Source organism: Ciconia boyciana, chromosome 1, assembly GCF_034638445.1.
Source record: "Ciconia boyciana chromosome 1, ASM3463844v1, whole genome shotgun sequence".
Lineage (NCBI taxonomy): Eukaryota > Metazoa > Chordata > Aves > Ciconiiformes > Ciconiidae > Ciconia > Ciconia boyciana.
Genome location: NC_132934.1, coordinates 173,200,073 through 173,488,430, shown reverse-complemented (window position 1 = coordinate 173,488,430; position 288,358 = coordinate 173,200,073). Strand labels below are relative to the sequence as shown.

Here is a 288,358-nt window from a genome sequence, read left to right as displayed (position 1 = left end):
TACATACCTGTTCTCATTCAGAAACTTCAGGACTGCACCATGGTCATTGAGGTCACCGCCCTTGCCTGCACCATGGTCACCTCTGCTCCTGGCTTGTCCTCCTCTGCAAAGCAGCCCTACTCCTGCTGCTCCCTGACACCCCTAGAGCTAGCATAAATGGCAAAAGTTGTTATCTGACTTAGATAAACATATATTTGAAGTGGAGAAGAGGATTCACTGCTCTACTATGTGGCAGCTTCAGAGTTAGGGTGCCAGGGCACAGCGAGGGCTGGCTGTTCCCCAAGGGGAGCCAAGCATGATAATAGGGCAAGTGGAGGCAGGCACCTCACCAGCCTGGCCCAGTCCCACCCCCCCAAGCAAGGTGAGCAGGGCAGCTCTGGTGATAGCAGTGAGGTTCTACCAAGAGTCCAACCACTAGGCAAGTCCATGGTGATGAGGCAGATCCAAGGTCAAGCTGAGGAGACAGATGCATGGGCCAGGGTCTGCATCAATGGGGTACAGGGCTGGGCCCAGGCACGGCTGCAGTGTAGCTCAGGTGAGAGGCAAGAGCCTCAGGTTAAAAGCAGCTCCCCAGGAAAGGAGCAGGGAGCCCCTGCTGAGCTGTCTCAGCAGAGCTGGTTGGGAGAGTCTAGGCAGGAGCAGTTTCTGGCTTTCTTCACAACAGTTCTTATCAGACCTTGAGCAACCAGCTACACAACCTGAAGGGGACAGCGTGCCCTGGGCCTTGATGTACTGTGCCCTTCAGTGTGTCAGTACTTGTTGAATTACATCTCCGTCCTGGACCCCAACTGTTTTCCTACTGCTCAGGATTTGAGAAAGATGTTTCCTCTAATGGAAATCCTGCTCTGAAGGGCCTTAGTTGCCTAACAACAGATTCTCAGATTAGCTTAAATTGGACTCGGATAGCTCTTTGTATTTCACAGACTGCATCCAGTTGACTTGTCAGTTCACTTATCCCTACCATGCAGCAGATCCCAGAGAGTCCCTCTCAGCTCAAGACTCGTGATGAACTTCATTGCATCCTTATCCCAGCCGTCATCCTATCTCTCAGGCTTCAGCAGAGCCCCTCTGGAGTTCCAGCTTGGAAATAAATCATTTCCCTCACCTGCCCCCTAAGCTGCCAGGCAAAGCAGGGGCTGCCCTGCAGTCCCAAATGCTCACTGAACTGCATGTCTGTCCTGAGCACAGCCATCATCCTAGCTCTCAGGGTTGAGGAGGACCTGGGGAACCCTGAGCCCTACCTTACACAGTCACAAAGCCCAGCCCTTCTCTGTTCCCATAGAAAAAGACATGGCTTTCTCCCACCCCAACTCATGGTTCCAGTTGCATCTCAGGCTACGTAGCAGAGTAGAGGTGCAGAGGAGTCCTATATCTGGCTCCTTTTCTCAAGATTTCTTTCATATCCCTCACAGGTGGGGAGGGTGGACCTCAGATTGATGAACTTCTGTCTTTCAGATTGGCTTCAATATGACTTCAGGGAATGTTTATATTTCTCAGTGTGCATCCAGCTGACTCAATAGCTAACATAAACCAGTGTGAGTATAAAAAAAACCTGTGAGCAGTTAAACTGCCAGCTGTGTAGTTTTGTCTACTGTTATCCATATATATAACTGTAACTTTCTTACTGAATGGCATATTGCCAGTATATAGGCTGGCAGATGTGCAGCTGAGGGTGTAAGCACCGTCCAGAGAAGCCCATTTTCATGAGACAGGAGCTGTTACTTCAGGTTCAACAGCCTCTTTTCTGTAACTATTAGTGTGATGACTCATGTAGATGTTCAAAACCAAACTATCTGTTCAAAGCCACAACTTTTGGCTGCAGCAGCAGGGTTTGTTTTCCCCTTTCTCTCTGTTCCTTCCATCCTGTTGCTCTCAAGGGCAGAGATGCAGAAGGTACTGTTTTATAATGGGAAACCACCGAGAGCCTTCTTCATTGTTTCAGGAAAATGTTTCGTTTTCACTAGTCAAAATAAAATACTCTGGGAAATGAGAAAAATTTAGGAATCCTGTCAACTCCAGAAGTTGATCTTTGTAGCCAGTCTCAATCTTTCCTCTAATCCTGCTAGTGGACAAAGATGCAGATCAGCTGTGTGGGTTTAGAAAGGGCACTTTGACATGTTTCTCGATAATAAACGAGACAGCTGCTGACTCAGAAATTGCTGACATGTCAGCTTTTTAGCTCAAGTATATTTATTCACAAATTTATTAGTCATTTATTTTCTATGTTAAAATATGGTTCATGACATAATTTAGGTTGTATGAGAAGAAAAAACAGTACTGTGCTGCAAAAGTTTCCTATGGGATGCAATGAAGTGAGATACAAAAATGCTACTAAAATGAAAAAAAAAAAAAAATCAATAGCTTTGCCATCTTAGTCATTTGACTCGACACCTTCAGCAACCACAGCAGTGCCTGAAAGGAGACTTAATAGTCCAAACTGCAAACATATTCTGAGCCAGGACTAAGAACCAGTTCATACTGTATTTCTAGTTTGGCTAACGAGCAGATATGGCACCTTCCTTATGTCATTTCACTTCCCTGCATCCTGGTTTCATAGGAGGGATAAATTATGCTTCCCTTATTTCATAAAGCACTTCCAGAGTTACGCGTCAAAATCTCTAAAACTAGGAATTACGGCTATATTCCACAGAAACACATACCTTTTTGATCAGATGAAAGAGCTGGCATCTTGTCCTGCACTCAAGCTAGGAAACATATATGAGAAATAGCACACTTCATTTTATAAAGAACAAAACCAGAGCTTTATTTTAAAGCAGACACAAATAACATGCATGAGATTAAAATGAAATATGGAAATACAGGTATGTATAGATCATGTATACATGCATGAAATTAATGTATAGTGCTGAATGGCATGGATTTTAAAGATAAGCAGTATAGAATCAGGCAGCAATGATGTGAGATACAGAAATGTTGCTGAAATTAAAGATGTTAATAGCTGTGCCATCTTACGGTTTTTTGAACACCTTTAGTACCTCCAGCATTACCGAAACTGATATTCAGCAGCCTATCCTGCATTTTTATGTAGGATGCAGGGTTTTCCACCTCCAATTTTGTTTGAATATGGCCTAGCATAGTGCTGACCAGAGAACTGATTGTTCTTTAGGGGCTCATATGCAATGAGCAGGGATATTTCTCTGGCTCCTGATAGTCTAAAGTCCACAGCACAGTTATTATTTACCCAGTGAATAGTACACACCAGCGCTTTCACTGCTGATGCCAACTACCAGACTTAGCCTCCCGGACCCTGACACCAGCATAGCCGGTTTTGAACTCTACAGAGCTGGAAAAAGCTGTGTTTACTGCAGGGATGCTGCTGGCAAACCTGTCCTCAATGTTTCTCTTTGCCAGAGTTCATTTAAAAATAGTTCTTGCTATTGTTGTAAAAACAAGAGAATAAACTGCTATCTAATCCCCGTAATGTAAGTTATTACAACCTGAATAAGTGTTCTGAAATGGGTGACGGGTATACAAACATCGCTTGAAGCCCTGAAAGGCTTCAGACAAGACTTCTGGGCAGCCAGAAGAGGCTGGGACCTATGCGGTTTATCACAGCAAAAGCCTTTCTGCCATTTGGTGAGGCCTCACCTCATCGTGCCGGCTCCAGACCGAGAGGTCATTGCTCTCGGTGGATTCTGGTTGTAAGGATGGGCATTTGGTATGTGTTTTAAATCGGCTCCAAAGCAATGCTTGAAACAGCATACCAGGCTGTTAAAAAGTACGTCGGCTAAATTACAAGAACGCATAGTTGTCTGGGGCCCCAGAAAACTGAAATCGTAGTTCAGTCGAGTGACGTTTTTAAGGGATGGTTCAGCACATGGTTGGGTTTCCTCCAGAGGAGGACAAAAACCTGCGTTCGGTCAGCCCCCTGCATGTACCACCGCGCCCTCCTCCCTGCCTCACGCCCGCCAGCCCAGCACCTCCGCCGCCCCTCCCGGGCCCTGTGGGCGGGCGCGGGGGCGGCCTCCTGCCCGCCCAGCCGCCCTCAGCCCCGCCGCTTCCCCTGCCCGCCCGTCCGCAGCATCGGGCCCGCCTCGCAGCCCCGCAGGCCGCGCCGCCATGGGCGCCGCCCGCCCCGACCGGCTGCTGCTGCTGCTGCTGACGGCGGCGGCGGTGTGGGGGCTATGTTTCTCGGGGACGCTCCGCTCCCCGCAGCGGCGGTGGCCGGTGCCTTACAGGTGAGTGAGGCGGGGAGCGGGCCCGGCGGCCGGAGCCGGGAGAGACACGTCCCCGCGGCTCCCGGCACCGCCGCCCGGTCGGCCGGCCCGGCTGCCTGCGCCTAGCCGCCCGCCGCTGCCTCCTCCTCTTCCTCCTCCAAGGCCTGTCAGCTTTCCGTTTGTTTTGTTGGTTTATTTCATTTTTAGACTAAAAAGGCCGTGAATAGTTTTCCCTTTTTAATCACGAGGGTATTTGTCATTTATACGATATTTGGTGTATTTAGCTCACAAGTATAAGGGAACGGGTGTCCTGTCCCTGGCCTAGAGCAGCGCTCGCTCTGTCAGCAGTGGGATTGCTGCCCCCGGGAATGGCTGCCCTTGCTTTAAAGATCCTCCTTTAATTCCTGTTTTAGCCAAAAGTTGTGATGAGGAAGTCAGGCTACGATTTATTTTATTTTTTAAATTTAACTTTACTTCATACTTCTGTTCCTGATAAATGAAATGGTATAAAATTCCGTTTGCTGCTCTGGAGCTGTCTTAGCTCCAGAAGAAGGCCTGAACCTCTTGGGGAAAGCAAAGGAGTGCATGGTATCGTGTTTTACCAAAGCGAGTCGCTACAGCTTTGGCTATGCTGAGGAAATGAGCCTCTTCAGAAGGGCTACGCTTGCATGTGTATCTTGTGTGGGCTTGCTGTTTGTAAAGGAAGGCATTATAGTTTAACTGCTATCATCTAATGCACACCTAAAGTTTTGAAAGCTGGTGCGTAATTCCTAGCAGTTAAATTTGTATCAGGTGATGCCTGAAGGAGCCGATCTTGCAGTCACGAGTCGTTTGGGTTTTCCAGCAAGTTCAGTAGTTGCAAGACTGGGTCTCGGGATGGTCAAAATTGGAGTACAAGCCTGTCAGTGTGAGACACTCAGAAATGTGGTATTTTAATGCTTCTTAACATGCTTGTTACCTTCTTGTCACATGCAAGGTGCAGCAGTGGGAGGGGAAATTGAAAATTTAAGGTGTGCAATTTAGAAACAGGACTTGCGTGGCTGGCATAAGTATTTGTTTTCTAACTGTGTGTTCTTTTTCCAGCCGTACTCTTTTCTTTTTTTTTTTTTCTCTTCCCTGTACCCCCCCGTCCCCCCTCCACCGACAAAATAAAGGCAGACATGCTGAAGTACCCAGCAAGCCTGGAGAAGAACTCCACAGGGAAAATCTACGGTGTATCAGTAGGGCTACTGGCCTTACTATGGCTCAGGAAGTCCTGTGTCCTTGAGTCATCTCATGGCTGGGGTATTTGTGCCATTCGGTAACCCTGGGCAACTGAGTGTGTTAGACTCTCAGGCTGTGCTCTGGGCAAGATGTGTACGCCAATCTGTCTTGGTAACAGGAATACAGGAACCTTGTTTTAAGTGAAATACAGTGAGTGAATTTGAAAGAAGTTGGGAAAGGAAGACTTGTCAGAAAGGTTTTTTGCTGTTTGTATATCATACGTAACTGGATTTGGTCTTCAGTTTTTGAGGTTTAATAGAATGATGAATAGAAACAGTGATCGTAGGTTCTTAGGCCTCTTTATCTAAATTAGCATAGAGGAATAGAATATTTCTTTCTGATATTGGCAATATTCTAGAGTAAAAATATCTCCATGTGGGGAGCTATTACTATAGAATAGTTTTCCAGAGCAAACTGGTCAATCCCTGTGTAGACAAACTGTTAGGAGAATGTTTTTGAGGCAGATTTGAAACCATCCTCTACCCAGCATCTATGTGTCTCTGATTTTGTGAGTGTAAGTCACCCTTAGTGATCTGCATCATGTCCACTCCTTAGCTATCAGCACTGTTTACAACATGACTTGCATTTGCAAGTCTTAAGTCCTGTTTCTGCAGATGTGCACCTCAGCAGCCTTATGAACTTGTGTACTCCAAGTGCTGCAGCATCTGGATCACAGAATCTGTCTTTGGGGGTGGCTGCACACTTGACCTCTCCCACTCAGGCCCTTAGGAAGCCATGAGACAGTTACTCCAGCCACGAACCTGTGCTTATCATTCTGTGTGCTGCTCTTTCTCAACACAGGCGCTTTGATTACCGTCCAAAAACTGATCCTTACTGCCAAGCTCGTTACACCTTCTGTCCCACTGGCTCTGCCATTCCAGTTATGGAAGAAGAGGATGTCATTGAAGTGTATCGATTACAGGCTCCAGTATGGGAATTCAAATATGGGGACCTACTAGGACATTTGGTAAGGTGATGTTTTTGTTTAACAAAGTTATAGCAGCAAATTCAGCTGAATTCAGCAGCAGGTGTCAAGAATGGGAGCTGTAAGGTTGGGCTATGCTTGTATGGAAAAGGATTGGAGCACACAAGCTAGGCTATCTATAGGAAAGGTACCCAAAGAGCAGTAAGTTTCGAACAAAAGTTACATAATTCAGCTCAGCTAAAGAAAAGAGCATGACCAGCACTGTTGGTGGGTTTGAATGTGTTCCCCCACAGAGCTGCATATTGGGAGTATTTTGTATACACACACCATTACATTTGGGATGTCTTTTTTTCTGCGCTAGCACTGCATCAAGAAAATACATTCATTTGTCCTCTTATGTCAGATGAAATGCTTGCTTAGTGTATTAACTTTTCTGTTGTTAAAAAGTTACATATTTGCATGAACATGGGTATCTGTTAGGAGTGGACAGCTAGCTGGTCAGAATGGTTGGTTGCTTTTACAGTTCTTTCTTGGGTGTTATGATAAGTATTGAATTAAATTCTCAATTCATGGAGTCATGCAAATGTGAAAGAATCTCAACTTTAGAGATATTTATAGCTATAGCGGTAGCATAATTAAGCTTCAAAGCATGATCCCTAATGAATAAAGAAATACTAGTGGACATGAAATAGCAACATCAAAACCAAGCATGCAGAGTCAAAAATTGAAATAGCTTCAAATATCATTATCTTAGATGTTAAACTAAGGTTGAATTTATGTGTTTACTATACAGCTTTTAAAATAAATATTTATCTCATTCCTTTTGTGGCTTTCATTAGTAAGATCTGGTTTTGGTAACTCAGTTCTGCTCTTTATTTCTTTGATACCCCTGTGAGGTTAAGGATTCAAAAGTAAGCTTGAGTTTTGATAATGAGCTCCCACTGAGTATCTGCCTCCAAATAACAGAATTTACAATGGATGGATAGACAAGCAGTGAGACAGTGTGACTCTGTGATAAAAGTATGTGAGTGATGCATCAATGCTACTGAATCCAAGATGTTATAGGAACCCCTTTTCCTCTTCTCACCCTGTTACACAACAGGTCCCAAGCGTCTTATCTTCTGTACAGGTCAAGCTGAAGTTGGTTTTATGTTAAAATTTTGGGTTTGGGGGCTTTTTTTTTGCTTTTCCAGAAAATTATGCATGATGCTGTGGGTTTCAAGAGCTCTCTAACAGGCAAAAACTACACAATGGAGTGGTATGAGCTCTTCCAGCTTGGCAACTGCACATTTCCACATCTCCGGCCTGGCATGGACGCACCATTCTGGTGTAACCAGGGAGCTGCCTGCTTTTATGAAGGAATAGATGATGCACACTGGAAGGAAAATGGAACTTTAGTTCTCGTGACCACAGTATCAGGTAGATTTCAGCTGCTTTGGATTGTGCTAATATCATAAAACAGAGTCAGCCTTGTCTTCATGTAAAGCAGTATCTTTTAATTTATGTTTTGTAGGTTATTCACAATGTTAGTCACTGATGCTAATTTCAAACTGAAATACTATCATCTCTGCACTTTCTTTAATACAGAAAGCGGTATGAGGCTGCTGCCTTTTGAACAACGCACACTGAAGAGTTGTTAAATGAGAGTCATTTGGTGTTGCTCTGCAAAAACACTTGAGTCTCTTGAGTGTAAAAATAGCAAAACAGCTTATACAGAACCATTATAGACTCTTTTCACATGACTTCACCAAAACAAAGCCTTCTGTTGTGAAGTGGCAGATGACTGCTGAGATAGAAAAACTGGTGAGAATGTGTACATTACTGAGTAAACAAATTAGGCATATTTAGAAATAGTCTCAAAAATATAAAAAATATTAATCTCTATTTCCATCTCTCCCATTATGTGTCATAAAAACTGTGCAGATGTCCCCAGTAATAGGTCTCCGTCATATGTCATAGAACAAAACCAGGATTTACACCTCTAAATACGTGGATGATCACCAGAATAGCTTCCTGGAATATACTGAACACTGAAATCCTAAAATAAAAAGGTCATTTAAATAAATCTGGTTGATTACTGTAGTAATACAGTGAATGACTTACTTACAAATAAAGTCCCCTGAGGACTTGGAGAGTTGCATTTTGTGTGACCAAAACCACTTACTCTCCGAAGTTAGCATAGTGTACAAGGCACAGTGGAGAGTCAGATTATAGCTAGTGTGATGTGGTGCTTTATGTTTGCCCACTTCCACCTTTAGCAGCTTTGCAGGACTTGGTCTCTAGATAATCTATCCAGTGCTGCTAAGAAATTCTAGGCTGTTCTTTAAGTAATGAAATAAGCGGAGCTGCTTTCCGGTGAGCTTGTAGCTTGTGACTGAAGTCTTTGATACCTGATATGGTTGGATTCTTTTGTATGAATACCAAGTTAAAAATTTTCATACAGTTGTGGAACTTGTAATGCTTCCTGCCTGTGTGGATTATTTGATGCCTAAGAAAGGTGGGGTTACGCTGGTGCCTTGTGGAGGCATTGTTACGGTCCTCCTTGTCTCTCTTGCTTCCTGTTTCCATGAAACTCTTAGGAAGGTAGCATCTCTGAGAGTTTTGAATTGTCTGAATTTGACCAGGAACCTGAAAGTTACTGTGGAAGAGGTTGAATGGATGCAAGCACAGATGGACAGCATCATGAGCTGAACTTGCTTCCTTCAGAGAGCAGGCAAAAAGCATCCCATCTCGTGGGAGAGGGCTTTACCGTATGAAACAGGTGGAGCCTCTTTGCCCTTGTGAGATCCTATGGAGCTGTTTGTCAGCCGTGTCAGAAACCACATCAAAGCAATCTCATTTTCTTTTAAAGCCCATCGTCCAGGTTAATGTTACTTACGGTTGTGTTTCTTTTGTGGAAATAGGTAGGAATATCCAAAGTCTGTTTGGTTGGTTGGTTTTTTGTTTGTTTTACTGCCTAGGCATCTTCCACAGATTGTCATGGAGCCATCCATTAACCTGTAATATTTTTGTTTAATTTAAGACGTTAAGGCCAGAACTTCATATTAAGTCCATCTTTGTCTTGTTAGGAGAGACAAATACTTTTCAATAACATGCCTTGCAGAATACACACTAGGAAGCTAATCTGGTAGGAATTAGAGAAGATAAAGGGGAGCTTCAAGCCCATCTACAGTGTATAGTAAGTACAGTTCTTGATACAGATTTAATGACTTGCTGTTTTATTAAACCAAGTCATGGGCAATTAAAAAAGAAAGTATCCAACACTACTTCTACCAAACAGAACGATTGTTAAAGTTTACTGTGAAGCCCAAAAGCTCTTAAGTGTGGAGTGAAGAACAGTTATAATGGGGTAGCCTGGGAGGTTAATGTGCAGAGCTTTAGTTACTGTGAGGTAGTAGCTTGCACACGTGCCTTACCTTAAGGTAAGCGTGAGATGTGTTTACTCTCTGATGAAGAGTAGACCCAGCAATCTGACCTTTGCAGCTTGTTTTGGAGGGAGTTGTGTGGCATTGGTCTTGATGAATGCAACATTGCAGTGAATTCAGACTTAATGCGAGAGGCTGGTTGTTGCGTGCAGGGCAGTGTTAGTGACACAGTTCTGTATGATGTCTGCTACCCTGAACTGCGAGGTACCTGCTGCCAGTCTCTTGGCTTGCAACAGTCTTGCCTATCTTTCAGCAGCTACCAAGCACAGTTTACTGTACTCACAACAGTGACACTTGCAGCTAAACAGAGATCATGGCTTAGAACGCCGTCACGATTGCAAGCTGTTGTCTGACTGCGTCTTCTGACATATTGCACAAGAAGAATCTGCAAAATTTGGCCGTGCTATGAATGTGAGGTGCTAAATGGATCTGAGTCATAGATGGTTGTACCCTGTGCTGTGACTGAGGAAAGAGGGCGAGAAGGGCTAGGCTGAGGTGCAGTGCTAGGACTACGGGGAAAAAAAAAACAAAAGAAAGAAGATTAGCCATGTGCTTCAGCTCTGTTTTGGGGAGGCAGATGCATCACATATAAGGAGCTACCAGAGAGATGAGCTGAGTTAGAGATGTCTTCCTCGTTCCAGTTGTGAAATCACCAAAACACTCCAAACATGTATTCTAACTAAAAAAATAATCCACAAGGTCTTTAAGTTTACTGCTCTTCGCATTGCACTCATATCATTTGGCTTAGTTCAACTTGGCTGGCTGAGGAGCTGCTAAAACAGCAGGGTGTCTCAGTCTAAGGTTACACAGGCTTCTTTTGTGGAGAGACATGAAAAATTCTGCCCTGAATTGCTGAATTCAGTTAAAATTTGAGGAAGTGCAGAAACGCCTGTTGCACTGGTGAGCACTTTGTCAGCATCTCTTGTAGATTGTACTACCTGCCCTGTTTGTCTACATGGACAGAACAAGATGAGAGGTGTCACAGTTCTCTGACGTTTGGATGTTCTGGCATAGCAGCAGGAAATGGGGCTGAAAAAGGAATTACAGTTTCAATAACTTATATGTAAATATAGTTTTTTCAGTGGAGTATCACTTGTCCCTCCAGCTAAAGCCTTGTATCTTTGTATGGCTAGGTAGCGTTATAGGTAGGTAAACTTTTGCAGGGAAGGGAGGTGAACCCTGAGATAGATGGAAAATATTTTGAGTCATGTATTTGTTACCCTGTCTCTGTAATTATTTTTTTTTAATCTTTCACAGGAACCATGTTTAATGAAATGGCAAAATGGGTAAAATATGACAATGAGACTGGCATTTACTACGAGACCTGGACAGTTCAAGCAAGTCCCAACAAACAGTCAATAGTATGGTTTGACTCCTACGAATGCTCTAAATTTATACTGAGAACATACCAGAAGCTAGCTGACTTAGGAGCTGTATTTAAGAAGATACAAACAAACTATACCAGCATAATTTTATTCAGTGGAGAACCTATTTATCTGGGAAATGAAACATCTATTTTTGGACCTCTAGGAAACAAGACATTGGCAGCAGCTATAAGAAACTTCTACTATCCATTCAAACCTCATCGGACAGTCGGAGAGTTTTTTGTGGATCTTTTAAAAATAATCGATCGTGTCATCTTGAATCGTCAATTTTACCTCTTCTACAACTTGGAATACTGGTTTTTGCCTATGAAGTTCCCTTATCTCAAAATAATTTATGAAGAGGTCCCTTTACCTATTGGAAGCAAAACATCCTTTGGTGTATAATTGCTTACTGAAGAACTGAACTTGCCCTTATGCCAGAATATCCTTAAGGATTTTGGAACGCTACCATGATGGTATTAAAGTGGTGTATGTTTCACTGCTGACTGTAAAAGTTGTGTTGGGAAGGCTTTGCTAGACCACATGAAAGACTATGCCTTTTTTTCTTATTACCTGCACAGTACATTTCATGGAGGCTTCAGCATCTCTGACTTGGCCAGCTTCTGCGTAAGCATGGACACCTGCTGCCTGAAGGCAGGCTGATGTGGCGCCTCTTGGCTGAACTCTGCAGTGCCAGAGGGTGAAGGGGAGGCAGCCCGCCTGCTCTGGTCTCAGGTCCCTCCACACACATGGCCATGTGGTGACAAATAGCACCTGGCCACCAAAAGAGATGGAACACAAGCATTACAAAGACCTCCTGGTCTGACCAACTCGGCTAATCCATGTGTTGGAGCTAACAAACCTGACTGCCTAGACATGTCCAATTCCCTCAATATGTGCCTTAGATTGGTGTTTCTGTGTGTCTTTGGTTTGTGCAGCTGGGACCGATGACCTGTTCTATGGTTCGTGAAGCAGGTGTTCAGCGGGGTGGGAAGGGGCAGTGAATCTGTTAGAAGATGGCATGGGTGATATCTTGTCACCACTTTGCTTCCTTCACCTGCACTGTAAACACAATACAGATGGCTCTTCCTAAGATTTGTGTGCGAGTTTTCTAACACAGATAGAAGGCAAACAGCCTGTTTTGATGTCAACTTTGATGCATAACTGCAGTGTTCTAGCAGTCTCCTGTCTTAAAGTCTACTTGAGGCTTCAATTAGGTCAGTTTCATAGAAGTCACATTTATATTCCTTTTACATTTCTTTAAAAAGCATGGAATCCTTCACATGAAAGAAGCAATGACAGTCACAGTTAAGTCACAGTCAAAGTCACAGTTAAAAATCAGCGCTTGTCATAAATTTGCCTGTAGAAAGCATTGGCAGCCTCTACTGGCAGTGGTACTTGCAGTAATGGTGCTGTGCCAGCTGCGCTGTCCTTGAGTCCTGTTCCTGGCTATGCCTAGAGCAGCTTGGCAACTAGTTCTCTTTAAACGCAACTGACCAAAGCCAAGGGAGCACCAGCTTTCTGGAGACCAGTGAGGTGCCTGTACACAAAAAATACACCTGCAGCAGCATAATCATCTCCAAGTGTACTCTGCTCACTTTGTTTTTTTAAACCAATTGCAGAATGAGTAGCACTCCTGCAGAGGTTATTACTGCATCATGGCTAAGCATTTACTTAGCAACACAGGAACCCAACTCTGCCATTTCATTTGACATGAGCCAAGTTAATAGCCTGCTGCAGCCAAAGGCGGGGGCTACACAGTGCGAGTACCCAGTGATTTGATTCAAATCGTAAGAATGATAGAAAATTAACCTTGTATTAAAAAGTCACTAAAATTAATTACTTGAATTGCATTATCATGGAATGGGATGAGCATGAGAGCTAGTGTGAGAGGAATGAAGTGATGAGAGCACCTCTGTTCTGCAGGGGAAAGCTGCTAATTAGTTCCACTGTTATGTGAAACTTCATCTTCTACCTCAACTTGAAAGTATAAAGCACTCTTTCCAGCTGAAGTCACAAGCCTTTGCTTTAACCAGCTGAGCTTCAGCTTCTTTAGATTACCACCAAGAAGGTAATCCAAGATTAAAGGGGTGCAGCAAGCCTGTCTACAGAACGTACCTTTTTGTTGATGCATGTTTTTATGACTTTGAAACCCTCAACATTGTCAAACCCACTTTTATCTTCTAGGAAAAAACCTCAACCTCAAAACCAGTGTCCAAAGCTCTGAAGGGGAAATAGGCTCATGGAATCAAGCCAGTAGAAGCCCCAAAAGCTTCTTCTCTAGCATTTGCTAAAAAGCTTGTAGCATTGATGTAGCTAGAGAGACCTTTCAGAGCCTGAAGCACATGCCATGGTGGGGTAGGTCATGCTCCTGCATAGTAGAAGTCTCTGCTCAGCCTGACAATGCTGTTTGTTCACTGTACAGTACTTCTTTGTCTTCATATGGGACCTAGGGAGCCTACGCACCAAAGTAATTATTTTCTCCTAATAGTTGGAGTTATTTTGTGATGCATAGAAGAGCCGTACAGAACTGGAAATGCCAAATCCTGAAATACACAGGTAATGGTAGCCAAATCCCACATGTCAAAGCTGCCTTGTGCAGCTCCTGACAATCAAGAAGATGGGTGTTTGAGGACTAGTAATATCTAGAGAGATTGTACAACAACTTGACATAGCTGACTGGTTACAGAGGTAAAACCTTCATGATTATTGAAGAACTTGATCAAAAATAGTGGATGTCTATAGGAAAGAAGTAATCGCTTTTCATGTCTGGTCAAATGTAACTTAATGGTTCTATCAGTACAAGTTTAGAATATCCTGGGCTTTTTGTACCTAAATAACAGCCCTTCTCACTTTTCCTATTTCATCTGTACAATCAGCTTAATTTAGCATGTTTTACTCTAACCCTAACACTCTGGATGGTACAGGGAGTTGCTTCATGGACAAACGGTTACATCCTAGCATGTATTAGTTGCAAGTTAGAGGACAGTAAATTTCTGGCAACAAAAAAAAGATTAAGACAACTGGACAGTTATTTGTCAAGGACACTGCATCCCTTCCAGGCAGAAGCAGAAAGAAGCAGCTATTTGAAACAGAATCTGTGAGTGTATTCAGCAGTAGGTCACACTGACAATCATTTGACGATTCCTTTATGCAGCCATGTGTGTATGCAAGTCTGTTTTACACTTCAGAAGAAAGAGGAACTTTGTCCTTGGTTTAAAGGTACTGATAATCAATGTAGGAGTTGCCCTTTTTTTAAACACGAGTTCCTTCTGAGGCTGGTATTTATTCCTTCTGGGCACTTCCTTTACTTCTCTCAATTTGGGAGTTTTTGTTCAGAACCTTAAAAGCCAACTGTTCAGACTAAATGCACAGCCAGGTAGAAATAAACTCCACCAGCACAAACTGCAATTCTGGAAGAGGTGCAGTTGTTGAAGTTGACTAATGATTGCACTGAAAAGAGTTTCACGAGCAGTTAGACTGAAGTTAGCAACTGCAGTGCTCTCTTGCAGGCAGAATCCAGAATCCTTGAGTTAGGCCTAAACCATACTGACGTGATGTGTAGCTACTTCTGTGAAGTTTAGACAAGCCCAGAATAGATCCCTAAAGATGACACTTTTGTCACTTAAAAAGCAAATGTTTGTGACATCCAACAGCTTCTGTACACCTGATGATCTGTTGTTGTTTGTGCCTGAAAACCACCTATTTAGCTCATGCATTTGAGGTAGACACCTTCCTGCTGGAAGTCACACAGGGAAACAGGAATAATAGGATCACACCTAACATTTCACTCACAACCAGCTGGTATTAGCGGTTGCCTGATGGTAGGAACCAGGGACTGTCCTAACTGCCAGGCTCAGGGATAAGCTCCTACTTTCTCTTTTACCTGTCTCCAGTGAACCTGTCATTGAGTCATTACTCATGCTTTGAATACAGGAGTTACCAGTCACTTGAGACTGTGCTTGGTTCTGCCCCCTGCTTTGACGCATGTTGCAGTTAAGGGTAAAAATACGCAATCATTCTGTAATACAAACATTTCCAAGCCTGCGCAGTGGTCTTGTGCAAAGCTGCTTAATTTTCATACCACTGAGCTGCTCAGGGCTGTCACCCACACTTCACTCCAGGAGGGTTCTTAAGCAAGGCAGTTCCTGGCTTGTCATACATCAAGGTCAAATATAGCGCATGGCTCCTGTTCCCCAAAGGACCATGCAATGAAAATAGCTTGTACAAATGCTTTCTGCCTTCCCCCTCACAAACCCACTCACAGATGTTCTGGATTAGGAGAGCTGCTGCCTTCAGTACTATAACTGGGGATGGTGTCAGTGATGATGAGGTGGTTCTGGTTTTGAAGTCACCACAACTAGGGAATAATTTGAAAAGCAGAGCAGGCTTCTGGTCTTCCACTTACAATGGAGTCTAAATCATAAGCCTAAGGTGTAAATCCCCACCCCCCATCAGCTGCTGATTGCAAATTAGCAATATGAGGTAGTGAAAATAGACCTTACCAGCCATCCAGAGAACAATGTATTTTCAATCTAGGAAAACCAGCTAGAATTAAAAGAATCATCTCCTATGGCATGTCATGCTTAAAGCACAGGTGGAAGACAGGACAGAAAGCACACCACAATCTCTGTTTCAAAGCACGTGAACCACAACAGCCAGCAGTGGATGTGGTCCTACAAGAAAAACCTAACAAAAAGGATGAACAGATGGGCGTACAGAACATCTGAGGTTAATTGTGGTTTCAGTTTTGATACCATTAAACTTCAATCATATCTCCAAGGAGCTTGTTTCTACAGCACCCGTATTTTGGGAAAATTAATTTACAGTTTGTAGTCTGAACTACAGACACTGAAGTTCAGAGTCTGTTTAAGATTTCACAAGTTTCCTCATTAAATCAATGCTCTAGTTTTATATACAGCAGCAGCACTTATTTTTACAATTTCATGTGTGACTAATTAGACCAGCCAGAGATGAAGAGATCTCTCTGAAGTAGTGTAACAAAGTTTTAGTCAGGCCTACTCCAAATATAGAGGCCCAGTTGAACCCTGCTTTAAATTCACAGGAAATTAATTTGGCACACATCAAACTTTTAACAACAATTGGAACAGATATAGCTAATTTATACCTATGTAGTTAGATCAGTTTGCATAATTTTAGTCAGAAACTTTCACTAATAATGCCTAAAAAACCCACTTAAACGCACAAGTTTGTAGTTTTAGGTAAATCACAGGAAACTACGAAGTTAACATAAGCAGCTGCTCTTAAATTACTCACCTTTTCACTTTTGATGCATCTCATGGTAGGCTAGCATAACTGGCCAGGATTACCCCAGCTGTTTGTCATCAACAGCTTTCACAAGTAATTTTATCTCCAAAAACTGAAGTGATATAGCATTTGTGTTCAGAGGTAAGATTTGCCACTACGCACATTAACTACTCCTACCCAAAACTGGACAACCAAGCCAACACTGGATTATCTTCTTCTGAAAACAACAAGAAAGGTGAACTCAGGGGAAAATGGTATTATACAGCTATAAGACACCAGTGTTCACATTTCTAGTGAAATTCATGACAGTCTATGGTACTCTTGTTACTACTCGTGTGGTGGATTTTTTTATTTTTAATTATTCATTTTTTCCAACATGTGTAGAAAGCAAAATAAGAATTGCACAAGATTTGCTAAAGAGGAGCATTGTAGCTTTTCCTGAAGCTACTTAGAATACAGGCTTGCCTGGGATGTTTGTTTTATAGCTGGATTATTTGAAATACAGATGCTGTAATTGGTTTGATGTATAAAAACTGCCGACCTTCGGTGGAAGAGAGAGACAACTGCTTTCAAGTGGTTTTCTTATTCTTGAACATTTTGACAACCGTTACGATACTGTGTTGCACCTACGAAGGACTTTTTGAAGTCTATGCAACAAGACAGACCTCCTCAGAAGAGGGCAGCCAGTTACCTTGCTGGGAAAAGCAGTTCCACTGCAACTGAGCATAAAGCCTTCAACTGCTAACGTGTTCCCCGCCTCAGGATCTGACAGAGTTCTCGCTGTGCGAAGCAGAACACTGGGTTTCAAAGACATGAATTCCAGAAGTGAGGGAGCTCTGGTATTTAGGTTGTGTCTTGACTTTCAGTCATTCCCACTACCACAGCAGTAAGCAACAGACCAACTTACCTTGCCAATGCCAGGACACCAGTCGTCGAGGTCCGAAGAGGTTCTAGCTGCATCACTAATGAGATTACTTCACACATTAATTTAGTGAAAACACGTCCTCTTCCCCAGATTAGTAGCGTTACTCTACCTTTATCACACAGGCAATTCCAAGAGTCAGAATATAAAACACACACTCAGCTTTTTTCCTTTTACAGACGAAGTATATTGACACCTTTTATACAAATAAAAGCAAATTATAGTATTACATTAATTTAACAAATTCTAATACAAAAACCTCGTATTTCATAAAATGCGATTTTTGAATCAAAGCTCTACAGAAACGTACAACTCCCCTATAAAGATGTCCAGTCCGCTGAGCAATGTTTGCTCAAAATATAGTTATGAACTTAAATATGCTAAGTGTATTACACTCGAACTATACATTTGGGTAAACATTACTAAAAGCAGAAATGAAGAAAATCTACTGATTACCAGAACCAGCTGTACAGCTCAAATGAGAAGCAGCTGCCAGCTAAGGTTGGTACAGCCCACAGCTGGAGCAGCTGTGCCTTGCTTGTGGCTGACCATGCCTTTCAAACACATTCAGCAGTCACATGAATACATTAGTGTTACCAATCAATAATGTAAAAGAGAAAATAATCTAACTGTTGGCGGTAAGAAAGGAAGTCACAAGCCACAGCCAGATCACAGGCAATACGTTGCCTACGCCACTTACAGACTAAAAACTTTCTTTAATAAAATTGATTTACCAAATATTCGAAACAAATTTTTGCCTATTGCTCTACTTCACACAAGTATACTGCTTTTAGTTTTTTAAATATTATGAAGTGATCGAGCTAGCTGAATTAAAGGTATACAAAATGATCATCTATCAAACATTCACTTTATACATAAGCATTTCTGAAACAGATTTACAGTATACAATTAGTTTATACAGCTTCAGCAACTGTTACAATGTCATTTCTCTCAAACTGAAAGCAGCCAAAAGGTCTAAGATTTTGTTAAAAGGTTCTTGGTCACCATTCAAATTTTAACTTTCTTGTCTCACATTGTTCACATCCATGTCACCACACATAACACTGCAGGGTTCATTTAATAAACTGTACATTATTCCATCTAACCGTATACTGCAAAACCAGTTAATGTGCAAGAAAAGCTCATTAACTCCAATGTTTTAAAATACAGTGTATCTACATTTTTCCCCAGAATGCTTTCGCTTCCTGAGCTAGACATAAAATACCTTAAAACAGGTTTAGACACAGATCTGAGACCCCATAAGCAACTACAACAAAATGCAGAGAGGGGAAAAAAAAAAAAAAGACCTACACACCACTTTTGGTAGCTCGCACTACTATTTGTTTGCGCTCTAAATACATTTTAGATGGATCTAATATCCATTGAATAAGGTAGCAAACTTAATATTTTAATTGTCTAAACTATATTGTGTATGGCTCTTGCCTTTTATGACATATAAAAGAACATGTATATTTCACAGCCTACTAAATAGTCCTTATAATCTTAAACCTTGTCATCTAGGTGACTGGATTTAGAGACGCTAGTCTGTAACAGAAGCATGCAATTTCGGTGGTGGTTTGTTTGATTTTTAAGATCAAATCTGATCATGTTCAGTACTAGTATCTAATACAAAGAAGGACAGTATATTAAAGCTAATATTTTGCAGGTACATTTCAATATTTTAAATACATTTTTTATTTCCGTAACAGTTTGAGATCACAGTCAATGAAAAAGAACATATCTAAAACAGAAAACAGATTTTTGTTTGGATCAAAATGGGTTTTGGAGCTATCCATGATTTCTATTTTTGAATCTGGATTTCATAAATCATTTTCAAATGAAAAATTTATTTTCTAATCAAACAATGAAGTAACTTACAGTAAAAACTATAGTATTAAATAAGCTTATGCAGTAAATTGCAATATGGTAAGCTTGGGTTTAAGGTGCTATTCCATCCACCCTGAAGTCTTTTAAGGACTTTACCATGTGGGCATCATGTCCGGGAACCAGACTCTACCGAGATGCTTTGAAACTTCCCAATGAATCTGCTCTAAGCTGTATTTCTGATCAGGAATCAAAACTTCCTCCATAATAGAAAGCTGAGAGAGACGACCACCACACATCTTCACAAACTCAACAAAGGCACTGCAAGAGACTTCACATTCTCCTAGGCCAACGGCTGACAGATACTTGCAGCGTTCTGCGATACGGATCAGCTCCTCATCCAGTGGCCGTAATCCATTGGCGCACACCACCAGTTCAACTAACCGAGGACACGTCATTCCAACGCGGCCAAGTACATCTTTGCTTACCGATCTTCCAAAGTAAAGGTGAGTGACAGGTATTTCATAACGAAAGAATGGGTCAAACTCTTCTTCATACAAGAAAAAGTACATTACTAAATTTACTTTAGGAGAATGCTTGATGAAAGCGTCCCAGCTGCTCTTCTGAATCGTGTGGAACTGAGTCTGTCCAGGATTTTCACTGACGACATCAATGCGCAAGTGTTCTAACCTGACATGTTTTTCAGAAGACAAAGCAAGCAGAAGCTCATCACTCAGAAGGTGGTAGTTCAGCGCCAACTCACGTAAACCATGACACTGGTCAGCGACGCAAAGGATACCTGGGAAAAAGAGAACAGTACGAAAGGGGTTACATGGCTAAATATCCTAATAACTGAACAAGAAACATAAGAGTGAGTTTGTTCATGTATGTCAAGAGGGTACAAAGACCACGTATTTCAACATGCGGTCAAGACCTAACATCAAAACAAAATCATACTGGACAACCAGGATACGAATCTTTTCCACATGAGCTTGTGACTTGTGACTTCTTTGAACCTACACCGTAAGATACACATACACTATGCAACCACAGCGCTATTTTTCTAGGTAAACACGAAGAAGTTAACACATTGCATTGTATACTTTCCTGTGGGAGTTGATTCTCATGTGACAAATCTATAAATAGCATACTCTGACTGTTCTGCCCTGTTGTAAGACCACATATACTCAAATTCATTTTTGTAAAAGGGGCTTACTCATAATAAAAGTATTTCCCTAGCCTGCTCTGGAAGAATGGCTGTCCCTCTCTGTAGCTGACAAAGTAGCCATGAATGAAGTCTGTCACCTGAGGAAAGCAAACGTAAAATGAATGCTAGATTTTAATTAAATACAGAAGTTGCTGCTGTCAGTATTTGTTCCTTCTAGCAAAGTATAAATATTTAAATTATGAAAAGCAACAGTAAAAAGAGGGAAAACACTAAAAATTAGGAGCAGTAATTCTTAGAACAGCGATTTTCAGACTCTGCCTTTAATGAATCAATACATCCTGCTGCTCATGGAAGACAAAGACATGAACAAAAAGAATTCAGTTCAGTCTATAAGGTTTCCGCTCATCCTATTTGCAGACACAAGCAACGGTATCACACTGGTAACAGTACTAAAAAACCCCAAACAAACAAAAAAGAAAAAAGTACTAAAAAAGCATACAGTCCTCTGCATTTCAGGTGACCCAGAAAACTGTGTGAAACTCAGGATATGGTCTTTCCATTAATAGAGGAGATGAGAACATAGCGTTTAATACGCAACTGAAAAACCTGAGCTCAATACACTACAGCTTTGAAGCAATGGCAAGTATAGAAAGACAGCAGTTATTTTCAGATGCAGTTGTTAAACTCAGAAGCCTATTCTGAGCCTAAAAACACTTTAAAAAAATTACTGTAAAAATATTCCATTGCAGGAATATATACAGCAAAAAGTATGTCTTTTCCACCTGAGGATCTGCAAAAACACATGCATCAGAAGCTCATCTAACTATATCAAATACTGTCATTTCAAATACAAAAAGTTTGTTAAATGAATGAAAAAAACAGAATTTGGTAAACAGAATTTTAACCCAACTCTTATTGCAACTATTTCCTGTAAAAACAGTTCAGATATGTAAGCATACTCATTATTTCATTCAGGGGGGAGGGGATGGTATCCAAGATGAAGTGAAAATCCAGGATTTTTTTTTTTTTTTAAAAGAGACTGGAGTACAAAATTAGAACAACTAAGTATAACTACAAACTTGTGTGTACCTTCTACACATTCCAGAAATAATTTCCTGTCCTTAAATCATAAGGAACAAAATTACTCTTACAGCAATACTCCCATAAGGGCTACTGCTTAAATGGAGGGGTCACAGACTCAGGCATGTTGCTTCATAATACCTAGGTCTGTTGACACATGAAATATTTTAAACAGTTTCAAGATTCAGATACGTTTTCTGAAACCGTGTAGTGATGAGACAATAACTTGCTACAAATTTAGCATCCAAACCAGCAATTCAGTTTGATATCAATCTGTATCCTTTATCCCCACAGTAGTAGAGTCTCTCTTGCACTACTTGCATTACTCTTCTCTGTCCTTCACTAAAAAAATTCTTAAGAACTAATCTAGTACTGAACATTCCCCCCCACCCCCAAACTGCAATCTGAAGGCACATTATACCATTTTCAGTGAATCTGTAAGTAATTAGTTCTGCATAACTCACGGCCCTTTTGGTTCAGTTGAAGTTTTTCCACATGCACAGCAGCCTGCTAATCATAATATTTCCATTAGAAGAAAAATCCAGGTAAGTCTCGGCGCTCAAAGTTTCTCATTTTGTTTCACAAGTCTCATTTTTGCAGCTTGCCTTCTCTGAAGCCAACCGTCCACATACCAGTGCCTTTCTGCCATTCAACTTTTTCCTCCATCTCAAGGCACGCCCATACCCGAGTTAAGCAATCAAATCCTACTGCCATTTGCTTAGCACTCTCTGGTTTTGTCACTAATACGTCTGATCCCATTCTATTCACCTCCACTCAATGAAGGACAATAGTAGTTGTGCTCCTTGTTCCTTAAACAGGCATTGCCATTTCGTACCCATTGTTCCTTCAATTTAAAACATTGTACAACATACAAACAGAATACACCAGTCAAACAACTTCACAAACCCATGCCCCTCTCCCAAATTATCAAGGGTATGATGGTCCGTAAAACCTTCTAGCAAGGATTAGCCACAAGCCAGCAAAGCCCGCTAGAGCTGACAGGTTACTCTCGGATCCAAGTCCACGGAAATTACTCTCTTTGCCTAGCTACAAATTACTGCGGGAGCCTCTTCCTCTTGATAGACACGTTATGGATCCTGTACTTCTCAGACACACAAGGATTCTCAAACGAAACTAAGTCAGAAAAAACAGTCACTCAAGCTAATTTAAACCACCCCCTATCTACGATTACAAAGCTCTGAAGGAAATAACATTCCAGTTAGCAAGCTGGTGAACACTTTGCTGAACAAATCTGCTGCAAAACAAACCTGCATTTTCAGGACTTCTTAATACAAAACCAAACACAAGGTTTTGTTCAAGAGCTACACCTGCAAAAAGTATTAAGGTTGTGTTTTGTTTGTTATCGCTACAGCAACACGCCCTCTACTACAGTATCATTTTCCCCACATATTAGGAGTCCTGCTGGTGAATTTTACATATAATATACCTAATATTTACAGCTGCAATATATTTGCATGAAGAAAGTTATGGTGACTACAATAGTTTCTACTTATCCTCAGAAGAGGAATTTAACTAAGTTGTCAGCATCTCATTTATAATTCCTCTTCCATTTCTCAGTGAAAAACTGTAAGTGTTAAGTTGATGGGCTGTGAATCAATCTTAAACTTGCTGTGCATTGCATAAAACTTCCACAAATGATAATTCTGTGAACTTCAACAATCTGAGTGCTTTCATTCTGACATGAGCTGTCTTCATTCTTGCTACAAACACACCTGCAGTGTTAATGAAGTACATTTGGTAAGGGCAGAAGTTCTGCACAGCTCAGTCTCATCCCCGCTTTGTTGATGCTGTCTGCACTTAGTCTCCAGCAAAAGATTAAACTGCTTTCTTTCAGAACGACTAAACCAGCACCTTCATAATCCACGACACTGCAACAGTCAAAACCCATACATAATGAACTATAGAAAAGGAACTCGCATTCCAAAAAGCTTGACTATACTGGAATACTTAAATAGTCATTGCAGAAGTAGTGCACCGTCAAGTCAATACATACTCTTAAGTTCCACAAGAGGTTAGTTATTATTAGTTTAGTACTCACTCTGTAAGTGGTGGGATGGATGGATTGACAACCAGTTGAATTAGTATTTTATTCAGTGACAGTTGCTGTAGATACCACATTCATCCTCATTCTCTCCCCATCCCTATTTTTTCAGGATTTTACTAGTTTCAGAGAATTTCATGCACACATTTAAAAAAAAAAAACACACAAAACAAAACACAGTAGCTTACCAGCTGGAGAAACATGAGGACAACTGCTCATTTTCAACAGTTTGAGCGTGTCACTGTTGTTAGCCACTAGCACTTTGAGAGATGGATCATCTACTGGTGTATCATCAATCTTAAGTGACGAGAGGGATTTGGAGTTTACAAACACCACTGTCAGTGCAGAAATGAAGTGAGACTGGGGAAAAAAAAAAGTTTAAATGAAACAGTAGTATCTGAAATAGAAATCTCAATGGTTTTACACTGTACACAGCAGTCCTAGTTTTCTTTTACTTATTGACAGCATTTGCTGAAAAAGCATTCTTTTGATGTTGCATAATTAAAAAATAATACTAAGTTTGACATTTTTGAGTAGAGGAAGTATAATAATTTTTTGCTATCAGTCTACGTATTTGGGAAATCGGAATGTCTAACATGAAACGTAAACCAAGAACCTGACCCAGGACAATCCACTACACAAACTTAAATCTATAGGAAGACCACAAGCAAAGAGAAAACCTAGAAGCCCTAATTTTGAGGATAATTTGCACGTTGCACTCTAAAAGTAGCATCTTCTAGAACAGGAGTTCCCACGTGGCAAGTTGTACTGCATTGGTGAGATGTAAACACAGTCAAGAGTGGCAACCCTGTACCGTTAAGATGTGTCCAAAGCCAAGCGGTACCACTGCCTGCCTGCCATCCACACCGAGTATTTAGGGTCTGAATGGATTTATCTTGCAAAAGCTAACTGGAGTGGTCCAAACAGAGCCAAGGAGCAGGTGATCAATTAATTACCGATTAAGCAGCATAGATAACATAGGTGCAGTGCTCAAGGTTGCTCCTCAGCAATTTTATGTAACCACTGAAACTTAACAGTAAAGACAGAGCCAAGGACACCTTAACTTGAGAAACACAGACTAAGGAGCAAATCCAGCAGTGCTTGTAGAAATCATTGGTGATATGAAGGAAGTGAATAACTAGCTTAGCTTCATGATTTCTTAAAGAGATTGACTGAGTAGAAGACTTAAAAAGAGTACTTCCTCCATGCACTACATTAAGTATCCCATACAATTACCTGCTACTTTGATTTCAATACTGTTTCACTCTGAGCCACATGCACATGTAGAATCCTGAATACAGTTATATGAGAGAAAGCCTGGCAACAATATTTGCTCATTCTTGTGTGATACGTTTGTGATTTTTGCTAAAACTCACACACAATTAGGTTTAGAACAGGAATTAAAATTTTCACATTAACATAAACTGACAAAGTCAGTTCATGCAACTGGAAACACAAAGTTCAAGTCAGAAGAATTAGGCATTTTGGCTTTAGGGACCACTCCTAACTACACTGACAATACGCTGATTATATATGTTAGGTATTGAAGAAAAGGTGCTTTAATAATATTTCCACCCTGTATTCTGAAAGTGTTAGTACTGTGTTTTTATTATCTGTATTCAGAATGTAATTCCCTTCGCTAAGAAGGCTGTTAAATAGAAAGGCAAAGAAAGTTAACCAAGTTTACAAAACTGGGTAACTTGAAACCTTAGTTTGAAGAGCTAATGGAAGACAGGCAATATCCCAAAATGTAAAAGCTGGTGATTTAATGTATTTTCAATATCGTCACATATGTAGCCTATACTATGATTCTTTAAAAGATTCATGTAGAGTGTGCTTAGTGAAAAGACTAGGCAACACAATACTAAATGTGATTTACAAAAATTTGCCAGATGTCACGTTACTTGAAATCAGAAGAGTGCTGATGAAGATAATGCAAAGTAAAAAAAAAAGCAGAATAAAAATAATAATGCAAAGTAAAAAAATAACGCAAAGCAAATAATAGAAGTAGATAATGCAAAGTAAAAAAAAAAATTGTGTAGTGTTAACCATTTTTCAGATCCATTCATCTTTTCCTCCTTCTCATCGAACAAGCATGTTACTAACGGCTTCCCACAAGAACTTACGCATGGTCCAATTCAATTCTTTAGTTTCAGTAGTGGTCTAAGAAAATTTAAAAATCATTGCTGGCCCTGTATGCTGGTGACAATATTATTGGAGTGGTAAACATCAAAAGGCAAATTATGCCTAGAGTTGATTTTGTCTTATTTTGAATATATTTTTAAAGGCCACATGTGAACCCATTAGGAACAAAAAAGGAAGCCTATATTTTAGAAGCCTTGAAGCTGAATAACACCATAGCATGAATTACTATAAATAATTATTCAGCAAGCTGAATAGGACCATACCATATCCCTCCAGTGAAAACTAAGTAAGAAAGCTAAAACAGCAGTCAGATTAAGAAAGAAAACAATACACGAGAGCTAAAAGGACAAAGTAGTTCTAACACACTAAGACTGTGGATTTCTTCATTCAGGTTCTTATAGTCACATCTCAAAGCACATAAAAAAAGGAAAATAACAGACAAAAACTAATTAAACATCTGGAAAGCCTCTTTGAAAATTACGGTTTACAAATACATACTCAAGAGAACTACATGATGTGGCTGTGATCACTGCCAAGGATAACAATTGATAATCCTTCTGTAGCTAACCTTGCTTAAACCCTATAGCCTACTTCCTTTCCTGAGGCTGTCCCTAGTTCTTCCTTGTTGCCATCATCAGCAATGACATCACTGAGATCCAGCTAATAGTCTAGTTGTATCTTGGCCTTCACATACATGTGGACTGGATTCAAGAATTGAAGCTGCAAGACATGCGAGATGTCTCTGCCATAGAGCAAGCAGCCCAGGTTACCCCAACTGCTCTCCTGCTCCTCAGCAATAGTACATTTCTACCTCACTAGCAGGAATTCTTGTTTAGAAGCACATATAAGAGATTTGTTGTCTTCTAACAAAACCTAATTTTTGGTAAACATGCAAAGTAAAAATCTGACAGAAAATTTCAGAAATACAGTGCACTTTGCCCAAGAATCCGACACTTGACTGCGTGATGTGAAGTATTGAAAGTCATGATCATATCGCTTTCTAAAGAGAGCTCAATGATAATATAATCCCTACAGCAAGTCCCCATGGATAAAACTCTGCCGCTCAGTTGATTATAATCATCTCCCAAACATCCTCCACAGTCTCACAGTACAATTACACAGACAGGAATTGTCTAGCCTCCTGCCTTGCAAAATATTGCCCACTATTACATTGAGGTGAACAGACAGGAGGACTTGGAAGCACAAGGTCAGGACTAAGTTCTCACATGATGCAGAGAATAAGTGAAACAGTTATCCATCTTAGTACAACATCTTAGTTCCACCCTTTAACAGAGCCCAGTAATGAAGTTTTCTTTACCAAAGATTTATATTTTTACAATAAAACTTTTCATAAAGTTACAGAAATACTGTATGAACCACTGCAATACTTTGCTATAGAAAAATATACATATTAAAATACCTTTGGTAAATCCATGAAGCTTGGCCGGGCAGTTGAAATTAGCCCAAGTGTTTTCAGAGAGCAATTCACAAGCTGTGATAAAATATCACAAGCTGCTTCTGCAGATTCCTTGCTACTGTCCACCTTAAAAACAAAACAGATATATTGTTCAGAAAACACTGCATCAAACACACTCTTTACAAAGAAGCAGAGTAGAGCAGATGTACTTTAATGGTTTTTTTGCTTTACCTTCTGAAGTGTGATGTCAAGAAAACCCAAAAAACAACTCATCGGGAATCCATCAATGTCATTCTTTTTTCCTCAAAAAGTACATACCAAAAATCCAAGATGATTTGCTATAAATTTACCACTCTCCTAAACACTTTGGTAAGATTTAGCATGGTGAGGGGTCAGCTAAACAGTTTGTTCCAAGATATCCAATCCACATCAAATAATAAGCAAGTGGACATTTATTTGGGCCCAGAGCCTACCCCACTTCCTCTTTACATTCTTCCTTATGAAAATGCGGGTATTCTATAAATCCTTTACTGGGTGAAAAAGCTGCTTCCTTTTATGGTGACTCAGCTCATAACAGAGCTGCTGGAGAGTTAAGTGCGTTATCATTTGGATATGGCCCATGACTGGGCCTTCATCGTTAATACCACAACAGATATGCAATGGATACTCAAAAAAAAAAAACAACCCACAAACCAAAACACCAACTTGATTAGTCAGCTTGTCGCACAACCAAATCACTTAATGTGCCTCCAGTGGATTTCCCCCAAAACTCAGATGTGCTTTCCGAATAACCTCTTATATACAGTAGGCATGACAACTTTGCAAACCTACAGAACAGTAAAAAACTTGATCAAAAGATCAATTTTAAGTCTACCATAAGCCATGCTACCTTGTCAGCAACTGATCTAAGTCCAATGAATGTTCATTTTCTGCTTAAACACAAGCTGAAAAACCTCAATTTTCAACAATCCAATCTTTCTTTGCCTACAAAAAACCCCCAAGTTTTCAGCCTTGACAGAGTGAACAGTCAGTGTTATATCCACTTCCTTGTGATTATCCTTGCTACTTAGTATTTCCTCCGATCTAGTGTTGATTCTGCAACACTGAAGGACAACTGAAAGGACATGTTCAAGAAATGATGTGGGTATCACCCTACCAGTGAAGGGCATCTGAAATCCTTCAAAAACACTTGGTGCAAAGCAACATAGACAGGAGGTAGACACTGGAAGGTCATTCCAATACTGCTACAAGTTTTCTTTATTTGGACATTGATAAAAACCCTGCAAACCTTGTGATAACAGTTTGTATCTGGTATTGCATCAAGCAGTAGCAATACACGTGATCAGGCAGAGGTGCCCCAGCTACCCACATGCCAGTGATGCCTACATTAAAACTGCCATATCTCAGAAACAAACTAGTATGTCCACCTTGCTGCAGAAGTAATTTCCTTTTCAAATTTGTCACATAGCTGATGCATACGCAGCCATGACTGTTTCACAGCACCCTTCCAAAACACAGTGATAAGTAGGCCAACGTTAACGGTTTTCATCTGCTGAAAATAATTCCATGATGTTAACAAAGCCAGTTCTCACCAAATGGTATTTCTCAGCCAAGCGCAATCAGTAGATACACCATCCTGTGCAAATCCCACGTACTTTTTCAGTTAACTGAAACGCAGCTGTGCTGAGTAGATGCCATACATGGACAATCCCATAAAATTTAGCACTAAAACTGCTAGTTGCTTACTACTAGTACAGAAGTTGCTCTCTGTGTATTACATGTTTTCTAACCATGAATATTAGATCCAACTCCCTACAGGATATGAAACGTGGAAATGCTCAATTTATGCATCCTGATCAAACTTAATTCTCAGGCAGGTACCCACACGTACAGTAGTATCAGAACTGAAGTATTTCTGCCCACTCACTGAGGCAGAATTTCAAGCAGCTAAGATGCTACAAGAAAAAAGAAAAAAAGACACCAAACAAAAAAATCCACACCTAATGGAATTAAGGCAATGAAAAAGTATGTTCAGAACTGTTATTCCAAGTTTTGGTCCTGAAAATATATCCAAATAAACAAATGAATTGGGAGGTAACCTCCATGTCTATATGCCCCTTTAGAGAACCCATTTCTTCAGCATACGAGGCCTGAAAACAAGGCCTACTACACTGAGAGCTGCCATATTTCTTTTTAAATAACTGACAATCCTAATCACAAAAATAACATCATAAGCCTTTCCTAACATTTAGTGATGTTAATTTTCAGCATGTTAAAACGTTTTGATCACAATTGTCAATTACCACTTATCATCAGTATTTCAATTACTGACATTAATCAAAGCATACTTTTCATGCTTTGATATTTATACAGATGAACCATCAAAACTGTCTCAAAAGTATGAGATATTTCCTTAAAATATTCTGAATAAAATGGGAAAAAAAAAACAACAAAAAAAAACAAAACAAAAAACCCCCACTAAGTTTAACAGATGCTTTTATTTTTATAAAATTACTTTTAAAAAGCCTATAAAATACACTACCTTGAAGCTTACATACTGCAGGTGATTGGAATGCCTCTTTATTATTTGCTTGATTAGTTCAGGATGCGTGGCCCTCAAGTAAGACGTAGCTGGTTGATTCAGTTCAAACTCAAAACACCTCCAGAGATCAGGCATATGAAACACTTGGTTCCAGCTTCGGCAGACCTGCGATGCATGAGCACGATCCAGAAGGGGCAAGTACTGAAACACCTGCAGGATAATGTCTTGAAGCAGGTTCGCCCAGTCAGGACTCTGCACAACTATGGTGTTATCATCTATAACCTTGTGTCTCTTGGACTCTTTCTCTGTTGTCTCTTCAGATGAACTGGTGTTGGCCTCATTAGTTTTCCTTCCTCGTTTCATTCTATAAAAATAATAATTAAAAAATTGATATATTTTGTAAATGTCACAGAGCTGAAAAGAACAATATTAATAGAAAACTGTGGAGGTGAAAAAGCATGTTTTCTGTAACTACACTTTTGCAGGGTTGTTCCCCCCCCACCCCATGAAGGAAAAAACCCCAAGTAACAATGAGTTTGAAGTGGTAGTCTAAAAATAACATTACCATCTAAACAGATATCTTTAATATTACTTCTTTAATCATTAACAGCGCCAATCCATTTACAACAGTCATTCTCCTTTCGGTGTTTCACTTTTGTGTTTGAGAACACTTTGAACCTAATTTGTTTTACTGTTTTGTTGATTATCACTCTACTTTCCTACTAATGGAAAGATATTCTTCTGAACAATTTTGTGAACACTGACATTCATATTGCTGCCCCAGTCCTATTTACCAGGAACAACATTTGAAACTGTGGAAGGCAAAAGGTAGGCAAGAAAGTAAATAATGAGTATATGCATGTTTGCAGGCATTGTGTCTTGCAGATGTGGTATCTGGCCTATTCATTTTTATTCCCCGACAGGAAGAACCTTTATTTTCTTTTTATTTATTTAAAAAAGGGTTACTCCAATATGCATCTATTTTAAATCAGTATCCTTAAAAACATATTTCGTCCAGAACATTGGTGTGCTCTCATTTTTCCAACTAACTATTAAATAGGGATTATGAGAGACTTCCAGTAAGTCTGGAAGTTTCAACCCACAAAAAAAGTTTACAGAAGACTCAGCAAACTTTCTTCAAAATCGTATTAAATTCAGCAAGTCTGAGGCAAAAGGTTAGCTCATTTTCAGCAGCATATACTTCTTCCATAGTGGCCTCACTTACACAAGTCCTACCTTATATTACATTATTAGAGGACAAAAACCCCACCACTACATACATCTGAAATAAATCTAGCATTGTGTTTTGATCAAAGTGTGTTCTTTTGTACATGCCAGCTTACAATTGAACTTAGCATCCAAACATTTATTTTTAAAAGCCTCAATGTGATGCGTATCATGTCCTAAAGGACTATGAATGAGACCTCACACTAAACTACAATACACTCAACTATAGTCTCTAAAAAGCTATGAGAATCTGAGGATGGGGTGGCCTTGATATGTATAAACATCCCCCAGCCCCCATGATTTCGGTAAGATAAACATGGACTTCACACACAGTGAAAGCATTCTGGTTTAACATTCAAGTACAGTTACACATATAGAATTATCATATGCACAGTTCATTTGGGATCTGGACAATTAACTTGCCCTGCTATGTACTGCAACTGAGTAAAAGTTTAGAAGTCTTTTTTAAAAACAAAGTGTAATACACTAGATATACAAGTAAAAAGTGATACTGTTTATCATCCAATGCATCACAGATTACTTTTTCAAAGCCAGCATCTTCTCACCTATCTTTAAAACACTTTAATCCTACCTACTCACATGGCAAAAGCAAGCTATTACTTAAGGTCTGAAGCTATTCATAAAATTATGTAAACAAACCTGAACATACTGTCATGAAAGACTGATGAACAGCATTTGTCTTGATTCTTTTCAACTTCATTTTTTAATCCCAGTAGCACCTGGGGACAATCATAAGATGAAAACACTACTGGGCAAAAACCTGTACTTACTTCCTGAGAACTATGTACTGTGATTCACAGCTCATGACTATGAGACTATGCAAAACATGACTCTCGTGCTGAAACAAGCTTTTCACCTGAGAGACAGTTCTGTTGCTGAGCCACTAACTGCACTGATACAGAGGCAAGAAAACTGCGTAGTGACTTAGAACCATCTGCAACTAACAAAAAGGTGAAGGAACTAGATTTTGCAACTGTGAAAACCGAGTAATTAAACTTAAAAACTAATCAAGAATTAGATTAGCAAATCCACTGCAAACCTGTCATGTTTGTGTTTGAGATAACGGCTAAGCATAGTCCAAGAATATTGTTTGTCATAAGCTAGTCTAAATGCAATATTCCTTTAAACTTTAGGCTAAACAGGTATTCCCAACAACTAGGTTATAACGAGCAATTACCATACACAAGCTAGTCACTTGCCAAATTTGGGATAGCACGTTTAATGTCTTAAGTCTTTCCAAAGCCATCTCTTGTTAATCTGTAAAAAAATCCACAAGCTAACTGATAGACTTGGCTCTCCAAGTCTTCCTTTACAGAGATCCTGCCTCATCTTTTGCTAATAAGGTAATATATGTGCATAAATTTTCTAGTTAGGTAGGTTACTCTTATCACTGCTTTAAGGGGTCAAGTTCTGGATTTTCTCTGTTATCACACTGTAAGGGCTATTGTGCATGTACAGTAGAGCTTTTACTATAACTGATCTGACACTTTTTTTTTTTCTTCTAGAAAAGACCAGGAGTGAGCTGCCACTGACAACACTGTATGAATTTTTCAGCTGGAAAAATAACCTCTGAGACATTGTGGACAGAAGTGGACCAGGTCATCACCAGCCAACTTACAAGCTGTACCTCTGAACTAACTTTGATGAGTTCTAAGTAGTTAATATATGCTGGTTACAGATCAAAGCCCACTCTTGAAGTTGTGGGGTACTATCCCAAGTTTTTATATACAGCCAGTGAAGAAAAAAGACAATACAGCCATCACTAGAGCTATCCTGATGATGAATTTCAGGTCACAGTCTTCCAAGAAAATAAGATGCTATGTGTTCTAAGTGCCATGGCTTGAAAAGGAGGGGATGGGAAAAGACGTTTCCAGACAACTTTTTTGTTACTGACACCTCGGATGCTCCTGTAATTGAAAAGAAACAGTAATAATAAGTTTTCAAAAATATTTCCTTGTGGAACTTTTTCCCCAAGGAAAAAGTTCAAAGAGGAAAAAAAAGCCTAAGATCAAGACTAAAAAATATGATTTTAAGAATTAGATGACTGTTTTGTCATCTAATTTATTTGTTAATCTAATTTTTGTCATCTTGTTTCAGAATTTAAAGTATTGTAATAGCTCTTTAAAAACACGACTGGTTTCAACCTCTTAACACACCTAACAATAAAACAAATACAAAATCGAAAGAATGCAGATTTACCTACAGAAGTTTGCAGAGTCATCTAAAAATTATTTGTAAAAAAAAGAAAGGCCACTTAAGAGAGTAAACCTTTCTGCAAATTTCATATAGGAACAGGCAAATGCATTTAGGTTCATTTGATGTATCTGATAGTCTCAAGATCTAACCATTTTAAATCCGAGGCCAACAGAAATAACTCTTCACCGAGGCAGACGCTGATGCAAAATTCCATGCTAGCATATTACTGTATAGGTACAACCTATTTTTCAAACAATGATTGCTTATCACTTCTTACAACGCTTGAACCACCGCTTTTAACTCTCTCTGGCATACTTTTAACTCTCTCTGGCATACTCAGGACACACCTATCACTGATCAGTTTTTCCAAATTGCTGCTATAATCAACTTTGCTTTAAAATCTAAGCTCTTGACAAAAAGGAGAAAAAAACCCCCACAACAAAAAGCCAAACATTCCCCCCCCCGTCCCCCTCAATAAAAGAAAAAAAACAAGAAACCAAACCAACTCTACCAGGACGAAAAGATGGATGAAATCAGGATGCCTGACTCCTTAAGATTTTCCAAGTAAATTTCTCAAGCTGTTACAATAGCTTGTTTCTGAAGTTAGTGTTCCGAACTCTGCATCTGGGCGCAACCCACGCTGCCTTACTTGCAATACGGTCATGTTCAACCATAATCACATAGTTCAGTCACCAAGCGGGAGGAGGAGCAAAGCACGTGCTTAACATTGTTTTTATTGCTGAGTAAGGTGCAGACAGAACACAATGGCAGTTAAAAAAAAAAAACAAAAACAAACCACAAACAACTGTGCACGGCTGTTTACAACCTGCTGATAACGCTTGCCCACGAACAAGCCGAACTGAGCTCGTTGTGTTGCTTACACCTGAAGGAAGGCTGTTCCAGAAACAAGAGGAGTGCGTGCGCTAATGGGGGGAACGGACTGAAAGAGGGGGTCACCCAGACACAAACCTAACCCTAATCGCCGCGAACAACTAGCTCTGCTGAAAACAACGAGGGATTTACAATTTATTACTGTTACTAGGAGAAGGCTCCGAGGCAGCGATACTCTATGAACACCGAGGGCAGGTTTTAAGCCCCGCTACTCCCGGAGACGCTTCACCTCAGGGCCGGCTCCTTCCGGCCCAGCCCCAGCGCGGCGCCGCGGGGCTCCGACAGAACGCGGGCGGGCGGGCAGGCGGGCGGGCAGACGGGCGGGCGCTCCGCTCCCGGGCAGGGCCCCAAGCCCTGCCGCCCCCACTGCTCGGAGCCCTCTCTCCTCCCTACATCGGCAGCGCAGCCGGGGTCCAGAGGACGGTCCCGCTGCACCGCCGCCGCCCACCCCCTTCCAGTTCCTTCACCTGGCGGCTCCCTGCTGCGCTTCGCATTAACCGGGACTCGAGCCGCGCTGACACCTCCGCTCCGGCCACATCAGCTCCCTCCACCGACCCCAGCGCCTCCTTCGCCCGGCAGCCCGTCCTGTCCGTTCTGTTCTGTTCTGTTCCGCCCCGCCTGCCTCGCTGCCTCCCTCCTTCCCTCTCTGTTTACTTCCCAGCAGCGGAAGCGACGCAAACCAGCCAAAATGGCGGCGGGCGGGCTGCGAGGCGGCGCGACCCCTCCCCTCCCCTCCCCTGCCCTACCCTCCGTCCCCCCCTCCCCCCCCCGCCCGCGCGGCGGGAGGCGGTGCGAGCGAGGCTCCTGGGGCGGGGCTGCCCGTCCTAACGGCAGCCCGGCCGCCGCGCCTGGGGCCTGCGCTGATCCGTGCTGCTGAGGGCGGCGGCTGCTGGGGCGCTGCCGGGGCGCTGCCGGGGCACAGCCGGCACCTCCTGCCGGCCGCTTCCCGCCTCCCCGGCTCGGCGCTGAGCGCCCCTGCCTCGGCGTACGCCTCCTCGCCGCGCCGCCGCGGCGGGCAGGCCTCTGGCTTCGCCTGGCTGCTGCAGTGCGGGGTGGAGAGGCCGGGGCTGCCTGGAGGCGTCCCAGTCAGGTGCTCGGCGGCCTGGAGAGGGAGGAGTGAAGTCTAATAAGAAATAACCGGGGGTGATACTGGCAGGGGAGCTGGATCCTCATCACTGGTAGAGCCAATTATCTCAGTAATTCGAAAGCCCCATGTCAGGCTAGCCTTAGCGATAAATGTAATGGAGAAAGCAAACAATCAATGCTTCGTGGGTCCAGCAGGCACTGGGAATGGAGCGCTTGGGATATTGCCAGGCACAGAAGACAAAGCGACGTGTGGCAATTCCCTTGGGTTGCGAATGCCTTACTATGATGTGTTGCCCCCAAATGTGGTGCATCACATACAGCTCATTTTCCAGTTCTGTACATGACTGAACTTTTCAAAGTTGTTGAGATTCCCAAAACTTATTTATTGCAAGCTATAATAAATAAATCACTGCTTGAATTTTTACTTTCAGTGGGTTATGATCCCAATTGCCATCATAAAGTTTCTTAGAAACAGCCAGATGTGATCCAATGCTCTCCCCAGCCTTGAAATGGCTCTGAAACAGGGTAACAGTTCTTCAGTGAGCTCTCAAATGGCACCATCCCTGAGTTCTTTGAGAAGCAGTTTATATAAAAAAATTCTTCAGCAGCATTTTCTTGCACACTTAAGGTCTCTTAAAAAGAGACTTTTTTTTTTTCCCTTTCAGTTCTAAGTTTCCCTTACTTAGTTCTAAGTATTCCCTTATTATCAGTGGGGAAAAAAAATATTATTGGGGAAAAATTAGACTTACTCGCTTATTATTAGTGGAGAAAAAATTACTTGCATAGGAACAGGAATCTTTTTCAGTGAGAAATGTTCGTTTTAATTTTGAATTTCTATGAGAGAACAATCTCTCCAATTCAAAATTGACTGCAGCTCAGCCATTATAGTTCTGTGTGTACTTATAAATCTACATCCAGCCTTCAGCTTTTCAGGAAACACAACAAAAATCTGGAGGTAAGAGGTGGGTTATCACCTCACCTTGGGCAGATTAATGAGCATCTCAGAAATGCTTGTAATAGCATGTCATAGCAAGTACGTGACTGTGTAACTTGCTCAGTTATATGGAACGGCTGCACAAACCTTGGTAGATAATGAGGTGTTCTTGTGGCTGAAGCCAATACTGTCAAGGAAACTGAAGTAACTGTTTTGCTTGTCCCCACCTGGAAATGTTTGGTGTCTTCCATTCTCGCTGTTTAGAAATTCTCCTGTCAGCCTCATGTTCCAGTTCGTAGCTGGTTCTCTAAAGGTGGGAAGATAACAGCCCCCAATTACAGTTTCTAGTAATGACAAGTTATATTTGCAAGTATATAACTTGCAAGCTGCTGGAGACACAGGAGAGGAAGGTAGACCCTGACTGCAAGGGGTTGACCCAGACCTGGGCCCAGTACCCGGGGGGAAGGATCTATTATTTATCAACGAATGCGGAGCGAACAGCTGCCGCTTCTCCTGGTCACCTCTCTTACTGTTTTCAGGCAGCATTACGCTGATGATGTGATGTAACTGATCCATGTCATGTGAAGTCAGTAGAAATATCTTTTCACCAAGATTAATGCTCTGATCAAATTCCTGTGTCTGAAGAAAAATAATGGAACATCTTGTGGCAAAAAAAATCTTTTCTGGGTCTGCATAGAAGTCTCAGGAGAACTAATAGGGCTGCAATTTCATTATTTTCAGGTAATGTTATTTTAAAACCCCTACGGCATTATCTGATTTTAGATGTATTGACTTACTGGTGGAGACATCGCAATGCCTTGCAGTTTTATTTTGCTGCCTAATATTTGGAGTAAACAAAGTTTGTTTCAATGCCTGTGCCCTTATTTGCTTTGCTGTAATTACTTGTGTATGTTTTAGGCACGCTAAGTGTAGGAGAGGAGGACAAGTGCAGAAGGAGCTCTCTGCATCACTCTAGATGAGGCATAGCAGGCAAAAGCAGCAAGAAAAGCAGCTGCAGCTCTGTACGTGGAGCCAAATCAGGCCCTGGACATGGTGCAGAGCACTGCCAACAGTGTCTGTGGTGGCCGTTGGCAAAGCATGGGAACTGGAGAGTTTACCAGAATTGAATAAAAGAAAACCTACGGGCAGCTGGTGATGTGGGCACCCTCTCCTGGCACCTGGTGAGCCCCCCATGGCTGGCTCTGGCTTAGCTGGTAGGCAAAGCCATGCTGTTTGTAGAGCTGTTGGACTCTCAGGTAGCTGGCGCTGAGAGAGGTGGCAGCAGGTTAAGAAGGGTCCAAGTAGCAATGGTCCAAAGACAACATTCAGAGGTCTGGGCTGGTCTGTGAAAGAGCTGTGTTGTTGCCAGCTGTGGCAGGGCACCTTGAAGCTTTAGTTAGTAACTTGAAAATCTTTAACAAGTGTGTCTTCATTAGGTGGTTTCTCTACCTTACTTATCACTTAACTAACAGCAGATGAGTTTTTGAGAGAGGAGTATTTTAAATAGTAAAGGTGAAGTTATTTCTATTTGTGTACACTTTTAATACTACCAGAAAAGGTCCAGGGGCCTGTACTGAGCCCTGGTATGCAGAAACAAGGAAACTTGTTTGAGGAAACTGCCTTGTAATTTTTTATTTTTCCAAAAGAGGAGGAGAAGGTCTCTGAAGTTTCAGTCTTTCTGGTTGGAGAGTCACTCACTGATGGCAGAGATGTGAAACAGCCCTCACTATGATCATGCAAAGATGAGGAACAGCCTAGATGCCCTTCCATAAAAGCCAAGAGAATGACAGCTGGTAACAGCCAAGCTTCTAACCGGAGATCTCACCACGCCAGGCTGAGGTCGTACAGGTACACCTTTTCCTATTGCAGCTGACAGACTACCGGCCTGGTGAAGCCTGCAGCAACATTGCAACCGTGAGGTCTTGGTTGTAAATGCTACAGCTTTTAGCACGGAAAGTCTCATCTGTGCTGGTTTTCTGGCTGTGTTCAAGTAGCTCTGAAGCAGTCACACAGCAGCTGTGCTCCACCCTGATAAGTCTGGCTTGCATCTGGCTAGGAAAAAAATGCAGAGGGGAAAATAATAGAAGCAGTTGGAAGAGAGTTAAGTAACAATAAAATAGACCAGATCCAGCTATGATGAAAGTACGTGAGGCTTGCAGGACACGAGTAGCCCCTTCCAATTTAATGAAAATACAAGCTGTGAAAAATATGGGGAGATTAGTGTGATGAGTCAGTGGCCAAAGGACCTGTTCCAGATTGCCTGTGACAATCTTATTCCTCAGCAGGCTGTGCTGAAAAAGAAGACAATAGGAAAACAGAACTTGTTCTTTAACAATGCTAAATGAAGTTATTGTTTTTCAGCAATACATATCGTCATTAGGGAAACTTCCCTTTTTTATCCTCTTAATATGTCTACACAGGAAGATTTTCTAGGGGGAGGGAGGTGCTTACACTGTTAGAATACAATGTTAGGGACTGATAAAATAAGTATCTATTATCTATCACAAACAAGGCCTTAGAGAACAGGAGCTGAAACTCACCCATTTTTCAAAAAGTAGCCACAGGTAAAATGGTCCTTAAAACAGAGGGCCTCAACTTAAGGCCTCATGGCCACAGAAAAATGAAAGGGTAAAGTAAGGATGAGTGACAGCAGGGTAGAGTCTTGCCTGCAACAGGCTGGTTACTGGATATTGTGGCTCATGCTTCAGCAAAAGCTGGGGATAATGGCTTTAAAAGGTTCCTCAAAATTCACTGTCTAAACATTATTTCTGTCTCTAGAGTCTATAGTGATTCTTTGCAGAGGAATGGTTCAGATGGTTTCTTCATTTGCAAAAACTGTCGTATCACTCTGCTATATTTTGTAAGATAACATAGTAAAAATTGCCGTTTGCTGGAGCATCTCTGATACAGGAGGATTGTGGCCTGGCTTTGGCTCAGAGTTCCATACAAACGGGCTGAACGTGCTGAGCGGTACAAAGGGCAACGCAGGCAAGAACGGAACGTTTTCATGGAGTGGACCATGGATCACCAGCTGACAGGAGAACAATCCCGCTGGAATGGGGTAGCGCCATCTCATTGATAGGTTGACCTGACAACTTCCTGGTAGAGGAGCCTTTTGGTTGACAAGAATTTTCTCTGTGTTCTGTAGGTCTCTCTGCAAATTGCTTCAGCCATCTCTGCCAGTGGGTGAGGAGTTAACGTGATTAGCAACCTGCAGCGGTAAAGTTAAAATCCCCAACATGTTTATTGCTAAGAGGGGGCTGGCATTTGTAGTAGGATTGGGCTTGGTACCAAGGCACTGAAGGAGGATACATTATGTAGCATGTCAAATGGCTCCTGCACGGACACCCTCATGCTAGTTTTCAAGTATGGATCCAGGACCTTGTTTCTAACTCTTGTATCCCAGCACTGGGGGCAAAACCCAGATGTTATTCATCGATTCCTTGAATGTGCAAGTGTGCTGGAAGAACAGATTCGATGTCCTGCCAGTAGGCACCTATTCATGGGAAATGTCAAATCCAGTCAGCAGTAAGGCACTTGGGGCTTGCCAGAATGTAGGATTTGGCTGGTGGGAGGTATGTAGTTGTGCCCAGCCTCCATCAGGAGGGAAATAAAGATTTATGTACCCAGGCCATACAACACCGTACCAGGAGTATGGGAAAACCCAAAAGCGTAGAGGTAGAGACAATAGTCTTATGAGTAACAAAGTCTTGAATTGGGATGTTGTTGCTCAAATCCTGTTTGTATTGGGGAAAATGGGGACAGAGGTGGATGCAGATGCAGTGTATCATCTTACGTTATGTGTATTGCAGCAACACCTATGGGGGTAAGTTGCATTTATCCTGTGCTTGGGATCATCCCTGTTGCTATTAGTGCTCCTTGACAGAGTCTACTGATATGACCTGCCTCCAGGCAAATGCTTTTAAAGGGTTGTTCAGGTTCACCAGTCAAGTTTCTAAGTCTTGTTGTTAGGAATCAGCATTAGGTTGGCAAATTACTGCTAGTGAACTATACCCTGCCCATCATACCGAACTGCCTGAATCTGTAAGTGTTCCGAGATGGTACAGCTTTAAGTGACGTGACAGTGCTGCACACGTGGCCACAGTGGAGTATGCATTCCCTGTGTGTGCCAGTGTGTTTAATGCCATCCTTCCCTCTTCTCATGGCTGCTTGGATGGAGTGGATGGCACAGGAGAGACCTCGGAACGTGGCTGGGCGGAGTGGGAACCCTTTCCAGGGCAGCTGACCGAGCTGAAAGGATAAACTGTGCAGGGGAGGATGTACACAAAGCCACATCATGCTGTCTCAGAAAAGGAATATTACTGAATGAACAGAAGGGGAGGTGGAAATACTAGCCGAGAGCTAACATGGACTAAGGATGCTGAAATCACCTGGTCCATCCCCAAGCAGGGAGCTCCTCCATACCAAGGAGTGGTGCTGACTCATGCAAATAGCACTAGAAGCCAAGCTACAAGCAGGTAGCTGCATGGGGGATTCATGCAAAAAGGGAGCAGTTTGGTTAAAGGGCACAGCCCCAATTGACCCTCAGCGGTGCAGTGTGCTTTTCTGTGGCCTCAGGTGGAGCAGTAATGGGCCGCAAGCAGAACCAGGGGTTCAGGGGCTACCTGTGGCACTGCCATCCCTGCCAGATGGGGCTCCTGCAGGCTGGTTTGCTCCTCTGCCACGGGTAATCGAGGGAATCCATGGGCACAGCCCTGCAGTGGTGACTTTACTGATGTCAGAACAAACTGGAGCTGTAAATAACTCACCCATGGATGCTACATTTGTCATTCCGGTATTGTCTGCCTTGTAAAGCCTTGTTTATTGCTCAGCTTGACTTACAGACAGATGATGTGCTCTAGGTAGAAGAAAAGGCGCAAGTAGTGACCAATGGAAATGGCGCTTTGTGTATATCAGCTGTTACACCAGTATCCAGGGAGGATGGCACAAATGGTTATCCCAGTGGGCTGCAGAAAGGAGTGGGGGTGTAGAAGCAATGCCATGATGGTGATAGCAAATGGCACTGTGTGTGCTGCTCACCGGCTAACCCAAAGCAACGCCTCAAGTAGTGTTTAAGGTTTCAGTGACCAAAACCCCTATTAGGTACAACATGGGAAGAAACTGTGACATCCAAAGTGACCAAGTTTCAACTAGCAGCAGACAGCCTACACAAAACCTTGTGGCAAAAGCACAGAGCACCATCTCGGGTGCCTCCTCAATCCCAACAGACTGCGGAGGTGGCCATTACCTGAGAAAACTCACTGGCTAGCTGGCGGGGGACATCTTTGGGCGATTATCAATGACTCGTGATGACCCGTTGCACCTGGTTGCTGTGCTGTTGACTGCAGTCAGTTTGTTGTTTTGTATTTGGTTGCATCTGTGTAGGTATACCTGTGAAGAGCCCGCCACCTGGAACGCTTGGTAGCGCAAGTCCATCACTACCTGGCCCCAGCAGTGAGAGCAGGGGGTTTGATAGCGCAGCACTTCCAGTATGCCGTGGGCTGAGGGACATGGGACATCTGCGGGTACAACTACTGCGCTCTCAGTTACCTGTAATGTCTGGAATGGGTTAAGGAGGGGGCTGTGGCAAAAACCTACAAAGTTTGAGTTACATCCTGAATGACTGGGTGGTCCTGAAGCTTCCTAGCTAGCCTCTGTTCAGGAATGAACTAACTTAGTGATTAACGAAAACCGTTTCATAAGGACCAAGATTATCAGGCCCTGATGGTGACTAGTTAATTGTCTGTGCCTTAGTAACTCTTACTGTTCATTTTGTGCTCAGTGGGTGGATACACCTGTGAAAGTTCAAGCTATTTGTAAACTAATGATGTATGATCTGAGTGGGAGTACTGTGGCCTCACCTTGGCCAGGAGCTGAGTTCAGTATGAATTAGCTGAGTGTGGCAAACAGGGCAGTGCTAACAAGAACTGAGTATTTCCATTGCGTGGGCTGTGGATCAACAGCTGACAGAAAAGCACATGAGACTTCTGGAAAGGCATTCAGCAATCTTATTGTGGACTGATCTGATTAGTGGCCTGTGCTGGCATCTGGCTATAATCAGTGGTAGAGATTGGTGCGGGGGGAGATGTGGTGACGTGAACGTCTGATGCAGCGTAGGAGCAGAGTGTCTGAGGCTGTGGTGGGCTGACCCTGGCTGGACACCAGGTGCCCACCAAAGCTGCTCTGTCACTCCCCTCCTCAGCTGGACAGGGGAGAGAAAATACAATGAAAGGCTCCTGGGTTGAGATAAGGGCAGGGAGAGATCACTCACCAATTACCATCACGGGCAAAACAGACTCGACTTGGGGACATCAGTTTGTTACCAATCAAATCAGGGTAAGGTAATGAGAAAATAAAAACTAAATCTTAAAACACCTTCCCCCCACCCCTCCCTTCTCAGGCTTAACTTTACTCCCAATTTTCTCTACCTCCTGCGCCCCAGCAGCGCAGGGGATAGGGAATGGGGGTTGCTGTCAGTTCATCACATGTTGTCTCTGCCGCTCCTTCCTCCTCAGGGGGAGGACTCCTCACAGTCTTCCCCTGCTCCAGCGTGGGGTCCCTCCCACGGGAGACAGTCCTCCACGAATTTCTCCAATGTGAGTCATTCTTCACAAACTGCTCCAGCGTGGGTCTTTTCCATGGTGTGCAGTCCTTCAGGAACAGACTGCTCCAGTGTGGATCCCCCACAGGGTCACAAGTCCTGCCAGCAAACCTGCTCCGGCGTGGGCTCCTCTCTCCACAGGTCCACAGGTCCTGCCAGGAGCCTGCTCCAGCACAGGCTTCCCACAGGGTCACGGCCACCTTCGGCGGCATCCACTTGCTCTGGCATGAGGTCCTTCACAGGCTGCAGGTGGATATCTGCTTCACTGTGGACCTCCATGGGCTGCAGGGGCACAGCCTGCCTCACCATGATCTTCACCACGGGCTGCAGGGGAATCTCTGCTCCGGCGCCTGGAGCACCTCCTCCCCCTCCTTCTTCACTGACCTTGGTGTCTGCAGAGTTGTTCCTCTCACATACTCTCAATCCTCCCTCCAGCTGCAGTTGCGCAGGTTTTTTTTCCCTTCTTAAATATGTTATCCCAGAGGCGCTACCACCGTCACTGATGGGCTCGGCCTTGGCCAGCGACGGGTCCATCTTGGAGCCAGCTGGCATTGGCTCTATCGGACATAGGGGAAGCATCTGGCAGCTTCTCACAGAAGCCACCCCTGTAGCCTCCCTGCTACCAAAACCTTGCCAAGCAAACCCACTACAGAGGCACAACCATTACGGGTGGGAGTTGAGCTCGACCCAAGAGCCTGATGATCACGCTCGGCCGAGCCATCTCCCTGGAGTTGTAATCGGGGATGGTCAGTCATGCGCAATAGAAACATTTCCGTGACAGTGCCTATCCCTCACTCAGTCCACTTAATAAACTGAACATGTCCTTTCCCCACTGTAATCTCAATTTCCTAAATTAATACTCATGTTAATCTAAAATGAAAGAGAAGACTGTAAAATTAAAAAATAGAATTCATTTGTAACTATGGTGCTACACTCCGAAATTTTCTAAAAAGGATAGTGGGTCAGACACCTCAGATTTGTCTGCTCTCTGTAACTGATTTTTCCAGAATTTAAGACCCACAGGGAGCTATGTCAAGAACCTATGCATAAAGATAAAAAATACTTCAAATTATGTGCATTAATCTTCCACCGTAGTTAATTTGTCTTTCTTCAATATCCTTTCTGGGCAAAAGTTTTCTTTTTGTATTTTCTTTTAATGATTCCTCATCAGTTCAGTTTACAATTAGAAAGATGACTTTTCTAAACCAAATGCCCTCTGAATTAAGTTTCTATTACAGACGTCTAATCCATGACCTGGGAACATGGAAGTGCTGAAATCCCTGGTGTAAATGCAGCCATACCTTTCATGTACTGGTTGACACCTGCATTATGAACACTTAAAATAAGGGTCCTCTTTGTGTACTTACATAAGAAAAAAAATTTCTCCCTTTTTGTCACATCTTATATTGGCTTTAAAATGGTGCAGCGTACGCTGTACAGGGGATTTGGCAGCTCCAGGTTCTGCTGCGTGTCTCCTTGGCTGTGTGTGGTCAGCCGGGAAGAGCAGCAGTGCCCAGCCCAACTCGGGCGCTGCTCCTCCTGCTGCCTTGCCACATGGCAGCTCTGCTCCTGCACACTGGGGTGCAGGAGGAGGCTCCTAAAATGGAGAAACAGTAGCCAGAAAGCGATGGAAGGAGAAAAAGGGCTTAGTCTGTGGTGGATTAGGACAGAAATCAGCACCTGAGAGTTCTGGTGAAGAGCAGGGGGGCAATGACATGAGGCTTTGAGTGTAGATGAGAAGTGGGGAGTGAAGAGGGGGCTGGGTTGTGAAGGAGAGATGTATCTGAATAGTATGATAGGGAAGTCCTTAAATACACTGGGATCTGCTTTCTTCCACCTTCCGTCCTGCGTACAGCCTGTTGTACTCTAGCCACTGGCTTAATACCACTGGTATAATCCAAATTTATTGCAGTACCTCCCAACTAATAGGTGTATTAGTTCTGATAACCCTACAGCACATTTCTTGTATGATGAGTAAGAGTCCTTAGAACATCATTCTGCATCTTTTACTCTACATCTACCTTTCTGAAGTGGCTCAGGGTATGTCCAATAGGAGTTCACGGGTTGTAGAGATAGGATCATCAAGTATTCAGTAAGGAACTTCTATTTTCAAATAAAGACACTTAGTCTTCTTAAGGTCCATAGGAAGTCTCCAGGAAGTATCTGGCAACATCAGAACACGAACTGTCAAACCTCAGGCCACAAATGTCTACCCTTCACCCCCAGAATGTGCAGAGTGCTGTGCCAGAGGAAAAGCTGATGATCTGTTTATGAAAAAACCCCATGAACCAGGGAACATGGAGCCACAGACATGGAAGAACACTTCAAACTTTGACCTTTCACTCTTTGTATCTCTCTCAAAAAAAGAATCTGCCTTGGCACTGAAGGTTGTGGTGTCACAGGTCCCAAACATTGCTTCTGCTTCAGACTGCAGAGTAGGTTGTTGTGACTTAACTTTAAAAATGCACATTGTAGTCATCTACACCTGAGCTATTCAGGTGGCTTGTGTTTTATATTGAGGTGAAATGAACCACATCCCAGAAGTGCCTGCCCCTCCCCACTGAAGATGACTATGTCTGAGGTAAACATCTACAGTATGGACATAACTTGGACAGGTGAGTCATACTCTGTTTCTGTAAGTGAAGTACAATGTAGGAAGAATCTTGACTCTTCAAGATCCTAAATAAAAATACCATGCTGGCTTCCTCCTAACATTCAAATAGAGAGTTTAACGTGATTTGAAATTGTTGGTGATTTTTTTTGTGGAATGAAGGGCTTCATCATTGCAGGACCAATGTTTCTCTTGTCCACTTGTCCATTGCAACTTAAGTTTTATCTTGTACCTTTTCCCCCCTGCTATTCATCTGTAGTAATTTGATTTTTTTTTTTTTTTAATATATAATTCCTGACTTGGCCAAGCTGACTGCTTAGTACAAGTTATATCCTTTGTTTGCACTAGCATAGCTGCTGGCTGCGATCTTAGTATAGCTGGTTGTTCTAAAGAAAATGTCAACTCCCCTAAATCATTTTTTTCTTTACACTTGATTTCTACAGGATCTTAACTAAGACTTCTGTCAATTTACTGAATATCATTTCTTTATCATGTTTTCTCTCTCCTTTCCTTTCAGAATCATGAATGTTGTCACTCCATGGTTGTTTTCATCTGAACTGCCTTTCAGTCAATCATATCTAGTAAAGCCACCTTTTAGTTGCTTTCTCTACTTCATATAGCATATTTATTTCAAATATATTCCAAGAATTTACCAAGCAGCCTATCTCCTGATGTACATCTTTCCAAATAGATACCCACTAATTAAAATCCCTCACTGTCACAAGTTCAGTTGTTTGGATGACTGTCAGTTGTTCAAAAGTGATGTGGCATATTTCTTTGCAAGTCTAGCACAAAGCCCTACAATTTGACAACCTTTGTCTCTATGCCTGCAACCTCTCCCACCCCCCCACATTGCTACTGTGAATAAGATAAATTGTACTTCAGAGGTGTGTGTTTCTCCCCAGCTATTCTCAAGTGCAGACAGACATATACGTTACAGATATCTGAAGTTAGGTGAGATGGATCCCACGGTTCCAGTACGATCAAGGTCCTCTGACCTGTCTGGATGCCATCTTACCAATATCTTAACTGTGAGAGCAGTTGCTCATGTCGTTACGTGAAGTTATAGTTTGCTTTTCACTATAGAGGAGCAGAGGACTTGGGAGTCTTATTAAATGAACATTTTGGGATTCATGGCAAAAGGCTATTTGTCCTAAAAGTGGGGGTGATATTTTACTGAAGAGTCTTAATAACTGATAAAAATAATTTAAAATGGAGTCTTCTTTTGCATTTTAAAACATTGTTGGAAACTGAAGTGGAAACACAATAGTTCATATGAATGCTAGTACATTTATCCAGCTTTTCTTTTAAAGATTTGAGCAGCGGTCTTCATGTCTTAAGTACTTCCATAACCACCAGTTTACCCAATAAACTTTCCTACTTTTTAAAAGGACCTGCTGAAATAATTATAAGAACCACTCTCCTCCTCCCTCCCCCTGTTTTAGAAAGCATTTCTGAAAATGGAGGCTTACACATTCATTAGACTTTCACTGTATAAAAATGTACAGTGGCTTTATTGACATGTACATTCCATTATGTTTACAGCTGCAAGATATGAGGCACACTCAGTATTGCACTTCATTAAAATTTCAGGCTCAAACATAACCCAGAAGTTTAAATGAAACTGCTGTTGTAATTTAATAATTCTTATACAGGACAAACATTGATACCTTTATATACAGCGTGATACTTGTTACATTTATGCCTTCCTAACACAATTTTTTTTTATAACAGTCTAGGAAATAAACCAGAATATTCCTCTTTCCCATCCCCACTTGTGATGCGTTACAATTGTACAAGATTACAAAAAGTCAGTATACAATAATCAGTATTTTTTTTTCTTTCTCCTGAAAGCCAGCATCATTCATAGTCCACAGACACACAGATCCTTTAATAGCAATTATTTATTTGTAAATGTCCAATGTTTCCTAGCCGATGACTGTAATGGCCACATGCAAACACCTCACAAGTTTTGATGTCTCGGTTCAAAAAATGTCAATATCTCACAGCAAGAATTATGTACATGGTATTTGGCATCCTTCTTGCACTGTAAATTGTTCCTTTTACCTGGGTTATGAAATGGTCCCGTCCTCATCCCAGCTGGACTTTATTTTCAGGACACTTGAGGGATGAGGGCACCTGTTTTGCTCTGGTAAAAAAAAAAACCCGCTAGTCTAAAAAGTGTGAGCATTTCTGCAAACCCCACAACCCAGAGCAAACTCTTCACCAGTGGGTGGATGGACAACATGAAGTGGACATTCTGTTCCTTCAAGTTGTTTACCTTTGGGACCTACAGTGAATTTAAGGGTGAGGGGAAAAGAAAAGAAAAAAGACAAGACAAGATCAGATTAATGCTTACAGACCTGATGTAAATAAACATATATTACACTTCCTCAAAACACATGCTAAGTGAAGGTAATATAATATGAACTTATAAGGCATCAAAAACGAAGGCTTAAGAAACAGCAGATAGAAAGGTGCTTTCACACAGTCAAATTCAAGCAAGAAGTCTAGAGGCTTAATAGGCCAAGAGAAAAAATGCCATTCAATTAGATCTGACAAAACATGATCAAAGACTGTTAGCTCCTTAAAACACTTATGTCAAACAGTGAACTGGTATTTGAAGGGGGAGGGAAAAAAAAAAAGAAAAAAATCAAACTGCCATATAATTTAAAATAAATAAAATTCAAAGTAAAAAAAGCAAAAAGCTTATAGGGAGCATCACAAAATAAGTTTAATCTCATTGATACTGTGGAAGAAATTAGCACAATCTAAAAGCAAAATCAATAAAAATGAACAAGAGTTATACTCTGCAGTAAAAATATAGTTCTAGAGTTATATCAGGAATTGTTTTGTTTTTTTTTTCACGTAAATATCTTAAAAAGATCTCACTTTTTTCAACAGCAAGATAAATAACACGATTTATTGAGATCAAATCAATGGCACATGAAGTTAGAAACTAAGGCATTGGCAACAGTTTGCACATGACTGGTACCTACATACAGAGATATCATTTAATAGTAGTGTGTTAATTTTTTCAATATAATTGTAACACATCATGTCACATCTGGAGTCTGAATTGGTGTAGGTAAATTGAAATGCCTTTCTGTATCGAAGTATCTAATGTTTAAAGGATCAGTGGGATGACATTGCCTGTATTATTGCCAGAAAAGCAAAAAATCAAAAGGATGCATAGAACAAACCCATTCTAATATTATTCAAGATACTGAATTTAAAATTTGTATGACTGACCCTGTGGTTTTCCTAAAAATCATCAACAAGAAAAAGTAAGAATATAAATTAGAACTAATTACTAATCTCAGGATTCAGTGTGGTAAATTTGCATTATAAAAATACTACCTGCAGGACAGTGTGGGAGTTCTTCTTTAGGGATGCTTGTCATTCTTTGGAAATCATCATGGCAAGCATTGCAAAAATGCGTTGTCCCAAAACAGAAAAAAACAGCAACTGAACAGCAGTAGCGGCATTTGTATTCTAAGAAATCTGTACCGTGTTTGGGACACATCTAAACAGAAAGAAACAGACACCGATAAACAAAGTAGCCGTGCTGTAACAATCCAAACAACACATTTCTATGTTCTGTAATATATATTAATATTAGACAATATTATACAATACATATAAGTACAGATAACTGTGAATTATTGTACAGCTCAGATACTCGGAGCTTCAGAATGAAAGAAAAACATGAATACAAGTTCTTTGCTTACCTGAGCCCTTGAAACATCAGAGCATGCACCACAAATAAGCTCTCTTGGATCATAGTCATCTCCTTGTCCAGCCTCAGCATCACAACGAGCTTCGCCACCAAAATATGCCTTAAGTTTATATAGAAATGATTGGATGTTAAACCAGAGACAACTATTATTTTAACAAAATCAATTTGTAAGGGGAAAATGATGAATAACAGCCATTACAGGAGTCTCCACTCTGACTCTAGATACATGGTTTTGAGGCACTAAGACAATGTCTCTCGATCTCAGGATAAACAAGACCAAAAATTGTGCAAGGTACTCTGGTCTATGCAAGTGATTGTAAGGCTTTTGAAACAGTATTTGGATGCTCTGCAAACTATATGAAGACAGACAGGCCTGAGGCTGAAGGCAGCAGAGAAACATTCTACCAGGAGGGATTTTTACTAGCCGAATGGAGTATCAGTTTTTGTGCTCATGTGGGATCCCTTATAATTAGGATTTTGCTATTTTCTACAATTTCATTCTACTTTCTCATCAGGACACACTGGGCACAAAAGCACACCCAGTAAGACTGCCAACTCTGATGAATTTCCTCGTATACTGAAGTGTTTTCACATGGAGTGGTGAGGTGAGGCAATGAGTACCTTCCTTCCCATCTTATTAACTAATTAGACAATGCACAAAATTCTTGCTCTCGGCAATTCTTGCCTTTTTGCAGTGATTGTAAAAGGACAGGGAAAGTGGTCTCAAGGCAACTACGAGGAAGGAAAAATTTAAGCAGCCCACCTTCCCCCAAACTCTGCAGGCTAAAACAAAAGGGTAAGTCCTAAGGAACGTATGTCAGGGAATTAAGTAGTAGTTTGGGGTGAACAGGTGCTGGAGGAAGGGAAGACGTTAGAAATTAGATAGTTGAATGTTGCTGTTTAGACATATGGACACAGTACGAAAGGGAGTAACAAGATACAAGGGAAGGAAAAAGAGGGGAATAAAGACACTGAAATAACTGAGTATTAAGTACTGGAAAGAAAGCATAATGAAAAACATGGACAGGAATAAAAACTGGAGGAAGTAAGATAAAAAATATTTTTGTAAGGGAGGCAAAAAAGGCACTAGGCAAGGTGCTGAAGGATGAGGAGTGAAAATTGATTAACTGTGGGAGGCAGGAACAAAGCGAACTGAGTAACTGTGTAGTAATGAGCTAGAGGGATTCATTACTGCTCTTCTCTAGCATATGGAAGGGAAGTCAGTCCTTTCTCCTCTTCTTTCCAAATTGTACACTTAACATAAAACATGTGCGTTGAACATAATTATTGGGGTTTCCCTTGAAAACTTTGTCATGAAATTGCCTTATTCCATTCATTCCTAATGGAAAAGGAAAAAGATGTGATCAAGATGGGCCCTAAAATCAGCTTCAGATGAAAGAAGCAATGGGAGGGGTTCAGTGATTATCCAAAATTTCTCTAACTATAGATAAAAAACGTTTGTGTCTTCTCTGCTGGTGGGGAAATCAGGGGCTATTTGTATACGATTTTTGTCTTCTGGATAAATTTAATATCTCTACCTGAAGAAAACTGTACATATGTGACCTAGAGTCCAGCAGGCTAGACCACACATTTCCTCTTTCTTCTTCATTCTTCTAACACATCTGGCCATCATCCCCATAGCTGCTGCACTTCAAAGGCACTCAAGATGCTAAGATCTGAACTTAGGCATAATCAGTCAAGGATGGCAGAATTTCCTTATCCCCATCCTGAACTACTGCACTATCACTTCTAGTGTCATCAATCAAATTTAGAGAAGACTCTTCCCATCTTTTGAGACTATCACTGGGGAAGACCACACCAACAGGCTTACAGTAGTGGTGATTTTTCTGCCCCGAAGTCAGTTTACTGCAGTTTCAATCAACTCCAACTTGGGTAAAAGTACTATTTATCTGGAATCTTAGTGAGGAACTCTCCATATCAGAGTCAGAATGAAACTTCTGTTTACACTATTTTAATGTTCACATAAAGTATGAGTTGGAAGTGGGACAAAGGGATGGTTGGTGTTCTAACACAGTATCATCTGCACATTCTTTTAAGAAGGCTATCACCTCAATATGCTTTTGGTTTCTGAACTGCTCTGTACATACTTTTGAGCTTTACAAGATAAAACACTATGTACATCTAATTTGCTCCACACTTTTTTTTCAATTACAATTTAACAATTTCTTTTCCTGTTTTCCTACTCCATACACAATATCTTATGAATGTTCCATTCTTTAAGAAATCACTTTTGAAACTATAATGTACATTTAATTTGAGAAAGTACTCATTGTCATACCTTTTTGCACTTGTAGCAAACATAATAAGCGTATCTGTTCATAGCATAGCCAGCTGGGTCATTATAAAATCTAACACCTGGTGTTGTGATGGCCTCACTCTTGTGCAACCCTTCATACTCCAATCTCATTAGTGCTTTTCTCCTTACATCTTCATAGAGTTCTTTGATTGGATCAAGCAAATCCTTTAATACTGTATGATTGATTTTGTTCTGAAATAAAAAAACTGATTAAAATATCTTGCATCTTTATTACAACAGCTGTGGTAATTTGTATATTGGTCAAACACAAATAGCATAATGGATGTCATAAAAACCTAAGAGCTCAGGCAATGGACATTTCAAAAAATGGCTGATACAGTATATACTTTATTTGCTGCAAAAATAGTAACCAGGAATGCTTTTTGTATGGCCTTTTGTTATATGAAATCATCAGCCCTTACAACAGACTGTAACAACGACAGAGGGACGGTAAAGGGTACATGAAATATTCACCACAGCACAGGAATATTCTGATTGTACATCTTCTCTAATTTTGGTCCTTTTTGACTTACTGCTCAGCAATTAAGAATAATGACTGACAGTCCTCTCTGCCAGGCCTTTTATCTGTCATTTAATAGTCACAAACCATTGCCATAAATTACCAAACTACAGCATGAAGGAAGAAACAAGAGCATGCAGAAATGGCTGACCATTCACAAATTTCATATTCCTAGGGTTTTAAGGTGCTCTCCTTCCCAGCAGCTATCATATGCTTTTGTTTACAGTACTTATGACTTTGTCGAGTACAGGAGGAATTTTTAGTAATTTAAGCTGAACTAAGTACGTATATTCTTCAGCTCTGTCCTCATACTGAAAAAAAAGCAGCTTTAAAAGGGGTTAGTAAGATAGAGAAGCCAAGTTTTCTGTTTCAGATAATGTGCATTAAGATCACGTCTTCCCCCCCAGCTGTCCCCAAATACCGTGAATTTATGAGATGATGGTGCTAAGAATAAAACAGCGCTAAGATAATGTCTGCATTGTGCTTTCTTTTTAAGAGGACCCTTACTTCAGGGAACAGTAGGGGGAAGGTAAAAAGATGCATCAATGATACCCTTTCTTTAGTGACATGAGAAATTAAGGAAACAAGTGATGTATGCCTAATTTATATTGTAACAAGCAATATAAAATTAAAAAAAAAAAAAAAAAGGAGGCAAACCAAAGACAGTATTAGTGTTTGACCTAGGCAGTAAACACATAGCTCATTTACCTTGCAAATAGGACAGGACATAAACCCAAAAGTTATCCTTGGCCCAAGCCATCTGTTTTCTAGTACTCGTTGGCAGCATTGCAAATGGAAAACGTGGCTGCAGTCCAGCTTTAGAAAAAAATACATGTAAGTGAACACTGAAGTTACATTAACCACTAAAATAGAAGTAGTTATTTGCTTTTAAGTGGCAACATATATCAATTCCAAAATTAATTTATTTAAAATCCTAGAAGACCCCTATTTTCTTCTTAAAAAAGAGAAAGAATATATAATGGTTGTTAAAATAACCTTTCCACTCCAAAACCACCAGTGGATATATGAAATATATAACGTATATCCATTAATTACCTCAGTTGTTGTTGTCATTTATAAAATACCATATATTTTAAATAAAGTAAACACAGCAAACTAAATTGATACAGTCTGCTTTCTTGAAATAGCAATAATGCCAGACAAAAATAAAGCTTTTTAAGTAACTTACATACCGTTATGATGTCTGGTTTGAAATTGTTAAGAGTATAATTTGAGGGACTTTATATTTTAACTTCTTCCACACTTAACATTACAACCATAATATTATTCTCTTAAAAGGGGGGAAAAAAAGATAAACCTGGATAGCTGGTGCTGCTGAAAGTGCTTCAGTAAAGCAGATCATGCACATGTCATCAGCATCTTGTTTAAGATTTGTAGCGTTCTTATCACAGCCATGCAAGCATGGCAAACAGTGCTCTTCGTTCTTAACGCCTCCACATGGATGACCACAGGGTTGTGTCTTGCTGCAGGCAATTTTAGCATACTCCTATGAAAAGTAAATAATTAATCTTTCCCCCCCCTCCACTGAACGGTTTGATATGGTGTTGCTTTTTGAAGGACTGCTGGTTTGTGCAATAAACTAAGATGAAAGAATCATGATTCATGTTATCTACTGCTACAGCAGGTACTTGGGAAAAACTGCACATTTTGTGTCCTTGAAGTAAAACTGATACTTTCATTACTTATGTTACTCCCGAGTAGCAATGGCATAATGAAACCATAATTTTTACATTTTAATATTTAATTTTAATATAAGGAGAAACATTCTTTAATCCTGCATGTGTACTTTGTATGTTAAGTGCCTCCTGCATAAACATTGCTTCCCCTGTATTAACAGCCTTTAAGGTCCTGCAGATTTAGGTCCTTCAGCAAAGGTATGAAGTAACCCACTCTTAAGAACACATTATGAGCTGATCATTAACCAGCATAAACCACTTTTATATGGAAATGGTATTTTAACCACCTCTAATTCCTACCCCTAGTAAGTAGAAAACTTATAAAAGTTGCCCAGAAGCTAAGAACAAATTGAACCAAATTAATAAAACAATAATATAATATATATTCAATAGGCTGATGGAGAAAAAAAAGAAGACAAATTTGCCACACACAAACAGAAATAAACAGGGTGGGATAAGAAACTGGTTAGGATTTGTCCCTCTGCCATCACCCCAGTACCTGTACTGTAGGGCACAAAAACGCTCAGGACACATGGATACAGCTGACAAACCTGGCCAAGTCTTACATGTTCTGTGCTCACACAGTAAACAGGCTGTTAGGCCAACTACTATTATCAAGCTTTCCAGTACACTAGACTTTATGTTGACAGTGTGTATTTTGGAACACTATACACTTTATAATTGGAACACTATTGTGAAAACTTGAGATACTTTTGAAGATAATAATGAAACTACCCAGTATTTTGGTTGACTATTGGTGTTTGTAGCCTGTAATTAAACTAAATATTTACAAACTCAGAAGTATTTTAATTATAATATAGTGTTCAATATTCAAACTTTTTCATGAGAGGTCTGATTTAAAATGCACCACAGGGATGAACAAGGTTTACTCAAAATAAGAAATCAATTTGATCCTGCAGTCTCTTCTATTTATGTAATTAATGATGATTGATATTTGTTAATACAAACCTGGCAATCTGTATCAGAACAAACACTTCCCACTGCTGATAATTCTGTTCCACTCCTACATCCACAGAAACGACATGCTTCAGAACTGCTGGTGGTCGGTTTGCCTAGGTCCGCAAGAGTAAACAAAAATGAAAATTGCTGTAATGAAACATAAGGGACTGATATTCTAACAACAGACATCTAAACAACAATCACAGAAAACAACCAGAAAAACAGCAATTCTTACACAGTTAAACTATTTTATTTTTATAACAAACAATTAAAAGCATTACCCTAAAGCAGGCAAAAACCTCAACCGTTTGGTTTTTTTGTTTGTTTTTTTTTTTGTTTTTTTTTTAAAATGCTCATTGAAAAGGTAAAAATAATGAGGATAAAAAGCAAGTAATAACAGTTGTGTTTTACCTGTCTGTTCTCTAAACTCCACCATAGCCTTCATAGTTTTAGAATCTGCTAATGCCATCAGCCAGAAGAGTTTGGTCCTACCACAACCCTCATGGAGATCAACTTTGATAGCTTCTTCTTCTTCTTTGAATACCTGTCAGGTGAACCAAACAGATACAAAATAGCATCTCTATGTTATTGTTGTCACTGTCTCTTTGGATTTTCATCAGATGTTTTATAGATTCTGCAGAGTTTGTCTACTGCAAGCTATTTTTTCTTTTATGTATTCCATAATTTGTACATATCACAGAATGGATAAAGGCTTTGTGTTTTTAAAAGTAAAACCATATAAAATTAACACTTGAGTTAACATGGCTGGGAAACAATAGTGCAGCAATGCTAAGAAGAGAGCTGTACAATGTTTTTTTGATTTAAAAAATATGAAGCTTGGACTTCATAACTACTGTCCAACTCATCCAGTAGGCCACAGTATATTAAAAGCACAAGATAACATTAGAAATATCTTCACATAACTGTGCTAGTAGTTTATCAAAGCAACATTGATAATTATGGTCTTAATAATATCTACTATATAATACAATTATATAAGTCTGTAATATTAATATTTTTGACTTTCACATAAATATACAGTAGGTACTTCTGGCTTCAATGAGGAAAATATAACATTTTTGCAAAATCAAAAAAACTGCATGAGATCCTTAGTGGACTTTATACAGTCTCTTCTTTTTCTCCTTTCCTAAGTTTTGAAGGCAGTTCTGTTTTCATTCATTTCACCTGCAATGCAATAAAAGTTAGAATTTTCCTGGGTATGGATGTATACACTCAATTTAAACTTTGTTTTAATTCTTATTAGAATCAGGAAAAAAACCTAATTGCTTCACAAAGGATTTGCATAAGCAGGTCGTAATAACTTACAGGCTGTCCTTTCTTGGAGGGAGAGAAAATACATTAGAGGTATGTATGACAGAAGTTGGACAAAGAAGAGGAAGCTAACAGAAAACAGGAGACAGGGAACATGACAGAATTTAAAATTTAAATTGAGGGGCTTAACATGAGAGATGTAAAGGTAAAGGTAGTGAATAAAGAGTAAAAGTTTAAACATGCTTTTAGAAGTAAATAGGAAAATCTGGTAAGTAGCTATTTTGGACAGATTAAAGGAGAGATGTGAGGACTTCTATGAGATAAGAACTTACTTTTTATCAACTGTAATCTGAACAGGCTATATAGGAGAAATCAGAAAAATAAATGAGACTAGACTGTGCTGTGCCATGACAGAAGAGTAGACATATAAAATCATCTTCTTAGGATGACAAAACAGGAAAATTTCAAAGGGGATTGCAAAGATCCTGGCTAAGAAATAGAAGATAACAGTTCCATATGGAAATTCCAGTCTGAGTCTACACTGCAAACGCTGGGGCACCAAGGAGGAGATCTGTACAGTGAAACTTGGTGCCAATGATCTCATGTTTACATCACACATGCTCTAGACTAGCTGATCCCTTGCACTGAACGGCCATTAGCAGTGTGTCCCTGCATCTATCTTCTTTTGTTGTTTTTAGTTTCACCTGAAAGGAATCCAGTTCACACACTCCAAGGCTGCTCTATAAGACAAATGAAAGCACGTTAAGGAGAGACGATCATATCTGCTTCAAAAGCCCATTTCTGATCCTAACTAAAAAGCTAATGTAGCTGCACTTCTAGGAGAGGGAGAAGAAGAACGATTTCCATTGAATTAACTTCATTAATGAGGTTTATTATTTTAGCCTTTGTACAAATGTAAGTAGCCAGAGGGAAAGGGGAAAACAAAGGACCACAAAAACCACAAAAGAGAAATAATGTCAAGAAAGAGGAAATGTTTAGTAGTTTCAGGAGTAAAGACATCTGCAACGTTAATTTCAATGAGAAAAGAAATATTCCAAGGAGAATGTAGTTTCAAGTTTAGAGATTAAGAGAATAAAAGCATAACACAAAAGAACACTAATTAGCAGAGTACACAGCAATTTGTAAAAACTGATCTAAGTCAAAGAGGAAAGACGTCTCAGTCCTAAAAACAAAACCAAAAGAAGTCAGTAAATCTTCAGGCTTATGGATACAACAACATATTTATCTGTGAAAAGACAGTGAGAGCTGGAGGAATACTGAAAAACAAGAGAAGACTGACATAAGGGAACCAGTAGGAATATTTGCTGTCAAGTGGTCTTCCTGGATATTAAAAAATGTATATACATTAAAAATGAAGGGGTTGACAAGCACTGACTCATATGATAGAAGTAGTAAAAGGAGATATAATTTAACAGGAATAAAGAACCAATGTATACTTAAGAAAGTCTGTGCAGGTCCTAGATTCTCCTAAAAAATGTTCCTAAGCAATGTTAGAACAAGAGAGAAAAAAGCTGATGTAGCCTAAGAGTTAGAATTGGGGACTGCTACATGATTTTCTAATCATCTTCAAAAGATAAAGGACAAGTGAATTTAACTAAAAACTGCTAAAAAGAATTAAATGGAAACTTATCTATCCCATCTCCAAAATAAAAGAAAACACCATTTTCACATTTGATACTTGCTACTGCCTTTTGCTTACCTATTAATTGGGGAAATGCACACAATGTATGCAGTGCACACAACATGATGTCATGTGTACTCTACCTGTCTCTGATGAGTTTTTGTTCGCCGATGGAGATGAAGGAATCTGTCACAATCTGTACACAAATTCCCACAGACATTACATAAAATGATTGCGGCAGTTTCACCATCATCATGGTTATCACACATTGGCTGAAAAAAAAAAAAAAAGAAAAAATATGAAGTAATTATCTCTTTATTAAATCCCTCATTTCCTTTCAGCATCTGTTTTTATTCTCCCCCAAGTCATCCCCCCCAAATTAATAAAGGAGGATAAAGAGCTTGCTTAGACCATTAATTGTATCTTTAGAATAATCAGTATCCAAACAATTACTCCTGGGCACAAAAAGCCCCAATGTACTACATCAGTTCTTCTGATATACTTCATCTCATATTTTGCGTGAGGTAGCAAAAATGTATTTTTCAACAATATAGTTGAGACATCTTTTTCAACTAATCTGAGAAGATTTATGTGCTAACAATGGGTTATGGGCATGTTAACAGAAAAGTTCAGAGATATGAGTTCTCGGGTCAGTCAACAGGCATGATATTTACCCTTCATTACTTTGATATGGCATGTTTACTCTGTTCAAACATCTAATCAAAGCTGTAGGTCATCTATAACTCAGAGAGAATACAGTCAAAGTAACAAACTTCAAAATCCATCATAAAATTAAGTTGCTCTACTGATACAATTTTTTTTAAAATTCAACACAGTTCTGTTTTGCAGTTCAAAATATCTGTACAAATAGAGTTCAATGACTGACTGTGATTATGCATATGCATATGTCTGAGAACAAGTTTGCATCATACTCCCGGAACATGTGGTTTCCATGATACTGCTCATGCAACTCAGAACAGAATCCTTTCAACAGCAGTCCTGGTAGGAGGACACTCAGTTCACCTCAACATTTGAATATCGTGGTATAAAATAAGATTGGGGAATTTCCAGCTGGGTTCAGCGGCTTGTATCCCTGCTTGACGATGTCTTGGCTGCTCCTCTGACATTTCCAAAGCTCTGCAGAAGTCCCTTGGCTTTCTTAATCACCTCAGAAACCTTTGTGTCTGCTTCCTTCTCAGCAGTTTTAGTCCTTGCTGCTCCTGCAGCTCTGTCTCTCCTGTATTCTCTTTCTACCTACACTAAACTGCTTTGGAGGCTTTTTTGCTCTAAGCATCCTCAGTTGCTAGTGGGAAGGCACAATCTTCCCTTGCCTCCAACAGGGGTCCACCTAACCAAGTTATAAAGAGACCAGCTTCATTGTTTTGCTCTTTCCAGATTGGTATTAAAAAAATCATAAGCTTTTTGTGATACTGAAAAATATAGACAGAAACTTGATTAATCCATCATATTCCATATTATTTATATTCCATAAATTTATAAATCCTCTGGGTAAATGGTAGCTTTACTAAATTCAGTTACAGTTTCTTTCTCTTTGGGGTAATCACTCCCTGCTAACATGGGGAAGAGGAAGCTAAATTACAGAGAAGTTATTGAGGAACACAAAAGAATTGACTTTATTATGTGACAGAGATCCAGATAGAAAGAAAAAAGCTCTGATAGAGGATGTTGTATCAACTGAGTCAATCTACTCTCAAAAGTCCATCCTAGAGGTGTTAGGAAGGCCTTGCTCCATCCTGAATACCAGTAGAATTGCTACCTTATTATTTTAAGTTGGAATTTTTGTTTTCTGAGCAGTGCTTGTCTAGAACACAAATACTTCAAACATGTATGTACAATCTCCACTGGGGACAAAAGGGAGGAATAAGGTTAGGCCAAGTCTACCTTTCCCTATCATTATTCTAAATTCTTTGCCTACTGAATAAATCAAAATCAACACAAAAAGATACGATTTTCAGTCTCACCATCTGTTTCTGTTGTCCGTCCTTTCCCATCCATCTTCCTGAGGATAGTCTATCAACATGATCCTGATCAAGTACACAGAGGGATGCTAAGGCTAGCCATAGCTATTGAAAGGCAAGGTAGAATTAAATGTTTTAGAAATACTAAAAAATATATATACACATCCCCAAATACTAAAAATATAAACTTTGGCAGATAAGAATGTCACTGTTACCTGCAAACTGTATCATCGTTAGCTGAAGCCTGCTCATACAACACAAGTTTTTTAGTTTCCAAAAGAAGTCAAGCACACAATAAAACTTGTTGAACTTTTGGGAACTACCTTGTTTCTTTCAGGTATGTCACATTATGATCATAAATACAGGAGTCAGCACACAAGAGAAAAATAGTGAAGAAAGATCAACTAGAATACATTATAGAGAAATATTGCAAACACAGACTTGCATATCACTCCCAAACATTGCAGGCTTTGGAGGAGAAGAAGAAATTCAAGGACACAGACTAATAAAATCCCCCAAACCAACAAAACTTTAGTTCAATGAGACTGGTTTCCCTACGTTCTCTCCTCACTGCACGGGGCATTTGAGATTACCTAGAAAAGGGTTCTGAGCTAACTATTCTTCAGAGGAAGCTTTTCTCTCTTCCTCTCCATTGACTACAGTGAAATCCTAACGAGATGAGCTACATGAGGATAATTTGTCGGTCGGCCTGCAACCCATACTGAAATGCACTTGACAGCTGCATTTTGCAATAGTTTTTGATCAAAGGTTTGATTTGAACAAAATGGCTTTTGTTGAAAAAGTCTATTGGACTTTTTGCCCCAAAAAAACCACACCTCCAGGACAGAAGTAAGTTCATTCACAAGGAGAGTTAGGCTGATGTTCAGGGCTCCTCTGAGACCTGATTAAACTAACATGGTGACAGCAGGAGCTGGTGGTACTCTGAGACTGTGTCTTCTAAATAGCAGAGAATATATGAGTAAGGGGATGAAAAGGACAACTGGCACAGCCTTTCAAGATGGAAAAAAACATAAGTGTCAAATGCTTGTAACCATTGCAAACCTCTTCTTTTACATGTAATTATTATGCTTGAGAAGCCAAAATCTGTACTCCCTAAGATAGTAGGAATGTCATAATTACAAGTATGCTTTTCATGGTATTTCAAGCAATCTATTAACTTTACGTTAGTACCAGTTTCTATAAAAGATTAATGTAAGAAGTAAAGACAAAGAAAAAAAACACCTCAGGTAAGTAATAAAGGGCTCAGCAAATGATTTTTCATTTTGAGACTAACACACAGGTGAAGCTTAGCTTAATTGCCTCAGAGAATGTTTGTTACTGAGTGTTTTCATAATAGCCTTGAGATGTGGCAGCTGATGACCTAAGAAGTCAAACCACTTAGTGTAGAGAGCTGGAAAAAGACAGCTGATACATATTGTGCAATTTTCCACACAGATGATCTCCTAAATTTAGTAAAAGGCAAGTATCACAAACTTGAAGCATAATTACCTCAAGAATAAAACCCCAAATGTATAAGCATAACACTTATTCTTCATTATTTGGGAGGTACCCAAGATGCATATTTAATCACAATTCAGTTTTTACTGGTGTATTTCTGCCACAAAGAAGAAAACTCAATCTGCTGTGACACAGAGAAAGCAAGACTTTTATTAGGACAAACAGCGATTGCCTTAGTTAGGACACCTGTCCATTATGCACACAGCTAGATTTGGAGTATATAAACTGTATATGGTATGCATTGTTTCCTGAAAAAAACCTGCATAAGGAAGTTTTTTCTAAAATATAGGAAGGCTCTTGGATGGGCTCCTACTGCATGTTTACAATGAACTAATGTTTAGTAAAGTTCTTACTCTGGTTGTTGCAATACACCTCACTGGTGATCTGTATTCTTCTTCCATTTTGGTCAGAGCTATGATGGTTTCAGCAATAGCATTCTTTGTCACACGGGACCAAGCTTCTGACAGATGACCCTGTTAAAGAGGAAACTCAATTTATTACAGCTTTTATTAATATTGAGAACAACTAAAACTGTAATTAGAGCTGCTACAAGCAACATCAGGTTAGGATCCCAAATTAGAATGGGAAAAGAGGAAGTCAGGGATGACTGACAAATCAGGTGTTTTCAAATCAGACAGATCTGGTAAAAAATAGCCCTCAAATACTCAAGGTGACTGACTGAGGTAGTATCTGAGCAACTATTGGAATAACTAACTTGGAACAGGTAGAGGGGATATGATTTGAAGAATGAAACGGCATATTCCTAAAGCCCCCGCTGCCCCACCTCGAGAAAGAAAGATGCAGAGCTGGAGCACAAATAAGTGACTGTAAATAGCACACAGATTACACTGGGTTCCTAGAGAAATCAGCTTCACTCGCCTAGCTCAGCCTTCCTGAATACTCTCCACAGTTTCTATATTTGAAATAAATAAAGAGGAGTACACAGAAGACACTGGAACTATAGCATACTTTCCAAACCAACCTTAAAGATTCTGAGCCCATGCCACTGACTCATACCCTAAAGTTCCCAATTCAGAGACTGCTGAATCCTTAAATTCTGAATGTAATCTCTAAATTTCTAAACCTCATGCTGAAGGTGACAGAAATAATGGAGACTCACTGGACTCTAAAAAGGAAGCTACAGTGACTAACTCAGATGTAGATACCTACGTATTGCAAATGTTGAAAAAGTGAAAGGAATCCCATTTGCAACTCTTACCAAGTGGCTAATAAGACTGATGTCACCCTACTGCTAATTAGCAGCTCTAAAAAGCCTCAAAGAAAGGTTTTTAAACTCAGACCCCTTTATTCCTCCACCTTCTTTTGGATAACAGGGACAAACCCCCAAACATGTTTTGAGCATGCCTAAACCACAGAGGTCCCTTACAAAACATAATCAAGAAATGTTAGTACTCCCAAGTCTTGAATGGCCTCAGTCAGGTCTCCCTCATCTAGAATGAAAGGGAATAAAGTTCAGATGTCTACTTCATACAAGGGGAGCGGAGGGTCCTGGCTATTGAATACTCAGCATAGACTCAGTCCCAATCATTCCTTTAGCTGTTACACTTTAAGCAAGCAATTCAGAATCTATTGAAAGAGGGATTTATATCTGCATCTGAGAGGACTACACTTTATCTGACTGACTCTATCCCTTTCTTTTTTGTAATAAATAGTTACATATTCATTTCAAATAGAATGGCTTAAGAGAATTCAAGACCCCCACCAGTATACCCAACAGCCAGCACTTTTCAAAAACTATCAGGTATGTGGGAGGTGGAGCCTAGCATACTCTGGATATGCATGCAAGTTGCCATTTCTGACTCCAGAGCTTTAAGAACTTTCCTAATAACTTCTGCAATGGTTTTGGAGAACCAGATATTAGCAAATGCAACAGTTTCATGGGTGAAGGTCTAGAATGGATAGAGGAGCTGCTTAGACAAAAATACAAGCAACTGATTCTAGTCAGCCAGCCATTTTCTATTTCTATTAATCTCTTTCTTTTATTCCTGGCAAAGGTCTGGGCTCAGCTTAGTTTTGATCAGCTGTTCATTAAGGGACAGGCTCTTCCATCATCACGGGAGCCAGAATCCCATAAAACAAGGACCACAGAGTTTGCTTCAAAAGACTTGCCCAGTACTATTTAAAAATTCTGCAGAAGAGAATCCACTATTTGCCTGACATTTTCCCATTTACCCAAAGCATATCTACCAACAATAGCTACAAATGATATTGTCAACAACCCTTAAACAACAACAACCCCCCCTCCCTCCAAAAAACCCAAACCAAACCTTGAACAAATAACTCCCCCCCCCAATTCATTCCCAATATATGTTGCATCTTATACACTGAAAGAAGTGGGGTGCCTAGGAAAACATATGGGCATATACATACAAGGGGCACCATGTTAATCCTGGCATTTACTGTCTTCTGAGTACTTGTCTTTACAACTGCTATTTTTTTGGTCCTAGTTTTTATATGCAATTTGCTAAAGTGTTGATAAAGTAAGCAGAAACAAAAATCCACCATGTGGAATCACAGTGGTACCTACAACAGACCTTTCCCCTCTAGCCACTGGAGCAACCGAAGCAAAGAGTAAGTGATTATTTTATGCGTGGACCAGCACTGCTGAGGCATGAGCCACACTTTAATTTTAACTCTTAACTAAAGATGAACTGTGACATTCTGAAATCTTGTGGTCAGAATCAACAGTAGCAATTGCAGAGAATTTTCATCCAGCTTCAGCAACTTTGAGAAGGGATCTCCTTAATCTAAGCACAGTGAATGGTTTAGAAAACAGGACTCCAAAGCCGAACATACTGAAACAGCTTTCAAAGGGTAATCACAGAGGAAAATCTGGGTCATTTAGAGCATCTCACTGAAATACATACAGAATTAAGGAAAACAAAAACAACCTCCCAACTAAACTCCTTCCCCCTAAACATACAGAAAACCTATTTTTTTCTGCCAATATTGTTTTTGGGAAATAGCTGAACCACTTTTCATCAAATTCTTCTGCCAAAAAGCTTGCCTGAAGCAGATACAACTATGGAAAATTTCAGCCCAGATGGTTAAAGTAATAAACAACTATAAATGTAGATTTCAGTAAGACTAAAAGAAGTCAATCTTAACATGCAGTCTTAACCAGAAACCACACATACAAAATCTACATACAGTTACGTGAAAACAACACTATTATCTTACTCCACAGAAACTTTTTACTTTTCAGTTGGAGTTCTGAGTGCTCAAGACTTAAAACATTAGGCTTCTAAGTTAATAATGTAGAAAATGACACACAATTATTGTTTACTTCTTAAATTTCTGGTACAAGTGACTTATTTAAAAGCTTATTTCAAAACTGGATTTCTGTTTAGCAGAATCAGAACTCAGTTCGTACTGGCTCCTAGGCCCAGATGCTACCCAGAAGACTATGTTTTTCTTCTTGAGACCAACTCACATTTAACAGCTCAACTCAATACTAACTTTAATAGAAAGTAATGAAAAAAATGTACTCTTCGTTATCAGAAATATTTTAATATCCTCCACACATTTAAAGGATAGAAACTTACTGCTGCCATGTCTTTAATGAGTTTAATAATGATCTCTGAAATCTGTGTAGGTGTTGAACCCTTCATCCACCAATGGCTTTCACCTCGCCGAATATAGCTGCAAAGGACATATGGTAATACATGAAACAGATTCAAGTAATTAGTCACTATTTGTCAAAATCCACCACAAAGAAATAGTGCACATATTCAGCATATGGTAGGTTGTGTTTGCTGGTTTGTTTTTTTTTTTTTAAATCAAACTCACTAATAACATGACTCATACTGTCAAAGTGTTATACAATTTTTTCCGTTTATAAAACAAAGATTATAAAAGACAACATAACTGACTTCAAAGAATGTAATTATTTTGTGCCTTTAGCTTGAGAATATGTACATATTTTTAAACAAACCTGGAATTGAAGATCATTGGAAGTGTGACTGTAGTAACTCCTTTGCCTGCAGTAGTGCCAGCTGTCCCTGTTATAGTAGTTCCTTTGGCTTTCAGCTGTACAGTGAGAGCTTTGGCAATGCATCCCAAAAACATGTCTAAGATACCTAGTTTATTCCAATCTCCTTTTTCTGTTGAGTGAATGATATCACTTATATCTGCTGGTGGAAGAGACTTCACTCCTATAATACTAGCCAGGCGACTAGGGGTTACCTCAGGCAAAACACGTCTTAGTAATGATGTTACCTGGAAAAAAAAAATCAGAACACAAGTCTTACCAAGACAGCTGGGGTTTTCAAGCAAAATCAAATAAAGTGTTTTTTCTTCCTCACAAGTTATTTCAGTAAGAAGGACTGAGTCTACTTTCTGTCCTTAAATCACACCTGTAAGAAATTCTGTAAGGTTTCTATCTTGCTTTGAAGTGGTTATTAATATACTCAGTGAGACAAGGCTAAAGAGTCCAGAACCAATCTCACTCAAACAATACTTAGTCTTCATATAATAATAAAAATATGCTTGGTACTGGACTTACACTAACAGTGATACAGATGTTTGTACAACTCTGATTTGCTTGCACGTTACAGATATATTACCCACTTTGCATATAATGTTTAGATATAATCTTTAGATGTCAGAAACACTGTGGTAGAACAGTTAGAGATACTTTAGACTTCTGAAAATAAAGTACTTGCCTCGAGGTACTGAAAATCATGATTCTCTTCCATGATACTCTTTTCCCCTCTCCTTTAGTTTTCTTTGTGATATTCTAACTGGAATTTTTTGAAAAGGAAATCTGTGCCAATTGCTCTGGATCTAACAGGAGCTGTAGGGAAATGATATGATTCAACCTTACCAGCTGGTGGAACTGGGGTTGAAATTGCCTGTATCATGCAAAGTTTGGTCCAAAGCAGGATGTATGAAAGCTTAAGGAGTTAACATTTCATATCTAATTTCTCAAGCCTTCAATGTTCTCTTGAAAAACTGTTTACATTTTAAGGAAAAAAACAGTATTTTGCATATCTGCAATACCTCAGAATTACTAAGTGGGGCAGCATCTGCCTCCAGGCAAGTTGAGATGTGACATTGTAACAGTTCAGAAAAATTGGAAAAAGAAAAGTAGAGAGTATGAGACACAAAAACTTCTGAAACAGGAACTAAAAATCCACCTAGAGAAGGCATACCAGCTAGCAACAACAAGCTAGTGCATTAACTGTACTAAAGCAAATATTTTACATGTCTATATGTTATATTATGTGCATATAAATACACATAGACAGGCAACATTCAAGTTCAGAAAGAAACAGGTATTAAAGCTCTACCTTGAGGATACCAAGAGTAGAAAGGAATTGTCTAGTTCCACACTACTGCACTTCATAGCCTGAGTGTAAGACAAAGATGCTAAGGACTCATGCCAGATCAATAACAGGCACTGCTAATTAAAAACCTCTGATCTTACCTATACAGGCTATATGGGCTTTACTTATGCATAATATGAAATACCCAAACAACACTGGCTTTTTAGGTCCTGTCCATTTGACAGACATTTCAACCATGCTCTACTCTTTCAAGGTCTAATCTCAACCAGTGAAGCCTCTGCTTCATCCCTTATGATGTTTTAGGCAAGACAGTCATTAGTCATCCCATAGTTCTAGCTGTCACTGTGCCTCAAGGTCAAACACGATATTAAAAGGGCAAGAATTAACGATGGCCTCCTCAAATCATGCAAATATTTACCAACATTTGGAGCATATGCAGCACACACAAATGGGGGTAACTGCGTAGTGCTCTCAGACCCTTTCCCAACAATGAAGCGGCATGAGATCTTACTGAAAAATAAGCAGCCACTTCACTAGCTTTCTTCCACACCTGAAAACTTAACTGTTTTTTATACAGAATTCTTATTTGTAATAAATAAATAAACCAGATTTTAAGCTTCATACATTTAAGAAATGGGAAATTAACAGCTCTGGTATTTAAAAGGAGCACCTCTGGTTCTTGCAATTCTATGTAATAATTCTGGACGACGTTGTCCTTTATAAATAAAGTAGACAAATGTAATACATGAACTTTAAGAAGTCTCTTTTTTGGAATGTAATACATAACACTGGTCTAAATTTAAGTATTGCCAGTTACGAGGCAGTGCCAACTTCAGAATCTGAACTTTCATCTTAAAAGAGAATTCTTAGTCACTGTGACAGAAAGGAAATACCTTACAAACTGAACATACGTAACAGGGCACAGATTAATCTGTTGAAAACATGAACAACTGGGTTACTGTGAAGTAAGACTCATGGAATACTGTGAAGTTCAGATTCACCAAGGAATCCTTCGCAACATCACTCCAAAACAAACGCTGTGTGCTTATGTAAAAGACCCCTATTAGGACACACAAAATTACTAATTGCTCTTGTGCATCCTACTTCATTTCAGCAACAACCCCTGCCAAGCAAACTGTATGTCCCTTTGATGTATGGTTTGAGAAGGCAATTTATCCTGCCCTATCCAAAATCCTTCAGAATAAGGACAAGAAAGGTGAACAGTGGTATTACTCAAAGGCATTTCAGAATAATTTGCTGATTTAGGTTCGTAATGACATAAGTGTTAATTAAGCCATTTTGGGTTCCTACACCTCAGTTCTACCTCTTGGAGACAAAGCATTAAAAACTTACTCAAATGTGAGTTTATTTTAATTTCATAACTGTAGCCTTCATTGCCTTCAATGCTGTTTGTACCTCCTCCAAGTAGTTTTATACAGTCAAATTGTGGTGGTGCTGGAGTATATATGTATTTATATATCAAACACATCAAACTTTCTAATTTTAGCCCCATTCAAAAACTAGACACCCCCGCCCACAACTGACACAAATTCCAAAAAGAGATTCTGTAATTTGTTTTCAAATGTTCATAAATTTCTATTTGACCTCTCCTCATAATTGCAATAATAAAATAAGTTGCTTTATTTACAATTATTCCCTATGTGGAACATAGGGATGGTCCGAGTATGACTAGGAAAACATTTTCGAAGTGGAAACACAAAATTACATTTCACAAAAAAATAAGTCTAAATACATATTATACTATCACACATACGATTATAGGATTCTAAAGACTTTTTTCTAGGAATACTAAGATAGACAAGGACCAATTAGCACTCACCTGTCTCTGCACTCTGGGAGAAGCAGTGTGTAGTAATGAGAAGAGATCCTGGAGCAGAGTCAGCTGCTGAGCCAGATACTGCCGGCCTACATTGGAACCGCTCAATGCCAGAACCATTGACAGCAGCTCAAAGCAATAAGCGTCAGAAGAAGCATCTTCATCATTAGGCTGCGAGTTGGCATTCTCTTTGCTAGAGATGGCATGCTCCCATTCTTCACGCACACGGGTTGCTTCCATTCGTATGGCCTGGACTATATGAGCACACACCTATCCAAACAGAATCCAAATACACAGCAACAGTAACTCTTAAAAACTTTTAGAAGGTGAAGGAGATTGTGTTTTATGTACCTTCACAACTATGACTAAAATGGAAAGCCTGTGAAATTTGGCCTGTGCTTAAATTACTTTTCAACATAAATTCAAATGAAGAATAAAGTTTAGATTTAAATTTAGAGTAAAGATTAGATAAAATTCTTTAGAGTTAAGATTTAGATTTAATACTGAATTTGCTCATCATCATTCTGGAATATTTCATTGAAATAAATCTTTTTTTATTGTAGTTCCTGCCTTTTAAATTGCTTTTTACATAGAATTCAGGTTAAAAAAACTACACACAAAAAACCCCAAAGAAACACATTTACGCCACACCCACAAAAGAAAAAGACTTATTGAAAGACTTAGTCTCTTGTTTAGTTTACTATTCAGGAAGCTTAAAAAATTTTAGAAACCATGTTTTAATTTTACCAATAGCATGTTAAAAAGCATATTGAAGAGATTTTAAAGTTTGCTAAGATGGGTGACAAAAAAGTAGATTCTGCATGACCTACTAATCTAACAAACTTCAAAATGAAACTAATACTTATTGTATTACTGTGAAAAATCTTTACAGCAATGTTTGTCTCGTGATAGGTGTAATAAAGATAATATAAAAGATGCTTTAGTTGGTATATTTAAAAAATTAAGTATTCAAAATAAAAAGAAAAAACTTACTCTAACTACTGCTTTATGTTAAGAAAAACAAAGATAAGTAAGAAAACCACAAACCCAAACTTTCACTGACTGCAGGAAAGAATAATTTAAAAAGGTAATCAGTGCATAGATCCTTAAGATTAAATTTTATCAAGCCTAAATAGTTTTTGATGACAGACACGGGGAGAAAACACGTGCAAAACTAAGAATCTAAACTGTCTCTGAACCTCTCCTAGAAATTTGAGAGGGTCTACTGTTATGCTATTATTATCAGCAAACATGAATAAGTACCATTTACAACTCAATTCTAAAACCTTTCTTTTAAAATTGAGTCTAACAGCATATTTTTTTATCCTATTAAAATGGATTTTTTCAGTGTCAATTTCAGCAGATTTTTCATATAAAATGCACACACGTACTATTTAAAATGTAAACCAAAATTTGATTATAAAGAACGCCAGAAGAAGTGAAAGTGTCAAGTAAAAGGTATATTCACTGAAAATGAGCACATTTATTACAACACACCAACATTTAATCCTCAAAGCATTTCAGAATGAACAAACCTGCTTCTGCAAATTTGTCAGTTTGCTCCGGCTGAATATGATCCCTACCATGTGCTCCTTCAGGTCTGCATCTGATGTTGCCTTCATAAAAAGCATATTTAATATTAGATCAAGAGTTTCAAGAACGTTTCTTAATTACTGTAGCAATTAACATGGAATATCAACAAACTTTGTTCTAAAAATGTGTAGCTTTTTGTTACAGGGAAATAAGATATATAAGCAAGATCAATTTAACTATGGTTAATAAATACCTCTTAGATGTATTTACTTTCTTTCTCTTTATAAGAGGAAATTTGAGCATGAAATGAAATAGAATAATCAATAAGCAAAACAAGTGAAGTATAATTATCCAAGATTCAGCCTCTTCACGTAGCTTAACACAATCACTGATTAAGTCTTTGTAAAGCAGTGCACGGAATATACTTTTCAGTTTATATATTTCACAATAAAAGAAACAGGGAACACACAATTAAGTCACCACACAGCAGGCATGAGAAAAGTACACTTTTACAAAATGAATAATTCAGTCATGGAACTTATTGCCACAAGGTACTGGGTAAAGCAAAACCATGTGTCTTCTGAAAAACGAAATTACTTTCATTGGGGACAGTCCAGTTTTGGCTATTAAACATGACAGTCCAGATACAATGACCTTTTCAGGAACACTTCTTAAACTAATCCTTGCTGGAAGACAGGAGAATATACTAGGTAAAAGGATACTAGTGCGGTTTCTTAATACTTTTTCTCTAAACATCAACAGAGCCCCTCTTAAGGCACAAGATAATAGGCAAGAAGGACTTTCAGGTTGACCATTCCTGCAGGTGTTAAGTAATTCTGTAATTGTAGGCATAATTTGAGCCACCTTTGCTATGATGTTTCCATTAAACACATATGCTCCAATTATAATTTACTAATAAAAAATCAATGACAATTTTTAAAAAATAAGCAATTTTTACATTTTACTTCTGTTTTGATCTGAAAATTATGTAGCATAAGACATAGGACAAATACTGAAAATCATCCTGGATCATTTTTTCAGCAAAGTATTATTGATAGAATACAAATAAATACATTGTGTACTTTTTCTTCTCCTTCTGGGGAAGACAACAGTGCTTTTTCTTCTTGTTCTGGGGTTGGCTCAGCATCTCCGGAGATGAGTTTTCCAAATACCTGGAAGAAAGACAGTGACAATTAGCTTATCTCAAAGACAAACTTGTGCAGATGTGACATTTTACATTAAAACATAAAGCACGGAAAGTCTATGATTTATAGTAACTTTCACCGTATAACACATCATTAATTCCCACCTGGGATGTAATAAGTCGGAATACTCGCAGCGTCTCAGATTCACAGTTTCTTTGTTGAGCTACACTTGCAGAAATCTGGCCTGCTATTTTAATGCTTTCACCATCTTTCCATCCAAGAATTTTCACTTGTCGAACTCTTAGTGTGTTCTCTGGACCCTTCAATTCAATTTTGATGATGTGATTATCACCCCCAGGAAGTTCGCTTGTTACCCAGCCAATATGTCTTGAATCCAAGTCTACCTATTAAACAGGAATATAAAGATGGGAACTGACATTACATCAAACAAAAAGTCACCTACCTCTAAAACAAACCCATCATATATCACTGGAACTAATACAGTATTTGATATGAAATTTTCATTCTGAAGAGTGAGACTAACATGCTTAATTATAAAATTATTCAACTTCATGATTTCAGATAAAAAAATTTCTCAAACATAAATGAAATTACATATACCCATTTATTGTCTTTAAAGCCTATTAAAATAGTGGGTTATCTATCCCTTTTATTCTCTAAGCAATAGTTCACATATTCAAAAAACCACTTTGAACTAATATTAACTTTTAATTTAAAAAAAAAAAGCCACCAGAATTTATCTGAAAATATAACACACCATTATCAGTACTTAAGTTATTCCATCCCTATTCACATAAACCCCTGCAAAAGAAATCTTAACTTTGTGAAAGTCAATGTCTGATATCCTTATCAAGAGATGCAGGACTTAATAATTGTAAGAAAGACAGATGAACTATATCAAATTAATTTGTAAATAAATATGGTTTAATAAAAAGAATGCAATTAATGTTATACGATTTCAACTGTGATGTCACTGCTGGAATATAAAAACCAATAGGGTGCAGTGCCTCACACCACTGCTCAGAGCTGAGGGGGCCTAAATTACACTTGGCCCTGAGCCAAGTGAGCCCTCTCTTGCATCCATAGGGCCCAAAGACTCATTTATAATCAAGCTAATATTTGTTATTTCCCATTTCTACACTAATTCTCAGTGTCTGCATTGAACTGTGCTGCAGCAGACAAGACTGACTTTTTTTTTTTTTTTTAAATATCAAGAGACAGAGGGTATGCATGAGTTAGGGTATGGTATGTTGGCGTGCTTGAAGATAAAAAACCTGTTGCAGAAGTGTCAGAAGATTGTTGAGCAAGGAGGGAGCAAAGCTGAATCAAGTCTTGCCTGTCTTCTGGGAGTAAAACAACCCTGGAAAAATGCCTGGGCACCGTGTTTGAGCAGGCAGAAACAAAGCTAGGGAGTGAGCTAACAAGCTGTATGAATGATCACAAGTCCAGCACTTGAGCTCTGCCGTGGCCTTCTCTTATTTAGCTGGATAGGTAGACATACCAAGTCAGTCTTCTCACAAAAAAATAATTCTCCAAGGAGGGAGGGGGAGTGTCCATCTATATTTTCTATCTACATATATACTCACAGACAATACGCACACAAACTTTATATCTGTCTGCGTATATACTAAACAGTGAAGTGTGAGTGTGTGTAAGAGCCCACTGTACCAAAGTTTAATTTCTTCAGATTTATAACATCTTTTGGAGATGTATCTTTGCCTTAAACGCTCTCTAAGGATAAGAGGTAAAGCAAACCATTCCTCTGTAGTAAGACAATGCTTCTTCTTGAAGAATTGTATTACTGACTGTCAATAATCCAAATAATAAAGTTTTGAGCCAAAATGATAACTGCCTGCTTGAAACCTTAAATAACTTTGATAGGTCACATCAGTGTCAAAACACAAAACATTGTTCTCTGTGTAAAAACCATGCATCTATCATTTGGCTTAGCAACAGAAGTACAAAGATTTAATACCATTCTGAACTTGAGTCTCTGGACAGAAGTCTTCAGCTACCTGAAGCTGAGAACTAAAATGGCAGGGTAAAATGTGTGCTATAAACATGTATTAGACCATGTAACTAGAAAAACTCGGGTTGAGGATAAATAATTCTTCTCCTTCTCACAGTGTTTCTACTTCTCCTCACTCTTAAGCTGCGTTTCTCTGACGAAAAATGATTCCGTGAAGCAGATAAAAGGCAATGACAGTGCAACACTAAGAAGCCAGGCATCAGAATATCTAACAAGATGTAATACTACTTAATGCAATTATTTCAGGTATATTCTGATATAAGTACCCCTAAAAGAAACCAAACAGTTTATTGGACCTCTGCTATATGTAGCCAAAAAATGACAGCAATTTTTCAATGTCAACTGTTAAAATGTTTACCTGCTTTATTCTGCAGAGATCTTCTACTGCCTTGCCAGTTAGAAAGGTCATTGAAGTTACTTTGTTCTGCAACAAAACGAAATAAGAACAAAATACTTCAACTGAGGACCATTCTGACTATTTCTTCCATATTAACAGAGTACGTATATAAGAGAGAGACAAGTTGTTTCATTACGAAAATACATTTTAAAAGTGATCAAAACCAAGGACAAAGAATTCCAAAGCACAGCTCTCGAAAAATAAACAAACTTGCTCCTTGTATGAAAACCTGTAGTTGAAATGAAGATATATTTGTAACATTACTGTACAGATCAATACACATGAATGTAGTAAGTGAAAAGGTTGTCTCTTTCTGGCAAGGTGATACAGTTCTGAGATACTCAGTTATGGCCTATCAGCATTATTATTATTATAGATCAAGTTACTTAAATTAACCATGTTAGAATTTCCCTATATTTAACAATTCCATGTTTTACAAAGTATTATTACTCTGCATAAGATGAACTGAGGTGAAAAGGTAGAAATTTTGAGGTGGGACACATTGGACAGTTGTACTTTGTGGTAGTCAGAAGTCTAGAAAATAGCTTGGATTTTATGAAAACTCTTTATTTGAACATGCCACTGAGAATTAAGTCTGCCAGCCTCAGGTTCACGCAAACTCCAAATTCGGTTGAATTGGTCTGATCATATTAGGTATTGCTTTCAAAACCAGAAGAATTAGAAACTTTATTTTGAAACATGAGCTTCTGAATTAGAATTACAAACTGAACTGGACAAAGAAACAGTGGTTCTTGATTGATGAATATATACAACTTTGACTATGCACCTTCAATGAGAGACATTTAATTTCATTTTCCTCTTACCCCAAGATCTCTGGAATTGTCTACATGAACACACACATAACGTGCGTTGATTCCTTTCACACAGTTAATTGTGATGTTTTTAGTTTTATTTTTATCTTCATCTCCTGACTCCCAGAATGTTTCTGTAGATCCATCTGTTAAGCTACCAATCATGGCAGGTCGGCTTGATGTTTTAATGTCAACAATGCTGGTTAGGTCTTTTAGACAAACCACTATACACAGTTCCTGTGAAAACAAATGAGACCATTTAAAATATCTGAAACCATGCCCAAATACAGGCATTATTTAAAATTTTTAAAATCATACCGACATATCTGTTCTGAGGAATATGCTCTCTGAATTAAAGAAGAAATTTGTCATTTATTGGTTTAAATTATTCAGCCCTTTAAACCAGAGGGAATATTAATAGCTAACAGCATAATACATTAGTGAATGCCTAAATGTATGAATAAACGGAAGAAAACACTTTAAAAATATTCATTAGGAGTACTAATTTGTGCTCTTCAGAATAACAGAACAACAACAAAAAAAATGACATAAGCAACTAAAAACTGCAAGTACGCAGCATTTAAAAAATGAACGAACTCAATGAATCAAATGAATTAACTAAATGAACTATAAGAGATCCCCAAACACTTTACTTGCAAACAAGCACTTACAAGCACTGCTCCAAAATTTAGGTTTGAGTGGTATACAGGCTGAGGGACAATATTTGAACCTCTGAAGCTAAATATGAGAATCTGAATATCAGCAACAAGATCCCAAACTGAGATATCTTCAAGGAAATATGACATTGCGATAAAAGATGTTTTAATTCAAACAGAATGATTATAGGAAGTAGAGGCTGTTCACAATTGACCTCTGCTTTTGAGAGAGAGGTATAATACTTGCCTGATTCATGACTTCAAAACCAGACTGAACACTGATACTAAAACTCTCTTCACTATCTCCATCATCAGATTTAGACAAAATATTGTTGATATGATGAAAAACATTGCTCTGGTGCAGGAACTGGTGATCAGATTGTTTGAATTTGAGACTCCAGCACCTGAAAACATATTTAGTGGATTCTGAAATTTTGAAGATTGTTTAAAACACATAACCTATCAGCAAAGCTATTAATAACATTTTTGCTTCTCCAAATGTTTTCTGTAAACCTTTAACTTCCAATTTTTGCAGGATCTTAAGTGTTTCTATGCATCTTTTGGAGGAAGGCAGGAATAAACTCTTCTTAGAATTTTAGCAGTGAACAGAATAATTATTATTAAATTTGTATCTTTGAGACAGATACACAGGAAAAAATTCAAACAGTTTAAGGATACTATTCAGATGACAGATTTCTAAGCAAAAGCTATTACACTACCATGCACATACACACAGATACTACCATATTATTCAATAATATGTATTTTTTTCACAGTGGATACAGTACAGAATTCAAAAGCAACTACATTTTTCTCTACAAAGTCTTTCATACTAGTATTTATATGTATAAACACACACACACCCCTTTTACATATATCTTTCCTGTGCATAAGGATACACACGCTCCTTTTCACACAGGCACATGAAGTTGTTTCAAACTTCCTATCAACATTGCAACATCTTTTAATCTATAATGTTACGACATTTCCAGCCTTCTAAGAATTTTCTTAATTTGTGCTTACCTTAAGGCCATTTGTTGTAATGCACTACCACTGGGAAGAGACATCATAAGGTCAGAGATCGTCTGGAGGAGGCGATGAAAAGTGTGGGGTAATGGGTGAGCCGCTTCACCAGCAATCACTATATCTGACAGAGGATGTTCACATACTCTTGTGTCTTTCTCCTAAGATATGAAGCAATTTGTATGTTGTTAACAGGCTTGCAGACAAAAGGTTAAATAAATAGAAATAAAATCATTTATATTTGATTTAAGAGTAACTGCAACAATCATATAATGAATGCGAACTTCAAAGCAGTTCCTGTCAGAGAATTTTTACAATAACAAGTTATACGTCAACACCAAACAAAGAATTCAGAAAGTATACTACCAGATATTTCTCATGATTTAAAAATGTGAAACATTAAGTTGCAATAACTTAACAACAACAACAAACCAACAAAAGACACACCCCTCCCCCAAACAATACCTCTAGAAAAATTAACGTATTCCAGCTGTTAATAACTTCTTTGAGCAGCAAAAACCAATCACAGCAAACTTGCTAATTAAGCTAAGGTTATCAGCTGCTTTATTTCATTAGAGCTGTGAAAATAATGATTAAGGTGTGTCAGTATCAGAACAGCTGTGCTTTGGGAGCCAAGTTCCACTGGGCAGTGGGTACAAAGGCAGTGGCAGAGGACCAAAGAGGGTGAGGGCCAGCGAGGTGTGTTATGGGGAAGAGTAGCAGAGAAAGAGGAGGTGGTACTGATTGTGCTATCCTATTTCAGAAGGCAGGGAAAGACTGATCTAGGAAGGATACAAACTGTTTCCTTTGCCTTCTAAACTGCTTTGTTTTTAAAAGAAAATCTGATCCTGCTTGAGCCACGGAACCCAACTGCATGCCCCCAACATACTGACATCCAAAGCCAGATTCAAAGTTATTATTTTAAACCCATTAAATTGTCTACGTATATTCTTGGAAGTAGATTTCCCATGGATCTCGACTGCTTGAATGCCTAGAAATGCTGCAGTCTTATTTGAAATGAATTTTAGGCACCTGCTTACCTAGACAAGAATCATCAAACCAGACATTTCTCTGTATTTTCCTGGAGGATGTAATGTGGTAAAGTGTACTTAGCATATGAAGTAGGAAGCATGAGATTGAACTCTACGCCAAATATAATCAATTATTCAGAAAAAGTTCAAAGCCTAGGTATTCCTCTTCCCCCCAAGGATTCTATCTACACAGATAGCATCCTGCTCCCCCTGTCTCCTCTGCAGTTTAGTAATTCTTGCATTCTGTTTTGCTTTAGCAAGCACACTGCCCTTGAAGCTATACCTTATGCATTCAACCATACATGGTTCTAGATCCCCATCCCCCATTTTTACAGAATTCATTACTGGGATTTCTCAACCCTCTCCCAATATATTAAAAGAATATGTAAAAATATTTCACATAAGGAAATGAATCCCAGTTGTGGAAAAGCACCAAACTGCCTTGGATTTATTACATTGTGTACGTATATTTAAATGGGTATTTTTATCATATGATCAGACTACTGAAGGAAGATGTTGTGGTTTGAATATATATCACCTGAGTGATATTTAACAATTAGCTGAAAACTGTTGCCAGTTTCTTGTATGCCATAAACTTATTCATCCTAGCCAAGTGACCAAGGAAAATTTTTTTTAAGTCCCTCTTTCGTTATATAACAAGAGAAGCAGCATTCCCACCAGAGCAGAAGTGGCATACTTTATCTTTCAGTCAGTAATTATCCAAACTACAGCTAAGACAATATTTGTTTATTCTTTCATATAGTAAAGGTTCTTGTTTTGGAGGTTGACCGGCATAAGGACCAGTGGGAACACATTAGCAGTGGTTTTGATGGAGCAGTTGAAATTATTAGAAGGCAGAAAATTGCTGGAGCCAAGCACAGAAACAATATTCAGAATATAATACACAGAGCTACCGCAAATCAGCTTTAATGTATACGTACAAGAATTTGGCACACTTGAAAATAAGTAAGTAGAATTATAAATCTGCATGTTGATACAGTAGCATGGAAAAGCTGATATCCCACATAAAATTTAGGACAAGACTACAGTTGCTTTGTAAACAACTGTAGCAATGTACCAGGGCTGCAATGCTGAAACAACTCATTTCAGAACTTCTCATTTCAAAGCTAGATTAGATTTGAAGTGATAAAAATTACCCTGGCTTACTAGCAGCACTAGCATGATTTCTTGAGCTATTAATTGTAGACATGATAATGTTTTCATTCGGAGCTAAAACTAGAAGAGATTATATGAAGATACCTTTTGGAAGAGTGATATGTTAGACTATACATTTTACATGGTACATTTTCAGAACTAACTATGGATTTTTCTTAAATCACTAAATTAACTATATCTAGTATACACATATAATTATTTTCATATATATATATATATAATTACTTAAATTAACTATAGATTTTTCAGAATTAACTATAGACTTTTCTTAAAGCACTGAAAGACACAGCAGACCAAACAGGAAATATTTTTCAGAGAAGCTTTGTTCTTTTCTCTCTTCTTTTTGGGGAGGCAAAGGAAGAATAAAAAGCAAACTCATTTTTTTTGTTACTGGATTAGCAATGTGCTTGTGCCTTTTTTTTTTCCCCTTCTTTCCCATGAATACTCACAAAAATAATGCATTAAAAGACTAATTCACCATCACACAAAATTTGGTAATTTTAGAAGAAAAGTTAATCTATGACTATCAAAAGAGTTCAACTACAATTTAAGACTAAGAATTTTCATTCCATAATTATGGTTCTGTTTCACAGAGAGGATTAAGGTTTGGGTTTTTTGTGTGTGTGGTTTTTTTTTTTTTTTAACCACATAATAAAAATATTTCTAAATTGACTACAAATTCAACAGTGATACTGTATTTACAAAAGGAATGCTGAACCTCACTTACTTGTTCTGCATTTTCTTTATTTGATTTATTTTCTTCATCCTCCTCTTCTTCAGGCTCTACAGGTGCAGGAGTCAGGGAAGCCACAAAATGCCACAAAATATCATGAAGAGAAGTTGTTTGAATGACATTACAAAGAAGCCAGTTGAAAGCCTAAAGTAAAATACACACAAGGAATTACCTATTGGTTAAGCAAACCTGGACTAAAACCATTTCTTAAACCATTTATGTAAGGAGGTGCTCTGATGCTTTTGGACAGGCAAATTATAATGCAGAGGTCTTCAAGTAAGACACATTGCTCTGTAGCTAAAACAGTTTCTTAAAGTGACAACTATATTACAGGGGACACAGCAAAGTAATTCACAAACAGCATACACAAAAATAAGTTCTTTGAAAAAAACTTTAAGGATGAAAAAGCAAAGTTCTTAGGTATTTTCAGAGATTATTACAGGATAAAGTGGCAGGACTCCTTACTATTCAAACCAGTTAACAAAGTAAAGATCCTTTTTAATTTAGAACTCTGTAAGCTGAGATTTGGTTTCCTTGTTTGGTCTCTGCCATTGACTGAATTAATGCAACAATTCAACGACTTCAAAAAAAAATCAACATAGTGGGGAAAAAGGGTTTTAAAAATTGTAACATTCTTATAGTCTTCTAAAAGCTGCAATACTTCTGCACATTGATGTTTGGAAATTTGACGGGTGGTGCTTAACGATAGAGGTGTATTTTTTACTTTATCTGAGAAAATCCACCTATATTTTCACACAAATACTTGCTACAAATACTTGAAAAATACCCATGCTGTATACAAATTCAGAAGAAACTTTATTAAAGCTTAGCTGAAATTAAAAAAATGGCCTCAGTGAGGATGCCACTTGCAGCTTTTATTGAAGCAACTGATCTTTAATGGATCTTTTGGTTGCTCATTCACTATCTACAGAACAGGGATAGCATTCACCCATCTCAGAAAGAAGCTGTGAAATATCTAGATATTACTAGGACCAAAACAATTCTAAAGAAAGAATACTTAGTCCAAGATTTGAAAAAGGAATGGCAAGTAAGAACAGGAAGATGCTGAGCAAATGAGGAGAAAACAGTATTTGTATAATTTATTTTTGCAGCCTTAATAATATTCTTTTATCAGAGATTTTCTACACAACAGATAAACTATTGGAGAAGGTTTACAGGCAATACTTTTGTATTTATAACTTTTAGAGTTAAGAACACAAGTGAACTTTTAGAATAGGTTTACTGCACATCACAAAATTTCTTTTTTGATTTTTAATCTATATAAAAATTATTTTAAAAAATTATGAGACAGAATTTACAAATGTCTTATTTTAATCATAGAAGGTCCATTAGTACATTAATACCTCCATGGCAAAGACTCGGCAAGCAGATTTCCGTAAGGCTTGTTTCATTGCTATTTCAAGTCCTTCCAGATCATGATGCTGGATTACAAATGCCAATACTGGCCACTGGAAATTTCTCTCTCCTTTGGAAAGAGAGCTGTGGGCGGAGATTAACCGAGAAAGTTCAGGAGATGGATGTCTCAGGAGAGAGGACCCCACTTCTATTCAAAAGCATAAAAATATGCATACATTAGATTCTTTCTGCATTTTAATTTTATAGCCACAGTAAAAATAAAAAGCAATAGAGCAATTTTAGAATTTATATTTTTGTTCATTTTTTCTATGAGAAAAATGCGTTTAAAAAAGCAATTTGGAAAAAAGATGCTTCAACTGAGAAAGACAATACCACTTTAACCTTTAAATCAAACACAAAAGATGCACCACAAATTTCAGAACCGCAGTAATTCCTGATCTGTTCTTAAACTAATCCTGTGTGGATTAACAAACAGCTAATATTTATTAATAAATAGAAATAAAAGCCATTACATGTATTTATAAAAATGTATATTTGTCTACAGTTTCCAAGGAGAACTGTAAATCCAATGCCATATCCTTGAATATTTTTTCACTGCTTCTGGATGTCTGTGCTCTTACCTGCATCTCCACTGTTGACTCGTCTCCTAGGGATCGCCTTTACACGTGCTGGCAAAATTGAGTGCTGTTTGTCATATTCTGATGCAACAACTGAATATGATCTTTGAAAGACTGTACGCTTCGCAAGATCTGTATCTGTTATTGGACTTGTTTCCAAACTACAAAAAAAATCAGTGAAGTTATAGACCCATTAACAAATATATAAAGTATACTTGAATTATACATAAATATTAAACAAAGACACATGCATTTCATAATGACAATGCTACTACTGCATGAAAGTTTGTCTTATGTACCTAATAACTGTTTAAATGCTGGAAAAGAAGGAACACGTATTAGAATTACACATGGTGAAAAAGCATGCAAGTGCTTTATAAACAAACGTAATGATGTCCATGGTAAATTCCAAGAATTTCGGTATTTTTTAGAGAGAATACAAACATTCAGATCATGCCTGAATTGAAGTTTCAGACCAAATTTGCCCTGAGAATGCACGTGAAAACATCTATGAAGTGAATTTTTAATATGCAAGCCAACTGAAATTTAGAACTTTATGTGAAGTAAGAGTTTCTAACATCATTAGCCTTAAAGCCAATTTTCAATTGCTACAGCTATGCCTCTGACACGTTTTACTCCTTACCTTTAGTGGACTTCTTACAGTCTGCAGAAGAACTCCCAGCTTATGCTGTCCCTATAGGCCTCAGGAGACCATGGTGTCCACAGTTTTAATAAAGGAATATACCAATACGATGCACTCTTAAGGAGTTTTGTTAGAAAAGTTCTATTTCTGAAAAGACTACATTGTAGATTGTAGTATTCCAATAAACTGTTTTTGCAGTCAGTATAGAATATAACAGATTGAAATAAAAACAGATTAAAAGCAAGTTTTCTCTTCATTACTTCCTCATTATAACATGAGGAATCACTGTTTGACATCTGAAAACACCAAGCATCTAAGTTGATTCCGGACTATTATTAAGTAACAGCAAGAGCCTTTTTTCCCCTGGCAAAACAAAAAATTCTGTAATTGCTTTAATTAGATCATAGTAAACTTAATGAGATAAGAAACTAGCTTAACCTGATAGAAACCATCTAGCACTCTTGGTCCTAGATAGCATTAAGTTGTCATTTCTTCAGTGATATTTTAACTTCCCACAGAAAGAAGCAGCAACATTTGCTTTGAAAAATGTAAGGTAATGAAATTCCCTCCTGTTCAAACTTCCCTTCAGAATGAAATCCTGAAAGGAGGATAACAGCTACTTCCTTTCAAAAAGGCCATTAATCTGCACTACAGTCAGTTGTGTTAAAGAATAGCAATACAGGGAAAAAAACCTGCTACATTTTCAAGGAGTTTGCAACAGCTATGGTCCTTGGACCATTGCTCTTTAGATCACTTCTGCAGTTCTGGAGATTCTGGAAAAATTGTATTTGTCTCTATGGGGCCTGGCGTAAGGACTATGGATAAATTTCCCTGAGGTATGCTAAGAATCCTTATCAATTTCTGAACAAACTTTTTTTCATATTTAGGTTGTAAAACCAAGACCTTTCTAGAGAGAAGCAATTGGTTTGTATTACAGTTAAAAGTTTCAAATCTGATTTGCAAACTTGCATTGCTAGTAGTTGAAAATATACCTGATATGCTACGATTCACTAAAGATATTTTTCTAACTACAGCTTCATATGTTTTTGGCTTTTTTACTGCCATTTCAGAGATTGACTTGGGCTGATCTGATACTTTAGCCACTTAACTACAGCAATGTGTTTTTGGTTTTTTTTTTTAAATTGGTGTTATGCTAATGCTTCAGCATTTTTATGTAGTACCTAGAATTACAAGGAAGTACCTTGGGGGCATAGATTTCATGTTACTCTCTGGCTCTTCAAAGACATTAGGGCTTGCATCAGGAGTAACTGAGATGTACGGTGCAGGTACTGAAGTTGAGCGCAGGTACCTCATCTCATCCTGGAAGAGGTTGTCATCCTGGTACCCAACAAAATTTTCATGATGATGCCTATATCAAATTAGATTTTAAAATTAGGATTAAGGGTTACAAGTTCCTGAAACACACATATACACAGAAGTCCTTTGCCAATACATTTAGCCAGCCAACACCATCCATTTACTCTTCACGTAATGCATTTCAGCTGGTTGTGACTTACAAGTGTTAATGGAAAATATAATGGCATTTTCAACCAAAAGGGAGTAGGGATCACCCTTTGCTATCTTTTAGTATTTTCATTACGTATTTCCATTATGTGTTTTAAGCATCATTGTCTATCCATCATAAACATGAGATACTACAGTGAAATCCTCTTAGAAATACCAAGTAAGCACAAGTCTTCTGGTTTCCTTCTTACTGTTTTTAACTGTGAAGAGAGAAGAGTAGCACACATCTGCTACTAACACACTAAGTTAAACTCTTCAGGAAATTCTAAATTCTTTGGACAGAAACTAAACTGTTGTTAAAAAATATTTAGCATCGAAAGGCTACTCAGGGTGTATCTGACACTATGAGCAAATACAAGCTAAGAAATTGAACGAGATCATGGCAACGGAAGAGAAAGAAGAACAACGATCATAGAGAATCAGGAAAATATGTATTTTTCTATGCAAATTTTAGTTTAGTTTATATACACATTTTTATCCAACACTATAAATAGGTAAGTATTAAAATCAATATTCATAAACTTCCTTTAATTACCTTGCTAAAGTCTGTAGATAGAGACATGGCATTTTAATGGGAAAGTCTTCAGAAATTCCTTCTTTGACACTGGGAAGCTGAGATTGGAATGCTTTTGCAGGGTGATAGCAGAGGATACTGGGCTCAGCAGCACTACTCAGCGACAGCAAATACAGTGCATTGGCTTTAATCACTTGATGAGCTTCCATAGTTGGCAAGGCACGAGGAGTCTTAACTTGCATTGGTTTTCTCCTAGATTGTTTAATCTAGGGAAATAAAAAAAAAAAAGGTGTATTTAAATTATACTTCATCACAGGAAAAGCTGACAATGTCACTTAAAACGAAGTTGCTTGATTTTTCCTGTTATTAAATGTTTTCTATTACAAAATGGCACTTCTGTTATTTTCATAACTTTGCAAACTTTTAATAAACAGCTGAAAGTTTTAATGTTTGCCTCAGGATTAATTTTGTGTGCAAAAGGTTTCAATAAATTTAGTTTCAAAAATAAAGTTAAATTAGCATTGTTCTGCTTATCTTAAAACCTCAACATATTTGTATACTTTAAGCAAGAATTTGAAATTGATCATGGAAGATGAACATAAGAACACCATTTGTACCATTCCCATTAAAAATTGCTCTAGCTTGCCCAGTGTTTGGCATCTGTATCCAATGATCTGGATGATTAAGATCATTAAAGAAACTGTAAACATATAAAAGTCAAAACAGTACTCATATTTCAGTAAACAAATAAAACAGAATTCAAAGTTAAACAAACTGACACATACTTTTAAAATATTAGGTACCACATCCTATGCTGCAGTTGTATTGGGATAAAAAATAAAATTACTTTACAAATTTGAAAACACTACCGTCTGAAGGGAAGAAATTTGATCAGAAGTAATCAGAAATGTTTCTATCTTATTATTTTAAACCTATCAATGACATAAGTGGATATTCCAAAACCTTCCAAAATTCTGAAACTCTGTATCTTTTAAACTGGCCCTACCTCATTTTCAAGTTGTGAACACAGTACTATTAAGCAGATAGAGCGCTAAACATATGGGAAACAAATGGCAATACCTTCTCTCTTGCTGCTGCTTGCTTTTCACGGAGATATTTTTCTCTGCATCGATCACAAACCAAATACCAAGTGCTTCCTCCAATGCCACCATCGCCACAATTACCAGCCCATCCTCCACAAAAGTGCCCAATGCTGTTATAACCTTGGCCACCTGCATAACGGCCACAACCTACATCAGGGAAAAAGATGAAAAAAAGGAACAGTTATTTCAAAAGAAGGATTATTATTATATTATTTATAACTGTAGAAGAGGGATGGAGAGGGGGAAAGAAGATGCTTGTGTTTTTCTGGCCTAATTTCCTCCTCTGAACTGATTAAAAAACAAGGTGCATGTCCATGTGTCCCAGCAGTATCCAAAGAATCCAAATGCACTGTAGTTTTCAAGTTATTATGAACTTGTCCAAAGCATCAACAGCTCCCTATTTAGACAGCAAACTGATGGTAAACTCAGTATTATATGTTAGCCAACATAATCTATAATTTAACAAACATTAAAAACCTACCCCCTGTCTAACAAAGCTTGAAAGGGAATGAAGTTTGCTCATTACTGTTTCTCAGAAAGATTCAGGGCATTGATAATTGCTGAGTAATAAGGCTCCTTAATTTTGCTTTACCTTTGCATACAGTGCTACAAAGAGCACATACAACATCAGCCTGAACTTCACTAACTAGCAAAATAATTAGTTATGTTTACGAGCTAGAAAACACAGAAATAATTTTGTCTTTAACAAGGCTACTTATTACTAGCTATATTGTCTGTCATGGTTTAGCTTCAGTCAGCAACTATGCATCACACAGCTGCTCACTCACCCTTCCCCCTGGTGGGATGGGGGAGAGAATCTGAAGAGCAAAAGTAAGAAAACTTGTGGGTTGAGATAAGAACAGTTTAATAACTGGGGGGAACAATAATAATCGTAATAGTAGTAGTAATGAAAAGGAAAACAATGGGGGGGGGCAGACGACGGGGACAAAACTCAAGGGAAAAAAAACAACCCACAAGTGATGCAACTGCTCACCACCCACCGATCGACGCCCAGCCCGTCCTCGAACAGCAATCGCTGCTCCCCAGCCAGCTCCCCCAGTTTCTATACTGAGCATGACGCCATATGGTCTGGAATAGCCCTTTGGCCAGTTGGGGTCAGCTGTCCTGGCTGTGCCCCCTCCCAGCTTCTTGTGCACCTGGCAGAGCATGGGAAGCTGAAAAGTCCTTGCCCAGTGTAAGCACTGCTTAGCAACAACACACTGATGGTTTAGTTATCAACAATACTCTCATACTAAATCCAAAACACAGCACTATACCAGCTACTAGGAAAAAAATTAACTCTATCCCAGCCAAAACCAGGACAATATCTTTTCAACTCAGTTGACTAGCTAAGATAATGCCTAGCTAGCCCTGATTTACCTCATTTTCCTAAAATTAAACAAACTCCTGAAAAAACATTCAGGGACCCGCACAGAGACAAAATAGCAGACTTGGGTTGTATTTTACAATACAAATTGTCTAGAGAATCTAACTGGATTTTTTTTTTTTTCCAGATACATTTTAAACCAAAAAAATTAAGTCACTGATACCCAGTGCTGACACAGCAGATAAATAAAAGTTTTCTACTGTTCACTGTAGAATAGTAATAGAAAACTTTTGGCAACATAGAAACTCTAATTGACCAATCTCATATTTTTAATTTTATTCCCAATTTTCTCAGCACAGTTTCAAGTCCTAAAGTGTAACAAATGGCATGTTTCTGAAGAGCTACTGTAAAGTCAGCTCATTGTTTTGGCCTTGTTTCAAACAACTTTCTTCAGCATCTTTGAAAGCTCAGATCCGTAACTACTTAAAATTAATTACACAAGTTGCAAGTAAGTGTTTCTAAGTTTTAATTTAGCTTATATAGTGAACCGTATTAAAATGTTATGAAAATACGTTAGGCTGTCTTGTCTAACAGTAACTAATACCAAAATGTGTGTGTGCAATATATTTTACAGATGGACACGGGAATTAAAAAATATGTTATCTTACCTGGATGAGCTTGTCTCATGTGGTAAGTCACTGGATATGGATGGGATTCTCCACACAACTCACAGATGGTGTCTTTTTCAGGTCCTCCCACTGCAAGCTGAGCCATCTCGCCAAAAAGATTTCCCCTTGGCCTTGTCTCAACCTTCTCTTTTTTCTTTTTCTCTTTTTTTGTTTTCTTGTTATCTTTGTCACTTTCCTTCTTCTTTAACACTGCACAAGAACCAGGACTTGGAAAAATCATGTTTTGGGAAGCTGCTTTAATAGTTGCTAGAGAAATATCTTCCCAAAAAGCTACCAAGTGCTGCAGTGTTAATGGAAGAGGAGACTTGGATTTCATCGTGTGATGACTAGATGTTTCAAAAGAGGTAGTTTCAGTTTTTCCATCCTCACACTTTTCATGCAGAGGTGGTTCTTTTAACATTGAGAGGACTTTGTTTTTATTGATGCTACCCATTTTAGATATATCTGGTCCATGAGGTGAGATGTTGAACATGTTAAGAGCAGATGATATTTCCAATGAATGTCTATTTTTTAACTTGGTTTCTTTTTCCTCTGCAGGTTGCTGAGTAAGACTGCTTCGTATTGGTGCATGCTCTTTGGACAGTTCTGGATTAAACTTCAAAAAAGATGAACAAGCCATAGCATCATGAACTATTCCTTCGTGCCAAAGAAATGCAGCAAATACAGCTCTAGCACATTCTGCAACGGAAGGTGACATTGCTTGCTTGGCAGGCTCTACAGGCTTGGAGCCATCTCCTTTGAAAAGAAAGCTGGATTTTTCCTTTTTGGGTCTTGTGTGCCTACCAGCACATTTACGGCTCACTTTTGGAGATGCTCTCATGTCTTGCTCATCTTTCAGTGGTGCTTTTCCTATGCTGAAATGAACTTTATTAGAACCATCATCCAGACTTCTGAATTCTGTGTTGTCTTCACAGGTGCTATCTGTAATGCTGTTAGTTTTTAAAGTACTTGAAGTACATACTTCAACAACCTCACTGTGAAGATTTTCTTGTACGACATGAGGGGAAGGAGCTCTATTTTCAGTTTCTGTAACAGGTTTTCCATCTTTTGGAATAATTTTTGGTTTGGGTGAAGTGGACCTCCCTCTTAAGGGTTCGGTTAGTGGTACTTTCTTTTTGCGAAGGGTGTCTGGATCTAATGTGTAAGAATCTGATTTGGATCGTTCTCGAGGAGGATCAAGCTTTGTTTTTACAGGGGATGAAGCTTTCTGAGGTAGAGTTTTGTCATGGGGTGATGAGGATCGTGGAGAACTAGCACCAGATCTAACGGCTGTAAGTGTCTTTGTCTTTGGAGAAGATGACCGGGTACCTGGCCCTGGAGATTCAGCTCTCAGACCGGTAGTTGTTCTTCCATCGGTTTTTAGTGTTTGCAGAGTGTTATGATTTGGAGACAAAGACCTGCTGTGAGAGTCTGACCGCAATTTTGCGGCATCTGATTTCAGCATAAGAGACTCACTGGCAGATAAGCCTTCTGTATTCCTGGGTTTCTTCTGGTCAGCAGCAGCTCTATTCATTCGCACATCAAGCTTGGGTGATCTGCAGTCAGCTCTGTGTTTTGATGACATGTCTGATTTTCCTGCTGGAGAGATTGGTCTAGCAGCTCCTGTGAAATTCATTCGGTCACCTGTTTAGTATATTTTATAATTAAATTACTATGTTTTGACAGTGATACCTTTAATAATACAAAACAAGGATTAAAGATCTGAACACAAGATAAAATTCAAACACATGCTTCCGTTCACATCAAAATGAAAGGAAATATAAAGGGAATGTTTTTCCACTAGAATATTTTCAATACATTTCTTCTCCCAAAGATACATACAAACAAGTGTTAGGAAATATTTACAGAGAAAACACTACTATGGAGGTATCAAAAGGCACAGTCCACTATTTCCACAAAACACTAGTAAAGGAAGCACAATTTACATCCTTAGGTAAAATGCCAGGAGTTAACTAAGTTTACCACAGTTGCAACAGAAACCAATGATTATTTATGTATTATCTCTATGTGTGTCAGCCTGACTGCAACAAGAGACTTGTGGAAAGATCAAGTGTACTACCAGGTTTATTTTCTTTAATGCTCAAAAGTCAGGAAGTGTAGGAAGTAAATACAGCTATAAGGCAAATTGGGTAAAAGGCTTAGAAACATGCTTAAAATAATTCACATTGATAATCTGAGGTATCCACCTTTTTAAGACCACAAACTATCAATGTTCTGCTACCAGAACACAACCTACTAAAAAAACCCCAAAACCCCACCTTTTTCAACCACTATGCTAAACCATCAGCTCTGGTCTATGATGTCCTTTTATTTTGATGCAGTAATTTCTTATTCCTATGCACGTTGACTTCATACATGTATTAATCCACAGAAATATAAAAACTATGGGCAGCTTAATATAAACACATGCAAAACAAGTATATGCAAATAAGTATATTAGGCAATCTGCTTCTAATAATGCTGTGAACACACTCAGTCCCTCTTGCAGAACTGTATTTTGAAAATTAAGACATGCAATGTTGAAGTTACTGGCAAGCAAGGCAGCAATCGTGAATTAAATATAACTGTCTCTCCACAAAGCATTACACTGCAAAGTCTTGAATGCATAGGTAAGTCGTTCTGATTTGAATGGGTTTTCATTAGTTAAACATGAAGGAGTTTCTCTTGTAAGGCTTGTAGAATTAGGCCACAGTACTTTGGATTATTTTACTTTTCTAGACACTAAAAGGTTAATTCCACTGGTCTGGGTACTTTTTTGGGGAAACAACTATTTGTCAAAAAAATAAAGTTTCAATTCATCAGAGAATATTTGCAAATTTGGACCTTGATTTCTAATGGGAACAGAGACGATAGGCAGTCATCTGGGAAGGTGAGAAATCTGTGTTCACTTCCTTCTGCATTATGGGATCTGAACCAACTTCTTTCAGTTCCCAGCCATGAAGCCTTATCCCTGTGCTAGAAAATATATAGAAGCACAGAGTGATCTCAGTTTTTCTGCTACTGTTACCTCTCACAATACAAAAACAAATGTATTTTTTGGAGCAAAGTCTAGCAACCCAGATGTTTCCTCAGGTTACAAAACAATTCTTATTATTTTGCTACCTCCATATTTAAGGAACTTATAATAAAACAAACAGCAAAAGGAAAAAGTGAAGGATACCTATATTAGAATATTTAACAAGCTTGAAGGTTAGGGCACTCTCCTGGGACTCCTACTTCCCAGGACATGGTAGGAGTTCATACTTCTCCAGGCAGAGAAGAAATATTTTGTCTATATTCAGGAACAATATGCCAAATGTGAACAGTAGAATATAATGAGAACACCTCAAACATCATCATAAACAATGTTGAGAGTCCTTTGGTTTTATTATTTTTTCTTATGAGTTCTACATTTTTTTGGCGGGCGGGGGGGAAGGGAAGGGAAGGTGGAAAAAGAAGGGAAGAAATAGCGTGGTACATCATGGTTTACAAAATTATTGTTCTTGCTAAAAGAAAAAAAAGTTTCTTAAATATCAGTCCAAGCATTTTGTTCATGCCAGCTCCGTTATTCACCAGTTCCACTGATGAGCTATTTTGAGATGTCTACTTTGTGATATATGAATTCAGAAATGTAAGTCATAATTATTTTATACACACTTCCCCCAAAAACAAATAAAAAAGATGAATTTAAGGTTTGACAGATGAGAAAACAATCTAGAGAACCTTTTACAGAGTTCCTTATAAAGGAAAAAATAGTGAAAAGACAACAATAGTCTTAAGAAGACATAAACCACTGTAAACCATTCAGCCATGTATCAAATTCAAAGTATATGCATGACTAATGAATATCAAGCAAGAAGACATTATAAAACAAAACTGCTTCTGAAAGGCATAGCTTAACAGGAGCTTCCAGCAATAAAAAAATATTTTATGTTTTTAAAAACAAAGGAATGGATTTGTAGATATACAGGTAAATAATCCTAATTAGCATTCTATCAGCACAAAAAAAAAAATCCCCAAAAAGAAAAACTGCAGAATCATGTAGCAAACTGCTTTATCTGTAAACAACAAAAAAACCCCACCACCACCATATATTTTTTCCCCTTTTTTTCCATATTTCATTTGCTTATTGTTTGAAAACAGGTGTTATGAGATTAGATTAACAGTCACCTTTCTGTTTACAAAGCAGTAAGAGATATCTAGATCACATATCATAAAGTTGCTGCAACTCAGGAAGGCAACACTGAATAGTTATGTCAAACAAGCTCCCAACAAATACCAAACTTGAACGTTTACTTTCAAAACAGTATTTAAGTGAATGAAATGAAAATGAATGGAAGGAGAAAAAAAAAATTGAATGTAAAATCTGAATAACCTTGCTATGTTGGCATGCATACCCACCCTTGAGTTTGTGAGAGAGAGATGAAATAGCAGAGGCAGGCCCAGCTACATCACTAGTTTTGTAAATACGCTCACGAGAAGCAAGGCAGCAGGATGGAGTTTCTACAGCGGAAAACAGTTGCACAGAAGCAGCACAGATTCAATGGAAAAAGCAGTAAAGATAAAACCAAGCATTTCAAATGATATGCATCTCCTTTTTGTTAAGTATTCTGAATTCATTGTTTAGACTCCTACCTTAGTTTTAAATGAAACAGTTACTTCAAGATGTTTTCCCTGATGTAAATTTTAAAAGAATAAAAGATCTTCTGTGATTTCAGTATTAGTTTCTAAGAACTAAAAATGTAGTATGTGTAGACTAGCTAATGAGATTTATCATTTATTATAAAAATAGTATCTAGTTTTCAACTGAACTCTGGTTTTAAATGTGATCTTTTAATCTACGCATTCAGAGATTAATTATTTAAAACTGCAATATGGACTTCTAGATGACCAGTTCTCACATCCTTTTCAGAAAATTAGAGAACACCTAGATGTTTGTGTTGGAAAGTCTCACTAATCACTGGAAAGAATGAAGAAAAATATTTTAAATCCATCAAAACTATCTGCTTTCAAATCTGAATGCACCCCAATAATGTAACTTTTTGAAAAACTGCATGTGTGTAATGTAACGTTTAGTTTCTCAATACTATTAAGAGACATAACTATCAGTAGAACAGTTTCTATCAAACAGTACAGACATGAAAACAAATCTGTATCAACCCTTAAAAATAATTTTGCCTTAAGAAAAAAAACCAAAGTTAAATTCTGATACAAGCCAAGATAATTTCAGCATAGGGTCTACTGACACCAAATCCGTTAGAGGTACAGTTCCAAATGAAATCTGGAGTGAGGTAACAGTAGAGAATTTTAGTTTCAAGTCTCTCATTTTACTTTCCTATAACGTTGTTTTTAATTCTAATTCCAATTCCTATTCCTTCCTTTAGAAAAAAAGTAAGTCTAATTCTTGCGGCTTTAATAATTTTAAAGAAATTGTATATGTTAGAAGATGCTTTGTTTTAGAGACCCCCTTTTGTACAAATGGAAGATGACAAGTATATGGAAAATAAGTTATTTTAATTCCTGCACTGCTTAAGACATCTTTTTGTCTGGTACTACATTCACTGAGTTGTGCACATGAATATATTAAAAACCCTATCTAAAGCAATGAGAAGGAGTCTACAGACTCTACAATAAGGTGTTCCCACATGGTTGAAGTAAGAACTCCATTCTTTAAAACAAGAAAATAATCTCTATTTTCTCAATCCAGTATTAGCATACATTTAAGGATGGTATTACCCACTTTGATGCCTACAAATGCTTTGCAGAGATCCAATACTAGCTGTATTCCTTCTGAGTAGACGGAAGTCATTCCACCAATTTTTAAAGGCAAAAAGCAGAAAAAGACATTAGGAACACAAAGTAGCAGTGGAGGAACAATTCTGTAAATACAAGCCTAAAAATATCAATTTGATATATGAGCGTTCTAGTCTATGAATAATTAAATGAAAATCTGTACGAAACCCAATTTCATGAATGCACATTTTTGCTTTATTCTATCTCTGAGAATACTTACATTTTATAATGTTGTAATCTAGCTTATGTTGAACACTGTCCTGCTTCTCAATCATTTCAAGGGGACTGTGGGTTGAAGAGAATGAGTTTCCCACATAATCTCCTTGCTGCCTTGGCAAACAATGTATGTCTATCCAGGATAAGTGGTCAGTCACAGGGACCAGCTTTGTGGTCAGGATTCCTGCTTTTTTAATAATCCGCAAAGACTAGAAAGACTTCAAAAGACAGGTAAGCAAGCTCTGTCTCAGATCACATTTGAATATGACAGCGTATATTCAGTCACATTCTTTCCTTAAACATGGAAATAGCTCTAGCTTCAACAGCTACACAATATGGAGACATAAGAAGCAGTTCAAGTCCTACAGCAGGATGCAATCTTCAAACAGCCATGCCTACTTCCTCTGAGGAAACAGTAGTAAGCCAATCCAGGATGCATGACATACCACCAACTAGTCCACATTGGTCTTTTTAAAACTCTAAAACAGACTGGTAAAATGCCTCTGGAGAGTGGAGATAAGTTAAAGTTTCTTCTGAAATGCCACTGCTTTTCTGCATGATGATGAAGGAAAGCACTGACCTGCTTTTGCCCTTTTGCCTAAGCAATGGATGCCTCTTCAAAAAGAATGCATTCCTCTCACGCTCGCTGTTATTGACATGGAAGCTACAAAATGGTTGTTAGCTGAACTTCCTCAAGCACTGCAATCAATGTATCTTTTTTCACATCCTGAAAATGCCAAATGCCATACTGACAGTTGGACAAGGACTCTTCTTTTTTTTTTTCAGAAGTAAAAGAATACATTGAAGTCAACAAATGTTTGAATATTAAATATCAAAAAGGGAGAAAAGTATTAGATACTGTTATAGTAGGGGAACGAGTGAATGAATGAAGCAAAAGCTGAAACGCAGTATCATTAGAAAAATAGTAGCAATGTTCATTACCCAAAGGTAGGGTTTGGAGCACCAATACTTGAGCCACTTAAGTTTATTAATTGAAAGAAGTATTCCTGTGCTAGAAGGGTAGATAAAAAGATTCTATAATTTTATAATTTGTAACTACAATTTTTGAAGATGTGATAAGCCAAATTTATTTCTAAAATAAAGCTTGACACAATTTGTGCTCTCCCTCCAAACTTTACAATACCAGTCCCCCAGGGATGGTTTTGGATTGACCTGGACAAATGTATGCTTCATAGGTATCTTTAATTATCAGATCTGTAAAGCCTAGGGTATGAAACCATTTAACTTACTAGCTCAAATTTTCAGGAATGATGCTTTGGCGGCACGCAGAATCTGAAAAAACAGCGAAAGCAATACTCTCTGGCTGCTTCGCGTGACAATTAAGTCATTTCAGCATGACATGGAAGAGATCAGTGTGCTTGGTAAAGGATATTCTCTCCCTTCACTTTACTGAAACACTACCTAGAAGGGTTACGTGCTCCAAATGCGTGCTGGCCTTTTGTGCCCCCTCCACAGTTTAGGAAATGTGGATAGAAGCACTGCAGGCAAAGCCAGTGGTTCTAAATGCTCTGTAACTAGCACCTAGAAAGGAAAGGAACAAAACGAAAAAGAAAGTGGTAGCACAATAATAAAGGGGCAAGGAACTCCTGACACAAATGGTAGGGTCTGATCATATACTGTGGGACCATATGCTGGATTGCAGCTCTGCAGCACAAATTGGCAAAGCAGCAGCCTAACAGGAGATTATGGGTGTACTGAACAGCAGCTCAGCACTGCAGCTTCTGCCTGGACTGAGATGCATCAGGAAGCAGTAGCTGTGCTGTGCAGCTGTTAAGTGAGCTGCCAGGGCTGCAGTGAAAGAGGGAGAATGTGACAAATGAGGCTAACAAGGGGGGTCCAAAGCCTCTTCAGCCTATAAATCTGTTCTTCTTTTGCAATAGCAACTCAGATGTGAGGAAACATGGCATAAAGGTCTAACATTGGTGACTGCAAGGTCTCAAACTTCCATCCCCAAGTTCAGAGTTCAACAGCCAATTGTGAAATTTTGGTAACTGATGCTGGACAGCATAGCAAGATCTTGCCTCCCTGACTTGTCACGTCTAGGGAGTTTATGACCACATTGCTGACAGCTGAGAAACAAGATATTCCTTGACCCTCTATGTTTCCACACTTCACCTATACTTGGAATCCAAGCAGAAATTTGAATCTTCTGTACTCTTCACAAAGTTCAGAGACAAATTAATCAAGCAACCAGTAATAATCTTGCAGCTCTGGGAGGTTGCTGTCCTGAGCAAATCTGTTAGTGATGATCTTACGAACTTCTCGGACACAAGCATGCTCAGGCTGGAGCAATTACAGACTGGTTTGTTGAAATAATCAAGGAAGAAACATACATAAACTTGTGCTCTTTCTGGAAAAAAATCCTTGTTAAGATTCCAAGTCAATACAGCTGTTCCTGAACTCTAGGTAGGTTATGCCATCTCTTCTAGCTTTTTTGGACTTTCAGCTGCATAAAAGACTGACAAAGAACTAAAATACATGACAAAAGCATCTTAATTTTGCCTGTCACCATGAAAAAGAAAACTATTTCTCAGCTTTTTTCCCTTGTGTGACCATGTGTGAAAATTAGCAAAGGAAGTAGGACAGAACAATCAGCCCTTCATAGCGTTCTAGCAAATAACACAAAACTGAATAACACAGTTCCCCCTTCTTTTTTATAATATCCCTTCTGTAACAAATTCTTTGACAAAACACACAGGACTCTTGTTGGTTTACCTATCTATGATGTGAAAAGAATAGCGGAGACACCTCTCATTTTTTCAGGCATTATATCTGAGGAAGTGGTTGTCCAAAACTGTAGGATTTCCGCAACAAAATAACCAGACACTGTATCAGAAAATAAAAGTTTGTGACAAGCCCTTTCCCTCTTCCCCAAATGAATTTGGAAACCAAATTTGGAAACCACCTCCCCCTCCCCCCCAAACCATTCCTCAGGAAGAAGAGCTAGCTACAAACTCTTCTAAAGAAAAACTACAACCTGTTACTGGCACAGAGTATGTTTTATAATCAGGCCAACATTTTTCTTCCTATTATAAAAACGTAAATTAAGGAAATAATTCTAGAGGACATTCAGCATGATCCTAACTTTCCTCAGAACCATGCTTCCAAATAAAATTTCTCCCCAGGAGGACAGATATCTGAGGAAGAACAGAAAGTGGTAGAACTAAACTATTTAGGTAGACTTTCAATCAAACCCGGTATTTAGTATATAACCTCTGCAGCCATGGAAATCTAGGCTGGCACAACTTCTTTCAACTATTAGACTATCATTAGTCCCTTAAATATAGCAGTTATTGACTATAAACATTCATTTTAATTTTTAGATCTAAATTTACTGCAGGAAGCACTTAAGGACAGAGCACATCATTTGAAGCGTGTCTAGGGCAAAAATCCAAGTGACTTGATATGGAGCCTTGGTATATGTTGTTTAATGGATTTAATTTGTGATTACATGTTTGATAACAGGAGGCTATAAAGTGCTTTGGAAATAATGAATGAAAATGACATACTTAAAATGAGTTTCTGTTACAGTTCTATTATAGCTGCATCAGCACTGAACACAGATTAAAAACCACACAGCAGAATTCGACCCAAATATAACTTTTCAGTCTAAATATTTTTATTGCATATATGCCTTGCTATTCTAATTAATCTTATATTGCAAATTAATCCATTACTTTCTAATATGTAAAGTTTCAAGAAATATAGCAATAACAGAAAAATTGCTTAAAATAAAATCTTTAATCTAGAGAGTCTTATTTAAGTTTCAAATATCTCCGATCATTTCCTTGACTATTAAATGAACAAACACATGAATATAGTCTTATGGGCCTCCCTGACAATATTCTGAATTTGGATGAACTTGTAAATGGAGGATTAACAAATTTGCAAAAGACTAAGGAAGTTCGAACACGAAATCCCCTCCCCCCAGTTCTTAAATTTTGATAGTGAAAAGAAAAATGTTAGTATTTCTCTCCTTTATGCGTAATTTACCTTATTTGCATCAAATGTTAAATTAGATAATAAACTGTTTGGAAGAAAGCCCTTGTATCAAATCACAGTTAGTGCAACAGTATACCAGTTCTGGTTGATGATTTTTGCCCTGCTGGAAGGGCAAATAACCATACTGGTTGAGATCTTATACTAAGCTAAGATCCCAAATCAGACACAAACTTGAAAAATTTTTCCAGTTTTGTTATTATTTTATTTGGTAGACTACCAGTGCTCCCCCTGTCTGACAAAAAAGGCTTCCTTTTGAATCAGGGATCCTTATTAAAACACAAACCATGGATGTAGCTTACTGAATACAGTTTATCTACATCTGTTGGATAGGCAAATCCATTAAGCAAGATCTTGTTGGGCAGCCAATAAAAAATGTTGACAGCTTTTCTTTTCATACAATACAGATCTAAATGCTAAAGGACAAATCATCTGAAGTTTGAAATAAGACAATTAGGGTTATTTCTTATGCAAAGTGGAATAAGAAACTCTGACTTTACTACTCTGAACAAGAGAAGAAAACTAAAAGTGATGGGAAAGAATATACAATTGACAAATTCTCAATGACAGTGAACTGATGCCACTGGCAATCAGCTGTTTTATCTGAGTAGGTTTTGGAATATTCTGCTTTCAGGACATTGGTTTAAGTCCATCATAAGTACAGAAGATCACTATCAGAACATTTCTGACAGTCTTTATAAAAGTGAATTAGATATTTTAATCTAGTTCTCACATGAAGCACTTCACTGTCACTTCAATAAGCTGAGCTGGATAGATCCAGGACTGCATAGACATAGAGAATGAGCTGACTGACAGGGTCCCACAAGAAAAAACTGAGGCACTTCTGAAGGGCAGTTTACGGGAGATAGGAGAAGACTAGTATTCCTGTGACCCATGCCATACCTGTTCCATATATTAAGGAATAATTTACTGCAATATCTGCTATCCATCATGAATGCTGAGCTTTTATTTTTCATTAATCAAAAACTAAACAGTTTTCTGTCCCCCCATCAGTAATCAGGTTAACTGCTATTCACCTCTAGGTGCAAACTTTCATGTCCATGCCAATCCTATGAGCACTCAACAGAAAACTAGCAAAGCCTTTCCTACAAGTAGTGCCAAGTTATTCCCACTGTCCAGCTACATCCCTAAAGTTAGGAGTGATGACAAAAATAGGAACTTAGGAGGTAAGAAAATTTAATAACTATGCATTTACTGCAGTACATTTTTGATGTTAAAAGAATTATCAACATTTTGTACTGTATAAAATATTTACCTTAATTATAAACCCAGAGTTGCATACAATATTGGAAAAGCACTTTCATGACTTATCTACACTGCAGAACACATACAAAAGCAAAATATTGTCAATATAGAAATTAAAGTTGAATAAGTATACTTCTTTAGGAGCATTACCTCACATGCTTCTGAATCATGAAAAACTTGACAAAACAAAACCAGAAAGGTGCACTGAGGGATGATTAGTAGCTGGTAAGCAACTGAGAACAGCAATGTCAAAGCTGCAGAAATGGACTGATGAGGCAGGTAAGGCTGACAAACTTACTCTGAAGCTGTGGCTGAGGCTGCTGGAAGGAAAGGGGCTGTCCGAACACAAATGGACTGTGGACTAGGGAAGAGGGAGGTTTTGCAGCTTGATCAAAGATGGAAGGAGCTGGGAGATTTGGCCGTGACTGAATGGAATTCAGTATGGCACTCAGTTGGTCACCTGTAGTGGGCAAAACAGTCAAAACTACAACCTGTTACTTGTCATTCTCCAGAAAGGCAGAGTAAAATGGTGTTCAATTAAAGTTTAAATGATAATAATAGAGAAAGCTCATAAATATTATTTAGCCACATACAACTCTGGTTGCGGCTAAACATAAAAATCTCATTCCATGCATGGCAATAAAATTACTAAGAAGTACATGAAGGGTTTTTAAGAATCATGGATATTCGATGGCAATTATTTAAAACATTTCAAAATAGAGATTTATGTTTGCCTTGCTAAAAAATGAAGAGCAGCCAAATTAAAAACAGAAATCCCTAGCATTTACAATACACACATGCAACAGAACATGCAGAAAAAGATTAGAAAAAACTGATGAGAAGGGAAAGACAACATGTAATTAGGCTTTGGCAAGTGTATTTCTGTGCCAAGGCTTTGGTAAATATTTGCTCGTTTTTGCAAATATCTTTAAAAGTATTCTGTCATGCTGTTTTTCAAGATCAGATTGAAGATAATTAAAAAAAAAGTAAGTACCACTTAGGAACTGGAACTGGTTTTCTGAAGAACTACATACATTTGTTGTAAGGCAAATTAAGGCCTTCAAAAAACCAGCATGTTAAAAATAGAGTTTCAATTTCTGAATGCCAATTCTCAAAAAACTATGGGAGCATTAGAAATACATGAAGCCTACAGTAAGAAGGCAGAATTTATCACACCATGTTATAACTTGAAGTATACTTAGCAATATGAGCTGGGAGACAGCAAGAGTTTGAGAGCATCTCAGATTTGAACCATCAGCAACCAAAATCCTAACAGCGTCACTTTATTCTGCAAATTCATATAATTTTGACAGTATTCTAGAAATCCTAGTACAAAAATTAGCAGCTAATACAGAATTTACAAGTCACTGAATTTACAACATTTTTGGGCGATTATCAATTGTCTTTTCATGGAATTGGAGAAAGATTGGTGGGTGTATGGAACTCCGTATTACCCAAGAACTCCAAAATTAAATTTTGCACTTATTTTCTTGGTATTTTGTTTTCAAATTTTAGAGAACAAAAATACCAGAAAATAGCTGGAACACCTTTCTAATTAATCATCCACACGTATCAATAAATCAATTTTATTCCACTGTTTTGGAAGTAGTATACCTAAAAAATATTGGAATCAGTACTTGGGCAGCAATTGTTCCTACCTTAATAACCCAGAATTGATTGACATGCTTGACAAAACACTAGTATTCTTAAATATGACAGGCCTATTTCCTAACACGAGTAATTATTTTAAAGGGAATAACATCTGAGAAGAGGTTGAAAGTCATCTGACCACAGTAATTAAATATGGAGGGAGGTAGGGCCATTCATGAGAATATTAAAGACTTGCCTGCAATGTAGAAGGCTGGAATAGAGAAGACATAGCTAAATCAAACGGAATGATTGTGGGAGTTATGTCTTCTGCTTCGCAGGAAGTACTGTAAACACAGGCCTATTACATGGGGATCTTTACATTTGACCAGCAGTTTGAAATGCTCATAGAAGGTGACTGAATTTTCATTGAAACTAGTGCATCCCTACAGAAGTTCTTTTGACAAACAAGCACCCCCAAAAGAACTGCTTCATTGAGAAATTCCCCTAACGGATTGTGCTTGTGCCTTCAGTTTTTTTTATTTTCCACAAAACTCAAAGCTTCTTAGACCTGAGAATGCAAAAAGACTGTATATAAAGTAATGATACAGCTGAAGAATTCTATTTTTGGGGAAGTAATATCATTATTCTTTCAATATAGTTGCCAACAACTCTCCACTCCTCGGCAATTCAGAAGGAATTACAGTACACAGAATGAATAAAGTCATCTAGCTGAGTTGCTCACTTGCACTAAACATCACAGCTTGAGGGTATGTCGAGAAAATAATGCATATAAAATGATACAGAATTCAATGCCAGGAGTAGCTTTCAAACTTTCTGTAACTGTAACATCCCAAAGAAACACCTTAGAAATTGTTTAAGATAGGATATAGTAAAAAGAATCACAATGTCTTCAGAAACTAGGATGCCTGTTAATATAGCATATTGACCTCCAAGATTCTAACTTTGGATAATACAGGAAAAAGATTATTTTCCTAATATGCTTCTGCAGAAAAAGAATAGATAATAATTTTGCACTATTACACAGTTGACATTGAGAGACAAGCTGTAATACTGCCTCACATGCTGAACATCTTAAACACTTCCACTTTTGTGATTCAACCATTACTTTGAAATGAGTATGGCTGAACTGGGAAAAGCAGTTCTGTATAAAAAGCCCTATAAAAGAAATGGAAAACACTTCAACTTTTCCAGCCTTTGTCCAAAAAAAAAAAAAGGATTTCCTATAGCAATGCATGAACAAGTATGAACTAATTCTTTATGCAGTAAAACACTGAAATGATATAAAACTATTTCAATGTTATGAAAATAACAGACTAGAACATTTAGGAATAATTTTGCCCTCATCTCGTCTCCTTTAAAACAAGTCTTAAATCAAGTCATTTTATTTAGGAGACCACTAAGAATATATGCTGGTGTTAAAAACACATAGCACATCTTAGGCCCATGTTCATAGTGCAATGGACAGAGTACAGCGACGTAAGAGTAAAAGAACAAAGCTCTGTATTTCAGTAATATTTTCACAAGGACATCTGCCTCAGCAAAAGTCCCGTCTATATTATTAAATCTTTTAGACCTAATCAATGAATGAACAGAAGGCATGCAGTTTGAGTTTATTGTGATGGCTTACATATATTTACATCTTGCCAACAAAATAAACCATGGTTAAAAGAAACAATTATTTTATATCAGTAAAATTAAAAAGTTTTTATTTATTTCCCAGCATTTGTAACTGGTATCTATGTGATTGAAAGGTAACTTCAGTTTTACAACTTAAATCCCAAATGGTATAGTTTATTTTGTCATCCCATTAAAGGCACTGAAAAAATGTCAAGACAGGTGAGAAGTGTTTTCAAATGTTTCTGATCATTTTAAAACCCATGCTTTCTAAATCCAATAACTTTTATATCTTGTTTTACAAGTATCTATTTGTCATTTCTGCATTATAGGTTTGTGCCTACCACTATAGAAAGCCTCAACTGTAACTTACAAATCTTTGATGATCCTCTTTATACTTAGACTGAGTGAAATTAAAACAGAGAAAAAAGCAGTTCAACGTTAACTACGTGTTTTGTAAAACAGCTTGCAATTCATTGCATTACTGCTTATGTCTTTTGGAGAACATCTGATGGTGCCTAAAAGAGTAGGAAATGAGTAACAAAAATATAAGCAAAGTTAAGAAAAACATAATTTTTTAAAATGTGAGTGTAAAAACATACCTTTGTTATTTCCAAGGCCATAATCAAACCCTTGTCCATTAGTACAGCTTGTCCCCTTACTGAAAGCTTGTATTGAAAAAGGACTTGGGGGAGGAGTCTGAACATTTTGATCTAGAAGGACTTGCTCTGTAAAAAAACCACATCACTTCGGAATTAGTCCTCCTTAGTAACTGATTTACACTGGAAAGATGAGTCACAAGGCAAAGGAGTAATATTTTTTTACCACAGATAGCACTCTACCACTCTACTCAATTCTCTTCAGAAAGAAAAGCACATCTCTCTTCTTTAGAGTGCATGCTCTAAAGCAGCATGATGTTCTTAAGTGGCATATGATGCCAGCTCTGCCATCATATGCCACTTAGGAATAGGCTTGACACTTTGTTTTTCAGTAACATCACACCATTCAATGTTTATTCTTTGGACAGCAATTGTTAAATTCATTTGACAAAGCAGGAGAAAATATAGTTTTCAGAGTGACAAACTCAGAGACAATAAACTTTTAATCCTGGCTATCCCCTTAATAGTTCAGAGGACATAAGACATTTTTTCCCCAGACATATTTATTCATATCTGATACTGAGTACTACAGTTTTGCTTTCTGTATGGTACTAAGACCTCTGACTAAAACCAACCTGGGGTCTTTCAGAATATCCAGAACAACTAAAGAGCCAAGATAAATGAGACACAGAATCCACTTGACTATTTGGATTTAGGGAGACATTACTGACTTAATATGGTCAGAAATACCATTCCAAGTGATGATCTACAAGAAATAATTCACATGAAGCCTTCCAAATGCAGGTTAAAAACTCAGGTTGGCACTTTGAACAACTCCTCATTTTGTAAACATACTAAAATTAATGTGGATTCAATTAAAAAAAAAATCACAACCCTTCTAAGAGCTATTTTTAGAAAATTGTATTTCAGGCCAAAACTGCATTTCGAAGTAGGAACATTTATATAACACGTATACTCAAATTAAAAAAAAAAAAATCAGGGAGAAGATTGGAAATTTAAACTCAGTTTAAAACAGAAAGAATCTAGAATTTTCTGAATTATAGGCAACTCTAGATCTTGCTGTAATGTTTCAGCTAAAGTATCTGGATATCTGCCTACAGACTCAGGCATTCAGTATGACTTTTGCTGTCTCTGACAAATCCTACTTTTTTCTGAGAATATCATTATCATTTTATTAAATAATGAAAATTAAAAAAGCAATCTGAAAGATGGTATTATTTATGGATAAAAAAACCAGACAGCTGCAAATCTAGTTGGAGCTCCTCCAAATGCTAATTATTTCCCTCCAGCAAAAGCACTGAAACCGATGACAGAGTATTCCTAATTAATTTCATGGCAAATAAAAGCAGTTAGTTTAAATAATTTTCAGATGTGGCTTAAGCTCATTAGTTTTACTTGGTACTGAGATGGACTAGGAACATAGAATAGATTGAAATATTTCAGTAATTGCACCAACAACTACTTAAACTGCTTTAGCTAGATGCACAAGAGACATCTATCTTCACCCTAATTACAAAAACAGAGACTCATCTAGAAAAGAATAAAACCAGGCATGTCGAGGCATAGGATTTGCATCAGAAAGTTTCTAAGATGGTATCTCAATGCATTGGATTGTAAAAATCCTACTACAGAGTTTTGTCCTCAAAGCTTGGAGCTTGCATTTCTGGTTCTTCTGTGAGAACACTAATATACTTGAAAACATCCTTCAGTAACCGTACATAAGTATCAAGAAATTGAGGATGGACCTTCAAACAAGGGTCTTGTTTAAATTCTTCCAAATTTGGGAATTCTGTCTTAAAGCACAGATATACCGTGAGAAATCATTTTCCATGTAGAAAGGATGATGTGATAAATAAATTACTGAAGCTGGAGAAGACTATTTAGGGTACAGAAAATACTGTCAAGTGACTTAAATGCAGGTTATATCTATTCCTTAAAATAAGTACTCTTGAATGGAAATTTTTGCACACTACTTAATTTATTAACTTCAGAGAAATTATTTTCTACTGGGAAAGTAAACACCCTCATATTAGGATAGAAAATGATGAAGTTAACTATTAAATGAATACATGTGCTTTCAACAGTAAGGTATTGTTCTAATTCACAAAGACTTAGTTTCTAGAATCTACTTGGACTCTTTGAGCACCTCAGAACTTGACATGATCAGACATAAGTAAAAATGGAGAATCTATTACTTAAAAAAAGATACTGTGCTAAGCATTAAGTAAACACTTCCCCCCCCCCTTATACATTTTATGAAAAACTCTTGGTTATTCCCCTTCTTTGCAAAATGTTTTATACCTTATAGCAACAGCCTACAACAAAAACTTAAATATTAGCAAGGAAGTACTTTATCATCACATTACCATATTAAAACAATTATCAGAGTATCTAGGTGTGAAATAATTTTCAACACAAAATGTCAAAACCATAAAAAGGGGAAAGAGTCTGTTATAATGAACAAATAAGAGTCTGACAATAAGTACTACCTAAAACCACAAGCCGAATATGACTGCTGAGGTGGAAGTTTTTCATGGAGACATCTTTTGGAAAACAGATGCAGTAGATCCCATAAATGGAGTAGGAAGATTATAAATTGAGTATGTCCAGATTTATTCAGAAAACAGAGAAATATATGTTGAATTTAAAAAAAGAAGGCTTGAAGAAACTAACTCTTCAAGTGAGTTGAAACAAACCAGCCTCTAGGAACCCTATCAAAATTTTATGATCAACGGAAGAACCTTAGACGTTTCTCTCTGAGAATACCTGTAACAAAATCATGCTAACGAAGACCCATAGTCATTTTTACTAGACATTGGAAAGACAAGAGGGACACACTGGACAGCTTGGACGCTGTGTCCAGTTTCAGGCTCCCCATCAGAAGACAGACTGAAATGGGATCAGTGGAGGCCACCAAGACAGTCGGGGCAGTAGAGCACACATCTAAAGAGAAGCTGAGAGATCTGGGTCTGTTCAGTCTTAAAAAGAGAAAGCTAAGGCAAGATCTTATTGCTCCCTTTGACTACCTAATCGAAGTGTTCACGGAAGATGACCGGATTCATCTCAGAGGTTCACAGCGATAGGACAAGAGACAATAAACAAAAGTTGCAGCGTGAGAAACTGTGATTAGGTATCGGGAAAATTTTTGACCATGAAGGTGAATCAAATACTGGAACAGGTTGTCCAGAGAGGCTGGAGATAGTGAGAACTTGACTAGACAAGGGCCTGAGCAAGCTGATCTAGTTGAATCTGCACTGACAGGGAGGTTGGATAGATGATCTCCTCCAGAAGCATAAATACCGACAGATCATGCCCTGTCTCATCTTTTAAGGGAATATGTGGCCTGTAATCTTGCACAGGAGAACTCATCCAGATGGGCTGCTACTATCTGTTAAGCAAATAACAGTTTCAGAATACCTCAAGGTATTCATATGAACCATTCAGGGTGAAAGAAAGATATTTTAGATCAGTAACGACAGCCTGTTTGGAGGGAGATCAACAAGAAGGATGATTAGAGGAGGGGGGGAAAAAGCAATAAAAAACTTTGTGTACTAACATTTTGTTTATGTTTTCTTTTATTATTTCTAGATCTTACCCAATCTGAACATGAATTATCAGGACAGAAATTCTGGATTTTAAGAGAATGCAATCATACTTTGCTAATTAGAATAATTAACTAATTTTATGTTAATTTTAAATACAGTATTAAAAAACATGTTAACAGGTTTTTAACTGGATGCTGTGTGACAGAATTAACAAACTTAAAATCAAAAGGAACATAAATAATTCATTCTGCTCTGCTTTTCACAGAGACACAAAATAGACCAAAGAAAGCTAACAAAAATGCACAATTACTTATTTAAAAATGATCCCCACAGCTAAAAGAAGGACGGTTAAAATTATGATCTGTAACTGGTACAGAAGAAAACATGGGGAAATATTTTAACTGTTCTTTTAAAAAACATTTAAAGAATGTTTATAAACAACTTTGAAGTCCAACTGTGTAAAGCAACTCAAATGAAAAAGTGTAAATTAATATTATACCTGTTTAAAACTCAGTTCCTTCGTTATTTATTTGCCCTGTTTAGATTGCTTAATTTTTTCTAAGTTAATTCAAAAAACAAAACAAAACAACAACTTGCCATCTTCGTGTCGGAGGTACTGGTTTCCACCTCTGTCTCTAGCTAACGACCATGCCTCGCCTTCATCACTTTCACAGAACTCTACCATGCTGTTCTTATCCATTTGCACCCACGTACCTTCTGAATTAGTCACCTGATGCACACACATAAAAAAGCACAGTTTATTGACTTTTCAGATAATTCAGCAGCATGATTCAGCAACTTATTATAGTATCTGAAAAACACACACATTCCAATCTTTATATTACAAAGCAAACATGAAAAAAAAAAGTTTCTTAAATTAAGGCCACAGGCTGAGGTGGATTGAAGGACCAAAACTATTTATGGCACATTTAGTTAGGAGTATTTCCAAAAATCTTAGACCTGTTTATGTTCAGAAAAAGCAAAACACCAACACCACAACTTTAGAACATCCAAACAAGCCTAAATAAAAACTTGAAGGAGATATTCACCAAAATATGCGTTTTTATTGGTGGCTGCAACAGCAGAATTATAATACCAAGTTATATATGAGAAGTTTGTCCAAGTACTAATTTTGTTCCTGACGTTATATTTAGGAAATAGCATGACACACTTCATCCTTAAGCCCTTCTTAACCATAAAACACCACAGCTGGACAACTGGGAACAGTAACAACAGTTCAGCAACTGAACAAATGAATACAATCAATACAGAGAAACAGAATAATTTGTTAATTCGTTAGGTCCTTGAAAAACATTTTTTTCAATAAAACAAAATTCTTTCAAACAATATGACAAAAAAGTAGAACAAGAAACATCGCTTTGTAAGGAATACTGTAACAGAAATATAAAAGCAAGCATATGTAACTGCAGTACAATTTTAACATTATTCAAATCAATGCACACATCTAAAAGGCAAAAGACATAATTGCATTAGTATTTATAATATAAACCAAGTTCAAAGGTTAGTATTTATCATGAGGATTGGAAAAGCAAACCTGTACAGAGGCAGACTCTTTTGTTGTGTTTACTACTGTTATATACTGGTATCTATGAAGACATGAACTGAAGCTACAAGGATCCATACCTCGCCCACTGCCTTGACTTTGTTTCCCAGAACTAACATTCCAATTGGGATACCTCTAAGGTTAGGGCAGCTTCTGATGTTGTGACCTGATGGGCCAGTCTTCACTACCTTGTACACTCCAGGTCCACCTCGAAGGAATGGCATATCTTGTTCTTGCATCACTGCTTCCTGTGGGCAGTGTGAATTTAGGTCTTTGAAAAAATCATCAGTATTAGACCTAGATTCCTAAGAAATTAAAAAAAGGCAAAACAAAACAGAACAGAATAAAACCTATTAATAATACCTTTGAACTCTTTAGATAAGAAATACTTATTTCAAGACTGCAATAGCTAAATTTCAAAGCTAAAAGAGATACTAGTTACATCACTAATTTTAGCGTGCAATGATAAACAAATAACTTAGTAAATTGCACATTAATTGAAAAGTTCCCATATTACTCTTGAAACAAAAGTGGTATAAATGTAACCATTTATACAAAAGGAGTATCTTATATCTACCATTAGAGACAAATTATTTTATCTGACTGCTTTCACTAAACCTTGTTTCATACTGACATTTATCAGGATACACACTCATTCTTCCTGCTGTACTTGTGAAATTTTGTGAAAAAGTCTGGGGCTATGTAAAGGGAATTTGAATATTATCTCTTTCTAAATGATATGCTTTTTTTGATTTCACATTTAGAATACATTGTTAATTTAGAGTAGAGGTAAAATTATGACAAAGAGTAACAGCAACACCATAGATTCTTACACGCACATATAAATATTAGTGCCTATTTATTATTTTCACTATGACAAAAATGGCCTGCAAATTTATTTCACCTGGTACCAATTACAGATGAAATACATACCAAATCTGAAATGAGAAAACACTTTTTCCTACCAAGAAAAATTGGTAGTTACTAAAAGAAGGTAAGTATTAGCACAGATTTTTCAGCCAGCCATAGCTTAGTAAAAAGGCTACTGTACAGAAAAATATGAGGAATGGGAGTAACATAATGCACATTTTTATCAGAAGAAAGCAAGCAAGCGGCAGGAGTGAGCTCTATTATGCTTATAATGCAAGTCATAGGTGCTTTTAAAAGAACACCTGAAAGTTAAGAACTAAGTAATGCCCTGCGGGATGATGCCAGTGGTTCACCTAGTCCAGTGTATTGTCTTCAGCAATGGCAACAGGAGATGCTGTTTAGAAGTAGCATACAAGTCTTTATTAGTGGTCTGTCGCTTATATACCAACAGCATTTAAAATCTTTTTATTATGGATGTTAGAGGGTATACCCTATTTTCTTTAGTGTTTATTTATGAATCTGATTTCTATAAATTTAATTTCTTCTGAATGGGCTGATACTTTCTGCCTCCACAATCTCCTGTAACAACGCCTTCCAGGAGTTCACTTCCTGCTGTGTAAAAGAATACTTCCATTTATCAGTTTTAAACCAAACTTCTGCTTATGTTATTTCCTTTTTAATCAATGCAGTTTCCTCTGATCGCTTTAATTATCATATTTTCAGCTGTTTGATATTGAAGTCTGTGCACTATGTTCAGAGTAATACAGCGGTCTTTCCAAGAAGCCTTTATACAAAAATGAATCCGTTCTGTAAATATGTAACCTTCAAAGCAAGTTAATGCAAGCTGAGGTTCAAGGAAAAAAAAAAAATCTATATGTTTTAAAGAGTTTAAACATTGTCTAGATCTTAGTCACAATAAGGAAGTTTGCTATTTTGGGCAAAAAGACTCAGTGGAAAAACAAGTTTTTAAATCTCTAAACTGATACATACAACACTGAGTGTTATCTTCATTACAAAGTTCATATGAAAAAAACCTTAATCTCAAAATCACTACAGGGCTGCAGAGATTTAGACAAGCACTTCTGCAGATAATTTAAATTGCTTAACTGTGCATAACTTGTTCCTATCTTTATATAATTTTAAAAAAAGATTAAGAATGGGCTATTTAATAAATATTTGTGGCTTTACTCAGAGAAATATCTTATTAGATGCTGCAACTTAATGTGTACCCTCCAATAACAGAATAAACTGTACTAGTACATTCTGCATCAAAAAGAGAATGAAAGCCTTTATTATGTTACTAGGCCATCTCTCTGAATTTCTAATTTGGTTCGTTAAAAAAAGGAGAGTGCTACTTATGAAATAATGAAAATTCAGTAATCTGCCCTGGTATTTTTTTCTCATCCTAAAGGAAGAGACACAGATACAGAGTTCTATGCAAATCTGCTATTTCCTGTAAAAATAATTCAAAGTAAAATAGACTTCAAAGAATATTTAGCGTAAAGTTGAGTCATAAGGTACAATCTGAAAACATGAGATACAGTATGACTGTTCCTGTCATTTAACTCACCTTAGGGGGTAAAGCTTTGGAAGTCCATGAAAAAAAGTCCAAATCCCTTACTCCTTGGCTAGCATTAAAGACATTCTGAGCAACAAAGTTTAAAAAAAAAAGACATATATCAACAAAGAAATGGGAACAAAGAAACATTGGAGGAAGAAGCTCAAGGTACTCTAATGCAAACTTTCTCCACAAGTAAATTTACTGGTAGAATGTTTTGCAAAAGGGGAAAGTTTTGTTTTCCTAATCAAGTCACCTGAGTCCATTGCTCATCATGGCAAATCATCCAGTAAACAAAAACAGTTTAGTATGTCAAAAGCTCGAAATGGATGTAGTGTGTCATGCCATTTACTGAAATTAAGAGCCAGACATTTCTTATAACGCTTGAGACTTCGTGCACAGAAAAATCTCACACTTTTGTTACAATGAAACAGTAGTTGGTCCCACCACAAACCACAGTTTTATAGCAAGACAGTCTGCTGTTCTGAAAGATAATTTCAATTATTGCAGGACAACTGCACATGGACTTTTTGTCACCAAGCCAGAAGTGAAAAGATGCAGAAGGGCTAAGGCTCACTGTTGTTGAAAGCAATTCACTTGCACAGAATGATTTCATCAGTTTGCACATCAAAATCGCACTCTTTACCAGAGCCAAAAATTTCAGTGTTGTAAGGAGAATGATGATTAAGATTTCATTAGCTTTATAAAATATACAATGCATTTAGTAGTTTATTATGAATTATCATAAACCAAATGGAGCTGCCAGAGAGAATTCACTAATTTTATAACCAGTTTCCCATACTATAGAAAGGAGCACTGCTGTTCTGTATATTTTTTCCTCCCACAGAACAGCTAGGACAGCATTTTTTAATCACTGGATACCATGAAAAAGAAGCCATTTTTTCTCCATAAACTGGTTTCTACTCATTTCAAAGGAATTTCTACTGTTCCTGTCAAATGAAAGAATTAATAGTACATATATAGTAGTATTAATAATCAGTATTTATTATAGAATTCCTTTGGCAAAACCACCATTTTATCTATATGAACAGAGGTATCAAAATTTCATTTCCTATCCCCATCCTGATGGGGGAACCAAGTGAAATCCCTGGACAGCAGTCATATTAAAATTTAACAGTAGTTAAAAGAAAAGGCAATGAATCCCTTTAAGCAGAAACAAGTACAAAACACTCTTGGCATGCCTCCTCTGTATTCCTTGAAAAAACATTAACATGTTAAAAGTAAGTAAACCCAGACTTCTAACTCATGATAGAAGCAAATCATCTAGCTATATACTGTTTGCAAAACTTCTGCTTTACATAAAGTTTCAGTAATTCAAATGATTTGCAATTTTGACAAAAACAGGGAAATTGTCAAGCACCAGCATTTCTTTAGAATGTAGTACCTCTACCCAAAATTGAAAGAGGTACTAACGCATTAGTGAGACACGTTTTGGGGCACTGGGGAAGGTGTTAGATAGTAAGACTGGCAGAATAAAGGCTTATCAACTTGACATAAAACTATGACAACTATAAAAAGCCTACATTTGCCTAATGAGAGTGTACTTCATAGGCATCCAATGTATTTTAATGGACTAATTATATTACTTTACAGTATATGTCATATTTTGTGATGGACTTCTACTGTACAGAGAAACATGGACTATCCATACCTAAGCATTGTTTCAAAGATCCGCTTTTGTATGTTACAAAGCTGTATGTGTAAAACATAAAAAAGAAACCAAGAGCAGTAAAGTGGGACCCTGCTGGCTTAGCAACACCGAGAAGATCAAACTAGGTGGTTTACTTTGCTCTGGGAACTTTAGATGTTCCTGGCTATTAGCACAGCATATGCCAGTTTAGATGAATAGATCAGGCATGTATTTGAGAACTAAGTTTTCATTCTGAAGAAACTACTACATACAAGCTTTATATTTAGTCCTTATGCTATCATCTGTAGATTTAGTTCATTTTTTCCTTTCAAGCTTTCCCTTCCAAAAACTAAAAATAATTTCAGGAATTCTTCCAGAAAAAAAAATAATACTTTTTTCCAATAAAGTTTAAGTTTCAGAAAGAAAAAAATTAAATATAAACTACGTTATTTCCCCACCAAAAATTAGCAGACCATTAAGAAGCATTTAAAATCTCAATTAATACTATTTTTCAAAGCTAAGGCTTATCTTAAACAACCATCTTGACATTTTACCCAACATAGTCTTACCCTCCAATTGCTTTCCATCATGCCTAAAATTATGGTAGAAGTCTCTTGTGAATGTCCTTCAACATTTCCACAGAACATTCAGCTTTTTGAGGCTGCAGACGCTGCAGTCTACATACTAATTTTGGTACTTTCTTTCACTGCAATAATGGTTTGAAAAACTTGCAGTTTCTCAATCCTGCTTGCCTATGGTGGTTGGGGAACGTAATAATGTAACTGGGTACAATATTCCTTATAATAAAGTTTTACATTTAAAATGAAGTAACAAAAACATATTTAGACTATGATTTTTAAAAAGTCAAGCTCCAGAGCTTAACCAAGATAAAATTATTTTTCTTCCTAGTGTGTACTGTTTTATGCTGTATCTACCTTTCTTCTAAGTACTGTGTCTGAGCATGAACACGTAACTGTGTGTAAGGAACTTAACAAGTGTTTTTTCCAGTAACAGTTAACTGAATGTCACAAGACAGAAGGAAAAGTAACTACCAGGGAAGAAAGCAGCTTATCCAAAATGGCAATCTACTAAAACTCATACTCTTATCCAAAAGTCACCATCTATTAAATTCATAGTCTCATGATCATATTACCTACAACAGCCTGGATGCTCAATTTTAGATCAATGGCTACATAGCAGCTCCTCATGAAAGGATTTGACTATACAGCTTTTCTTAAGAAGGTAAATGACCACAGCTCAAATAGTTTGGCAACTATAATGGATCTCTGCTTTCCTATGATCATTTCTCTTTAAGTGTAATAGCTTTGATCAAAATATACAGAAATAGTGTATTTAGGAGATCTAAGATACTCAATAATTGATTTATCATAAAATGTATGGTTAATACCTAGAAAGAAACATAACATTTAGATACAATATATATGCCAGGAGGACAAGAGGCTGAAATTAACACTGCTGAAAAATTCTACTTTTTTCTTTGTTCACTGTTCTATTAATACAGTCATGAAATAGAAGAATTAAAGCTTTTTAAAAAAATATACCTTAAATATATTTTACAAAGTGTTCTGAGATATTTTATTTACTTAAGGGATGATTAGAAAAGGCCTGTATGCTTAAATGTGACAAAGTAATGTAATCGGAGTTGCCAAGTCTGCACACTCATGAGTTGAATAAAAATTGAGTCTAATAAAAGTAATGTGACATTCATTTGAACAGGGAATACAATGACTAATTCAGCCACTTGATTTTCCATTTGTATTTTCACTCACATGAGAGACTTCTCCCAGTCTGATTCCTTCTTCTGAAACCAATAGTGGTAGAACAGCTTTGGATTCCAAAAATCTTGTATATTAACAGATTATTTTTTTTTACTACATTCTGCTCATTGTGTCATTCAGTTACCCAAATCAACAGAAAAGGATGAGCAGATATGGATTATTTCACAATTTAATCTACAGAACCTTTAGCATTTATTACTTAATTGAATACCTTTTGCCATGAGTCATTCACCCCTAGAAGACTGCATGATCAAATCTGACAACTTTATAAGAATACAGTTCTTTTCTCAGACAGTTTAGAGAAAGACAGACATATATTTTTGAATATTCTCAACTCAGTAATCACCTTAAAAGAGATTTTATTTTAAAACGTTCCACTGAGAAAGCAGTATCACTTTATGTGATCAAGATTTAGCAGGAAAAAGAGTTTGAAGCCGAGTTACAAAAATCAGGACCTTACAAAAGTTTATTGAATTTCATCAAGTTGTGTGGTGCATAATGCTATAATAGCACACATTAAAGACCAAGGCAGTCAAAAGTAAGCCACTGAACCTTGACTTTTGTTTTGTGGCCTTTGAGAAAGAAAGAAAATGTTAGAGAACATTTTTTCCTTTTTCCTCTTATTATTACGAATCAAATCAACAAGTCTTAATGCTTAAATTTGATCATAATGAAATTAAATAGCTTCAGGACATGCTAAGTCCTTTCAAAAATTTGAAATATGAGAGAGATGCAAAGAAACCATCCATCTGAAACTAGCTCAAAACACATCTCTTATTATACATAGCTACATTGTTATAATTGTTGCTTTTGTAAGACTTTTGCTATGTTGGCCACTGGCTCCTTAATGATCAGAAGCTAAGAAAGCATGTGACTTATCTTGTGCCATTAAAGATGTAATATGACTGGTCAGTTAAAAGAAAATTAGTAATATCTACCAGCTCCTAATAGTCCAAATGGTATCAAAACTAATTCACAGCACTGTTTAAGAAAAAGAGATATATAACATTTTATCTGAACTTTACAGAAGCATTTAAAGTGAAATGTATAATAATTAAATGCTGTTTTTCACATTTCATTGTACCTGGCCTTATTAAAATGAAATTTGAATTATCAAGATTGAATACTCAGTTTATTTATGACAGCCATTTCCTTTCAAGCTTTTCTCAGAGAGCGTAGGGTATGTTCTCCTCTAGAAGTAAGTGTGTACTAGAGCCAGTTGAAATGTACCAACCAGTAAGTTCTTGCTAACCATGTACATGACTATTGAGCTCAAAACTTTTCCCCTCAGCAAGTAAAAAAGCATTAGGAATAGAAAAAATGAAATAAAATCTAACAAAATATAATACCCATCCAGGTTTACCATACTGCTGCATACAAACATTAATGTTTTGTGAAAGTACACTATAGCTGTTTTCTAATGAGTATCAATTTCTAAGGCAAAAAATATGAGCAAGATTTTAAGCAAACTTATAATTTTTCAATGTTTTCATACATTCTACAACAAGCTCGATAAATATGCCTGTTGTCGTAGTGTTTGAGCAACTGATGACTGAGTACAGAAATAATTTGGTTCCCAAATGCAACATTAAAGTACTTCCCAAAATAAGGATTTCATTGAAAGAAATTTCCAAATAGAATTATATCAACATATAATTTATAGACAAGAAAGTGAATAGGAAGAAGATCTAGTTGCATCATATAACAGTGTTTGTCAGAACATGGGCTGCAGCCACAGGGGATTTATGAATTGCCAGATCTGGCTAGTAGCAAACAGCCCAGTTTCACTGGAACTGGGAATATCCAAGTTCTTCTATGATCGGAAAACATGAACAGCGTGACATTAGTGGCTCCAGGTGTTTAATTTGGACAAATATTTGTTAACGGTCTTCAACTGCAGCAGCAGCAGCTCACTCATATAGGAGGATAAATCAAATCTAAATAGCTGTATTAGCAATTAGATCCGGTTCTCACATTCTGCCCTGAAGAAACCAAGGTACCACCCACTCTGAGGAATGCACAAACCCAAATGAGCCAGAAAGGCCTGCACTTTCAGAAAATCTTTGAGAAACACTGGTTTAGCTAACATGCTTTTTTTTTCCCTCCGTGTTTTTTTAGATTTTTTTAAACTGTATCTTGTTTACAGAAAAGGTGTAACCTTTGAAATGTAGTGATGATGATCACCATTAAAGTTATCCAGATAAATTATGCTTACTCTTACTATAAATTCAATTTTTTACTCAGTCTTGATGCTCTGGGATTCTTTGATTAGCTAATAAATTGGTAACTCAAGGATTCAGGTGTAAAACTCACAAAAAATATACACAAAAAACAACAGAGCCTAAAGAACTTCTCAAGTTTTTTTTCTAAAAAGCCCCAATTACATTGATTCACTGCAGGCTGCAAGCCTCTTCTGAAATCACGGCATCAGTAGGCCGCTTTACGGACAATGACATCCTGCATCGAAAACACCTGGTGCAGACCACAATCTAATATGATTATACTTTTGTACACTGTTATCGCAGTCCTTGCACTTTTTTCTCTTCTAGGAGAAGAGGCTTCAACATAAAAAGCCTCATACCTTTCTACACTCCACCCTCATTACACAACGGCCCTCAAAAATGCAAACACATATAAGGTAGTATTTGGTAATTAAAATATTGTTTACCTCAGGACTTATTTGCAGCCTTAATTAAAGAAAGTCTTGTAATGAGGATAGAGTGTACTTTTGGATATTTTTCAAAGGCACCTTTTACTTACGTCAACAGGTACCAGAAGGCTCTTGCCAAGATGTTGGTTAAAAGAGAGACACCAGGCTTCAGTGTAACCATTCATGTTAGGAACATACTTCTTTATTGTCTCATCGTTCAGCCTCAGCCAAACACCATCATCATTGTGGATCTATGGGAAACAAGCAACAAAAACGAGCCATGCCCTTCTGTAACTGTTCTATAGCTAGTAAGGATTAACAGACTTCAGACAAACAGACAATAGTAGCAAGGAAGTAACGACCTTCACTATGCTGATAGAACGTAAGAAGAGGTAAAGAGGAATATCAACAAAATCAGAATTTCAAAGCAATGGGAGGCATATCTTTTTAGAAGGCAAGGTGCAAAGATAAATTTAAAGCAGATCATGCAATAATAAGAGTTGCTTTGAGAGAAAAGAGGAAAGAAAGCCAAGCCTTCGTAAGCTTCGTAAGCTCCCCACTTTCCATTTTTCCACTGCTGATATAACTTAGTAAATTGCAAAAATATTCCTTGTATATGAAGATATATTGTAAGAAAAATACATGCATAGTAGTCTAACACACTAGTGATCTTTCAGAAGTGTAAGTGAAAGATGTAATGAAAATGACATCTACATCTGAATTTTTGTGTAGAGTTGAAATAGTAAGTCATGAACAACTAATCCTTACAGATATTATTATACGATGAACTCTAGGAATTTTGTTTCCTCATATCAGAGTTTCAAAAGTTTGTTACACAGGTTTTCAAGTAAGTAAATTAAAAAGAAATGACAGCTTGAAAAACTAAATTAGTAAATATTTAGATTCTTGCAATTTATATTCTTACTTTCTTAAGTTGTAATATGTCAACATCTAAGCATGAAAAAAAAACATTATTTGCATGAATTAACTTTACATCTTAGCCCAATTTTCAACAGAAATGTCTTATTAATTACCTCGTCAATGAAAGTGATGGATCCATTGACTTTCACTATGCCTATTTGCTCACTCTGAAGGGAAGGGTGGCTACGGATACGAAGCCCTGCACTGTCCTTGGCCACAAATTTGCGAACCTAAGAGAAGCAAAGGAAGACAGTAAGGAAGAAAAAAATTGGAACAGAGCTCTCAGAGTAAAAAGAAATAGGTTTAACAGATTCTGAAATGCTAGTGACGAGATCGCAGTCTTAGAGTTACAGTTTGTTGCTAGTTTCCCATGGCTGCTGTGTATAACTTCACTTTTGTACTATAACCAATAAAATCATAATGTTCAAAAAACTCCTAAAAAGTAAAAGTGCATTGACTCAGTCTTGGAAAGATCTCTTGTTATACCACACAATATTGAGTACAAGCTTCCAATTCTTTTAACTGCCCCCCCTCCTTTTTATTCATTCATGCAAGTTTAAAGGGTTTTGCCTTTTCAAATTTATATTTCCAGTAACTGATCAACCTGGGATTACTGATTCTCATTTGCACTACCAAATCATTCTGTTTAGTCAGCTTTTTGGCCAAAATTTGGATATTTTCCTTAGCTAAAGAGTTTAAATGGCCATTTAAAAATAGAAAAAGGACAGATCTTTCTATTTCTTTATTTTATTTTTCAAATAGCTGTTTCAATAGTTTCTCCCTTTTTCACAGGAAGGTTAGATCAGATGCTCCTTGTTACTAGTTTGATTTACTACAGCCCCTAAAATCTCCTGGTTGTTATTCACTATCATTTTTTCACCATTCAAACACATTATCAGGCACTTGTCCATAGAGAACAAACGTAAGCCATCCTTTTGGTCTCTGGTTTTATGAAGTGCATATATTCTATGCATGTGGTATAAAACCTTTTTTTTGGAAGGTATTTTGAAACTCCACACATAAAACTGAAAAAAGTATCAACCGAAGTATGGACTCAATCTTTCAGTTAACATAAAGTACAGAATGATATGGAAAGAATAAACTCAGGAAAAGATAATGAAAGGTAACAGCTAAGTGCATGAATTCATTTCTTTTCCTAATGAAATTACTTACTTTAAGAAATGGTATTTATTTTAAGGCTAATTTAAAAAAAAAAAAAAAAAAACCAAAACCAAACAAAAAACCCCAAACCACAAACAAAAAAAACCCAGAAGCATGTCAAGAATTTCAAGTGTAACTTACTCCAAAATGTGCAAGGTTTTGCTTACTAACAATCCTATTACTCCAAGGATTTAGATTTCTCTCAACAGGCAAAACTAAGACTTCCAAGGTCCTTGTAAAAATATAAGGCTGAATCACGCTGACAGCATTCTCAACATAGACAAGCCTATAAACAAAGCCTTGCAAATTAGGGGTCGCTGCATTACCACCCCAAAATGTTTCTTCAGAAAATCATATGATAGGTTGGCTAAAACTTGGATTAAAAACTTGAATTTAGAGGAAGAAGAACTCACACTCAAAATTTGGGTACGCACAGGCCTGGAAAGAGCATTTTCCCCCTCTGCAGCAGGTAACTAGTTAATAGAAAACTTCAAGCTGTAACTACAAACTGTTTAGGAATCAGATCCACTGATAGAAAATACAACAAAAAACAGATGAAAAGTTCTCTTATGCTCATTTCTGACCATAATTAAAAACTTAATTGCCTGAGTCTTCTTTCTGATATAGCAACTCTTTGCTTGGAATATTCCTCTATAGCAAAATGGTTCGGTAACTGTCCTGTAACATCCCCATAGTCAGTTCTTCCATGGAGCATACACAAACTGGACTCCAACTGAAAGAAGTGACTAATGCAGAAAGGCATAGCAATTAACATGTACATCACCCTTACAGTGCACAGCAGTTTTCAGGAGCTTTGTTGATCTGCCTTCTTATTTGGTGAGTCTGAGAAGAGGTATACCTCGCAGCACAGAAAGGTGTATTGTATAGGATAAAGCAACCTTAACAAGGGGGTTAACCTCCTATGAAGGGATGCAAAAAACCACCCCCTGCCCAGAGCTTTTGGGTTCGGTGGGGTTTTTTTGCAATTGATGCTAGCTACTTGTTCAGTCATGTGAGGACAGTAGAAACAGTCAAAACATGTTAGTGACCAATCATTCTGGTACCAGTCTTGCCCCTTCCAATTCAGCTAAGTTAGGACTGCTTTCTTCTGGTAGGTTCCAACAACCCTGAATTACATTACATAGCTTGAAAGATAATGTTTCCCTCAATAGGATGTGGAATGGAATTTCCTGCAAATTAGTTAATCTAAGTTTCACAGCCAATGAGGAGGCAGCAGTTCTTATGGGTCATATACTCCAGGCTGAACACAGATCACTATGATAATCTCCTTTACCAACTTGGATGGACAGGAAAACCACATTTTCATCTGACTTCAAGAAACAGAGAATGAAGAAATCAATACAAAATCATAATGTAGTATCCATTTTCAACTTGCAATTCAAGTAAGGTTTGACTACAAAATTGGAATGTTCCACTGCCTCAATGAAAATACTTTGGTGTTTCTAGTTGAGAACAGATCACCACTGAGAATGCACTGTTAGTGTCCTTTGGTTATAACTATCTGAAATTTTGCACTGACAAAGAAGAGGAAGAAGCTTCTAGAGCACAACTAAGCCCTTTTTCTCAGCGAAACATGATTTGGTATATTGGACTGTCTCTGACTGATACATGTCTAATCTGCATTCTTGGCTTTAGAAGCATGGAGCACAGTGCAATAATTACCTTTCTGTATTATTTATAATACTGCTGTTCATACACAAAGAATTATTCTAACCTGGTTTGTTATGTGATTTATTATGACACAGAAGAAAGAAGACTGATAAAATTATTTACCATGAAAGGTCTAGTGTATTTTTGCAGCAGGCTCTACAGACACTATATACAGGACAGAAAGATGATGCCTCTTTCAAAGAGGCTACAACTTGGAACAAGAAACAAGACATGCAAGTAGAACAACACAGAGAGATGATTAAATCTCACTAGGTAATGCCTCAGAACACCAGAGGCCTAACTTTTGTCAAGTATTTTTAACTGTCATGAAGACTGTTACTTGACAAAATGTAGCTGTTACGTATGAACCAGTCATACATAATAGAATGTATGGGAACCTCAATTCCCACTGGAATAATTGAAAAGAAAGACAGCACTTCCATCCAGCAATTTATTTCATCTTAGACCAGATGTGACTCTCACTTTGGTGACAGCAAACAACACATATGATGATCAGCCTGGATGGAGATATCATTAAATTCTGTGAGATGAATCTCACCCAGTAGGAAGTGGGAGTTTTAATTAAGGTAATGAAGTAACCAGGAAGTCTTCCTTCCAAGCGAAGGGAGAAAGCCTAAAAGTATTTTTTGAAATAAATGCAATGAGGGATAAAAATTGTGTGGAAAATAAAGGTAAATTTATTATTTTTATTTTGAGGTGTGGGTGCAGGGAAAAGAATCTTATTAGTGGCAGAAGCAGACACTGGATGCATTTACAGACTGGGGAACTGTACAAAGTTACTGTCTCTAGACTATTCAGAAAGCTGGAAAACAAATAAATCAGGACGCACTGTATAGCTAAGAAGTTGGCAAACACCCGATCCTTTTTGTAACCATGTATTTCTTAGCCACCTTTGCAGTTGTAATAAGACAGTGAAGGATAACCTTGTGGTATTTCAGAATTCCACATCTTTTAATACAGGTTTATTCAATGAAAAAAGAGATTTAGCACCTCGTTTAATATCTCTTCCTTTGCATCTAAGAGGAAGTGGAAGATGGTTCCCTCATATGGGCATTTTCCTTATAGCACTGCCACACCACCTTTCAGCTTTCCTCCATTATTTGTGTCTAACTTTAGTCCTTCAGGGTGAAATGATAAGGTGAAATGGGGAAGTCAAAAGCTACAGAAAGAATAACTCTTAAAATAAAATAATGATATTCTAAGGAAGGAAGATATCACTGAAGAAACTAATTTTAGATTTTATATTGACTGAAGAATGATCCTTATCACAAAACAAACAAAATCTTTGTAAAGCCCTTTGTACAATTAATTTCATAGCACAATATAAAGGAAAAAGAACTAATAATAGTGCAGAATGCGGTCTGTGGCTTCCATAATGGTTGCACAATGTGTGACAAGCCAAGACTAAGGCAGTTTCTGTAGAACTTCTAACAGTTTTATTAATGGATAGACAAAAGGAAAACTGGATGAATATGTTTCATTTTATCCAGTATATTAATTTCATTCAATTCAGCACATTAAAGAGATTTGCAAATATTCTTAAGTTCTGCACCACTATAACGTGATCAAGTATGTATTAAACAAAAATAAAATCCCACCCAAATATAACTATCTGTGTTTTTTTTCAGTTCTCCAAACCTTGTTTGGCTGAGGCTCTGCTTTTGGTTTAATAAGTTGGGTTCCAGGAGGTATCATTCCCTTTGGAGGATCTTTTACTTTCACTTCTAGTCCAGCATCTATAAGCAAACAAAGACTAAGTTTAAAAAAATAAATATAAGGGGATATATCAGTCAAACAGTAACTACAGTTTATCTATGCTACAACTCAAGAGTAAAATAACCACTCACTTATCTGTCTGCCATAAACAACACTTGCAGTTGCTTCATGGTGCAAAGTATTACTTTCTCAACATTTGTATCTTCATATGTGGAAATTTACAGATATATAATTACATGTTGTTAATAGATATCTGTCATACCTTGTGTACACAGCACTATTAGGTAATTTTGTATCCTAATAGTGTCCGCAGGGGTATGTTTCAATAAAACAGTGAACACCATTGAAAGAGTTAAATGTTTGAGGGATGCAAGTAAAAGCTCCTGGAGAGGCAAAAACTTATGCATGCTGTACTGCTGCAGATGCAAATCACAAAATGTGAGAAACAAGTTAGAGCTTCTGAATCCAAGTTACACATTATAGGCCTTTTCTGGTTGTGAAGAGCCAGCATCTTTAATTACCAACACTGTTATAAACCCAGAAGGTGCTGGAAAAATACCTCAACACAGTAAAATTTTGAAATAATTAAGAAAAATACATGTAAAAAGCAGTTCAAGCTTAAGTAATAGATGGATATAACCTTGAGTAATAATCTTAAAAGAAATTGTCTCAACAATCACTATCAAAACCAAACTATAAAAACTTAATAGCCTTAGCAGATCTTTTTGGGTTTTTGTTAATTTTACAGGGAAACCCTTTGAAGACCAATAAGTTGAGAAGAAGCAACCAGACCTAGTGATAATTTTATCTTCTTTAGGTAACACACAAAATTGAGTATCCCATTCCAATCCTATGCACATTATGCGTATGTGTATTTATGAGTATCACTTTACATACTTACAAAAGTTGCTGTACAGTACCGGGAAAGAGGAATTGCTGGTCCTGGCAAATCCGCTTATACCCTCCTATGAGCCCTCAGCCTAACTACAATGGCCCTGCTACCATCTTCACCATACCACCAGCAAGATTAACAAGGGACAATTCAAGATACAGACATTTTTTGAAGGGGGAATATTTCCATGGCTTACTACGGCATCTTATATTATAGTCCCTAGGACCAGCAAGACAGCTAAAATACAGCTAAAAAGATTTTCAGCAAGGAAGAAACCCAAAGCATTTAAAATTAGTACAAATAATTTAAACTTAGGGTAGAGTTTCAATTAAGACCACACTTTCTCAATTTTCCACAGAAGAAATGACATTATTTACTCCTGCATGGTCAGGAACAACTCTACCTTCTCCTAGGTTCTTCAGTGGTTTTTTCCTGTTTAACTATACATCTCTGTCACTGAAACAAGACATTTTTCTTGCAACACTGAGAGTAAAGAATAAGAAACACTATTAATCTTGGAGTCCAACCACATTATAAACACACGATTTGCCAAATATATTCCTATTTCAAGGAGAGAATAGCTGTGATTTTTTTTCTTTTGAGAAAGAAGAGGGAATTAGAAGATTTCTGAACCAAGACTCGGGTACTAGATTTTGCTATGACCTTTAATACTAACTCTTGTAAGTGCCAAGACATACATTTGTCGGTATACAAACTGGATATAATACAAATTTCTGGTTAAGTATAGTGAAAATTAAGTACCTATTTCAATGCCATCTATAGTAACATGGATGGTATAGAGACCAACAGCTCCAGGAGTCCAGTTTGCACAGTATGTACCATCATTATTCACTCTGATCAACATGTTTTCACTGGGTCTAGGCATAAACAAAAATTAAAATCATTAAACAATTATTGTCCTCTTGAAAATAATTTGTAATAGTTTGGAAACTAATTTTTTTTTCCCCTTTCAGATCATCTAAATACCGTTTTTCCCCCATCCAATGTACTAATCCCATATTATTTAGAAGTTATAAACCTCTGTACCACATTTATTTATAGCAAATGATGAAAGAACACATTCAAAGACTAGATAATACAAATAAAGAATCAACATTAAAACAACTAAAATGAAAGATTTTAAACAGAATCTCTAAATTTAAGAAAACAAAATATACACAATTTTTGTAGTGTTTCCACCTTTAGACAAGATTATTTGGCAGTCAAGGCTTGTGACTCTGGCTGCAAGCAGAAGTGACAGGACACATTAATTTTAGTCCCTATTAAAAAGTAATTCTTTAATGTTTACCTCTTCGGTGTTGGTGAAGCAAACCGTAGTTCTTCAAAAGAATAATTTTCATATGCCTATAAACAGATGAAATTCAACAAACATAAAATCAACAGTTATCAATTATACTAAAGTAATGAATACGAGAAAGTAGAATATTTTCTCAAAGAACTAATCTAATTTTACACTCACCAGAGGCATTGAGCAGGGAACCAGAAACCAATTCCAAACCACAGAAAGATAAACACACACACATATGTACATACATGAAACAAGTATCTTCACTTTCCCTTTAAACTGCCATTATTTAGATAATAAAGATACTTATTGCTAACAAAAGCTTTGTTCACAGTCAAGTATTTGAATCTCTTCCAATCTAACTTGCATAAAACCCCTTTGAATTACTTCTAATAAGCTAGATTTCAACTTCCTTGTAGGCGCAAATACCCACATAGTATCTAAGGGGTACTGCACCATTACAATTAAGTCAATCTAAGTCTGTGCTGGCATATCACCACCATATTGCTCTCATAATTTTGCATACCATAGAAGTATACAACAATTTATGTTGCAAAAGACCTCCAGAGGTAACAAGAGTTCACCTCCCTGCTCAAAGTAGAGCCACCCTCAAAATTTACATCCAAATATAAAATTAGGTCAGCTTGTTCAGGGGTGTATCCAGTCAAGTTTTGAGTATCCCCAAGGACAGAGATTCCACAGCCTTTCTGGGCAGCCTGTTCCAGTGTTTGACAACTCTCATTGTAACTTTTTTCCTCCTAATATGTAACCGGAATTTCCCTTTTCACCAATTGTGTCCACTGCCCCATATCCTTTCCCTGTGCAAGTCCAAGAACAGTCTGACTTTGGCATTCTCATGGGAGGTTATAGAGAAGGCAATGTCTATGCTAAGACTATGGAGCCAGTAGAAAACTAACCTTAAAAATATAAAAGTAAATAGTTTATGCCAGTTTAATTCCCTAGTCTAGCCTGGGACCATATGCTTTCCAGAAGATGGATGGGATAGATAAGCCTAAACTGTTATGAAATCACTGCCTTAGAAATAAAACAAATCATGATCAACTAAAGATATGTCACAGAACAAAAAAGAAAGGAAGCTTTTCAGTAATCAGTGTAAATTTAAAGACAGAGTGCATACATCTGTTCTGAGCAAGGATGGGGGTAAGAATTTCACATAATGCTGTCACATCATTAAATAGTTTAAGTGAAATTTAGAAAACACCCCTTAAACAGCTGGGAAGCAGCCATATGCCATTCAGAAAGCATATAGTATATAAGATACCAGTTATGAAGGCTAGATTTCACTGTTCTCCCAGCAGAGAAAATCAGAGACAGTTCAAGCAATGCAAAGAGTTGCCTTATCTGACCTAATCTGGGCTCTGTCCACCAACGTGCAGAAATCTCTGAGATTCTGGAGTTTTTAGTTTGAGCTGTCTGTGACCCAGGACTTTTCCAACACTTTCTGTAGCCTATCCCTATAGCTTCCAAATGTAGGCAGTGAGCATGATCCTAGTTATTTGCCTAGGGGAGTCAGACATCTCTAGATCAATCAATAAAGGATTCTCTTGAAAGTCTTTTGCCAGGCTTTGTAGACTGGCAGAAAACGGGATAACTTCCCTGAAACTACCTGAAACATCCTCTATCTCATGACCTGCCAGTAAGTGTACACTGTGTATAGCACAAGATGCAATCAAGACTGCATTGTCCTACCTGGCTGCAGAAGTCTTTCTAAATGTCTGTTTGAAGAGGAGGGAGATGGCAACATAAAAAACAAGGTCCAGAATACCTAACAACTCATGCTACTGCCACCAACAGGCCAAACACTGCCTCTCTTACCACTGTGGACATGGTTGACTGGTGCTTGACTTGAGGAAATCTGAAGATATATGGGATACAGTAGTTTTGAGATCAGCAGTCAGTGCATTGAAGACCGTGTGAAGTTAAGAAAGCAAATGCGCTGCAGGTCAAAAACTGCAATCCAGCCCAGTGGATTTTCCAATGGAATTTTGGATCCTCTTTCTTTCTACTCAAAGTGAAGAAGAAATTCCCTCTATGTTGAGGTGATATTTCCATTGATTCTCACTAGAAACAAAATGGTTTACTTTCACAGTTTCTTGTGAAATGACTGCACTGAAAAGCCCCATAAGAAGTAGACAATGGTAGTCCCAGAACTGCATGAAGTACCTCAGCAAGAATATCTCTGGGCTGCAATGGTTGCTGATTTATCAGATTCCCATGTTAAATCCAAAACAACAGGGAGAAAAGGGGTTAAGAACATTTGAACGTACAAGCAGATCAGCCATTTTAGGTCTCTATACAAGATGTGGTTTTGGGTATCAGTCCCCTACACATGTCAATTTATTGTCATGAGGTGAGAAGCTACAGTTTCTAATCATATTTGGAAGTTTCTATCAAGTCCTGATAAAACATGCAGGCTGGTATGTTGTATCAAAACAAAAAGGTCAGGGGACACCTGCATTTTACACTGAAATCACTGTCTTCAGTAATGCAGGGAGGGAAGTAGAAGAGAATTTTTATGCTTTCTTGAATCAGTACAGTTGACACATCTGCATTACTCACAATGTCAGACAGTCCTTAATTTAAGTAGCAAAATATCAGCTCTCTTCAGAATTAAAAAAAGTGTTAGTTAAAGTTTTGGATGGAAAAGACTTAATCTGAAAGGAACCTCTGGAAGATTCCCCAAAAGGTGTTAAACACAGAAGCCAAGCTTGTTTCAACAAGTAGAGACACTTTTTGTATTTTACCTTGGTTTGTGTCTTTTACTTTTTCACTTTTATCTTTACAAACATTTGTACTGTTTGTTATCTACTAAGATGACTTCAAATGAATACTTGCATTTTCGTTTTATATTAGCCTGATTCAAGTTAAAGTTTATTACAAGTTTACTAGCTAACATCAAGCATTGCTCACTCAAAGGGTCCATCAAATCTAGAGATTAATTTCTGTACACCTTGCACTTGCTCCACAGTCAGTTACTCCAGAATATCTAATGCGTTGCAAGGTATGCCGCTGTAACATCTGTGTGAGCAGGTTTAATACTTATTACTGGAAAAGCAGCAGCAGGTGCCTGTGGACAATGGCTATCAGAAATCCCATCTGGGTTCCAACTTTGAATAAATAATGTATTTCCCACCCCTCCCTCAAGTCACTGGTAAAAATACCAAGCAGCATCAAGCCAAGAAGTGATCTTTGCAGTGCCCCAAGTGAAAAACAAACAAACAAGCAAGCAAACCACACCTGTCTCCTTGACATACACTCCCCGGTTCTAAATACCTTTTCAGACATGTGATTTAACAAATTTTTTAACCATTTGTTGTACACCATATTTATTTCAGTTCTTTCATTGATCCATTAAGACTCTATTTAGTAGCCTGTTACACTATTTACACATAGCTACTGCAGCACTATCCTTTGTAGAAAACAACCCTGTACACTCTAAAAGATGCTAGTTTGCCGATTCCCCCCCATAAGTCCATATTGATTATGCTAAGTATTATCCTTCTCTAAGTCCTGATTAATCATGTCTTATTAAGTTGTCTAACTGCTAGTTATACACATCATGTCGCATCTCTTAACTGGGTCATTATGTTATATATATGTAAATATATGGTGGCTTCTAAAATATACTCAAATCAATACTAACTGTTCAGTTTTCACCTCTTCAGAAACTGTTGCTGGCAAAGTCTGAGCTGATCCATTTGACGGTGGCTAATTTCAACAGATGTTGTTTAATATTTACGCATTGATACACAAATCATTCATATGGTCTTTTTACTATGCTGAGCTCCTATTTTTTCCTACATTCACCAGGTATAATTTTTAATATAGATTCACTGCAACACTTCAACTCTATATGGATAGATCGGTTTGACTTCCCCTCCACCATTTCAATAGCTGCTTTCATTTCTCCTGAGTGACTCAGACTAGTTTGTTAATCAGTATAATCAAAATCAAAGACAACTTTTCTTTTTAAATGCTAATCCAGTTTATAACTGCTTTAGAGTTCAGGCAATTGGCCCTTTTGACGCACCTAGTTTTCTGCTGAACTTAAATATAATCAAAGTAATTTGTAATTAACGTATTTTTAGATTGTGACCAAACTGAAATACACTTTTTTCTTTCTCCTTTGCATACCTTTACACACTTTGAATGCTGAATTGTATAGTTATATTGCTAAAATGACAGCAATTTACCTTCATCATTGTAATAGCAATATATCGAGCTTCTTTTACTATCATTGGCTCATAGGAAGAATCAAGCTTTGGGGAAGGAAGTCCTCCAAAGGTCATATCACTGCTAGGGGAAGCAGCTGTTGCAGGACTCCCTGGTATCCGTTGCACCTTTTTAACTTGTTCTTGTTGCAAAGATGTTTTTTTCTGAGAAACAGGAATAGCTTTAACTTCTACCTGCAATAAGACATGGAATACAGAAGATGATTTAGGGAGAGAACACATACACATTCTTTTAGATCTGGTAAGGTACAGTGAAAAAGTGCTTAGAGCACTCACTATAAATCCATCTGTGCCAAACACCTATGTGTCTACACTTAACACTTTGCAAAGCCAAGCACAGCACCTCTGAAAAATGTAAATATACAGGACAGAAGCACCCAACTGACTGCACAAGATCAGTAAGGGCCAGTGTCAGTTCTGCCAGTCCCAGAGCACTCCCTGGGAAGCAGCACGTAGTCTGGTATGCCTAGCTAAGTTATCCCACAGATAATTCTCGGAGGTAGGGAAGAGAACCTTCTAAATGAGTGCACAGGTTTCAGAGTGAGTCAACAGGGCTTGCTAGATCTGGATCAGCAGTGGCCAGATTGGATCTTGACTAGCTCTGCCACCCTACTACATCAGCACATAACACATATTTTATCTGACTTTTTTTCCCCAGAGGTACCACAGACCTCCATTACTGCAGGTAACACAGTCAGCTGTACTTAGTTTTCTAAGGAAGAACAGGCTATCTGGAAAATAAGTTTACTCACTACTCATCCTAAATCTGCAATAAAATGCATTTAATTACTGCAGTTTTCATATGATGTTTTGAGTTACTGGAAGTTACATCAGCACACTGCACACTGAATGAGACCAACAGAATGATTAAATTGAATTAAGATTTCTTACTTCAATACATTCATGAAGAAAAATAGTAATTAAACAAGAAATCCAGCAACAGTTTTGATGTATATATTTTGACATATCCTTTCCTGATTGACAGAGTAAAATCACTACTTAAAAAGTTTTCTACTTCCTTTGTCACACATTTAAGTCAGTACCACACATTTAAATTGCAATCAAGCTGTGTTTGAGACCGATTCTTGTATTACTGTTGTAGACTCACAGTTCAGGAACGCGTTTACAGCGCTCTGTAAGATAACCCTTGATTATTACATCCTATATGACGAATAGATTTGAGAGTTCTTATGACAGGAATTATGCCTTTATATAAGGTACTTCACATACTTTCAGGCTTGAATAAAAGCAAGTCTTGAAAATACTTGTACTACTCCAGAATAATAGTGGGCTTTAAAACACAGATGTAACCTAATTTATTAAAACAACGTGAAAAACATTTTGTGTTCAATTTGTTTTGTTTGCATGCTTTGCTACTTCAAATCAAGCAGCCAACTTTTATACATATCCCATAGGTTTTACTCCAAAGCCTGTGAGGGTTTTCCAATTCTACCTGAGGCTGTCATGAATACCTCCTTTCCAGTACTTTAACAACAACAACAAAAAAGACTACGGGAACTTCCAAATATTAGAAACAGAAAAGGGGAAGCACTGTTCTAGTCTAAAATAAAGTCACTATAAAATGGTCCATCAATGTGCTTCTGATTCTTTTTTCCATCACATTTATTCAGTTTAAAATTTATAATATTCTTTCTTGGTTTACAAGTTAAAAAATGGATTCTTCTCACCTTATACATCATCACCATCAAACATCCTCTACAACTGATTATTTCCACAAGCTACACATATGTAGCTCATTACAGACAAGCTATAAATTGCATGAAAAGGTGTTGGCATAATACAGAATTTGATAATTTTGTGGATTTAGAGGTATGAAAGCCTAACTACACTGAATTTACAAATGCCACTTTCTGCCCTGTACAGGGGTATTCTGTGGAATATCTACAACAAATACTAAAAGAAGGTATGATGAATTATAAGAACAGCCCAGATGATGATAATTACCTTCATATTAGGAACATGAACAACATCCCCATACTGGTCTTTTGTTTGTACTGTAATAACAGTTGGCCAACCACATCGAATGTCATCCTTGTTCAAAATCAATGATGTTTTTTGAGGATCAGCATATGAATCTGGCTGAAGCCACCTACAGCAAAGACAAACACTTAATATTAAAATCTCTTACAGGCCCCCAAAAGATAAATTCTTACTCTGTACAAACATGGCTTCCAGCTAAGAAAGGATGCAGTTCTGAATACTTAAATGCTTTTACCTAATATATTAATAGAAACAATACGGTCAAATAGTTTTACTTAACTAATATTTGATGTAAATATTAAAGTTCTATAGCTAGTTGTATAGACAAGCAACCATGACAGGTTTTGAAATTTAATACATAACTAAAAATTTTCTATTTTGTTGCAAAATTTAAACATTAAAACTATAAAGTAATGTGTTTTTTCATGCAGCACACAAACTTTTTACCTTGCAAGACGTCCACCACTTGATCCTGGTACACAAGCAATGAAATCCTCCAGAAATGACTGCTCATTGCTTTGTACCTGCAGTGGAAGATTTCCTTCAAGAGCTTCCAAAATGGTTGGTGAGTGAGAGAGTGCCAAGCCTTTCCCGAGAATGCCAGAGTGAGATTTGCACACCTTTTTTTTTGCAGGGGTTGGGGTGGGGATGAAAGGATAGAGACAAAACAGCTTTTCAGTATCTTACAGGTAGAAACTTTCCCATAATATGACACAACTGGCACAGACATTTTGGGCACCGAAAGCCATTCAAGTAGGAGAAGAATGGATAAACTTTACTCTGATGAAAGTTTAAAAAAAGTCAGTTCAGTCTATAAAACAGTAATTTATGTCAAATGAGATTAAATGAGCTTGAGTTGAGAGAGAATTTCTGGAAGAAAGAATAAGGTAACATGACCTTCCATGTTAAGAGTATCTTAAACTGCTGAATTGTGACCAGGAGAAGAACGAAGAGAGCCGTTCTGAAAATGTGACCAATGAGAATGTTCCAGAAGAAAATAAAAGGCTAGATATATAACTTACAGAAAGGCAGATCTCTTAAGAAAGATATTTTTGGGTGAGAAAAAGTAAAAGAAATCCCTTCTTTGCAAGAAGGGAAGGAAGGAAAGTAGAATGATGCATAAAATATTTAACAGACAGGACTAAAAGTAAAAATGAATCCATTACTCTCACAGACACTCCTAGTTCACGTTTTGAATTAGAACACAGTGGGTCCACGAACAGATTGCTGAAAAAAATATTTATTTCAAGGAATATCTGACTCCTCCTAGACAGTTTCTGTTTACTGTTCTGCCATCTAAGGCCTATGCAACCGTGTCATACTGTAGCACTGATATGTTTTCCCAGCAAGTATTGTGACAACTAAATTTCAAAACAGTTGCCCAGAAGATAATTAGGAGAGAGACAGAAAGTGAAAACTCCTTTTTCACTGTGCATCATAAGCTAGGGGCTATAATTAGGGAGCTACTGACCAGCATTAGCTCCCATCACAACAAATAAAATATATCATCAATCCAGAACAACTGCAATCATATTATTTGGGACTTGATAAATGTTATAATTCAACTGAAAAAGTGATTTTATTTCTGCAATTACATAGACATGTGGAGGATTAATTTTGGTAACATATAAAATTTGTTAAGTTGTGCAACCTAAACCAGACACCTATATAATTTGAAATATTTTTGGTCATCTAACTTCCTCTGATATTTTATGCATTTTTTTCTAAGCAGATTTATTTTTAAAAAGATTTAATGTAAATACTAAACTTCTGTAAGACTTTCTTAAGCTGTTTTATAACAGGCCAGATTCCCTCCTATTATAAAAACCTTACAAGTGATTTTCTTCTGCAGCAGTCAAAAGTTTCAATGCAATTATGTGCTGAAGTATATTGCAATGGAAAAAAAAAAGCAGTGGTATACCTGTAAAGCAGCCTCTTCAAGAATCTCAAGATCTTCTTCAAATTCATTACCTGCTGTAAAAATAGAACTTATTCTCATAACAAAAGATAAACTTATTTTTCATAATAATATTGACATTTAGCTACATATGATGGAATGCAAAATTCAATTCTGTTTAGTGAAGCCTTTAGTATTACAAAATTTAAGTTTGCAAGATGATGTGTAACATTTTTTAACCAGCAGTTGAAAGATTAATATTTTAAAATAACATAGTAAACATGCAGTACTGTGTAGTTCAGTGCACAAGCAAATAAACAATATATGTTACACAAAACAAAAACTTGGTACTTGCCTTCTTATCTCCAAGACAGTATGTATGGTAAATCTTTGGATGTGACTAGATACTTTCAGAAAAAGATTTTGGGAGGTCAAGATGGTTTCTGGGAAGCAGTACCTATGAGTTTGCACCAGCTGCTCCCTTTTAGGAACTTACCCTAGTAATAGTATTTGAAAACCTGATAAACTGCACAATTTTGTAAATTATGATTCCTCCTTAAACATAAAACTCAAATACATTCTATTATACAATACTTCTTTCTCACAAATGCAACTCAAAAGTCTGATTCCAGGGTGACCAGAATTGCCAAACACAGTCTTTTAACAGAAAAGTAAAACAGATAAGGTTACCATATTTCTACTCTCTCAAAAACATGTCAGGGAATTCTACTAGTAAGAGGAGAGGAAGAGAAATGAGAAGAATCAAGTCCTAAGGCATTTTTAAAATTCAAAGAAATATATATAAAAACTCTGCTCTCAGAAATAGTTTCTACCAAAGTTGAAACAATTAGTAAGTAATAATGGCAAACACACTGATCAATTCCACATTGCTGTTTAAGTTAGATCTTGGTCACAGACCAGATGTCTCTCTCAGGAAGAAGTATCTTAAATCTGAGTCTTGGAGAACTGGCAAGGAGAAGGCACGACCTTTTGAATATGGTAACTCAGACAGTATTTGGGTGTACTTTCAAAGATAAAGTTTTCCTAATACATGAAGGAATCACTGTCTGGTCCATCTTCCTTTGGAGCAAAAAAGGCTAAAAGCCTTCTTGATGTCCTTTCAAAGCACTTTTTTTCCTAATGGTTCTAGAGTAATACTTATACAAGTATTTGGCTACTTGTATACAGAATATACCCACTATAACAACTATTAAAAAGTTGTCTTTGTGAAGGACAACCTCCTTAAAGTCAATAGACCAAGATAAATCATGCAAATAAAGCTAAAGATGGAAGGGTCCTACAAGGATGCCAGCAACAACTATTAGCTCTGATTTGAAGTCAGTTCAATCATTCTGTTTTCCTTGACAGAAAGTTTCCAGACAAGTCGGGGGTTTTTTGTGGGTTTTTTTGTTTGGTTGGTTGGTTGGTTTTTTTGTTGTTTTACTCCTATGATGCCCTTTGCACAACCTTCCACAAATGTACCTGGTGAGAATTTTCAACCCTGTGTTTCCTATTTCCTTTTCTTAAAATTCTGCCACATTAATGAAGTTTCTTATTGTCTTCATTAAAATCGCCAGGTTTTAAGAGCACTTACTTGGATCCAGAGGTCTAAAGAGTATCTGAGAAACAGAGCAGGATTTACTTCACCTGCTTTTGGGTAGTGAAGCATGAGATAATGAGCTCAGACTTAGATATTACAAGATATCTTTATAGCAAATGGAGGAGAAACAGGCTCCTCCTTTGGATAATTAATTTCATTTTTCCTACATCTTCATCTTAGGATGACATGAAACATCCTCTGAAGATGTCTACATTAACTCTAAAAGAAGGTTAGAGCTACTAGCTTAGATATAGATGCCTAACTTTTAAATGCCAAAGTTTAAGCATTGTAAGTTAAGTTTCTAATTCTTTTCTGGAGTGAGCGTTTTTCTTAGGTTACTTTCTTTAGCCTGTATACATCCACACATGGAACAAAGGTAAAATTGTAGAAATTGTAAAATAAAGTATGAAAAGTCTAACACAAAGGGCCTTCTTGCATGTGTGCATTACAAGACAGTCTTTTATATGATTATATAGGTTTTTCTTAAAGGACATTCCTTTCCATGAGTAAGATACTGCTCTGCAGATGAGCAATGGCAGTAATATGGTTTTTAAGACACCATTTCACTTGCAGCAAGAGGTAGAAGATATAGAATCTAGAACGCAGAAAAAGGAAAAGTAGTCTGATACTAAGTCATTTAAATGTTGCTCTAGAAAACCACATTTTTTCCTGCCACAGTGTTTTTCTGAGACACCAAGCAAAACACTTAAACAAAGCAAAATTACAGACAACCAAAATCCATCCTAAAAAGGCTGCACAGTGGTTTACATCTGCAAACACTACCACTGCTGCATATAATTAGTCAGTTTTGTTTATTCACAGGGTCCAGTGGTCTTGTAGAGAAACAATACACAGGTATGATGCCTGTTTGTCATTACCTTTGTAATATTATCAGCGACACTAACAGACTTGGCTGAAGTCCTTGAGTTGGTGTTAAGGAAACAATCAGATGAATCTATTGTAAATATGTCAGTAACCACTTTTATAGGTGGCTGAGACTGCATAGGTAACTTAACTGCATGTTTCATTTCAAACTCTTTCTATCTGAAAGCATATAAAGCCAATCTATGCACCATCTACTTTCCCTTATTGTTTTAGACATTCAAAATTAGAACAAAACAAAAAATCTTTTTAGAAATAAGAATGAAGTATTAGAAAACCTGGAAAATTAAGTTGGAAGCATTTCAATTTCAGCTTCTTTTTTTGCATAGGAGAACAGCAGGACAAATGGGTGCCAGGGAAGTAAAAAAACCTAAGAAGTTAAGGCGGCTGTTCGGAGGATAATGGAAGAGGGCACTATTTAAACTATAGAATTGCCTGTACTTTTGAAAGATAAATACAGATCTACCTGTGCAACTGAGGTGCCTATTTACAACATAAAGTAAGAAATCTGCACATTCAAATACACAAGCAAAATACCGGGTTAAAAAATTCAAATCAGATTTTGTGGTTTTAACTGCACACTGATCAATGCCCTCCTGCTCATTAATACACACTTCCAGTCTAATTAACAATATTTGAGCTCTCGTTCGTGCTTCTAAATTAAAATGATCAAAAAGATACCCTATTATAGATTACGAGCCTATTTTTCCTACACACTGATGTTAATTAGGAGAAATGCTATTACAAAGAATATGGCTGCATCATTATGCATTAATTTTCATAAACTTATATTTCTCCTTACATTTTAAATTGCATTTAGGTTACTGTAAACTTTTATTTGCTGCATCTGCTGTAAAAGTATGTAATTTTTTTTGTAACAGTAAGAAAAAAACTACAGCAGAAATACTTTAGGCTAATAGGTCTACAGATGCAATGGTCACTTTCAATTTTAAACAACTAATTTTAAATTTTACAGTTCAATGCTGCAGGTATTTTTCATTCAGAAAGGTGTGGAGTGCAGGGAGAAAAAAAAAGTGAAAGACAAATACAGATAAGATACCTGCACATTTGTGAAGTACCACGAGGAAACTGTAGGCCACAGCTTGTACACTGATACACTACCTGTGGATGGGGTGAGTTTGTTCAGATTTAAGTGACCAGGTTTCCCTCCTCCCCATACACACATGAAGGGAACAGTGTAAGCAGAAAACACCACCACTTTATCATCTGATTAATGCAGTTTTAAGAATCAATTTTGTATGATCATCTCTAACTGAAAGCAACATTAAGACTTAAAGGTAGTATTCATTCAGAAAACATGAAACGATGAAATAACAAAGCATGTTCTTTGAGTAGGACTTACCAATAGGAAGCGCTAGATCTTTCTTCATCAAAGCTGCTGCACATGATCCTCCTAAATTGGCCAATTCTTTCTCCAGCTGAATAATACCCTTTAAATTGAAACAAATTTTAAAACAAAAATAGTGCCTCAGAAAATAGGACAATGAATGCATTTCCCTGACACTGCTTTATCCTAAGAGGTACTAATTGTGTGTTCCAGTTTGACGTTTCTCAGTGATATTGTTCCTGCCAAACAGCTAGACTGTCATGTGTTGCTGTGACATGGGCCAGAGTACCAAATTTTTAGATCAATTTCAACTAGGTAAGAGTATTAATAAATGGGTTACCATGCTTCCGGTAGCCTAGTAAGAACATCTGAAGATTATAATTGTCTTTTTTCTGTAATGTTAAAGAGAAAGAAAACTTCCTAATACAAAAAACCTACCGATACATATTTGGATTGCAAAGAAATGCCTCTTCTAAGCTGTACATATATACATACCACATAAGTTCACATTTCCATCTTGTTTAAAGGTAGTACTGTTCGTAACTTTTTTCCTCTTCCCTTTCTCTAGTTGGAGAGGCAAGGATGGGAAAAAGATTCCATAATTTCTCTTTCTCCATTATAAATCCTGGGAGAGGCCCTTGACACTTTCTCCCTTCTACTCACTCTGGGAAGTTATTTATTCCCATCGACGCTGCTGTTCTAGGGAATGAGAAGACTCCCCCTCCCTCCCACCAACTTGTCACTGAAAACATATGACAGTCTCTCCCTCAGTATCTTTCAACCCTGTTCACAAGAAAAAAAAAAAGAACAGACCACGCACACAGTTTTCAAAGACGTGGAAAGAAGGAGGCTGGGTGCAAGGAATGGGGAGAGTGCAGTATGGCTAGGGAGGTTGTAGCTACTTTTTAAGCCATAAAGAAACATATCCGATATTTTCCCTTCAAGTCATCCCAGCTACACGCAGGCACAACCTCTTTAACTTTGCTTACAAAGATTTTGACACTAATACCAATTTTAAGTTTTAAACAAATCTGTGGGTGGTTCAGCACACCTCTGACAGATACTTCTCATGGAGAAAAAAAAACAACCAAACAAAAAAACCCCTACACCACCAAAAAACAGTGGGGGAGACAGGAAACCTCCATCTGACGGATTTTCCAGGCAGACTTACTTTATATATTACCAGTTTCTGTAAGTAAAAAAACCCCTTCTTTTGGAAAGAGCCTTCAAAATCAGTAACCCTAGACTTGCCTTGTATTCTCTGAGACTCCCAGGCAGACTGAAAAATCTCCAAAATGCATTTTAAACTAAACCCTTGATAAACTGCATCTTTAGGACTCAAAACAGCAGGTTCTGAAATAGCAAGCAAGTAAAGATGTGAAATGTGGATCAACCCACCAGACAGTTCCCTGCTGTGTGAACACCCTTTATACAGAAGGCAGTTTTTCCATATATTTTGTAGATTTAATAATGACCAACAAAAAGCCTTCCTTTTCATTCATCAAAGCATAAATCCATAATTTTTGCAAAAATCCTAGCTTTAAATGAAGTTTAAAAGTTCAACTACACCCGATTCCTGATGCGCTTGCTCACACTCAACGACATCTTTCAGTTTTTGCAGAGAATTCCCTAACAATGAACGCCATTCAATATACTATAGTTAGGTAACAGTACCAGAAGCTCGTCCTTTGGAAGGAGAGAGAATCAGATGTGCAAAAATTAATCCCATTGACTTGAATTAGGTCTTACTGATACTTTGTTCCTTTAAGCTAGAGAAAACACAGAGGTCAGCAGAACACACACTTCTTTTTCTACCAGTAGTAACACTTCAGAAAATTGTCATCACAAAGTTTCCAAAAGAACGAGGAACTTGCGTTGTGTGTCCAGTTACTTAATTAAAGTTACTTATGGAGTCTTTAGTCCTGAGATGCAAGGTAGCTTAAACACTGTAAAACTTGCTTTTCTATTTATAGAACATTAATTTAAAGTGTTTGGGCTATAAAAAGGTCTGTTTGAAAACAATTTCTTGTAACTTTTCTTTAAATGATACAGTTAACATATTGGCTAGCATGTTTTAGCACTGAGTGTTAAAAACCTGCCAGCAGCTTTATTTGTACATGCTTTAAAAAAAAAATAAATGAAGTATATGAATCTGCCTTTTTTTTCCTGCTTAAGCAAAAATTATTATTACTCAATCACAGACTAGTTAGATTATCTATAGGATTTATAAATTTTATTTGCTGCAAGCCAATGAGACCATCATAGCAAATAATCTTATATGTTTTATTATCTGGCATGTTATGAAATTCCAAAGAATCTCACATTTTGAAAACCTGAAGACATGATTTAGCTTGAGCAGAATCCAGGAATAAGATGAGGTAAATCTGTGAGGGTTGTAGTGTAAGCAAGATGCAGATGTTGTGAAGTTCATGTGAAGCAACAGGCCCAAAGACTCCCAGGATAAGAGTTATTTTTCTGGAATTATTATAAAGCATGTTAAGTATTTTCAGTAATCTCTTAAAATAAACCAAAATAAAGCACTGGCCCAAGGACATGAAGAAATTTTATCTTCCCTTTGCAAAAAAACCCCCCAACAAACAGTGCTGGAAACAACTCATGTCTTTAAAGGCAAGATGAGGTGACAACTGTGCAAGATCTCAGGTAGCCTAAATAAGCACAGCATTTCCAGGGAGTCTGAGAGCTCTGGTATGAGTGAATACTGGAAAAATAATGCAAGTTTGTCACCCCATAATTGGCAGTGACAGTAAAATATGAATCACTGTGTATCTGAAAGCCCCAATCCTTTGGATTTATGATGGAAGACTAGGTCAGAATTTTAGGAAATTTCATATCCCATTGACATACTAGATAAAATCATGCTATGTATTTGCAGACTGTCACAGTTATTAAAAAAACAAACCAAACAAAAAGCCATCCCAATACTATTCAGATTAAAGAATTCCAAACAAATAATGTCTGTGAAAAAAAAAACAATAAAAACTTATATGAAATCAATGTAAAAATATTTTGCTAGTGTTATTTAGTCAGAAGTGGAAATACAATTATTTTTACCCAAAAAACTGGCCTTATAGGAGAGAATTAATAGGTGCAGCAATTGCAGCCATTTCTCTTCTTCCTTACCTCATCAGATCCTGGACTAAATTCATATCCAATTGCATAACATTTGAAACCATAAAAACAAGCCTTTTCATCCTTCACATAGTCTGATGCAGTCTCCAGAGAAAAAAGAGCTTCATTTCCTTATAGGAAGTAAGAGGATACATAAAATACATAAAAACAAAATTTTAGTATTTATCCTCTTTTTGTATGTTTATTCTATGTGAGCATACATGAAACCTAGGCTTTATATGTAACATGTAAAGTAAACTCAGGAATAACACACAGATCAATGCTTCAAACAAGAAACCTAATATAAACATAAACAACTGATGTACAACCAATGGCTCATAACGAACTCTTGCCAGCATGGATGAAGATACTTTTTCAACTTTGTTTTCTAAGATAATTTTGCAGAAAAATAAAACTTTCTTTCATTATTTTAACAATTCACATTAAAAGAAATTATTGCAGGATCTATTTATTACCTGGCAATACTAATACCATGGTAGGCCATCCTGAAGATCCAGAGAATTTTTTCAGTTCTATCCATGAATTAAGGTTCTCATGAACAGAAGCATGCTTTGGTCCAAATCCCAGACTCTGTGCAATTCTGACAGGAATTAGTAAACGAAGAACATCCTCTGATTGAGCAGTGCCACACTGAGTGTCAAACTCTATTGTTATCCACCTGACACATTCAGGAAAAGTCACCTAAAACAAAACAGTAGTCCAATTATGTGCAAGTTTTGGGGGTTGTTGGGGTTTTTTACATTTAATTCTTCATTTCCATTTGGTTTTAACTCTTTAGGCTATGAAAGCGATTCAGTTATGTAATTCTGTACACTTGTTTTGATATGCTTTAGATTAATATTAACCTAATTTATTCTTTGCAATTCAGATATACCTGAAATGCTTTATGCCTTACTGAATTATAATAATGTATTATAACTTATGTTCAGATTAAGTATTTGCACTTATGATACCATTTGTGATTGTTTTTAAGAACTCTGCACAGGATCATTAAACAAAACAACCACAGACTACTACTACAAACATTTCACTCTCAAATACCTTTTTAAATGCAAACTTCAACAAACACATTCAATATCTGTTTTGTGCAATCCTAAAAAAGTACACAGCAGTTGAAGCACACTTGTGCAAATGGCTTGCAGTACGATAGCATATAGGTACAGAAATTCAAAATGCAGTAACAAGGAAGCCTAAGGCTTCAGATAAGCTCCATAAACTTTTAGAACAATAATATGCATAATTGCTTCAGGAAGATCATATGATGACTACATTTTCTGCAGTGGATGTCTTGCTGTCTCACAGGACAAGCAAGTGGAATAGTAATTAGTGACCTGCTCCAGCTCTTACTTGATTCCAGGTTTGCTACCTCTGGATTTACAGTCATGGAATCAAGTTGACTGCAGAACTCACTATTTCAAGAACTGAAACACAGGATTTATCTGTCAGGCATGTAATTTGTGCCTCAGCCCTTTACTCAGCTAGAAAAAAACACCCTTTTTCTATTGACATTGAGGAAAATCTATTTTTATTGCAATAATCATCCATGTAAGGTGGAATGAATCCTACTCAGACTTAACACAGTTAAGAGGACTTGAGTGACTTCTGCAATGCCAAATCATGGTACAAGTGAAAGTAATTAATGAAGAATTTAAATTGGCAGACCAGCAATAGCCAGCACAGGGATCCCTACACTATAACGCATATTAATTTGACTAGAATTGATGTCAGGTATTTTTACAAAACATTGTTTTAGCGTTAAGTAAGAAAGCCTAAGATATGATTAGATAATGTATACTTAAAGACTTCCAACTTCCACAGTCTGTACAGTTTGAACAAAGAAACTGTGCAAGACAGTAGGAAAATCTAAGACTGAGCAAATGTAGGGACTTACAGTAGATACCTGCATTAGGGGGTTAAAACTACACTATTTTCCACTATAGTTTCCACTATCCTTACTGGACAAACAGAGGTTTCTCCAGAAAGCAGTATGGTAATAATACAGGAAACTGTCTCTTATGTTAGACAATATGAATTATCATCCATGGCAACAATTTTTCAGATAGTAAACATTGACAAAACAAAACCCAGGTGTCAAAAGCTTTTAAGAAACTGCATGTGCACTCAGAAATGGTGCTTACCTTATAGTGCGTAACACAGGCAGGTTTATAGGGATGCTCACTTTCTACAACAGCATAGTGATTGGAGGTAGTACAAGCTGAAAGCCCTTGCTCTGGTTGGTTTCCGGTGGTGCTGTCTGTAGACTGATTTGGGTTAAAAGCTGGAGGGGCGTATTTCTGATTCAGAACTGCCACAGAAGGAAGTAACTGTTGTACTAGGCCAAAGACCTCAACAGCAACCTGTAACATAACACCACATGCAATAAAGTATTACTTATGACTGGGTGAAACAATACTCACAAACTTACAATTCTCTACAATGGTTGCTTTGCGTGTTCTCAGAATATCACTACCACAATTCATTCAGTCATTTTCCAGTTCTGCATGTATGCAATCCTGACAGAAAAAGCATCACTACATTCATGTCAAATACTCCTCTTAGAGACTTGCCAAAATGAAACCAAAATCTGTATGCAACTGTGATACCTTCACTAAAACACCTTCTCTAGCACTAAAAAGCTGTAACATTAACAATAAGCATGAGCTGAGAGAAAGCAAACACTGTATTGAAGTCATAGTCCAGTTATATTTTGTTTTATAACAACATTAGTATTGATTTGGTTTGTTTTTTTTCAAATATTCAACATATTTCAATGCAGGTAGTGTTAAGCACCGCAATTGTTCTCTGGAATCTTTATGACATCTTCAAAGGAGAGGAACACTTCTAAAGCAAAACACTTGGTTCTAAATTCCAGTTCATCACAGTAACAAGATAACTAAAATTTGAAACTAATTTTTAATGAAATGAATCTGCTAGACTTTAAGTGGCCAGTCCTCCTTCCTCCCCCTTTAAAGAGAAGTTAGAAGAGAGATTACAGTTCATGAAAAAGCAATAAAAGGCAGTAGTGTCTACCAGCTAAGGATTAATGACATTTGTAAATCTAATAATAGATTTCAAGAGTGTTCCAGACCAGGCACATGGAAAATGCCCTGCCACTGAAAAGTAACAATATTTTTATGTATAGCTCACATCTTCCCATCTCTAAAATTGATAGAAATAATCTTAATGAGCAGCTACCACTGCTTTGGATAGTTATTGTAAAAATAGGATTTACATAATATAAAAAACATTTCATCCCACCAATATTCATCAATAAGTGAGTAGTACATGCACATCCTTCTAACTTTTTGTCTTTCCTACTGTTAAAGCCTGTCATCTTTCCCTCTGCTTCCTTAAGGTTTTTTTTTCATAATGTCTTCAAAGTAAGTTGTTTTTTTTAAAAAAAAGCCTTTTTAAAACATGACGTTTTTAAAATTCTTGACTCTTGGAAAATTCATAATGAGTCACATGGTCAAATATAAACCATTAATTAATAAAATCATAAGAAATCAAGATGTTCAGATTTTCAGAGTAAACACTTTCCTTGTATAACATTCTTAAATGTCTTCAGTACTTTCTATTGAGGAGCATACCTTGGGAATAGCTGCTGCTACTGGTCCTATGTAGGCAATTATGAGGGGAAGCAGCATTGAAAACAGACTGGAAGAGCTGAGCAGTTCTGGAATGTCTTCAGCTAAACAAAGATAATTACAACACAGGTATTATTAATAAATGTACCATGGTTCAAAACACATCTTAATTTTCTCGTTTGCTTCTTATGAGTTAAACCTCTAGTTTCTACAGTAGTTTTTACTTAATTATTTTCATTATCTAGGGATTGGCAAATTCTAAACCTGCAAAGCTGACCTGAGATAAACATGCCATTATATACAGTTCTCTGTTAAAAAATTTCCTCCGCTTAGAGCATAGTTTTATTGCATTCTTTTCCATGTTGTGAAACTGTGTTCATACTTTCTATGGTATAAAAGCTAGTACAACAAGCTCCTCCCAGCCCTCCAAATCAATTTATATAGCACTCTGCAATATTCTGGACATTTTGACTACAATGGCTGAAGATGGTAGCTTAAAACCATTCAGTTTTATGGCTAATGTCTGCATTTCTAAAAAAATGGATGTTTAAGTGCTTACAAATGCATTACATTCACCAGTCTTCCTGATTACCACCACTGTGCAAAGCATGTAATAGAATTTTGAACTGACCTATCATAGCATATCTTTTAGAAATAAAGAATCTTACCACCTTTAATATGATACTTGCTAAATTGATGAACAAATTTATACGAGGTATCTATGATATCTCAAGTGGAACTCAATTACTTAGAAAAAGTTACTCACAGTTTGATACCTACAGTAATGACAGATTAGAAAAATATTCTTTGGAAAGCAAAAGAGAAATATCAAACGACCTTTGTATCGCTGATACTCTACTATTATCTCTTGCTATCAAAGAAAGAAGTTTAGAAAAGTAAATTTTGAAAGTAAATTTTCAAAAGCCTTACCATCTACAGCAAGAGCCCTGTGCAACAGGTCTTTGGCTGCTCGTACAACAGCGCTCACGACAGAAAGAGCCCTGCTACAATTTTTATCTTCTTCATTAGCTTTGTTCAAAAGCTGTGATTGCAGATCTCCATCGTACTCACTCCTGGATGGTGGATTAAGTTACAGTAAGTTCACAGAATTGTATTAAAATAACATGACTGAGTGATTTTTGGCATAGAATAATTAAAACAATTAATTTATGATAAAGCCATAAAGGAAACAATCAAAGAAACCACAGAGGATATTTTGGAGGCAATGCCTCAGTGTTAGACCTTTCAATAATTTTATTTTTATTTGGCAGAAAATATGAAAAGCATGTTTCTGAAATGTTTGACTAGATGTCTTTCAAACCACAGAAATGTATTAATTGCTATGCTCTTCCAAGCCCAACCACCTATCTTGATAAAAACAGAACATCAAATGCATCACAGAAACAAATAAAACTCTTTCAATTGATATTTCAAACAGTATCATAACAGGGGAAAAAGATTCTCCCTCCCTATTCTAAATATTAATTTTCGTTTTGAAATACAATTTTAGACTCATCCTTAACAGATAGTTTTTTCTTTAAAATCCACTTTGTATGTCAAATTAGGATCTCCTAAACAACATTATGCACAAAAACTATTTCAATAAGATATACAAAAGATCTGGTTTGATTGGCTTTTTCAAAGCAGTCAAATGATTATTATAAACTAACTCAAGCCCTCAATATGATAGTGATTCAGCCTTGGCATAAACAACCAAAACTACTTAGTCAACATGTAAAGCAAAATTTCCCATTCTTTCGGATTTCTTATGTTTGTCCAGAAAGATCTGATCTTTCAAAACATCATTCCAGAACATTAAGATTCCAGGACTGGGACCTCAGAATGCTCAAAAAACTTTACTTGGAGCAGTTCAGTGCACAACAAGGATACCTATCCTTCTCTATGACTTAAATTAACCACTCTTACAAAAAGATTTTTTTTTTTTGTCAGCATGTCCTACAATTGTAGTTTTGCTGGCAGCCTCAAGCCTTTTTAATTTTAATTTATTTGTGACTGACAGTGGGTGCAATTGCAACTGGGTACAGTTCCAACAAATCCTTCCAAAGCATTTCTCCCCTAATCAGAAGTGGGTTAACACACTTCTTTTGGTATGGCCTTTCTTGGCACTTGCATAAGCAACAATTCTATTTGTATTTGAGCATCCTTCAAACAAAATCAAGTGTGAATCTTACAAGCTCTGTTCTATAACAGTTGACTAAAGGAACAGTTGTTCCTCTACTGTAGACAAATCAAAACCTCAAGTCATTATATATCAAACTGGGAATCCTCAAACTAAGTTCATAACTATTGTAATTAATCAGATAACATTTAGGTTTCTGTTGTCCAAGCAAACTTCAAAAGACACTGTGATTACAGGCAGCAGTCTGCAAATTTTCCAAAAAACCCCTTAATTTATTCTGTAACAGTTCTGAGATGTGCCATTACAGTCCTTCAAAAGCTTCTTAGAATTTGATCACAGTTGAAACAAAAAAAACCTGAGACTGTTCTGATCTGAAGACAGCACTCTGGTGTGGATTTTTTGCCGTGTGTTAGCTTATTATTAAGTTAGAATGCCTTGAAGCTTCCATTTACTGAAATTTTATGTCCTTTGCTTTTCTGAGATCAAAGAAATTGCTATTTCTCCTTTATTCCCTCTTTTGCTTATATAAAAGCAGAAATTCTAGGAGTGGGAATAAATGTTTTCCTTGTCTTCTTTCTTCCTTCTTACATAATATGATGCTTCATAATTATGATACTTCATAATAAAACTCCTCCAAATGCTGAAAGAATTCCTTAAACACAGATGTCCATGATTCCAGGAGACTAAATCAATGAAAGTATCATGATATGCACCACTGTAATTCCATTATTTGAGAAGCAATTACTGTTATTGCTGACAAGCTGGATCTTTGAGTCTTTGAGTACAGCCAATCTCATGTTTTAAGAGAGTTTAGAACTATCCTGTATCTTCAAATATACTGTTACTATAATTTTGCTGGCAACTTTATTTCTTCGTATTTTAGCTCCTTTAAAACTTTCTTAAGAGCAACATGTTCTTGTGATTGTTTGTCCAAAACACATCATTTGTTGTAGCATTATTTATTTTATCCTCTTCATCTTTTATTAGGTAGGTATATCTTGTACATAATTAAACATCGAAGTAAATTACTATTCCTTGCTCCTTTTACTCCTTGGATCTACTGTTGATCAGCCTTTTACCACAAAAATTGAGATTTGAATAAAAGACGTGACACATTTTTTTCCTGTACAGATAATGGTAGTAATTCATATATTTAGGTGCTGCCACATTTTGAAAATCATGTCTTCGTGCATATCAGGGTAAGCACCTCAAAAATGAAAGCAATGCTTTCTGCAAAAGCATTACCTTCAGTGAATTCCTACTATCATCCTGAAAGGCTAAAATAAAGCTTCCCTGCAGGACAGTCAGATGTTTCAGTTGATCTTCTTCGGGCAGTTGCAATTTCTCTTTTTTTACCTTTAAACTCTACAGTAAGAGAGGAGACAGTTCCTATATAAACAGAACTTGCTTCACTTCATGTTGCTTCACATCCTCTTTCTAGCAACAGAGGAAGGAACTGAACGAAATTGGAGAGATAAACATTCCAGTGAGCAGTCTCTCAGGTTATAGAAAAAACAGATTGAAGTATTGCATCTTACCAGTCTCCCATATTACAGCTTTAAAGCAGTAGACAATGGACCTTGTAAGAGAGGTCAACCATCAAATTATTTGCCAAGTCAAAAAAAAGAGAATCTAAAACAAGACTGGAATAGGCAGCAGTACAAGTGGTGTCCTGAAAACTGTCTTCACTAAGTAACTGAAGTCTGAAACTACACTGGAAGACCACAATACTGTTGTTAAAGAAGCTCTTTCCTCAAACGCACTCCAGATGTTATTTATTTGTTACTTCTCAAAAATACATGTGGTATAATAGCACTATGATGGTTTTATTCATGATCATGATAACACACAAACCTGTAATAAAGAATCTGTGGAATTTGTCCTCGCGTTTGGTTTGTGCCATTACTGCTCAGACTACAGGTACTAAATGTAAAAGTTACACCATCTGGACACTGAACTGTAGTCATTCCTCCATCTCCGTTGGCAGTCCGGCTTCCATAATTCCTTAAACGAACTGCATATTTCACATTTTCCTTAAAAAGGAGAGCCAAAAACAATATACAGTATAAAAAAGTATATAAGTTAGGCTTCATGGTATTATGAAAGCTATTATTTTACATTAATACTGGAGAGTCTGAAAAGCCCTTCAAAGCACTTGACAAATGAAATTAACCAAAAAAGATCACAGAATCATAGAATGCTTTGGATTGGAAGGGATAGTTACAGGTCACCTAGTCCAACCCCCCTGCAAGAGCAGGGACATCTTTAACTAGAACAGGTTGCTCAGAGCCCCATCCAACCTGATGGGGCATTTAACAAAATGATCCAGCATTTAACAAAAGCCAAACCTGTTCCATGTTCACAAACTATGGACCATAACTTAAGTAAAATATTACTTCCCATTACTTGAAGAGTGACCAGGTACCCGAGAAAATTAGCTACCAAATTGCACATTAAAAAGTTGCACATTCAGGAATATTCTAAATTCCTAAGTGATTACAATCTACCTTATGCTATTATAAAAATTAAGACTTAATTTCTTTCTGCTGCTGGGATTTGAAATTTTCAGTTACAGGGTGAAACTGAAAATTTATAAAACAAACACGTCAAGATTAATTTGTAGATGTGTACACTAAAAAACAATTCACATTGAACATTCTGATTTTAGTTACCTGAAGAAGTCACATGAAACCTACACATGCGCACTTCTTTTATTTACCTTCAGTGGCACAACTTTGTCAAGTCTGATTTCAGCTATGTCACTGGGAGAATCATCTGTGGTATAAGTTCCTTTAACCAACTCTAAAGATGTCCATCTATGAGAATGAGTTGAATCTCCAGTATGATCACTCTGATTCAAAGAAACAAAGTCATTTTAATACATTTATAATGTAAATACATGACACATTCATGCAATTGTGCAAGTTATGTTTTCTTGCATAAATTATTACACACAGCATTACAAATAAAACAAAGCTGAAAAACCTGTTCAGAGGCAACAGTAAAGTCTTTCTGCTACAAAGAAAATTACTGAGCAGAGAGGTTAATTTCCCATAGCAACCTATGCTTGCCCTTTGGAAGATATCAGAAGGGTCAGTTAAAGTGAACAACTGGGTGTAAGAGAACAGAGGTTTTTCTTCATTACAAGAACACACAATACAGTTTTATGCTTCTTCTAAGAGAGTACTTCAATAACACATGAAACATTTGTAGCTATAGCCTGACCATGCTGGTAGGCTACCCCTTTCTTCAATTTTTTGGTTTAAAATGTTTTAACTTGGTCTCCTTTATTTCTTTTTATCCTTCACAGTTTGCAGAGAGATAACGGGTACTAATTTACATTTAGCTCCAGGAAGTGAAAAGCCCACTATACTGCCAATATTATTTGTAATAAAGTAAGATTTCAAGACCATAACCAAGATAAGGACCCTATTGGATACAGTATGTAGCTTGCAATACCACAAAAATCACCACCACAAGCAAACCAAAAAACCCTACTACCAGTGCACTGTTTTACTGATAGCCTAGACTGTATAAGAATATTATAATATTACTTTGAAAAACATATTATGAAAAACTCTGAGGTTACTTTTGTTCAAATTGTTTTCTCAAATGCAGTACTTACATCATCAACTAATACCTCCAACTCATACTCATGAATTCCTCCTCCACCATAAACAGAAAATCCTACTACAACTACACCAGGTTTGTCAACAGAGAAACATATTGCATCAGGTGATCCATTCCCAGTATTCCAGCTTCTTCCCTGACTTGTTTTAGTGAATCGGTTTAGAGTGGATTTGACAGAATGGAGAGAGTTCAGCCCATCAACCTGTAGAAAGTTAAATACAAGCACCAGAAAAAATTAACTGCTAAATGTTAGACAACTTTATTAAAGCAAAGTTAAGTGAATTAAATTACCAGATTTTCAACTGGGTAAATTTTAAAAGTCAACTGATAAAACATAGAAGATGCCACTACTGGGGCTTCTATTCAATATTGACTAAAAAGAAAAAAGAAAATATAATTCCTGGTAACTGGGAATTAACTAGAAAAAAATTAGGAATCTGATTCCTACTGTTTTCAAGTATTTAAATATATATTTTATAGGATGAATTAGCACAAAATATAGCTTAACTGTTGTTCAAGAAGAGCTAGGTATTTCTCCCTTAGCTAAGGTCAAGATTAAGAGAGGAAAGATACAGATCTTACATAATAATAAACGTCTTCATTAAAGATGTTTTATCAAAAGCTCAGTTCTTTCTGTGAAAAAAAGTCTGCTCATAGTACAGAGACAGTGACATCCCTTTAATAAAATCAAATAAATTTCCATCATTTAACGACATTATAGCCTCATTAAAGGGAAATTCTGTGTCTGATTAGGAATTTCTGGATTCCTGAGTACTGCTCTCTATTTCAAATACAAAGCAAATAAACTGGAAAAAGTCTAATGATATAGAGAAATATAATACACATATTATATAATATTGACTATATAAAGGAAGATATGTGTAAGGTGTATATTACACATAAAGGAGAAAGACACAATGCGTAAACAAAACACATTATAAATTCTGATGCATAATCGAAAGTAGATAGGATTAGAACACGAGGCACCCATGATATCATGAGAGGCACAGAAATGCTCCGGTATGTGGCACTGCCTCCAGTGAGCAGCAAACAAATATATTTTGAGTTTATATATGCAGAGACATGCATGCAAGAAGAGAAGCACTCAAAGGAAAATTGCCATTTTGTAAACAATTTGCAGTATTCTGCAGCCATGATGAAGTAGATAATTATCAACAGTACTTCCTTAATACAGTGAATACATGCTTTTAAATTTATGTTAAACATCTGAAAGCTACTGAGAATTCCAGCATCTGTGAAAGATCTGCACATCTATACAATTCCTGAAACAGCCTGTATCACATTCATAATATACTTGTCCTGAAAGACTTCTAGTAACTGACTTTATAGAAGTTTTACCTCAGATCCTAATGCCGATGCTGTAAGCTCACTCACAATACTAGCAAGCAACCCACAAGTATTCGAAACCAGATGTGAAGAGAAAAGTTCGTTTTCTCTTCTAAGGCTGTTCCGTACTGGTAAAACAACAATGACCAACATCTTTTCCAGCACTTCCCGAAAGCTTGTCATCCCTGAAACATTTTCTTCGCTCTGCATTATGAACAGAAAAATGACAAATGACATTGTTCTTACTTTAAAAAAAACCAACAACATTGATTTTCACATATTATAAGCATTAGGTAATTGAAAAACACATGACTTCTTACAAATAAGAAATGTCTAGAGGGAAAAAAAATATTAAAAATTCTCAAAGCTATCATAGTATCTATTCCTTTGTCAAAAAGCTGATTAATATTCTAATTTTCAGAATGAGGGTGGTGTTGACTTTGTTTATTGCATTGGAAAAATATGTAGGCGTCCTTCTCAGGAGAGAGCTTTTCTTATAGCCCTCATTGCCATATTACCTATAAAGCATACGGTAGAATACAATAGATCTACAGCTACCTATGGAACTCTTCCTATCATTGTCTTGCCCATTAAAAAGGAACTCAGAAGCTTTTTGGCTTTGATGTTAGCAAAGAGAATCTTCTGTGAAAACAGGTAAGATAAAACCAGTGGTGGGATGCTTATAAAAAACAGTTGTTCTTTACTGAATGAAGACTGTGAAACAAATCTAAGCTTAGGCACCTACTGTGTCTTCTACCTAGCAGTGACATGCACTCTTTTTCAAAACAGTTATCCATACTGAAGTCATTCCAAAGAAGGAAAAATAAAATAAGCTCTACCAATAGATATCAAAGGTTTGTCTTTCTCACTATTTTGTCTCCCAAAAATATGCTAGTAGTGAACAGATAGCAAAGAAAATCAGGTCAAGCAAACCTGTACAGACACCTGCACAGAATTCTTTCTATCTTTAGCAGTTAAGAGGCAGCTGTATGCAAGACGGAAATATTATCTTTGCATTTAATAGCTTTTGGTCAACTTTTTCTTCATCAACTTGTGCGGGTGCTTTCTAAGTCTGTGAAAACTTTTAGCATAACAACGGCCTAAAGGAAGATGTTCCACAGCTTAACTGCATATTTTATGAAGAGCAGCTACCTTTTAACTTACCTTTTGTTAAGGTCTCTGGTTGCTCAAAAGTTTTGGTATTGGAAGACACAACAATTATCTTTCATTTACTTTTCATGCATCATTCACAATTTCATGAGACCATACCCCTCTTGTCTTCTAAAGTGAAGAATACTATTTAGTAGTTCCATATCTTTGATTATCATCTTTACCCTTTTCATTCCTGTAAATCTATTCTGGAATAACAGAACTGCAAAAATACAGCATTTGAGAGCCCTTGGTTAGGAAATTATTTAGTAACCTTTGATAGAATATATGAACTGGGGTTCCCTTGTCCACCTGCTTGTTGACTCCTTTAAAAACTCCAGGTGGAGGCACAACTTTTTATTACCAAAGCTGTGTTGATTCTTCCTCAAAGCACTGAATTTATCCACATGTTCATCCTTGTGATCATATGAAAAAGCTGAAAAACTGTTGCAGAAAACACCATGCAACAGAAGACAGCTCTAAACTGTATTTCTGCCAATTTAGTATTCAAAAATAAATAAGAACAATTATTTCTTGTTTGGAGAATGAGCAAAAGTTAGAGTATTTCAGACCGAAAGATGAAAATTGGATAAAATAGTAAGTTTCTGGAACAAGGCTTTTGGAAAGAAAACAGTCAGGCAAATTCAGCTGCATCCTTATAAAGCTAAAACTTCAACTTACATAACTGTTTTTTGTTGCAAAGTAAAACAAGTTGTTAAATTTTTTAGAATATATCCTAACCTGACTAAGTTTTTCCATGTGTGCAACCAAAAGAGGAAAACGATGGGCCAGAGCAGAGTCATTCTCAGTGCTGACTTGTTTGACCATTGATCGCAGCAACGCCTCTCCATCATAAGCAATTGGAAAGATAGAGGTCAGTTTTACTGAAGTATGGCAGAGAGCAGACATAACAGCAGCAAGAAGCCGGCTACTGGAGGTTTTGAAGTTTGCTTCCTGGATGTCCTAAAAACATAAAAAGAAATCAATAGAATAGCACCATTGCACTCAAAGTAAGTGAGGGAGAAACTACTTTTGAATGGAACTTTCCAGTTTTATAGTAATTATAAAAATAATTTAGATAAAGAATTTCATATACTGTTAGCTTTTCTGTGAATTTTACATTATCTTCTCTCATGAGCTTCCATTTAGATCTTTCAAATTGGAGTAATGAAAATTTGTTGGTTGACATGTTTTAAAATAATAAACCCATTTAAAATTACTTTTGAAATTATGGCACTCTTTGAAGACAAAGCACTTATTATAATTAATCAAATAATTTCATTAGAATAATATATTAAAGAACTGATTCCTCCTTGAATTTTTATATGCTAAATGAATTTTTATGCAAAGAAGCAAATTGCTTACATCTCACTGCAATCAATACAAGCAAGCAACTACACTGTTTAGATGTGGGAGGCTCATTCACAATAAGCAAGATACTTAGAAGAAAGTTGTTGATTACAGAATACTATTGCCAGCTTCTCATGTACTTTGCTGGACCAGAGCACTGTTGTGACATTTAATAATGAGAAAATACTCAAGTATTAGTTATGAGTATTAAAAAAAGCTACACGTATGCTCCTAAGCAATGTGCAGCAAGAGTAATCACATATAAGGCATGGCCTCAACACTGAAAAAGCAGGTGCTGACAGTTACCAGCACCACAAATTTTCTTCACTAGCCCAGAGAGAATCTTACTGCTGAGGGAGACAGAAGTTCCTAGGCGCTTGTTGAACTTGGATGCTTTTTTAAAAACAAACAAACAAACGCACACTAAACCAAATAATCTAAAAAAAACAAACCACAGCAGAATTCAAGTTGCAAACCAGGATAAACACAAAAAAGGAATAAAGGCTTTAAAAACCGCTTGGCTTCTCTTTGAGCAAAAGGGCAAGCTAAGTTGTAATATTTACTTGTGCCATTTTAATGTACCTGATCCAAACAATTCAGCAAGTCACAAAGACATGCCCACTGGAGAGCTGGCGTTGGGTAAAATGAATGAAAGCAAGCTGTGAATGTATTATGGCATTCCTGAAGAACAGCTTCTAAAAGACTCAGGGGCTGACTGAGATATCCTTGTGGATCATTGTCCAACTTCACCATGCAATGATCAACTCCTTCAGATAAAATTTTTCTCAGCAAGGTCCTAGTTTTTCCAATGCAATCTGCTAGTTTGCTGGTTTCTTCTACAACTGCCTTAGCTGTAGCTAAAGGGTTACACAAAGAGGAGCATTAAATGTACAATAAATGAAACATTTTCATATAAAAATGCATATTTTACATGCAAATAAAACAACTAGAATTTAGCAACACTGATAAATCCACATTCAGAGAAGTTAATTTCAAAATTAAAACAGTGAAGGGTGTTAAACTACTTCAAAGAAACCTGAACATCAGAAACTTCCAATTTTCCGGTCTTTCATAATATATGCTGCATTTTAACATGAGCGTTGTTAAACTACAGGCATGAAAAACAGATAATGTCTTTCAAATTTAAATTGTACTCACCACCAAAGCAGCTACTATGTACAGAAATGGGAAAAAAGAAGATACAAAATAGTCCAAAAGAACTCCACCATAAAGCCAAACAACAAATTAAAACTGACATGAGTTACAGTGTAAACATGCAGTGTTGGATGCTTGGTTATGCAGATCATTGCAAATTTCCCATTTCTGCCAGTAAGTCTCTTAATTGCTCCAATAAAACCATCTATATAAGGAATTTCATGTTATAGCACACCCTACACGAATACTTAGATCAAGTTTTCAATGTCCTATAGATTATTATTTGCTGATAAATATGAAACAAGTGAATTAAGAGAAATACCTGATATTGGATATATTTCACAGGTGTAGACCCTCAGCAACCTCAGGCAGCAGGTGCCCACAAAACGCAACCTTTCTAAATCCAAGAGAGTAGCAGTGTATTGGAATCCTTTAAGTCCACGAAGTTCTTCAACTCCCAGCACCAGTGTTGTCCAGCTCCAGTGAAGAATGCTCAATAAAGATTCAAAGCACTCCTATTTCAAGGTATGAAGGATACAGAAGACAGATTTTGTGTTAAAAACAGAGAGTGAACTTTCAGCATCAGAATAAGATGAAAAGGAAATAGCATCTATATCCATGTTTATCATGAAAATGTATTTATGTCTATACACATCTACCATACAACACGCAAATCCTATTTGCTTGAGAAGAAAAAAGAGCACTGAGAATATAGGTAATACTTCACTGTAATATCATGCTAAAAGTAATTTATAACATATTATAACATTACATGTGTTGAAGTCTCTCAGTTATTTAAGAACTAATGACTGTACAGACCTGTAATACAGACTTCTCAGTAAATTTTACTTGCTTTGTCTACATGTGACTAGTGTAATACCTGCTTTTAACAGAACACATTCTTGTCGTAACAGTAAAGACTTAGCAGGTCTGTCTTTGCTTTGTTTTTAAACAATTATGATCTGCAGGATCATGAGAACTAAATCACATTTACAGTACTTGAAAGTTCAGCAGAAGCACATGATAGTCCACAAGAAATTTGAGGATTTAAAAAGTTTTGTTTGTCCAAAAATTTGTTTCTACTATTATAAATGTAGTTGGTAGTTTAATAAAGTTGTACCTCAGAAGGCAAACTACAAGTATTTGGTGTCGAATACCTTCCAGCTGTGGGTACACCTTCAAGCTGCAACAATTAAGCTGATTGTTCGAAGTTAGTTATAAAATGCCTAATGCTCCAGAAAGCCAACACTCTCCTCTTATCCCAATTCAGATCTATGGTGAGGAATAACAGCAGCAAGATAATGAAGAGGGAGGATGCAATGCGAAGTATTAAAAGCCACAGGAGTTCGTAGCTTAATGCAAATATTTTTAAGCAAACATATATTAAGAGTAGCTATTAATATGTTGATAATATGATTACTAAAAATGCAAATCATGCAGCTAATACATTTCTAGAAGAAACCTGAACAGGAAAATCATCCTGATCATTACAGAATACTGAAGAAATGGAGAACACATAAATGTGAGAAAGCAAGCTGGTTAAGAAAATTGGACTTCAAGTGTGCATATGGAGGCAGTAACTTCAGTGTAACTATCAGTTGAGAATACTGACAGTACACGTAATGCAGTATAAAATATAAACCAGGATGGAACTGAAAATCAAATAATCATTCCTTGCAACAGATAAGGAAGGGACTGTACTTCAAAAACATGAAGATGGAATAGTCTTATCCTGTATTATAATATTGCATTTCAACTTAATGCAGTATTCCTCAAAATTTGACTAACCACCTGCTGTAGGTGAAGAATTGCAGACTATCTTCTATTAATAGTAGCAATTCACTGTGCCTATTAATATTCCTTACCTCAGCTTATCAAAGTTTAATTAAATGCTATCTGATCCTCATTGTATATCGGAATGCATCCAAAAGGAAGATGAATCTCACCAATGACTAATTAGTTACAGTAATTTAAAAGCCATGGAAGGCAGCATGTAGTAAAGCTCCCTCAAAACTCTGAAAAGCCTGCTAATATTAATTTCTCGGCAGGGAGTAAGTCTTGTACATTGAATACAACCTGTAAGTATGAACTCAACCCCACAGCCCCCCAAAACTCCCAAAACTAAATAGCTTAACACACGAAACGTAAACTAAACCTTGTAAACAAATACATTTCTAGGCTGTCATCCTCAGGTCAATACCAAGCTTAGCTTAGATTTAAGTTTACATCTGAAATCTTTAGAAAAAGTACAAAAATTTACAATGTTCTATACGCCAGTATAACTAACTTCTGCTTGATAAAGCAGACAGAAAAAAATCATTAATTATTTCCAGACATACATCTTCCAGTTTTCTACGTATGAATGAACTTGCAGGAAACAGAAGATTCTTGATAATACTCACCACTGAGACAGTTCTGGCAAAAGATCTCTTTAAAATATGCACAGGTTCACTGGTTTGCTGTTTTCCTTTGGACGCACTGCCGTCACTTGTTGGCAGCCTGGAGGAACAATTTAAGAACTGACTTGAAATCTGCACCAAGTTTTTACTGTCTGTATTGTTCAAGTGGAACAAAAGTGGAAGAAAAGTTAATTATCAAAAAAATGTTCGATTTCAGCGTAACTTCCTCCAGTTCCTAATCCTTCTAGACCAGCAATCAAATATCTTGAATTCCATTCAACTGCCAGAACTGTGACAACTGATAATATAGTTGAGATCTAAGTATATATGAAATTATTACAAGTATTTACTGTATTTCTTCAGATAACATTTTTAAGACTAGAAGTGTTATTTCTTAAAGAACACTAGTTTTGTGGAGGTAAAATATATGCGGAGGTAAAAAAAATACAGACAGCACCTGCTACTGCAGCACCTTTCCTTTTGCGCCACTCATGGCTCTTCAGCCATATCCCTCCTTCAGAAGCCCAAAGGCTTGTTTGTCTTTGGCTACAGCCATCTCTCCATAGAAATCACCCAAATGATGAACAGGTTATGCCAGGACTTTATGTGCATCAGTCAAAATGAAACCTTCCTCTGGAGAGATAGGGGTCTATGGACACAAAGCTTACCTGCAAGAGTGAACTGTTCTGATAAAGGACCCTGAAAAGGACATGCTTAGAAAGGACATAGCAAGAGAATGGGTATGAAGAAATTCCAAGTTTCAGAATCAGTGTGGGGGCAGGGGGGGAATATATATACATAAAATATAAAAATTAGGTCTTGTATATATCTGAGGAAATCTGAAAAAAAAAATATTAGCAATACAGCGAAAGAGTTCTTGCTTTTTAAAACAGAGTTACATAACATTTATATGGGAATAATAAATTTATGGTAACTTATTGTAAAGCACAATTCGCTTTTGGTTGGCTTTTTTTTTTCCCCCGCATTAAAATCATCTGTTTGATAGTATACTGCTCCTAAACTGTGGCCTACTAAATAGAATGCTTCCCAACTAGCAAAAAAATGAAGCATTTTTAGATGAAATCATGAGGATCTACAGAACTAAATGAAAGTCTCAGAACATAATATATGAAGAATGACCTCTTAAAAAAAAAACTGCAAAGAAATAAATGTTGGTATAATGGTTTTATTACTTTTCTCGAAGACACTAAGTTTTCCCTAAATTTTTCAGATACTGATTTCCTTAACTTATTACAATAATAATTTCATGAAACATATGCTTACTTTAACAGGGCCTCTGTTTAAAAAACGTGTCAATAAATTGTTCTAAATAGAGGTAAAAATATTACCTGTATAGTAACTGCGGGATCTGCCCTGCATTAACATCTGTACCATTATTTGATTTCTTGGAACTTTTAAACTGAAATACAACACTGAAAGAGAAATAATCCAATTAATATTCAAGCAATATAGACCTCTTCTTTTGCACTAAAAAATAGAGAAAAAAATATATACCCGTCATCTGTAGTAATAGAGGCCTGTCCATGAGATCCACAATCACTGCTAGGTCCTGACACTCTTGCCCAGGCTACATACCACCAGCCAGCTTGTAGGAGTACTGGTTCATCAAACATCATTGCATACTTCTCTCTGGGAGAAGTAAATTTTGAAAGAGATATATGTGAATTAGTTTTCAGATTTATCTTTAACGAATTACACCCTGCTTATAAAAGAAAATTGAAAATTAATGGAATTAAATTATTAATCTCAATTACCTATTTATATTCAGCATTTAAAAATATGGCGTTGAAAAATATTGTAGTTATTAAAAAAATAATAATTCAGAAGGACCTACAAATGCCTAAGTCTAGCTTGATCCTGCATTTTGAAAAAATCAGATATCAAATGCCAAACAGAGTAAGTAGAGATTAAGTAAAATTAACACACACAAACCCAATTACATTTAATATATAATACTGCAAGTAAAGTATTAATTATGTTCTTCTATTTCAGAAAATTCTGGGTAAATTTTTGTAAATAACAAGAGCCTATACATAAATTCTTAGGAACTATGCATGAATATTTAAGAAAGTAATAGAATATATATTTAGGGGTATTGATACATAAGAATTAAACCTCAAAGAATTAGTCATGGATGATTTGAATGTTAAATTATTTCATAACAGGGAATGAAAAAGCAGATAAAAAATGGCTAACCCCATCCATATGCACAAAATCTTTCAAGCAATAACTGCTTGTATTCTAATGAGATGAAGCACAATAACCCTTCTTTGGGTTATGATAATTTCATATTACAATAAGTTTAATGATGAGTTGTTTAATGCAAATACCCATTTGTGCTTGAAAGCATCCTTTTGATAGAAGTATTCAAAAGAGCTGCTGCGACATGTTGTTTGTCTTGTCTTCTCATCACAGGAATATGGGATTTGACTTTGATTTATACAAGAGCAAGTGTGAGATGATTTTTCCTTCTTTTAATTTAGTCCTGTAATGCCTTGGTAAGGTATTTGGTGTTTTACTACTTTACCCAACACACTTTGAGTGTAAATTTTACATCACTTGCTACGAACTTCTAATGATGTAGATCATCTCTGTTGATATTTAAAGTGATTTTAAAATGGGTATGAAGAAAGTTGAAATAAAGATCAAGAAGTAGGTAGAAGCAGGTAAGGAAAACATCTTACCTAGCAGCACAATCATACGCTAAGACATCTGTTTCAGCAAGGAGGTCTCCATCAGTCTCATGGTCTCCCCCATCTGGACCCAATTCAAATAACTGGTGGAGCAAGAAAAAAGGTAAAAGTATGTCTTAGAAACCTCATCATACCACTTTTTCCTGTCTGGCGTTCTGGAAACTGTCTACTACTATTTTTTCCCCTTCCCAAAAGTAATCACAAGTTACTATTGCTGACAGGCAATTTCCCATCTGGAAGTCAGGATTTTGTAATATCATTAACTTTTAAAAAATAGCAATAGACACTCAGTCAAAAATCACTTCTACAGTTTGACCAGTTTGAAAAAGGAGCACAATACATGTCTATGACTTCTCTTGCAAATGCCTATTTAATACACGGTTCATCTGTGGTAGGACTGGCAAATCTTATCTTGGCTATAAGCTAATACTAGACAACCAGAAACAAATTGAAAAAATAATACTAGAGTGCTTTCATAGGGTTACTACCTTTAGTATTTAAACATTAGTCATGGGTTTTTTTTTTTTTGTGAAGTTTCCTGGCTTTCCTTAACCATTTGCAATTCTCAGTCATTGTGTTAAACTAGAATAAAGTACAGCTACGTATTTTGGATCTCCTATTGCCTTATACAAATACTACTGCTAAGCATATGCCATCCATTTCCCTAAAACAAACCTTAATACCTATTCACCTGAAAATAGAAAAAGAAAACTCAATAACCCAGTAAATGACAAATAACAACAATAACATATTCCAAATATACACGTATAATATAAATCTCAGAAAGATATTAAATCCTTCCTTTACAATGTCTTTCAGGGAGTTTCTGAAAACCCTATTAAATGGAGGAACAGAATCTACTTAGCAGTAGCTTCACACTGTGTGTTTATGTGAGCTTTTTTATCCAAAGCCAGGTTTATTTATTTATTTATTTTAAATCAGCGCACATGCTCCAGCCCTAACTGGCCTCACATTTGGCACAAAGCAGTTAAGTATGTTTAGTGTCATTCACTCTCAGTTAAAGAAACCCAGCTGAGAAGCTATCCTGAGAGCAGCCTGAGAAAGAAGTGGCAGGGACAGTGGGAAGCAATGGCTCAGCTGGTACCAAAGGAATACCAGCTGCTGATAAGCACTCTTTTCTGTTTTTGAGAAGCAGTCCGTCACGTATTCTGACATACAACATGATTCTAACTTGAAGCCCACAACACCAATTTTCTGCAGGTGGACCTCTAAGCTTTGTGTAAATAGATCACAGAACCATTCTACCCACTGCCACATCTGCTTAAGACACCTGTAAGATGGCCTGGCATTCAGTGAAGGTAAGAATGGGCCAATTCTTGACAATTAAGAACAGTAATTCTCAGATGTCTACTTCACCCACCTTACCTGCATAAGGTTCATTACTTCTTACTGAGAAGCCTTCTTCTATTTCTATTACTAATGCTTTTAATATACAGTAAACCACTCATTCATGAAGAAATAAAATTAATAATGGTTTTAGGTGGCATTTCTAAAGTTCTGATTTTGAAACATAATATTATTTAAAACAAAACCAAAAACTTACCTTTATTTTAGCAGTGTATTCACCCCTACCTCCAAAAAGACCAAGACCACCTAACAAAATGTCCGTATCAGCACAGAAACGGATAGCTTCTACTGAGTGGGCTGAATAACCCCACCCTCCTCCATGACCTGCAGAAAAAAAAAACCAACAAAAATACAGTTCATCTATCTTAGTCTTTTCTTCCACAAGCCTGATCAGCTTGTGCTATAAAATTTTACTGTGTACATACTTTCAAATCTGTTAACAACACTATAGTCTTCTTTAGAATAAACTTTCATTACTGCTTGAGTCTCCTCTTCTGTATTTGCTACACCCATTTTTAAGTCCTGCATAGCAGCCAAAGTATCAAGACAACCTAAAAGAAAACAAAACCAAGAACAACTCAAAGTTTCTTATTGTTGATTACAGTTAAAAAGATCAAAGCAACCTGTTTTGTCCCTAAACCACACATACGCTACCAAATATCATTATAGCTTTGATTAGGTCAGGGGTCACTACTGTAGAATCTCAAGGTTTGCTATCAAAGAGTGATTTCATTTAATTTATTCACTTTCCAGAATAACCAAGAAATGTGATTAAATCTACTTTGCAACTTTTTCAGTGGTGAATAAATTGCCAGAAACACCTTCTTTTTTTTTTTTTTCCTTTTTACATTTCCCTTCCCAAAAAAGAGTTGAAGACGTGACTGAATTATGGGCAGATTTGAGAGCTTTCATGAAAAGCATTTTGTTTCATATACATGGGTACCTAACATGCCTTACTCTGACTCAGACACAGAAAAGTATTGTTCAAATTAAAATTTATCACATCTCTAACACACAATGAAGGGAGCAGGACAAGGAACTGATCACTCTTCACAATCAGTGAGCAAGTGAGCTAAAATAACTTCCAAAGCTGTGCTTTGAAGCATTGGGTATGTTGCATATGGCCAGTTTATACATGAACACACTGAGATTACTTTTTGTTTTGTAAGCTTTTTAGACTACAAAAGGAAATCATATTACTCTTAGTGCCCCATTATACAAAACTGCAAAGAGTAAGTTTAACTTTAGATATTACATTTACTCGAAAATAAAAATAGCTTATTTAAGAGCACTTTTTTTCCTGTCTGTTGGAGACTCCAGGTTAACTTAGTAGAACTGACTTTATTCTGCAGACTGGCCAAAAAGATCACCTATGAAGGTCTCTTACTTTATTCTGCTGACCTCTAGTAGCAGGTTCCATCATAACTCTAAAATCCTCTAACATCATTAAGATGGCAGAAGAGAACTGTTTTGATTAAAATTAATGTGTAGCAGCCAGATCATGTGTTAAGAGCAATGGTGAAAGATTACAAAGTAAAATTTTAACTCAAAAAAGTCAGAAAGCTGTTAGATTACAATTCAGTTATACATTAAGTAATGTTTCTTCTCTTAATTTCATCTAAGCTTCTGACTCATTAACTATAAATGTATACCTAGAATGTGCAAAGCTGCATGAGATCTGGTGGTTAGAGCTTTGGAACCTGTTGGCAGAGCAAGTTCTGGACTCAAAATACTACACCGGGATTGCATGTCTGGAGCTGAGGGAAGTCTGGAATCGGCAACTACTGCATTGTAACTCCACAGTTCCCTAGCATTTGGTCGAAACCTAGAGCAAGACAAAACAGAGTAAAAAAAACCTTTCACCTAGTAAAAAAATACAAAAATCTAACTGATAATTAAATTTTATAAGCTATTTAATGTAAAATGTAGATCTGCTAGTACAAACTCTTAAAACTGAGCATCATTACACCGAATACATATAAACGTTACTAGCTTAACACACTAGCAAATGGAAAGACACAAAACCATTCTTATTGTACTTCAAGTCAAAGTCATATGGGTTTACACATTTCAGAAAATGTTAGACACTTTTTAAAGCTCTTAAATATTAAAACGGCATAATCTATTAAGAAGCATGAAGTAACTAGCAAAGTACTAGATAAAATGGCAGATGTGCTCAAAAATGATAAGGATGCCAACTGAAAGTAAAAGGGTTACTCACCTTCAAGTAAGAGTAAAAAGATCTTGAGAAATCCAACATATTTTGTTTGGGCTTTTTAAAATGGATAACATCACCTTATGGTTATTTAAGGGATTATAGAAAAGGGCAGCATAAACAAGGGAATACAAAGACTTTCTATACTATAGATTAACATGGAGAAAAAGAAAATGAAAAAAAAGAAGTCTTTGATATCACTATGTAAAAGGAAGAAACAGTTCGAAGACATAGGCCTACGAGAATCTTCTGAGTAAGCACAAAAGGAATTTTCACTTGGTACACTGTTCTAAAAGTCCAAATGGGGCTAAGATGGTCTAACTAACAGAGAAAGAAATAGTTTTAACTAAAAATATTATAAGACACCATATGTATTCAGGATTTCAATGAGTTAGCAATGTGCAAGTTTATACACACACACATAATATACATATGAAATTATTTAACCACTTGAATTTCACTACTAACTGAAAAAGTAAGTCACAAAGCTGTGAGGAAAATCTTTAAAATCCATGTAATCAAGCATGCTGTCTCTTCTGTACACAGAAACTGCCCTCTTCATTTAAATAGGCATGGATAAAAATGCCCAGGAATAATAATTAATATACCAAATACTTCACTACTAATATGCATATGCATTAACATGTCTTTTCTTTAGACTGTTTTAGTATTTTCTATTAAACAAGAATGGGATATAACACAGAAATAAATCTGCACAGACTCCAAGAATCCATTCTTCAGTTAAGTATTTAAGCTCTAGATTTAGTTCTACAGTCCCCAAAATGTTGCAAGACAATAAAACACCTCAACCCATGTTTACCCATAATAATATCTTTAACATGTGACTTTGAACTTCCTCAAGCTGAATAACCATTTTAGTGTGTTACACCAAGTTGAGTGTCATCATCTTTTCTCCCCTGAAACTTGCTGCTTTCCCATGGCCATCGATAACTGCATTTTTTGTAAATTGAGTCTTTCAGTGTGTTTTAATCATGCTGATAATATCATGACCGAGAGCTTTAAGGGATGTGGGTACTACCCTTCCTTATTTCACATCTCAGCATAATTTAAGAACTGGTACCTAGCTATTACAAACCTGGGGATGTGCATAATGCAGGACTACAGCATCCAAGGAACTTCAGAGGTCATAAAGGAACATGCCTAGCAAATATGCACGCTTCAGTGTTAAGTGGCTATTAAGTTCTTGAATCTCGATTTTGGATGAAGACATCCAAAGTAGGATGCAAACAGCCTATGGACATAATGATCTTTTAAAGATATGATCCTACATGATACTATCTTTTCCAAATGAACGCAGACTAGCTGGTTCCCCGCTTTATTCTAACTGTAAGTGATTATTCGCGTTTTGCCCAAGTATTCAAACAGTTTAAACATCATCCATCACTTGCACCCAGATGACAGTTCAAATTTCTCTTCCAAATCCTGGCTAACATAGCTTTTAAATCATTATAGAAGAATTGGATGTTATGATTCTATTTTGGAATGAGGGCTTATGATCTATGACTGCTCAAAGACTCCTCTGAAAGCAACCATCCCCAAAGACCGTAATTTGAATGTCTACGTCACGTAAATAAGTATCTTTATTTTGACCTCTCAAAATATCAGAACTAAAAGAATATCATTACTCCACACCTTCTCCTATTCAAGTCCTAATCACTAATGCCTGAGAGAAGAATGCAGATTTAAGACACAAGGTTGTGGAAGCTGGGTATGGCAAGAAAACTAAAATATTCAGTAATGTGTTAAGTAGATGGAGGAAAGTAAGAGAAGAATAAAAAGGGTAAATAAGCAGAATAGATTGGGGTCCCCCAAACATCATGAGACTGGAATGAGAATGATGCAAAAAAATAAAGGAAATAAAAAAAAATTCAGGCAAGAGAAGATGTTTGTTTTGGGCTTACTTGAACAAATCATCCAAAAAATGTGAAAAAAGATACATGGAAGATTAAAATTTGTTTTTCATTTACTAGGGAAATGAGCATAATCAAATCTCCAGCCTCCCAAAATGTTTTAAAAAGGATTTCTGTACTATGACTTTAATAGCTATAATCCACACTTGCCTCCAAATAACATCATAGACAGGATCCAGACACACACCAGAACCTTGAAGGTCTTCCTGCTCAGAATCATTGAATGTTTTGCAACTGCCATCTACTTTGTTTATCAGAAGACATTTAAAAGGAGGAGGTTCTGATATTGAAGCTGGTACCAAACCTAGATCAGGGAGCAAAAAGAGCAGAAAAACATGAAGACTCCACTCATTACGTGGCATTTTCTATGCATGAAGCATTAATGTAGTAGGGAAGAATAGATGTACTGCTACAGCAAAAAATAAACCCCAGTGAGATTTAAGTGCAAGAAAAGTTTGGACTTTTACATTCCTATTTTTAATAAAATTACATTTCTAAAGGAGCTAGGATCACCGTATGCACTATAACTAAAAAGTCAAAATATTTTAATTCCCTCCATTCGCATTTTTGACTTGTCACTCCTCTATTGTTCACATGACCGATGCTATTTTTTCTCCAATACTTCTATAAGCATTTAAAATATTCTAGAAGAGTTCTTGCCTATTATATGCCTGCTTGCAAATATCTCTGATGTAGCAAGCACATGAGAATTAATGAGAGCTTCATCGATCCGGAGAAAAGTCTGGTCTCCACTCGCTCCAATCCATGTTGCTTTGCGTCCATATTTAGAGCCTATATTAGGCATAGGTGCTGGTTTTGCGTTCCAGTAGGGCATATCCAGAATTGGTCTACCAAGCTGACCTTTCTATAGAGAGAATACAAGAATTAGTAAGTAACAGTAAGTCTCAAAGATGAACAAGTTACTTTGATAGTTTCAACATACAAAATTAGTAATCTGGAAGAGATAGCTTACCACAAAATTACCTTCAAAAAGCAACGGCTACTCTAAGTGAAGCGTTACACATTTAAATACAAGGAACAAGTTATTGACAGATAATGTCCTCCCTATTAAGTTAGGTTTTTGAGTGAGCTTTTTTTTTTAATGCAACTCAAACTCTCCATGATGGATAACCCTTCTTTCCATCTTCAGAAACAGATATAAAAGCATTTATTCTCCTTTCATACTCAATATCTGAATAACTTCAGTGCTAAACAAGGAACGAAATAATAGGAGAAAAAAATAATAAATCTACATTCAGATTCAGACAGTCTAAATTCCACTCAATTCTGAACTTATATGGACTGTAAATCTTACAGAGCAAATACCTCTTAAAAGTACCTAGAAACCAATCAGCACATCAAACTTGAGCTAAAAAGAGCATAAAGTGTCTAAGCAAGCACCTCTGCATATGCTTATCAACATCCTGACCTGGAGATCTAGGGCCTTATCTCCTATGTACATCTAGTTACTGAGAGATGAACCAACAGCTCCTATACTGTACCTAACTATGTAGTAAAAATTGCTGCAATAAACCTCTTCAGACTCCATCTACCTCACTCAGGCAAAGGAAATTCACTGCAGGCTAATGAAGTCAAGGTAACTTTTTATTTAAAACTGTAAGGGAGAAGAAACATGCACGTACAGCAAATACTGTACGTCCAGCATGTTACTCATCTCTCTTTCTGCGTAACACTGTATGTAAGTAAACTTGAAAATATCTTCACTAAAACACATGCTTGCTTTTGAGGTTGTCTTGACTTTACGAGGCTTTCAACAAACTTCAAGCATTACAATATTAAAACCAGACGCATAGAACAGGTGGTCTAAATATGGTCTAAATTTATTTTTTCTTTTAGAAAAACAAAAACCCCTCAGTCAACAAACAGGCCTTTAAATCCTATTTCTGAGAGTGAAGTTGGTTTTTCAGGGGCTAAGTTTCACTGCAAGTCAACAAAGCTTAAACTTTTACGTGTCCAAGTCACTTTTGACAAAAACATGGACACCAAAGCTCTTAAAGTCTGAAAAATAACAAAATATTACCTAATGTAAGAACCATCTTGTTGCACACTTTTAATTCAAAACATGATTTTCCAATTTTAGAATTTCAGTCTTCATATTTTTTAATTTTTCGTAAAAAGACAGATTTCAAAAGGAGCAATTTATCTTCTGTTATGTTTGGCAGTACATAGTTTTTAAAGCATATAAAAATAGCTCAATACCTATACTCCTAGCTTTTGTCGAAAGGCCATTCAGTGGGAAAGCATGACCAACAGACAGCTCTGGAGAGATTGCAGTGAGGGGGTATTTGCAAATACAAGGAGGCACAAAGGCCTAAAATCAGAACGAAGGGGAACTAAACAATGTTGAAGTGCTTATTCAGTGAATATAAGAATGGATTCCACATGGACATAGGAGAATATATGCCATGCAGATATGAAGCTAGACTACCAGTTTTATGCTGTGTTATACTGAGTAATAATGTTCCCTCAAGTGTAAGCATATCTTCTGGAACTCGTTGCAGTTTCTATGAAAGAAAACAGGATGCTTATTTTTTCTAACGAATGCAGACAGACAGGTAATAGAATGTGCAACAGATACTTATTTGCAACTGAGCTTGCAACAATAAGAGTTTGAGAAAACTGGTGCACGTTATAAAATAACCCAGTTTTAAATCACCATCTTCATTAAAATATAAAAACCACCAAGAATTTCTGGCATCCTGCTTTTCTAACCACAACAATATTAGAGGCCCCATTTTTAACTAGCAGACACAAAAGGCATTTAGAAGTCATGAACAGTTTTATAAGAGCAAGTATAAGCAAACAGTTTTGAAAGGTCTTTGAACAATACATTAACTTATTCCCATAAGTAAATATTATTATTTCCTTACTGAGAAACTTCCAAATGTGAAAACCTGGCCATCCACTAAGAGAATAGCTGTATGGTTGCTCCCAGCAGTAACTTGTGTACTAGGACCTGGTAATGCTTGCACCAAAGTGGGACATCCCCTATATCAAAATAAATTAATTTTGTATCAATACATGCTTATGAAACATTTAACACATACATCAGTATTATAAGGATTCCAACCACTGTGAAATATATTCACTATTTTCACATACTATATGGAACCAGAGTCAAGCAACATCTTACATATTAAATACACAGAGGTTTGAACGACTGTACTGGATATTCAAGTTTATGCCGTTGTTACAGGGAAGCAGATCAAGTACCCTCTCTTCAGTTAAACTCAGAAATTAGCACAGAATAAAAATGGTTAACTTAATGTATAATTGTAGGATTACATTAACATTACTGTAGTTACACTAATATATAGGTGTATGTATATATGTATGTACATAAAATATATTGCAATGAACTGTAGCAGTAAAAAAGATTCTGTAGTGAGGACACTGGTTAAACACTTAAAATTGTTTGCATTATGAAGCAATCAAAGCCTTACGTGGTTGGTACGCTAGTACAATTACCAGAAGCAATATTGATATGGACCTCCTGAGATCACTGTCTAGGGAATAATAAAAGAAAGAGAAGGTCTACCCACCTCCATCAGCTTTCTAATGGAGAATAAGGCATTAAAAAACTGCTCTCCATCAAACTCATAGACTGAAGAAAGAACAAACCTCTCCAAACTGTTTTCCAGAAAGATCTGAAAAAGTCTAATCGATCTGCTCAAACATGGACAGGTATAAGAAAATAAATTTCCCATTCCAGTAAAAACAAAGGAAAAACCCCAATAGTATGTTCAAGAAGAAAAGAAAAAAAACTTGAAGTGATGACTTAGAACACAAATAGCAGAAAAGATAAAAAGAAAGAAGTATGAGATACTAAACTAAAATTTTTATCTCAATTCCAACAAAGTGAACAGGAGCCTACAAGAACTGTACCAGACTTTGAATTCCATAATGAATGTCTACCTAGACTTCAAATTTATCATGGACTTAGAAAGACTGTGAATTTGAAGAACAAGTTATTCCCAAATAACTCTGTGTTTGGGAACTCTGACCCCAGAGAACAGCAGCACTAGTTAAACTTACTTTTAAACACACACTTTCAAAGTAGGTTAATCTAAAATAAGAACAGGTTGTTTTATGCTGGAATAAAAAAAAGCATCAGCCCATGGTTACCTAGCGATTGTTTAGGAGCTGATGTGCAAAAAGATGGGTTATATGCATGTTCTGGTTTTGGCCGAATTGCAGGTAAAACGGAAGTCAAGAAAGCAGGAGGGAGAGGCATCATGTGTTCAGTAGGGAAAGGGTAGATGGGAAGATGTGAACATATGGAATGTGGAACAGAGGGATGCAGCATGAAGATAGGCTGGTGACCTGAAGAAGAGGGAACACAGGTATACAGAAAGAAATTACTCCTTCGTGGTGAAGGTAGCTTCCAGTGGGTCACTCTAGTGGAGATGGTGAGACTGAAGGGTAGCATAAAATTTGGTAGAGGGTGCACAACATGACATTCATAAATTTAGAAACCCTTGCTGGTCTATAGGCACATGGGTTTGGACACCAGTAAGGTTATACACAGACACACAGAGCAAAGTCTAGCAGCACCAATAATTAAACATTTTAAAAACAGAAGAAACATTACATTTGCCTCCCATTAACTTAAAGAAGCTCAAAAAGACACTGAAGCAGAAACACAACATAATTAAGAACTAATCCAAAAGCATTCCTGTTAAAGTGAAATATTTTGATTAAAGTTTTTTTTTTCCTCTCCCTCAAAATTATGATAGCTGCAGGCATGGAGTTATCAATCCTATATCTAAAAAAGTGAACATTTCATCTATTTGATGCATGAAAGCTAAGCTATTATCACCAAAACTATTCATCTTTCTGTTTTGCCAACTGAATCTATCAGCAACATTATCTGAACTCTGTGTATAATATTCCTTTGGCAGCAGCAGAGCAAAACCAGACAAGCAACTAATGTAGAGAGATGTAATACGTTATCCTCTTAAACAGCTTTCATTAAGATCACCCAGCTTTTGGAATGGCCAACTACAGTGTATCAACTAAAGAAATTAACAGGAAGAAGTTTAAGACACTTAACTACGTCAAAAAAAACCAAAGTAAAATTACAGAAAAATAGTTTTCACTTCATAAAAGGAGGAAGGATTTAGAAAAATACAATAAGCCGGTTTGGCTGATGTATATGGAATTTAAAACCTGTGATACTACTGAGTATTTCCCTATCCCTCTTAAACCCAACACAGAAAAGCTCAGCATAGACACTTAAGAGTCTGAGAGACTTTTTGGACAAAGTTTTGACAACCAGGGTTGCTCCATTTGAATGGGAGAAAGCAAGAAGCATTCTTCTGGGATGAAGTTGAAGGACACATTGGTGTCAAACTCACAGATTCATTGGCTTATGGATATGACACAGGTCATTCACAAAAGACCAACCTCAGCTATACAGAAAGTAACCTGAGATCCCTTGGGAAAATGTAAGATTGCTGAATGAAAACCAGCAGATATACATGCATCAGCTAACTCAGGATCCTGCAGAAGGTCCAAATGCATTTTGGCTGTCCACACTGAAACTCTCTTCCATCCTGAAGGGTAAGAATTTCTGGGAGCAGATGTGGTCTTTGAAAACTCGTCCTGCATTAACTGTTCGAGCAATCGCTGTCCATGGTACTTATCCAGACAACAGCTGGCTGTCAGGTCCAGTTAGATGTCACTTGGGGCAGCTGACCGTGGTGCTGTAAATTCAGGTTCACCATGGGATGTTACTGTGAAGTGGGTAAAAGGAAACCAGTAGTAACTTCTGTCAATTGCAGGCAGAGTTGATTAGGGAAAAAAAAAAAAGAAAAGAAAAAAAAAAGGAGATTTTTAGATTTTAGAGGTAACTGGAAGTTTGGTGAAATGATGTAAATAAGACCTGCACTCCACTGCTGAAGTAAAATAATCAGACAATGCACCTAGAAACACGGTCCTATCAGAGATGATGGAACACATTTTTTTTTCTAGAGATGTTAATATGATATAGTCTATGCTTTGTCTTCAAATAGAATATAGCTGACTGTCCATGGAAGGTCTGCTCAGTTTTCTTCCATGTTATTGTTGAACCTTTGGAAGCAAAATCACGTCAGGATTATCTTTCTTCCGTTGTTCCATTTCTGGAGCTTGACTGCCAGATCATGTGCTTGCTAACATAATACTGAAGTCAACAGTTTGTACAAGAAATGGAGGTAGATTTTGAACAATAACAGAAAGATCCTGGAGTTTGAAGTCCCAGCTTCTTGACAGAAGTGTCAGCAACAAACAGGCCTTTGTTTACCTGAATACAAGACATGCTATTTTTCACCAACACTAGATACTGCAAGGCATTTCTTGCTTCCACTGAGTTTCTATCCACCAGCATCTAATTTGAGGAGAATATAAGCAGAGACTGACAAATCCTTCATGTAGTGAATAGCTCATCAACATCTGCCACTGTGGATTTTACAACAGAAAGTCTACGCAGACTAGTTTAATGGCTCCAGCATGCTGATATGGAAAAAGTGACCTCCCAGGAACCAGATCACTTGCATTTTTAAGTGGTTCATCTGTGAATGGCTGAAGTCTTTGCTGGAGAAAAAAAAAAAACAAAACACACCACCACCTTGTGCATATTGCTTGTTCCTCCACAGTATTTCAGTTCTATTAATGGTTTATTGAGAACCACATCGTCCTGTTCATCTGCTGTTTTGTTTGCTTGTGTGCATAAAAAATAGTCTGAAGTCCATGTAATATGCCTCATTCCTACTGAAGCAGGAGGAACAATTTGTGGTGTTTACCATACTCTAACAAGGAGTCCAGAATCCCCTTAACTAAGGAGAAAGGCATGTCTGGACCAGTGCACAGAATTCAAAATAGTTAAGCATTTTCAATACTTTTTAAAATATAGTCTCACTACTAAATCTTTACACTGCAAGACAGAAGTCTCTGAAAGCATAAGTCATCAATCGCTGCCCAGGAACTTCCATCATTGCTTCATCTGGCAATGAAGATGGCTCCCTTAGATGAAAATGAGAGTTCCTGCATATTCCCTGACAATTCTTGTTTTCAGGGACCCCCATATTTAGATATACTAGCTAGGCTGCCTAAATATTACTTCCTTTTTTTTTCCTCCCCTCTCTCTCTCTCTCTCTCTCCTGGAAACACAGTAGAGTATCAGTTCCTGGATTCAGAAGATGATGGTCTTCCTGAGGTCAATACAGGCAATGTGACACACTGCATGACTGACATACCACTGACCTGGCTGGAGCTGGCCATCTGAGCACCACTGCGTCCCAACTGAGGTGGAACTCTGCATAAGGATTCCCTGTTTCCTTCTCTGAATCCCTTACTGTGAGGACAGAGGAGAGATCTCTACTTAAAGCTGGAAAAAGAAGTACATCAATGAGGAAATTATCATTTGAATGATGGTGCTAAACAGCAATATAGTACTATAGCCAGTTCTCATGCACAGGACATACTCCAAATTTCTTCAAGGCTTTTTTCAGACACTCTCTAGGGTCTGTTGTAGAATGATACAAAGGTCAGTGCCAAGTCACTTGTACCTCCTCAGCTTCTAGGCCTGGTCAAGCACTATCCTTTGGCACAGGATGTTTCATGTTCTCTTCTAGGATCTCACTTGGAACTACATTTGGTGTCCATCCAGTTTCTGTCTAAATAAGCAACAGATGTGGAGTTTACTGCCTGAAATTCTGACAGATACAGCAGATAGCTCCGATGCCTTCAGAAAAGCCAAGCGATTTCATCAAAGCTGGAAATAGGAGACAGTAAGTTACCAGTACAAATGCCACTGCTGTTTGTACCTCTTCAGTCTTTAAGACAGAAACTGGCCTTATGCTAGTAGTGACTTGAATTCCCAGCTAAAGGAGCTGTAGCTTGGAGCAAGTATCCAAGAAATTCCAGGAATGAAAAACAGAGTACTTATCTGTGATATGGCTCTACCATAAGCAGAAACACAGACTGCATTCACCAATCCAATGCAAACTGAGTAGAGGTAACAGTTTAGAGACTACCATTAGGCACAGCAGTCAATACAAAGTAACACTTCCAGTAAACTTTCTTCCTTCCCTCTCCCCCTTTTGTTTAGTGAATCCAATGAAAGTTTTAAGATGATGAAGATTTCTTCAGAAACTTGACAAAAGAAATGATTTGGAAGTCTCCAAAGAGATTAGGAGGATAGATGTTCAGTAATTTTCATCTCACTGCTACAAGAGAAATGACAGAACTGAAGACAGGTCATGGATGCTCCACTCTGTATGCCTTTCACATAAGGATACTGGGCATTACTGGACATACACACAGCCTCAATGATTCCTACTATTCAAAATTCCCTGTCTTATGTGTTATATGGTATATGTACATGCCCAAAGAACAACATTATTACATTTTCTTTTACGGCAGAACACTGATTTTTTTACTTTAGTGAGTAGATAGGATACTAAGAATGAGATACTAATGTGAAGCTCAATCTCACCCTTAAAGACACCTATATTTAATTGTCTATGCTCTCACTGTAGTCAATGGAGATCAAGCCCATCAAGTTTACACAGCTACTGAGCATACCTAAAGTAGATTAAGTAGTGGATGGTTAGAGAAATAGCTCTCCACACTCTCTTGATTTCTCTATTTCCATTGATCACAAAGACAGCACACATCACTCTCACGCTGACATCCAAAATAAGTATCTACAAAGTGCAGCCGAGACCCAAGCTTAGTGACTTAATTTTGGAGATTAATAATAAACAAAAATGAGATTTTATCATAAATGAACTACTGTCAGTGGTGTAACAGAAACAGGTTAATCGAGGTTTACAACATCATACTATTTGAATTATTGCATATGTAGTATTTTACAGAAATAACGAAGTCTTAATGAGATTTCAATGTCGTTCTCTCATATATGTGGGGAGAATTGAAGAGAGAAGCATTTCAAATTCAATTATCAAAGTTATGCTAATAACTATGCACAGAAGTCTTCATGTATTAAACAAATTACTTACACAGTACAACAGTACTGTTACTGTATCTATATCCAGGGGGTTATGGGAAATAAGTGCAGAACAAGAGCTTATCAACTTTATTTGGACAATATTTGAGTTTTCACACTTGCTAGCTACAGAGGAACAGAAATTTAGCCACTTTCTATGCAACAGTACAACAATACACAATCACGTCCTTTAATTACCAGCTCACCTGGAATTAACATCACCATGTCCAAGTTGCCCATGCTGCCCATATCCAAATGTGTAAACATCACCATTCTCCATCAAAACCACTGAAAAAAAAAAAACACCAAAAAAAGAATAATATTTTTCTGACACAGGCACATGTTAACATGGTACTGCACCAATGCTGGTTAGCCTTTCTGAGCAGCGCAGTTAATGATCCCTACTGAAACACTAAGAGATCTATACCAGATTCCACAGCCCATCCCAGCTAGCATCTCTATGCAGGGCTAGAGCTGTGCCATGCAGATGTTTTCAAATGACTCAAAAATTGCTTAAAAGCTCTGATGTAACTCAATATATGATACTTATAATCCTTTTCACTGTTGAAGGACAGTGTAGTAGGCACAAAATGAGACTGCAACCTTTTCAACCTTTAACATTCCCATGTACATCCTTATTGAAAATGAAACATAAAGCAGTGAAAACACATATGACAACATAAAAAAAAAACCACAACAAAAATTCTACACTATAATTAACATTGATTTATTTATTTTTACCTGAATGGTGAAATCCACAACTGACTTGTACAGCTCGCAGTTCACAGTCAAAGCGGACAGCCCCTGGTGGATAGGTTGTGATTTTGCTGGCATCCTTCTCACCTCTTTCTCCACTTCCATCTATAAACAAAACTTATAATTATATACCACGTCTTCTAAAAGAGTTATATTAGAAGAATGAATAGAACAAGAATAGTAAGTAACTCTCCACCCCGCCATTTGTAAGGTAGGAGAAAGAACTCACAGAATAGTAAGAGAGACAGCTCAAAATGTGGCATCAAAGTAGATGTGAAAGATGACAGAAACTCTACTTCTAAACAACCTACTACAAAGTTACACACTGGAAAATATCACATCCTCCAAGGCAGAAACTTCCAGAGAGCAGACAAAAATGACCAGCAAAAGAGGAAATTCAAACAACTTCAGAAGTTTTGCTTAATAACCACCACTTTCATTCTTCAATAAAATAGCATTATGAACTAGACAGAAAGCACTGTACTTAAAATCAATAGGCATAGCCTGGTCTGGTTTTTTTTTTTCAATTACTGCTTGTTAAGGATTTTACTTGACTCCAACTTGGCCATATAGCACTTGTTTTACATAACTAACAATTACTTATGCAGCTCATTTCTAACAGTGCCAACATACTCACTACTAGCACATCTGTTTCCTGTCTGCTTAAGATGCATTTTTAGATATTGTTTCTGTGATTTCTTTTAGCAAGTATGAAGTGCATTATTGGTTCCTAAAGTCAAACTGCTCTTGCATCACATAAAAGCACTGAAGTGACAAATAAGTGTATTATTTATAAACTTCTTGAAAGCCACTATCTTCTCCAGAAATCAGAATGTTTACGTCATCTAACAATTACACTATAATTAAATATACAGTCACAGGGTCACAAAGGAAGGTGGTTTCTTAATACTCACAGGAAACAACATGACAGAGAAATAGACAACATGCTCATCACCATTAAAACACCTATACCTGTGTAGAAAGCAGGCAATGAAAGCTCTAAAGAAAGCGCACTTTCACAATGAAAAATTTCATGTATGACTTCAGTCACACTATCTCTAGCATAGACAAATGAGAGAAAATACATGAAGTGAAAAATAACTGCACAAAGGAGACTCCACATTTTTTCTATGATAATTCTGATCAATTACTGCTTTATTAACAAAATTAAACAGGGAAACAATTGCTGCTCAAGGCATTCAAGGTGTCATTAATTTAAATCTGTATTTACAATTTCTACATGTTTTCCTGAATAATCATTAGTGGAAGACTGAACTCTGCGACTTCGTTATTCATTGTGTGCAGCATCACATTTGTTTTAACAAATCTTACTGTTCTGGAAATAAAGCTCTTTTCTAGTGATGACTGAGTACAGAAATTATATGAATCTCCATGTACTTTACATCTGTAAAGGAACAATGTGTATAAGTATTAAGTGATGCTTTTGAAGAATTGGGTTTAATAGCATAGGTAAGGAATCCCTTTGAAAATGTGGATGCCCTTCATCAGAAAGAATTACACTTGCACTACATGTTGGATATGTGTGAAATGGAGTCATGGTAAAGGAATTGTCTGTCTCTAAGAATTGCCATGGGATTTTTGATTTTTTTCCCAACAGCATCAGTTGTGTACTACCAGACTGCATACACATTAGAATAAATGTTTCTGAAGGTCTGCCTGCAGCTTTTTTTGTATTAACAACAAAAGCAAATACAAAGAGACAGAACCACTATTTAACAACAACACCCACCCCCACGCCCCCCCCCCCCCCCGAATTTTTCCTCCTAGTCATGTAATTCTGCCTTAACATGCTTCTAGTACTTTAGTCAACAATTTGGCTATTTCTCAAATATAGTACCTTTGAACTTTTTATGCCTACTTTTGCATTAAACTCTACATGCCAAAGTAATCAAGAGGTGGTTCTAAGGGTCAGTATTGCCACCAGAATTATTTATTCAGCAAGCAGCCTACTTACTGCTTCCCTCTTTCACACAAGCTTTTTGGACAGAGGCAGAAAAAAGCAAATTGTTCTGGAAATCTACCTGTGGCCCCTGTCTCCCCTCCTCCCTCAATCATTGATGACTCTAATGAAAAATGTAAGCTTTCCCACTGTCCAAATGCACTTGAACAGTCACTTGCCAGGAATGCACATGTCCAGTAAGTATGTGTCATGGCTGCATGCACTTCCTACAGTGAAATGAACCAGACACACAGCAACCATGTCACCTACACACAGTCATATTAACAAAATTTAGCAGAAGTCATATTCTGGTCATGTAACAACAGTGGCCTATGAAGTGATCTGCAGACACCTGAACAGATACATGTGCATTTCCTGCCTCACTGTAAGAAAAACATACTGCTCTTAAGTGCTTCAACAAATACTAGCAAATAGTTGAGGATTTCTGTTTTCTCAAATTATAAATATGTGATATTGCCTTTAAATAAAAGATGATTCTAGATATATTCCCATTTTTTCCAAAGTTGCAAATGAAAGCATAACACCGTATTACCCTTAAGGAAACACTAAATACTATTGTGTAAGATGTAGAGGTAAGTACATTCACATTAAAGAAATTTTGCAATTCCTTATCCAAGAAATAAATTTATTTTAAAGGAAAATGTTTTACAGAGTTGGCATTTTCAAATTCCAAAGCTAACTTCTCAAAGCCTTTAAGAATGCAGGAATGGAAGCAACTGACTTCCATACATATCTTACTTTGCTTAAGTGCGAAATTTGCAAACTGAAAATGGAACTCCTCTCAGCCTCCTTTCTGTGGTTAGTAACTGCCTCATGAGTTTTGAATCGGCTGGATCTTCAGAACTTGATAAGCACTCTAAAATAATTTATGTGCAGTAAGTAGAAAACCCTTGTTAACTAAAAAAAGTAAGATTCAGCTAGTCTTGTTTAGGGAAAAAAAGAGTCTTTTGACTAAAATATACAAAACTAAATACAATATCACTACTTAGCTTTACAGCATACTTTTGGGCTATACTGTTTACCTGTATACTCCATTACAGGGCCAAGGCTTATATTTTTCTAGCAGCACTGACCAGGAGAACCGAGTTCTACAAGCTCTTACACTTAGAGATAAGGCTGCAAATAAATTGGGTCATCCCCTTTCCTTTCAGTACTTTCAGAGAGTGAAAATTTTTTTAGATATGTGAGTGAAAGGTAGATGCAGAAAGCTTATTTGCATGTGTCTCGAGGAACAATTTTAACTACGGACATACATGCTTGCTTTTCTTCAAACAATCGTGCACATATTCATTTCATTAGAAGTAACATCAAAACAACTGTTCCTAAAAGGGAAGCATAGAAAGAAAGACTACTGAAGCAGAGACTCTTCTGGCTGAATGAATGGAACCTTGTAAGCAGAGCAAGTTAGTAATTCCAGTGTTATGCAGCTGGACTACCACTTAACAGAAACTCTGACTCTTTCATCTCTCTGAGAGAGAAGAAAGCACCAAGGAAAAGCTCCAAAGTGCTTCCTGCTGTCAACACTGAGGGGTGGGCTCCATGAACAACTTCACAATGATGGGTTTTCATCTTTGTTCTCTTATACAGTTGGGGAAGGAAAGCGAAATAACTGGAAATACAACCAACACCCCCCCCCCCCCCCCCCTCCATTTTCCTTAGAAAATTCTTAAATTCTGAAGACAGTTTTTCACTCTGTGAAACATGTTCAAAAGTTCTCTTGGCTGATATTGCTACCACAAAAAGAGACCCCTGCTTTTCAGGAATGAAGAAAAAGCTTATTCAGTCCCAACAGTAAGTGAAGTCATAACCTATAAATAAGAGTTCTGCTGGCAAAAAATCCCCAACATTGTTACAGAATGGCATCTCGGACCCTTGGTCTTAACCAGAGGAAAAACATCTTGTTAGTGTTCCTCAGCTGCAGCAAGGGTGATGATATTTCATTTCTCACTGACTATCTTTGGAGGAGGGAAAAAACGCTTCTAAAGATGTTAAATGCATTTCTTCTCCCCACAGATGAAAAGCTTTAATGCAACATGACCATACACAAAAAATTCTTAGAATAACTTTCTCGTTATACCACATCATTTGCCCACAAATCTTTGTTCAGTTCAGCAGCGATTACCCAAATAAAGTGTATCAGCCAAGTTACTGGTTAGTATCTGTGATGTTCAACCCTCACAGGATGTTCTGAATGCCTTAGTATCATCTACAGGCTTTATACACAACAACGTTACTTGAACAAATCAGCCTGTGACTGCAGCTTCTTGTGTGTCCACCACAGGCTTCAGCTGAAATATCTGTAACCAATATTATAGCTGCAGTGCAGGGAAGAAAGAAACCTACCTCTGGTTGTGAAAATCATCCAACCTATGAGGGCAGAAAAAAAAAGTAAGTCTGTTGGATGCCTTAGAGGTTGCTACAGACCTTACTTGAGCTTACAGGTGAAATCTGATATATAGAATCACAAGTACATAACACTTATGATAATGTGATAATAAACTTGCATTCTAATTACAAACTCAGTAATAACTGTGTCCTGAATTTTTGTACCAGTATTGTCTTACTTGTTCAGCTCAGCCAAAAAGTAAATGCAAACAGGAATTTACGGGCCAAATCATTTATTCCATTATCTGACCTGAATGCAAGTAAAACTGCAATACTGAGAAATGGCAAAGCACATTCATCATCTCCATATACTTATTTTTATACGCTATATGAATACAAACCAAAAGAAGTGTAGTTGACCGAGAGTGTGAATTCTTAGGTACCTTCTGTGACCCGGATAGCTTGCCAAATAGAAACATATGTTTTGGAGGAGTAGAGATCCAACTCTAGCCTCTTTCCAACAGAGGACAGAAACCAGGAAAGCTACTTTCAATGTTATCTTCTTAAATTAGGTATTCAGCTTTAATTCACAGGTGGACAAAAAGGCATACATTTATGAGTCACCTTATTCTCCACAGATACCAAAAGGACCTTACAAAATGACAAGAATATATTTTCAAATTATTTAACAAGTGTAACTTCTGGAGTAAGTCATTTAAGCAGCAGATTTCTTTGAGAAACATGGAAGCAGCAACAATTTCTAAACTCTAGAGAATGAATCAAAGCTCGTATAAATGCTATACTTTATCTGCCTATTCAATAGAGGGAATTTCTTCAGCAGTTTCTTCTTCCTCTATCAGCTACTGCTGGTCCTGCTTTTTTTATGATTTGCAATGGTTCACAGGCATAACTCTCCATTTGCAGTATATGATATGAAGAGTTATTCCTAACCTCTTCAAAATTCTGGGCAACTTCATCTAATTAAATTTAACCCTCCAAAAAGAATTACTGAATGATGGGGAAGAGAGGAGCTGGTATGAAAGATGATAAGGCAGTCCGAATAGAGAGACAGAACTCATAATAGCAAAAAAAGGTATGTTATAAAGAAAGTAAACTTTGTTATTAATAATTGATATTAACAAATTAATATTTGTTGTCATGATAACACATTTGCAAAATGGTTGATATATAGCTTGTTCCATTCATGTAGGTTCAGCTTCATCTAACCTCTGTCCTTTTGAGGGTGTTTGGTTTCATACTGTTTAGAAGATTTTTTTCATTGCCACTACTCCCAAATACAGGAAAAAGGTGGCATTTGCTTACAGAACCTTAATTGACTCAAGGAGCTTACTTCGTTTTTAATTGCTACTCAGTTCATTTCTACAGTTCAGAAAATTCTACAGACTTTCATTAATCTTTTTTACTCAGATCCCCAGTGATGAAGTCCACAGGGATTGGAGATGCAGACTGGGAACTCACTGCCTCATTAAAGAATGACGATGAAGCACAAGCTCATTTTTCTTCTTAGTGTCAAAGCATCCATGAACACCAAGGAAGTGGTACCTACTCCTTTCTATCTACACTTGTGATGCAGACACAGCTATAGATCAGAAAAATTATGATTATGCTTAAAACACATTTTTTGTAATAACAAGGGCCTCAATATACAGACCCTATAAATGTGAAATGACTAGACGACAACGGCAAGCTTTCCAGAAAATGGGTATTTTGATGAAGCTGAAGGAGTTTTCAACTGGGCAGTTCAACAGAAGAATTCCACAAGTGAAAAACATGTAGATTTGATAATATGTACAAGTACATATCAAATATACTGTTTTAATTAGGCCATAATTGTCAGTCCTGAAGAAGCTGCTCACATTCAAGTTTAAATATCAGTATCAAGTTCTGCAGCTGCAAATAGAGAAGCAGGAACAGGAACCAGCAAGTTTAGTACCAGCCTCATCAGTACTACCCATCAAAATAAATTTTCCTTGCCCAAAGATCTTGAAGGTCTGGTTGGTGTGAAGAGTTACAAGACTACTTTAGCAGAAACCTCTGAAGTAAGAATGGCGGTTTGGAAAGCACCACATTCAAAAGTAAAACAAAAGAACATGCTGATTTCAATGTTATACTGTCCTTTTACTGAAGTCAACATCCCTGCCTTAGATTGCTTGATTATTGCTTTATATATGTTATGCATACGTTAGATGTTATGCAAATACAAAGGATCAGATTCTGCTTTCATTTCCATAAAATAAACTTAGGATGATTTCATGACCCAGCATGTTCATAACTAGGTAGGCCTATCATCCACACACACTGAAATCATAACCCAAAAGGCTTCAAACTCTCATACAATTTGTTTGCATACATGCCAAATACTATCACTATTGTGATAATTCCATTAATTCAACTGAAATGCCATTCTAACAATTCCTTTAATATTTAGCCATTCTTTAAAAAATAATTGAAGAGCTCCAGGCCCTCACCATTTTAGGAGCTTTATACTTACTTTGATCAGGTCTGTAATCTACATTTTACATATTTATCCTTTATATATAAACACATATGTACACACACATCTATATACAGATATATACAAACTACGATCAGATTTGATACAGCTCAACTTTAATAAATTCAGTTGAAATTTTTAGTAATACACTACCTCTTCCTAAATAAAAAAAAATATATCACTTATATCTGAACAAATTACACCTTTAGAAATTCAAGGTATAATGAATTAGCCTTCCAGACATACAAAAATATCAGTAATATCAAAGTCGTCTCCTTACTTACATTCTGCAAAAGAACATTTAACTCAAGAACATTGCAGCATAAAACCTGTATTTTGATTTGTATTCTCCCTATTCAAAGCTAGTAAAAAAAAAGTGTTGTATACATTATTTTAAATATTTCATTTCTAAAAAAAAGGCTTGTTAACATACCTATGAAAAATGTTATGCTAGTATTAATAAGTCTGAAATTGATATGTTAAAGCAATCACCCTAGATGTACAAGACAAAGGTTCAAAAAACCCAACACAAATGCAACGCAGCAGTCTGAGTCACTGGGAGGTGCTCAAGTTTCCTACAGTAAAATTAAAGAACCTTAGGAATGAGACAGGATCAGAAATAAGAGACACACAGAAAGACAATGCATATTTCATTAAAAAAAAAAAGAAAAAAAAGAAAAACAGAGATGATGCAGACTACTAAACATTTACATTTTTTAAAAAAGGTCAACATTTAAATGCATTTTCTTTCTCCTCAGGTAACAAGATGCTAACAAGAAGAAAGGCAGAACCCGTTTTGTGCAGTTCTTTGAAAAGACAGATTCAGCGCACGGAAGAAGTGACTGGGAAGGTGGGCTTATTTCCACCCTAGCCAATAAGGAAGACAAAATACCTTTGTGCTTGTCCCGTTTATGCTTTAGCTGTGCTGGATGGGGTCTGATTCTGGCTAGAGCCTGTTCTCGATGGTTCATAAAAATAGGACCAGGAAATACAAGGGGGCCTGAGGAGAAACATTTTGCACATGCATAGGAAAGCTCACAAAATGGAAACAGTGTGTTAAACAAAATTCAAATTAAAAGCAATGAAAAAAAATGAATAATAATTATATAATAATCTTGTTTTCCTAAATTGAAAAGGCCCTAAATAAAGTTGCCATTTCTTGATAATAAGATAAAAGTATTATGCAAAGAAAACAATAAATATCCCACAGTGACAGTTTTACCTGAACTTGTAAGTATGCAACTGTACTCCAAGCAATGGAAATACAGACTCACACTGCAGTCAAATTTGACAGCAAATATCCATTACTGTCTTTAATAGTTAAAAAGATTAATTATCATGCATTACATCCTACAACATTACATTCAAAATACTGATTTGGAACAATATCATCATAACAATAGTAGATTTAAAAAAACATAACCATACAACTGTTTGTAATTACCATAAAATGCAAAGTTACCACTTATAAAGAAAATAGCTATCCAAAAACACCTGTTCCACAAAGAAAATTATTCAAATAGTATTATTTTTTTCTTGTCTACTTACTAATTTTGAAATCTCTTTAAGTTATTTTTAAGGTATTTCCCATCTACATAAAGGTCTTCAAGAGATTTGTATTTGAAGAAAGCAATGACATATGTGTTTAAAATTTTCTCCAGACTACTTTTTCTTTTTAAAATCTAGACCCAAGCAGTGCTGTATTAAGTTTAATTGAGGCTATTACATGTAGATCATGGATCAGCAATTTGTTCCTTAAAACTGTATTTTTCCTCTATTTTAAAGGTTAAGCATGCCACTAAGAACTTCTTTGGAGGCATCTCCTTCTTCCAGAAGTCTCACATTCAATGGAAACCATGAATCAGGAGCAGCTAATTCTGCCGAGTGCCACTCTCACCATTCCACAGGTTCCCAGACCCGGTCCCTGTCATGTTACAAACAGCTTATTTGAAACTTTGAAAACAAGTATTCCTCCACCTTCCCCAAAATCATTGATACTCTATTTCCTTAGCTGAACTTTACTGACAAGTTAATGTAGGCTAACTTTTCATAAATGCCCGTTGTCTCAGATCTCCTGCTGTCAGCTTTAGTCCATCAGTTCCTTCACTAATAGTAAACAGCATGGAAAGAAATTCAAGTGGAAGTTAGGCCAAATCTATCTAGCTTTAGAACCTTCAGATGAAGAAAACTGTCTTCACACAAACAAGTTCTCAAATTTTAGCATTAACTTAAAAAAAGAAAATTAAAAATGTTTAAAAAATCCACTACTGCCTTTCCCCCAGCTTTGAGATGGATATATGTGTTAGCTAATATAATGGCCAAAATCCTCATTAATCATCTATGTTTCTACACAGAGCATAAATTTTTTTTTTGGTTGGTTCTACTGTGTTTATCTGGACTCTCTTTATCCCAGAATAGGTCCCCTTGTTAATTAAGAACTCCTTCTGATGATCAAGGATCTTTATTTGCTTTTGCTTTACCTTCATCTTGCAGATTCTTCCTTTAGTTGTCTTGCTATTGCTCCCACTTTTCACAGTCTCCTCTCAGTTGGAGCTTCCATTTAATAGATACATTTTTTGTAAAGACTACTTTCTGCCAGGCCACTTGCTGTGTTTAATATTCTAATTCCCAGTGTTTAGACTTATACAAATAAGTATGCCACACTTTCCCTCCAAGTTTCCCTCCACACTTTCCCTCCACACTTTCCTTTCCAAGTTGGAGGGGAGGTACTGAGGAGTATACTGAGGCAGAGCAGGAAAAGGCAAGAAAGGAGAGAGAGATGAATGACAAGCAGATTATGAAAGCTAAAAAATGTTTGAAGGACAAAAGATACAGGGGAAAGCTGGATGAAGAACAGGAAAAGATGGGGGGGGAAAAAGGAAAAAAAAAGAAAAAAGTAATAGGACTTGCTTACTGAGAAGTTCCTAATGAAATGAAAAGCCCAAGAAACAGAGAATGGACATGACAGTATGACAAAAGTGAAACACAGATTAGAAAAATTGCAAAAAGAGATACAAGGACTGCAAATAGTGTGGCTTGAAGCATGTGGATCTAAGATATTTGTGGGTGATCAAACAGAAGATGTGATCTCTAGATAACTTAGGCAAAAAATTCTGAAGTTCCAGAAAATGCCTGCGCAACAAGCATCCCGGGGACAAGACATAGCCTTGAAGGCAGCCTTTGGCATTTCAGTGTTAAGAGCAAAGATGGCAATGAAAGAGAGAATTTATGGAGCACAAAAGGAGTGAAGTACATTAGGGTGAGTAAAAGAACTACAGGAGATTTGGGAGATAGGGAATGTTTAGGAAGCACAAAAGGCTGTCAGCTCCAGTATGGTGCTAGCACACAGCTGCCTTTTATTGCCAAGCCACTCATCTGAATTACACTTCCCTAGTCAAGATGACAACTCTGTAACAGAATCCAACCTTCTGACCAAAGCAGGATATATCTTTGCTTTTGGATATTCCTATATACTCTACATTCCCACCCATTATGTAAAGAACCTAAATCCAAAATAAAGTTAAATGCAATATATCTCCATTTCATAACAATTTGTATCCAATCCATGTAACAGGATGTGCAAGTCTGTCCTCCTCTTTGGCTTTTTATGCATGCTAAATATGTAACACAATCATAATATGATAGGAAATGTGTACATTATGATGCCTGCATGTTCAGTATGTGCTGGCACAATGTAAAGTACCTCCCCTCCCTCCAAAATAACACCACAGGAAACAAAACACTAGAACAATTCATACAGACCATATCTGCTCTGTGCTTACATCTGAGGTTGCCTGTACAAAGGGAGCAGACTTTAGGTACTGTGAATTACTCTGGTGGAACAATTCAGCCAGGCATTAGACACTTCCTTTATTTTGTTTAAAAATGCCTGCAGAGTATTATTTGAAAAACTCTTCTAGAAGCCTCTAACATAGATCTACATGGGGAATAACAACCTACTCTCAGTTATTTTAGTAGCTCAAGTTACAGAGATAAGCCAAGGAGAGTCACTGGTAGACTGTAGTGTTGCTATTTTAAATCAGTTGCTGTACGATGCAAAATGACATTCACTCTCTCCCCTTATTTTTTTATAGAATGTTTTTCCATAGCTAAGCTGCGAGGTGAAATATCCCTAGTCTAGAAATGTCAAGATTAGCTTTTTTCTTTCTTGGACCTGCAGGATCCAGGCCTTTCAAGATAGACTTTGTCTGGCAGTGCATTAAGAAGATAAACAAAAAACCACATTTATCCACAGAAATAATTTCATTTTCTAGGAAAATAGAATGCATTTATTAAATAACACAGTCAACTACAGGAAAACATGCACGATTAATATCATCCTACGTGCACTCATGTTCTTTTGCATTCTTGGCCATCTAAGCCCTTACGCAGAACTATCAGAGAGTTTACTGTCTGATTTGAATTTATATCACACATACTTTGATTTCTTCTAGTACCTTTCCCTAAACAAATGCTGTTTAGCAAGCTGTTATTACAGAAGACTGAAATCAATGATCTCAAATGGCAACTTCTACACCAGTGCACTGAATGTAGCAGGCTACCTGAAAAAATAGTACACGACCACACAGCTGAAGATTGTATTAAGAGGAACATACAAAAGCAGTATAAATTAAGGTTTCACAGGGAAGTCCTAGGTTGGATGGCACTTTATGTTGTAAAACCCTAGTTTGGGCTTCTGGAATACTTGTAACAGAAAAAACAGACAGGTGTTGTTTGGTTTGTTGTTGTTTGTTTTGTTTTTTTTTAAATAATAATAAAATAGGGAAGCAAACCCCTAATACAGAAAAATAGTTATGTAATAGGTCAACAGGTGGTAAATTTTAAAGAAAAATATTTCAGAAAATGAAACTGGGGACAAATGCTTAGTTTCAGTTCTACTAAAAGTGGAAAACAAAAGCGGAAAACTGAGATAATGTCCCACCTCTATAGCCTTAAGGGAAACAAAACTTAATATTCCTACAAGGCAGGGATAATAGTTAAGATGAACGTTCTTTAAAATTGTATTTTTTCAGACTATGAGTAGCAATTTATTATTATGGCAGAAATATTCACAGAGCACGTCACTGCGCCGTGCAGGCAACTAAGGTTATTGTAGTTTGCTGCTTTTGTTCAAAACATTGAAAATAAAACTAGGATACATGCCTCCTCCTGTGTTCTTAAAGCTCTTTTCTACTGACACTTAAATCGTACAAATCAGATGTGGAACAAAAATTATTAGGGCTTTTAATAGGGGAAAAAGAGATGCAGGCTAGCAGATACAAGCATGTAGGGCAATTTGGGTGCAATAGTGAATGAGATGGAAGTAAGTTTTATGATAATCGTCATTTTGACACTTTCTTCTGAATACTTGACTTTGTATATATTGCTAAATAAATGTGAAAGATGCTTTTCTGTATATAAATACATAAGGTAAATTAAAACACTACATATAAACCAGAACTGTTCTTATTGAGTCTATTGCAAATCTGAGTTCTAACACTATAATAGAAATACAATCATTTCTAGTTTAAAAATCATTTTGTTAGCAGTAATCACCTCTTTCAGACAGAAATCACAAACTCAAGTACAACAATGTAATTTCACAGGCTCGTACCTGCTGGTCATTAAGGACAAAAACCTACACCTTTCTCTTGTAAGCATTCTTAAACAGAAAGTCATGTATGGATTTGATACTGTTTCAAGTAAAAAGAGTTTTTATTTGTTTGGTTTTGGTTTGTTTAAAGAAACTTTGAAACAAATATAACCTCCAGGTCCTGAAAGCATCAAAATAAATATTTAACTAGAACTACAGAAAGAAGCTGCACTACTATCTAATGAAAAATATTGCATTTGAATAGATAGTTCTGATGTATATTTAGGTATATGTTCAGCAATGAACAAAGGATAGTGTTACTGACAAACTGATTTCAAGCCAATAGTGGCTTGGGCAGATGTTAAACAGATTTATATGATACTCAGCCTACCACAGTAAAACTAATTACTGAATCAGTTACACTTCAGAAAAATAAAAAAATTGCCCAAATACAGGCAGCCTCACATAATATTGTCTCAATACATAGCAGTTTTGACTAAAAAACCCCACAGGAAATTGATTAGTTTTTGTTGTTCCAAGTAGAGTAAGATTGAAGGAAAATAATTTTCCCTTTCTGTAAGGGCATCAGAAGCTAAACCTTGGTTAATTACACACCAAATCTGTATCTCAGTAATGATCATCTAAAGGTTTTTACATCACAGGCTGCGAAAGAGTAGTGGTGAAATAACAGTGAAGCATGAGACCACTTATTATCACCATATTAAGAGTTAGTTCTGTATTTTTTAGCTTATTAGTTAAATACAGTTTGTTTAAAAAGATATTTTCAATCCTCATAGCCTTCTGAAAAAAAAACAGAATTATCTTTAAGCAATAAATTGAAATCTTTGACTACTTCTAAATTATCTCACTTCAAATATCAATCTGAAAGAGTCGCAGGAACAGCTTTCAAGATTAGCTCACTCAGTAAATGGTAATCTTCGGTTCATTACATTAATTGTACGATGTGGCCCAGGGATTTCTGTAATCCATTAAGGCATAATTTAATGCCCCCAAGACTGAAAAAAAATGGTGTTTGATAAGAAAAGAAAAATAATCTAACCACATTCTGAACATATTCTAACACATTCTAACATATAAAACTTCCTCATTACCACGGAAAAGAATAAAGTGCAACTACTTCGATGCTCATCTCCCACCACTCCCATCAAGCTCTAAACCAGCTTGAGAAACAACAAACCAGAAGCTGAGAGACAGTGAAAAGCTGGAAACATCCATCAATAATTATGTTGGGAAATTATGATTTAGCATGGAATCTGTGATTAATACAGCTGGCTTTATTTCTCAAGAGGTCATACACCAGAGTCAAAAATGTTGAATTGATTTTGAGCCCTCCTCACTGCTCTTGCAATAGCCATTAAGCTCGAAGCAGAAAGAAGCAGCTGAGTGAAGTACCACTTTCACAGTCATACTACTACTTTCCACTCTACCACTTTCACAGAAAAAGCAGCAAAAATGTTCACCTGAACACACTGTACATACTTGTTGCACTGAAAAGAGCAAAGAAATATAACCAATATTAAGAAACTTTTAAGTTTTTTGAAATAATAGATTTATTATCCCAAACTGAAACACTTTTTCCACTGTTAATTTTAAGGACCTAATTTGTCACTAAAATAAAATTTGTTTCTTGAGTGCAGCAAAACGAATAACCGATTCTAAACATAAAAATTATTTACTGGTTACAATTCTATCATAGCAAGTATAATCTAATCTGCTGTGACTGCCATTACAAGATAAAAAACAGAGAAATCTGCAGCATAAGCACCTAAAATTTCTGAAGTAAGCTACCACTCAGCGTGCTGCTGCTGAACAGCATATATACAGGACCCTTAAACAGCAGCAGGCTACTTTGACTTGAAAGATGTTTGAGAGATGAGTTAACTGCTCCTGATTGCAAATATAACAACATTTAACTAGGCCATTGATATTGTAACTATTAAATGGCAACTACTTCTCCTTCCCAGAATACTGAAATTCACACTTTATATTTGCAGAAAAATGCAAATAAAGATGAGCATACTCATCTTCTTCCATACAAAAGACCACAACTGACCTCATGAAGGAGTTAAATGATTGTCATACCTGTAGACATAACCATCACTTTCTCCCTTAATTCGAGTGGACCACTGGAACATATTTTTAAATCAGAGGTCACTGTAACAGGACTAAATTTGGAGCTTTGGTAAAGAAACACAAACAATTAGACCACTTAAAAACCTGCAGAGTGAAAACCAGTATACTTCCAGCACTTGTGCTCTTATACCTGTCCTAAACTTTACCCCTATTGCAACACATTAAGCGGGCAAATGAGTGAGAGGTTTCTTTATGATTGTTTTGCTTTGTTTTCTTGCTTGTTTTAGGAATGATATATTCCTCTATTTACTTAAAAAGCTTTCATAGTCCTCTTGCCTATAAGACATTCAAGATCTACTGAAAGTACTTGTATTGCATAAAGGTCACCAATTGTAACTAAAGACTGATCAGCAACGTTCAGTGATGGATCCTATTCTTGACTATCAAAAACTACACATGCTTTGTTTCTCACTGATCAGGCATAAAAGAACAAAAGCCACACATTAACACACTACAACCCAGAAATCATAATCCTGACAAACAAAACACTGTGTACCTGAAGGAAAGACCCTAACAGAGCTAATCTGGCCTTTAACTGACTAGGCAGTGTTTTCAGAGAAGTTGAAAGGTTGAAACCTTTCTTTGGATCTCTAAATTGCTACTTCATTAGCAAGGATTTGTTCAGTTACATATGCACAAACACTAGAACTTTTTGGGAAAACTAAGCAGTCTGCCTATTCTTTTTACCATTAGTATAACTAAGTATTTTCAGGTTGTAAAACCTTTTGCACAGCAAAATGAAAATCTAGTAGATTATTTAAATGTTCTTGGTCTCTCTCATGAAAAGAGCAACATCATAAGAGTTCAAGAATGGTGCTGTTCTTTCCACCAGCTCACGGAAAACTGCAGCACTTGGATGGAGAAGCAACAAAGCTCCAACTTTTTCATCTGATTATGTAAATGAAGATTGATTATCAAATCAAATTTTCATACCTGATTATGTAAATCAAGATCTCTAAGCATTTGTGAAACACTATGCTTAGTGCAGGAGACTAATCTCCAACCCTTCCAGCTAGACATACCCACTACCTCCAGTAGCCATGTAGGTATAGAATGTCAATGTTCTTTTGATACAGAATATAATATGGATGTGTGCAACAAACTGGCCAGCATTATCTTTTTAGCTACAGTCCCTATACACCTATCAAACCAACAATAACAACACATTCCTTATATTGGTTGCCTGAGATGAATCTGTTAGATCTAAAACATGGGGTTTTTTTAAGAGACAGATGGCATACAAAAGGGATACGTCGCTCTGTTTCTACTTTTAACCACAGAAATGGAAGCAAACTGAAATCTTTCTCTGCTGCCTTCCCCCCCCCAGCTGAAATTTACCTCCCAGCTCTGTCATCATTACCTTTCTGGGCTGAACAGCAGCAGTTTTCAATAATATCTGGGCATTCAATGAGGATTTAAGAAAAAACGATTGTTAGCTGTACCTAATATTTGCCAGCAGTATGCAATGCAGCTCCAACATGACCTAGACAAAGGAAGAAAACAGCCTTCCCCTCTCTACCTCACAGCTAAAATTAACCACAAAGATTCAAAGAAAAATAAATATTCCATCCTTTTCCACGTGCATAGGAAACTATAAGCTTTTTCTTCCTTGTTGCTCCTTACTTGTGGTAAGACCAGTAATTTCTTACATGCAAATGAAATAAAGCCACACTTTGCCCCACAAGGTTCACTGGCATGGAGTCTAGGAACTAAGTTTGATCACAATATGTATTTTGTATCTGAGTAAAACCAGTACCTAATTCCTAAAAGGAGAATCAAAATGGTATTTACTAACAGAGCAGGAACTTGAAGAGCATAAAATGCCAATAAAGTTTTTTGTCTTCTCAACACACAATAATCTTACCAACCACATCATCATGCTTCCTTAAAATATTATGATTTATATCAGTCTAAATCTCTCAACTTTATTTACCAGATTAAGACACTGACGTATTTTAAAACAAAGAGTACTGAAAATGTGTTGAAGTACATATTGTTTGTGTGGAAAATCAACAATAATTCCTGAGGTAGATAATACACAAGGCAAGAAAATTTTGAAATGATGCAGTGTTTTGTTGTTTAATTCAGTCAGCGTGTCAATTTTTTCATGCTATTAAAATATAGAAAAGTTCATTTTATAAAACAAGAAATTCTGCTTACTATTATACAACAGAAATCAATAATTTATAATAATAATTAAATAATTTTTATTATGGGTAACTAGCACTGGACAGGCTTGCAGTCATTTCAACTCTATGTAAAAAAATGCTTTAGCATCTACATTTTAAAAAACTACTATTCAACTAGGAAACAGCAAAAAATTAAAATTAACTATATAAAAGTGATATAAAATGCTACTCTTCACCATTAAAATTCTGATTCTTATGAGTAGACTTTGTTAAACATACGGATTTTTCACAATTTTCCAAAAGCATGCTAAATAACATAAGCTAGCTATTTAGGTTCCAATTTTTGTTTGGTTACTGTATTTGCTCACTGGAGCAAAATTAATTAATTTCCATTCTTAGAAAACAGACTAAGAAGTTTGCTTAAACTATTCAAGCTTCTCATCAATAAGAAAGTCACTTACCTCTTCCTTCTTCCAATCTATGTCTCCTATTTACACGTTGCCGTTTTTCTTCTTGCCGTAACTGAAGGTGTTCTTCAATATTAACTCCAGGAACAGGGACAGCTACATAGATTAAGAAAATAAAATATGTAAAACTATCTTTAAAAATTGCTATGATGGTGGTAAACCCTAGAAGAACTTAAATAAATGAAAACAGAAGTCTACTTACTACCTGCTCTTTACATGGCTCTGACACAATATTTAGAAATAAAGGAAGGAGTTGAATAAATCGGAGAAGAGTTTTAGGCCTTATCTCTGAATTTCCTGGTTTTCATGAATCTGCCACAATTCCAACATGACTGAATAGTATTTAGTACTTACTTTCCATTAGGCTTATACATATTTATATTTAATTATGTGTTGTCATGGTTATGTCGATTTTTCCCCAAAAAGTTTCAGAAAGGATTATTATTAAAACAAGCATAAAATTGCTTACGTTTTAAAAATGTTTTAAAGAGATTAGATATTTTTTTAGTTTAAGAATGCTTTACCCACTATATGCTCTGTGCTTACTAAGAAGCATGCAATTACTTTAATGCATGTATACATCTGTATCTAAATCTGACTTATTTACCAAACTAGCTAATTTAACAGGAATTTGAAACAAACTGATAAACACTTTTTTAAACAGAAAATATGACTTGAATGAACATAACAATAAAACTACTATAAGCACTACCTTTTTCCAATGTTTTTTCAGCAAATTGCAACAACCTAAAAAAAATATACCTTGTCCCCAATATCAAACAAAAACTCCACCTGGAAGCACTATCACTTTTCTCCAGACAAATGCGGTCAACCAGTTCAATGCCCCCACCTCAAACTACGCCAAGCCCAACACAGGACCGAGAATTGTCCTGCTAGGAGAGGAGTTAGCAAAGCGGAGGTTAGCACAAAACCCATAACTCCTCCCTAGTCATGCATGAGAATAGAGCTGTGAAGCAGAGCTACTATTGCCACATTCACCATCAGTATAAACCTACTTCTGTGACAGCCATATAGAAGCAAATTACATTTAGAAATATCTGGATGGAAGTATCAGGAATGCACAGCGAGGTTATTTGGGGTCCTTTGTGTTAACTTATCAAGAGAACCACTTCTAGTTTCTATTTAACCTTTGCTTGGGGAAAAAAAAATCCCACACTCAAAGTATAGCATATAATTTGCTGTTACTACTATCCCTGCTCCCCTCCCCCCCCGATAAATTGGCAAGATATATAAATATTTTAAGTCACGCATCTGATTATTTTATGGTCCTTTTCTATACCAGATACTATATCCATACATCCATGCAGGATTAAGGGCTCTATGTACATCTAAATATAAAAAAAAAAAAAAGGAAGGAAAGTCTGATCTCCAAAAACCTGTAACTGCGCAGTTGTAAGTAGAGAGAACACAATATTAAAAATCCTGTGATAACAGATCTTACAAGGCAAGATCCCAAACTGTATTTTCCAATAATCATACCAGTTGGTATTTTTTCCCCCCTAAGATGAGTTTATTTGGGGAGGGGTGGGTGGGAGCTGGGAGGTGTTGTTTTTTTTTTTTTTTTTAAAGTAATTTCCACATTCACAGCAGCTCTTTCTCTCTGAAAATTTCTAAGAGAAAAAAGAAAAAAGTTTTAAAGAAACAATATTTCCCATCTTTTATGTGACTGCAAAAAATTCTGATAAAAAGATTACAGAAAGATTTTCAGGCTATCAAAAAAGGACAAGAACAACTTTGTAGTATCAGCATTAATATCATAACCGCAGAGGTCAAAATGGCACACGTCTATAGCAAGGGTAAGTTTAAAATATTTCACTTACCAGAATGATCCCACTTTGCTCTATCACCAATAAATAAATCTGCCTGATAAGCAACATTTTATCTATTTTAACAATATTATACTAAAACTGCCCTGTACATCTTAGAGTTCAGGAATTTGACTGGAAAGAAACATCTGCATTACTTAAGATACAAAGTTTTATCATGCAGAAGAATCAAAATACTAACTGAAACATTAACTGAAAAGAACAAACCTATTTCTCAGGTAACCTGTTATTCCAATTCAAGTTTCAAAAGTCAGCAGTGGGCTTGAGTTTATTAAAGGGTGTAAACAGATGTACTGAGGGGGAAAAAAAAAAAAACAAAACACAAACAAAAGGTGCAGTAAGAAAGAAAATTAAAAGCCATCTTGCTAATTTCACATCACTTACCCAGCAAGAGATCTAAAGGTATCATCTCTTTTACAGCATCAAGGATTCCTCTTTGCCTTGCTTCCTGGCCATCCAGTTCTCTAGCACACGCCTTGCAGCAGCCACATACAGCGCAGCCCGATTCACCTGAGCCACAGCCACAGATTCTGCAGCAAACAGAGTTGCTTTATCACTACCTTTTATTTTTGTGCATTACTAATGGCTTGGTAATTAAAACATACATTATTACTTTGTTCTATCTGTGGACATGTAATTTTTCCTAAGATAAACAGAAAGTATAGCTAGTTTAAATCCTAGCTGCTGTTGCACGGTGCCAGGGAGCATACACTGACCATACATATCTGAACTGACTTCTCAGCATTAACTTTTCTTCATTTAATTAAACATACACCACATGAAAACATGAACAAGGAATCAATGAGCACATGAAATGCTGGAGAAATAGTAATGGCAATATGTAAAGCAGTGGCCCTTTATGCAGCTCAACCCTGAAGTAACAGTTAAAAGCAACTGGAACAGCAATATAAAAAACTTCCATCATAGGACAAAGAAAGATTATCCCAAAGCCAGCAGCTCTGTCAAGAGACAGATTATATTAGTGTTCATATTCAACAGCTTCTAGTAAGGAACTATATGCTAAAGAAATGTAAAAAAAAGCATTTAAAACTAAATCACCTGCAACCACCACAAGCTATTTGCAAAAATTTTAACCTACTTCTGATTTTAAAAGCACAGACTCTTCTTAGATATAATGTTATCTTAGATTGAAGTTTAAGAACACATCAACTCAGTTTACATTCAACACGTGCTTTAGCCATTCAACACACTATAGCAAGTATATTTCCATATGTTTGCTTACCCTCCAGGTACTCTGTCAGGACGCCCACTACTAACACAGCTAGCTCCATAGCCTGTGCAATCTCCACATACAGTGCACACCATGCACTGCTCCAGCTTCCATTTATGCATGCCTGGAGGACACATCATGGACTTCTCATCTTTTTCATCCAGTTCCTCTTCTAGGTCTTCATCCATTGCTGTTGCCATGTTCTCAACTCCAAAACCTAATTAAGATATTGAAACAAGAAATAGCTGTTTTCTGAGGCCAAGAGTGGCTACTGAGGAAGCTGTGAAGAACACTCGCAGATCAGATTTTAAAAGGAATGACTAGACATGCCTGATTTGCATGCTCAGCCAGCACAATGACTCTTCTGAAACCTCTCTGAGTATGGGCTGGGGTATATATCTAGGTTTCACAACTAAAAGGGAAATGAAACATTTATATTCAGCATACAAGTAACAGATCATTTACTTGTCATGTATAAAATATTCCAATCTGACAAAGGTGAATAGGTATAATTTTTCATATCTATATTTAGGTCTAATGTAAATGTTCAGTTGTGTGTAGAAAGATGTAGACTTGCATTCATGCTCTGTTTAGGCAAACAACAGCCTCAAGACTGAATGCAAACAAGGAAAGGTAGAAATTTTTTTCTTACTAGGACAATGGCACATAGTAAGACAAGGAGTGATGAGGTTTGGGTTTATTAATTTGTTTTAAAGAACAGTTGTTTCACCGATAAAAGAAAAGTAATTGAGATATTTTTTTTTTTAACATAACTAAGTTTATTAGTATGTGCAGATCACCTAACAGTTAAGTGAAAGCATCCATACCTGTTGGGTTTTTTTTAAGCACATTGCATGTACTTAAGCTTTAGTATTGGAATTATATTTTATAATAAAATTCTTAGCTATGTTTTCAGTTTTGATTTTCCAGATTTTCAGATCTGGAAATTTTCAGATTTTCCAGAACACAAAACAAAAGGAAAAATCTAGGTCCCTCACCTTTTCCTCCCTGGCTCATGGAGCCTGTGTCTCGTCCACACTGTCCTTTATTATTTACGCCAAATGTCCAAACTTCTCCATTCTTCATTAACACACAGGTGTGAGCTTTGCCCATGGCTACCTGAGTCACAAAATGGCCTTTCAAATCTGTTACTAAACCTATAAGACATAAAACAGTTGAGTGGTAAATCGCACTTTCTACCTGAGAAGGAAACTTCAGCGATGTAACAAAATTGCTAGTGGATACTGACAATTTTTAAATTAACAGCAAGGGACAAAACCAGCAGATATAAAAAACAAGTGCTAGAATAAGAAGTGAAAGGAGAATTAGGCCTAGGCTATTTGTCCTGCAAAGAAAGGAAAGCCAAAACCAAACCAAACCCTGCTGCAAATCACTTGTTCTGAAAAACAATTCTAAAGGAGTCATAATAACACTGGAGTTTATTTCTTTAATATTTTATTTAAATTGAGATGTACTGGATCACCTGCAAATTCAAAACAGGCTGTCTTGTGAGCAGAGAAACATATAAGGCCTGGTTTCCTGCAGCCTTTGTTCATAACAAAACATGTCTCATTTCTGTGACTTTTCCCTGTGTGGCCTTCTAGTGTCAGATTAATACAACAAATGATTTTTTTTTCCTCCTTAGTGGAAGCATTCTCTTGGGTATTTGTCACCAGTGCTGCTATATATTTTTACAAAACTTAAGGAAACTGTCTTCTCTTTCTATTCTTCTGTCATATTTGGCTGAATCAGCAGAAATTCAGAAATCTATTAGGAGAGTAAGAAATACACGAACATCATTTCCAAAGGCTAAAAACTTCCAGACTAATTTCAATTACTCCAGTTGAGAAATCACTTAAAAGACAAATATTAACTTACTCGTACTATCAGAGTAAATGGCGTCTTTTCCAAACATGTAGAGTTCTCCATCTTTTGAAATTACAGAACTGCTTCCATTATTGCACGCTGTAGATATGACAATCTTTCCTTCCATTTTAATAATTTTTTTAGGCTTATATGGTTTTGACTGTCGTCTGCTTTTAGCTTTAAATAAATAAATAAATTGCAAGTCATTCCACCAAAAAACCTTCAAAGGCACAATAACATTTGTTTTACAATTAGGGGTTAGTTTTCAGACTGCTACTGAAAAAAAAAAATCCATCTGTATGATCTCCTGGTCTAATTTTTACTGGATTACACTCGTTTCTTTCAAAAAATTAAATGGCAAGCAAAGTCACGATTAGGTAGGTATGTTTCAGGAATGATTCTTAAAGTTTTTCTTTTATATATATACTGAACGAACTTTATGAACTTTACAAAGCAGTGCATAGTAAAAAAGTTCTCATTGCCATCTGAGAATATATATGACAATATACCCACAATAAGTTCACAGAGAAATGTTACACAAGTTCATTTTTTAAAAAGAAAAATACTAAATTTTCTATTTATTAAAACCACGTTTAGAAAACCTTTGAGTCATAACAGATTCCCTAAAGAGCAAAAATGGAATAAAAAGTAAAAAAAAAAAAAACCCCACCCCAAAATCATTGTTTGCAATTGGAGCAGTGACAGCATAGGTAAAGACTGGATAAAACTAATAGCTACCATTACTGCCTGTGAATTTTTGCCCAAGGCAGAGAACTGCAGCTACTTTCACTTGCTGACAATTCCCAACTTTCTACAAAGAACACACACCCACCCTGCTGACAGAAAGCCAGTCTCCCTGCCCAGGTTTAAAAGAAGTCAGGAGAAAAAAATTAAAACTTGTGCATATCCACTCTGAGCCAAATTAGAGTTACAAAGAGAACCAGATGAGTCAGAAGAGAGTTGAACTTCTAAAAGAATTCAGAAAGGCCTTGATCAGGTCCTTGAGCAGATTCTTCAGTAAGCAGATCTAGTAAGCACTAAATCTTCTCACCTAAATTTTGCTATTTTAAGCAAAAGCAGTGACAGCAATTTACTTCAAAGTGCTAAACTTCTGTTTCATCTGAAACTGTAGGTTAATTAAATATACAACAAAAAGAATCAGTTTAATTGTATTTTGGATAACTTCCCAATAGTTGCGCAAAGAAATCTTGAAATTTGTGCTTTTAAATGTATTTCCTGAAATCTTTTTGTTTGAATCTCTTAAATTTACTCTGTGTTTACTGGAGAAAGTAGTACGATTTTCTCCCACACAGTTTTCGGTAGATCTGCATTTCAGAAGACTCTGCAAAGTTACTACAGCACATATTAAGTTCGTTATCCAAAGACTTTTACACAGGAGTACTACTATTAATTTCCTCTCCCTTGAACACATTCAAGAATCCACTCCATAATGCATTAACAAACCTTAAAATATGTTCTTGCCTGTATTTTAGTTATATTACATGGGAAAACCCACACATTCTTGGGGAATACTGTAAGTGTAATTGACCTTTCACAGGAACAGTAAACTAAATATGCTTTGTTTCTGCATGAGCTATGCCAAACCCAATGTACGCAGCCCACTGAGTTTTTGTTAACAACTCCCTTGAAAGGTAAAACTACACAACTGAGACAAAGCTGGATTCTACCGCTGCTGTTTATCAAGATTTTAAATCTATTTTAAAATGCTATTTTAAATCAATTTTCAAATTCTAACCATCTACTACTACCTAAAGACTTGAATTTTATACCAACATTTGAGTGTTATTTACCATATTTCTAACTGATTGCACTGAGTTCCAAAAATTTCAGGCTTACTAAATCTGTGTTTAAATTCTATGGCTAGGAGACCGAACTTATCCACAAACCTCCTTTGTGAAAAATATATTAATTTTAATGGTAGCATCAAACTACACTATTAAAACAGAAGATTATTGAGAGATTAATTTGGATTTGAGTTAGGCTTCAACACTATATGAAAATGCTATCTATGAAATATACATTACCTTATCCTATTAAAATGTACACATCGTGAGGCTGACAACTCAAAAATATCAGCTTTGTTTTAAGATCCTCAGAAGCTAGGAATTTTTCAAAACACATTCTTTACTTTTTCTTTTTAATTAATCTAACACAACGTAACAGAACAGTCTGTTTCCTAAAGTGAAGTATTTAATTCAATATCACAGCAGATCATGACTTTAGGGCACCTAAAGCCATCCTTCATTGTCTTATGAAGTGTATTTCAACCTAAACACACAACTTTAGAGATCAAAACCAGGAAAATTGTTAATTTTATATTGAAGATGCATTTGTTAGGCTTAAGATCAAATTAGTTGGTCTTCTCTAACGCCTGAAGAGTTCTGCTTGATCAAGAACAGAAGAACGTGCTTCTACAATTTCTAGTCCATGTAACCTCTCCATTATTAGCTGGCAAAACACCCGTTTCCAAAGATCTCTACAACAACAGTGAAGAGGCAAAAGTTTGGCTCTTCCGTTTTTCAAGGTCCCAGGCAGACAGCATGACCTCTAGATCAAACTTATGACTGCCTTTTCGCAGAACAACTCTAAAATAGCACTCCCACCATACAATCCAAACTGTGGTAAAACTGAGATCAACATCTCTAGCTGGGAGAGGCAGTGGCATTAGTTGTCAGGACCTGTGGCTGGCGTAAAATTCAAACCCAATGGCATGCTTACATGTTCTTGGAAAATGTTAACACTCTTCTTTTCAAATTAAAAGGTGGTTAATAAGCTTTTATCAACCATTGGTCAAGCAAGCATAATACGTACTTGATTCGCCATCCTCTCCTTTACTAGCAGAACCTGTGAAGAATATGCTTCCATCCTCAGCAACAAGTAAGGCATGCGAGCCATCATGTCCAACAGAGAACTGAATAATCTTTGGAGATTTTGTGATTGGGAGTTCAACCCATTTTCCTGCTGAAGGACCACCTTGTTTGATTCCAAGGCTCTGATATTTACCAGTATAATAAATCTAGGAGAAAACAGTTTATAATTTTCAGTTAGGCCACAGCACTTTAAATTTGCATCATTTTTAAAGTTGCATTGTTTTTAAATCCTGTCATTTCAAACCATACAGAACTCCTCCTGATATTGTTTACACCATTTCAATATCTCTATCCTAAACCCATGAATTTTGACTTAATGGGGGAAACATTCAAATTAGATCCTGCTTGTTTTGAAATGTGCTTTCTACTGTGCCACAGAGTTAGTTTTCATATATAATTGTTTGGCTAGATGAGTTGAACACACAAGAACGAACTGTCCAGAAGAAACTGCTCAGAGGAAACTAAGCATTTAAAACACTTAAGAGAAATGTCTGGTCCACGTAAAAACAAGATGGTATTATAATAATAAAAGTAATTAAAAATACCAAATTACTACAAATTTTAATATGCTTCAACACATTTTTAAAACCTACTTTCAGTAAATGTATAATGGCCACTGAGTAGATAAACAGTAACACAGAATAAAATACTTCACATGAACAAACACAATACTACTGATACAGATTAAAAAGTTTTGACTAGAACCATGCTCCTCAACAGTACTATAAAATGGGTGTGTTAACCTATGTGGGCACCTAAAGCCATCTTTCATTGTCTTAGAAAGTATATTTCATACCTAAACACACAACTTCAGAGATCAAAACTAGGAAATTTCTTAATTTTATATCGAAGAGGCATTTGTTAGTCTGAAGATCAAATTAATCTGTCTCCTCTAATGTCTGAAGAGTTCTGCTTGATCAAATTCTGTTCATACTATTAAATTTTATTAGGAAAAAAATAGTTAAGTTTATTTATGAACATTTTCATCAATCTCACTGTTTTGATAGCAGCAGAGCAAGGCCTTCATTCCAATAAAAGCCACACAATTCTGAACACAGGAAAACAAAGAGCTATGCTTATACAAGTAAAATAATACTTGTTTCCCAAACCAAAATAGAAACACAGTAAATAAAGTAAAAAGACATAGTAACAGTAAGGAAAACTACTTCTAAATTTCAATGAATATGCAAATGCCTCTGAAAAACACCCTCCACTGAGCAGAACCAACATATAAAATCATTAAGAATAGGTTTAAAGAAATCAATTGAAAACTTTGCATAGGGGAAGTCAATAATTCTCTGAAGGATCGGAAAAATCAGGCTGGGATTTAAATAAATGACTATGGCCAGACTGCTTATGGAAAGTTATGAGGTAAAAAATTTTGCTAATGTGCTAATACATCATTTGTAGACAAAAGGTAATTTTAATCCCCCAAATCTAAAACAAAGCCCCACACTGTGTCTAAGTAAGATTAACTGTAGAAATTCCTATAAAGTCAAGCCACAGATTTCTCAATGGTTCCAACACCATCAGTTTATGTTTTCAAGTAACATTTGCCTTTTTCCCTTTAATGTGGGCTCTGAAAATGTCATATAATGTCATATACAATGTCATATACAGTCATATAAATTCATTCTAACATACTAAGAAGGCAAAAAGGAATTGTGGAAAATAACAACTAAATTAAAAAACTTGAAGAAATACATCGATACAATTTGCTGTTTACTATAGAACATTTTCAGTACCTTTCCACTAGCAGTTTTCATCAGTGCAAACTCTCTTCCAGCACCAAGGACAGCTGATTCCTCATCAAACCCTGTACCTGTGCAAGTAAGATTGCATTAACCAGACAGTTTCACAGACCAGTTTATGGACCTAACTCTGCAAGAGAGAGGTTGTCACAACAAAAGTTCTAAGAAAGTTACAAGTGAAACAAAGTTTTCCTGCTACAAGAAGGCTTACTGGGCTAAACCTGGCAGAGTTGCTCAAAGAGGAAGAAAGCACTAGCATAAGAGCAACTGCACTTGGCCAGACAAAAGGTCCACGTAGCAAGTATGCTTTTGTTCTGATAGTGCCAAAAGCAGACACCTAACAGAGGAAAAAAAAAAACACCCAAAGCAAAGGCCAAGTGATATTTCTCTAAAATACCTTCATAGACACCAACAATTTTGCAACTCAAATTCTGATGCAAAGGTGGTTTCCATGTATTTGGTATCTTACAATGCATTTCTTTTCCATTAATCCAGCCAGCAGTCCTTTTAACTTTTCTTAACTTTGACCCACAGCAAGAAGTTCTATACCTTAACTATGTTATACGAGCACTACTATGAAGTCAAAGCTTCAAACAATTATATATTTATCATACAACTAGGGGAAAATACTGAAAAACCATGGATAGTGCTATAGACAGAAAGATGGTTCAAAATTAGTATGGATTACTATGAGTCAAATAATGCTTAAGCAGTTTCAACCCCTTGTACTTCTCCACGTGTTTATAACGGAGCTACACCTTCCTGCACATAATAAAGGCAAACAAAGGGAAAGGTAGTGTTTCAGTTTTATTATTTGAATTACTAGGCTTGTTATTAACCTTCAAAGAAGAGGACTTACTGATAATGTGCAAGTCTTTCTCCAGATCAAACAATGAGATGCCACAGGCATGTAAGCATTTTCTTGCAAGCTTAAGCTGCAGTTCTTGTTGCAGTACTGGCTCAGTACTTGTTGCAAATATTCGTACTACAAAGCCATCCTGCAATAAATAAAAGATATCTGGTTTACACTGTATAATAAATGCATTAATTTACTTTTCAAGGCCTATGTGCATCAGTATAATACTATTTCAGAGTAAATTATCAGAGGATACATTGATAAAGTAACATTTATCAATGAGAGAAAAGAAGAAAGTGCCAAACAGGAAGAGCTGAAGATAAGCATCTGACAGACCTTAAACATACATTGAATTCTATGAAAACACTATGAACACTATGAAAATAGTGAATTGCTATAGAAATAATTAACTCTGAATCTCACTATAGAAATCTTGCTTTTTTAACTATTCATATCTTTTAATCCCTCAACTTCTCCTGATTCAGAACCCAAAATTCTGCACGCAGTTTAAGAGTAACTGCTTTAAAATGTAGCTAAAACAGATTTCTGTTTACAAGTGCAGATGAAGTATCTTCATCTGGCCATGTTAAAAAAAAAAAAAGTTGTTCTGTAAGCAGGGAAATGGATTAATCCTGGTTTTCTTATAGTTGCATGTCTGGCATCTCTTGCCAACCCTGTCTCACCCCACCCCTGCCCCATCCCTGTTTTACAGCTTTCTCACTGTCAAAAAGCAGTGACCAGTCCAGAACTAAGAATGTAATAACCGTCTGCCAAACAAAGCATAGAACAGCTAGAACTGGTTTGCCCCTAGTAGAAGAAGTTATTTGGGTTTCCACAGCTTTGGCCAACAGGCGATTTTAATATAAAAATCTATTGGAATGTAGTATCTTTCATACCTCTTCTATTAAATCTGGCCGAAATTTGACAACAAATACCAAGGCAATTACAGGAAATTAAATTAGGAAAAAAATTACAATTAAGCTTTAAGAAGCTTATCCCACAGAGACCCTGTAGAATAACATGTTAAAAAGCCATTATTCCATGTATAAGATTTTTTTCCTCAGAAAGAGCAAAGTTATTCTTAAAAGTTATCTAAAAAAAAAAATCAAAAAAAATCCATCACAAATCAAAATTGTGTGGATAAATACCAAAATACTGCTCCTTTATGCACAAATATGGTGGTTTCTCATTATCTCTAGTTACACAGATTTCTTCCTTAGTTGTGTTAGTGAAGAAAAAGCCAAACATTAAGCAAAAAGGAAGCTGTAAGTACTGTAAAATAAATCAATTCAGTCGAGAGAAAAATAGTTTACCCATCACATGTAACACTTACATCTCTAGATGCTGCTATTTGATTAATATATTCCCCATCAGTGAAAAGGATATTCTGCCCTTCAGTATGACAATCTGTGAGAGAAAGATGAAGTGCACTGTATCAGTTGATATTAACATACATACACATGCTGTTCTCTGTTTCTGTCTAATTCATTCTCGTTACAATCAGACTATGAGAGTTCTAGTTTGTCTAAAGAGAGATCATACTGTTCTGATAACATGTTATTTTATGCTAGGATCTCCTCTCTCACCAAAAGCATGTAATACTGCTTTGTCCCTTTAAGAGTTATTAAAGCACTTTCCATTGTATGAAATGTAAGGGGTTACCCCAATATTTAACTGTAAAAGCATTTAGTATTCACCTGTGAGGGGTATTCTAAACTATTATAACACAATTAAATTCTAATTTTCTGGGAGTATTAGTCTTTTTCTCCTTCCCTGAAGACTTGTTTTCCCTTTTTTTTTTTTGTTAAATAAGGGCCATTATCTTTAAAGAAAAGTTTCCTCAGTACCGAAATAAATGAAACAAACTTTTAATTATTCATCTCATTTTTCCATTGTTTATAAATTTCGCTGAACTATTAACTGAAAACAGAGGGGTTTTTGAAAACTATAAAGAATATACTTGAATGCATCACACATTTATTGATAACAGGTCAGTTATTTCAAAGAAAAAAGGTAGGGAAAGAATTCTGCCTATATTAGGGGAAAAAAGAAAAAGACCACTTTTTCTACAGATTTATAAGTATGTCCCTACACCATCTCTTCTTCCCTTCCTGCTCTGCTGATGGAGCTACCAACAAAGAGATTGACATTACATGGCTTGTAAGGTGTTGGTTTCATTGATTTCACACAGGAAAGAGACCTCTTCCAAAAATACTACAGGACAGATACTTTACACTCTAAATGTCTGCTTCATAACCTGAACAAAGATCCAGTATCAGTCATTTTATTTAATAAATTTAATGCTAAACGAAGCACACATAACCAGCATAACCTTCCAGCATAACCAGCAAGTTTGTTATTTTTTGCTAGCTAGCTGGAGTGTTTTATTAAAAATAATACAGCTGAAAAAAACCCACAGTATTCAGAAACCCATAGACTGGTTTACTTTTTCCTGCTATACTGCCCAGTCCAATACAGTATCTTACCAGGAATAGAATATGCACTAGGTGGCCTTCTCTAATTATCACATCTTGAAGTAACAGACCTAAAGTAGACAACCTCCCCGTTAGAGCACACAGAGGTATGAATCACAAAGAGGGTAAGAGGGTAACCAGCAAGCAGGATGGAGAACGGCAGATACACTGAAGCTTAAAATATTGCTGTCTCAGAAACAGTCCCAGATTTAATGACCAAAGTCAGTTCATGTAACTAATTCTCTATGCTGCAAAGTGATATTAATGATAAAACAAGAGTTGTCAATAACTTGAAGAGAAGTTCCAAAAATAATCTAAATGACGTTTCTGAAAGGTTATAGGAAGTTCGTAAGTATTAAGATCCCATGAATGGCCGAAAATTACATGCTCATATAAGCATAACAGTAAAGGAAACAGGATATTCTGGCCACCAGTGGGTCCATATTACACTGTTTGGCCTATTTCTTGAGTCATTTCAAGAAAAGGTGAGACTCCCAGTAAACATTTTTGGGGGCTGTTTATATGTTTGGTAGGTTGTTCATAACAGAAATTTGGAACAGGGATGCTTTTTTTTTAAAAAAAAAAAAATATGTTCTTCAGAAAACTTCCTGAAAATTAGCACTTGATTAGGTAACATCCAGGCCCAGCATTAAATATCAAATTAATGGGGACAGTAGCAAATGGAAGGCAAATGGAATATCTGCAAAAAGTAGCATAGTATAGTGTCTCAGCTAGCAAGGAGCTCTTATGATCACCTGTAGTCTTATTCAATCTGACTTTGCTAATTACTCTAGGAACAAAGATATCTAAGGTTTCTGTCTGGAGATTACTATAACGGAAAGGGCTTATGTTTTACTGAAAGGACATAACTACAGACATCTGTTAATCACAGCCTCCTTAGAGGCTTCAAGAGATGATGACTGTCAAGCATCACCTTCCGTATTTATATAGTGCATCCAGTGCCTATTAATAAGTACTCTTGAGCTCGTCTAGACTGCCCTCAGTTACCAGTACTTTTCAGACTAAGTGAATAGTCCTGAGCTCCAAGATATTCATGTGTAATTTCAAGGAACAATGAAACCATATACCATGTAACTTCAACTTCTTCAGCTGAACATAGCAACCTTTCTCTAAGGCATGTAGTAAGCATTACTGTTAAAGAAAAAGTCAAGATGAAAACCTCCTCTGTAAATTCAGGTCCAACCACCTAGAAAAGTCTCATATAACTCAGGGATTCTTTTATGATATTTGGACTGGGAAGACAGATCCACAGCTCAAGGACAGTGTATGAAGCTTGGCAAAGGCATTAGATACAAGAATGTTGATACAGAGTCTGGTAGTTCCAGATACATTGCCAGATTTGCTAGACTATCAGAGCAGAAAGACTGCCCTTTGAAATAGAAGTTTATGGTTTCAAGAAGCTGGTGGATCCTACTGTCTGAGAAAGGAGAAGATAATGTTCCATAGCTCACTGAGTTTTCTAAGGTCACATGACTTCTAGCTAGGATCAACTCCTAATCACATCTCCTAATGAACTCCTAATCTCCTATGCATCCCTGTACGAATAAATACAAATACCTTATTTAAATGCATTATCACCAACCCAAGCATTTGAAAGAGATTAACTCCAGATAGAGCCATGTCTGAGTACCATACCAACTAGGAGGAAATAGTTGGAGTCATACCAGTGTTCAGCTGTTAGCAAGGCTAATGCCCTCTAGTTCTATCCGGTGTGGTTTTTCAGAACTACAACATGCTGCAAGTCATGATTAAGATTACAGTGGGGCAGCCACTACTATTTAGAGTTATGTACCTACTCAGATTTCCTCAGGATAGGTCACATATCCTCCCCCTACCTTCATTTCTTTCCTTCTAATGGGAAATAGAAATAACCAGAAGTGAACTCCTTTGAGTTTGTCCTAGCCAAAAGAACAAGCCGTATCTGCTCAGAATATAACACTGAGATAAATGTGTAGAAATGCAGAAAGTAAAGCAGCAAAGTTCAAGGGCTGAAATACAAAGGGTAGTAGTTATGAAGAACATCTAGCATCCACTTTGACACCACCACAAACTATACTAAATGCAATTGTGTGGAATAGTTTGAGGGATTTCTGAATGGGTATTCCCACAGTAGTAAGATTTGCTTTTGCCCTGAAAGATTAATATGTTTTTGATTAGAAGGCATACTCTTGTTTAATTTGTGCCTTTTTATAGTATAAACACAAAGCTGTCTTGCAGAATGACACTTGTCACTGAGATCTGCAAAAGAAAGCTAACAGCTTGGAGGTGCAGACTTTTAATGTGCTCAACTGTCTCTCAAGACTCGCATGAAGAGCACTGATTTGTTTACCAATGTTAACATAATGAAGGACCTCAAAGAACCCTACTGGTTGAAGAAGCTGCCTTCAGGTGACAAGAGTGGAAAAACAATCCTACAAGGCATTTATCAGGTTCTTGAATGTGCCCTCACTCAAATTTCTCATACAGCCCCACAAAGACCAAGCAGCTTAGACATCCACATTTTAAGGACTTGCAGAAAGTTGCATATACTAGATTCTACATTCATAGTTTGTTTCAAAAATTACTGTTTGTGTTTGAAATACAAAAAGCCTAGAGAATTTTTCTGAGGTTTCAGTCAGCACCTTATTTATGTTAGCATACAATACCAAATCTTTCTTCTGATCTACAGAATAAACCTGTCATTGTTCGATCGAAAGATATTCTTGTGCCCTTCTACTGTTTACATGAGTGGCTAAGAACAGATGTGTTTCACCAGGAGGCCATTAAAGCATGTTCCAGGAACATCCTCATTTTCTAAAGAGAGACCCAAGTTATGAGGCTTCTCTAAAAAAAAAAAACAAAACCAAAAAAAAAACAAAAAACCCAAAAACCAAACAAAAAACAACACCACCCCAACAAAAAAACAACAACAAAAAAAAACCCAACAAAAAAAACCCCCAAACAACAAACCACAAAAAAAATCCACCACAAACAAAAAAAAACAAACAAAAACAAAACTATAAAAAAAAAAATCCCAAAACAAATAAAACAAAAACCCACCACCAATTTAAACATCAGAAGCATGGTCCATCACTGTGTTCATGAGCCTCCTTAGTTCTTTGGATCCATTTCTACCTATGCTAAAAACCAAATTGTTTTAGTCATAATTCATACCTACCTACCTGTAAGAGATACTGGAAACAAAGTCATATCTGAGCCAAATGCTCAAAGTTCAAACAAGGAAGAAATAAAAATTCTTCAAGAAGGAAGTTAAGCTCTTGGAGTCTTTAAATTAAGATGACCATGCATTCTAAAATGTTGCAATATTCTTCCAGTAGCTGGAGTAAAATGCAAGACCTCTGAATGAAATACTGCAGCTGGTCTAATGCAGCAAACCAAAGTCATAAAAAAGCAGTCTCTTTGTGATCTCAAAATCTATCTCAATTTCTCTTCTGCTTACCTTAAAATACATAGCATGTAAACAGTAAACTATAACCATCTTCTCATATCTGGAGGTTCATACCTGGCAAAGCCACTGTACCGTCTTGTTCCAAAGTTTCAGGGTTTATTCTTACGGCTGTCATACTGTGATTATTCACATCTCTATATAATAAATAACCCTGGTAAGAGTAAGAATATATATATTGGTATGAAAATATTCTTAAATTCATCAAAGGATATTGTCAAAAGTGGAAAAAATGCAATCATTATTTTAGGTACTTTTAAAAAATTTTTGAAACGTTTACATCAAATTTGCTTCATTTTGATAATCAACCTTTTTCCCCACTAATCAAATTCCGAAATAAAAAACGGAAATTTTACCCCCTTCCTCCACACTTTCTACATGCTGTAGATCAGCATGCTGAAGCTCATATACAGCTTTCGAAGCCACACATAGTAATTCTATTCTTCATATGTGTATACAGTTACAGTTAAAAGCCACAGCAAAAAAACAATGTTCCTGTCCCCACTTTCCAAATCAACAAAAGATTCACAGGAATTCCAAGAAGGAGATACATATATTGCCCCATACAGAAAAGTGATCATTAATGAATATTAATATGTGCATTAAAAACTAGAAAATTTTTCAAGAATGTTAATTAACTACTTTGACTCCCACACTAACAAGATTCCATGTATTTATTCTTTCTAAGCTCTTCATCAAAGAAATTCCCGCAATGTATATAGTGATTTTGGTGACAGCAGCCATGACACAAGGTTACATACAATGCGTTCTTCTACTGCTCACGTCCCAACTCCTAACCAGACCTAAGGGAAGGGAGATATTCAGGACTAATGACTTCCTCTTTCTGTTTCTCCACATGCAGAATACCTTCATATCCCCCAAATTACCTATTCTGGTCAGCAGCCCATATCAAGAAGTCTCTTTTGGTATACCAAAATGGTATCTTCTCTCTGTACCTATGTATGTATTTTTTTAAAGGTTTGATTCAGTCACTAGTTTAGAAGGTTTCTCAGTAAAAGATTTGCCTACCTGAAACTCACATTTGAGGTTTATTGTTTATATCTATAACTTTGAGTGCACTTTTAAACAAACACAGTCAAATAAGTTTTGCTTTAGCTTAAACTAGATAGGTTGCATAAGACCCCACGTTTGCGTAATGTGCACAGATCCATAAGAGGCAATATGGCAACTTTGCTGTTGTATCTTTTTCAATCCTACAATGCCTGTGAACCCTTCAAAGATTTTGAGGGAGCAGGGTAGAAACACAGCTGGTGAATTTACACTTAGAAAGCACTTCTGCTATAAAAGCAGCTACAGGAAAGGAAAAAGAATACTTAAGGGCACTTATGAACATACTCATTCAAGGTGACTGAGGCCAAGCGAAGTAGTATTCACCTACAGGAGGGCTGCAAAGGCCAATATGAATAATGACTAAGTAATGATTCTGACAACAGCAGTGTCATAGCAGGAGGTATGACAATGGCTTGCACTTGCTTGAAGCACAACTGGCTTCAGGTGGGGATTCTACACATTAAGAATGGATGCATTTCACAGGGAGGTCACTAAGGCTTAATCTCAGAATATCTTCATTTGTCAAAGAGTCAGAGACCCTAATTACAATCATCTAACAGAAAAATCCAACCAACCCTTTTCCTTCCATCTGAACTACTTGAATTTTCCTAGATACATCAATCTCTGTGAAATGAGGAAAAACAAACCCAAACAAACTAGGAAAAATAAGTAAAAAGCACTAAAGTAGATAGAAAAGCTTCAGTCTAAAATAACTTATATGACAATAAGAAAAATCACTTGAATTTTTGAGCTGACTTAACCAAGCTCCTGAAGGGAAATGAGATTGAGGGCACATCTTAACTCTTTTACGGACACATATTTAGGAATAAGTGCAACTTACATATCTTCCTATAAATATAGCCCCAGAGAAACATTTTTCCAACTAGCAGTGTCTTTGAATACAGTCACTGTGTGAGTGCTCAAAGAAGAACATCAAATATATTTAGAGCTATGTACAGAATGTCCAAATGTGTAACACTATATAGCGAAACTGTATGGATCCTATTCCTTTCTAAAGTGATAAAACGGGCTCCTGAATTAATGCATCTGCACACATTTGTATTGCACCAGTATACCTCTTGGTGATCTATCTGTTTTAATACTAAAGAAAACCAGATTTCATATATATATATACACACACTCACAAAATAACTGTAACAATAGAATACATATTTGTAGTTGTCATGGTTTAATCCCAGCTGGCAACTAAGCACCACACAGTCACTTCACTTGTGAAGGCAAAACACCATCACTTTGAATGTCCCCCCCCTTCTTCTTCCCCCAGCTTTATATACTGAGCATGATGTCATATGGTGTGGAATAGCCCTTTGGTCAGTTGGGGTCAGCTGTCCCAGCCGTGTCCCCTCCCAACTTCTTGTGCACCCCCAGCCTACTCGCTGGTGGGGTGGGGTGAAGAGCAGAAAAGGCCTTGACTCTGTGTAAGCACTGCTCAGCAGTTACTGAAACATCCCTGTGTTATCAACACTGTTCCCAGCACAAATCCCAAACATAGCCCCATACTAGCTACTACGAAGAAAATTAACTCTACCCCAGCCAAAACCACGACAGTAATTAACAATTCCACTTCAAAAGCATGGCAAGGAGTACACTTAATTTCACACTGGGACAATGAGATCACTCAGTTAATAGTAAGTCTACAATAAAAATTACTCAGTAGTTTAAAAAATGAAGCAAATTCACTGTTCTGTGAAATTTTATTTTTTGGTTGCGGTTTTTTTTGGTTGGTTGGTTTTTTTGAGAGAGAGTACTCAGTGATAACAACAGGATTCTAAAAACCCCACTATTTTTATAACGAATGCCAAAGGTATAATAAAAGGTGGCTGATATTCCAGAAACTGAATAACTCTAAAAAAACAAAACATCCAAATACAGTTAACTCCACAGAGATAATAACAATTATCTCTACTTATGGTTTACACACCCTCAATCCTTCCCCAACCAAAACAGCACTTCCTTATTTTACTGCAAGTGTTTTAAAATAAATTTATTTTCATAAATAGGTATTTCAAGTATTTTTTTTTTACACTATTTTGTTGCAACAGCACATTTTACATCCACCAACTTCATTATTTAAGAAGCGCACATCAATTGACTGTACAATTCATAAATTTACGTGTTAAACCATCATATTTTCAGAAAGTCTTTTACAGTGACAACACAAACCAATGACACTTTTCACTACTCCTTTCTATATGCCAGTACCATCAAATGTCTCATGTTCCACAATTTAGAAGTCAGTACCAAAACCCTGATTTTTATAACTAAAGCCAAATGAACAATACAATATCCGTGTAAGCTTACTCTAAGCCAAAGTCTACTTAAATTACTCATGAAGGATGGGGGGTGGGGTGCACGTTTTCTGTTTGAATTATTCACCTACCTGAGCATAGCCTAACCAAGACTTTTTTTCCTTTCTGCTTTTGATGCGGGATGTAGAATTGTATATATGGCCCTGAAAAGCAAAAAACTCCAATCTTTTAACAAATATCAAGAGTGACAATTTTACACATAATCATTTACCATTTAAATAACAACGTCTTCAACCACACTGAGAAGTGAAAATTGTAAGAAAATGCTGTAAAATTCTTACAGAAATCATCAGAAAAATTTAGACAAACTGTAAAAGAACTTGTCATTAGTAAGCTACGGAAGATTCTCAATGGAAACAGGACATCATAAGAGTTAAGTTAAAATATTAAATATCTTCATGAGACAAGAAGAAATCACATTACCCTCACTGTCCCACTATATCCAGAGCCGATTTTGTAAAGTCCATCTTTACATAAGAGATAGAGGAAAAAACCATCACTCTGAAGTAGGCACTGGTCATCTTCATCTACAGATATTTCTTTCAATGGCCATTTGTGCATCAAGGCTGCCTTCTTTATCCCATTACTGAACCAGTCCTGGATTTGGATTTTGCCCACCAGAACTGCCTGTACACTCCGCTGAAGAGAGTTTAAAATGGTTGGCACCTAAACAGCAAAAGAAATAGTGAGTGAAATACATGACTTTTTAAAATGTTGTATTTTCTGTTCTATCTCCAACTCAAGAGAGATGAAGAAATACCTACTCTTATCCCAAAACTAGTGAGGGGAAAAAAGTTAACTGAATTTACACAATAGATCTTCTCAGAACTCACGTACACATCATTTACATAAATTCCCAGATACAGAGAAGTTTTAGTGCAAGACCTGAATAGTCTGACAAGCATGGCTGCCATTATTGGTGAGGATAGCAGAGATTGCTTGCAACGTTCTTCCCGTCTCTCCCCATGCAGCTACCAAACTGAAGAGGCAAGCGCAGGAAAGTGCTGTCAAGGACTGTCCTGTACTATCATTCATTCCCGTGCTGCGGACAGTTATCTCCAGAAGAAGCTGGAACAGGGATTCTGCAGATAAAACACGGCAATTACATAAGTCAAGTCACAGCAAGTCACAAAATCATACCAAGCAATTTGCCAGTCAATGGTAAATTAAACTTACAAAATACATGATACATCTTTCGTCAGCCATTAAGTTTAGCCCTATTTTCAGACAGAAAAGAAAGCATACCACTTAAACAGGCCTACAGCATCCTTGACTTTTCATTCTTTTTCAGCCAGAGAACATCGGGTCTTGATAATCACAATGGCCGGAGAACAAGAAAAACGAAATCCTTCTGTTACAGTGGAACACATTAATACGAAATGGGCCAGGAGGAGTTACTTTACCTGCCTATTCAGTCTAATTCATCACTAAGATAATGTGTAGGTCTTGACCAACCTTGTCTAATCTTTATGACCATTACCCATGTTGAAGCACATCTTATTTCTCAGAAACAAGCATTTCAAATCAAAGCTTGAAAATTATTCTGATTGTATGCCTCTCCAAGTACTGTTTAGCGGCTGAACATCTGTAACAACCAAGGTGTGAACAGAAACCCACCTCAATTTTTTTGATAGTATATACAAATAATCACTAAGGCAGTAATAAAAACAAAGCCTTCTTTGTAGCTTTTTAATACTTTGTGCATCAATACGAAATAAAAGCTTTCTGTAGCAAATTACTATCATCTTTGGAAACAGAATACTGTTGAGCCATAACATGGGAATATATACATAGAAAGTCTTAAGATTTTTTTTTTTTTTTTAAACAACAGATGCTACAGCCTAGCCTTCCTTGCAGTTCTATAAACCAGTAAAAACTATGAATTAACAAGAGATAATTGGATTTTAAATTAAAGGACATAATCAATCATACATTCAAAGCCATCAGGAGTTCAACTTTTATTTTCAATATCATTAAAAGTGAAATGAATTTTCAGGGAAACTTTTGGATGCCCAGAGGAAATCAAAGCAAGAATTCTGACACTTCATTTAGCAGTTTTATATAAATTACAACATTAAATAGCTAAGCTATAGATTACAACAGCAGGTCGCAAGAGAATTTCACTGTAGAACTATCTTCTTTCCAATAAGACCAAGTATTTTATAGCTTTAGTAAGACAAATTAATCACAATTTGTAAGGCTGTAAGCTTTACTACGTTTCAGTGAAACTCTGCATTACACAGGAACAAAATATGACTTTTTTTTTAAAATATATATACCTTTACATGCCAACATTCCTGTTCTACAAAAGATTAATGCTGAGAAAGTACTGGTTACATACACCATGAGGAGTTTACACTCCAGAATAAAGTCAGTCTGTTGAGAACAAGCATGTTACTATCTCACAAATACTTGCTAGGAACCATTTTCTTCTGTCCAATACAGAAACAGATGTATATTAATACAAATACAGTAACAGATGAGATATTACCTAGGACTTCAGGAGGCTCTGACTGCAGGCCTTCTGGTTGCTGGCCCTGGAGCACATTAAGTAGGGCTTGTAAGCTCCTGAGACACAAGGATGGATGAGAAAATCTCGTCTCCTTTATCAGTTCAAACACTTCACATAATCCAACTTCAATGATCTAAAGAAGTACAGATATTTCAGAATATCCGTTAATATAATATTTCTGGGTCTTCATCAATAAAAGTATATCTCAATGTTCACAGAACAAGACTGTTATTTAAACAACAGACATGGTATACAGAATACAATGGTAATTCAAAAGAGAATCAAAATCAAGAACCCACCTACACAACTGTACTAGCAAATATTACACAGAAGTAATGTCATTATATGAAAGAGCATATCTAAGCAGAGTAATAGTTCCCTGAAAAAATAAGGAAACTTAAAATTTTTTGGACAACATAAGACAAACTGTGCCTCTGAGCCCTTCTAATTTCTATCAAGTTCATGCTTCATTTGACAGACCTGTTTCTCCTTGCTCATTAATGTGAACCAGCAAGCTAGAATTGGCTTGCAACCTGACTTCCCAACTTGAGTAATGATACATTTGACAGCTGATACTGGCATCACTAGTACTTTCCCCTCCAAAGCCTCTGAGATTGCTTTTGCGACAATATAAAAAATAAAGATGAATTACTTGTCACTAAAACTCTGTAGGTACTCAAAGACATGCATTATTCCAACTAATACAACATCTGTAAAAGCGCTGTTACAGCCATTCCTAACTTTCCCTTTTAGCATCCCTGAATATTCTGAGGTTACAATTATGCTTCTCTCCACTGACTGTTCCCTGTCACTTCGTTCTCAAATTCTGTATGTAATAATGATGAGGATGAAAAAGAAATGAACAGGGTTCATTACAAATAAGCAACCATATCTTCAAAACTTCACTATGTGTTTCTGTCAGAACCAGAGCCCCAGCGTTTAGTGTTTGATACTATGTTCACCCCTAAGTAAAATCTAAGGAAAAAAGACTGAAATGTGAAAATAAATAAAATTGTTAATGGAACTTCTGCTCATGCATACAACAGATCTATTCTGACAGTCAGCTATAAATTCTACTCAATGCCTTGTAACTGTCTTTGCTGTCATTCAGTTTATTTCAATTCCTGTCTTTCAGAAGTTATTTTACCACCTGTTTGATTTTTGGAGGAAGAACAGAAACATAATCAAATCAAGTCTTCAAAGTGCAACAGCAATCATCCTGCAAATTGTACCTTACATTTCATATCTTCAATGGAGTGGGGGAAAACACATGCATGGAATCTACAAGGAAAAAGACCGTCAACAAAATAACAGCACAGATGTTTTTTCCAGGATCTAAAACTCAGCATCAACTTGCAGGCTAAAGAATACAATACACTGTAGTACATTTTTAGAAATACCCTTGCTTTTCAGTGACAGTATCTCTGCGAGAAACTGAGAAGTTTATTCTATTCTTCCCAATCTTCAGACAGGAGACCTCATCTAGCAGCTGCTTAGCAACAACTAAAACATCAGTATGTTATCACATTATTCTCATGCTAAATCCAAAACACAGCACTATACCAGCTACTAGGAAGAAAAGTAACTGTCCCAGCCAGTATCCACCCCCTATTCTACACCACTTCCGATATGCCCAGGTCCTACACTTTCTAATACATTCCGGTTAATCACCACCACTTTTCCTGTCTTTTAATATATACACACAGATATCATTCCCTTGGACTATGGGCCATCCCTCTGAAATGTCTGTTGGGTCCATTTAGTCCATGACTTTGGGTTCCATCTGTCATAACAGTCTTTCAGGGCAGAAGACATGGTGTGTGGTGTTGGATTGCTGCATGCTGAAGGCACTTCTGGTTCCATCACCACTGCACTTTGCTCGGTTTCATCAATGTTTGTTCTTCATTAATCTGGGTGATTCTTACTGAAATACCATTGATATGGCACACAGCCACCACAGAAGTGATGACATACAGCATTATATAGCAATTAACATCCTACAGTTCAAATCATTGGCTGTTCTCACCCAAAATCAAATCCCCTTGAGGTACACATCAGGCTTCCCCATCCTCCCGCATCACCCACCAAGCACACCCAGGTCCTTGAGCAAAGGCAATCCCACAAATGGGCTTGCCTTTGCCTTAGGCAGGAGTAACCCAGACTGTCTTCCCAGCATATTTTTTATGTGTACTACAGGGACTTTGTCCCCCTCCACAGTATGTAAAAGGTTTGATTGGGCAGGGCCAGCTCGATTGACAGATCCCCTAGAGCTGACTAACCAGGTGGCTTTCGCTAAGTGTGTATCCCAATGTTTGAATGTCCCACCACCCCTTGCTCTCAATGTAGTCTTTAACAGTTCATTGTATCGTTCGATTGTCCCGGAGGCTGGTGCATGATAGGGGATGTGATATACCTACTCAATGCCATGCTCTTTGGCCCAGGTGTCTATGAGGTGGTTTCAAAAATTAGTCCTATTGTCTGACTCAATTCTTTCTGGGGTGCCATGTTGCCACAGGACTCACTTTTCAAGGCCCAGGATAGTGTTCTGGGTGGTAGAATGGGGCACAGGATATGTTCCAGCCATCCGGTGGTTGCTTCCACCATTGTAAGCACCTGGCGCTGGCCTTGGTGGGTTTGTGGGAGTGTGATATAATCGATCTGCCAGGCCTCCCCATATTTATATTTCAGCCATCGCCCTCCATACCACAGAGGCTTTAACTGCTTGGCTTGTTTAATTGCAGCACATGTTTCACATTCATGGACAATCTGTGCAATAGTGCCCATGGTTAAATCCACCCCTCGGTCACGAGCCCATCTATATGTTGCACCTCTTCCTTGATGGCCTGAGGTGTGATGGGCCCACCAAGCTATAAATAATTCACCCTTATGTTGCCAGTCCAGATCCACCTGAGACACTTCAATCTTAGCAGCCTGATCCACCTGCTGGTGTTTTGATGTTCTTCAGTGGCCTGACCCTTGGGTACATGATCATCTACGTGACGTACTTTTACAACCAGGTTCTCTACCCAGGCAGCAATATCTTGCCACAGTGCTGCAGCCCAGATGGGTTTACCTCTGTGCTGCCAGTTGTTCTGCTTCCATTGCTGCAACCACCCCCACAGAGCATTTGCCACCATCCATGAGTCAGTACAGAGATAGAGCACTGGCCATTTTTCTTGGTCAGCAATGTCTAAAGCCAGCTGGATGGCTTTTACTTCTGCAAATTGGCTCGATTCACCATCTCCTTCAGCAGTTTCTACCATTTGTCGTATAGGACTCCATACAGCAGCTTTCCACCTCCGATGTTTTCCCACAATACAACAGGACCCATCAGTGAACAGCGCATATTGCTTCTCATTTTCTGGCAGTTTATTACACAGTGGGGCCTCTTCAGCATGCAGCACCTCCTCCTCTGGTGATATCCCAAAATCTTTGCCTTCTGGCCAGTCCATGATCACTTCCAAGATTCCTGGGTGATTGGGATTTCCTATTCAAGCCCGTTGTGTGATCAGCGCGACCCACTTACTCCACGTAGCATCAGTTGCATGATGTGTAGAGGGGACCTTCCCTTTGAACATCCAGCCCAGCAGCAGCAGTTGGGCTGCCAGGAGGAGCTGTGCTTCAGTACCAACCACTTCCGAAGCAGTTCCAACCCCTTCATATGCTGCCAATATCTCTTTTTCAGTTGGAGCATAGTGGGCCTAAGATCCTCTGTATCCCCGGCTCCAAAACCCTAGGGGTCGACCTCGAGTCTCCCCTGGTGCTTTCTGCCAGAGACTCCAGGTAGGGCCATTCTCCCTGGCTGCGGTGTAGAGCACATTCTTTACATCTTGCCCTGCCCGGACTGGCCCAAGGGCTACTGCTTGAACTATCTCCCGTTTAATTTGTTCAAAGGCTTGTTGTTGCTCAGGGCCCCATTTGAAATTGTTCTTCTTCCAGGTCACTTGATAGAGGCGGCTTAGAATCAGACTGTAGTTTGGAACATGCACTCTCCAAACCCCCACAATGCCTAAGAAAGCTTGTGTTTCCTTTTTGCTAGTTGGTGGAGACATGGCTGTTATTTTGTTGATCACATCCATTGGGATCTGATGACATCCATCTTGCCATTTTAATCCTAAAAACTGGATCTCCTGTGCAGGTCCCTTGACCTTACTTTGTTTTATGGCAGAACTGGCCTTCAGGAGGATCTGGACTATTTTCTTCCCTTTCTCAAAAACAACTTCTGCTGTGTTGCCCCACACAACGTCATCAATGTATGGCAGGTGTTCTGGAGCCTCGCCCTGTTCCAGAGCAGTCTGGATCAGTCCATGGCAAATGGTAGGGCTGTGTTTCCACCCCTGGGGCAATTGATTCAAGTGTACTGGACACCCCTCCAAGTGAAAGCAAACTGTGGCCTGCACTCTGCTGCCAAAGGGATTGAAGAAAATGCATTAGCGATATCAGTTGTGACACACCACTTGGCTGCCTTTGACTCCAGTGCATATTGAAGTTCCAGCACGTCTAGCACGGCAGCACTCAGCAGCAGCGTGACTTCATTCAGGCCACGATAGTCTACTGTTAGTCTCTCCATTAGACTTTCGCACTGGCCATATGGGACTACTAAAGGGTGAGCAAGTCTTTCCAATCACTCCTTGGCTCTCCAGTTGATGAATCAGCTCATGGATGGGAATCAGGGAGTCTTGGTTCGTGCAATATTGCCGCCGGTGCACCGTTGTGGTGGCAATTGGCACCTCTTATTCCTCAACTCTCAGTAACCCCACAACAGAAGGGTCCTCTGAGAGACCGGGTAAGGTGGACAGCTGTTTAATTTCCTCTGTCTCCAAGGCAGCTATACCAAAAGCCCACTGGTACCCTTTTGGGTCCTTGAAATACCCTCTCCTGAGGCAGTCTATGCCAAGGATGCACGGAGCCTCTGGGCCAGTCACAATGGGGTGCTTTTGCCCCTCATTCCCAGTTAGGCTCACTTCAGCTTCCAATACAGTTAGCTGTTGGGATCCCCTCATCATTCCAGAAATACAGATGGGTTTTGCCCCTATACAGCTTGACGGCATTAGGGTACGCTGTGCACCGGTGTCCACTAGAGCCTTGTACTCCTGTGAGTCTAATGTGCCAGGCCATCGAATCCACACAGTCCAGTAAACCCGGTTGTCCCTTTCCTTCACCTGGCTGGAGGCAGGGCCCCTCTAGTACTGGTCATAGTATTCGTTACCCACTTCTTGTATATATGAGTCAGAAGTAACTTCATTGAGATCAGAAGTAGGATCAGCTCTTCTACTGTGTCTGGGGAACTGTCCACTGGAAATGGAGCATCAATTTTCCTGGAAGAACCCCCTTTGGCGATTGTTTTCCCTTGCAAATCACACACCTGTGCCTCTAGGGTTGAGGTAGGTTTTCCATCCCACTTCCTTATGTCCTCTCTGTGGTCACACAGTTAAAACCACAGGGTGCCCCGTGATGCGTATCCACTATATTCTCTCTCTTGAGCAGAGGGACACTTACTCCTAATAGCTGGGATATTGGTCCATACAGGTGGGGCGTACCACCTATCCTCTTTGAATTGCTGGACCATTTCCTCCACAGGCGAGACGAGGGAGGAAGAGAGACTTTCTTCGTATTGCCAGAGTTGGCCAGCCCATTCATCCACCATTTGTCGCTCTCCGTCTTTCCAGGTCATTACTGCCAATGAGTTTGCATACGACGATGGTGCACTTGGTACAAACTTCCACCACATGGGTCGCGTGCACTTGACTTCATCTGGATCTTTGGATAACTGCTCATTGTCCATGTCACCATAAATCACCTCCAGCACAGCTAATTCCCTCAGGTACTGGATACCTCTCTCCATGGTGGTCCATTTCCCGGGGCGATATACAACATCTTCCTTGAAGGGCTATCTTTCCTTTATAGCTGACAGGAGTCGCCTCCAGAGGCTGCAGGCTGGTTCCCCTTTTCCAATCGCTTTGTCAATGCCCCCTTCCCTAGAAAGAGATCCCAGCTGCTTGGCTTCCCTACCCTCTAATTCCAGGCTACTGGCCCCATTATCCCAACATCGGAGCAACCAGGTGACAATGTGCTCACCTGGAGGATGGCTTAAATATTTTCGTATATCTCACAGCTCACTCAGGGATAGGGATCGACTGGTTTCTGTGTTGTTTATGAGTTAGTCCTCTTCCTCCTCCCCGAGCAGCAGCCACCTCTCTTCCTCCTCCTGTTCTCATGATGGCCCTGCTTCAGAGTAGTCTGCCTTGTCCACTTCTTCCTCCTGCTCCCTCTTGGAAGAAGCTTCTTCATCCCTTACTAAACAAGCTGACTTCCGCTTCCAATATTTCTTCTTATGTACAGGGGCGACTGATACCAGCACAGGTTGGTTCTCTGGTTCAGCCGCAGTGCCTGTCATGGGGGTTGGGAGTAGCCGCTGTTCCTGTTGCAGCGGTTGGAGTAGCTGCAGGGCCTGTTGTTTTGTTATCAGATCTAGAGACCTTCTCTTCCCTTTGAGGGTACCGAATAATGTTGAACAGGGCTCGGTAGGCATGGGCTAGGCCCCAGCACATTGCAGTGGTTTGTGTCTCCCTAGAATTGCCAGGGTGACAACGTCCTTTTTCCAAATATTCTACTAATTTTTCAGGATTCTGCACTTGTTCAGGGGGTGAAGGTGCCCACTGTCCTAGGCATTTGCCCATGCTGTCCAACACACCCTGCCACTCATAACTATCCAAGCCTTGGGACAGATCTCTGGATGATATTCTGAAATTGCTTATTAACCTTAGACGAAACTAAAACAGTATTTCTAAGAAATACCAATAGAAGTATCTTAACTACCCAAGGATGTTGAGGATAGTTAAAAGTTATGGTAATGAAGGAGGAAACATCATAGAAGAAGGTAGCAAAGGTACCATTCTGTATTTCCTCCATAAAAAACCTTTCAGAGGAAGAGGTATAATTGCTAATTGTCTCCATGAGGTGGTACCCAACATACAGTAATGGCTTCAGTACAAAGCTCAAATACGAGATTAAGCTCAAGGACAGTGTTTTAGTAACAAATTTCCCAGGCAAAACATCACTGATCACTGCAGAGCACAGCAAAATGCAAAAAACACCACCAATCTTTAACATGTACAGCAAAAAAAAAAAAAGACCATGGTGCAGATCAGATAAACTAACATCGAAAACAGATGAAACAATATTGTGACACGCAACCGTTAACAGATCTACATTCCTTAATACGCTCTGGTTAATCTGTTATCATCTCAAACCCTCTGAGCCCCACATTGGGTGCCAAAAAGGACTGTTGTGGTTTAACCCCAGTCAGCAACCAAGCACCACACAGCTGCTTGCTCACCCTCCCCCCACCCACAGTGGGATGGAGAAGAGAAGCTGAAGAGCAAAAGTAAGACAACTCATGGGTTGAGATAAGAACAGTTTAATAATTGAAATAAAATAAAATACTACTAATAATAAATTATAATTAAAACAACGTGCGGGGGGGTGGGACGACAAAACCCAGGAAAAATAAGTGATGCAACCGCTCACCACCCACCGACCAATGCCCAGCCAGTCCCTGAGCAGTGACCGCTGCCCCCTGGCCAACTCCCCCCAGTTTCTATACTAAGCATGACATCATACGGTATGGAATAGCCCTTTGGCCAGTTGGGGTCAGCTGTCCTGGCTGTGCCCCCTCCCAGCTTCTTGTGCACCTGGCAGAGCATGGGAAGATGAAAAGTCCTTGACTTACTACGAACACTGCTTAGCAACAACTAAACCATCAGTGTGTTATCACATTATTCTCATGCTAAATCCAAAACACAGCACTGTACCAGCTACTAGGAAGAAAATTAACTCTATCCCAGCCAAAACCAGGACAGATGCATAAGATGTAGAATGTTTTCCACTTATTCTCAATTAAATGAAGAATTTTCACAAACAAAAAAAGCACTCCAAGGACTAACTTCACCAGTTTAACTCTGGAGAATCTGGAAAAGTACAAATCCTGGTTATACCTTTTTTTGAATCTAACTTTCACCTCACTGTCAAACTCAAAAGACATCAGTATTCTTTTTAATAAGCTAACAGTTCCTTTCAGAAACAGGTCTAGTAAACATTGTAAGCCTTAGAAACTTCAATAACTTTATTTTTTATATTTAACAAACGAAGCCCAAACAATATTCTTCACTATACATAAAAACCAGACCATAATATACTCAAAGCATGAGACAGACACTGATATTCAGGATACAAAGACATTTACATTGTTAGCCTCTAAAAGTTTTACTACCTGTGAGACAGCTCCAAGAGGATGCCTTTTTCAAATGTATGGATGCAAGTGAAATTAATAATAAAAAGCACCTTACCTTAGAGGGACCTCAACAATCCAGTATTAGCTAGATAGTTATTAAAAATACTGAAGTTGTACCAAGCATCTAAGCCATTGCTGAATCAGTAAAAGCTCTTGAACTCTTTGATATTTTGTAGATTCTTTGCTAAAAATTAATCATTTGAAAGCATACTGATTTTCATCAATTTGCTATATTAAATATAACAAAATAGCTCACTGATTTTCTGTTTTGAGAAAGGAGAAATAAGGTTTCCTACCTAGGGTTTCCACACCATTTTCTCTAAGCCACCACCTTTTTAAAACTGCACCACTTTTACAAGTCTCTTTTCGATAAACTCTCCAACACCTTTAACACCACCAGTGTTTTAGTTTGCATATGCAAGTGTTCTGTCCATAACACTAGTAAATCTCATCCTTCTCTGAACCTCTTTTAATTTCAAAATCTCTTTAAAACTCCATTCCATTCTTTATAAATGCTAATAGCTACATTGCCTTTTACTTAAAATTTCAAATTAAGCATCTACAAGCACTTGATGACTCATTTAACATAATCCACAAGGAGTCAGACACAGGTCATAAACAATGGTAACTTTATTTCTACTGACTGCACATTATTTTGCAATTATCAACCGTGAAATTTCAGTTATCAAGTTGCAGTTATCTAACTTGGTTATGCTCCTCTGCAATTCTCCACCACTATTTCCAGAGTGCCAACTTTGCCCTTCAGATAATACTAAACACAATCACCTATAGAATCCTAATTTTCTAAGCAACTAGAACATTCTACGTAATCACTGCTGCAACAACCTTTTAAATTCAGCATTTGTATTGTTTTTACAGCAAATACAAACAAGGAAAGTTACTCTAAATATGCTTGTTAGACTCAGAAGAATAACAAAAGGAAGCAGGATTCATAGCATTAAGAAGCTAGCAATGAAAAAACCTGAATGCACAGAAGTTACATAGTACCAAACAAGTGAATCAGCAAATTAAAAAAAATGAGAACAAAAATCATTAACTCCTATATAGATTATTTCTGACTTTCCACCATTAATCCTACTATAAGCATAAAAGTAGTAAATAGTAAAAAACCTACCCTAACTGTTGAACTATAGTGTCCAAAATCTTGATGTGCATTACCATCTATAGTTATCAGTGCCAAAAGGCACTTAAGCCAAAAAGCACTAAAGCCAAAAAGGGGAAAGATTAAAAAAATAAGGTAGTAAGAATAAATGACAGTCACTGCAATTACATGTATACTTGGCAAATCATCTTGGAAAACACTCCACAAACTGAATTCCACTAGCAGAAAGATTTATTCTTTTTTGGGGGTAAAGCAAGAGAAAGCACCCTTTATCATACCAGCTAGTAGCCTCTGACAGATGTAAGAGCTGCCTTATTTGCATTTTGTGTAGACTTTTGAGACTGTAGGTTATTTTCAAGTACTTATAAAGGAGTGCCATTTGAATGTTTACCTAACATTTAATTGACTTTAAAATTAATTATTGGGCAGGTACGTAGGTCTTCCTAATTCATCAGATGATTCTGGACTAGATGGACTACAAATAAAACTATAGCTATGTTCTGAGCAGCTGACTTATAATGCTGTTCTTTATTCCCCACAAAGAACATACCAACTTTAGATCACATACATGGCACACTTTAAACTGTATCCAGTTACTTGCCTTTGGAAGTTTAATAGGTGGCTCTTTGGATTCCTCCTCTTCATCACTGTCCGAATCCCCACTCTGTACACTGTTCTTTGAAGCCAAAGATACAGATGCTTCCTTTTTTTGCCACTCCAACACACAATGGCGGACATTGCAGTAAACATTAAAAGCTGAAGGGTTGCTATGTAATCTGATATCTGGTATGGTTATTGTACTCTCTAGGTTTTCAGTCTGAAAAACAAGATTAGTTTTAAGTTCATTAGAAGTGTTAAGCTTTGCTAAATACAAGTAATCTCAGCAGTCTCAATGATTTTGGCCAACCAAGTGATTTTCAAACTGGAGACTGAACTTTCCTGTTGAAGTACCAATTATATTTCAGGCAGGAAAGAAAGGAGGAAGAGGAAGAAATTTCAATATATTCCATCTGGCTTTAGTCTCTACCTCTCAGAACTTGATGAGGACACTAGGATGGAAAATTAAAGCAGTTCAGGCTACAGAATGGTCCAAACCTGTGCAAACAGCAAAAAGAGCAGCAGAATTCAGGATTTATCTTTTTAATAGGCGTCAGGGTTTTTTTAAATTATTATTATTATTGACTTCTAAAATGCATTATTTGTTATTCTAGTTGTTAACTTTGATCTATTGGTAAATAATAAAAATTTAAGCTGTTTGCTGAATGTATATTAGAAATTAAAAATACCATTAGTTGTTTTGTCATTAAATGTAAACAGATGGCAAGTTCAAAAACTCCCACGGCAAGATGCTGTGGATAATAATTTTGTATAACGAGAAAAGAAACAAAAGCCTAACGGACAAACCACTGAATACAAAAATCTATCAAGGTACGTGAAAGACAGAAGGCCTAGGTTAAGAGTGCAGGACAAATTTGCTTGAACATGCAAGGCAAAATTTGGACGAGCATTAGGCTAGACTGAGTCAGGGTCATGACCAACTTCACAAGGTTATTTTGGTTTGTTTCTTGTATTCTTAGGGGGTGGTGAGGCTGTTGTCTTTTTGCCTTTTATTTCTTTTTATTTAAGGGGGATAAATATTGTGAATGACCATGTTCATTCAGCAGGAGAGTATGTGGTGAATTGTATTACAGTGATTTAGAACAGATCAGAGTGGAAATATTCATACATCTGTGAGAGCAGTGATGGGAAAGAGGACTTTAAACTAGCAGAGAAGAAGGGAAAAGAAGTTTGAGAACCAGTGAACCGGATAAGGTTTTAGTGGTGTGGGGTAGCCACAACTTTGTACATCAAAACACAGCAATGGTTCACCACACATTTTTATCTGCGCTTACCTTTTTTTATTACTAGAAATAATGGTCTTCTAAATTAGACCATTTAACACCATATATTACAAAACTTAACAGAAAATTCAAAATAACTTCAAAGTATTTCACAGTTTACATATTTCCTTTTATTTTTTACTATAGTATTATTCTAACTGTACTGGTACATATTTGCGTATCCTTCCTTTCCATTATTACTACAAAATTATTGCAAGCTAAAACATTAAGAAGCAATGGTTTACTCTGTAGCCTATTTTATCCAGTGTGTTAATTTTTCTTACTCATGTCAGTGTTAGCAGTAAGCACAAAAATATAAAGACAATGGAAAAAAAAAAAGAGGCTGGAAAAAGTTCCCTACATATATATTGAAAGTTTGAGGGTTTTTTCCCTTTTTTTTTTTAGCACAACAGAACTTCTGCCATTAGGGACTGAAAGACAACATATAGTCCTTGTTCAACATGAGTATCTTCAAAATAATGAAGCTGCTGTTGAAAACCCACGATATCAATCAGTGCAGGAACTTGAGATACAACCTCCTATGTTATTCCAGTATCAAATTGCATCAAAATAGATTTGGACTGATAGCAATGATAATGAGCTACTACATACTTTAAAAAGTATTTGGCACCAGAAAACTAAACGGTTATAACGTATGACTCTTCTGTATGTCAAATATCTATACACATACCCCAACAGTTTTTGCAGCTGCTGCTAAGGCAAACACACAGTATCAGCTTTCAACTTTAAAGCTAACTCAGTTGAACTGCACAGGTTAAAAAAATTATTTAACAACTTTACTAAGCATTTCCTAGTTTACTGACAGTTACAGGAAGAGAAAAATATCTGGATCCTCTGAAATATCTCTATCTGAAGTTCACTTATCTAATTAGTATCATGTATTGTAATTATAACTTCTGTGAAGTTTCCATTCCAGTACTTTCTTGTCAGGAGTTCAGCTCAGTCTTTGTTCCAGAACAGCCCAAGTTCTGTAGCTCACGTAGCCTCTTCTGAAATAGGTTGGCCAAATTGTTTAACCAGCACAGATAATTTTAGACATTACAGTGCTAGATAAAATATCAATGTAAGTTTTCTTGCCTATTTAGATATTAATTAGTGCTTTTTGAACAATAAATTGTTGGGTTGTAAGAACAGGTTAAAACTTAAGGATAATTACGACTTTCACTGTTTACTGTCTTTCATTTGAGGGGGAAAAAAACCTCAATGGAATTAACATTAAATGTGTAAGCATACAAACGCTTAGCACATCTCAAGGCAAAAGAAAAGTGCTGAATGACAAGATACATTTTTTCTGGTTGGAGAGAGTAGGACGGGAACTTCCGATCACCCTGTTGTTCTCTCTCTCTTCCCCCCTCCCCCAAACTTCACTGTAAGGTAAAAAACAATGACTATTTATTTGTGATCGATTTTCTCAAGTCTCTGAGGGGCTTTAAATATAATATTTATAGTTTCCATGTCTTCAAAACAAACATCTGTTCCAAAGTGGAGGTGTATGAGCAGGTTGTATAAACATCACTTTCTTAGATTTCTTTCACAAAAGGCAGAGATGGAGCTGATTAAAAAAAAGAAACAGGAAAGCTTTCTGCCTCTCTAATGCAAATGCTCATTCAATGAGCAGCTTTCCCCCCCCCCCTTTTTTTCTTTTCTTCAACAGTGGTAGTGGTAAGTATTCAAAACAGACATCAGAAGTTTGTTCCCATATGAGGCAAGTTTTTTCCTTTCCAGATTACAACAGATTCACTGAGGTCAGATGCACTGATCAAGTTAGGAAACTGGGACTAAAATTCATCCCATCATCAACTGGAAATTTTCCTTTTCTGCAACTAATGAGAGCCGTGGCACTGGGTTGCTCTTCTACACAGCCGTACAAACTTCCCTGACAGTACGAGAGTCGTGCTAGCACCTGTACATTCTTGCTACTGGCTTATAGATTTTGAGGTGGAACAGATCACTATGACGATCTAACCACTAACTGTGCCTCCAGAACCCCACTTAGTAATTCTTATATCAAACTAATAAAGTCTATTTTAAGTTACAACAATTATCTTAGTGCTACTGCATTTCAAGTTGACACAAAATACTTCTACACTGCCAAGGAAAACAGTGGTACTTTAAGCCAAAACGTTAATCAACTTCTAAGAACTCAGTGAAGCAACTGATTAATTTTGTGTAGATCTAGGATTGTTAATAATCTTGATCTGCTGAGCTACAGGATACATTATTTCAAGAAAAAAAATCTCACCCTAATATCTTGTTTTCTTGATGTTAAGTGTATCGAGATCCACAGATATATGAAACATCTTTTCGTGACATTGTGGATAAGGTGAAGAGCAACAATCACTTTTTCTGCACCTCTAAATGTCCTTTTCTTAATGGCTGGAATATTGCAATCCAAAGCACTCACTAAGTATAAGTATGACTAGAAGCTCAGCTTCTAGGAAGTCTGAGTAGAAGACAAGATGATAGGCTCTACATTTTTTTTCTACCAAAGCATTTGGTTTCTCACAATATGAAATTGCTATCGCTTTCAAAAAGAATGGAGCTTCAAGACTGGAAAACAGAATTATGCTGTTTCATTTAGTGGTTTTCATATGACCTGTAAGAAAGTGGGACATTCTGAAATCTTTATTTTTGTTGTTTCACTTGGTATCATCATAAATTGAAAGCGCACCATCTTAAATCAAGATACATGATGAAACACACATCCTAAAAACTTAACAGATACCCAGTATTCATCACATCTTCTGTCTTCAGTGCTGGAAAATTTGTGCTAGACAAAACATCTAAAATAAAATTTTGGTGGAAAGGAAGAGCAATTCTTAAACATGATGTCATTCTTACAAAATGTGCATTAAACTTCAAAAAGGAGATTCTCAGCTAAAACCACACAAGGTGAGGTAACAGTGATGAACGGTCACTTCGGTGGTCAGAAAGACTAAGGCATCTTTTTCATAGGAATAGAAAGAGAATCTGTAAAGGCAATAAACCTAATTAAAGCCCTCACAAAAGTTTTCTGTATTTAGGTAGACAAAACAGAAGCAGATGATGTTCTCCAGCCATTTAAGATAAAATTAGAAAAGCCTTTCTCTCGAAGTTTTAAAAGATACTGAGGAAAGAACAATTCGGTCCTGAACTACCAAATAATGAAATCTAAATACAAGTCTTAAGAAATTGCAATGCCAATATAAGTAAAGAATCATGAACATAGTTTTAACACCTGAAGGTAAAATTTTATTTCCTGTGTGTTACTTTTTTTCTAAAAGATAAGAGACTATCTTATGAGAGAGAGAATGAAGCGCAGATGCCCATACCCTGATGTGTGACTTGTCTTTGTAAATATATAGTCCCTGCTAAATGGAAGGATGTATTATGTAGGAGAGGTTAAACAGCACAGAGTTGGTTCATAAAATAGAGCAACCAGACTCACAAGTGCTCTTCTCAGTTAGCCTTCTGTAATGTTCCAGTACACTCAAGGAAAGAAGTGGGAAACCCAAAACCCTCTGGTCTCCTTTATACTTGCCTCACACCTAAACTGTTTTCCCAAAAGATCAAATCGATACATAGCTTATTTTCTGACCAATTCATTTCCTTCTTCGTGAACCAGATGACTGCAATAATGGTTTATCGTCAGATGTGATGGAAATAGACTATAATCTCGGAGAGGAAAGTTAATCTGTTGTTAAAGATACGTAATGCTATAATAACCATCTGATTCAACCTGTGCATAACACAGAGCACAGAACCTCACCAAATTCTTCTTTGAACAGTTCAAACATATCTTAGAAAGGGATGCCCTCTTGAGGCTGAAACACCAAATAATACAAAAGCCATTGAAAACACTGCCAAATTATTTGAGAAGCTACGTGTGTTTTTAATGAGACAAATATTTACCCCGGCCTACCTTATACATCATTAGCTTACAATAAATTTGTCTGCTACATGAACCGTCCTTTCCCAAGGTTTTATTCCTTCCATTTGTATAAAGCTAAACAAGTCATAGTTTAAAACTTCTTCATAAACTAAACACGTGGATGCCGATCATTCAAAGTACATCCTCTGTCTCTGGCAGACTCCAATTTTTCAGTATTCTTCAAATAATGTTATGAGAACAGAAGATGGTGAACTCTGGCTTTCCATCCAGTCTCTCAGCTAAGTGTCCTAAGCAGCACTTTTATGAGTTAACAGTAAAGCGGGAAAACTCCAGGGGGTGAAAAGGGAGGAGGGAGGGGAAACAGCAATATTCATAGCGTTGAGAGAGATTACACAGCCTACAATTTTCTAGTGATAACTGTTGCCAAAAAAAAAAAAGGGGGGGGGTGAGGAGGGGGGACAGGAATCCAAGGTGCTACACCCATGTCTAATAATCACATATTTGTTTTCTATGTAAAAGTCACTCTATTCAACACTGAATTTCTAAAGCCAAAACACACTGCACCCACATAGAAAACTTTTATACTTCCATTTAAAAAAAAAAAAAAAGAGATACTAAATCACAAATCTGAAAGTTAACAATAGTTCAAATACAAGTGATCATAACATGACCCCAGCTTAGTAACAGAATAAGGCTCAAACTACTGGGCTGCATTAAACACCAATTAATGTTTTATACTTAAAATCTTGTAACATTTAATGCTTAAATGGTGGAAATAATTCTCTTCCAGTTGTTCAACAATTACTTTTTTTTTTTTTTTAATGTTCTCTCCTCTTCAATCACTCAATTATCATTTTTAGTAACTGCAGGGTATAACTAACAGATTTTTGGGGTCCTTCAGCTTAGTCTCAAATTAAGGCCCTCCCTGCCTCTACCAAGCATATTAAGAGAAAGGTCCCATCTCTGTTTAGACTAAAAGACCCTGGTTCTTAAACTAAACTGATGTACACAAGCTCTCCTGCTCAGAATGTCCAGTAGTGATGGGCTTTTCAATCTGCCCTATTATAAGGCTTCAAATGGAAACTCACATTTTCCTGACAATACACACATCTGTTTTCAGACATTCCAGTGCAAAAATGATCATTGTGCTTATTCTGCACTGGTAAGCATGGGGATGCATTGAAAAGCATATGGGAAAAAAAACCAAACAAACAAACAACAACCCCCCCCCCCAAAAAAAAAACCACAACAACAAAACAACCAAGGAAACAAACGAAAACAAAAACCAAACCCATCCCACTTTGTCAGTAAACAAAGCTTGATAACCTAAAGATAGGAAGCTGATTTTATCTTTCCCTCTTCAGCTACATTTTTCACGAAATACACAATTTCCTGCTATCATGCAGGAATAAGCTTGAGTGCCTTTCTGTACCTCAGTGACTTGCAACAAACACCAGTGCTCTGCTGGTCAACCCTGGCCTGCCTCAAAGACTGTCTAGAACAGAAGTATCAGTAAAAGACATGCAAAAGCCCATTATGCCTTTCACAGGCAGATAAATCTCACTTAAGGCTTCAAGTAGAAGCTGTTTAAAATCCAAGAAAAATCTTGAAAACAACCCTGTATAGGCATGAGGTGCAGAGATGACCAGCTAGTGCCAAATCTATAACTACTGAGAAGAACCAGCCTTTAATACGCTCATGTTGTCTTTGGCCATTCAGAAGGGATCCTGCCAATCCATGTATCCAATGCAACTAAATCCAAGAAGCACATTTGACTGTCAAGCTTGTACGAAACAGAAGTTCTGGATTTAGCTTCCTACTTGGCAGTTCAACTAGGGCACCACTATCCAGAAAGACAAGGTTCCTTTTATATAGTAACAATGATCAAAGAGTTACCTTACTTTAAAAGCACAAGTTTCTGTCACCAGACAGAACACACAAAGACTACATTCTGCAAAATTTCTTCAAATTTCTAACTTGGTTTTCTGTGTTGACAGTGGGTGTGACAAAATCATGAAGGGAACAGGGCTAAAACTTCTAATATTATAGCAACTGAAGAAAGGGCTGAAAAATTCAGTTTGGACCATAAATATGTCACTGTACAGTACTGAGAACAGAAGTGAAGATAAGCCCCTTCTATACCATAGTCTGGAGCTGCACTACTTGAGATAAGCAGAACAATCTGGTAAGTATCCAAAAAGGCAATACCAAGTGAAGAGATATAGGGCTTGCTTCACCCTCCCAAAGTCATCTGTCTTGAGATAGAGTAACTACACAAGGTTTGGCAAATAGGGATAAGATGGCCAATTTGATCTACAGTGTACTTGTATTATAAGGGCATTCAACTGACTAGAAAGTGTTTTCACTGGATATTTCAATGGTTCTGTCCTTCAGAACTATTCCAGAAATGAGCTACTTTCTCTTTACTGACTACAACAGGAACCTAGGAAGAAGCCTCCATGCCTGCAGTGAGCTTTCATGAAAACCCCTCCAAGACTCTAGCTTAAACAGAGAAATAATAGCTCTCTCATAGAGAAAGAATGCAGCAGAGCAGTATTTTATTAAAATACTGTTGCTTTTGTCTAGATTTCTTCTCTGCAACAAGTAAATACGTAAACATTTTTATAAAGTTCGCTATACTGCTCCCATGCATTTAAAGCGATGGGGGCAGGGGTTACACAGAGAGAAAATATTAATAGAAACAGATAAGTATCATCTATTCCATTATGGAGGAATTTTCAGAGGTAACTTTGGATTCCTTAGACATTGAATGCTCCCTTTCTCCTTTAGCCAATATGGACAGAACTCTTTGCAGCAGCAGTCTCTAACTGCTGGCTAGACATGCATCTCTTAAAATTTAACTATAAAACCAACATGTTTAGCTACATGTACAGTTTAGGAACTGGAGAACCAAAAATGCTGTTCATATTTCATGCTGAACATTAGTAGCAAACACAGCTGAATAAAGTTAACATTGGTATCGGTCATGTAGAATACAGTAAACAGACAAACAATACTGGCCTATTATTATCTTTTCTAAACAAATAAATTGCTAGTTACACTTATTTTTTCTTATATTTCTCAAGTGAAGTAACTTTCATTTTTGAGTCAGAACTTTGTCAAGTTAGTTACAGACTTACCTTGTTGCGTGTTTTTACTTTCAATTTAGTCTTCTGTTTCCTTTTCAATTTTTTCTTGCTAAAAAGTTTCTTACTTCTGAAAAAGAGCAGAAAAGCCATAAGAATAAATGCATTAAACTCCCTTCCATACCCCAGGGTAAACAGCTGCACCAGCAGAGGAAAAAAAAGTCAGAAGTCCTCCAAAATTTTTTCTCCTAAGCAAAGGGAACCAACACAGGCAGAATAAATCAGAATATAAAGCACTTAAAATTATACTTTGCCAATGCTCCACTGAATTATGGGCCTTTATTCTCATCAATTTAAGCAGAATATATGCTAAGACAGACCAAAAAACCCTATATTTTATACTGTTTTACCCTACTGTTTCTATTGCAAGTCCATTAGTGCCACACCAATGCTTGAAGCAAGAATTATTGATGAATCTCAGTAATATAACCTGTTAATACCAAACACGTATGTTTTGTGAAGTGTTTACCAGATAAAGGTTCAAGCCTTCCAAGACAATAAGTAAGCTTTAAAAATACATCATTTGGCAGAAAATTCAGTTGGTGGAAGAAACTGCAACTTTTGAAGCTAGCTTTTTTAATTCTATCTGGACTTTTCCTACCCTCAGCTTACAGAGTTTTCATTTCCATCCTTCTACATTACAGCTCTAGCTAACAACGCTCCTCTAATCCTCTCCTGCCCACACCTCATTCCTATCACATTCTTTTTCTCCTCCATTTTACTACCCAGTAAAACAAACAAACAAACAAAACACACAAAAAAAGACACCATACACACATACAATTATTTTCTCACCATCACTGAAATCACTCTGAGATGCATGCTTTTTAACCTACTCTACGTTTCTCTGGTCTGTTCAGATTACAAGCCCTCCGCAAAAAAAGGCAGATGTTTTCTGTGCAGCATACAGCTCATCTTATACAGGACTTTAAGCAGCAGCTACTAACATTCCTCTGTGCTACTTAAACTCTACTCAAATAGTTTACAGTTTAGATTATTTGGAAAAATAAACTATGGAATCTGAAAATCACAGACAGTAAGAAGTTGCACTTTCAGGTAACAAATTGGAAAGAGATTGAGAATCAAGAGAAGCTTAGTATTTTATTCAAACAACTTTGTTCTAAATAAAAATTCTGAGGGACTAAAAACATACTGCTTACTACTCTCTCCTGCACAGCATTCAGACTGCAAGAGTATACAAGTCTCATGGTCCAGCAGTCAAAAGCTGGAAACTAAAGTTTGACCAATGGCCACCAGTAAGAAAACAAGCTCAAACAAAGAACCCCTGCAGAGTATCCCCAAAAAGCTGCGTGCTAGAAATTTAATTCACCTTTCCCATCTTCACCTATTAACAAAGAGGGAGGTACATTCCTCATCAAGACACTGCAGAAACAAATTAGCTCACCACTTTTCTTATAAGGAACCACCACCACTATCCTGGAGTTCAGAGAATTGATTCAGTGAGGGGGGACCCTCCCCAGTAAATTAAAGCTTATAAAGAGAACCTAGATGACCTCCTAAGGTTCCTTCAACAATAAAGTTTCAATATATAACAGTGTACAACCCATTTAAGAAGCAGGGGGAAGAAATTTCATAAACCTTTAATGTCCAAATTTCTATGATCAGACTCCATAGTCTGTTTCACTATTTATTTATTCTTACATTGGACAAGTTTTTCTTATTAGTTTAATGTGGTTAATTCTTATTCTGCTGCCAAACATGAAAACTAGTGCAGTCCCTTCCATTCTGTAGCCACTCAATCTTCGTCTCGGGACCAAATAACCTTTTATGAAACTTTCACCCTAACTTTAAACGTAAAAGTCCAGATTTATTTTGGACTTCTTCTGGGCTCTCTCAGTCCATACCACAAGTAAACCACATTGAACAAAACTGAAAACAGTACTTATTATTTGCTGTTGAGAAGAATAATTGCCTCATATGCCTCCAAGGTCACACTTTTAAGGTCACAAGGTCACACTGTATTCCAGGTATTATTCAGCAGCTTCACAGCAATATGCCATGGCAGACCTATGTAACCCGAAAACATTTTTCCTGCAAACCTCCAGACTGAGCTTCCAAAACTCTTTATCTAGTTGTGCTGTTAATTATGCCTTTTAAACACAGCACAATTTGTACTTACTAGAGACAACTTCATAAGCATTGCTTTTTTTTTTTTTAAAAGGACACTAACTCAAGTTGCCAAGACATTTCAAATGTAATCCTGCCTGCCAAAATCCTTGCAAACTCTCCAAATTTGTTATAGTCTGCAAACATTATAAGCACTTTTTCATCTTGTAAATATTTCACAGGACCAGTCCCCGTATTTTTGTACATATTTCTCTGTGTGTATGTATACATCTATAAACCCCCAAAATTAAGCCTTTTTTTTTTTTTCCCCTGCTGAGATTGGGGTCATTTCCAAAGTGACAAAACCCCCACCATTTTGCAGACTACCTTCATTTGTTAATGATATCTAGACAATGTTTTCTCCAATTGGCAAGCAGGACAGATCAGCAATGGGCTTACTTCTCTTTCAGATTCCAAGTGGTAGTGCTACGATCTCCCTCATTCATACATCAACCATTAAAGATGCTGCAAGTATAAACCTTTCCTAGTCACTCCACTGTAGCAGTCATTATCTTCAGCAAGTTTTAGGTCTGAACAATTTTTTACATGGAAACAACTTGAGTATAGAAATGCCATGTTGAGAATCCACATTTATCTCCCTATTTTTTCTTAAAACAAAACCTCAAGGATACTGAAATCCCAATGTTTTTGTTGGGAAGTATACTTCCCCCCGTATCCAAATGGAACTTCAGAACTAGTAAGTGATTAAAGAATAAAAACCCCTCATCAACACTAATTTTATAAACAGTTCTGAGCAACCTATCATTACTATGCATAATTATAATACTAATATGTTTATAATGTATCTGCGTATAACAAAGATATATACGATTATCCACAGTTCTACTGTTATATACCATTATGCAAGGAGGTTTTAATATTCAGATAGAAAGGATAAAATATGGGCAAGTATATTCATGAAAAACAACGTTAAGCAGATTATGAGTAATTTCCTGTTGGAAACCACATGGGTTAATTATAAGCCTGATTCTTCTACTGCCTGAAGATTAACAAGACCTGATATGGCTTGGTGGAATTTTTTAGCTAAATTATTATGGTTTTGGTTAACAATTGTAAATTGCTGTAAGCTGTCATTTGTAAAGGTCCTAAAACTCTATGCTGACAATCTGCTTCCAATGGCAGAAGGCCTTTGGCTTTTAACTTTTAACTCAGCTGTTGATAACGTTTAGTTCACACAAACCAAACAGTGATTATCAGCAAATCTTAGGCAGATTTTCTGCAAACTGCTTCAAGCCATTGTAACATTTGAGACTAAGTTAGCAGTTTTGAACTGGACCACAAAGGAAGTGTAAGTCAAATGAGCGCAGAACATGAAGATATCTTGACAAGAAAATACTTGTGGCAAATGGACCCAAAGAGTGAATGGTGCTATCACAGCCTTCTCAGAAAAATCTGTTGAGAATAAAAGCAAAGACCTAAAATGTTCAACCCTGGAATACAGAACAATTGTCTCAAACCAAGGGGGGGGGAAAAAGGGGAAGGTGGGCAACAACCGATTGCTGGACCATTTAAAATAGGTAAAACAGCTGTTAAATGACATGATTGCAACTTCTATTCAGCTTTGTGGCACCTGTAGTAGAAGGAAGTAAAAGCACACTTAGTTTATTTGTTTTCAAACCAGAACTAGCATTAGCTAGTACTTACAATATTTGCTGCTTTATTAGGGGGATGCTCCTCAGTTGCCTCAACACCATTGCTCTTACTCTGTTCAAGAGAGCTGAGGAAATGCAAACAGAGCATCTTCCCTCAGAGTCATAATAATCCCGCACTGCAATTCATAAGCTTAAATTTGAGAAGGAAGCTTTATGTGTTGAGTGTTCCCCCCACTCAATGTTGTTACTGAATTACTAAATATAGGTTAACATTATGTTAATAGTGTCACACCTGCATAAGCTCTTCTAGGCTGTATGTTACACTAAAGGTGTCACTGATGAGTGGAAAAAATATTATTCTGTCTCTGCTGCTGAGGCAGAATAGGAACAACACAAGTGTTATTCAACTGCTGTCTGATCTAAAACCTTTACTTCTATCTGAAATGTGTTACCAAAGGTCATGGTAGCTAGTACAGCATTACACCCAGTCATTCTACTGTTAATTAAATCTTTTGAGTACACTTTTGAAAAATGAGTGAATTTAGTAAGCCGCATGTTAACACATGCTAAAATTTTTAAAACTTCCAACTGACTTTGACTCAGTGTATTTGTCTAAACTTGCTTGCTCTGATTTGATGGCTAAGCATCTTTGGGGAAGAAGTACACTGTTGACAGGAGAGGTCTATCAAAGTCATGCTGTGTCCAGACAAATGACATATATACTGTGTTATTTTGTTTCCATAGGTGCTTACTCTGCACAGTTAGCTTAAGCGTTCAAGGGCTATGGAAATGCTCTTAAGAGGCAGCAACTACTCAGTGACACTGAAATGAAACACTGTCAGATCTGTGATATCAAGTAATTCTTCTGTTCCCTCCACTTGGTGAATTATTGCTGCTGGTGGTCAATTTGGTTGGACAAGAAGCAGCAAGCACTTGCTTCTGAACAGCCCAAAGTGAAATCCCAAGCTGAAATTGTCAAGTAGCCTGCAACTGCAAGCTGTTATCACTCATGTAGTCACCATCACGATACCGTGGTGAAAGACCCTGGGACGAGTTCCTTTAAAAAGCTCTAAATCTACCAACACGCTTTACTCAAGGGTAGTGAAATGCAAGTACTGACACGCAGACATTGGTCGAAAAGTAATGAACTGATGTTTCCTCCACTGTTTTCCTCAGCTGCCCCATACTGAATAACAGTGCAAGATCAGCAATACCCACTTTTTATGTGCAGAAATCACATAACTAGTGCCGTTTGGCAGCTTGCTTTGTACAGGTACATTACTGCCATAAAGGATCTACAAATTACAAAATACATTATCCACAGGCTGTCACTACATGATGGAATATCATGTTTGCCGTAAAGGCAGTGTGGGACTACAGAAAAACTAATTGGTCCAAAGTAGTTAAGACATCAGCCACAGTGCCCCATCTTATCTACCTTAAGTTCTGCCCAGCAAACTGTCAGGGTAGTATTTGATTTGCAAAAGTCTACATCCGTTGGTGATTTTCTTTTTGAATAAGCGTATTACAATATCTGATTGCCACAATTTTTTCAAAGACTTTTCTTTACAGTCACCCAACGGCACACAGAAGCACCACCCAATAGTGCACAGAAGCACCACTACTCCTAGGTAACCAGTGGAGAACTGAAGTACTGCAGATTTATTTACCAAAGGGAGATGGGGAAGAAAAGACTACTTTGAGTAAACAAAGCTGTACCAACATAGAATGACTGACGAGAAAATGCGATGACTGGGAGGTATAAATTAGACTTCAAAGAAAGCAGCAAACACAGTAATTTTCACTTTCTACCATTTAGTTTGATGTTTTCCTTTACGTTCCCACATCCAAACTTCACCAGAATGTTTATCATAGTTGTTGCAGAACACCAACTGGATTGTCCTTGTCCTTTTTGTGATGCAGATAGAATACGAAACAGTTGATGATGAGCCAATTGAGAACTTAAGAGTTAGGATTAGAGAGCAGACCAATATCGTTTTGGGTGTCTGCTACACACAGCCTGATCAGGAAGCAGTAGATGAGGCCTGCAAGAAACCTCACATTCACAGGCCTTTGTCCTTATGAGGGATGTTAACTATCCCAATATCTGCTGGAAGGGGACACAGCAGGGCACAAGCAATGCAGGAGGTTTCTGGAGCGCATGGATAATAATTTCATGACACAGGTGACTCAGGAGTCAAAGAAGGAAGGCACTTTGCTGGACTTGACACTTAAACAAGGAAGAACTAGTCAGGTGCACGAAGGCTGGGGGCAGTCATGGATGCAGTGACAACACAGGTGAAGTTCAGGAACCTGAAAGAGGGAGCAAGGCAAAAGCAGGATCACAACCCTAGACTTCAGAAGAACAGACTTTGGCCCGTTCAGTGACCTACTTTGAAGAGTCTCACAGGATACAGTCCCCTGGAGAGAACGTGCAGGAGAGCTGGCTGATCTTCAAGGATCACTTCCAAGCTCACGAATGGTCTGTTCACACATGCAGGAAGTCAAACAAAGGAGAGGGGAGGCCTGCATGGATGAACAAGGAGCTCCTGACAGAACTCAAGTATACATACAAGAGGTGGAAGCAGGGTCATGTCACCCAGGAGAAATATAGAGACACTGTCTGAGTTTTCAGGGATCAGTTTATAAAAGCCAAAGCCCACCTACAGTTCAATCCGGCAAGGGACATGAAGGACAAGATTGGCTTCTACAGGTGTACCAGTAGCAAAATGAAGACTAGGGAAAAACGTGAGCCCAGTGCTGAATGAGTAAGAGCCTGGTCACGAGGGACACTTGTCACCTACATTTACTGGTAAAACTAGCCTTCAGAGGGAAAGTCTGAGTAACGATGACTTACCCTCAGTGAAGGAAGTTCAAGTCAGGGAACATTTAAATAAGTCAACAGGACCTGACAGAATGCACCCACAAGTGGTGAGGGAGGTAGCTGATGATACTGCAAGGCCACTCTCAGTCTTTGAAAGGTCACAGCGATTAATATAGGTTCCTAAGAACTGGAAGAAAACAAATGTCACACTCCTATCTTCAAGAAGGGCAAGAGGGAAGATCGGGGGATCCAACATACAAAGGACAAGATGGTGATAGTGAATAGTCAGCTTGGATTTATCAAGAGGAAATCATGCTTTAGCAACCTGGTAGCCTTCTACAATGAGAAGGACTGGCTTAGTGCGTGACTGGAGAGCAGTGGATTTTGTTTATTTCAACTTTAGTAAGGCTTTTGACTCTGTCACTCACAACATCCCCGTACACAAACTGATGAAGTACAAGCTAGATAAACATGGACTGAAAACAGGCCAAATTGCTAGGGCCAAAGAGGTGTGAATGATGGGACAGAGTGCACCTTCAAGTCAGTTTGCAGGTAGTACAAAACTTGGAGGAGTGGTTGATAAACCAGAGGGTTGTGCTGCCATTCAGAGGCACCTCAACAGGCTGAAGAAATGGGCCACCAGTAATCTCATCAAGTTTAACAAAGGGAAATGCTAAGTCCTGCACATCTGGGGAGGAATAATCTCAGACACCTATACATGCTGTCAGCCAACTGACTGGAAAGGAGCTTTACAGAAAAAGACCTAAGAGTCCTCATGGTGGACATATTGAACATGAGCCAGTAACACTGCCCCTGAAGCAAAGAAGGCACACAGCCTCCTTCACTGGATTAGGAAAAGTGTTGCCAGCAGGTTGAGGGAGGTGGCTCTTACGCTCTACACAGCACTGGCAACACCACCTCTGGAGTACCATGACCAGTTTTGGGCTTCCCACTACAAGACAGACTCGCTTAGTGGAGCGAGTCCTGAGAAGGGCCACTAAGATACTTAAGAGACTGGAACATCTGTCATATGAGGAGAAACTGAGCAAGCAGAGATTGTTTAGTTGGGAAAAGAGAAAACTTGGGGTGTGGAGGTGGGGTGTGGAATTTTCTCAATGTGGATAAATACCTGATGGGAGAGAGTAAAGATGGGGAGCCAGACTCTTCTAAGCAATATCCAGTGACAGGCTGAGAGACAATGGGAAAAAAGTGAAATATGGGAAGTTCCATTTAAACATAAGAACTGTAAGAGTGGTAAAACACTGGAACAGGTTGCCCTGAGAGACTACAGATTCTCCATCCTTGAAGATATTCAAAGTCCAGCTGGGCAATGTCCAGAGCAACCTTCTCTGGGTGATCCTACTTTGAGCAAGAAGGTTGGACTAGACAGTCTCCAAAGGTCCCTTCCAATCTCGACTATTCTGTGATCCTCACTGTTTGTTTACATACCAAAGTAAAATTTGACTGCACAACAAATGTGCTGGTACATTGTGGAAAGAGTATACTTTTTCCTCATTCTGAGTTTAGCACTTTTCGTGGTGCCATGCCATGTTTCTGATTACGCTTCCAAGTAGAGACATACTGAGCTTTTCATCTGTTCACCATCTGGATCAGCAAACATACAGCAAATTCAGGCATAAGAGCAGACTTCTATGGGAATTAGTCAGCATAATCACACCTACAATACTATGCGAAGCTAACAAGAGAACAAGGGATGAAAACCACTCTACCACACTGAAAATATATGCCTGTATTAAGACAAGCCAGTCATCTGAATCGATCCACACTTTCTTGGATATAACCAATGCCCAAGGGTATACTAAGAAGTGTATGACAAAGAACACGCTTACATGCAACAATCAAGAGTTTCTCTGTGCAGATGGATCAATGTGGACACTGTGTACAGGATCTTTAACAAGACTTCTCCAAACTTCAGTGGTACAGAAAACTCATGCACGTCCCAGGCAATCTAAAATATAATTTGACAAGTGGAAGGTACTCTAGAATCATTAAAAACAGTGTCTGGAAAGGACCTCGAAAGGTCAGTCTTTCCATTCCCTGGTCCAGCACAGGAATAGTCAAATTTCTCTTCACTCCTGACAGGTGTTTTCCCTGTGGAGACATTAAACACTGCCAATGATCACACTTTCACCATGTCCTAAGTAATCCTACTAGAAAGCTCTTTGTGGGGTCTTTTCTAAAATCGCCCTTATGGCAATTAAATGCTATTTTTTTACATCTTTATTGGAGAAAAATCAGTTTATTTTCCTCTTCTTCCATGGCTAGCTTGATTTTTTTTCAAGTCTGAGGAGAAATAAGAGTCTCGTCTATTAAGTAGTCTCAGTTCCTTCAGCCTAAACCACAAATCATTTATATCACTGACATCTGATTTCACTACTCTCATACTCGTAACTAGTCCTTCTTGTTGAGAAAACAAAACAACAACAAAAAAAAAGAGAGGGAAAGAGACAAAATAAGCCCCACAATCCTGAAGCACAAGGAAAAGGTCAAGAATTACTTCAGGTTTCCTACACAAAAGAATCTCTCTCATGCACTTTGGAAAAAAACAAACCAAACCAACCAAACAAAAAAACCAAAAACCAAACAGAAACACTCCAACAGCATGACACTGCTGAATCACACTCACTTTATAATTCTATACAATGTGTAGAACCTGTCATGAGGAACTTCTCTACCCTACCTTTTATTCACTGTTGTTTTTACATTTGTGCTTACTGATTTTTTTCTTGACGCTAAGCATTTGTTGAAGTTATTATCTTCAGTATAGCTGTAATCTTTCCCAGCTTTGCATCCTCTATGAACCTTTTAATCTACAACCTCAATTCCAACACTGAAATTGTCAATGACGAGACCGAACAGTTCAGGACCTAGGACAGATCCAGATAGAGAACAAGCACTACTACCTCTTCTCACATGCTTCCCCCTTGACAGCTAGCCATTCCACAGCACCTCTCCAGACTGGTCTTCTGTGTAGTTTTAAATCCACCTTACAGTAGTTCTGTCTAGAACAAGGGTAGACAAATTGACAGGTGGAAGGCAACACACCCAAAAATTCCACTTGAGGAAGGCTACAGTCCAGCCAATGAGATGACAGGGGCAACATCAGGTTTTCTCACTTGCATCTGCTTGAAGATCAGCCCATGCTTCTTGGTGCAGGCCCAAGGCTAGAAGTAGAGCTCTGGTATACTCCTAGCTGATCTGCTATAACAAGATATTCTAAGGTTTCGTTCAGTTCAGAGCAAGCTCTGAGCTGAAGTACAGACTATGTGGCGCTGGGTCCAAACTAAATCATCTGATTTTAGAACAAGCTTAGCATTTAAAATTAAGATTTCCTTTGGTGAAATCCTAATTATTTTCCATAATTCTTGAAAAATGAGTTTTAGACAACTGTTAATAGTGGCTAAGTATTAAGCTTCCCAGACAGGGCTCATCATAAATCCATTTTGTGTCTAATTTATCACCTTCACTTATATAACATGTAATTTTTCCAATACTCTAGAAATGTAGTCAACAGAAACTGCATTAGAGTATCCCGAGTCCTTCTTTATCCATTTTTTAGTTAGGCATCGTCTACCAATTTGCTTTATACTAGTCTTCTAGAACCTTATATATCTTCTATGAATTTCCTAATAGTTCTGAAATTGTCTCAGCTAGTTTTTCCAACCACTTTCCATCATACTTGTGAAAATACCTAAATATTTTCTAGCCTGTTCTTTCCCCATTCTTGCCTTCATAATTGACTGCAATTGTTATACCTCTGCCTTAGTTACTTTTTCTGTCGGATCTGCATCAGAGTTTTCAGCCATGCAGAAAACCAGGAAGTACTCTTCTGATGAACTACAACAATGTACGTTTTGAGGTTTTTTCCTTATCTTCTGTAAGCAGATAATCTATCTGACACGTGATCACACAGATGAAGGACATAGCCATTATGGAGAGACATTAAAGCAATCACAGCCTCTGCTGGGCTTCCCTATCTCCCATGACATTTACTCCATCCTCCAAAGTGCTCCAAAACAGCTGTTAATTTGCAATGTAGCTTCAAGGCATCTTAGTACCAAATACAACAATGGTGAACCACAGCTCATAAATATGAGTGCACTTGTCAGCAAGAAACTTACTATTCACTGTCTTGTTGCTACTGAAGTTCAGCTAGAAGGGCTTCAAAATATAGGAAAAGGAATACTAAAGAAAAAAGGGTTATCAAGGCTGATCAGAAGATCTGAAGAGATCTCAGAATTGTGGGACCATATTTCCTCCCTTATTGCAAGAAATAAGTTGCTTTTTAATCTTATTTTACAGGGCATCCAGACTTGCTGTTAACAACTGAAAAGCATCTGGCAAGCATAAAGCCGAGGGAAAAACAAAGGAAAGAGAAAGTTCAACATAAGTTTGGGACAAACAACCGATGGCTTACATGAGGGAGTTGACAATGATAAGAAACAAAACAAAGGAAGTGGGGAGAGTTTTAATGGCCTAATCAATAGATGGAGAAGAGGTTTTATGACCAGAGAACTAAATAGGAAGAAAACTATGTGAAGTCTGGATGTTGGCAAGGAGATGAAGAGGTACCAGTGATAAAATGCAAACACCGAATATTGCTGTAAAACACCTTATATCAAAGTTGCTGCTTGTCTTGCATATCCCTGTTTTGGTACCTCTCTGCATTTACAAAAGCTACAATCTTCAGCAGCCTTACTTCCACAAACTGGAGGAATACCTTTTTCTTGAAAACAACTACTTAAGAACTTCCATGTACAAAACCTCCCATATTTAGCTATGCATTAAGTGTTCTGCCAATGAAAATCCCCTTTGATTTCTCGTACCTCAATGTGATCTCTGTACTACTGTTATTTCAGCTGCCAAGAATCATAATTATCTACAACGAGAAACTGCCTTACAACATGCCCTATAAAGCAACTCAAAGTGAACAACTCACATAATCAAAACATTATATACCTTCTACAAAGTTGGCATACAGAATGTGTCACTTAACAGTAGGTGCTTTAAGATTACATCTATAACTGCTAAATGAGAGATGCTCAGAAAATGGCTCAAGTACTAGGTCCAATCTATACTACTTCACTCCTAATTCTCTTTAGGTCACTTGTGGGTTACTCCATCTAACTCCCTCCAACACAAATCTACTAATCAGTGTGAAAGTGGTTCTGGGCAACCAGTCCCAGCAACTGTTTCATCGCATTTGGAGGTTGCCCTAAAGTACCCTACAACTGAACTTTCCTAAGGCTTTCCTTGCTTTACTTTTTGCCTTTGCAGATACCTCCCTTTGATGACTAAGTAGCCACAGCTAATCATTCCTTCTACCACTGAAATATCGAACACACTTACAACCATGGGGACAGTGTCAGTAGATTGCAAGAATAAAGAAGAAAAGTAAATACTACCCAAAAAACCCAATCTGTTCTTGTCTTGATAAAAAAAAGGTCTGCTTACAAACGATAGTTCCAAAAGCTTTTTAATACTTCATTTTTCATATCACCTACAATAATACCAACCAAGTTTCCAAACGGACTTGCCATAACATAGTTGACAGGGAACAAAATACACATATATGAACTGAAACCTGGCACACAAATATTTATTACACAAATAATATACATAAATTCTGTGTAATGCAAAACTAAGTATTAGCAACCTTTATGAAACATACATGCACACACAGAGTATATATTATGCCATATACTTCCATCACAAACTGACCCAAAATTTTACCTTACAAATCACAGAAATAGAAAAAAGCCAAGAATGTACCTTTCTGAAGAAATACATACACTCATCTAAATCCTTTCACTGTAACTCAGCAACAAACTCTACAGAACTCTTCAGAAAAAAATGCCTTTTGCAAACAAAATTCTGTAGCCACTGGTTAGTATCCCTGGGTTTTAGAATATCTCTGACAAGGGAACGCTTGCTCTGTGAAGCACTTAATGAAAAATATCTCCATGAAGCAGTTGATTGACCCTTCCTTCTTCTTTGCATAGTTGCAGGCAGGGGAGGAAAAGCAGCAGTTACTGCTGCTGCCAAAATCACAGCCAAAGTAGCTCAGTAGCATTGCAGTTGGCTTGCAAACTGTATTTTTGCCTGTTGTGATACATTAGAAGTTTGAATATGATATCTGCTACCAAAACAAAAAACAAAACAAAGCCAAAAAAAGGTGGAAGACAGGTTACAGAAGAAGAAAGCTAGGAATTTTGGAGTAACATAACTAACTGCCACTAGACACCTACCCACTGTCCCAGCAATACACACAAGCCCTTCAAAACAGCTTAAAAATACTCTTAAGTAATAAATGACCTACATTTGGATCATTACCATGCACCTCGTCCTACAGAAATGTTAGGACAAATATGTAGCTTTAATTTATTTAAAACTGCACCTGTTGCTACTTTTTCACTTCCCCTCATACTCACTTCACTTCTGCGGAGCTATAGCATGGAGGTCCGATACACGTTTCCAGTAAGATGAGGACCACATCTTGCAACACCGCTCTACTGCAAGAACTAATTCTAGGTAATTTTCATCAAGGGCTACAGATTTTTTAAGGAACTCAGCAGTGAGAATCATTGGTGATGAAAAATGTTCAGCTTGATAGGCAGATCTCAAAACAACACTAGAGAGCACAAACATTTTTTTTCTCCAAATAATAAAAGCCTGATTTTTTTTGATTGTCAACAATGATGATGATGATATCCTCAGATTATCTCAAATATTTAAAGTTATTGATAATATCTTCATTCAGCAAGACTAAGATCTAATGCTTGAGGAACTCCAGTGTTTAGTAAAGTGGGCAATAGCTCAACTCTCATTCTAACAGCCATGTGTATGCCCTCCAAACCATTACCAGCTTCTGCGCTATCTTCTTTGAATTATTAATTGAGCACTCCAATGTGAATTTTTATCCATGCCAATACAAAAGGAAAGTCAGGACTTAAGCTGTATATCTAAAAATGGAAAAATCATCAAAATCCTGTCACCTAAATCCGTAAATCAGGGTAAGGAATATCAACTGCAATCCAATTAAGACAGGCTTAGAAGAAAACAGAGGCAGACTAGTAGGACAGACTATATTGGGCTTCTAAGGCATCTGAAAAGGTTAAGAAAACTCAAAACAAAAGGAGACTGATGGATTTGAGAGAACACTGCCTGGGGAGGAATATAGAGCTACGTATAGTTAAGACATCAAACATCTGGAAGATGGGTAAGACTAACAGCCACGTTACTATGGTCTGGAATTCCTCCCTGCATGCTCCGATCCAGAAGAAAAAGGCCATCTTACTACTTGCTTGTTCAGTTGGGGCTCTAACGTGCTACTGTTGGTGAGATGAAATTGCACATCTTTTTAATAATGACTTCAGTTTCATAACTCAGAACTATTTTTCAAGCCTATGACAATCTGTATTATCTTTACTATCACATTAACATTTTAAACAACTAGCTTTTTTTTTTTTGAAAACCAAAATTTTAGAAAGGATATTCCAGCAGCCTCCAAGGCCTCTCCAATACAGTCTGAAATGTAAATACTGCAGGTTCTATAAATGAAATTAAGACTCAACTAGATAAGCAAAATGGATCTGATTTTCATTTAACCATGACAGAAGTACAAAAATACAAAGCAGTATCTGGATCCCTTTTATAACTAATAAGGCTTCTGAAACAGCATAAATCTATCTCATATAAACAGACAACACACCCAAGAAGGCACCCTTACAAAGTATTCTCCACACAGAGAGAACAGTCTCTCAATACAACCACTTGACAGTTGTAGTTTATTTTCTGTAACTATCTGATTTTTCTTTATTTGCTGCAACATTATCTATGACATGAGATCTGTAAGAACACATGCAAGAAAAATACCTCAAGTTTTTCAGTGTAGAGGAAAGCATTTCTATATCTCTTACCTTTAATAAACATTTGTAGGACTCTTTTTTTTTTAATAAAAAGTCATTCAACCATAGCAAAAATGACAATATCCACACCTTTGGCCACTTTCCTATCTAAACGCAAACACCAAAACTAAAGTGCATACAAAGCTCTCTTACATAGAATCATACCAGCAGAATTTTAATTTAGAGAAGATGCACCATGAAGTTTAAGAACAACTGTACTTATTACGAAAAAGCATATTACCAGTGGTTAATGACAGTATAACACCCTTAGAGTGATTACTATCGCAAGTAAACCAAATAAATTCTACATTGTCTTCACTGAATAGCAGAAGACACAACCACCTAGTGCAAACAACTGAAAACTCACCAGTTTACAGCTGTCAATGGTCTATCCTGTATAACATATTCTAGAAATAAAATAGGATAGAGAATTGGTTGGTTCGAAGAGAAATTGAATAGACACGACTACTATGAAAACATACAAGCATAATGAAGACATATGAGTACATCTGTTAGAGAGAATAATGCATTGGCTAGTGAGAGAGAAAGCAAAGGCAAAACCAGATAAGAGGTGAGTCATAAGTAACAATACACATAACTTATGGTGAAACAATCAAAATAAGAGAGAAGAGGCTGAAATAATAAAAACGTGAGAATAAGGTATTTATTTAAGAACAAGCTCATCTCAATGTAATGTAAACAACTGGCTGCAAATCTGTATAAAGACACTTGTTGGCTTAAAGGCTCAGCAATAGAAAAGATGAGTGATGTTATCAACTGCAACAATGAGAACACTGGAGAAGCGATATGAAGAGTTCAAGGTCTGACCCTGCTTAGCTTAAAAGCTAGACATTTTTCCAGACTGACAGAGAACATGATCAAAATAATCTAAATACTATGGCATTGCGGCACAAGTTAGAGAGGAGGCTTCCAATTATTTTCATTTGCAAACTTGTACAATTTTTCAGTAGTGGCTTATACCCTTTGACCTTATCTTACTTTCTCTTTGTATTGGCTTTGGCCAGGATAGAGTTAATTTTCTTCAAAGTTGCTTCTATGTTTTGGATTTGTCCTGGAAACAGTGTTGATAACACACCTATGTTTTAGCTGTTGCTGAGCAGTACTCAGACAGCATCAAGGCTTTTTCTGCTTCTCACACCACGCCACCAGTGAGTAGGCTGGGGATATACAAGAAGTTGGGAGGGGACACAGCCAGGACAGCTGACCCTGACTGACCAAAGGGATATTCCATACCATATGATGCCATGCTCAGCAATGGGGGAAAGGAGGAGGAAGCGGGGACATTCAGAGTGATGGCGTTTGTCTTCCCAAGTAACCATTACACATGATGGAGCCCTACTTTCCCAGAGATGGCTGAACATCAGCCTGCCAATGGGAAGTAGTGAATGAATTCCTTGTTTTGCTTTGCTTGTGCACACAGCTTTTCCTTTACTTATTAAAGTGTCTTTATCTCAACTGATGAGTTTTTGCACTTTTATCCCTCCAACTGTCTCCCCCATCCCACTGCAGAGGGCAGTGACCGAGCAGCTGTGTGGAGCTTAGCTGCCTACTGAGCTTAAACCACAACACCCTTTCACGGAATCTATAAAGTATTTTCACAAACCTCAGTTCAAAAACCATTAACTTAGACAATTATGCATGGGAACACAAGTCAAGGAAAGTTAAGGGAAGAAAATGAAAATAAGGAATGGCACTAATCTAACCACAGGGCTCATTTTATGTGGGGACAAGGAAGCTGAATCTTTGTTTCTTTTCTAAGGTGTACAACTGGTACAGATCCAGATTTATTAAATTAATAACAAAAGAAAAGAAAAATCCTCACAGTATTCTCAGGCCAAAGTAGTCATAGATATACTAGATGCAAAGAAAGAAGTATCACTTAGTTATAACAATAAAAACTAATTAAGTCCATCAACACATTCATCAGTCTGAAGGGAGGCAGTGAGCTATAATAGGCTATTTACTATGAAATACTTGCTACTAAGAAAAAAGCATATTAAGCATATTAATATGCTTCATAACATATGAAACATTAAATCTAAATGTACAGAAGCCGTATACCTTAATGCAGCCACTTACGGCACAAGGAGCCCATTCTCCTGTGCCAATTTCTAGTATGCATCCTTTGGAGGGGCACAGTGGTCGGAATTAGCTGTGAAAGACCACTGGGAAAGATTAGCTGCAAAAGAGTATATTTACAATACAAAAACTTTAATTATAAGACTACTATTTCAACCAGCACCTCAGTGTGAAGCAGTGTTTATGGCAAGCAAGGTAGGAAAGGAAAAGACAAAAATGCAACCCGGTATTTAAGAGATGCTGCAAGGGATCAAGTTTCCAAAGTAAACAAAAGACGCGGAAAACAGTTTGCATTAAGTACTTCAGTACCAAAGACTGTGTTACTGATATGTCACATGTGCTTTCTGTAAAGACATAAATAGTCTTTAAATTATGGGTTTGGTGAAACATACATAGTCATATGTTAGGAGAATAATTTACTAAAGAAACATCTTCAAAATATTTTGGCCAGGAGGAAGATCATAATATGGGAAGTAAAACAAAACCAACCCCCCACAACCCATGGTTAACATAGCAGAAACACAAATTCAACATCAAGTTTTTAAGTATGCAGGAAGCACATTTACTACGTTTAACCCAGCTAGCAGTGAGGAATGGTAACTTCTTAAATTGCTCCAGCTCCAGCCTAACTTTAATTGCTTATATTTGCCACCTAACAGACCATCAGCATGCCAGAGCAGTTACCGTAACTGAAACTAAAACTTTAACTGGCATTTTCTCTCAGTTTAAAAACAAAAAAGAACACCCAAAAAACCCACCACAAACCAACAACATAAAAGGAAAAAAAAAACCACCAGAACATACACACAGATGGTTTCAAATTGCTAGGTGTAAGAATCCCAGGGACACAGAACTGAGAACAGGAAATCAGACTTCATATGAAAATTGCCAACAGAACTCATACACCTTTAAAAAAAATGGAAGAGAAGTCTAATTTCACTTAAGCAAAAATAACTCTGATTATTCCTCAAATTGACAGCTGTAGCCATTTTGAAATAAATTAGAAAAAAAATCAGTTGATGGTTAAAATATTAAGCAGAATAAATCACAATCGTTGCAAATCTAATATGCTGACTCCTCTCCTGTCCCACTTAGGAGTTGTATTTACTTATGTTTGTATATTAAAATTCCAAATTCTTGTGAACTTCAGCAGAATATTCAGGCAATGTTTGCTGGCTTGAAGTGGAAGAGACTTCATTATCCACAAGAAAAACACCCACAAAATTCATGCAATGACCTCCAAAAATTGATTTATCTAATAAAAGTATAACACTAATACTTGAGCCAGACGTGTTGCCACTGTACAGATCCCAACATCTGCAATCATATTCCCACAAATATTCTCATCAGTAATATCCAAGCTGACATTCAGAAAGGATAAATTATTTTAAAAGTTTAAAACACATTAAATATGGTATTCTGGAACACAGCTGAGCTGCCAAGATTCTCAAAGGTGGCAACAATATCAAGAGGTCAAACATCAAGGATTAATCTAGCAATAAAGGAAAATGACGTAAGGCCTTACTTATGCTTGAAAAGCATCTACAAGAATGCCAAAATCCAAGAGCAGGTAATGAGAATTGAAGAAGAGGCAATAATCTGCTGTCACTATTATTTACCTTACTAAAAAGACACTTCCTGAGACAATTACCATATGAACACTAAAAAGACTTAACCAATAACAACCAAAATATTACAGCTAAATAGTTAGGTACCCAATACAAATGATTCAGTAACAAATTGATTAAGTAGAGAACATGTCAATCTTCTCCACAAGCGAACATTCTGAATGTCACTGTTTAACAGTACAAACACTGTAGCCGCTATGTGACACACTCTCACACAAGCACACTCTCATAGCTAAAAAAAAAAAAGCTTAACAGTTTTTTGTAACTTCTGTTCAATTCCAGTTTGGCCTATAATGGAACTTTTAACTGAAGAGCAAAAGGTTCCACACAGTATTATTTTGTAATCCAAAACAAATAACAGGGAAAAAAAAAAGAATAAAAATCACACAATGTGATTCTATCATAAGCAATAATTCCTTTCCAAACTACACACTTTCCTTCTAAATGAAGAAGCAGAAGGGTGCATGACTACAAAAGACAAAAGTATCTTTTAGCATCACTAGACTTCTGAGGCTGCTTCAGCCTCTATTTTTGTGAAAAGGAAATGCACTTCTATCAGCCCACAGAACCGGAACATTCTCATGGATTCCAGGTTTTTTAATTTTTCAAATCATTTATGTAAATTATGGTATATTATTTATATATATATATACACACACACAAATAAAATAAACATCTTCAGCCTCTCAACATAATATTATTAGCTTCTTTCCAGCTTCTGTTATGTTTTCTACACTAACACTGAACAAACCATGTTAGACTAAGTGACTACTACAGATTTTTTAAAAGAACTACTAAGCTGTTTTCCTTATCGGAATATAAGGTAAAAAAGCTAAGTAAAAATACATGGGTTTAGTTGTTAGTTAATCCCTATTAACCAATAGTGCAATATAGTATTAAAACATTACTATATTGCAGCTAAAAAGCCTACAGTGGTCAGCAACTCCTATCAGCTTTTCTAACACACAGGTTAGCTTAATGTAAGACTCAACAGAACATTGATTTTCCAAGGAAATAAAGTTTTAAGTTTACATAAGGACTTTTATTTTTTTCCTAAGATGACATTTACAAAACATAAGAATCGAAAAACAGGAGCACAGACTGGACTAGAACAGACTAGACTATTTCAGTCAGAAGGGACCTACGGATCAAACCTTTTCACAGGAATAAGCAGGAAAATGTAATATATAATGCATAATACTTCACAAGAAACACTGCTATCATTTTGTTAGTCTTTATGTATATAAACTTTATTTTTTCAATCAAATGAATGCTTCCAAACTTTCTGCAATTATAATTTCATTTTAAAAAAGCATCAAGTCCCAAACAAAAAACAGCTTACAGCTTTTGCAAGGGCTTTAGATCTGAAGAACTTAAGGCTTTCCGGTGTACCAACAATCATATTAACACAAACTTCACATATCTAAATTTACTAAACATGGTTTCTACAAATTCTTTAATAACTTGGCAGTGCAAAGGTAAAGTGTTTCAGTAGCGTTTATCCAATAATTTTTTTAAAATATATACTTAAAACATCCCACGGTCAAATAAGCATTGCATTACTGACCATAAGAAGGGGCATTGGGGAAGACTTTGTGTCAACTTTGAAAAGCCTAAAGACTAACCTAATGATCAATTTTCTCCAGAGGATGTATAATTTACAACTATGAGTGTGGATGAGCTGGCCTACTTCCAAAAATTTCTTTTATCATCCAGTAGAAAGAATCACCGTAAAATGAAAGAAAGTTGGCTGCCTCTTCTTTAGCCAAAATAGCTGGAAAAACAGCCATCTGATTTCTGGCTAATAGCAGAAATCTTACATTCCAGTCATCACTGAAATTTTCCTTGAGCTCAATCAAGCCACTTCACAACTTTAGATTTGTTTGGGGTTTTTGTCCCCACAATACAAACAGAAGCTTTTTTCCTCTGAAGGATCTAAGTTAAGAGAGGCAACTTTAGCAATGAAGTAATGGACAAAAAAAGTAACCCCCAAAAAGCATTTGTATTTTCAAATGGTTAATGTTTTTAAACTGATTGATAGAATGTTTCTACTGAACTTTATGCAGTGAACAAATTGAACATCTGACAAGCTCAGTAGGATGTCCCCATTTAGTACAGAGCATAAGTAATTTTCAATATTGAATATTATTCAATAAATACTGCTGCATCTCTGATACCTAATGTTACTACAGAAATCCAGACACAGTCCTCACAAGTAATTTAAAGTGCAAATGGAACCAAAGAACCACCTATTCAGAAATTATTCTTGGATCTGCATGATGTTACTTTATACAGTTGCTGAGTTGATGTCCTACAGACAAAAAAAAAAAAAGGAAAAAAGAAAAAAAGAAAAAAGAAATTATGATCTTTCTGGTAAAGATCAATTGATAAGCCTTAAAACAGATGAAAAACACTTTGACATGAATATGAAATTACTGGCATTTTAGAGTATATTGTCATTGATTGCAATAAATAAAATTTCAAGTTAGTCAAAATTATGTAGTGAACATTTTCATTACAAAACAGGCCACACTATAGCCATTACAAATTTGTATATTTATCCATATTGGACAAAATGTCTCAAAGAAAACACTGAGCCTAACTGATACTTCTGGTAGTACATACATAGGTAAAAGAAGAGTAAAGGGACAGACAGTTCAGGGAAAACCCTGAGATGCACAAGAGAGAACAGCAGCAATTCAGCTGGATAGGGATGTTTGTTAGGATTAAGTTATAGAATAGAAAAACTGTATATTTGAAGACAGCAAAAATGTGAAAATCAGAAATATCTTACTTTGCAATACAAAGCTTCAGGACTGAAAGCAGTTAACAACTTACATTACTTCAGTAACAGAGAACAGACTTCCAGTTCCATCCACTCAGAACCCAGTGTGAGACAACACTCCAACAACGTGAAGTTTTTACTTGCCCTATAAAGAGGCTCATGCTTCATACTAGTGTTTTACAGACCTTTGTGGCTACACTAGCTGTTATGCCATTACTAGTCATTTTCATATATTTCAGTAGCCACAAAGCAGAGACTACAAACTAGGCACACTCAGAGTAGATTTATCTTCCAAACCAATCTTGACTTGACAAGTAAATTTCCCACTGCTAGTAGTACTATAACAGATTCTTAACATTGTTATCTGACCAAAGATGGCTGTATGTTAAACTGCAGGATTAGATACTTTTTTCTGTTTCCTTTCATAAAATTATTAGGCTGGCACTGGTGACAAAAGCAGCAGTTTCTCTGCTCTTGGGTCTCTGTACATAGAACTTTGTGCAACCCCTCCCCTCACGCTGTCACAAGTGCAATCACAAGGTGAGCCAGATCGGGGAATTAGTCTGGCTTACAACAAACCATTTTTGCCAAGTTAATTTTAACCCAGAGCGAGTCTCTAATCTGTTACTGCAAGAGGCTATATAAATAATTATGTCAACGTGGCAGGGGGAACAAGCACACTGACCGAACCCTCTCCTCTGGAGACCGAAGTGTTTGCAACACGGCGGTCAGTATCACATGAGGAAATGCAAAGCACTGCTAGTGCTGTTTCAAAGCCAAGTACCACATCCTACTCAACACATAATATTCATCACTTTCAGATGACAGCCAGCACAAACACCTTGCAAATGTGCTATTAATCTTACTTGTGACTTTCAGATAATCCCCACAAAGTTTAATTGCCTTGTCTACACACAAGCATTTTCATACTGCTTTCTAGTTCTTTATAAACATTAAAGTCAGGTTTGGAACAAAAGCACTCACTGAGGCAGGCACTGGTCACACCACGTGAAGTGCAGAGTACAGTTTTGCAGACTTAAAGCAAAAATTCTATGTCAACATGCTGCAAGTAGGTTGCACTATCATTCTTCAAATTAGTCTTCTTGGAGCACAGGAAGAATTTTATTAATGTTCATAAGCCAATTTGTTTAGTTTTTTAAACTACTTTAAGACATTTTTCTAGTCACAAACACTGCTACTGACAGATTAAGAGGCTTCAGATTTTCTACATAAATAAAAATAAAGACAAGACTCTTGTTATAAACTATATTATCTTAACCTCCAATTAACTGATCTGGCACTGTTATCTACTGTAGCAACTAGATGCAGTCGCAAATCACTTTAAAGCATCTCTTTAGAAAATGTTTGGGATTTTTACCATTTTTGTAAAAAAGCATTTTTGACCATTTCTGTTTAAGGCTACCAGGTGGCTGAAGTTCTCAAACCTTAAAGTGCAACATTTTGACACTAATATGGAGAAAGGGTGGCCATTATGAGCAGTACCTTGGCTACCATCAGTCTGATACATGAGGTGTTGGGGGTGAGTACCAAGAGATACCAGGCAACTAGCTGATTATTAAATATTCCTCCTCTCAAAAGTCCTACAATACACATTGGCCGTATTCACGAGTATTAACTAGCTGCCATTTACTTGCCAATAGCTTAATATAACCTGTTTCCTTTTGTCACTATTTCTTTTAGTTGGCATTCTCATAAGAATCTGCTAATAAGAAATAGAACCCAAAAGAATGCAATCTATGGTATCTTGAGGTTAAAAGTAATTATTTTAGGAATGTCAATTAAAAGAAACATTAACATTCACACCCACCTAGAGCTAGAATTTTCTACAATTTTAAGTACAAGAGATACCAGTTGGATTATCGTGAAACCAAAAAACATGGAGGACACAACGAATTCAAAACTACAGCTTTAAAAAATACAGACACGTTAAGGTAAAATTCAGACAAATATCTGAACACCACAGAGCAATAGCACAGCTGATTTCCTTACATTTAGTAGTTTCCTTACACTTAGCACTTGCAGTCCCAGGATGAAATGATACAAAGCTCAAAAGTAGGAAGAGAAGATTTAAAGGAAAAAGCGTGAGCACTGAACTAAGGAATATATGGGGTAAGAAAACACTCACAGGTCTACATAACGAAAAAAAGAACTATAGTTTCCCTGTCATACACTCTGAAAAGTACTCGGTAATTGCAAAGATGTCAAATGCCAATGTTAACAGCCCATGTTTCCAGCACTTGCCATAAGCAAATTAGGAAAGCTATGTTATTCTTTTAGGTTTTTATGTTAATTCCACTCCTAGACGCAGCCTTTCCGGGGGGGGTGGGGGAAACAAGCCCTGCTGTTCCCGTTAGACTGAAAAAAAAACCCAAACCCGAAGAAGCCAACCATCTAGTACTTTACAACCGTTTACAAACTTAAGACAACGGTGACTCAAAGCTCTCCTTACAATCTGGCCACCCACATCACAGCTTAAGGCCAGCAGAGGCTGAGAACACAGGAAGGTGCCGGTTTCGTGTCATCCGCATCCTCAGCGACCTCCGGAGGGAAACAATGGGGAGCACCACGGGGGAGCCCGCCCCTCGCCCCCCTCACACAGAGCAGCCGCCAGGCCGGGGCTCCGGCCGGGCACCCCGCCCTCGCCTCCGCCGCACGGCCTCTGCCGGCGGGAGGGGCCGCCCGGGCCGGGGCTGCGGGGTAACGGCCGCGGCGGCCACGCGTGACGCCCGCCGCCTCTCCCTCCCCCGCGGCCCCTCATCGCCTCAGCCCGCGGTCTCCTCCCCGCCGCCACCCGGCACCGTACGGCGCTCCCCGCCCCGCCTGTCACACGGCCTGTGCGCGCCCAGGTTGAGGGGAGGGCGGCGAGGCCCCCCGGGCGAAAAGCGGCAGGAGCAACAGGCACCCTGCTGCGGCCCGGGGACGGAGCCCGAGAGCCGGCTGGCGGGACCGGCAGCTGCCGGCGGGAAAGGAAGCCCCGAGGGGCACCATCCGACTCAGGAACCGGGTGGGGCGGCACACCCCTCTCAACCCCCCGTCTCCCCCTGGAAAGCGCTGCCTAGGACGCAGCCTGCCTCCAGACACCGAGGCCGCCTACAAGGCGGCAGAGGAAGAGATGACCGAAAGAGGAGGAAAAATAAGGCAGGGCAGTTGAGGCTGCTCCGACACGGGCAAAGCACCAAGGTCCCTCGCTCGGGCGACCCCGCCAGCGGGATCCGCGGGTGCCTTGCACAGCGGGCAGCCGCGTGTCTCGGTAGAGATTCAGTGGCACGACAGGCCCCGGCCGGAGCGAGGTCTGCCCGAGGTCTCAACATGGACACCGTGAGGAAACGCTCCATCCCCCCAGGCGGCCGCGGAAGGTCGGGCGGAGCGGGGCTTTACATCGCTACCCTCCGCCACAAGGGCGTGACGGAGGCCCCGGCCTCCGCGCTGGGGGAGGGGAGCGGGCACAGGTAACTCCCCCCTCCGGGCCCCGGGAAGGGGAGGTGGCAGCGCCATCTGCACGGTAACGCCGGCCAAGCTAGCGGCAGGGCCCGGGCGGCGGGGAGGGGGTGGCACCTGGGCAGCCGCCGGGTTACATCACCGCCCCCGGGGCCCGGCGGGGACCACATGGCAGCGGCAGCGGGGGCAACCGCGCTGCCCGACAAGGGGGCGAGGAGGGATGAGGAGGGCGGCGGCCGGGGAAGGAGAGGCGTGCCGCTGCCGGGAGGAAGGTGCACGCACGGGGTCGGGGGGAGCCGCCGGGGGAAGGACCGCTCCCAGCCGGCGATGGGAGGGGTGGCGGCGGCCGCCCGTCTCGCCCGGGAGGGAGCTCGGCGCGCGTTACCTGCCCGGGTGGCTCCCCAGCTCCCGGTCGCTCAGCGCCGCCGTGTAAATCTTCCGGTATCTGTCGGCCAGGGCCTTCCCGGAGAGCAGCAGCTGGTAGCGGCTCCGGCAGCCCAGCGACGGCGGCGCCAGGGCGCCGGGCAGGGCTCCCGGCCCGCCGGCTGAGCCCTCTTCGGGCCCCATGGGCCCCGCCAGACCAGAGCCGCTGGAAAAGAAGAAGAAGCCGCCCTCGGCCCCGGTGCAGGCGGCGACGGCGGCTCCCGCAGAGGCGGCGGCGGCTGCGGCGCTCATCCCCCTCCCCGCCCGCCCCCTGGTGGCTGCGCTGCCTCCCGGCGCGACGCGGACACAGGCGGCTCCCGCTGCCTTCACCGCCGGGGCCCAGCCATGGAGAGGCCGCAAAAGCCGCCGCCGCCGCCCCGAAGGCTGCTCATCCACCCGGGCCGAGGCCGGGGGTGCGGGAACACCCCTCTCCTCCCCTCAAGCGGCGGCTCGGAGCCCCGGCTGCCCGCCCGCCCGCTCGCTCTCCGCCCCGGGCGCAGCGCCGGCCGCCGCTCCCTCCCGCCGGCGGGCGCGCCGAGCCCTGGGCAGGACCGTGTGCCTCCGGGACGGGACGGGGCGCGGGGAGGGGGCGACCCGGCCGCTCGCTTCCCCCTTCCCGCTACAGGGGCGGGGGCGGAGGCCGGCGGCTGCCGCTTCCCCTCCGGACTTTCTCCTCGGCGGCGGCGCCGCCCTCTCTCCGCACAGCCGCCCCGGCCCCACCTCCCTCCCGCGGCCAGCCCGGCCGGCGGGCGCATGCGCCGCCCGGCTCCGCCCCCCGCGCGGCCCCCGGGAAATCCGGGGCCGAGCGGGCGCCCGCACCTGCTGCGGGGGGCGGCGGGCGGCTTCGGGCCCCGGGTACCTGCGGGGACCCCCGTAGCCATGCCCGGGCGGGGTCGGGCTTGGGCTTCGCGGGGCCTGAGGGTCCTCACCCTGAGCTTATCCTTCGCCCTGTTGAGGGTGCGTGTCTGGCGGTCTGTCGTATTTTATTTAGGTGTCCACCTGTAGTTGCACAAGACGCAGAAACTCCCGGTTTTAGCGGGGACAGCCCTTGCAGCCTCGTTGCATCGCCACGAGGCCCTGCACCAGCGTACGCATCAGCGTACGCCTTGGGGGCAAGAAGTCTGGTATGATCAACTGCAGCAGCTGAGCCGCGATGTACCAACGCTCTACCCGTTTCTGTGCTTTGTAGCCCTAGACAGGATCTTTTTAAGGATCTTTTCTTTCTCCCTTAACACAGAGTTCACTAAATCCAGTTGCCCCATTAGGCCAAGATTTCCTTAAATCATCTTTGCTGGCTCCACGATACCTTAGCTGCTTTTAGAGGGTAAGGGAGGCATGGCAGTAGGTGCACTGACAGTATATTTTGTTATATCACCACCCTTCACCCAGAGTACTCTCTAACATTGTTACTTTTTATCTGTTGGAATAGCAGCCTTGCAGTTGTGCCACACCTTCTATACCTGAAGTTTTCAGCTGTGTAAGGCAGTACAAACCAGAGTACATGTTATTAAAAAAAAAATAAATCTGCATGCCAAAAGTGGCTTGGATTGCAGTCTGCAGAAAACCGTCATCCAAAGAAGGTGCATGCTGGCATATTTTCTGCTTTTTTCTTCTCCCCTCCAAAAGAGGGCCTAAAGAAAGCCTGGAATTCTGCTGATTCTGAATACAGATTTTTGCAAACAATTTCTTTCTGCATAACAGCAATTATAAGAGAACTATGCAACTGTCACCTTTCTTAAGCTTGTGTATTACCCACCGACGCTCAAGCATTCAAGCCAAATTTCAAGTTTTTTTGTTTGTTTGTTTGGTTTTTTTACAGAGAGCTGAGGATGTCAAAACCTGTAAATTCATACAGGTTTTCTCAAAGGTAGCTGTCCAGCTAGCAGAAAGACAGCCAGATTAGTGCCATCACTGAAGAAAAGGCTACTTTCTGAATGCAGTTAGAAGCACCAGAGACCATCCAAGAAGTATTTAAAATACTAACTACGTAAAAAGCTTGCAGTTATAGTTCTTATAATTGAAAAGAAAAAGAAAAGAATAATCCAGCTGAGATAAAAGGAGCCACAAGAAAACAAGCGCCATGTCTTATGGTGCTAACCACCTCCAAATTGCATTCCTTCTGAGAATCAGAGTAATAAGTCTTTCTAGCTGCTCTTGTAGGGATTACCTAAAAATCATTCCTACAGGCAAGAACCAGGAAAAAAAAACAACAAAACCCCCCACCTTTTAGCTCATTTTTGTGGTTTATTGTAAGCTCCTACTTTATATCCAAACACACACTGCCTGACAGGTGGGCTATCTTCTGGTGGAACGTTGTCTGTCACTTCCTAAAATTGTTCTTCTGTCCTAGTGCTGTTGTAGCCATCTGAATGCACGTACCATAAAAGCTAAGTGCTGGCAAACTTTTACGAAAGTGATGCAATTTATTGCAATTCTTGCATATTGCTCCAAACTCTAGAATTTGTCTGGGCTTGTGTTGTACAGAGTCACACACAGTGTGGTGAGCATTATTCTTTGCAAGCTGCAACTGCTACTCCGCATCTCTTTTTATCTCAAGTCTTTTTGCCTTTGGAGGGAATCTTGCTAAGTGTCCACAGAGCAGAGTCCGCCTTCCATAAGCTTCAGCCTGTGATGAGCAATAGCATTTGACAATGTAATTAGGAGTTGCCAGGCAAGAATAACTCTGGACCTTCTTATAGTCCACCTCCAAGCTCTTTCTTCACTCGAAATACAAAGTAGTCTCCAACTTGTGAGGCTGTTAGTGGCACCAGTTGGGAGCTGGATGTTCAGTCCTCATTCACAGCCATATTTTCAGTTCTTGTTTGGTCCTCAGAGGAAGCCACCTTTTCTTTTTCTTTTTTCTTTTTTTTTTAAAAATATTACTGTGGTACTCATATTTCATATTATTTCTCTGAGGCTGATTCTGTGGAATAATACCAGTACTGTGCCACGTAAGAACATTCAGGAGTACACATTTCATCAGGACCAGCCTTATGCTAGATCCGATATGACTATACTCCTGTAGTTAGCATAAAATTATTATAGGTTCAAATTCGGGTTTTGGTTGGTATGTTTTTTTCTTTTGTTTTGTTTTTAAAATGGTAGTATAGTTTTGGAGACTCTGTACCAGATTAGCCCTTTGCTTTATGTCGCTGCAGAGTTTTTGATCTAGCAGTACTTGTTTGAAAGATGGATTTATTACACCATCAAAACAAACTCAGTCAACTGAAAGCTACTATTAAGTGCTTTGCAACCAGAATGTGTCTTACTTCTGACAATACTCAACTCTTTTCCTGTTTGCTCACATCTACTTGCTGTTACGGAACAAAGCACTTTGCCAGTCAGCCTCTCCCTTTTACTTTAAGGTGGGGTTTTCAGCAGTTGCATTCATTCACTTGGCACCTTTATAAATAAGTTTTAGCAGAACAAATTGTTCAGAAGTCATCCAGAATCAGAGTCTGTCAGTCTGTCTTGTTCAATATCACTGCTCACATAGATCAGCGTTGTACGAAAGGGAGTTTCAACACAGCAGAACAAGAATTTCCACCAGGTAATTCGAAAGCTCCAGTATCCTGCATGACTGGACATAAAGGGGAAAGTTCCATGATTTCATAAACTAACCCTTATACTTTTGAATTGTATTTCTAGGCCTTGTTTTTTTAAGCTTTCAAAATATGGTACAGATACAGTAATTTCTTCACAAGCAAGCAGGGAGTCTGGAACAAGATAACTTCAAAATATGTAAACTAGACAGTTTACATGTCAAATTGCAGCCAGAGAGTTGTGAACCACAGAATTTAGTACTTCTGTGATAAAACTTGCAATTTACTACAATCAGGTGATGTTAGCATTCTTTTTCACCTGAAGTAACTAGCTCTTACCGTCACATTTTCTCCACAAATAAGACTTAAACCAGTACTAAGTGTGTGGGGGGGGAATCTCTTGGTCACTAAGCTTCTGTCACTGTCAACAAGTGTTGTGGAGCTGTTAATGTGATTACTTAAAGAGGCCATTCTTCATCACATAGTTCCAACAAAGCTAAAGTCTATTTTGTCATTTTTACTCCGTAATGTACATCTATCTTTATTTTAAGCTGTCAGTATTTATTTTGAGACTTTATTATTATTGGGGGGGGGGGGAACCAAAAACCCCCCAAAACCCACCACCCCCCAAAAAAACAAACCAAACCCAAACAAACAAAAACAACCACAACCCACAAAACTTTACAACATAATTCTTTTCCTGTTCTTTTCAATTATAAAGAGTTCTTTAATGATAAAAAGCACAGGACAGGCACTATACTGCCTCCATATTAGAGACAAGGCTGCCTTCTCCATTCCTACAATGGAGATGCTTGTTCCTCTCTATCCAATTGTTTTCCAGGTCAAATAGCGACACCAACTTATGCTTACTCATGTTTAGTTTCTATATACAGCACAAATGAAGGAAAACAAAGCTCACATATTAAAAAAATTAAAATAATTTAAGAAAAAAATGAACAAATTAAACTCTCCAAATTTATTTGGTTTGTCATGTTTTTTGCAAGTCAAGTTTTCCCAGTCTTAGAGACATGCTAAAGGAAGAGAAACAACACCTCCCTTTATTTTTTTATGCCAGCTGTCACAAATCCCAAAGAGCTTGCTAACCAAAAGTTAGGTGCTCTCTGTACACCCCTTCACCTACTTTTGTCTTTACACTTTCTGTTGTGCTAATGTTTAGACTTTAATTCTACCTTAGCCAAACTCTGTTGTCGTCATCTTTAAATTCTTTCTTTAAAACTTACTTAGTACACACACACACAAAAATAAATTGTGCAAAGTAAAAGCTTACAGCCCTGGCATTTTGTAATGCTGAACCATATATATCAGCTCTTGAAGTTAAGATAATGACTTCCTTTAGGTACAGCGGGGAGATCAACAAAGAAAACCCAAACATCTTCCTTCTACCATGGTGATGTGACTGGCATTAGAATAAATAAAAATTGGTACACGTTCAAGTAAATGTGGTATTTGTGAGTAACTTTTTCCTTTCAAGATTGTAGCAATTAATTATTTAACAGTATTCCACCAGATTTCCCCTCACATAGAAATTCAGACTTTTCCTACATATATTTGTCTAAACCTGCTATGCATTCCATGAAGACAAACCCAGTTGAAGAAATATTACCAGGGCATAATCTACAATCCTGACAATCCTACAATCTACACCCTGAAGAACAAGAAAAGTTACCCAGAACATTTTAACAAACAGCACTGTAGTGTGTGAGTGAAGTGAAAAAAATTAAAAGAACAAAAAAAAAGTATTAGAAACCCACAAAGAAGACATATTAGCAATGTTTTATAAGATATTATTGCTTTGAAAATATTATCTAGGTTAAAAGGAAGATATAGTGTGGTTTGACATTCAAATCTACAAATGCCAGTAAGCTTTGAAACCAGGCCTTGGACTGGAACTGGACTGAAACTTGGAAACCTCAAGTCCTCTCCAAGATAACATATGGAATAACATTTATTGGATTGTCACATAGGATGAAGAAATAAAATACAGGCTAGGATGCAATCCCATTGAAAAGTCCTACCATAGAAACGTGGGACTGGAAAAATCCACTTGGGTCATCAAGACCAGTCTTCTGCCAGAAATGATGCAATATACATGAGAACTATAAATCCCGCATCCTTTACAAGGCATGGGACACCTGAACTCTATTGGAAACTAAATTGGCTTGGCAGAAAAAAAAACCCTAGCAGTTCAAACATGCTAATCTGCAAGCAATAATCTTGTGTATCCCAAAAAGAAAAATGGGATGAGATTATATTTCCATTTCTACTGTGTTTTCACACAAGACTGAAATCACATCATTGAGACTTCTCAAATGGATAAGCCAGGTCAATTTTAAATTCAAATTCCAGACTCAGAGCAGGATACCAGGGATATAATTAGGACAATTGTGTTGTCAGTGAAAGCTTTGGAAGCCTAGCTAGGAAACTGAAGGGATGATTCTGCAATCACAGAAAAAAAAGAAGTGGTCTAGGGTGCAACTGCTTAAAAACCCACACAGTTATCCATGGACATACTTTTAGTAACTGTAAGTTACTTAAAACAGTTTTCTTGAGCAACTGTAAATTAAATTAAGCCCTTTCAGGCTTTGTGTTGTTTTTAAAATGCAGAGTCCCAGAGTTCAGTTAAATTAATAGCTCAGTGAACTTTCTCAGCCATCATTTCAAACACACAGAGACTTTCCACACATGAATCATCACATTGCATTTACTGAACTCCAAGGTCTATGCATGTACCTGTTGTTGCACTGGCCACTTTATTCCCTGTGGGACTTTTTTTTTTTCCCCCATAGACTTAGAATTACTGAGGACTACTACATCAGTCACTTGACAGATGATTTTCATATTAATATGTATCAGGGCAGCCAAAAGGAACTACCCATTTCAACTGGTCCCAAGAACAAGCACTATTCCTGATATTTCTAGGATCATATAGTAAACAGTTAAAGGAAGAGGCAAGCATGCAACCCGCAATTTATTATTCTACTTAGATGTTAACATCTTTCAAAGTGTCTGGACAAAGCCTGCATGGCCATTATTTGTGGGACATTCTCCATCTACTGCTTCCCATGCTAGACTCTGCATCTGAAGGTATGGATTTTGCCAATTCTGCTATGAGGTACTGCTGTTTCTCACATAATTTAGGAACGTGCTTATAGTACATTGGGAATTGGATCTTTGTTCTGGAGGCTTGTGACTGACCTGATAAGTCCGGGAATGGATCTTATCCCACTGGCTTCCTCAATCGTTGCTCTCCCTTCCGCTCCCATTCTTCTAACTCAGAATTAGAATTCCCTTTAATTCTCATCTTTTCTCCCCAAAATTCTTGTGTTACAAATGGCTTTGCTCACCTGTATTTAGAAGCATCAGATGCTGTGCCTACAACAGTTTTGAAGGCTTTGTTTTGAAGCATTTCCCTCAGATAACCATCTGCTATAGATTAATCCAAGTCCTATTGCTGTTGTATGTTTTACCTTCTTTTCTTTTATTTGTTTTTTTCTTAAAGCTTTAGCATGATTTATATCGAGGCATCGATATAAATCTGAAATCTGACATCTTATGGTTTAGTGTGATTTGACATCTACAGGTGCAGAAACCACGAACTGTTTATAACAGGTAGCATCTGCTGTAGCCAGATTATCAGGATCTCTTCCTTTAGTTGGAAAATTAGGGAGAAAAAAAACGTGGGTATTTTCATAGTCAGTGTAGTACATAATCTCTCAAAGGACATCAGGAAAGCCTCTGCAAAGTCACTGTCCTTCTGCAAGAGGTGCAAAGCTAGTAGTCTGAGTGCACAGCAAGGAAACAGCTACGTTCTTGCATCTTTTTTTTCTTGAGTCGGAGTTGTCTTCTATTTCTTTGCCTCTGCACATCTCCACCATTCCTTATTCATCTTCTTTGCTAGCCTTTTTACAAAGCAAACGGGGCACAGATCCTCACTGATAAGACTGCTGTCACATTTAATAACACATTAACTTCAGAGCCCGCACAGGGAAAGCATCTTCTCTCTCTTTACTACCAGCTTAGGCCTACTGAAGAAAAAGTCCTCTCCACTGGGATCTAAGACCTAAGTAATACAACTAAACTGACCTGTGTGACTTATTAGACCCAATCAAGAAACATAGTGAGTGAAATAGATAGGATCTTTCTCTCACCTCCCTCCCTCACATGTACACACGCATATGAGTCAAAGCAGAGCTATATGGTTCTGTAATTTAGAAGCTGTGCAAGGGTAAAGTCTACTCATATTAGGTGAGGATGATTTTTAAAGTTCTCTGACCTCTACAGGAAAAAAACAAAACAAAACAAAACACATATGTTCTCAACTTAAAAATAATGTTTTGTTTTCCAGCCATTTGTAGCAATATACAAAGAAACTGGTCCAGCTTCCCAAGATTAGTTTAATGCTGATGCTCCCTGTGGATGAACTTGAGAACAGATCATCTGCATCTTATGCCACATCCTCCACTTCCCAGGAAATTGTTCTGGGTACCTTAAATGAAAGGTTATCTTCATGGGTTTTTTTTCTCTGATTTCTTGCTGAATTTGTTCTATTTTTTTCCTACAGACTGTTTAAATGTATAGCCATGCCTGAGATGTGAAGGGGCAGGAGATTTAAAAAATAATAATAATTAAAACTTCCCCCCCCACCTCTTTATTCACCTATTTGAAGAAATACAAGAAATAAAAGCTCTTGGTTAAAACTGAGGAATTTCAACTGACTTGTCAGTGTCCTTCGGTATTTCATATTTGTAAGAATGCCATAATCACTAGGCTAGTGGATCCCTAGCGCAGGAACATCTACACTGAGGTAATTCTAGGCACACCGTATTTCAGCACGTTGTAGTGACTAGTGAAGTCAGCTGCAGAGGTAGAGTTAACGGACCAAGATGTGTTTCTCTCCCTCTTACTCCATGGGGGTCCATTTCTTATGTTTAGAACAACAGATGAGCAAACAAAGAAACAACCTCCTGCTTCCCGCCCTCAAAAACCTGCCAAACATGTATCTCGCTAGTTCCATCAAAAAATTTCTTTATGATATTACAAGAAAAGGAAGAAACGGAAGGATATGAAGGATGTGTACTGTAACATGGGAGCAAGAAAATTAAAACGGAGGGAAGGGATGAGAGGGCAGTAGTTCAGGATCGCAGTCTAACTAGAATTCTCCTAGAGGTTATTACAACAGGAGAAATTCAAACAAGAATCTATATCCATTCACCTTCATAAAGGTACCACATTAATAAAACAACAGCAAAAACACTAAAAACACCCAGCCCCCCTCCCCCCCCCAAAAAAAACCCCAACCCCCCAAAAAAAGAAACAAACCCCCAAGGATCAAAAGAATAGTTGGATTTTTTTTGTTGGTTTTGATATAAAATAGAATAATCCAAGGCATTCAACTTTAATTGCTCATGAGGAGGAACAGGGTAATCTGTTTGAAGAGTGTCATGTTTTAAGGCAAGATGCTTTTGAAAGTTACTAGATTCATATGAGAAATCCAGGGAGAATTTTATGAAGGATTTATTAAGGAAATGACAGTTCAGTCAGACATATGCTTTTGGAGGACCATGAAATGTCTAATTTGGGACCAGATTATAATATGAATTAGAAACCAACAAAACAGAGAAAAAAAACTGTCAGGATTCTCCATCAGTCTTAGGGAAAGTGTGGACTTCAGTTATCCAAGCACATCTTTATCTTACATTGCAAGTTCTGACAAGAAAATAAAATTATATCACAGCAGACTGAACTAGCAAGTTATAAAGATACATGCAGGGATTATGTGAAATGCATACACCAAGAGTGAAAAAATACAAACAGAAACACCTCTGCAAGAAGTAGAGCATATCGTGTGAGGAGAAGCAGACCTAAGCACCGTTCTGCATTTGAACAGAGCTTCTGTATTTGGGAGAACCAAAACCACATTGAGGAAATTTATGAAATGCTGTAAAACAAAACATGCATCTTCTTAGAACATACTAAAATCCTCGTAGGACCAGAGCTGCAGCTATAGCAAAAGTTCAGTGGCTTGTTCAAGAAACAGCTATAGCCAGTGACTGAAATGTTACTCTGAGTATGAATGGAATGCATGTTTAATTTTAGTGGACGTTTTAATGTGGCATTTCAAATGTCATTAAGAGTTTTAAGACAAAAAATAATTATGAAAGCAGAGAGGTAACATGACCAGTCTTTGGAAAGATTCATCCTAAGTTGGATGTCTGAGAACTAAATACAACTGCTTGAGAAAACACCTTAACTCCAGGTACAAACTACTAAACAGCCCTAATTTTGGTATCCCTTTTAAAATTGCTTCTGTTTTAGAAGGAGGAACACCTGGAGACAGAAAAATTAAGTAACCTACCAAGAGAGGGATGACACAGGAAAGGCAAAACTAAAATTCCTGCAAATAGATAAAAATCACAAGCAATAAGTGACAGTACAGTACAGAGAACTATGACAATCAAGAAAAAGTAAGGTCACACCAGAGCATGACAGTGTACATATACATACACTCAAAAAAATTTCTGCATCCATTGACATTTCATACTTATGACTCAAGCGCCACTGACCCACCTATGTAAAGTTATTTTCTTGAAGTACTTGCGTTACCTTGAAGCAGCCAGGCACTTTGCATTCCATTAGCACTTAAGACGGATGTTAGTTTTAAAAACCTTAGTCCTATAGATCTTCCTAACTTATCATAGAGATGAGGCGCAGCAAGACCTGTAAAAGCCCTGGCTCAAGATTCAAAGATTATTTCCCTCCCTCCCCCCACCCCCAACTTCCCTAGTACTCAAAGATCTTTTAAAAGAAGAGAACTAGAACACTGAATTTGTGCTAGCATCAGAAGTACAAACAGAATGACAACAGTACCTACCCTGTAATTATTTTAATGTCACTCCTTACTCAAGTAACAGAAAGGACTGCAGTGCTAGACAACCAAAGATGAAATAGCATTAGTTATGCCTTTACATAAAAGTAGATCTCAGTAGCCTTCTTTCTACAGGTATAGGCTTCCAAGTTAGTACTACACAATATTCCAACTCAGACATCAACACCGTAGAAAGCAATAGACCACAAAATAAATAAATATAAACTAGCTGATTAACAAGTACTTCTTAAAATGTATCAGTATATGCGACTTATCCTTTAATAAAATTTACTTCTACCACAAACAATGCTTCTAGCATTGACCAGAATCCAACTCCACTCTTGTAGTAGCCAGTAACTCAACAATTAGTGCTATACAATTAAAAAAAAACCCAAATTCCACAAAGCTACATAGTGTTTCCATTTTTACAATCAAGTTACTTAGGAGGTTTTTTTCCCCCTGAAGAATATGCTTTTTAATACCACTCTAAAAAAAAAAATATTTTCTCTCTAATACACTTTTTTTTTAAAAAAGAAGAGAAACAAGACCACAAAAGTAGCATAATTATGATAGCTTCCAGCCCTGTACAACTGCAATTAGACAGGCTTTATTTTACAAACAAACTCAAAAAGACAGTATTATTCAGTTCATCAAGCAGATAAAAACTCACTGCTATCTTTCAGTTCACACACCAGCTCTCACATTCTTTTCCTTCTTCTTCTCACCCCTGACAACACCATTCTCTCTAAGCTCAGACTGCCTGTATGGTCATCAGCTGGGAATCATATACCTTAGCTGATTCACAGCTGTGTACTGTTTTTTCACAAAGTGAGGCAGACTATTTTTCTAAGTCATTAAAGAATCCATACTTTGTTACCATAACATCTAAGCACAGTGTTGTATCAGAAAGGACTTAATGTAATCCTTGATTATGAAATGGAGAAGTGAAGAGGAGGAGGAGAAGTGATGCTATCTTTATATACCATGTTGCTGAGGTCAGTAAGGAACAGTATATCCAGGTCTAGAACTGCCATTGAAAAGATGATTTTGAAATTCTTGAAGAGGGTATTAGAAAGAGACAGTTATACCTGTTCCTCCTGCCATTGCACTTAGTAGAAGGACTCCTTACTGAGTTTAGATTAGATTGCCAGAAAAAAGTTTGAATACCTGCTAGCAAGCTAGAAACATCCTTCAGATCGCATACAAAGGTACATTGCTGAAAGAAGGAATACATCTGGCCCCATCCTTTGTCAGTGCCCCAAATATCGGTGAAGACATGCAGGATCTTACAATATTAAATATTTGTCAGTATATCAAAACCACTCTTCCTGTATAGTTTATATGTTTCTGTGAATACATTAAAGAAGTATTTAGGAACAAATGATTAATCAGCAAGCATCAATATGAGCAACTATAAGCGCTGGTCACAAAATTCAAGGTTTTAAAAATAACAACTTTTAAAGTAACAACTGTGTAAACTACATTATAATGTTTGTTGCATTAATGCGATTAGGAATCAAAGATGATGACTTCTCAAATATTCTGTGGAAAAGAGTGTTCACTAAATCACGTTCTTGTTATATAAATTTAATGCCAGGCTAATATTTTGTGTTGTACAAATCATTAGACATCAGGTGAAGGTGCAGCCATGTTTTTTAAGTAGAAAGTTACCTATTTGAGTTACATCTGTATCTGTTTACACACCCTATATTTTCATAGCCTACAGAACAAAAAGTAGAATTGATTTTTATGTTATAATATTGATATATTTCTCTCCTATATTTTTTTAAACAAACTTCTTAATTTATGATTGATTGACTACTTAGTAGCTATAGACCAGGTGGATTATTAGCTAATTACTTTAATTTTGAATTTTGAATGCTATCCTTTTCTAAAAACTGGTGCAGCACATTTACAAACTAAAACAAAACCTCAAAGAACAGAAATATAAGTATGATATTCAGTGAAGTTTTACCCAGAAATGAATCATCAGCTTTGTGAATGCTATATCTTTATGTCTCTATAAAGGCATAGAGATACAGGTATTTGGAGCAACGTACAAAATAATGAGTCATATACAGATGGACTATCTCCACTCCTTTGTTCCAGAGCCACTTGCAGGTGATGTGAGGCTAGGGCTGTTTGCAACACAGTGCTCAGAAGTAATCTGGATGTGCCACATGTAACTGTTGAATTTGGGATAACCTGACGAGCCTCTTAGCACCTCCCTCCATTCAAACAGTTATTGGAACAATGATATTAAAGCAATTAATTGCAATATAAATTTAGTTAGCAACATGTTGATGAAATTTTCAAGTATTTCCTTGAGAATAAATAAGAAAAAGTTTGCTAGCCTTCACTAATTCACTCTTGGAATAAGCTGGAAGCTGATTTACAACCCCTTCTCTAGGGCAGTCATTCTTGTCATAAAAAGTGAAGATTTATTTTATCTAATTTTAGTCATCTAAAGGTTAGGCATCCCAGCCTAATCTGGCTTGAAATTTAACTAAGTATGTAGCATATCTCAGTCTATCACTAACAGCTAACAATCAATATCCTCCAGGCAGGATTCACTCATTTTAACCATCTATGTATGTATTAGCTGTGTTGCCTACACTAGTCAAACTCTTTCCATAGCAAATGAAGAGAGACAAGTATCTCCAAAGAGCAATTCATCCCACCTGTCTTAGGCATCTGTTTTTATGGTGGAATGAATTGCCCTCCAGAGGTGCCCACCATATGTTAATTAGAGCTTGAAACAGATAAATAGTACATAAAAGGTTTAGACATCTTTTAATCAGGCAGTTGTGATGCTTCTCCAGTTTCTTTACTCATCTTGATGCAATGCAAAGTAGCAAAATAAGAAGGCAGATATGGCTCATGGTGCAAATCTTTCTAGAATGGGGTCATAGAGCCATGCTTTTGATTTCTGCTGTTAGAAGGAATCTAGCATTCTGCCATCATCTAATCATGCTGCCATTTTATGATTACAGGTGAGCATTGAATGCATTTGTACCTTTGGCTATAGCTCTCTTCTGTTGTAGGAACCAGTAAAATCAAAACACATTCATTCTCTTTAGCCCTTAAACTCTACTCAGTCATTTTCACTGGAGGTCTTCCAGCAAGCCCTACCAACCTCATTCCTTGACCTCCACAACAGGAGAAGTTGTATTTCAAAGTTCAAGAATCTTGCTAGCCAGCTACTGTAATTTTATTTTCCACACCAGTTCACCTTTAGCTAAAACTATATCCCAGTGTAGTCCTCAGACCTTAATTATTAGAAAGCTCCTAGCTGCAGCTCATCTTATTAATTTTCCATTGCACTTAAATCGGGGTTTGTTTTTTGTTTGTTTTTTTTTTATATAGGAACTGCTTTTGGCTGCTGCTTTAAGTTGCTGGGTCAGCTGATACCCTTAACTTGTTCCAGTTTTAGGAAGTTCTGCAACAAGTTTCCTTTGCTTCTAAAATTTATAATTTCATTTTTTGCCAGATCTTTTTTACCGCATGAAATTCCAGAATTTTACTTCTGCTATGTTCTGAGAAAAATAGAAAACTGGGACTTAATTTATTCTTGTCTGAACCTCAGTTAACATGTTTTTGCTGAGGCTGTAGGCCATACAGCCCCATGCAGTTTTTAGATATATGCAAAGATAAGGTGATCCCTCTTGTGGAGTAGACTTTTCCCTAATATTAAAGAACAGCCCAGGAATAGTTCCTAAAAATTCAGGACCTTCTGAATTTTTTTACTTAGCAACAGCTCTGTATAAAAATTATGATGAAGCTACTGAGGCTATTTGGCTTTGCAGAAATGCAATGGGAGAAAATTTAGGTTTAAGAAGTTTGCTTTATTTGGATAAAATGAACTGACTTATGGGCATGGTGATAAATAGAAGTTAGTTTACTGGCAGAAGGACTCTAGTTACCATTTTAAAATCTTACCTGATGTCTAGAAAGGAAAGGAAAGTTATGTCTCAATGAAATTGGAATGTCTTGGATGCTTGGTAAAATTGGCTTTGAAAGCACCTAAGTTCAAAGTTAAGTTATATTAGTAACTTAGCTATGGTCGTTTGGTAATAGAGGCTAATAAAAATTCAGTTTAAGTGAGTGTAGCTAATAGTAGATAATCTAATGTTTTAGAAATGCTTTGGAAATTAATATGTTGGGTAGTTTTAGGAAGTCTAAAAGGTATGAAGAGAAAAGAAACATTTTTCTTTGAAGAAATATGTTTCCCCATAATTTGTTTATTAACATGAAGCTATGCTTTCTGCCAGGTCATTTTAGAGGTAAACAAGCAACCAGGGTGGAGCTTTGATTCTAGTAATTAAATACATTTAAACTTGCTTCTTGATTTCTACTGAATGAAACCTATAACTTCCTTTAATAATCCTAAAGTGACTAGTCCAGGATGAATGTGGCAAAAGAAACAAGTGCTGACCGAGTCCTATCTAGTCAAAATCTGAACTGACAACCAAAATTTTTGAGCTTTAAACATTGGTTCTGGAAAGAGATGGATCAGCCATTTGTACATTTTGGAAAGGTAGGTCACAGGAAGCCTCATAAGAAAAACAAATCTATACTCTTTATTTTCTTATTTGACTTCCTTTCTGCTATGCTAATAGCTCATAAGGCAATCTAAACTGTGGAACGTGGGGGCATGTCCCGATGTCTGGGTCCAGCTACAAACTCCAGCTGCATTCCAGCTTCATGTCAGATGGAGAGCAAGCCTTCATCACCCTCCCTTTCCCCCTCTTGTTTGTTTATGAAAGCTTAGGGAACAGGAAGTGACTTATTTATATATCAACCATACAGCTAGTGCTCACAAATACTGACATGCAGGAATTTTTTTAGAAACCATGAAAACATGCCTTGCAACATAATTTATCAGGAGATAATAAGAAACAAGGACACTCAACAAGAAACAATGATTAAGAACAGACAGAAAAATGGATTAGTAAAATGTTAAGAATATTAGCACATTAAAGAGAGATCAGCCAGTCAGTCTGATAAAATTAACCAAAGAAATACAGTTGCAAACTAGATTAGCTCAACTGCTTTGGGCAAAACCTAAGGCAATTTTGTTACAAAAAATTGAGATCCTAATTCAGGTACTCCTTTTAAGATTGATGGTGATGGCAAGAATGGAAAACTCTTTTAGGACTGCTGAACTTGAAACAGTGCTTCATCTGACTATTTGGTTTACTTATACAGAAGAAATAGAAATATTTCTGCTTTTCCCAACTCTGCTTTCTGCTCTGCAGATTGCAGTTCATTCTGTAAGAGTCAACAGTAGTTTAACCAGCCAGCATGTTGAAACATTTTAGAGTCCAGATTTTTCTGAACTAATTTTAGGCAAATAACTGAAGATCCAATATTGGGAATGTAATTGCCTTTGACTGTCAACAGTCGGTGGGTGACTCAGATGATAGGTGGGCTAGTTTGCCATCTGGAGGTGCTATTGAGAGTGCATGAGGGCATGCATGAGTCTTGTCTCTTCTCCCATGTATTTAAATGGAAGCTATGATGACCTAAATTACAAGTCTGGTATTAGATAGGGTAAATCCACAGACTTTTTCTGGTGTCATTCAGACTACAGAATCTTCTAAAAGTACGGTAATGCTTCTCAGGTTTCAATAGTAGAAAGATAAAATTTTAGTCTGATAAGAGAGGCCTTTCAATTAGTATCAGAAAGCTTTTTCCTGTCTTTGCAATCAGAGTTTGAGTTGATGAGGAAATATGCATGATTAATCTATTTTCCAAAACAGGTTATACACATGGGGAATTCTTGCTGAAACATGCAATAATTGTTGCAACTGGATACAGCTTCTCACACCTTATATAAACTGGATTCAGCTACATCACTAGAGACTCCTGTAATCTGGACTCTGTAGTCCCATATAGACGTGTAAAGACCAGATTCTCCCCAGCACTATTTTTTGTGCCTAATGCTCCATTTGGAGGGGAGGAGATGAGTTCATCTAACTGCATCACCTCTGTAAGAAACATGAGAGGAAACAGCAAAATCATAAAGCAATGAATGTGTTGGGCTCCATGTATTCTCCTGTATCCTAACATATTCTTCAGGATTTTGTCATGATTTCAGCTTTAATATTAATTTAGATGTTTTAAGTGTTAGCCTGAGATGCTACTGGCTCAAGATCTGACTGGAGACCAGCCCTTCTGTTGCAAAAGTACTGAAAGAACTGACAGCCTTTGCTGGGAGTGAGATTAGCTCTGGTCTCATGGCAGAAACACAGAGTTGTTGCCCAAACATAACTGATAAGTGTCATATGAGATGCCCTAGAGAATTCAGGATGCCTTTGATATCCTATACAGAGGACCAGCAGGTATGACACAAGTCCTGTGAGAGACCTGCACCTTTCTTCAGTGGCAGCTGGAGGTAGGGAGGTACCCTTTGTGCCTTTGTTTAGGCAACAGAATCAGACCCATGTTGACCATTGAAATGGATACACATTCAGGATGGATCTCAAATCAGGGGGCTGATGCGGCAGATTTCTGTCATAAGCAGATATGGTCTCTTGAAATGCTTTGCGGAGCCAGCAGATCATTCAGCATACGTCAGAGATAGGGAAGCTGAAGTCTGGCTGAGTGGCTGGCATTGGGATAACTATGCTTCAGATGATTCTCCCTGCAACTGTCATCCCAAAGATGATAGTAGGCTGTGAGATAAGAGGCCTTAATAATGTAACTAACTGGATCTATGAACCTGTATACTGTGCATGTTGCTCCATAGTTGAGAGGAAAACACAAGTTGCCTATGAAGTCCCAGAGCAGACTGCTTTAATGGATTTTGGTTAGTTAAAAACTGACAGGTTAGTCTATTTGGGTACTTATGATCTCATGACAGTCCTTTGTGGGGAATCCCTTTGTCTAGTCCCATGCAAGTTTAACAGAGTTTCTGAGACTCTGCCTAGGGCTGTCTGAAACTAGTCATGTCAGCACTGCTCCGTGGTGGGATTTAGTAGTCTGAAAGCAGTTTACTCAAGATCTTCATTCCACTTAGCAGCCTGAAAAGGTCAATCTGATAATTTCACCACAGCTCAAATTGTGTAACAGTTCTCCAGGAATGCAAAGAAGAAAGGCAACCACTGACTTCTCGCTCCACGTCCCCACAAAACCCGAGGTTGAGTTTGGTCACGTGGACGCATGTCCCATGTCTGCTCTGCCTGCTGAGTCAGGATGCTCAGTGGTGAGTCATGCATCTTGCAACTGCTGCAAGCCAACTGTCCCTGGCTTGGCAGTCATCTGCATTGCTCTCTAACCCAGACAAACACCATGGAGCTCAGCTCAGGCGTAAAGTTCAAACCATCCCATTGGACTTTTTAATTCTACCCATATCTTAAGGGAGATCCCGCTGAAAGACTTGAAAAGTACATACTAACCTCTTAATAAAATAAATTATTGTACTTACATCCTTGTTGCTTCTTTGACTGACCTTGATGGTTTCAGGAAAGTAATACAGAGGGAAGTCTGCAACAAAGCCTTAGAAACCTTTGAAATGCTGTTCTGTCCACAGCTGTATAGAGCTTTCCAAATTAGTTTGTCTTACAGTCACTTCAGAGATAGGGAACAGCACATGTTATCCCAGAAGGTTAATGGAGAAGGGCACCTGATCTATTTGTGAGTCAGAAGCTGTTCCCATGGGAGAATATTTGCTGAAGGAGTGTTTAACCATTAAATGGGAACAAAATTGGTAAAATATTTTTTACTGAAGAAGATGTAAACTCTCATCCAACATAACCTCTCCCTTTCCTGAAATGACCAAATGCAATCAGGACATTAATGACCAGATTAATAGGTGGTATTAGGACTGCTACTAGAAGCATACCAAGTATTGGACATAAAATTGCACATACAGTTAGAGACAGCTGTCAGACTATGTGGGCATTTCAAACAGGAGGGCAAGGAATGGTTTGGGCTCTACAGGTAACATTAAGAGAAGAGAGACTATAGGAAACTACTAAAACTACTGTTGTGCGATGCACTTATTCTGTGTGCCCCCTTGGAAGGCAGAATTAAAGCCAGATAGCTGGAAGCAGGCTGGGAGCAAATAACTATTTCTTCCTAAGAATGTAAGTAGGAAACAACAGGGTGGTTGATGTCAATGTCTGTGAAAGCAAGCACCTTTTGAGTCCAGTCTTTGTGGTTCTAGCTTAGCCTCAGCTCTATTCAGAAGCTGATCCTAAACTTGCATATTTAATTTAGAGGATATGTGTAGGTTACGGGTTGAAGCCTGGTATGTGGCTCTTCTTTCTGTAGTGAGGAGTTAAATGTTGACTCTGTACTTCTGATTTGGTCTAAACTCCAGAAATCAAGTAACTTTTCAAGGACTTTTACAAGTCAATACTTTAATAAATTTTTTTAAAAAGTGTGCATGATCAAAAAGGACAATAAAAATGTCCTACAAGTACAGGCTAAGAGGAATTCTTTAAAAAAAGTTTCTCTTGTTCATGGGGAGGGTGGTAGGTTTCACCTGTTTCTCAGGGTGGTAGGTTCTTTGGAGTTTGTCTCTTTCCTGTTTCCCTTTGGGATTCATTAACTCACCGCTGCTGAGCGTATCTTCCTCATGAATGGATTCCCTGGTAATACCTCCCAGAAAGACAAATAAGCAACCACTGTCACTTTTTTTTTTAAGAACAGGTCACATTTTTAAAAATTCTCTACAGCTTTGTTCCCTAAAAGAACTGTCAGGTAGATTTCGTGTTCTGTTATGCCTATTACATTTTTTGCCTGTGAAAGTGACATACCTTAGCCATAGAAAAATCTCAGCTTTTGCTCTTAAAAGAAGACTGGGAAGAGATTGTTATGCTGAAGACTGTATTAGATTTAAAACTAGTGAAAATGATGGAATAAATATCATGGGGTAGTTCGGGGTAGTTCAGTGTAGTTCACATCGACTCATTATTCAGTTGCTTTTCAGAATAAATGTAATTGTAATTTTATGTTACCTTGAGAGTAAATCAAATGCAAAATAGAATATTTTAAAGGTGGAGTGAACCTACGTGAATATAGGTTCCTGTATAATTTTGATTTGCTATGTTTGTGAGAGAAGGATGCTTTTATCTTACATACATCTGTCAGTTGGCTTTCGTGTTACAGACTTTAGGAAAGTATTTGCCTTGGAAAGAAGAGAGAAATTCAGCCACCATCTGGAAACAAGCTGTGAGGAAGCACCTTCTCCATAACAAAAAACAATTAGGAAACAGGAGGTCAACTGAACCCAAAAACCACATCAAGCAGAACTCTCATTTAAATCAAAAAGAAAGGCAAGTGAAAATTCTGCATGAGAAAGGACTGCAGGATGAGATGTAGAGATGTTTGTCCAGCATAATGGGTTTTAATCTGTGATACCTAGACTACTGGGGACTGTAGATTCCTTCTAAAGAATAAAAAACCAGGTAATTAAGAAAAGCAGGATGATTGTTTGTCAGTGAGCTTAAATTGTTCTATATGCTACTGAAAAATGACTAAGATTCCAAAAGCAGAAAAGGTTGAAAACCACATCTCTAGTACATCAGCTTTTCATTGTGGGAACATTTGAACTGATACTGTCTTTGGTGTAGCTGTATTCAGTTGCAAGGTCATCCTTTGACTGTGAAGCCCTTTTATAAACCAGAATGCTCTGAATTTATTCCAGGTAGGACTGCTGGTTTCAGCGTACAAAAAGACGAGGATTAAAGTAAAATCTAACAAATTTCTAACTTAACCAAACCAACAAATTTCTAACTTAACTCTTAACCAAATATTTTTTTATAAGATTTTCAAAATCTTATATAAGATTTTGAAAACTTTGAGAAGACGTAAGCACTAACTTATCTGTGTTCTTGTACATCTGTGGTGAAATATAAGAGGGCCACAGAGTGATCTTGAGCATGCTACTTAAATGTTAGCTCAGTCACTGTCTCTGTGTTGGATTACCTCCATCCAATAATATCTGTTCATCAAGGGGCCAGCACTAAGCAGTGCAGATTCGAGGTTGTTAGTGCCATTTGCCCTTGGCTTCCTGGCCCTTTGTGTAGGTTAACAGTATGGGCCAAGTTATTGTTTAAATATATTTATTTAAATGCTGTGTTAAACAGCAGTGCTAAATGCTCTTCTCTTAGTGACAAGGCCAAATATATTATATATATTTTGCGGCTTCTTTTATGGTTTCCATTATCTTATCATCTTATCCGCTTGCAGCAAAATGTATTTAGCAGACTGAAAGTTTACGGACCAGTGCAGAGTGCGTGAGAAATCTTTTACTTGAAAGTAAGCACCAACCGTCTCTTCCTTAGAGAACTCAGCTGGGCTTACTCTTTTCTTTCATAGAATAACCTAATGGTTAGCACAGTTGCCAAGGAAATGAGAGACTTATATCCTATTACCTCCTCTAGCTGAAAGAGCTGTAAACCAAAACTTCCCAGGAGAATATATCAAAAGCCTGGATATGGGGATGCTCTTCAAAATTACAGAGAAAAAGCTTCCTCTTTCTTAAGAGCCACGTAAAAATAGCAGAAGGATATTTTATTTTGAAGCCTAGGGTGTAACGCACACACTTGTATGGCAGAATACCACAGTCCAAGTCACAGGTGTCGTGGTTTAACCCCAGCCAGCAACTAAGCCCCACACAGCTGCTCACTCACTCTCCCCTGGTGGGATGGGGGAGAGAATCAGAAGAGTAAAAGTGAGAAAACACGTGGGTTGAGATAAAGACAGTTTAATAGGTAAAGCAAAAGCCGTGCACACAAGCAAAGCAAAACAAGGAATTCATTCACTACTTCCCATCGGCAGGCAGGTGTTCAGCCATCTCCAGGAAAGCAGGGCTCCATCATGCGTAATGGCTACTTGGGAAGACAAACAACGTAACTCCAAATATCCCCACCTTCCTTCTTCTTCCCCCAGTTTTATATACTGAGCATGACGTCATATGGTGTCGAATATCCCTTTGGTCAGCTGGGGTCAGCTGTCCCAGCCGTGTCCCCTCCCAACTTCTTGTGCACCCCCAGCCTCCTCGCTGGTGGGGTGGGGTGAGAAGCAGAGAAGGCCTTGACTCTGTGTAAGCACTGCTCAGCAGTAACGAAAACATCCCCGTATTATCAACGCTGTTCCCAGCACAAATCCCAAACATAGCCCCGTACTAGCTACTATGAAGAAAATGAACTCTACCCCAGCCAAAACCACCACAACAGGATAGTTTCTGTATTTTCTTTAATGAGGGTTTCACTGATGCTGTATGTCTGTCTTTTAATAGAACTGTGAGTTTGTGGATACTTTTTTTTTTCTCAAATTATTTCTAGAAGATATTAAAGCTACAGAAACAGTTTAGCTAACTAAAAATTCATTCTTCGAGTTTTGCACATATTGCCTAAGCCTCAAAATCCCATGATGTATCATTTCCCATGCTGTGATAGTCTCTTGATTTCTTTCTCTTTGTCTCATGTCTTGGGTGGAAAATGAGGAGAACTTTGATGGATCTCACTCCCTATGGGAAGTAAACCCACAGTCTCAGAGACCCAAAAGATCTGAGCTTCCTGTACATAAAGTTCACTATTAGAGTGAAGAGTTACATAATGTCACACAATATCACAACCTTTTCAACCTTTGTATTCAGTTTGAAGCTGTAGACTGTGTCCAGAACTCAGTAACTTGGGTTCAAAATAGCTAAGAGACTGGGATTATCAGTAAGTAGTATCTATCCTATACTACTTGTCAATAGCTATGAAGAAAATTGTTGTCTGATAACTAGAAAAGACAACACTGACGGTGCTGCAATGTTAACAGTTAACAGGAACATGTTTTCAGAGTAGTTTTGTAATCCATATAATCGTGTACAATGGGAGTGGAGTGTTTGTTGCAAATATTGCTTAATTACAGTCCAGTTTTATTCACACACATTATATGCCCTAGATGCCAGTGAGTTTTCATTAAACAGAACGTCTAAAGACTGCAGTGTTTTTCAGAAAATTTCATGAAGGAATGCTGCTTTTGGGAAGGGTTTTTGCTTTCCATAGTTCCAAGAGCACAAAGTGCAAACTTGCTCTTAGGTAAAATGGCAGGTCTTTGCTCTTTTGGAACTGGAGGATACTAGTGGAATGAAGAAAATGTCTGTCTTTGCTAAAATAACCTTCATCTTATTCCCATTCAGTACAAAAGAACACAGCAATTCCTAAAGAACAGGTTCTTCAGTGAATTCATTGTCTGGGGGATATTTTTCCTCCATCTGTGTTAAAGGAGAAACTAAATATATGAAGAGAGAAAGAGAAAGTTATCACTTGTAGTATTAAGATATTTAAATAATGCACAAGATTTCAGTGAATTTATCACCCTGGCAAGTTTGACAATTCTGCTATTCTCTTGTTAATATCATGAGGAACAGAGGAAGATGTAGCATTGGGTGCTATATTTCTTAGGGGACCCATTTGAAATAATTTTTCATCCATAACAAACCACTGCATGTATTTTCTCTCCTCACAGAAACTGTTAAGCTCAGAGTGAGCATTGCTATGGTGATGATGTATTGACTTTTTCTCACAGAGCAAAGAAATGGAATCCCTCCTATGTCTGAAAAAGATGCATTTTTTGTTGCTTACCTGTGACTGGTGCCTTCAGCCCCTACTGGAAGCCAGGAAAGGCTTCCAATAATAGTAATAGTAATAGTAATAGTAATAGTAATAGTAATAGTAATAGTAATACATTTGTTTTCAATACAGCAAAAGTTACATTACAAGCAAAGAAAACAGTATTATTAACTATTCTAAATATTAAGGCCAAGCATAGCTGTGAATAATGAAGCAGTACAAAATATCACTTAATTTTTCAGGTTCCACTGTGACTTGTGCAGAAATAAGAAAGCACAGAATAAATCCTTTTACTGATAAAGACAGTTCATCCAGAACCCAGGAGAAAATGACTTTAAAAAAGACCAATGTAGCAGGGCAGAGGCATCCACCATGTAAATGGGAACTCAGCCACTCTCCACTTTCCTCGTCAGGCATGTTTCTGTGTCATATCAAAGCAATGAAACAACTCTATGATACAGAGAGGACTAGGGTATGTGAGTATACCACAAATATGTTGGCAGCTGCATGGCAATAGTTTGGTGGTTTTTTAATTATTTCTTAGCTTTGGCGAAGCCAGAGAGACAGTTTGGTGCTGTGCAGGAGAGGGGATGTGTAAATTGTCAACTCAGTGGCTATGGAGATGGGTGGTTCTGCTCCTGAACCTTCCCACTGGAAATCTATGGCTGAAAAATTATTTAGTATAAATGAAGAACACCCTACAAAAAAACCCAAACCAGCTAAGTTTTTGAAAACTTAACTATTTTAATTGATCTAAGTTGCCTCAGGAACTGATCTACCTTCAGTTTAGAGATTCCAATCTTATGCTATGGATACATGAAAGGATTTGCCAGTTTGCTGTTGAATAGCGAGAGGAAAGAACTGTTCCTGGTTCTTGCCAATTTCTAGTAAGATGATACTAGAGCTCTTTTTGATGTTATTAAAGACAGACACAATAGCATATAATTGGAGAGACTGTTTAGAATTAAAGTTTGAGATTTTTCAAAGCATTTTAACTATTTAGACCATTTTGAAAATTCTAGATTGGCTTTCATATGATTGTGGAGGATATAGACCCAGATCCAAATATGCAGACAATCCTTCAGATGGCAGCTCTTTATCAAGTTTATCTCACCTGCAAATGGGAGAATAGATAAAAAGTGGTGATCTCATATCAGTCTACTTCAATATCACACAAAATATGATACAGATTATTTCTTATATGACTGCCTTAAAAACTGTATGAGAGTAGAAGGTTGGAGGAATAAACCACTGTAGAGTTTGCTTCTACATCTTAAATAAAGAGATTTTCTAAGGATCATTTTATTGAATATGAAGGTCTGTTTTAATTTCATTTTCATTTGCAACCAGTAGTACATTTACAAATTCATTATTTAAAAATAAACATGAAAGTATTAATATCTGACATTAGTATGAAACTCATTACAATACAATGTAGATCATGCTAAAAATAACTGTCAAAACACTGAAATTTCTTCATAAATGCTCGTGAAACAATTTCTAACTAATAAACATGGTCAAAACCTAATTCCCCAAATTTAACATTTGAGGCAGGTAAGGAGAGAAGAATTAAATGAAAAAGCACTTATCAGTAGCTATTAGCAGGGAAGAACCAATAATATTAGAAAGTGTAAGATAAATCTAACTTTTTTGTTTGTGAGTATAAGCTTGAGTTTAGTGTAAGCATTTTAAAATGCATTGTCATACCCATTTACAAGAAGGGCCCAAGAGAAGACCCAGGAAACTACAGGCCTATTAGTATTACTTCAGTCCCTGGGAAAATAATGGAATTAGTCCTCCTAGCAACTATTACTATTCAAATGAAGCAGGTGATTGGGAAAAGCCAGCACAGATTTACCAAAGGTGAATCATGCCAGACTAACCTGATCACCTTCTACAACAAAATAACTAATCTTCTGTTGACATGGGGAGGGGAGTGGACGTTGTTTATCAGGACTTCAGTAAAGCATTTGACCCTGTTTCCCACAGCCTTCTCCTAGACAAACCGGCAAGATACTGGCAAGATTGGATGGGTGGTCTGTGAGATGGGTAGAAAAGTGGCTAACAGGCTGCACTCAGAGGGTGGTGATCAATGGTTTTTACTCAGGCTAGCAGCCTGTCACAAGTGGGGTCCTCTAGGGATCAATACAGGGCCCCACGCTATTCAATATCTTCATAAATGATCTGGATGGTGAGATTGAAAGCACCCTTACCAAGTATGCTGATGACACCAAACTGGGTGGTGAGGTGGAAATGTAGGAAAGGAGAGCCATCTGACAGAGAGACCTGGACAAGCTGGAAGGGTGGGCTAGCAAGAACTGTATGAAGTTTAACAAACACAAGGGCAAAGTCCTGCACCTGGGACACCATAACCAAAGAGCCCAGTACAGGGTAGGATCTGTGTGGCAGGGGAAGTGCTTTGCTGAAAGGGACCCGGGGGTTGTGGTGGACAACAAGCTGAACAGAGTTCAACAGTGTACTGCTGCAGCAACAAAGGCAAATCAGGTCCTGGGCTGCATCTGCAGGGGCATTACTAGCAGAGATAGAGATGTGATCACCCCGCTGTACTCAGTATGTGTTAGGCTGCACCAGGAGTACTGTGTCCAGGTCTGGTCCCCACAATTCAAGAAAGATGCAGACAGACTGGAGGCCTAAAGGAAGGCCATGAAGATGATCAAAGGGCTGGAGAACCTGCCCTGTGAGGAAAGACTGAAGGAGTTGGGTCTTTTCACCCTGGAGAAGAGAAAGCTCAGGGGGGACGTCATCATAGTATCCCAGTACCTAAAGGATGGTTACAAAGAGGACAGAGGGTCTCTTCACAAGGAGCCACATGGAGAAGACAAGGGGCAACAGGTACAAGTTGCACCAGGAGAGGTTTCATCTTGAAATAGGAAAGAAATGTTTTACAGTGAGAACAATCATTCACCGGAACAACCTCCCCAGGGATGTGGTAAAGTCCCCATCACTGGAGGTTTTCAAGATGCAATTGGACAGGGTGCTAGATAATCTCATTTAGGCTCCTTTTCCCATGAAAGGTTGGACCAGATGGTCTTTCGAGGTCCCTTCCTGAAAATTATGATAGCCTGCTTGTTTAATTGTCTTGTACAAAGACCATTTCAAATAATTTATTGGATATATTGTCATTGATAGTATGTTTCTGGGAGAAATTGAAATGCTGTTTTAACTAGATGGTCAGATAAACATCTGAAGTAGTCACCTGAGGAGTGACAGGACAGAATTAAATGTTGCTTCTAACTGAATGTGTACAAGTTTGTGTTGGGTGTCCATGGCAAGGTGTCAGCAGCGGGGGATCACAGCTGTGGCCTCTGTGAGGAGAGGACCCATTTTAGACACAGCCAGTTCCAGCCAGCTCCAACAGACACACTGCAGGGCACAGCTGAGCCCATCAGCCAAGACTGTGGTGCCTCAGGGAAAATGTGTTTAAGAAAAGGCAAAAAACCACAAGACAGAGAGTGGAGAAGGAAACAAAAAGAGTGAGAAACAACAGAAGGAACACCAAGGTCAGAGGAGGGGAGGAGGTGCTCCAGGCGCTGGTGCAGAGATTCTTCTGCAGCCATGGAGGAGACTGTGGTGGAGCAGGTGGATATTACTGAGGGACTGCAGCCCATGGTGAGCCCACACTGGATCAGGGGAAATGTGTGAGAGGAAAGGAGTAGCAGAGAAAACCCACCATGTACTGACCATCCCACCACACCCCCTGCACTGCTCAGGTGGGTCAGGTAGAAGCATTGGGAGTGAAGTTGGGCCGGGAAAGGGAGGAGGAAGGGCTTAGCTTTAATGTTTGTCTTTGTTTCTCACTACCTGAACCTATTTTAATTGTCAATAAATTAAAGTAATTTTTCCCCAGGTCAAGTCTGGTTTACCCATGACAGTAACTGGTAAATGATGTCCCTGTATCTCAACCCACGAGTTCTCACATCGCACTTTCTCCCCCTATCCCACTGAGGAGGGGGAGCGAGTGAACAACTGGGAGTGTGTTTGGCCCTTAGCCAAGCTTAACCCACCACAATGGTTCAAATCAAAATAAATTATTTTTAAATGCATATTTCAGCCATCATTATGATGGTCAATGCTAGTTGTGTTCTGTGTTTTATTGTCCAGGGATCATTATTATTAATTAATTGGTATGGTTTTGTTTTATGTTGAGCATTTAAAATTTATATTTAATAAATAGAGAGACTTTGGAGTTCAGAATAAGTGTTTAACATTAGATGCAAAATTAACTAAAACAGAGCTGCTAAAATACTTTTGTGACCTGATTTGGGAAAGAAATAGAGTATTTTCACATTTTATGGTAGGGCAGACATATATAATGAGTCTAATATAACAAGTGAATTTTTTTTTTTTTTTCATCTGTAGTAATTCTGCATCACAAAATTCTTGGTCAAGGACACTGAATCTTGTCATTCTGATCATGATGGATACTATAAATCATCAGATTTCACTGGACTCAATATCTTAGAAACCTGCATCTCTCCTGAGAGAAAGGCATTGCCTGGTAATCTGAGCATTATATTATGAATCAGAAATATCTTTGTTTTGCCTTACCAGACTTCAGTGCAGTCTCCAGTTAGCTAGTGTGGGAGCTATCATGAATCAAAACTGGACCATTTGTCCACAATGCAATGTTGCTTTTGTTTTAGAGTGTACTGGTATGCAATAGTAGGAACGCCATGTCCTGTTTGGGTTACTATGTTTTTCTAAAGCTTTAGATGAACTGGAAAGAATTCAGAGGAAATCAAAAGAATGATAAGAAGGTTAGAAAAGCTTATCTATGAGGAAAGGTTGAGGAGCTTACTGATACCACTGTGAGGCCACTCTTTATTATCTTTGAACGGTCATGGTGATTGAAGGAGATCCCTGATGTCTGGGAAAAAGCAGATGTTATACACATTTCAAAAAGCTCGGGAAGAATGATACAGTGGACTGTAGGTCAGTCAGCCTCCCTTCAATCTCTCAGAAGATTATGGAGAAAGACCTCATGGAAGCCGTTTTCAAGCACATGAAGGATAAGAATATGTTTGGGAACAGGCAGCGTGGATTTACCAAGGCCAAGTACGCTTGACTGACTGCCTTCTATGATATTACTGGCTCTTTGTATTGGGTGGAGGGAGTGGTATATGTCATTTACCTTGAATTAAGCAAGGCCTTTGACATAGTCTCCCATAACAAATGTGTAGCCTAGAAGAGAAGGTACAGACTGGGTGGACTACAAACTGGATGAAAAACTGTCTGGAACACCAGACTTAATGGGTAGTGGTCAACAGATAGAAGTCTAACTAGCAGTGATATTCCTCAGGGGCCAGTATTGGGATTGATTCTACTTAATACTTTCATCAATTACCTGGATGATGAAACCTTTAACAGTGCAAGTTTGTGAGTGACACCAAAATGGCAGGGGGCGGGGAGGGCAGTGAGGGAGGAGGGCAATACTGATCAATACACTGGAGGGAGAGGCTTGCCATTTGGAGCAACCTTGGCATCCTGGAGAAATAGGCTGACAGGAACCTCATGGAGTTTAGCAAAGGCAAATGCAGAGTCTTGCATCTGAGACAGAACCGCATGCAGCGATACAGACTGCTGAGATAGCAGCATTGCAGAAAAGAACCTTGGGGTGCTGGTAGACAAGAAATTGAATGCGAATCACCAGTGTGCCCTGGGAGTCATGAAAGCCAATCTCATACCAAGGTACATTAATAAGAGTGTATCCAGCAAATCAGATAGTCTTTATTCCCTTTTACCTGGCACTCTGAAGGCCACATCTGGTGTATTGTGTCCAGCTTTGCACGTCCCAGTACTAGAGAAAGTTAGTCCAGCAAAAGATCATTAAGAAGATTGAGTGTCTGGAGCATATCGTGTATGATGCTGAGTGACCTGCATGTGCTCAGTCTGGAGAAGAGAAAGTTAAAAGGGGATCAAATTGCTGTCTTCAGTGACCTAAAAGAGACTTACAGAGCCAGACTCCCATACTCGGTGCACAGCAAAATGACAAGAGGTATTGGTCACAGGTTGCAATAATGAAAATTGTAACTGAATACAAGGAAAAAAATTTCAGGGTGAAAATTGTTAAGCACTGGAACAGATTGCCAAGAGAGGTAATGAAATTTCCATCCTTGGAAGTTTCCTTGAACAACCTGATATAACTTTGAAGTTCGCTCTGCTGTTAATGCTTCTAGAAGGACAAATGGGTCAGTATGTTTTTGGTTTAAAAAATAAAATCTGATCTTCCCTAAGAACACAGGAGAGATCTTTGAGGTTCTTTCCAGAGCTTCACTTCTATGAATCTTTTAAGGCTATCTCTATGAAAAATAAATTGTTTTGCAGCATCTAGCTGTTGGGTTCTTTGATAAATACTGGAATTTATGCCTGTGAATAAGGTGCCTATGCTTTGTCTAGAGTTCTGGAGTATTCAGGCACCTAAGAAAGGGAGTTACAAAAATCAGTGTATGGATGCACACTGTGAAATGTATACACAACATAAATGTGTAAATAACAGGTGTATCAGTTTTTAAGTTTAGGGAATTTATCCACCTTTGTCTGAACTTCTGAAATGGGCAGTTTCTGTTCACAGTAGGAACCTATTCCAGGAGCTGTGTGAATATTCCAGAGGAAAGGTAGAAACTAGAAACTGAGGTGTTCTGTCTCTCTCTCTTTTTTTTTTAAATCAGCTGCTCAATTGTTAGTATACTCAGCAAGGTTAGAGAAGATGTTGTGAGAATTAACACCAAGTCAGCATTTCTTAAGTGCTTTGAAGATAAAAAGCAATATAAAGCACTAATTATCATTACTAATTAGCATCACACCAAACTTGACTCACTGACTGGTTTTTCAAGTCTTAAAAGGGTTTAAGATCTCAGCAATCTTCTGGAAAACTTGACAACCTTTTTCTCACAGACAGAAAGTAAGAGCTGGAAAGCATTGATGTAAAGCCAGTGAATGGCTCTGGGTTTATCTGACTCCAATCAGAGTAAATTCAGTGTCAGGTGAATCAGAGGCTGGCCTTTAATTTGGGGCCATTCTCCAAGCTAAGAAGGTAATCGTTAAACAAACGTAATAAGGCCAGACTCATAACTCGTACAATTCTATGAAATAAAAGATTCTCCATTCCAAGATCTATACCTATTGAGTCTGCTCAATAGGTACAATTGATTCCCTGGCTTCTGTACTCTGCCTCTATCATTGTAGACATATACACCTGCTGAGGATATTTTTCAACTGGAAATGTTGAACCTCTTCTCATGCAACTCCAGTCTCATGGCTATGGCTCTTTCTTTTCCATCATATTTTTTAGTGCAGGTAGGGTAGGATACAGCATATCTTAATTTTAGGGCTGTTGTCTATGTGTGAACTAGGTGTCTTGGATCTAATTGTATTATATCTAGAGCTAGATGATGAAATTATATTACATCTAGATCATGTTCAGATGATGAAATGTGGATGTCCACCCCAGGATGAGATTAATAGGCCCTGAGCAGGCCTAACACACATGAGTAGAATTAACCCCTTCTCAAAGTGCGATAGAAGGACCTTAATGAGACAGAGGGTTGTTAGTGACGCCTCTCCTTACTGTTATGGCAGAGTGTGCCATGTGATGTTACCGTTTCAGACACTAGTGTAGATGTTGGAGCATTTGGGAAAGAAATAGGTGGTTGGGTGGAATACCATCCTTCCCCTGAGGGGTTCAAATCTGTATCTCTAGAAAGTCAGCCTAAACAGTGGATGGTCTGTTTTGAGAGCAGATGCTTTCCATCTCATTTCCCAAAGAGGTGCCAGATATTGCAGCAAGAACTTCAAAGTTTATTGCACCATAAAAAGGTAATTGAGTTTCTTCCTGGGAGAACCACATGTGCATCAGATTGTTTTACAAGAAATATCATTCCATTTTGTGAGGAACCTGATCCCATCATTTATCACTGGGCAGGTATTTTTATCAATTAGCTACTCCCTGATGTAACATCTAATAGCCTGCCACTTCCACTGACCTATTTCAGAAGACAGGAATTGCCACGCCTGCATTTTGTGCAGTGTCTGCACCTAGGTTTCGCTGCCTATGAGACTGAGCCTGTCATGGATGAAGGCGGAGGAATGCTTAATTGCTGATCACAGTCAGGCTTGGGCCAAATTACTTAGCTCTTTAAGACTGTTGCACTTCTAGGCACCCAGTTAAACTCAAAACATGTGAGGAACCTGCAGAGTTTAAACAGTTACACAGAAACTGAGGGAAGATTTTGAGAATCTCAGTTTTGGATTTATATGTACAAGTTTATATGTAAGTGCTTTTTAGGCCTCTGCCCAAGATGTTATCGTAACTACTAAAAATAATTCATGGCATCTGTCTGCAGGCATGGTTTTAAATTAGAACTGTTTCTCATTCATAAACTTGCACGTGTGTGTTCAGGGTAAATACATTCTTCAAACCTTTATTGATTTGTGGGATGAACAGATCTGACAGTAACAGGAGGCAGACCTGCTAACTTCTGCAAGCTTCCAAGATTTAATGTACTTCCTATAATCCCTGAGAGTGTGAAAGGACCAGCCTTAGCCTATTAATTATCAGTGTCAACACATAAGATATAAATAAAAAATATAAAACATAAGATATAAATCAAAACACACATTTCCTTAGACAAGTGGATTTCCAGAAAAGAAAGTATTTTGACCCTGTTCCTGAAGGAGTAAATGGAAAAATGGGATTACTCTAATATGTGAAGCTCACAAAACAGCTTACAATGGTAAGGCTCTACAGGCTTTGAAAGGAAATGCTGTTACAGGCAAAGGTTGTAGGCAATAAACAACTTAGCTATTTAAAGTTAAGGGTCTTAGATTCTTTTAGGCGTCTGCACCTGAGTGGTGTACAAGGAAGCTGGGCTAGTGACCTGTACTGTAAAAGGAAAGAATTTGGAGCTTCAGAATGGGAACCAGTTTATCTGACTTCATGGAGCGTGCCACTACAGAGCAACGGGCGTTTAGAAATTACAGTTCAGAAATGTATCTGAATTCTGCTCTTCTCTAAATCTTTGGTGGCCTGCACAGGCTGCATAGAAATGTCTTCTTATGCTTTTCAAGTGTACAGACTTGAATTCCGTGTAAAAGACAATGTTTATATCTTATTTTTCTTCCTGACAACCAAGTAAAAAGTCATTTTTACTATTGTTCTATTTAAAAACAGAGGTGAATTTTTCACTGTATTGTCTTTTAAATCATGATTTGGGATGATATCCAAGGCCAGCTGAAACAGGAACATTTAAGTCGGATGGATTTATCTTCATAGTTTAAGTAGTGTCTTTTTATATGTGGTAAAACTGCATGGCTTTTGAAATGACCACCAAAATGAAAACCGCATGTCACAGTACCAGTTTTGTTGTCACAGTTGCACAGTTTCTATAATCCATGCACAGCCATTCATGTTCTTGCTTACAAGATGCTGATATTTTTTTTTTAATTTATGATACTGTTTTATTGTAGTTTTGAGGATACGTCATATCTAAGAGGTAATCAAAGAAGGAGGAGCGAGTATATACCATTTCAGATGAGTGCAGAAGACATTTAATTTATACAGCTTCTCAAGGTCCAAGTGTTAATCCAGTGTCATTAAGACAAATTCCTGATACGCTTTTCTGGGAGCTGTGTGGATCTGCAATCATCTTCCAATTCGGGATGCTGTCGGAACTTGAACAAGGGTAAAATATCTGTTGAGAAAGCTGAAAGGTAAATAAACTACTTGCAAATATGAAACATAAAGTGTTGCAAGGAAGGGTGGCAGGATCCTCCTATTGTCAGTGAGGCTGCAAAAGCTCATTATTAAGTGTACGTTACCATTTAGGGGGAGAAATAACAATGTTAAAGGATTGTTCATTAGTCACTCATTTTGGAATAGAAAGTGCTGTGTACTATGAATGGTTGCAGTCATCAGAAATGATCTCTTTGTTTATCTGGAAGTGATAACAAGGACTGACCTTACAGCAAAACAAAGTTTCTTTGGAGTCATATGGAAGGGAACTGCTAAAGAAACAGTCAAAACTCATCTATGTTATA

At 37.6% G+C, this 288,358-nt stretch overlaps 3 protein-coding genes across 27 annotated transcripts; 1 reads left to right on the top strand and 2 right to left on the bottom strand.

The window, feature by feature from the left end:
- The first annotated feature begins 3,901 nt into the window (after positions 1 to 3,901).
- Positions 3,902 to 13,020, top strand: CLN5 (CLN5 intracellular trafficking protein). The gene is made up of 4 exons (XM_072850040.1): positions 3,902 to 4,199; positions 6,243 to 6,408; positions 7,560 to 7,785; positions 11,049 to 13,020. Exons 1-4 carry the CDS (start codon positions 4,081 to 4,083, stop codon positions 11,558 to 11,560), a joined length of 1,023 nt encoding a protein of 340 aa, XP_072706141.1. The 5' UTR covers positions 3,902 to 4,080; the 3' UTR covers positions 11,561 to 13,020.
- A 5,944-nt stretch (positions 13,021 to 18,964) lies between these two features.
- FBXL3 (F-box and leucine rich repeat protein 3) lies at positions 18,965 to 34,577 on the bottom strand. 3 transcript variants are annotated; one of them, XM_072850037.1, is made up of 6 exons: positions 34,386 to 34,577; positions 31,471 to 31,550; positions 29,584 to 29,947; positions 27,045 to 27,167; positions 23,668 to 23,839; positions 18,965 to 19,968 (listed from the first exon to the last, which is right to left on the bottom strand). In XM_072850037.1, exons 1-6 carry the CDS (start codon positions 34,410 to 34,412, stop codon positions 19,325 to 19,327), a joined length of 1,410 nt encoding a protein of 469 aa, XP_072706138.1. In that variant the 5' UTR covers positions 34,413 to 34,577; the 3' UTR covers positions 18,965 to 19,324. The 3 variants fall into 3 exon arrangements, with proteins under 3 accessions (XP_072706138.1, XP_072706139.1, XP_072706140.1); XM_072850038.1 differs by lacking the exon at positions 31,471 to 31,550 and having other exon boundaries at positions 34,386 to 34,575; XM_072850039.1 differs by lacking the exon at positions 34,386 to 34,577 and having other exon boundaries at positions 31,481 to 31,542.
- Positions 34,578 to 46,629: 12,052 nt separating this feature from the next.
- On the bottom strand, positions 46,630 to 256,005 carry MYCBP2 (MYC binding protein 2). Of its 23 annotated transcripts, none has more exons than XM_072850013.1 (86): positions 255,259 to 256,003; positions 230,404 to 230,479; positions 222,093 to 222,308; positions 212,055 to 212,208; positions 210,449 to 210,645; positions 209,987 to 210,229; positions 209,635 to 209,706; positions 206,220 to 206,316; positions 201,556 to 201,629; positions 200,226 to 200,364; positions 199,361 to 199,437; positions 197,557 to 197,761; positions 194,737 to 194,901; positions 193,857 to 194,015; positions 192,871 to 193,075; positions 192,012 to 192,157; positions 189,775 to 189,876; positions 180,330 to 180,437; positions 176,941 to 176,964; positions 172,602 to 172,721; positions 172,067 to 172,148; positions 165,742 to 165,859; positions 163,511 to 163,715; positions 163,001 to 163,154; positions 160,357 to 160,529; positions 159,130 to 159,255; positions 158,901 to 159,028; positions 157,328 to 157,419; positions 156,138 to 156,272; positions 155,972 to 156,055; positions 154,626 to 154,722; positions 152,546 to 152,738; positions 151,651 to 151,925; positions 150,460 to 150,681; positions 148,582 to 148,773; positions 147,218 to 147,424; positions 146,312 to 146,443; positions 145,447 to 145,625; positions 142,383 to 142,525; positions 141,456 to 141,556; positions 140,004 to 140,222; positions 138,321 to 138,546; positions 137,857 to 137,975; positions 134,731 to 134,818; positions 130,910 to 130,962; positions 129,436 to 129,608; positions 128,953 to 129,097; positions 126,949 to 127,161; positions 122,738 to 122,793; positions 122,191 to 122,306; positions 120,459 to 120,556; positions 116,081 to 116,197; positions 115,157 to 115,297; positions 108,959 to 109,033; positions 106,599 to 106,823; positions 105,552 to 105,684; positions 101,392 to 101,517; positions 97,863 to 98,048; positions 86,270 to 87,913; positions 84,252 to 84,421; positions 83,193 to 83,437; positions 82,335 to 82,502; positions 80,494 to 80,651; positions 79,861 to 80,060; positions 78,491 to 78,640; positions 75,557 to 75,717; positions 74,781 to 74,937; positions 73,890 to 74,114; positions 73,027 to 73,092; positions 70,783 to 71,022; positions 70,547 to 70,645; positions 69,476 to 69,556; positions 67,944 to 68,210; positions 64,750 to 65,033; positions 64,361 to 64,457; positions 61,148 to 61,267; positions 59,280 to 59,381; positions 57,441 to 57,569; positions 54,795 to 54,927; positions 54,393 to 54,496; positions 53,045 to 53,233; positions 52,435 to 52,542; positions 51,189 to 51,398; positions 48,882 to 48,989; positions 48,511 to 48,676; positions 46,630 to 47,440 (listed from the first exon to the last, which is right to left on the bottom strand). In XM_072850013.1, the coding sequence occupies exons 1-86, from the start codon at positions 255,546 to 255,548 to the stop codon at positions 47,325 to 47,327; spliced, it is 14,313 nt and encodes a 4,770-aa protein (XP_072706114.1). In that variant the 5' UTR covers positions 255,549 to 256,003; the 3' UTR covers positions 46,630 to 47,324. The 23 variants fall into 23 exon arrangements, 22 of the variants coding, with proteins under 22 accessions (XP_072706114.1, XP_072706116.1, XP_072706117.1 ...); XM_072850015.1 differs by having other exon boundaries at positions 70,556 to 70,645; XM_072850016.1 differs by having other exon boundaries at positions 86,270 to 87,892.
- Positions 256,006 to 288,358: the final 32,353 nt, after the last annotated feature.

What these genes read in the sequence shown, in the direction of transcription:
- CLN5 (XM_072850040.1), top strand. Translation starts at nt 4,081, where the DNA reads ATGGGCGCCGCCCGCCCCGACCGGCTGCTGCTGCTGCTGCTGACGGCG. An exon ending in GGGACCTACTAGGACATTTG is followed by an intron (nt 6,409 to 7,559) that starts GTAAGGTGATGT and finishes TTGCTTTTCCAG; the next exon opens with AAAATTATGCATGATGCTGT. An exon ending in TCTCGTGACCACAGTATCAG is followed by an intron (nt 7,786 to 11,048) that starts GTAGATTTCAGC and finishes AATCTTTCACAG; the next exon opens with GAACCATGTTTAATGAAATG.
- FBXL3 (XM_072850037.1), bottom strand. Translation starts at nt 34,412, where the DNA reads ATGCGAAGCGCAGCAGGGAGCCGCCAG. An exon ending in GCGCAGCAGGGAGCCGCCAG is followed by an intron (nt 31,551 to 34,385) that starts GTGAAGGAACTG and finishes GATTGTCCCCAG; the next exon opens with GTGCTACTGGGATTAAAAAA. An exon ending in TCCTCATGTTTCTCCAGCTG is followed by an intron (nt 19,969 to 23,667) that starts GTAAGCTACTGT and finishes TCTTTTTCCCAG; the next exon opens with GTATCCTTTGCGTCGCTGAC.
- MYCBP2 (XM_072850013.1), bottom strand. Translation starts at nt 255,548, where the DNA reads ATGAGCGCCGCAGCCGCCGCCGCCTCTGCGGGAGCCGCCGTCGCCGCC. An exon ending in CGGTACAGTGGCTTTGCCAG is followed by an intron (nt 201,630 to 206,219) that starts GTATGAACCTCC and finishes TTTCTCTCACAG; the next exon opens with ATTGTCATACTGAAGGGCAG. An exon ending in ACGGACAACAGAAACAGATG is followed by an intron (nt 57,570 to 59,279) that starts GTGAGACTGAAA and finishes TTTTTTTTTCAG; the next exon opens with CCAATGTGTGATAACCATGA.